The following is a 288,358-nucleotide window of genomic DNA, read 5'->3' as shown; positions in this document are numbered from 1 at the left end:
CACCCAACCTTCACTAGGTGAAGGTTAGACATATAGGTGACTTATAAGTTACTTAAGTGCAGTGGTAAATGGCTGTGAAATAACGTGGACGTTATTTCACTCAGGCTGCACTGGCAGGCCTGTGTAAGAATTGCCAGAGCTCCCTATGGGTGGCAAAAGAAATGCTGCATCCCATAGGGATCTCCTGGAACCCCAATACCCTGGGTACCTCAGTACCATATACTAGGGAATTATATGGGTGTACCAGTATGCCAATGTGAACTGGTAAATTTAGTCACTAGCCTGTTAGTGACACATTTGGAAAGCAGAGAGAGCATAACCACTGAGGTTCTGGTTAGCAGAGCCTCAGTGAGGTTCTGGTTAGCAGAGCCTCAGTGAGACAGTTAGGCATCACACAGAGAACACATACAGTGCACATACTTATGAGCACTGGGCCCCTGCCTGGCAGGGTCCCAGTGACACATAGACTAAAACAACATATATACAGTGAAATATGGGAGTAACATGCCTAGCAAAATGGTACTTTCCTACCTGTAGATTGCTTACTAGGCAATGATTGGGAGACATCAGCTTGGGCTGAAGTGGAGTTGGAGGCTCAAGGAGCAATGATGGGCATTCCTGGGCATATTTCTGCTTTGACAAGGGCTCAGGCCAAAAAGCAAAAAGGACAGGGAAACTTGGATCCTGGAACAATGGACCAAGTTCTCCCAAAAGCTAGGGGTAGTAAGGGTAAATCCTTGCCCACTATCCCTCCCTCACCAGAAGATTCCCCTTTTGAGGAAGAGGAATCCTCTCCCTGTGAATAATCTACACCAGATGAGCTAGTATTAGACACTGCTGAGCTTTTGGGTGCAGGGGGGCTGCCTGCTAGGGAAGAGCTGAGTGTGGCACAGCAGACCTGTCCCACACTACAGGGTTTGAGACAACAAGCTGTCAAACAGCAGAATGGGGATGTCAGTTATAGCCATAAGGTGTATTGAGAAGAGAACCTCCTGTATACTGAGTCAAGGGACCCTAAACATGGAGCTGCCAGGAGATTGGTCATACCTTTTCAGTATAGGGAGTTTCTTCTTACCTTGGCACATGACATTCCTTTGGCTGGGCATTTGGGCCAAAGTAAAACTTGGGACAGGCTTGTTCCCCTGTTTCACTGGCCTCATATGTCAGAGGACACCAAATAGTTTTGTCGCTCTTGTGTGACCTGCCAAGCCAGTGGCAAGACTGGTGGCACTCCAAAGGCCCCCTTAATTCCACTACCTGTGGTTGGGGTGCCCTTTGAAAGAGGAGGGGTTGACACAGTTGGCCCCCTTGACCCTCCAACAGCTTCAGGCAATAGGTTTATCCTTGTGGTAGTGGACCATGCTACTAGGTATCCTGAAGCTATCCTCTTAACGACCACTACAGCACCTGCAGTGGCAAAGGCCCTCCTAGGACTCTTTTCCAGGGTGGGCTTCCCTAAGGAAGTGGTGTCAGACAGAGGTAGTAACTTCATGTTTGCATACTGTAGGAGGCTGGCCTGGCTTACAGTGGGTACCTTGTGGTACTTACACCTTGTGCCAGGTCCAGTTATCCCTTATTAGTAGAATAGAGGTGTTCTAGCAGCTTAGGCTGATAGAGGTAGCTATAGCAGAGCAGCTTCGGCTGAACTACGAGACATGCAAAGCTCCTAGTATACCACTTATATCATATAGCACTATATCATAAGAAAACACAATACTCAGAGTTACTAAAAATAAAGGTACTTTATTTAAGTGACAATATGCCAAAAGTATCTCAGAGGATACCCTCACTTAGGAGGTAAGTAATATACACAAATTATATGTACACAAACCAAAATCAGGTTAGTAATAGTAAGAAAAGTAGTGCAAACAATGTAGAATCACAATAGGATGCAATAGGTAGAGATAGGCCTAGGGGTAACACAAACCATATACTCCAAAAGTGGAATGCGAATCACGAATGGACCCCAGGCCTATGGTAGGTTGTAGAGGGTCGCTGGGACTGTTAGAAACCACTAAGGGTGTCCAAGATGCCTGTTAGACCTGACATGCTTTATGGTGGTCACCCCTAACTTTTTGCCTGCCTCCCTCCACTTTTTGGACTCTGTTTTTGCTGGCTCTTAGACTCTGCGCACTTTACCACTGCTAACCAGTGCTAAAGTGCATATGCTCTCTCCCTTCTAAACATGGTAACCTTGGATCATACCTGATTGGACTATTTAATTTACTTATAAGTCCCTAGTAATGTGCACTATATGTGCCCAGGGCTTGTAGATTAAATGCTACTAGTGGGCCTGCAGCAGTCGTTGTGCCACCCACTTAAGTAGCCCCTTTACCTTGTCTCAGGTCTGCCATTGCAAGGCCTGTGTGTGCAGTTTCACTGTCACCTCGACTTGGTATTTAAAAGTACTTGCCAAGCCTAAACCTCCCCTTTCTCCACATATCAGTCACCTCTAATGTGTGCCCTAGGTAACCCCTAGAGCAGGGTGCTGTGTGGGTGAAAGGCAGGACATGTACCTGTGTAGTTTACATGTCCTGGTAGTGTAAAACTCCTAAATTTGTTTTTGCACTACTTTAAAGCCTGCTCCCTTCATAGGCTAACATTGGGGCTGCCCTTATACGGTATTGAAGTGGTAGCTGCTGATCTGAAAGGAGTAGGAAGGTCATATTTAGTATGGCCAGAATGGTAATACCAAATCCTGCTGACTGGTGAAGTTGGATTTAATATTACTATTCTAGAAATGCCACTTTTAGAAAGTGAACATTTCTTTGCACTTAAATATTTCTGTTCCTTACAATCCATGTCTGGCTGGGCGTGGTTGACAGCATCTTGTGCATTCACTCAGACACACCCCAAACACAGGGTACTCAGCCTCACTTGCATACATCTGCATTTTGAATGGGTCATCCTGGGCTGGGAGGGCGGAGGGCCTGCTCTCACACAAAGGACTGCCACACCCCCTACTGTGACCCTGGCAGACAGGATTGAACTGAAAGGGGACCTGGTGCACTTCTTAGCCACTCTTTGAAGTTTCCCCCACTTCAAAGGCACATTTGGGTATAAAACAGGGACTCTGCCCTACCTCATCAGACACTTGCTGGAGAAGAAACCAGAAACTACATCCTGCCAAGAAGAACTGCCTGGCTGCTCAAAGGACTCACCTGTCTGCTTTCTACAAAGGACTGCTGCCTTGCTGTTGGCCTGCTGCCTTGCTGAACTCTTGTCTGGCTGTAAAAGTGCTCTCCAAGGGCTTGGATAGAGCTTGCCTCCTGTTCCCTTAAGTCTCAGGACCAAAAAGACTTATATTTTTCATTTGGACTCTTCGTGCGCCAAAAATTTCGACGCACAGCTTGCTCCGCTGCGAGAAAAACGCTGCAAACCGATGCTGAACGACACCTTTGGGACGAGCGGAACTTCGGCGCACAGCCTCGCAAGGACAACGCCGCCTGACTTCCAGAGGGAAAATCGACGAGACGCCTGCCATGAGATCGAAACTTCGACGCATAGCCTCGCGGAATGACGCGTAGCCGGAAATCAAGCCGAAGAATCCACGCACAGACCCCGGGACATCTGGTAATCCCTCGACCCACAGAAAGAGACTGTCCGCACGCCGGAAAACGACGCATGACTTCCCCACGTGAAAAATAACGACGCAAGTCCGTGTGTGCAGGGGAGAAATCGACGCACACACCATTTTTCCACGTATCTCTTCTTCTGAGGCCATTTGCGGAGATTTTCCACTTTAAACCAGGTACTTTGTGCTTTTACATTATATATTATATATTTTTCTAAACACTGTGTGGTGTATTTATGTGGTGCTATATGGTGTTATTGTATGATTTATTGCACAAATACTTTACACATTGACTTCTAAGTTAAGCCTGACTGCTTGTGCCAAGCTACCAGAGGGTGGGCACAGGATAATTTGGGATTGTGTGTGACTTACCCTGACTAGAGTGAGGGTTCTTGCTTGGACAGAGGGTAACCTGACTGCCAACCAAAAACCCAATTTCTAACAATACCCAACCCCAAGACCCTTAAAAGTAGGAGTAAAGTTACCCTACTACCCCAGAAAGACAGTGTAGTCAAGATAGGGGATTCCGCAAGAACCACAACTGCCAGCAAAACACTGAAGACAGATTCCTGGACCTGAGGACCTGTATAGGAAGGGGACCAAGTCGAAGAGTCACACAAGTGTCCAGAGGGGGCAGGAGCCCACTAAACCCCGGATGAAGGTGCAAAAGGGCTGCCTCCGGGTGGAAGAAGCCAAAGATTCTGCAACAACGGAAGGTGCCAAGAACTTCTCCTTTGGTCAGAAGATGTCCCACGGTGTGCTGGAGGATGCAGGAGTGTTTCCACGCAGAAATACTGCAAACAAGCCTTGCTAGCTCCAAGAGTCACGGTTGAGTATTTTGGGTGCTGCTCAGGCCCAGGAAGGACCAGGATGTCGCCCCTCGGAGGAGGAGACAGAGGGGCGCTCTGCAACTCAGAGAGTCCCCACAGAAGCAGGCAGAACCCACAGAAGTACCAGAGCAGTCACTTAGAAGATCTGAGGACAGCAGTCGACTCAGAGTCACAAAGGAGGGTCCCATGATGTCGGAGTCCAACTCAGCCAGTTGGGGAATACAGGAACGAGTGCTGGGGACCTGGGCTAAACAGTGCACAAAGGAAGTCTTGGAAAAGTGTACAGAAGCCCTAGCAGCTGCAGTTCATGCAGTACACAAGACTACTGTCTGCCGTGGGGAGGCAAGGACTTACCTCCACCAAATTTGGACAGAAGGGCCACTGGACAGTGGGAGACACTAGGACCCAGCCCCTGTGTTCCAGGGACCATGCTCGTCAGGATGAGAGGGGCCCCAGAGGACATGTGATGCAGAAGTTTTGTGCCTGCGTTGGCAGGGGGAAGATTCCGTCGACCCACAGGAGATTTCTTCTTGGCTTCCAGTGCAGAGTGAAGGCAGACAGCCCTCAGAGCATGCACCACCAGGAAACAGTCGAGAAAGCCGGCAGGATGAGGCACTACAATGTTGCTGGTAGTCTTCTTGCTACTTTGTTGCGGTTTTGCAGGCGTCCTGGAGCAGTCAGCGGTCGATCCTTGGCAGAAGTCGAAGATGGAAGTGCAGAGGAACTCTGGTGAGCTCTTGCATTCGTTATCTGAGGAATAGCCCAGAGGAGAGACCCTAAATAGCCCACAGAGGAGGATTGGCTACTGGGAAAGGTAAGCACCTATCGGGAGGGGTCTCTGTCGTCACCTGCTGGCACTGGCCACTCAGAGCTGTCCATTGTGCCCTCAAACCTCTGCATCCAAGATGGCAGAGGTCTGGGACACACTGGAGGAGCTCTGGGCACCTCCCCTGGGAGGTGCTGGTCAGGGGAGTGGTCACTCCCCTTTCCTTTGTCCAGTTTCATGCCAGAACAGGGCTGGGGGATCCCTGAACCGGTGCAGACTGGCTTATTGTAGGAGGCTGGCCTAGCTTATAATGGGTACCTTGTGGTACTTACACCCTGTGCCAGGTCCAGTTATCCCTTATTAGTAGAATAGAGGTGTTTTTAGCAGCTTAGGCTGATAGAAGGTAGCTATGGCAAAGCTCAGGCTGAACTCGGAGACATGCAAAGCTCCTACCATACCACTTATATCATATGCACAATATATTAAGAAAACACAATACACAGAGTTACTAAAAATAAAGATACTTTATTTTTATGACAATATGCCACAAGTATCTCAGTGAGTACCCTCAGTAAGAAGGTAAGTAATATACACAAATTTTATGTACACAAACCCAAAACAGGTAAGTAGGAGTCAGGAAAGTAATGCAAACAGTGTAGAATTACAATAGGATGCAATAGGCAAACTTAGGTCTAGGGGCAACACAAACCATATACTCCAAAAGTGGAATGCGAATCAAGAATGGACCCCTGACCTATGGGAGCTTGTAGGGGGTCACTGGGACTGTAAGAAAACAGTCAGGGTGTCCAAGATACCCAACCCCAAGACCCTGAAAAGTAGGAGTAAAGTACACGTACAACCCCAAAATGACACAATAGTCCTGATAGGGGGATTCTGCAAGAACAACAAACACCAGCAAAGCACTGAAGATGGATTCCTGGACGTGAGGACCTGTAAGACAAGGAGACCAAGTCCAAGAGTCGCAATAGTGTCCAGGGGTGCAGGAGCCCAGGAAACCCCGGATGAAGGTGCATTAAGCTGCCTCCGGATGGAAGAAGCTTGGAATTATGCAACAACAAAGAAGACTGGGAACTTCTCCTTTGGACGGAGGATGTCCCACGTCGCGATGAACGTTGCAGAAGTCTTCCCACACAGAAATACCGCAAACAAGCCTTGCTAGCTGCAAGGGTCACGGTAGAGCTTTTTGGGTGCTGCTGGGGACCACGAAGGACCAGGATGTCGCCCCTTGGAGGAGGAGACAGAGGGGGCACTCAACAACTCAGAGAGCCCCTGCAGAAGAAGGCAACACCCGCAGAAGTACCAGACCAGGCACTTACAAGATTTGTGAACCGGAGCTGGCTCAGAGTCACAAAGGAGGGTCCCTCGACGCCGGAGGCCTACTCAGAGGGTTGAGCACCACAGGACAGAGTGCTGGGGACCCAGGCTAGGCTATTGTGAGAAAGTAGCCTCTTTCTAGCCTTGTTACCCCCACTTTTGGCCTGTTTCTGAGTGTATGTCAGGGTGTTTTCACTGTCTCACTGGGATCCTGCTAGCCAGGGCCCAGTGCTCATAGTGAAAACCCTATGTTTTCAGTATGTTTGTTATGTGTCACTGGGACCCTGCTAGTCAGGACCCCAGTGCTCATAAGTTTGTGGCCTATATGTATGTGGTCCCTGTGTGGTGCCTAACTGTCTCACTGAGGCTCTGCTAACCAGAACCTCAGTGGTTATGCTCTCTCATTTATTTCAAATTGTCACTAACAGGCTAGTGACCAATTTTACCAATTTACATTGGCTTACTGGAACACCCTTATAATTCCCTAGTATATGGTACTGAGGTACCCAGGGTATTGGGGTTCCAGGAGATCCATATGGGCTGCAGCATTTCTTTTGCCACCCATAGGGAGCTCTGACAATTCTTACACAGGCCTGCCACTGCAGCCTGAGTGAAATAACGTCCACGTTATTTCACAGCCATTTTACACTGCACTTAAGTAACTTATAAGTCACCTATATGTCTAACCTTTACCTGGTAAAGGTTAGGTGCAAAGTTACTTAGTGTGAGGGCACCATGGCACTAGCCAAGGTGCCCCCACATTGTTCAGAGCCAATTCCCTGAACTTTGTGAGTGCGGGGACACCATTACACGCGTGCACTACATATAGGTCACTACCTATATGTAGCTTCACAATGGTAACTCCGAATATGGCCATGTAACATGTCTAAGATCATGGAATTGCCCCCTCTATGCCATCCTGGCATTGTTGGCACAATTCCATGATCCCAGTGGTCTGTAGCACAGACCCTGGTACTGCCAAACTGCCCTTCCTGGGGTTACACTGCAGCTGCTGCTGCTGCCAACCCCTCAGACAGGCATCTGCCCTCCTGGGGTCCAGCCAGGCCTGGCCCAGGATGGCAGAACAAAGAACTTCCTCTGAGAATGTGTGACACCCTCTCCCTTTGGAAAATGGTGTGAAGGCAGGGGAGGAGTAGCCTCCCCCAGCCTCTGGAAATGCTTTGTTGGGCACAGAGGTGCCCAATTCTGCATAAGCCAGTCTACACCGGTTCAGGGGACCCCTTAGCCCTGCTCTGGCGCGAAACTGGACAAAGGAAAGGGGAGTGACCACTCCCCTGACCTGCACCTCCCCTGGGAGGTGTCCAGAGCTCCTCCAGTGTGCTCCAGACCTCTGCCATCTTGGAAACAGAGGTGCTGCTGTCACTCTGGACTGCTCTGAGTGGCCAGTGCCACCAGGTGACGTCAGAGACTCCTGCTGATAGGCTCCTTCAGGTGTTAGTAGCCCATCCTCTCTCCTAGGTAGCCAAACCCTCTTTTCTGGCTATTTAGGGTCTCTGTCTCTGGGGAAACTTCAGATAACGAATGCACGTGCTCAGCCGAGTTCCTCTGCATCTCTCTCTTCACCTTCTGATAAGGAATCGACTGCTGACCGCGCTGGAAGCCTGCAAACCTGCAACATAGTAGCAAAGACGACTACTGCAACTCTGTAACGCTGATCCTGCCGCCTTCTCGACTGTTTTCCTGCTTGTGCATGCTGTGGGGGTAGTCTGCCTCCTCTCTGCACCAGAAGCTCCGAAGAAATCTCCCGTGGGTCGACGGAATCTTCCCCCTGCAACCGCAGGCACCAAAAAGCTGCATTACCGGTCCCTTGGGTCTCCTCTCAGCACGACGAGCGAGGTCCCTCGAATCCAGCAACTCTGTCCAAGTGACCCCCACAGTCCAGTGACTCTTCAGTCCAAGTTTGGTGGAGGTAAGTCCTTGCCTCACCTCGCTGGGCTGCATTGCTGGGAACTGCGACTTTTGCAGCTACTCCGGCCCCTGTGCACTTGCGGCGGAAATCCTTTGTGCACAGCCAAGCCTGGGTCCACGGCACTCTAACTTGCATTGCACGACTTTCTAAGTTGGTCTCCGGCGACGTGGGACTCCTTTGTGCAACTTCGGCGAGCACCGTTTCACGCATCCTCGTAGTGCCTATTTCTGGCACTTCTCCGGGTGCTACAGGCTTCAGAGAGGGCTCTTTGTCTTGCTCGACGTCCCCTCTCTCTGCTGGTCCAATTTGCGACCTCCTGGTTCCTCCTGGGCCTCAGCAGCGTCCAAAAACGCTAACCGCACAATTTGCAGCTAGCAAGGCTTGTTGGCGTTCTTTTGGCAGGAAAACACTTCTGCACGACTCTCCACGGTGAGAGAGATTCGTCCACCAAAGGGAAAGTCTCTAGCCCTTTTTGTTCCTGCAGAAACCTCAGCTTCTTCTGTCCAGTAGAAGCTTCTTTGCACCCGCAGCTGGCATTTCCTGGGCATCTGCCCATCTCCGACTTGCTTGTGACTTTTGGACTTGGTCCCCTTGTTCCACAGGTACCCTAGATTGGAAATCCACAGTTGTTGCATTGCTGGTTTGTGTCTTTCCTGCATTATTCCTCTAACACGACTTATTTGTCCTTAGGGGAACTTTAGTGCACTTTGCACTCACTTTTCAGGGTCTTGGGGAGGGTTATTTTTCTAACTCTCTCTATTTTCTAATAGTCCCAGCGACCCTCTACAAGGTCACATAGGTTTGGGGTCCTTTCGTGGTTCGCATTCCACTTTTGGAGTATATGGTTTGTGTTGCCCCTATCCCTATGTTTCCCCATTGCATCCTATTGTAACTATACATTGTTTGCACTGTTTTCTAAGACTATACTGCAAATTTTTGCTATTGTGTATATATATCTTGTGTATATTTCCTATCCTCTCACTGAGGGTACACTCTAAGATACTTTGGCATATTGTCATAAAAATAAAGTACCTTTATTTTTAGTATAACTGTGTATTGTGTTTTCTTATGATATTGTGCATATGACACTAAGTGGTACTGTAGTAGCTTCACACGTCTCCTAGTTCAGCCTAAGCTGCTCTGCTAAGCTACCATTATCTATCAGCCTAAGCTGCTAGACACCCTATACACTAATAAGGGATAACTGGGCCTGGTGCAAGGTGCAAGTACCACTTGGTACTCACTACAAGCCAGTCCAGCCTCCTACATTGGTTGTGCAGTGGTGGGATAAGTGCTTTGAGACTACTTACCACTCTTGTCATTGTACTTTTCATAAGAGAAAAATATACAAAACAAGGTCAGTGTATATACACATAGCCAAAAAGTTTTGCATTTCCTCTTTTCACTCTTTTCTAAGTGCTGAAAAGTACTTCTAACTTTCTAAAAAGTTCAAAAAAGTTTTAAAAGTTTTTTTCTCTGTCTTTCTAAAAGCTCTGACAAACTTTTTATCTTTTACTATCACTTTAACTCTCTCTAAAAATGTCTGGCACAGGCCAAAATGTTGATCTGTCCAAACTTGCATATGATCACCTTAGCTGGAAAGGAGCAAGGAATCTCTGCATAGAGAGAGGTTTGAGTGTAGGGAAGAATCCTTCCTTAGAACTGTTAATTAACATGCTTAGAGTACAGGATAAGGCCATAAGTGCCCAATCTGTAGAAAAAGTAGCTAATGGTTCTCAATCTGATCCAGGGACTCCCCCAGGAAAAGATTCAGGAAAGAAACTTCCTAGCCTGCCCATTACTAGACAGTCTAGCATAGTTGGTAATGATGATGAGCCACAGCATAGAAATAGTGTTGTCTCACATCATAGCAAAAGCATTTATTCTCACCATACTGGTAGTGATGTTTCTGTTAGCCAAGCTGTTAGGGTGGCTTCTGTAAGGGACAGGTCTCCTTCTGTCCATTCTCACCATACTTCTGTTTCAAGACATGTCCCTCCCACCCACCCTGATGACAGATTGTTAGAAAGGGAGCTCAATAGATTGAGAGTGGAACAAACCAGACTGAAGCTTAAAAAGCAACAGCTGGATTTGGATAGACAGTCTTTAGAATTAGAGAAGGAAAGACAGAAGTTGGGTTTAGAAACCCATGGTGGCAGCAGCAGTATTCCCCATAGTCATCCTGCAAAAGAGCATGATTCCAGGAATCTGCACAAGATAGTTCCCCCTTACAAGGAGGGGGATGACATTAACAAGTGGTTTGCTGCACTTGAGAGGGCCTGTGTTGTACAGGATGTCCCTCAAAGGCAGTGGGCTGCTATCCTATGGCTATCATTTAGTGGAAAAGGTAGGGATAGGCTCCTTACTGTGAAAGAAAATGATGCTAATAATTTCCAAGTTCTTAAGAATGCACTCCTGGATGGTTATGGCTTAACCACTGAACAATACAGGATAAAGTTCAGAGAGACCAAAAAGGAGTCTTCACAAGACTGGGTTGATTTCATTGACCATTCAGTGAAGGCCTTGGAGGGGTGGTTACATGGCAGTAAAGTTACTGATTATGAAAGCCTGTATAACACAATCCTGAGAGAGCATATACTTAATAATTGTGTGTCTGATTTGTTGCACCAGTACCTGGTAGACTCTGATCTGACCTCTCCCCAAGAATTGGGAAAGAAGGCAGACAAATGGGTCAGAACAAGGGTGAACAGAAAAGTTCATACAGGGGGTGACAAAGATGGCAATAAGAAGAAAGATGGTTAAAAATCTCAAGATAAGCATGGGGATAAGGGTAAAACCAAAGATCCCACTTCAAATCTTAAACACTCTTCAGAGGGTGGGGATAAAACAAATTCTTCCTCTTCTTCCCAACCTGCACACATTAAAAAGCATTGGTGCTTTGTGTGTAAAAACAGAGGCCATAGGCCAGGGGATAAGTCCTGTCCAGGTAAACCCCCTGAGCCTACCACCACTAATACATCAAGCTCTAGTGCCCCTAGCAGTAGTGGTACTAGTGGTGGGACTGCTGGCAACAGTCAAGTTAAGGGTGTAGTTGGGTTCACTTATGGGTCCATCATAGAAACTGGGGTAGTCAGTCCCAAGACAGTTTCTGTCACACCTAGTGGCATTGGCCTTGCCACACTGGCTGCTTGTCCCCTTACAATGGATAAGTACAGGCAGACAGTTTCAATAAATGGTGTTGAGGCCTTGGCCTACAGGGACACAGGTGCCAGTATCACTTTGGTGACTGAAAACCTAGTGGCTCCGGAACAACACATCATTGGACAACAGTATAAAATTATTGATGTCCATAACTCCACTAAGTTTCTTCCCTTAGCTATAATTCAGTTTAGTTGGGGTGGAGTTACTGGCCCTAAGCAGGTGGTGGTATCACCTAGCTTACCTGTAGACTGTCTCTTAGGTAATGACCTAGAGGCCTCAGGTTGGGCTGATGTAGAGTTTTATGCCCATGCAGCCATGCTGGGCATCCCAGAGGAATTGTTCCCTCTCATTTCTACTGAAATGAAAAAGCAAAGGAGAGAAGGCCTGAAAACTCAGGATCCCTCTCCATCAACAGGTAAAAAGGGTATCACAGTATCCCCTAACCACCCTACCATTCAGGATACCATTCCTGTGGTGGGAGAAACCTCTCCTGGGGTGGCACCTGTTCCAAGGGAATCATCAGCTGGCAAAGCTGGACTCCCTGAGGTAGAAGTACCTCTCTGTGGGATAACTAACATTGGTGACAAAAAGAGCACCATTTTAGTTAACATGGAGCATCCCTCCAACCCTCCCAGAGAAACTTTAGTGCAGAAACCCTGCACTGCCTCACAACACTTAGGACAGCATCCCTGCCCTAGTGTGGAGCTGATAGGACAGCATCCCTGCCCTGCTCCAACCCAAGAGAAACAGCATCCCTGTTCTCTCTTCCAGCCATATGGACAAAGTTTTTGCCCAGCTATGGCTTTTCTGAGACAGCATCCCTGTCTGGCATTTCCATCACTACAAATAGGTTCAGTGGACAATTCCCACTGTTCTAAACTAAAACTTACTGATAGAAACTCTGAAAATACATCTTCACATTGTTGCTTAGCTAAAAAACTTCAAACAGGGTGGTTTACATCCCCACAGGGCAGTAACCATAGAGTGGATGATAAAGGGAGTAACCAGTCTATTGCAGAGCTACTCTCTACTTATCACCACTTAGACAATAAAGTCTAAACTGGCCAAGGTTAGCCTTATTGTCCTTCGTTTGGGGGGGGGGTTGTGTGAGAAAGTAACCTCTTTCTAGCCTTGTTACCCCCACTTTTGGCCTGTTTGTGAGTGTATGTCAGGGTGTTTTCACTGTCTCACTGGGATCCTGCTAGCCAGGGCCCAGTGCTCATAGTGAAAACCCTATGTTTTCAGTATGTTTGTTATGTGTCACTGGGACCCTGCTAGTCAGGACCCCAGTGCTCATAAGTTTGTGGCCTATATGTATGTGGTCCCTGTGTGGTGCCTAACTGTCTCACTGAGGCTCTGCTAACCAAAACCTCAGTGGTTATGCTCTCTCATTTATTTCAAATTGTCACTAACAGGCTAGTGACCAATTTTACCAATTTACATTGGCTTACTGGAACACCCTTATAATTCCCTAGTATATGGTACTGAGGTACCCAGGGTATTGGGGTTCCAGGAGATCCATATGGGCTGCAGTATTTCTTTTGCCACCCATAGGGAGCTCTGACAATTCTTACACAGGCCTGCCACTGCAGCCTGAGTGAAATAACGTCCACGTTATTTCACAGCCATTTTACACTGCACTTAAGTAACTTATAAGTCACCTATATGTCTAACCTTTACCTGGTAAAGGTTAGGTGCAAAGTTACTTAGTGTGAGGGCACCCTGGCACTAGCCAAGGTGCCCCCACATTGTTCAGAGCCAATTCCCTGAACTTTGTGAGTGCGGGGACACCATTACACGCGTGCACTACATATAGGTCACTACCTATATGTAGCTTCACAATGGTAACTCCGAATATGGCCATGTAACATGTCTAAGATCATGGAATTGCCCCCTCTATGCCATCCTGGCATTGTAGGCACAATTCCATGATCCCAGTGGTCTGTAGCACAGACCCTGGTACTGCCAAACTGCCCTTTCTGGGGTTTCACTGCAGCTGCTGCTGCTGCCAACCCCTCAGACAGGCATCTGCCCTCCTGGGGTCCAGCCAGGCCTGGCCCAGGATGGCAGAACAAAGAACTTCCTCTGAGAGAGGGTGTGACACCCTCTTCCTTTGGAAAATGGTGTGAAGGCAGGGGAGGAGTAGCCTCCCCCAGCCTCTGGAAATGCTTTGTTGGGCACAGAGGTGCCCAATTCTGCATAAGCCAGTCTACACCGGTTCAGGGGACCCCTTAGCCCTGCTCTGGCGCGAAACTGGACAAAGGAAAGGGGAGTGACCACTCCCCTGACCTGCACCTCCCCTGGGAGGTGTCCAGAGCTCCTCCAGTGTGCTCCAGACCTCTGCCATCTTGGAAACAGAGGTGCTGCTGTCACACTGGACTGCTCTGAGTGGCCAGTGCCACCAGGTGACGTCAGGGACTCCTGCTGATAGGCTCCTTCAGGTGTTAGTAGCCCATCCTCTCTCCTAGGTAGCCAAACCCTCTTTTCTGGCTATTTAGGGTCTCTGTCTCTGGGGAAACTTCAGATAACGAATGCACGAGCTCAGCCGAGTTCCTCTGCATCTCTCTCTTCACCTTCTGATAAGGAATCGACTGCTGACCGCGCTGGAAGCCTGCAAACCTGCAACATAGTAGCAAAGACGACTACTGCAACTCTGTAACGCTGATCCTGCCGCCTTCTCAACTGTTTTCCTGCTTGTGCATGCTGTGGGGGTAGTCTGCCTCCTCTCTGCACCAGAAGCTCCGAAGAAATCTCCCGTGGGTCGACGGAATCTTCCCCCTGCAACCGCAGGCACCAAAAAGCTGCATTACCGGTCCCTTGGGTCTCCTCTCAGCACGACGAGCGAGGTCCCTCGAATCCAGTGACTCTGTCCAAGTGACCCCCACAGTCCAGTGACTCTTCAGTCCAAGTTTGGTGGAGGTAAGTCCTTGCCTCACCTCGCTGGGCTGCATTGCTGGGAATTGCAACTTTTGCAGCTACTCCGGCCCCTGTGCACTTCCGGCAAAAATCCTTTGTGCACAGCTAAGCCTGGGTCCACGGCACTCTAACCTGCATTGCACGACTTTCTAAGTTGGTCTCCGGCGACGTGGGACTCCTTTGTGCAACTTCGGCGAGCACTGTTTCACACATCCTCGTAGTGCCTGTTTCTGGCATTTCTACGGGTGCTACCGGCTTCAGAGAGGGCTCTTTGTCTTGCTCGACGTCCCTTCTCTTTGTTGGTCCAATTTGCGACCTCCTGGTCCCTCCTGGGCCTCAGCAGCGTCCAAAAACGCTAACCAAACGATTTGCAGCTAGCAAGGCTTGTTGGCGTTCTTTCGGCGGGAAAACACTTCTGCACGACTTTCCACGGCGAGCGGGATCCGTCCACCAAAGGGGAAGTCTCTAGCCCTTTTCGTTCCTGCAGAAACCTCAGCTTCTTCTGTCCAGTAGAAGCTTCTTTGCACCCGCAGCTGGCATTTCCTGGGCATCTGCCCATCTCCGACTTGCTTGTGACTTTTGGACTTGGTCCCCTTGTTCCACAGGTACCCTAGATTGGAAATCCACAGTTGTTGCATTGCTGGTTTGTTTCTTTCCTGCATTATTCCTCTAACACGACTTCTTTGTCCTTAGGGGAACTTTAGTGCACTTTGCACTCACTTTTCAGGGTCTTGGGGAGGGTTATTTTTCTAACTCTCACTATTTTCTAATAGTCCCAGCGACCCTCTACAAGGTCACATAGGTTTGGGGTCCTTTCGTGGTTCGCATTCCTCTTTTGGAGTATATGGTTTGTGTTGCCCCTATCCCTATGTTTCCCCATTGCATCCTATTGTAACTATACATTGTTTGCACTGTTTTCTAAGACTATACTGCATATTTTTGCTATTGTGTATATATATCTTGTGTATATTTCCTATCCTCTCACTGAGGGTACACTCTAAGATACTTTGGCATATTGTCATAAAAATTAAGTACCTTTATTTTTAGCATAACTGTGTATTGTGTTTTCTTATGATATTGTGCATATGACACTAAGTGGTACTGTAGTAGCTTCACACGTCTCCTAGTTCAGCCTAAGCTGCTCTGCTAAGCTACCATTATCTATCAGCCTAAGCTGCTAGACACCCTATACACTAATAAGGGATAACTGGGCCTGGTGCAAGGTGCAAGTACCCCTTGGTACTCACTACAAGCCAGTCCAGCCTCCTACAGCTATGCATGAAGGAAATCCTGGAAGAGTGCACAGGACCCGGAGCAGCTGCAAATCATGCAGTACACAGGTGTGCAGTCTAGCGTGGGGAGGCAAGGACTTATCTCCACCAAACTTGGACTGAAGGATCACTGGACAGTGGGAGTCACTTGGACAGAGTTCCTGTGTTCCAGGGACCACGCTCGTCAGGATGAGAGGGGACCCAGAGGACCGGTGATGCAGTCTTTTGGTGCCTGCGTTAGCAGGGGGAAGATTTCGTCGACCCACAGGAGATTTCTTCTTGGCTTCCAGTGCAGGGTGAAGGCAGATGACCCCCAGAGCATGCACCACCAGGAAACAGTCAAGAAAGCCGGCAGGATGAGCCACTACAATGTTGCTGGTAGTCGTCTTACTACTTTGTTGCGGTTTTGCAGGTGTCCTGGAGCAGTCAGTGGTCGATCCTTGGCAGAAGGTGAAGAGGGAAGGGTAGAGGAACTCTGGTGAGCTCTTACATTCGTTATCTGAAGAATACCCCAGAGAAGAGACCCTAAATAGCCAGAAAAGGAGGTTTGGCTACCAAGAAAGGAGGATTGGCTACAGAGAAAGGTAAGAGCCTATCAGAAGGAGCCTCTGACGTCACCTGCTGGCACTGGAACACACTGGAGGAGCTCTGGGCACCTCCCCTGGGAGGTGTAGGTCTGGGGAGTGGTCACGCCCCTTTCCTTTGTCCAGTTTTGCGCCGGAGCAGGGCTGGGGGATCCCTGAACCGGTGTAGACTGGCTTATGCAGAGATGGGCAGCCTCTGCGCCCATCAAAGCATTTCCAGATGCTGGGGGAGGCTACTCCTCCCCAGCCTTCACACCTATTTTCAAAGGGAGAGACTGTTACACCGTCTCTCAGAGGAAGTTCTTTGTTCTGCCTTCCTGGGCCAGGGCTGCCTGGACCCCAGGAGGGCAGAAACCTGTCTGAGGGGTTGGCATCAGCAGCAGCTGCAGTGGAGACCCCAGAAAGGCAGTTTGGCAGTATCCGGGTTCTGTGCTAGAGACCCAGGGATCATGGAATTGTCCCCCCAGTGCCAGAATGGCATTGGGGTGACAATTCCATGATCTTAGACATGTTACATGGCCATGTTCGGAGTTACCATTGTGACGCTGTACATAGGTAGTGACCTATGTACAGTGCACCCGTGTAATGGTGTCCCCGCACTCACAAAGTCCGGGGAATTTGCCCTGAACGATGTGGGGGCACCTTGGCTAGTGCCAGGGTGCCCACACACTAAGTAACTTTGCACCCAGCCTTCACCAGGTGAAGGTTAGACATATAGGTGACTTATAAGTTACTTAAGTGCAGTGGTAAATGGCTGTGAAATAACGTGGACGTTATTTCACTCAGGCTGCAGTGGCAGGCCTGTGTAAGAATAGTCAGAGCTCCCTATGGGTGGCAAAAGAAATGCTGCAGCCCATAGGGATCTCCTGGAACCCCAATACCCTAGGTACCTCAGTACCACATACTAGGGAATTATATGGGTGTACCAGTATGCCAATGTGAATTGGTAAATGTAGTCACTAGCCTGTTAGTGACAAATTTGGAAAGCAGAGAGAGCACAATCACTGAGGTTCTGGTTAACAGAGCCTCAGTGAGACAGTTAGGCATCATTCAGTGAACACATACAGGGCACATATTTATGAGCACTGGGGCCCTGCCTGGCAGTGTCCCAGTGACACATAGACTAAAACAACATATATACAGTGAAATATGGGGGTAACATGACAGTCAAGATGGTACTTTCCTACAATAGGCCAGGGGATAAGTACTGCCCAGGTAAACCCCCTGAGCCTACCACCACTAATACATCAAACTCTAGTGCCCCTAGCAGTAGTGGTAATACTGGTGGGACTGCTGGCAACAGTCAAAATAAGGGTGTAGTTGGGTTCACTTTTGGGTCCATCATAGAAACTGGGCTAGTCAGTCCCAAAACAGTTTCTGTCACACCTCGTGGCATTGGCCTTGCCACACTGGCTGCTTGTCCCCTTACAATGGATAAGTACAGGCAGACAGTTTCCATAAATGGTGTTGAGGCTCAGGCCTACAGGGACACAGGTGCCAGTATCACTTTGGTGACTGAAAACCGAGTGTCCCCCCACAACACATCACTGAACAACAATACAAGATTATTGATGTCCATAACTCCACTAAGTTCCTTCCCTTAGCTATAATTCAGTTTAGTTGGGGTGGAGTTACTGGCCCTAAGCAGGTGGTAGTATCACCTAGCTTACCTGTAGACTGTCTCTTAGGTAATGACCTAGAGGCCTCAGGCTGGGCTGAGGTAGAGTTTAATACCAATGCAGCCATGCTGGGTATCCCTGAGGAATTGCTTCCTCTCATTTCATCTGAAATGAAAAAGCAAAGAAGAGAAAAAGGCCTGAAAACTCAGGATCCTTCTCCAACAGCAGGTAAAAAGGGCATCAAAGTATCCCCTACCCACCCTGCCATTCAGGATACCATTCCTGTGGTGGGAAAAACTTCTCCTGGGTGGCACCTGTACCAAGGGAACCATCAGCTAACACAGCTGTACTCCCTGAGGTAGAAGTACCTCTCTGTGGGATAACTAATATTGGTGAGAACAAGTGCACCACTTTAGTTAACATGGAGCATCCCTCCAACCCTCCCAGAGAAACTTTAGTGCAGCAACCCTGCTCTGCCTCACAACACTTAGGACAGCATCCCTGCCCTAGTGTGGAGCTCATATGACAGCATCCCTGCCCTGCTCCAACTCAAGAGAAACAGCAACCCTGTTCTCTCTTCCAGCCATATGGACAAAGGTTTTGCCCAGCTATGGCTTTACTGAGACAGCATCCCTGTCTGGCATTCTCATCACTTATTATAGGTCCAGTGGACAATTCCCACTGCTCTAAACTAAAACTTACTAATAGGAACTCTGAGAATATAACTTCACATTGTTGGCTAGCTAAACAACTTCAAACAAGGTGGTTTACATCCCCACAGGGAAGTAACCATATAGTGGATGATAAAGGGAGTAACCAATCTATTGCAGAGCTACTCTCCACTTATCACCACTTAGACAATAAAGACTCAGCTGGCCAAGGCTAGCCTTATTGTCCTTCGTTTGTGGGGGGTTGTGTAGGAAGGTAGCCTCTTTCTAGCCTTGTTACCCCCACTTTTGGCCTGTTTGTGAGTATATGTCAGGGTGTATTTACTGTCTCACTGGGATCCTGCTAGCCAGGGCCCAGTGCTCATAGTGAAAACCCTATGTTGTGAGTATGTTTGAAATGTGTCATTGGGATCCTGCTAGCCAGGACCCCAGTGCTCATATGTTTGTGGCCTATATGTGTTCCCTGTGTGGTGCCTAACTGTATCACTGAGGCTCTGCTAACCAGAACCTCAGTATTTATGCTCTCTCTGCTTTTAAGATTGTCACTGCAGGCTAGTGACTAATTTTACCAATTCTCATTGGCACACTGGAATACCCTTATAATTCCCTTGTATATGGTACCTAGGTACCCAGGGTATTGGGGTTCCAGGAGATCCCTATGGGCTGCAGCATTTCTTTTGCCACCCATAGGGAGCTCTGACAATTCTTACACAGGACTGCCACTGCAGCCTGAGTGAAATGACGTCACGTTCTGTCACAGCCATTTTCACTGAACATAAGTAACTTATATGTCTAACCCTCACCTGGTGAAGGTTAGGTGCCAAGTTACTTAGTGTATGGGCACCCTGGCACTAGCCAAGGTACCCCCACATTGTTCAGGGCAAATTCCCCAAACTTTGTGAGTGCGGGGACACCATTACACGTGTGCACTACAAAAAGGTCTCTACCTATGTGTAAAGTCACAATGGTAACTCCGAACATGGCCATGTAACATGTCTAAGATCATGGAATTGTCACCCCAATACCATTCTGGTCACCCCTCAGACAGGTTTCTGCCCCCTGGGGTCTGGGGTCTGGGCATCCCAGTCCCAGGAAGGCAGAACACAGGATTTCCTCTGAGAGAGGGTGTTACACCCTCTCCCTTTGGAAATAGGTGTGAAGGGCTGGGGAGGAGTAGCCTCCCCCAGCCTCTGGAAATGATATGATGGGCACAGATGGTGCCAATCTCTGCATAAGCCATTCTACACCGGTTCAGGGATCCCCCAGCCCTGCTCTGGCGCGAAACTGGACAAAGGAAAGGGGAGTGACCACTCCCCTGACCAGTACCTCCCAGGGGAGGTGCCCAGAGCTCCTCCAGTGTGTCCCAGACCTCTGCCATCTTGGATTCAGAGGTGTGGGGGGCACAATGGACTGCTCTGAGTGGTCAGTGCCAGCAGGTGACATCAGAGACCCCTCCTGATAGGTGCTTACCTCTTTCAGTAGCCAAGCCTCCTTTCTTAGTAGCCAAAACTCCTTTTCTGGCTATTAAGGGTCTCTCCTCTGGGCTATTCCTCAGGTAACGAATACAAGAGCTCACCAGAGTTCCTCTGCACTTCCCTCTTCAACTTCTGCCAAGGATCGACCGCTGACTGCTCCAGGATGCCTGCAAAACAGCAACAAAGTAGCAAGAAGACTACCAGCAACCTTGTAGCGCCTCATCCTGCCGGCTTTCTCAACTGTTTCCTGGTGGTGCATGCTCTGAGGGCTGTCTGCCTTCACCCTACACTGGAAGCCAAGAAGAAATCTCCTGTGGGTCGACGGAATCTTCCCCCTGCTAACGCAGGCACCAAACTTCTGCATCACAGGTCCTCTGGGTCCCCTCTCATCCTGACGAGCCTGGTCCCTGGAACACAGGAGCTGTATCTACCACAGCCCAGTGGCCCTTCTGTCCAATTTTGGTGGAGGTAAGTCCTTGCCTCCCCCACGCCAGACAGTAATTCTGTGCACTGCGTGATCTGCAGCTGCTCCAGCTTCTGTGCACTTTTCCTAGGATTCCTTTGCGCACAGCCTAGCCTGGGTCCCCAGCACTCCGTCCTGCATTGCCCAACTCACTGAGTAGGACTCCGACGTCGTGGGACCCTCCTTTGTGACTCTAAGTCGACCACTGTCCTCAGATTTTCTAAGTGCCTGCACCAGTACTTTTGTGGGCGCTGCCTGCTTCTGCTGGGGCTCTCTGAGATGTTGAGCGCCCCCTCTGTCTCCTCCTCCAAGGGGCGACATCCTGGTCCTTCCTGGTCCCCAGCAGCACCCAAAATCCTCAACCACGACTCTTGCAGCTAGCAAGGCTTGTTTGCGTATTTCTGCATGGAAACACTTCGGCAACCTTCAGCATGCTGTGCGACATCTTCCATCCAAAGGAGAAGTTCCTGGCCCCTTCCGTAGTTGCAGAACCTTTGGCTTCTTCCACCCGGTGGCAGCCCTTTTGCACCTTCATCCGGGGTTTAGTGGGCTCCTGCCCCCCGGACACTTTTGTGACTCTTCGACTTGGTCCCCTTCCTTTACAGGTCCTCAGGTCCAGGAATCCATCTTCAGTGTTTTGCTGCTGCTTGTGGTTCTTGCAGAATCCCCTATCATGACTATACTATCTTTCTGGGGTAGTAGGGTAACTTTAGTCCTACTTTTCAGGGTCTTGGGGTGATGTATCTTGGACACCGTTACTGTTTTCTTACAGTCCCAGCGACCCTCTACAACCTCCCATAGGCCTGGGGTCCATTTGTGATTCGCATTCCACTTTTGGAGTGTATCGTTTGTGTTGCCCCTAGGCCTATGTCTACCTATTGCATTCTATTGTGAATCTACATTGTTTGCACTACTTTTCTAACTGTTACTTACCTATTTTTGATTTGTGTACATATAATTTGTGTATATTACTTCCCTCCTAAGTGAGGGTATAGTCTAACTTTCACCTAGTGCAAAGTTACTTAGTGTGTGGGCACCCTGGCACTAGCCAAGGTGCCCCCACATCGTTCAGGATAAATTCCCCGGACTTTGTGAGTGCGGGGACACCGTTACACGCGTGCACTGTACATAGGTCACTACCTATGTACAGCGTCACAATGGTAACTCTGAACATGGCCATGTAACAGCGATACAAGGTTGCAGTAGTATTCTTTGCTACTTTGTTGCAGTTTTGCAGACGACCTGAGCAGTCAGTGGTCGATACTTTGGCAGAAGGTGAAGAGGGAGATGCAGAGGAGCTCTGATGAGCTCTTGCATTCGGTATCTGAAGAATTCCCCAAAGCAGAGACCCTAAATAGCCACAAAAGGAGGTTTGGCTACCTAGGAAGGAGGATTGGCTACTAAGAGAGATAAGAGCCTATCAGAAGGAGTCTCTGACGTCACCTGCTGGCACTGGCCACTAAGAGCAGTCCAGTGTGCCAGCAACACCTCTGTTTCCAAGATGGCAGAGGTCTGGGGCACACTGGAGGAGCTCTGGGCACCTCCCCTGGGAGGTGCAGGTCAGGGGAGTGGTCACTCCCCTTTCCTTTGTACAGTTTCGTGCCAGAGCAGGGCTGGGGGATCCCTAAACCAGTGTAGACTGGCTTATGCAGAGATGAGCAGCATCTGTGCCCATCAAAGCATTATCAGAGGCTGGGGGAGGCTATTCCTCCCCAGCCATCACACCTATTTCCAAAGGGAGAGGGTGTCACACCCTCTCAGAGGAAATCCTTTGTTCTGCCTTCCTGGGCCAGGGCTGCCTGGACCCCACGAGGACAGAAACCTGTCTGAGGGGTTGGCAGCAGCAGCAGCTGCAGTGGAGACCCCGGAAAGACAGTTTTGCAGTACCTGGGTTCTGTGCTAGAGACCCGGGTGATCATGGAATTGTCTCCCCAATGCCAGAATGGCATTGGGGTGACAATTCCATGATCTTAGACATGTTACATGGCCATGTTCGGAGTTACCATTGTGACGCTATACATAGGTAGTGACCTATGTGTAGTGCACGCGTGTAATGGTGTCCCTACACTCACAAAGTCCAGGGAATTTACCCTGAACAATGTGGGGGAACCTTGGCTAGTGCCAGGCTGCCCACACACTAAGTAACTTTGCACCCAACCTTCACCAGGTGAAGGTTAGACATATAGGTGACTTATAAGTTACTTAAGTGCAGTGGTAAATGGCTGTGAAATAACGTGGCCTGTGTAAAAATTGTCAGATCCTCCTATGGGTGGCAAAAGAAATGCTGCAGCCCATAGGGATCTCCTGGGACCCCAATACTCTGGGTACCTCAGTACCATATACTAGGGAATTATAAGGGTGTTCCAGTATGCCAATGTGAATTGGTGAAATTGGTCACTAGCCTGTTAGTGAAAATTTGGAAAGCAGAGAGAGCATAGCCACTGAGGTTCTGGTTAGCAGAGCCTCAGTGAGACAGTTAGTCATCACACAGGGAACACATACAGGGCACACTTATGAGCACTGGGGCCCTGCCTGGCAGGGTCCCAGTGACACATAGACTAAAACAACATATATACAGGGAAATATGGGGGTAACATGCCAGGCAAGATGGTACTTTCCTACACAACCCCCCCCCCAAACGAAGGACAATAAGACTAGCCATGACCTGATGAGTCTTCATTGTCTAAGTGGAAATATCTGCATTGGAGTGGGTACTCCCAGGTCTATGTTCCACTGTATAGTCCATTCCCTGTAGAGATATGGACCTCCTCAAGAATTTAGGGTTTTCACCTTTCATTTGTTTTAGTCAAAGTAGAGGTTTGTGGTCTGTCTGAACAATGAAGTGAGTGCCAAACAGATATGTCCTCAACTTCTTCAGTGCCCAGACCACAGCAAAGGCCTCCCTCTCTATGGCAGACCAACGCTTTTCTCTAGGGGTCAACCTCCTGCTGATAAAAACAACAGGTTGATCCTGGTCCTCAGAATTGAGTTGTGATAAGACTGCCCCTACCCCTAATTCAGAGGCATCAGTTTGAACAATGAATTTCTTGGAGTAACATGGGCTTTTTAGGACAGGTGCAGTGCACATGGCCTGTTTGAGCTCCTCCAAAGCTTTCTGACATCTAGCTGTCCAAAATACCTTTTTAGGCATCTTCTTGCTAGTGAGATCATTAAGTGGGGCTGCAATGGAGCCATAGTTTTTAATGAATCTCCTGTAATACCCAGTGAGGCCTAGGAAGGCTCTCACTTGGGTCTGTGTTGTAGGGGGAACCCAATCCATGATTGTTTGGATTTTCCCCTGAAGTGGTGCAATCTGTTCTCCACCTACCAGGTGTCCCAGATAAACCACTTTCCCCTGCCCTATCTGGCACTTTGAAGCCTTGATAGTGAGGTCTGCCTTTTGCAGGGCCTCTAAAACTTTCCACAGGTGGACCAGGTGATCATCCCAGGTGGAGCTAAAGACAGCTATATCATCCAGATATACTGCACTAAAAGCATCCAACCCTTGCAGGATTGTATTCACCAACCTCTGAAAAGTGGCAGGTGCATTTTTCAAACCAAAGGGCATTACTGTGAATTGGTAGTGCCCTCCAATAGTCGAAAATGCAGTTTTTGCTTTAGCATGCTCTGATTATTTGATCTGCCAATACCCTGCAGTCAAATCAAAGGTGCTTAGATACTTGGCAGATGCCAGTGTATCTATGAGCTCATCTGCCCTGGGTATAGGGTGAGCATCAGTTTTTGCTACCTGGTTGAGACCTCTGTAATCTACACAAAACCTAATTTCCCTTTTTCCATCTTTTGAGTGAGGCTTTGGTACAAGCACCACAGGAGAGGCCCATGGGCTTTCAGAATGTTCAACCACTCCTAGATCAAGCATTTTCTGAACTTCTTGCTTTATGCAGTCCCTGACATGGTCAGGCTTCCCATAGATTTTATTTTTGACAGGCAAGCTGTCTCCAGTATCAATTGTGTGTTCACACCAAGATGTGGTGCCTAGCACAGTTGAAAAGAGTTCAGAAAACTGACCTAGGAGATTTATGCAGTTCTCGTTCTGATCTGCAGTAAGACAGTCTGCCAAAAGTACACCTTCCACTAAAGCATCATCTTCAGTGGAGGAGAAGAGATCAGGGAGAGGGTCACTCTCTTCTTCCTGTCCTTCATCTGTTGCCATGAGCAGGGTGAGATCAGCCCTGTCATAGTAGGGTTTTAGGCGGTTGACATGGAGCACCCTAAGGGGACTCCTGGCAGTGCCCAGGTCAACCAAGTAGGTGACCTCGCCCTTCTTTTCAACAATGAGATGGGGTCCACTCCATTTGTCTTGGAGTGCTCTTGGGGCCACAGGCTCCAATACCCACACCTTCTGTCCCGGTTGGTACTGAATCAGAAAAGCCTTCTGGTCATGCCATTGCATTTGGAGCTCTTGGCTGGCCTGAAGGTTTTTACTGGCCTTTTTCATGTACTCCGCCATTCTGGATCTTAGGCCAAGTACATAGTCCACTATATCCTGCTTAGGAGCTTTTAAAGGTTATTCCCAACCCTCCTTCACAAGTGTTAGGGGACCTCTTATAGGGTGCCCAAAGAGGAGTTCAAAGGGGCTGAATCCCACTCCTTTCTGGGGTACCTCCCTGTAAGCAAAAAGGAGGCAAGGTAACAGGACATCCCATCTCCTCCGGAGTTTTTCAGGGAGTCCCATTATCATTCCTTTGAGATTTTTATTAAATCTCTCTACCAGTCCATTTGTCTGTGGATGATAAGGTGTGGTGAATTTGTATGTTACACCACATTCCTTCCACATAGCCTTCAAGTATGCAGACATAAAGTTGCTACCCCTGTCCGATACAACCTCTTTTGGAAAACCCACCCTAGAAAAGATTCCCAGGAGGGCTTTTGCCACTGGAGGTGCTGTAGTGGTCCTTAGAGGAATCGCTTCAGGATATCTTGTGGCATGGTCCACTACCACCAAGATAAACCTACTGCCTGAAGCAGTAGGAGGGTCAAGGGGGCCAACTATGTCAACCCCTACCCTCTCAAAGGGAACCCCAACCACAGGTAGTGGAATAAGGGGAGCCTTTGAAGTGCCACCAGTCTTGCCAATGACTTGGCAGGTCACGCAAGACTTACAAAAATCTTTTGTGTCCTCTGACATCCTAGGCCAGTGAAACAGGGGGACAAGCCTTTCCCATGTTTTAATCTGGCCCAAATGCCCAGCCAAGGGAATGTCATGTGCCAAAGTTAGGAGGTACTCTCTCTACTGCAGGGGAATGACCAATCTCCTGGCTGCTCCAGGTTTTGGTTCCCTTGCCTCTGTGTACAAGAGGTTGTCCTCCCAGTAAACTCTATGTGAGTCACTGACATCCCCATTTTGCTGCTTGACAGCTTGCTGTCTGAGACCCTCTAATGTGGGACAGGATTGCTGTGCCACACTCAGCTCTTCCCTGGCAGGCCCCCCTCCACCCAAACGCTCAGCAGTGTCTGCTGCCAGCTCCTCTGGTGAAGGTTCTGCACAGGGAGAAAATTCTTCTTCCTCAGAAGGAGAATCATCTGTAGAGGAAGGGATAGTGGGTAGGGATTTACCCTTGCTACCCCTAACTTTAGGGAGCACTTGGTCCATTGTTCCAGGATCCAAGTCACCCTGTCCTTTTTGCTTTTTGGCCTGAGCCCTGGTTAAAGCAAAAATATGCCCATGAATGCCCAGCATTGCTGCATTAGCCTCTAACTCCACTTCTGCCCAAGCTGATGTCTCTAAATCATTCGCTAGTAGACAGTCTACAGGTAAATCTGAGGCAACCACAACTTTCTTTGGACCAGTAACCCTCCCCACCCCCCCAGTTGAGATTCACAACAGCCATGGGGTGGCTAAGAGTATTGTTATGAGCGTCTGTCACTTGGTACTGGTGACCAAGTAGGTGTTGTTCAGGGTGTACCAGCTTCTCCATCACCATGGTAACACTGGCACCTGTGTCCCTGTAGGCCTGGTCCTCAACACCATTGATTAGGGGAAGTTGCTTGTACTTATCCATATTAAGGGGACAAGCAACTAAGGTGGCCAAATCAATGGCACCTTCAGAGACTAACACAGCCTCTGTGGTCTCCCTAACAAGACCAACCCCAACTAAATTACCAAAAGTGATCCCAGCTACTCCTTTGGATTGGCTATTAGTAGGTTTGCTCCCACCACCACTGCTATTACTAGGGGCACTAGAGGTTGCAGTAGGGGTTGTGGTAGTGGGAGGTTTGGTGTTTTTCTTTGGACAACTGGCATTAGTTGTCCAATGGCCTTTTACTTTACATAAATAACACCAAGGCTTTTTTATTTGATTTGAAGAGGATTTGGACCCACCACCCTGTAGGAGGCTGGACTGGCTTGTAGTGAGTACCAAGGGGTACTTACACCTTGCACCAGGCCCAGGTATCCCTTATTAGTGTAGAGGGGTGTCTAGCAGCTTAGGCTGATAGAAAAGGTAGCTTAGCAGAGCAGCTTAGGCTGAACTAGGAGACGAGTGAAGCTCCTACAGTACCACTAGTGTCATATGCACAATATCATAAGAAAACACAATACACAGATACACTAAAAATAAAGATACTTTATTTTTATGACAATATGCCAAAGTATCTCAGTGAGTACCCTCAGTATGAGGATAGCAAATATACACAAGATATATGTACACAATACCAAAAATATGCAGTATAGCAATAGAAAACTGCAAACAATGTATAGTTACAATAGGATGCAATGGGAGCACATAGGGATAGGGGCAACACAAACCATATACTCCAAAAGTGGAATGCGAACCACGAATGGACCCCAAACCTATGTGACCTTGTAGAGGGTCTCTGGGACTGTAAGAAAACAGTGAGGGTTAGAAAAATAGCCCACCCCAAGACCCTGAAAAGTGAGTGCAAAGTGCACTGAAGTTCCCCAAAGAGCACAGATGTCGTGATAGGGAAATTCTGCAGGAAAGACCAACACCAGCAATGCAACAACAATGGATTTCCAGACTAGAGTACCTGTGGAACAATGGGACCAAGTCCAAAAGTCACGATCAAGTCGAGAGTGGGCAGATGCCCAGGAAATGCCAGCTGTGGGTGCAAAGAAGCTGCTACTAGGAAGTAGAAGCTGAGGATTCTGCAGGAACGACAAGGGCTAGAAACTTCCCCTTTGGAGGATGGATGTCCCACGTTGTCAAGAGTCGTGCAGAAGTGTTTTCCTGCCGAAAGACCGCAAATAAGCCTTGCTAGCTGCAAAGATTGCCGTTAGGGTTTTTGGGTGCTGCTGTGGCCCAGGAGGGACCAGGATGTCGCCAATTGCATCAGGGGACAGAGGGGGAGCCCAGCAAGACAAGGAACCCTCTCAGAAGCAGGCAGCACCCACAGAAGTGCCGGAACAGGCACTACGAAGTGGAGTGAAACGGTGCTCACCCGAAGTTGCACAAGAGAGTCCCACGCCACCGGAGGACAACTCAGGAGGTCGTGCAATGCAGGTTAGAGTGCCGTGGACCCAGGCTTGGCTGTGCACAAAGAAAATCCTGGAAAAGTGCACAGGAGCCGGAGGGTTTTCACTATGAGCACTGGGCCCTGGCTAGCAGGATCCCAGTGAGACAGTGAAAACACCCTGACATACACTCACAAACAGGCCAAAAGTGGGGGTAACAAGGCTAGACAGAGGCTACTTTCTCACACAACCACCCCCCCGCCCCAAACGAAGGACAATAAGGCTAACCTTGGCCAGTTGAGACTTTATTGTCTAAGTGGTGATAAGTAGAGAGTAGCTCTGCAATAGACTGGTGTAGGAGGCTGGACTGGCTTGTAGTGAGTACCAAGGGGTACTTGCACCTTGCACCAGGCCCAGTTATCCCTTATTAGTGTATAGGGTGTCTAGCAGCTTAGGCTGATAGATAATGGTAGCTTAGCAGAGCAGCTTAGGCTGAACTAGGAGACGTGTGAAGCTACTACAGTACCACTTAGTGTCATATGCACAATATCATAAGAAAACACAATACACAGTTATACTAAAAATAAAGGTACTTTATTTTTATGACAATATGCCAAGTATCTTAGAGTGTACCCTCAGTGAGAGGATAGGAAATATACACAAGATATATATACACAATAGCAAAAATATGCAGTATAGTCTTAGAAAACAGTGCAAACAATGTATAGTTACAATAGGATGCAATGGGGAAACATAGGGATAGGGGCAACACAAACCATATACTCCAAAAGTGGAATGCGAACCACGAATGGACCCCAAACCTATGTGACCTTGTAGAGGGTCGCTCGGACTATTAGAAAATAGTGAGAGTTAGAAAAATAACCCTCCCCAAGACCCTGAAAAGTGAGTGCAAAGTGCACTAAAGTTCCCCTAAGGACAAAGAAGTCGTGTTAGAGGAATAATGCAGGAAAGACACAAACCAGCAATGCAACAACTGTGGATTTCCAATCTAGGGTACCTGTGGAACAAGGGGACCAAGTCCAAAAGTCACAAGCAAGTCGGAGATGGGCAGATGCCCAGGAAATGCCAGCTGCGGGTGCAAAGAAGCTTCGACTGGACAGAAGAAGCTGAGGTTTCTGCAGGAACAAAAAGGGCTAGAGACTTCCCCTTTGGTGGACAAATTTCGCTCGCCTTGGAGAGTCGTGCAGAAGTGTTTTCCCGCCGAAAGGATGCCAACAAGCCTTGCTAGTTGCAAATCGTACGTTTGGCGTTTTTGGACGCTGCCGGGGCCCAGGAGGGACCACGAGGTCGCAAATTGGACCTGAAGAGAGAGAGGACGTCGAGCAAGACAAAGAGCCCTCACTGAAGCAGGCAGCACCTGGAAAAGTGCCAGAAACAGGCACTACGAGGATGCGTGAAATGGTGCTTGCCGAAGTTGCACAAAGGAGTCCCACGTCGCCGGAGACCAACTTAGAAAGTCGTGCAATGCAGGTTAGAGTGCCGTGGACCCAGGCTTGGCTGTGCACAAAGGATTTCCGCCGGAAGTGCACAGGGGCCGGAGTAGCTGCAAAGTCGCGGTTCCCAGCAATGCAGCCCAGCGAGGTGAGGCAAGGACTTACCTCCACCAAACTTGGACTGAAGAGTCACTGGACTGTGGGGGTCACTTGGACAGAGTCGCTGGATTCGAGGGACCTCGCTCGTCGTGCTGAGAGGAGAACCAAGGGACCGGTAATGCAGCTTTTTGGTGCCTGCGGTTGCAGGGGGAAGATTCCGTCGACCCACGGGAGATTTCTTCGGAGCTTCTGGTGCAGAGAGGAGGCAGGCTACCCCCACAGCATGCACAAGCAGGAAAACAGTCGAGAAGGCGGCAGGATCAGCGTTACAGAGTTGCAGTAGTCGTCTTTGCTACTATGTTGCAGGTTTGCAGGCTTCCAGCGCGGTCAGCAGTCGATTCCTTATCAGAAGGTGAAGAGAGAGATGCAGAGGAACTCGGCTGAGCTCATGCATTCGTTATCTAAAGTTTCCCCAGAGACAGAGACCCTAAATAGCCAGAAAAGAGGGTTTGGCTACCTAGGAGAGAGGATAGGCTACTAACACCTGAAGGAGCCTATCAGCAGGAGTCTCTGACGTCACCTGGTGGCACTGGCCACTCAGAGAAGTCCAGTGTGCCAGCAGCACCTCTGTTTCCAAGATGGCAGAGGTCTGGAGCACACTGGAGGAGCTCTGGACACCTCCCAGGGGAGGTGCAGGTCAGGGGAGTGGTCACTCCCCTTTCCTTTGTCCAGTTTCGCGCCAGAGCAGGGGCTAAGGGGTCCCTGAACCGGTGTAGACTGGCTTATGCAGAATTGGGCACATCTGTGCCCAAGAAAGCATTTCCAGAGGCTGGGGGAGGCTACTCCTCCCCTGCCTTCACACCATTTTCCAAAGGGAGAGGGTGTCACACCCTCTCTCAGAGGAAGTTCTTTGTTCTGCCATCCTGGGCCAGGCCTGGCTGGACCCCAGGAGGGCAGATGCCTGTCTGAGGGGTTGGCAGCAGCGGCAGCTGCAGTGAAACCCCAGGAAGGGCAGTTTGGCAGTACCAGGGTCTGGGCTACAGACCACTGGGATCATGGGATTGTGCCAACTATGCCAGGATGGCATAGAGGGGGCAATTCCATGATCATAGACATGTTACATGGCCATATTCGGAGTTACCATGGTGAAGCTACATATAGGTAGCGACCTATATGTAGTGCACGCGTGTAATGGTGTCCCCGCACTCACAAAGTTCAGGGAATTGGCTCTGAACAATGTGGGGGCACCTTGGCTAGTGCCAGGGTGCCCTCACACTAAGTAACTTTGCACCTAACCTTTACCAGGTAAAGGTTAGACATATAGGTGACTTATAAGTTACTTAAGTGCAGTGAAAAATGGCTGTGAAATAACGTGGACGTTATTTCACTCAGGCTGCAGTGGCAGGCCTGTGTAAGAATTGTCAGTGCTCCCTATGCGTGGCAAAAGAAATGCTGCAGCCCATAGGGATCTCCTGGAACCCCAATACCCTGGGTACCTCAGTACCATATACTAGGGAATTATAAGGGTGTTCCAGTAAGCCAATGTAAGTTGGTAAAAATGGTCACTAGCCTGTTAGTGACAATTTAAAAGTAATGAGAGAGCATAACCACTGAGGTTCTGGTTAGCAGAGCCTCAGTGAGACAGTTAGGCACCACACAGGGAACATATACATGCACACCTATGAGCACTGGGGCCCTGTGTGACAAGGTCCCAGTGACACATACATATAGGCCACAAACCTATGAGCACTGGGGTCCTGACCAGCAGGATCCCAGTGACACATAACAACCATACTGAAAACATAGGCCCTCATTCTGACCTTGGCGGGCGGCGGAGGCCGCCCGCCAAAGTCCCGCCGTCAGGTTACCGTTCCGCGGTCGAAAGACCGCGGCGGTAATTCTGACTTTCCCGCTGGGCTGGCGGGCGGTCGCCTTCAGACCGCCAGCCAGCCCAGCGGGAAAGAGGCTTCCACGATGAAGCCGGCTCGGAATCGAGCCGGCGGAGTGGAAGCTGTGCGACGGGTGCAGTTGCACCCGTCGCGTATTTCACTGTCTGCGCAGCAGACAGTGAAATACATGTAGGGGCCCTCTTACGGGGGCCCCTGCAATGCCCATGCCAGTGGCATGGGCACTGCAGGGGCCCCCAGGGGCCCCGCGACCCCCCCTACCGCCATCCGGATCTCGGCGGTCCGACCGCCGGGATCTGGATGGCGGTAGGGGGGGTCGGAATCCCCACGGCGGTGCAGCAAGCTGCGCCGCCGCGGAGGATTCAATGGGGCCGCGGTACACTGGCGGGACCCCGCCAGTGGTGCCGGTCCGACCGCGGCTTTACCGCCGCGGTCGGAATCCCCATTGGAGCACCGCCGGCCTGTCGGCGGTGCTCCCGCGGTCCTCCGCCCTGGCGGTCAAAGACCGCCAGGGTCAGAATGACCACCATAGTGTTTTCACTATGAGCACTGAGGCCTGGCTATCAGGATCCCAGTGAGACAGTGAAAACAGTGACAAACACCCTGACATACACTCACAAACAGGCCAAAAGTGGGGGTAACAAGGCTAGAAAGAGGCTACCTTCTCACACAACCCCCCCCCCCCAAACGAAGGACAATAAGGCTAACCTTGGCCAGTTGAGACTTTATTGTCTAAGTGGTGATAAGTAGAGAGTAGCTCTGCAATAGACAGGTTACTCCCTTTATCATCCACTATATGGTTACTTCCCTGTGGGGATGTAAACCACCCTGTTTGAAGTTTTTTAGCTAAGCAACAATGTGAAGATGTATTTTCAGAGTTTCTATCAGTAAGTTTTAGTTTAGAGCAGTGGGAATTGTCCACTGAACCTATTTGTAGTGATGGAAATGCCAGACAGGGATGCTGTCTCAATAAAGCCATAGCTGGGCAAAAACTTTGTCCATATGGCTGGAAGAGAGAACAGGGATGCTGTTTCTCTTTAGTTGGAGCAGGGCAGGGATGCTGTCCTATGAGCTCCACACTAGGGCAGGGATGCTGTCCTAAGTTTTGTGAGGCAGTGCAGGGTTTCTGCACTAAAGTTTCTCTGGGAGGGTTGGAGGGATGCTCCATGTTAACTAAAATGGTGCTCTTTTTCTCACCAATGTTAGTTATCCCACAGAGAGGAGGGACCAGGATGTCGCCAATTGCATCTGGGGACAGAGGGGGCGTCGAGCAAGACAAGGAGCCCTCTCAAAAGCAGGCAGCACCCCAGAAGTGCCGGAACAGGCACTATGAAGAAGAGTGAAACGGTGCTCACCCGAAGTTGCACAAAGGAGTCCCACGTCGCCGGAGGGTCACTTAGAAAGTCGTGCAATGCAGGTTAGAGTGCCGTGGACCCAGGCTTGGCTGTGCACAAAGGATTTCCGCCAGAAGTGCACAGAGGCTGGAGTAGCTGCAAAAGTCGCGGTTCCCAGCAATGCAGTCTGGCGTGGGGAGGCAAGGACTTACCTCCACCAAACTTGGACTGAAGAGTCACTGGACTGTGGGAGTCACTTGGACACAGTTGCTGGATTCAAGGGACCTCGCTCGTCGTGCTGAGAGGAGACCCAGGGGACCGGTGATGCAGTTCTTTGGTGCCTGCGGTAGCAGGGGGAAGATTCCGTCGACCCACGGGAGATTTCTTCGGAGCTTCTAGTGCAGAGAGGAGGCAGACTACCCCCACAGCATGCACCACCAGGAAAACAGTCGAGAAGGCGGCAGGATCAGTGTTACAGAGTTGCAGTAGTCGTCTTTGCTACTTTGTTGCAGTTTTGCAGGCTTCCAGCGCGGTCAGCAGTCGATTCCTTGGCAGAAGGTGAAGAGAGAGATGCAGAGGAACTCTGATGAGCTCTTGCATTCGTTATCTAAGGAATTCCCCAAAGCAGAGACCCTAAATAGCCAGAAAAGAGGGTTTGGCTACTTAGGAGAGAGGATAGGCTAGCAACACCTGAAGGAGCCTATCAGAAGGAGTCTCTGACGTCACCTGCTGGCCCTGGCCACTCAGAGCAGTCCAGTGTGCCAGCAGCACCTCTGTTTCCAAGATGGCAGAGGTCTGGAGCACACTGGAGGAGCTTTACTTTACTGAGACAGCATCCCTGTCTGGCATTTCCATCACTACAAATAGGTTCAGTGGACAATTCCCACTGCTCTAAACTAAAACTTACTGATAGAAACTCTAAAAATACATCTTCACATTGTTGCTTGGCTAAAAAACTTCAAACAGGGTGGTTTACATCCCCACAGGGAAGTAAGCATATAGTGGATGATAAAGGGAGTAACCAGTTGTGAGAAGGTAGCCTCTTTCTAGCCTTGTTACCCCCACTTTTGGCCTGTTTGTGAGTGTATGTCAGGGTGTTTGTCACTGTTTTCACTGTCTCACTGGGATCCTGATAGCCAGGCCTCAGTGCTCATAGTGAAAACATTATGTTTTCAGTATGGTTGTTATGTGTCACTGGGATCCTGCTGGTCAGGACCCCAGTGCTCATAGGTTTGTGGCCTATATGTATGTGTCCCTGGGACCCTGGTAACCCAGGGCCCCAGTGCTCATAAGTGTGCATGAATGTGTTACCTGTGTAGTGACTAACTGTCTCACTGAGGCTCTGCTAATCAGAACCTCAGTGGTTATGCTCTCTCATTTCTTTCCAAATTGTCACTAACAGGCTAGTGACCATTTTTACCAATTTACATTGGCTTACTGGAACACCCTTATAATTCCCTAGTATATGGTACTGAGGTACCCAGGGTATTGGGGTTCCAGGAGATCCCTATGGGCTGCAGCATTTCTTTTGCCACCCATAGGGAGCTCTGACAAATCTTACACAGGCCTGCCACTGCAGCCTGAGTGAAATAACGTCCACGTTATTTCACAGCCATTTTACACTGCACTTAAGTAACTTATAAGTCACCTATATGTCTAACCTTTACCTGGTAAAGGTTAGGTGCAAAGTTACTTAGTGTGAGGGCACCCTGGCACTAGCCAAGGTGCCCCCACATTGTTCAGAGCCAATTCCCTGAACTTTGTGAGTGCGGGGACACCATTACACGCGTGCACTACATATAGGTCACTACCTATATGTAGCTTCACCATGGTAACTCCGAATATGGCCATGTAACATGTCTATGATCATGGAATTGCCCCCTCTATGCCATCCTGGCATTGTTGGTACAATTCCATGATCCCAGTGGTCTGTAGCACAGACCCTGGTACTGCCAAACTGCCCTTCCTGGGGTTTCACTGCAGCTGCTGCTGCTGCCAACCCCTCAGACAGGCATCTGCCCTCCTGGGGTCCAGCCAGGCCTGGCCCAGGATGGCAGAACAAAGAACTTCCTCTGAGAGAGGGTGTGACACCCTCTCCCTTTGGAAAATGGTGTGAAGGCAGGGGAGGAGTAGCCTCCCCCAGCCTCTGGAAATGCTTTCTTGGGCACAGATGTGCCCAATTCTGCATAAGCCAGTCTACACCGGTTCAGGGACCCCTTAGCCCCTGCTCTGGCGCGAAACTGGACAAAGGAAAGGGGAGTGACCACTCCCCTGACCTGCACCTCCCCTGGGAGGTGTCCAGAGCTCCTCCAGTGTGCTCCAGACCTCTGCCATCTTGGAAACAGAGGTGCTGCTGGCACACTGGACTGCTCTGAGTGGCCAGTGCCACCAGGTGACGTCAGAGACTCCTGCTGATAGGCTCCTTCAGGTGTTAGTAGCCTATCCTCTCTCCTAAGTAGCCAAACCCTCTTTTCTGGCTATTTAGGGTCTCTGTCTCTGGGGAAACTTTACATAACGAATGCAAGAGCTCATCCGAGTTCCTCTGCATCTCCCTCTTCACCTTCTGATAAGGAAACGACCGCTGACCGCGCTGGAAGCCTGCAAACCTGCAACATAGTAGCAAAGACGACTACTGCAACTCTGTAACGCTGATCCTGCCGCCTTCTCGACTGTTTTCCTGCTTGTGCATGCTGTGGGGGTAGCCTGCCTCCTCTCTGCACCAGAAGCTCCGAAGAAATCTCCTGTGGGTCGACGGAATCTTCCCCCTGCAACCGCAGGCACCAAAAAGCTGCATTACCGGTCCCTTGGGTCTCCTCTCAGCACGACGAGCGAGGTCCCTCGAATCCAGCGACTCTGTCCAAGTGACCCCCACAGTCCAGTGACTCTTCAGTCCAAGTTTGGTGGAGGTAAGTCCTTGCCTCCCCACGCCAAACTGCATTGCTGGGAACCGCGAATTTGCAAGCTACTCCGGCCCCTGTGCACTTCTGGCGGAAATCCTTTGTGCACAGCCAAGCCTGGGTCCACGGCACTCTAACCTGCATTGCACGACTTTCTAAGTTGGTCTCCGGCGACGTGGGACTCCTTTGTGCAACTTCGGCAAGCACCGTTTCACGCATCCTCGTAGTGCCTGTTTCTGGCACTTCTCCGGCTGATACCTGCTTTAGTGAGGACTCTTTGTCTTGCTCGACGTCCCCTCTCTCTTCAGGTCCAATTTGCGACCTCCTGGTCCCTCCTGGGCCCCAGCAGCGTCCAAAAACGCCAAACGCCCGATTTGCGTGTAGCAAGGCTTGTTGGCGTCCTTCCGGCGGGAAAACACTTCTGCACGACTCTCCAAGGCGAGAGGGTTCCGTCCACCAAAGGGGAAGTCTCTAGCCCTTTTCGTTCCTGCAGAAACCTCAGCTTCTTCTGACCAGTCGAAGCTTCTTTGCACCCGCAGCTGGCATTTCCTGGGCATCTGCCCATCTCCGACTTGCTTGTGACTTTTGGACTTGGTCCCCTTGTTCCACAGGTACCCTAGATTGGAAATCCACAGTTGTTGCATTGCTGGTTTGTGTCTTTCCTGCATTATTCCTCTAACACGACTACTTTGTCCTTAGGGGAACTTTAGTGCACTTTGCACTCACTTTTCAGGGTCTTGGGGAGGGTTATTTTTCTAACTCTCACTATTTTCTAATAGTCCCAGCGACCCTCTACAAGGTCACATAGGTTGGGGGTCCATTCGTGGTTCGCATTCCACTTCTGGAGTATATGGTTTGTGTTGCCCCTATCCCTATGTTTCCCCATTGCATCCTATTGTAGCTATACATTGTTTGCACTGTTTTCTAAGACTATACTGCATATTTTTGCTATTGTGTATATATATCTTGTGTATATTTCCTATTCTCTCACTGAGGGTACACTCTAAGATACTTTGGCATATTGTCATAAAAATAAAGTACCTTTATTTTTAGTATAACTGTGTATTGTGTTTTCTTATGATATTGTGCATATGACACTAAGTGGTACTGTAGTAGCTTCACACGTCTCCTAGTTCAGCCTAAGCTGCTCTGCTAAGCTACCATTATCTATCAGCCTAAGCTGCTAGACACCCTATACACTAATAAGGGATAACTGGGCCTGGTGCAAGGTGCAAGTACCCCTTGGTACTCACTACAAGCCAGTCCAGCCTCCTACAACGGGGCACCTATGTTTTTGGTCCTGGGTGCGGCCTTCATCTAGGGAAACCTACCAAATCCAGACATTTTTTAAAACTAGACACCACCCCAAAGAGTCTAGGGAGGTGTGGCTTGCATGGATCCCCCAACATTTTCTGCAAACCTCAAAATTTGCTTAAAAAAGCATATTTTCCTGACTTTCGTTTGTACGATCAACGCTCCAGCACAAAATTCCTACTCCCCAGCGTTCCCCGCAGTCTCCCAAGTAAAATGACACCTCACTTGTGTGGGTCCCCAAAGCAGAGTCAGCCTAAAGATGTATAAAAGAAGAATATGTGCTTATCAACTCGCTGTGCTATCCCCATAATCTCTACAAGTTTGTGGCCTTTTTCTGTTGCAGGCACCTGGCCCACCCACACAAGTGAGGTATCATTTTTATCGAGAGACTTGGGGGAACACTGGGTGGAAGGAAATTTGTGGCTCCTCTCAGATTCCAGAACTTTCTGCCACCAAAATGTGAGGAAAATGTGTTTTTTAGCTACATTTTGAGGTTTGCAAAGGATTCTAGGTAACAGAACCTGGTCAGAGCCCCACAAGTCACCCCATCTCGGATTCCCCTAGGTCTCTAGTTTTAAAAAATGCACAGATTTGGTAGGTTTCTCTAAGTGCCGGCTGAGCTAGAGGCTAAAATCTACAGGAAGGCACTTTGCAAAAAACACCTCTGTTTTCTGTAAAAAAATGGGATGTGTCCACGTTGTGTTTTGGGGCATTTCCTGTCGCGGGCGCTAGGACTACCCACATAAGTGAGGTATCATTTTTATCGGGAGACTTGAGGGAACGCTGGGTGGAAGGAAATTTGTGGCTCTTCTCAGATTCCAGAACTTTCTGTCACCGAAATGTGAGGAAAACGTGTTTTTTTAGCCAAATTTGAGGTTTGCAAAGGATTCTGGGTAACAGAACCTGGTCAGAGCCCCACAAGTCACCCCATCTTGGATTCCCCTAGGTCTCTAGTTTTCCAAAATGTACAGATTTGGTAGGTTTCTCTAAGTGCCGGCTGAGCTAGAGGCCAAAATCTACAGGAAGGCACTTTGCAAAAAACACCTCTGTTTTCTGTCAAAAAAATGGGATGTGTCCACGTTGTGTTTTGGGGCATTTCCTATCGCGGGCGCTAGGCCTACCCACACAAGTGAGGTATCATTTTTATCAGGAGACTTGGGGGAACATAGAATAGTAAAACAAGTGTTATTGCCCCTTGTCTTTCTCTACATTTTTTCCTTCCAAATATAAGAGAGTGTCTAAAAAAGACTTCTATTTGAGAAATGCCCTGTAATTCACATGCTAGTATGGGCACCCCGGAATTCAGAGATGTGCAAATAACCACTGCTCCTCAACACCTTGTCTTGTGCCCATTTTGGAAATACGAAGGTTTTCTTGATAGCTATTTTTCACTCTTTATATTTCAGTAAATGAATTGCTGTATACCCGGTATAGAATGAAAACCCACTGCAGGGTGCAGCTCATTTATTGGCTCTGGGTACCTAGGGTTCTTGATGAACCGACACACCCTGTATATCCCCGCAACCAGAAGAGTCCAGCAGACGTAACAATATATTGCTTTCAAACATCTGACATTGCTGAAAAAAGTTACAGAGGAAAACGTAGAGAGAAATTGCTGTTTTTTTCACCTCAATTTCAATAATGTTTTTTCAGTTGTTATTTTCTGTAGGAAACCCTTGTAGGATCTACACAAATTACCCCTTGATGAATTCAGAATTGTGTCTAGTTTTCAGAAATGTTTAGGTTTCTGGGATCCAGCATTGGTTTCACACCCATTTCTGTCACTGACTGGAAGGAGGCTGAAATCACAAAACATCGTAAAAATGGGGTATGTCCCAGTAAAATGCCAAAATTGTGTTGAAAAATTCAAGTCTGCTTGTTCCTGAAAGCTGGGAAGCTGGTGATTTTAGCACCACAAACCCTTTGTTGATGCCATTTTCAGGGGAAAAACCACAAGCCTTCTTCTGTAGCCCCTTTTTCCCATTTTTTGAAAAAAACGAAATTTTCACTGTATTTTGGCTAATTTCTTGGCCTCCTTCAGATGAACCCACAAAGTCAGGGTACCTCTAGAATCCCTAGGATGTTGGGAAAAAAGGACACAAATTAGGCGTGGGTTGGTTATGTGAACAAAAAGTTATGAGGGCCTAAGCGAGAACCTTTCCAAATAGGCAAAAAAAGGCCTGGCATAGGAGAGGGAAAAGGCCTGGCAGCGAAGGGGTTAATGTTACTGAGTACGATTGAGGAGACTGCGTCAAAGTTACACATTAATTTCATCCCCAAATCTAGAGCTGGTGCAGCCCCATGCTCATTCTGTATTTGTTTTAACACTTCTGGTAAATTGGCAAGTGTCATGGTACCATGTGTGGTAGTGTATATAGCAGCGAATACTGTACCCCATGTGGCACAGTCTTCCACCGAGGGAACCATCCCAAAGGGCAAGCACATTATGAGAAGTCTATGTTTTTCCTGTGGTCCTGTATGGGGAAACACAGCTTCCAGCTGATTTGTTTTCTGGGCTATCCAGAACGGAAACTTTTCTCGTTCTGTGGGTATCTTACCCATGATAATATGCACAGTTTGCGGATTAATCCCAGTAGCCAATTTGTATCCAGCAGGTGCTGGTGTAGCTGGACGCGCTGGTGTAGTGTTCAGAGTTTGCATTACGAACTGAACTAATCGTCTGTATAATGTTACCAGTTCAATGTATAAATTTCGCAGGTCTCCCACCTGCATGTTTTGTATAAATGGGTGAGGTGTATAGGTGGCAAACATAGGCCATGTTGGTCCATCATTTCCTAAAGGACCTAATCTCATGCGTTGTATTATGTGTGGTAGGGCGCCTTCAAACCAGTTCTGAAGCTCTTGATAAGTGAGCGGTATTTCATGATACTGGTATGCTTGGTACTGTAAAGGTACGTTTGCAATTCTATATGTGTGAAATGTCACTGTTTTTTCGTCTTCCTCAGGAAAGGTGACCCAAGAATAAAATGTTTCTGTTTGGTAAGCTTCACTAGCTTCTACTATAAATGTAACATCCCCACCCTCCTCTCTTAAACCACGTGCAACTAGATGTAATGTTAGTGCTTGTCTAGCTTTCTCAGGAATTTCTATGGCATTAGCCATATTTGTATAATATTGGTAGGAGAGTTGGAACACCAAGTGGGGAGTAAAGTCCTTTTATGAGTTCGAGCTCGAACAACCTACAGCCTAGTTAGGTGGTCCCTGTTCAGCTGAGGAGGATCTTCCCCAAGATCGCGGACGTCACCGTATAATGGTACTTAGGGTACTTGTAGTATGTGAGACAGTGATAATCGGGGTATCATAAATTAGTGCCTAAACACAATCGTTGGTGGCACCATGTTGTAGTTGGACTCTTGCTCTTAGGCAAGACTGCTGGCTTATGGTTGACAGAACTTATGTTTGTAGGCGACTATGCCTATCCTACAACAATTCTCAACTGTCATCCCAACCCTTCGGCTCACAAGCAGTACCTCACCAGAAACCCAAACGGCAAAGGGTGATTTGTGGCAGCCTCCACGCATGGACTCAAGAGTATGACATCTCAGGGAGTGTCGTGGTTAAATGGAAAGTACCCCTTTCTCACGTTAACAACATTTCTTAATAACACACAAGCAATGAAAGAGATGCAGTGAAGTTTCAATAAGTTTTATTTAACACAACTGCAATCTGCGATAAATTGCATGGGCTGCAATGATTAGGATAATAAACAGTGCAAGAAACAGAATGGTAAAGACAAGAGTCGTTATTATGAAGACCCCTACCATCTTGCAATATCATGAAAAGACATGAAGTATGAAATATGTCTCAATACCCTAATGTGGTGTATTTGATCTCTAACCTAGAAGAAAGCTTGGCGCGTTACACCTAATCTGCCAATGCCATGTCCATGAGAGGAGCCCCCAACCCTTGTTACCTTGGAATGAGGTCTCTATCTAAGACTCCGCAGGAACACGAAGACTGGGTCAGCGTCAAGGTGACGTGCAGCATCAATATCAGCGACTATCTGTTAAAAGGTGTCTTATTGATACAGATCTACTTGGACCCCTGACGTAGGTGTGTTCCTAAACAATAGATAACAGGCATGCTTGGGACGGTAATTAATACAAACATTTCTCTCAAAAGCATGATGAGTGATAGTACCCTAACGCGAACACCGACAGTTTGTTTGTCTTTGTCGCTTGATCCTGACGCCTTAGCGTGGTGGCACTTATAACGCAAACTATAACACATGGCCTAACTATCAACAAGGCAGCCATCTTAGAACAATTAAATAATTAAATGAACTAAGACAGAGCAAGCTAAGTAGGTTAAAAGTCACTAGGTGACGGGGGCACAAGTTTACAAGCCAAAGGCTAAGCTACCTCCTGTAACCCATTAAGACAAACTAGGATTCACTGCACTCAGGCCCATTTTCTGAGACGTTGTGAGTACGGGGACGCCATTTTATATATGTACTAGACATAGGTCACTACCTATGTCCAGCTACATAACGGTAATTCTGAATATGGTCATGTTTGATATCAAACATGTTGGAATTATGCCCTAATGCTTTTGCAAGCATTGGTTGTATGATCCCATGCACTGTGGGGGCTCCTCAGAGGACCCCCAGTATTGCCATACTGTCATGACCACACAAACTTGCCACATTGAATCAGAGAAACATTTTAGAAAGACAATAAATACTCAAGCAAAAAGGTATCCACAGTGGAGACAGTGATGTCCTAGCTGGAAGAAGGTTTACAAAGCAGTATTACGTTTGATTCAAGGAAGGAGTCAAAATGAGAAATTCAAGATGGCCGACGCGAGTCCTGAAGGTTAGTTGCAGTTCTAGTCATATATATATATATATGTATATATAGCTACTCAATAAATTCCTAAAAAAGTGCTGAGAAGTTCTTTATGAACAATTAATATCCATTCTAAGAAGCTCATATCATCTATAACATTCAAATCATCTAAAAAGAGAGGCAAGTCTTAAGAGAGCTCAGGGTGAGTGAGAATGACAGTAGAATTAGAAAAGATAAAGTTTTAAAGATTAAAATGTATAATAACTGATATTGTATGTCCCTAGTAACTGTGAATGTAACTTTTGCAGGTGCTGTATCCAATCTTAGACGTGAAGAGGCAGACTGAGTACAGACGTACATCCTCTCTGAAGCAGTCTCTCTAAAATCCCATTCCCCTTTCCACTTCCAGGGTGCTTCGTACAAAGATACTAAATTCGCTGTGATTAGTCTGGGTTGGGACTGAGGAGTTATTTTCTGCTCCTTAGGGAATCAAATTGAGGTATCCTGACACATTCCAGCCTTGTGAGGTTTTGAAGGCAGCCCCAGGTGCTGCCACCCCACAGACATGTTTCTGCCCTCCTGTTACTTGATCTGGGCACAACAAATGATTTCCTTTGGGAGAGGGATGTTACACCCTCTCCCTTTGGAAATAGGTGTTACAGGTATGGGAGGGGTAGCCTCCCCAAGCCACTGGTCTGCTTTGAAGGGCACATTTGGTGCCCTCCTTGCATAAACCAGCCTATACCAGTTCAGGGACCCCCAGTCCCTGCTCTGGCACGAAACTGGACAAAGGAAAGGGGAGTGGCCACTTATAGGAGCCGGGCCTGGATTTGGTGTGGTAACTAAGGTACTTACACCTTATACTATGTCCAGTTACACCTTATTAGTGAAATATAGGCAGTGTCTAGAAGCCACGCTCTCTAGTGGGAGAGTGGATGAGCAGCCAAGCCCTAACTAGGAGACATGCAAAGCTCATGCAATACCACTGTAGTCACGCAGTACTCACACACATGAAAGCAAATACTCAGTGTTACAAAAATAAAGGTACTTTATTTTGCTGACACAAGTACCAAAAATACCATAGAAAACAGTGCAATTACCATAGAACGCAATGGGTGTATATGGGCCTAGGGGGAACACAACCCATATACTAAGAAAGTGGAATATAAAAGTCAGTTTCCCACCTATGAAAGTGTAGTGTGTAGAAGGGAGCTGGGACTACTAGAAAACCCCAAAGGTAAGTAATAGAATCAACCCCAGAAAGGTAGGAGTAAAGTTAGGGAACTTTACTCAAGAACACACCAAACGACAATCAGGATTATGCAAGAACCAGAGGAGACTGTAAGACACCAACAGGAGGTTCCTGGACCTGAGGATCTGTGGAAGAAGGGGACCAAGTCCAAGAAACACAGAAGAGTCCCGGATCAACAGGAGCCCCTGCTAACCTGGAAGATGGTGCTAAAGAGGAAACACTGGTGAGGAAGAACAGTCAGGATTGCACCCAAGAAGATGGATTCGGGTTCCTGGTTGGTGCAGCTGACGTCCCACTCTGGATGGATGATTGCAGTCTGGTTTGTGTCGCTGAAGTCGACCCACAAGCCTTGGAACACAGGAGTCTTGTGGTTGGAATATAATGGTGCTGCCCGGGCCCAGGAAGGACCAGGTGGACTCTACCCACATAGGGGAGCTGAAGGGGGTTCTCTGCGTCCTAGAGAGCCCACAGCACACCAGTCAGTCTACTCAGGAGTCCCACAGCACGGGGACAAAGGATTTGCAAAGGAGGCCCATGCAGCAACACAGTGAAGGCTCCCACGCCGCTGGAGAACCACTCAGGAAGCTGTGCATCACAGGATCGCGTGCTGGGGGCCTAGGCTTGAAGATCCATGTGAAACTTTGTGGAAGGATGCAACTAAGCCTTGGTAGCTGCAAAACACGTGTTGCATGGGGGTACTGCGTGGCGTGGGAAGGCAAGTTCTTCCCTCCCCCAAACCTACACAGCTGGACGAGAGGACCATCAGGACCACTTTAGTCTATCACCCGTGTTGCAGGGTCCATGCAGATCCACTGGAGAGGGGTTCCACGCCACCGGTAGTTGATGCAGAGGGTTCCTGCTGAAGCAGGGGGGTGACTCCTTCACTCCAAGGGAGATTCCTTTGCTCTTCCTGTGCAGGATGAAGACCGGCTGTCCTTTGAGGACTGGGTACAGTTGCAGTTGCTTGCAGGAGCTGAAGATACAAAGTTGCAGAAGTCGTCTTGGCCTTTTTGTTGCAGTTTGTAGAGTTCCTGGATGGTCCAGATGTAGTTTCTTCAGTCAGAAGTTGAAGTCAAGGATGCAAAGGACTCCTGCTGGAGTCTTGCAATCCGAATCTGAGGAAACACCCAGGAGAGAGACCCTAAATAGCCCTGAGAGTGGGAATGGTCAGTGAAGTGAGTGTCCACCTATCAGGAGAGGGCTCTGACGTCACCTGCCTGGCCACTCAGATGCTCCCAGAGTGCCCTGCCCATCTGGAAATCAAGATGGAAGAACCCAGGGACACTCTGGAGGAGCTCTGGGCACCACCCCTGGGGTGGTGATGGCCAGAGGAGTGGTCACTCCCCTTTCCTTTGTCCAGTTTCGCACCAGAGCAGGGACTGGGGGTCCCTGAACTGGTGTAGACTGACTTATGCATGGAGGGCACCAAATGCTGCCTCTGCTTCTGTGGGCTCTCTGAGTTGCTGAGGGCCCCCTCTGACTCCAGCTCCCAGGTAGAGTCCTCCTGGGCCTTCCTGGTCCCCGGCAACACCACTTTCCGCCAACTGTGAGTTTAGCGTGTGCCAAGGCTTGTTGGTGGAATTCGAAGACGCAAACCCGACTGCAATCCTCCTTCTCGCGTGGGACATCACTTGCAGCATCCATGAACATGACTCCGTCTTTTGGGGTGCAGCAGTGACTCTCCTTCTTCATTGTTGACTACCTTCTTGAACCTTCCTTCTGATGGGTAGGGGCTCCTGCCCTTCCTGAACTCTGCTGTGCTTATTGGACTTGGTCCTCTTCTTCCCCAGGTCTTCTAGTTCTGGAATCCACTGTTGGTGTCTTGCAGTCTCTTCTGGGTTTTGCATAGTTCTTCATTTCTTCTTTGTTGGTGGTTTTGGGAAACTACAGTGTTTTACTCCTACTTTTCCGGGGCACTGGGGGGTATTGTGGTACTTACCCCTATGCTTTTCTAATACTCCCAGCTCCTGTAGGAGGCTGGCCTGGCTTGTAGTGGGTACCAGAGGTACTTACCCCCTGTGCCAGGTCCAGTTATCCCTTATTAGTGTAGAAGAGGTGTTTCTAGCAGCTTAGGCTGATAGAAGGTAGCTATGGCAAAGCAGCTTAGGCTGAACTAGGAGACATGTAAAGCTCTTACTATACCACTGGTGTCATATGCACACTATCATAAGAAAACACAATACACAGAAGTACTAAAAATAAAGGTACTTTATTTTTAGGACAATATGCCAAAAGTATCTCAGTGAGTACCCTCAGTGAGAGGATAAGATATATACACAAGATATATGTACACAAACTAAAATTATGCAGGTAATAGCAAAAGGAAGTAATGCAAGCAGTGTAAAGTTACAATAGATTGCAATAGGAGCACATAGGTATAGGGGCAACACAAACCATATACTCCAAAAGTGGAATGAGACACCACGAATGGACCCCAAACCTATGTGAGCTTGTAGAGGGTCGCTGGGACTGTAAGAAAACAGTGAGGGTTAGAAAGCCCACCCCAAGACCCTGAAAGGTAGGTGTAAAGTGCACCTACTACCCCCAGAGAGCACAGAAGTCGTGATAGGGGGATTCTGCAGGAAGAACAAACACCAGCAATGCAACAACAGTGGATTTCCGGACCTGAGTACCTGTAAGACAATGGGACAAAGTCCAAAAGTCGCAACAGTGTCAAGAGTGGGCAGGAGCCCAGGAAATGCCAGCTGAGGGTGCAAGGAAGCTTCCACCTGTTGGAAGAAGCTTGGAGTTCTGTAAGAAAGAAGAGAGCTAGGAACTTCTCCTTTGGAAGACGGATGTCCCACGTCGCGATGAAGCTTGCAGAGGTGTTCTCACGCAGAAAGACAGCAAACAAACCTTGCTAGCTGCAAGGGTTGCGGTAGAGGTTTTTGGGTGCTGCTGTGGCCCAGGAGGGACCAGGATATCGCCACTTGGATGAGGAGACAGAGGGGGCGCCCAGCAAGTCAGGGAGTCCTCACAGAAGCAGACAGCACCCGCAGAAGTACCTGAACAGGCACTTGGAAGAAGAGTGAACCGGAGTCCACGCGAAGTCACAAAAGGGAGTCCCACGACGCCGGAGGACAACTCAGAAGGTTGTGCACTGCAGGTTAGAGTGTCGGGGACTGTAGGAAGTTGCCTCTGTATGCCCTATTTCAAAGTAAGGAATAGTATGCACAGAGTCCAAGGGTTCCCCTTAGAGGTAAGATAGTGGGAAAAAGAGATAATACTAATGCTCTATTTTGTGGTAGTGTGGTCAAGCAGTAGGCTTATCAAAGGAGTAGTGTTAAGCATTTGTTGTACACACACAGGCAATAAATGAGGAACACACACTCAAAGACAATTCCAGGCCAATAGGTTTTTGTATAGAAAAATATCTTTTCTTAGTTTATTTTAAGAACCACAGGTTGAAATTTTACATGTAATACTTCAAATGAAAGGTATTGCAGGTAGGTACTTTAGGAACTTTGAATAATCAAAATAGCATACACAGTCTTCAACTAAATCACATATAGCTATTTTAAAACTAGACAAAGTGCAATTTTCAACAGTTCCTGGGGGGAGTAAGAGTTAGTTAGTTTTTGCAGGTAAGTAAACCACCTACGGGGTTCAAGTTTGGGTCCAAGGTAGCCCACCGTTGGGGGTTCAGAGCAACCCCAAAGTTACCACACCAGCAGCTCAGGGCCGGTCAGGTGCAGAGGTCAAAGTTGTGCCCAAAACGCATAGGCTTCAATGGAGAAGGGGGTGCCCCGGTTCCAGTCTGCCAGCAGGTAAGTACCCACGTCTTCGGAGGGCAGACCAGGGGGGTTTTGTAGGGCACCGGGGGGGACACAAGTTGGCACAGAAAGTACACCCTCAGCAGCACGGGGGCGGTCGGGTGCAGTGTGCAAACACACGTCGGGTTTCCAATGGAAATCAAAGGGAGACCAAGAGGTCTCTTCAGCGATGCAGGCAGGCAAGGGGGGGGGCTCCTCAGGGTAGCCACCACCTGGGCAAGGGAGAGGGCCTCCTCGGGGTCACTCCTGCACTGGAGTTCCGATCTTTCAGGTCCTGGGGGCTGCGGGTGCAGAGTCTTTACCAGGCGTCGGGATCTGGGAGTCAGGCAGTTGCGGTCAGGGGGAGCCTCAGGGATTCCCTCTGCAGGAGTCGCTGTGGGGGCTCAAGGGGGGCAACTCTGGCTACTCACGGTCTCGCAGTCGGCGGGGAGTTCTCCCTGAAGTGTTGTTTCTCAACAAGTCGAGCCGGGGGCGTCGGGTGCAGAGTAGCAAGTCTCACGCTTCCGGCGGGAAACGCAGTTGTTTTAAAGTTGCTCCTTTGAAACAAAGTTGCAGTCTTGTGTGAACAGGGCCGCTGTCCTCTGGAGTTTCTTGGTCCTCCTAGAGCAGGGCAGTCCTCTGAGGATTCAGAGGTCGCTGGTCCCTGGGGAGAGCGTCGCTGGAGCAGTGTCTTTAGAAGGGGTGAGACAGGCCGGTAGAGCTGGGGCCAAAGCAGTTGGTGTCTCCGTCTTCTCTGCAGGGTTTTTCAGCTTAGCAGTCCTCTTCTTCTTAGGTTGCAGGAATCTGAGTTCCTAGGTTCAGGGGAGCCCTTAAATACTAAATTTAAGGGCGTGTTTAGGTCTGGGGGGTTAGTAGCCAATGGCTACTAGCCCTGTGGGTGGGTGCACCCTCTTTGTGCCTCCTCCCAAGGGGAGGGGGTCACATTCCTATCCCTATTGGGGGAATCCTCCATCTGCAAGATGGAGGATTTCTAAAAGTCAGAGTCACCTCAGCTCAGGAAACCTTAGGGGCTGTCCTGACTGGCCAGTGACTCCTCCTTGTTTTTCTCATTATCTCCTCCGGCCTTGCCGCCAAAAGTGGGGCCGTGGCCGGAGGGGGCGGGCAACTCCACTAGCTGGAGTGCCCTGTGGTGCTGTAACAAAGGGGGTGAGTCTTTGAGGCTCACTGCCAGGTGTTACAGTTCCTGCAAGGGGGAGGTGATAAGCATCTCCACCCAGTACAGGCTTTGTTACTAGCCACAGAGTGGCAAAGGCACTCTCCCCATGTGGCCAGCAACATGTCTCGAGTGTGGCAGGCTGCTAAAACCAGTCAGCCTACACGGGTAGTTGGTTAAGGTTTCAGGGGGCACCTCTAAGGTGCCCTCTAGGGTGTATGTTACAATAAAATGTACACTGGCATCAGTGTGCATTTATTGTGCTGAGAAGTTTGACACCAAACTTCCCAGTTTTCAGTGTAGCCATTATGGTGCTGTGGAGTTCGTGTTTGACAGACTCCCAGACCATATACTCTTATGGCTACCCTGCACTTACAATGTCTAAGGTTTTGCTTAGACACTGTAGGGGCACAGTGCTCATGCACTTGTGCCCTCACCTATGGTATAGTGCACCCTGCCTTAGGGCTGTAAGGCCTGCTAGAGGGGTGACTTATCTATAATGCATAGGCAGTGTGAGGTTGGCATGGCACCCTGAGGGGAGTGCCATGTCGACTTACTCGTTTTGTCCTCACCAGCACACACAAGCTGGCAAGCAGTGTGTCTGTGCTGAGTGAGGGGTCCCCAGGGTGGCATAAGACATGCTGCATCCCTTAGAGACCTTCCCTGGCATCAGGGCCCTTGGTACCAGGGGTACCAGTTACAAGGGACTTACCTGAATGCCAGGGTGTGCCAATTGTGAAAACAAAAGAACAGGTTAGGGAAAAAACACTGGTGCTGGGGCCTGGTTAGCAGGCCTCAGCACACTTTCAAATCAAAACTTAGCATCAGCAAAGGCAAAAAGTCAGGGGGTAACCATGCCAAGGAGGAATTTCCTTACAGGGACCCAGGCTTGGCTGTGCACAAAGGAAATCCTGGAAGAGTGCACAGGAGCCGGAGCAGCTGCAAATCACGCGGTACTCAGCAATGCAGTCTAGCGTGGGGAGGCAAGGACTTACCTCCAACAAACTTGGACTGAAGAGTCACTGGACTGTGGGAGTCACTTGGACAGAGTTGCTAAGTTCCAGGGAACACGCTCGTCGTGCTGAGAGGGGACCCAGAGGACCAGTGATGCAGTCTTTTGGTGCCTGCGGTTGCAGGGGGAAAATTCCATTGAACCACGGGAGATTTCTTCAGAGCTCCTGGTGCAGAGAGGAGTCAGGCTGCCCCCAGAGCATGCACCACCTGGAAACAGTCGAGAGGATTGGCTACCAAAAGAGGTAAGAGCCTATCAGAAGGAGCCTCTGACGTCACCTGCTGGCACTGGCCACTCAGAGCAGTCCAGTGTGCCACAGACACCTCTGTTTCCAAGATGGTAGAGGTCTGGGACACACTGGAGGAGCTCTGGGCACCTCCCCTGGGAGGTGCAGGTCAGGGGAGTGGTCACTCCCCTTTCCTTTGTCCAGTTTCGCGCCAGAGCAGGGCTGGGGGATCCCTGAACCGGTGTAGACTGCCTTATGCAGAGATGGGCACCATCTGTGCCCATCAAAGCATTTCCAGAGGCTGGGGGAGGCTACTCCTCCCCAGCCTTCACACCTATTTCCAAAGGGAGAGGGTGTTACACCCTTTCTCAGAGGAAATCCTTTGTTCTGCCTTCCTGGGCCTCGGCTGCCTGGACCCCAGGAGGGCAGAAACCTGTCTGAGGGGTTGGCAGCACAGCTGCAGTGGAGACCCTGGAAGGGCAGTTTGGCAGTACCCGGGTTCTGTGCTAGAGACCCGGGGGATCATGGAATTGTCCCCCCAATGCCAGAATGGAATTGGGGTGACAATTCCATGATCTTAGACATGTTACATGGCCATGTTCGGAGTTACCATTGTGACGCTGTACATAGGTAGTGACCTATGTACAGTGCACGCGTGTAATGATGTCCCCGCACTCACAAAGTCTGGGGAATTTGCCCTGAACGATGTGGGGGCACCTTGGCTCGTGCCAGGGTGCACACACACTAAGTAACTTTGCACCCAACCTTCACCAGGTTTAGGTTAGACATATAGGTGATTTATAAGTTACTTAAGTGTAGTGGTAAATGGCTGTGAAATAACGTGGACGTTATTTCACGCAGACTGCACTGGCAGGCCTGTGTAAGAATTGTCAGAGCTCCCTTTGGGTGGCAAAAGAAATGCTGCAGCCCATAGGGATCTCCTGGAACCCCAATACCCTGGGTACCTCAGTACCATATACTAGGGAATTATATGGGTGTACCAGTATGCCAATGTGAATTGGTAAATTTAGTCATTAGCCTGTTAGTGACAAATCTGGAAAGCAGAGAGAGCATAACCACTGAGGTTCTGGTTAGCAGAGCCTCAGTGAGACAGTTAGGCATCACACAGGGAACACATACATGGCACATACTTATGAGCACTGGGACCCTGCCTGGCAGGGTCCCAGTGACACACAGACTAAAACAACATATATACAGTGAAATATGGGGGTAACATGCCAGGCAAGATGGTACTTTCCTACAGCTACCCCCTCACTGTTTTCTAAGAGTTTTTATGCCTTTTTCTGCATACTAGTTATTAGACCTGACAGCCTTAGGGTGGTCACCCCTAACTTTTTGCCTGCCTCCCTCCACTTTTTGGACACTGTTTTTGCTGGTTTTAGGACTCTGCGCACTTTACCACTGCTAACCAGTGCTAAAGTGCATATGCTCTCTCCCTTCAAACATGGTAACATTGGTTCATACCCAATTGGCTTATTTAATTTACTTGTAAGTCCCTAGTCTAGTGCACTACATGTGCCAGGGCCTGTAAATTAAATGCTACTAGTGGGCTGCAACACTGGCTGTGTCACCCACATAAGTACCCCCCTAACCATGTCTCAGGCCTGCCATTGCACGGCATGTGTGTGCAGTTTCACTGCCAATTCGACTTGCCATTTAAAAGTACTTCCCAAGCCTAATACGCCCCTTTTCTACATATAAATCACCCCTAAGGTGGGCCCTAGGTAACCCCTAGGGGAGGGTGCTGTGTAGGCAAAAGGCAGGACATGTACCTGTGTAGTTTACATGTCCTGGTAGTGTAAAACTCCTAAATTCGTTTTTACACTGCTGTGAGGCCTGCTCCTTTCATAGGCTAACATTAAGGCTAACCTCATATACTGTTCGAGTGGTAGATTCTGATCTGAAAGGAGTAGACAGGCCATATTTAGTATGGCCAGAATGGTAATACAAAATCCTGCTGACTGGTGACTGTGGATTTAATATTACGATTTTAGAAATGCCACTTTTAGAAAGTGAGCATTTCTCTGCACTTACATCCTTCTGTGCCTCACAATCAAAGTCTGGCTAGGTTTAGTTGACAGCTCCCTTGTGCATTCACTCAGACAAACCCCAAATACAGGATGCTCAGTCACACTTGCACACATCTACATTTTGAATGGGTCTTCCTGGGATGGGAGGGTAGAGGGCCTGACACTTACATGTCAAAGGACAGTAGCCTGCCCTCACACAAAGGACTGCCACACCCCCTACTGGGACCCTGGCAGACAGGATGGAACTGAAAGGGGACCTTGTGCACTTCTAAGGCACTCTTTGAAGTCTCCCCCCACTTCAAAGGCACATTTGGGTATTTAAACAGGGCCTCTGCCCTACCAAATCAAACATTACCTGGGAAGGAAACTCTGGACCAGAACCTGCAACCTGCCAAGAAGACTGCCTGGCTGCCCAAAGGACTCACCTGACTGCTTTCTGTGAAGGACTGCTGCCTTGCTGTTGCCCTGCTGCCTTGCTGCTCTCTTGCTGTGCTAAAGGAGTGCTCTCCAAGGGCTTGGATAGAGCTTGCCTCCTGTTCCCTGAAGTCTCAGGACCAAAAAGACTTCTCTCCTGCAGCTGAAATCCCTGTGCGGCGCAAATTAGATGCACCGCCTGCCAAAAACGCCGCACAGCCTGCTCGCGGTGAAAAATTCACTGCACGCTGAGACCAGAACGACGCAGCCTGACTTCACGACAGAAGATCGATGCAGCGCCAGCGACATGACCGGAACTTCGACGCACAGCCCTACTAGATCGACGCAAACCGACCCAGAATCGAAGCAGCCCCTATATTTTGTGTATTACTTACCTCCTAAGGGAGTGTAGCCTCTATAGCATTTTTGGTATTTGTTTCACCAAAATAAAGTAGCTTTATTTTTGTAACACTGAGTGTATTCTTTGATGTGTGTAAGTACTAAGCATCTCTCCTAGATAAGCCACCACACATCTGGCCAGCTTCCTACAGTTCTCACGATACTATCTTGGCCTATGATTATACGCCTACCGCACCATGTGTATTCTTGGGGGGGGTCTGTCATGTTATACTCCTCCATGATAATGTAGTGGCCATTATGATCATATGTTTTACCCTGATATGTGCATTCTTATGATAATGACAACCTGCTTACCATTTATGTTGTAGGACAACCAGTAACCTATATGTCTACCTGACCTATGTGTTTTATTATGACTACTGCTTACTTCTGCAAAGTACTAGTAACCTGAGGGATGTTCTGCTTGAGTAGCAGGGTATTACTGATACATGTTGTGCTTGGTGTAATTATGTTTTGTGCAATGCAGTTTATTTTTATATAACATGATGTTGTGTTTCCTTTGTGGTGGGGATAGTGCATCACATGTGTTGTGTGTGTTGAGCAATCGCTTTACACATTGTCTCCGGATTAGGCCTGACTTCTCATGCCAAGCTACCAAGGGGGTGAGCAGGGGTTATCCTGGGTGTGTGACCCCCTCACCCTGACTAGAGTGGGTGGGTTCTGCCTGGCCTAGGTGCATACCCTAGCCAACCAGAAACCCCATTTCTAACACAGTACAGTCTCCTCTCTGTTGCTCCAGTGGCGTGGGACTCCTCTCTAGGTGTGCTGATTGGGCTTCACCGCAACTTAATGTGTCTGCTGCCAGTGGGTTGCTGTGGGGTCTGCAACTGCTTCTTCTGACTCTCCCAACTGCTGAGGGCCAGCCCAGACTCCTCTCCAAGGGTCGAGTCCCTTGGACCTTGCTGGTCCTCTTCACCCATGCAACTCTTCTTTTGCTCTGACTTGCATTTGCCAAGGCTTGTTGGTGGTCCTCCTGACCACTGACCGATGGCAACCTGGCAACTGATGTGGGACATCACCTGCATGGCCCCAAGGACTTCTCTGCAGCTCCTGGGCTCCACACCTGTTCTTCTTCCTCCCCTGTCAACCCGAATCTTCATCCACAGAAGGGTGGGTAGTGGCTCCTGCCGTCTGGACACTCCATCATGGACTGGACTCTGTCTGCTTCTTTTACAGGTCCTCTTCTTCTAGAATCCACCTTTAGGTTTCTTTGATCTGGTTCTGTTCTTGCAAAGTTCCTTTTCTAAGCTCTCTTGTTACTCCTTGGAAAGAACAGGTACTTACTGCTGCTCTCTTGGTCGCTGGGAGTCACATAGGTACTCACCTCTTTGGGGTCCTGAGTTCTCACAGCTTCCCACTAATGACTCCATAGCCTTGGGTGGGGAACTTCACTTCACATTCCACTATTTTAGTATATGGTTTGGCCCTCCCCAGGGCCCTAACTATTTTCTATAGTTTCTTGCCAGTGCTTGTTGTGAATTTCTACGTTTTGCACGATTAAATTCACAACCTAACTATAACATCCATGTAACCTTTGTTTTTTCAGTGAATTTCTAAGGTTTTTTTAATTCTATTTCCTAACTATAACATCCCTGTAATCTTTAGGTTTTTCAGTGAATTTCTAAGTTTTTTAAATTCTATTTCTTCACTGTAACCTTTGTTTTTTTCAGTGAATTTCTATGTTTTTTTTTAATGAATAGTAATTTTAATTACTATACGTTAATTCAACCACTACAGCGCACGGCCTTTGGCCATGCGCGGCTGCGGTTAGGCCAGGCCCTGCGGTCAACCCCCTATAAGCATTCAACCGTGCATGTCCTTCACCCATGCGCAGAGGAGGTTGCCCACAAGACCTGGCCTTCAGCCAGACCCTGCGGCCATCACTCCCCAACCACCCAAACCCATGCTGTGCACAGCCCTTTCGTTGTGGCGGCAGGAGTTCGCTGCATCTTCTGTGGGTGTGAGAATAGATGTGAGAGGGTGTATCTGGGGGTGAGAGTGGCTGTCAGATTGTCTGTCCGGGTGTGAGTGTGCGTACATCATTGTTTTAGTGGGTGCGTCAGCCTGTGCGCAGGTCTCTGAGTGGCTGCAAGAGGGTCTCAGTTGGTCTGTGAGTTGGTGCGTGAGTGTCTGAGTAGGTCTGTGAGTGGGTGCGTAAGTGTCTAAGTGGGTGTGTGAGAAATTGATTGAAAGAGAGGCAGAAAGAGAGAAAGTGAGAGAGGAAGAGGTTTTTTTTAGTCTTTAATCTCATATACTTAGAATGAGATATTTTTGTTAGATTTAGCAACAAAAGGTATTTAATATATTTTTTATTTTTTCATTTATAAAAAACAAAAAAAGGAAAATGAGCCCCACTGGACTCAAACTCCCATAGCTCAGTGTGAAGGTCTGCGACCTTCACACTGAGCTATGGGGGTGTTAGATTATTTTTTTAGCCCTCTGTGGGCTTTGTAGTGAAAAAATATATATTAAAAGTAGGGACTGCGGGTGGAGCCCTTAAGGGATCTCCCAAGACCCCTAATTATTTTGTTTATTGAAAAAAAATGTTTTAATTTTATTATAAAGCCCTTTACGGTGCTTCTGTGAATCTACTTGTGTCAGTATTTCACTCTATATTTATGTGTGAGCACGAGTGTGAGCCTGTGTGCCCAGGTCTGCTTGTGCTTGCTTCTGTGAATCTACTTGTGTCAGTATTTCACTCTATATTTATGTATGAGCACGAGTGTGAGACCGTGTGCCCAGGTCTGCATGTGCTTGCTTCTGTGAATCTGCTAGTGTCAGTATTTCACTCTATATTTATGTGTGAGCATGAGTGTGATCCCGTGTGCCCAGGTCTGCGTGTGCTTGCTTCTGTGAATCTACTCGTGTCAGCATTTCACTCCATATTTATGTGTGTGCACAAGTGTGATCCCGTGTGCCCAGATCTGCGTGTGCTTGCTTCTGTGAATCTACTTGTGTCAGTATTTCACTCTATATTTATGTGTGAGCACGAGTGTGAGCCCGTGTGCCCAGGTCTGCGTGTGCTTGCTTCTGTGAATCTACTGTCAGTATTTCAATCTACATTTATGTGTGAGCACGAGTGTGAGCCTGTGTGCCCGGGTCTTTGTGTGCTTGCTCCTGTGAATCTACTGTCAGTATTTCACTCTATCTTTATGTGCGAGCACGAGTGTGAGCCTGTGTGCACAGGTCTGTGTGTGCTTGCTCCTGTGAATCTACTGTCAGTATTTCACTCTATATTTATGTGTGAGCACGAGTGTCAGCCTGTGTGCCCGGGTCTGCGTGTGCTTGCTTCTGAGAATCTATTGTCAGAATTTCAATCTATATTTATGTGTGAGCACGAGTGTGAGCCTGTGTTCACAGGTGTCTGTGTGCTTGCTTCTGTGAATATACGGTCAGTATTTCACTCTATATTTATGTGTGAGCACGAGTGTGAGCCTGGGTGCCCAGGTCTGTGTGTGCTTGCTTCAGTGAATCTAGGGTCAGTATTTCAATCTACATTTATATGTGAGCCTGTGTGCCTGGGTCTGTGTGTGCTTGCACTTGTGAATCTACTGTCAGTATTTCACTCTATATTTATGTTTGAGCACGAGTGTGAGCCTGTGTGCCCAGGTCTGCGTGTGCTTGCTTCTGTGAATCTACTTGTGTCAGTATTTCACTCTATATTTATGTGTGAGCACGAGTGTGAGCCCGTGTGCCCAGGTCTGCGTGTGCTTGCTTCTGTGAATCTACTGTCAGTATTTCAATCTACATTTATGTGTGAGCACGAGTGTGAGCCTGTGTGCCCGGGTCTTTGTGTGCTTGCTCCTGTGAATCTACTGTCAGTATTTCACTCTATCTTTATGTGCGAGCACGAGTGTGAGCCTGTGTGCACAGGTCTGTGTGTGCTTGCTCCTGTGAATCTACTGTCAGTATTTCACTCTATATTTATGTGTGAGCACGAGTGTCAGCCTGTGTGCCCGGGTCTGCGTGTGTTTGCTTCTGAGAATCTATTGTCAGAATTTCAATCTATATTTATGTGTGAGCACGAGTGTGAGCCTGTGTTCACAGGTGTCTGTGTGCTTGCTTCTGTGAATATACGGTCAGTATTTCACTCTATATTTATGTGTGAGCACGAGTGTGAGCCTGGGTGCCCAGGTCTGTGTGTGCTTGCTTCAGTGAATCTAGGGTCAGTATTTCAATCTACATTTATATGTGAGCCTGTGTGCCTGGGTCTGTGTGTGCTTGCACTTGTGAATCTACTGTCAGTATTTCACTCTATATTTATGTTTGAGCACGAGTGTGAGCCTGTGTGCCCAGGTGTGTGTGTGCTTGCTCCTGTGAATCTACTGTCAGTATTTCACTCTATATTTATGTGTCAGTATTGCTTCTGGTTGCTGCATCTGCCTGTATTTCTGCTTGAGTTTGCTTCTGTTTATATTTAGTTTTATGTACAGTCAGAAAGCATGTAACTTGAATTTTCTCAGGTGAAGAGGTGGTAAAAGGTGGGTGGAGAGTGGGTGGAGAGTAGGTGGAGTCTCCTGTAAACCAGACTATACATAATCAGTTGCCTTGCTTTTCTCTCTTCAGAGCTACAAGTCAATGATTAGAAGTGGTTTGTTCATCACCATTCTAACAGAATAAATATTCTACTTGAAAGCTACAGAGAAAAAACTTTCAAAACAGGATCTACGCCAGCAGACAAGAAACACAGCTCTTTCCTGGACGTGAATCCAGACGGTAAGTAAACTTTATTTCACTACCTGAGGAGACAGCTGAGTTAAAGACTGTTAACTCCAGGCAGTTTGTGTATTTCATCCTTTAGTGGGGAATCTGTGACAGTGATTAGACGAGAAATTCAAAATAGTGAGTTTCTTGTTTTGGGTAGGACAGTCACTGCTGGTTTGATTTACTCAAGAAATAGAGGTGAGGTCAAAAGTCCTAGTCCTCCTCAATCACAAACTCCCCTAGATTGTCCACCCTGCGGACTATGTTCTGAATCAGACCTTGAAATGATGAGTTTATTTCACATGTTTTTGTAACATTTGTTTTTCTCGTGGGACTACATAGGCAGAAGATTACATGAAGGACATCTGCAGTATGTTTGTGATCCTAAGGCACCGCTGTTGTGCTAGGCAATCAAACACAGAATCTAAGTTATTTACTTTATCTGTTGTGAATGTTATAGTTAGCTCAGAGGTTACATTCAAAAGGCATTTTTGTTTGTTTTCTGAATAACGTTGGTACTGTTTTTCGTATTCCCAAAATGTGCATCCACTTTGAGATTTTCATAGCACGTTTCATGTTGCAGCTGCTAATAGTCAACTCGGTGGACAAGCAGAAAGCTGGAGAAAAATGAAAAAGTCATAATAAAAATACTAGAGTGGTCGAGGGTCTAACAAAGAAAACTATTTCTTTCATAGCACGGTGATAGCCAGAGGGCACACTGGTTTTCTTAAGAAATGGGAAAAGGTATGGAATACTTTTTAATGTGACAGATTACTTAGGGAGAGTGGTTCCCCCTTTCTTAACACCCAAAGTCCCAGAAGAAGGGCCCTGCAGTACCTTCTTTTTGCTCCCAGAGCCAAAAGCAAAAAGCAAAAGGGATGGGGTTAACCTACCCTGATCCCCAGGCCTTGTATGGTCCCCCAAGGGACTGTGTCAGCAAAAAAGTAACGATTAAAAATATACTTGTGTTGCTACATTTGCAGATCCTATACTGGCTGGTAGAACCCAGAGAGTTGACACGTTTTATGAATCAGAGTCCACCAAGTACTGGTGCAACAAATCAGACACACAATTATTAAGAATATGCTCTCTCAGGATCAAGTTATACAGGCTTTCATAATCAGTAACTTTACTGCCATGTAACCACCCCTCCAAGGCCTTCACTGAATGGTCAACAAAGTCTACCCAGTCTTGTGTAGACTCCTTTTTGGTCTCTCTGAACTTCATCCTGTACTGTTCAGTGGTTAAGCCATAACCATCCAGGAGTGCATTCTTAAGAACTGTAAAATTATTGGCATCACTTTCTTTCACAGTAAGGAGCCTATCCCTACCCTTTCCACTAAATGATAGCCATAGGATAGCAGCCCACTGCCTTTGAGGGACATCCTGTACAACACAGGCCCTCTCAAGTGCAGCAAACCACTTGTTAATGTCATCCCCCTCCTTATAAGGGGGAACTATCTTGTGCAGATTCCTAGAATCATGCTCTTTTGCAGGATGACTATGGGGAATACTGCTGCTGCCACCATGGGTTTCAAACCCAATTTTCTGTCTTTCTCTTTCAATTTCTAAGGACTGCCTATCTAAATCCAGCTGTTGCTTCTTGAGCTTCAGCCTGGATTCCTCCACTCTCAATCTATTGAGCTCCCTTTCTAACACTCTGTCATCAGGGTGGGTGGGAGGGATATGCCTAGAAACAGAAGTATGATGAGAATGGACAGAAGGAGACCTGTCCCTAACAGAAGGCATCCTAACAGCTTGGTTAACAGAAACATCACTTCTACTGTGATGAGAAGGAATACTCTTGCTATGATGTGAGACAACACTATCAGTATGGTGTGACTCTACATCAGTACCAGCTATGCTAGGTTGTCTGATAATGGGCAGGCTAGGAAGTTTCTTTTCTGAATCTTTTCCTAAGGGTGTCCCCGGGTCAGATTGGGAACCATTAGCTACTTTTTCAACAGAAGGGGCACCTCTGGCCTTATCCTGTTCTACAAGCATGTTAACCAACAGTTCTCTGGGGGGATTCTTCCCTACACTTAAACCTCTTTCTATGCAGAGACTCCTTGCTCCTTTCCAGCTAAGGTGATCATAAGCAAGTTTGGACAGATCAACAGTTTGTCCTGTGCCAGACATTTTAGAAAGTGTTTAAGTGTTAGAAAAAGTGAGAACAAAGTTTTCAGAACTTTTTAGAAAGACAGAAAAAAAACTTTGTAAACTTTTAAAGAAATTTTAGAAAGTTTAGAGGTACTTTTCAGCACTTAGAAAAGAAGTGAAAAGAGGAAATGCAAAACTTTTTGGTTAGGTGTACATACACTGAACTTGTTTTGTATATTTTTCTCTTATGAAAAGTACAATGACAAAAGTGGTAAGTAGTTACAAAGCACTTATCCCACCACTGCACAACCAATGTAGGAGGGTGCCCACACACTAAGGGGGTAATTCGAGACCGCGGGGCCAGGGTCGGCGGGAGCACCGCCGACAGACCGGCGGTGCCCCGCAGGGCATTCTGACCGCGGCGGTTCGGCCGCGGTCAGATGCGGAAAACCGGCGCTCTCCTGCCGGTTTCCCGCCGGTTTCCCGCTGCCCTGCAGAATCCTCCATGGCGGCGGAGCGCTCTCCGCCGCCATGGGGATTCTGACACCCCCTACCGCCATCCTGTTCCTGGCGGGTCTCCCGCCAGGAACAGGATGGCGGTAGGGGGTTGCCGCGGCACTGGGCACTGGGCATGGGCACTGCAGGGGCCCCCGTAAGAGGGCCCCACAAAGTATTTTCAGTGTCTGCTATGCAGACACTGAAATACGCGACGGGTGCACTTTCCCACTCAATTCTGAGCCGGCGTCCTCGTGGGAAGGTTGATTTGCCCTGGGCTGGCGGGCGGCCTTTTGGCGGCCGCCCGCCAGCCCAGGGCAAATCCCAAAATACCCTCAGCGGTCTTTCGACCGCGGAGCGGTATTTTGGTGGGGGAACTTTGGCGGGCGGCCTCCGCCGCCCGCCGAAGTTAGAATCACCCCCTAAGTAACTTAGCACCCAACCTTTTGTTTCCTCACACTGAGGGTACTCACTGAGATACTTTTGGCATATTTTCATAAAAATAAAGTACCTTTATTTTTAGTATATCTGTGTATTGTGTTTTCTTATGATATTGTGCAAGTGACACTAGGGTACTGTAGGAGCTTCACTCGTCTCCTAGTTCAGCCTAAGCTGCTCTGCTAAGCTACCTTTTCTATCAGCCTAAGTTGCTAGACACCCCTATACACTAATAAGGGATACCTGGGCCTGGTGCAAGGTCTAAGTACCCCTTGGTACTCACTACAAGCCAGTCCAGCCTCCTACAGTAAGGATGGCTAAGATAAAGTATGGATTGAAAAGTTGGCCCAGCACCATGTACAGAATAGGAAAAACAAGATGGCAGTGTGCGCGAGTTGCACCAATCAGCGCGAACAGGTGGCCAATCACAACTTTGCCCACTCACGCAGAGTTAGGCGGAGTTCGCAGAGTTTTTTCTTCACTCCACAGAATTCCACGTGGCGGAACACCACAAACGCCTTCCAGGCATATTCTTGATAACTTCTTCTTTTGAACCTTTAAATATGATCTTGTATTGCTCTGAGTTGCTCATTTGAGGGAATTGAGAAAACAGTAGATATCTTTACAGACTGTCAGGATAAAAAACACGGTAAAGTGATGTATTCCTCTCCTATATATGTTAGTTTCGGTTTAATGATTGACTAGAAATACTAACACTTCAAGGTAAGTAATGTGATCTTTGCTTCTGTGACTGAAAGAGATATGTGCATTTTGTTGGTTCAGAGAACAAATATTTAGTTCCAGAATACGAGCCCGCGCCACTCCCCTTGAGTAGGCCTTGGACTGCTCTGCCTCGCTACCCTGGGAGAGTCAAATGCTACTATGAGTTACTTGGCTCCCAGTAAAGAAACATTAGTGGACTTATTACTAGTTACGGCTTCATGTCCTTCGCAACTACTAAACAATTTTCTGTATTAAGCACTTTTTACAGAGATTCGAGGACTTACCCTTCCCATCTCCTTTTAAATGCTTCTCTTTTTTGAGCATTGCTGCTTTAACTTTCAGGATACTACACAGAAAAGGCAGGTGTTTATTATCACTATCACTAAAATGTTTTAAAATAGGGTATAGTATTCATATGAGCCCTGGGTTACCGAGAGATAGAGAATGTAACAGGTCAGTCTATAGCTGGGGTCTCCAACCTTTTCTGTAGTAAGAGCTACTAATTTTACTAGAATTCTAATACTGACCGCATCAGACAAGTTTACATTTCTGTCTTGAATACACACTTTTTAATATTCATTCAACCCAGCAAAAGCTTCCATGTTTGGAGACCGGACTGCACACAGGAGAGCTACTCATGTGTACCCAGAGATCTACTGGTAGTTTCAGAGCTACCTATTGGAGAAGCCCGGTCTAGAGGAAACTAATATTTTCATTCTTTTTTCAGAGCCACCATCATGCTGGTGAAGACTGCTTGCCTTCTTCAGGTCCTGAGTGTTGTGGCCATTTATTCTGGCTATGGTGAGTGTGGACTCAGTCTGAGGAAGGGGTAGTAATGTCATGTAGTGATGACCAAAGGCTGCTGAAATTAACCTTAACGTGACCTAGAAAAGTAGAGTGTACAACTGAAAGCTCACTTAAAAACCCTCTAAAGTGCTTCTAATCACACAGCACTTGCGATTCAAGTTCCATTCGTGTGAAAAAGATTTAAAAAAAAAATAAACTATAACATTAGTGACTACTGCAATGCATTTGTCTGAGCTGCTTCCTCTGGTGAAGAGATTCCAAGACAGTGAAAGGCAGACAACATGTACTAGTAATTAATGTACTTAATGACCATATAAGTGCATCAAGTAACCACTTCTAAACACCCCCAACACCATTCACACCCGTGACCCTCATGGTGCTCAAGGAGCAAAAGGAATGCATTTATTGAGCTGTCCCTTCAACTCTGCACATTCCCTACTGAGAGGCAGGTTTGCTGTAAGTAACACTCCCTTCAGACTCTGACATAATTCTGAGTTTTTATATAAAACCAGTAACCCCTAGAAGTGGGCTCTCCTCAGCAGGCACATGGACCTGGATACCCACATGTTCTTCATCTCCATCCCCTCTTGGGATGATCCCTCCTAAAGCTCTGTCAAGAACATGTGGTGTATGTTATCTTTTCTACTGAAGTGGATAATTGGAATATACAATTACACTAACATTGACTGGCAGATACCCCTCAATTTACACTCAATGGAGGTGAATCCTGCAAGGGAGGCCAAAGTTTGACGAGTCAAGAAGAAATGATGAACTGTATCTAAAACAGTATTTGACTGAATCCATCCTGAAGTTGGTGCAGACAAACTCTGCTGACTATATCCCTGCAGCCCCTGTTTTATTGTTTAACAAGACCACCGAGGAGGCTGCCATCTGCCTCTATAGTATCTTTTAAATCTCATAATGTGTATACAACGGCTTCTAACACCAATACATTTTACACCTCATATATTATGTACATCATACTGGCTCAAGCTATATTACTCTGCAAGTAAACGAATAAACTGTTTCACACTGAAAACCCCCACACAGAGCGAGAAGTGTCAGTAATTATTGAACAGCTTTGAGAGTTCATATCAGGCCATGGGCCGAGCTTTGACTTCTAGCTGACTTTGAGCTGCTGAAAGGAAAGTGTCTCCTAAAGTATGGACTACCATACCTGACATCAACACTACATTTTCTCGTACTCATAATTTCAACATTCTGCTCAACTAGCTAGATTGTGCAGATGGCTTGTGTGACAAATGCTCTCTATGATTTCTGTGCTGCTCTGCAAGAGTTCTAGACTGTGCTGGACACAGTCGGTGCATCCAAAGTGGACCTCCTTTTATCAGGGTTGATTAACGTCCACCTAACTAGACCATTGCTGGATTAATAGTTGGTTCCACATGATCATGGAGTGCAGGCCCTTTCATCTGTCTTTAATCCTCTGTTGTAGCCCAGTATTGCTTCTTCTAACCAGAACCATAGTGGAGGGGGGGTGGAGGCTGATGGGATCCATATATATTAGTTGGGAGATGTGATGAGCTATGTACAGCTTCATGTGTGGTAGGCATAAGCCCCCTGCTTCTCTTTCGATTTACAGTTTGTCACTCTTCAGTCTTGGTTTCCACCCCCCAGATGAAGTTCTTTATGTCTGTGTCTATCTGGTTCATTAGGGCTTTCCCTATAATGGGGGGAGCAAACCAAGGACATCATTTTATCGGGGTGCAACAAACATTTTGCTTTCACCCTTTCCCATAGTAATAACTGCAAATTGGACCACTTCTCAAAATCCTGCCTGTTTTCTCCATCAATAGCCTCAGGTTGCCTTCATGTTTACCCTCCATCCCTCAGTTGACGAAAACTCTGAGGTATCTCGGTCCCTGTCACACTCATTTGATGAGGAAGTCCTCTAGGCTTAAGCTCATGCTTGAGAAATGGGAAGTGGCTCACTCTTCCACAGATTACTGGGAAAATGTGTATATTGGTTTCATCAGGGTTGGGATGGTAGCATCAGGCTGCTTAAGAGTCAAGAGAATGCCACAGAGAGTGACTTGGCTGAACCTAAGGGTGTAAGTATCCCCTTGAGCTCTACCTTAGATCTCCTTACATTGATGAAAGGCTCTAGTGCTATGAGGCAGACCAGTGGTGATAGTGGACACCCTTATCTACTTCCCTGTTTGATTTCTACTGTGCGGGATTAAAACCAACTGCAGTTTATGTATGACGTGAGTATCTAGTGGGACAATTTTACTCTTGAAATGAAGTTTGTTCCTAAGCTGAATATCTCAAGTGTTGTGAAATGGCACCCCCATTCTACACGGTCAAGAGGTTTTTCTCCATCTAAGGATAGGGTGAGTTCTTCTTCATGAGCGTCCCAGGAGTTCTACTGAAGGTGGGATAATGTTTGATAATGATTTCTTGAAGACATGGCCAGCACAACTCCACTTGGGAAGGGTGTATGATAGTCGCTCTGAACTTGCTCGGTCATGTTACTGACTGCTCAGTCACGCTGGTCAGTTTTAAATGTCTGCATCTATTAGTATGATGGGTCCATAGCTTTCATTCTCTAAGACGTTCCTGTCAGCTTTTGGCAGTTATGTGATTATTTCATGCTTGGATATGTGCCCTAGGGAGCCTGAATCCTCTGATTCTCTGAAGGTGTCTAGTGGTAGGAATCATGAGTCCCCTATTCTCTGAAGGCTTCCAGTAGTAGGGGGATTGTCTGAACTTTGCGGGAAACCCTCAGCGGATTTTCACACGGTAGTGCCAATATTGACTCTTTGATCTTTTCTATGTTGATGTATCTGCTCAAGAGGTCTCTGCTCACCTCTCCCAATGTGGGTAGCTGTGTAGAGTTAAAGAATTATCCCCAGTCCTATTTCTTCTGCTGCATCCAAATCATACTTTCCCTTAGAAAACTGCCCAAAAACTTCAACTATTTGTTCAGGATGGGTCACTATTCTGACCTGTTTATTTTTGATGGCCAGATAGCAAACTGCTTCCTGCTGTCTTAATTGATAGACAAGCACCTTGCCAGCCTTCTTGCCTCATTCATAGTCCTTGTGTCTCAGTCCTGTCAGGGTGTATTCAGCTGCATTGCTATTCATTATATTCACTTTTGGCCTTCTGCAAGCATCTCCTGTTATCTGCAGAGGACAAGTGACTAAATTCTCATGTTAGGGACCTAGGGGCCATTTTGACCCCGGCGGTCTGCGTTAATGTGGCGGTAGTACCACCAACAGGCTGGCGATACTTACCGCCACATTAAGACCATGTCAGAGCCGCTACGGTAATACCGTTGGGACCGCCAGGCTGCTGCCAGCCTACAGCCTGACAGTCCCGGCGGCAGTAATCCGCCAACCTTTCCATGGCAGTAAAAACCACCATGGAAAGGCTGGCGGTATGGGGAAATCGGGGGGCATGGGCACTGCAGGGGCCCCCATGCACAGCCCCATAACGCATTCCAATGCCCGAATTACGGGCAGTGGAATGCGCGACGGGTGCTGCTGCACCCAACACACCTCAACATTGCCGCTGGCTCGAGCCGGCTTCAATGTTGTGGTGAGTTTTCCGCTGTTTCCGTCCGCTGGCCCACTGTAAAGCTCATAGTAGGGCAACAAACATACCGCCAGCACTGGCAGTATGTTGTTGCCCGCGGCTTCGGCGGTCTTTGGACTTCGGCGGTCTTTGGAAAAGACCGCCAAAGTCGTAACGAGGGCCCTTATGTCTTCCCCTAGTCATTTTCCTGGCTCACAACTTTACGTTTTGTGATAGCTGAGCCACACAGCATTTGCTCCCTCTATGTTGTCTTGCCTGTAGTTGATGGTAGTTGTGCTGAAGTGCATGGAGTTTTATGTGTCCCAGTGTAGGTACATATGTGTGCATCCAGCAGTCACTTCTCTACAAGGAGCCTATGTTGGGTGGATTGCATTCTCCAACAGGACAGGGTTCGGGAGAAGAGTCCCAGTAATAAATCTAGTTGGACTAGGGAATGGTCCAATATGTTACAAGGTATTATCCTGGGATCTTGTATTGTTGTAAATAAATTCATTTGCAGTCAGATTGAAGGTCTAGATCTACTGTCCTGTGCCATCTGTTAAATGGGTCTGGGTGCCTGGCTTATCAAGTAATGGATTTAAAGTTAGAGTCCTGTCTCCATATATCACTGTTTTTGTTGTGTTGAACACTATCAGATGTCTAATGAAATGTGTTAGAAATGTTTTGTTCAGTATGTTAGATTGGTATACTGTACCCACTATTAGGGTCATCCCCATTGTTCTGAGCTTTGCAGACATGTATCATCTCTCAGGGTTTGTCCAAGTCTTTAGTACTTTGGGGGACAGAGGCTTTATAATTAGAATAACCACTCCACATTTTCTGTGTCACAAGGCTGTTTGAGTGTGTGTAACTGTGTCTGAACCTATTAATTAGCCTTCTCTCCCAATTTTATTTGAACTCATCAACTTTACAGTGGGGTAGGTGTTTCTCCTGAATTAAGGCTGCGTCTAATTGTTTAAGATAGTGCAGCTAAACATGCTGTTAAGTTTCTTGGTCAATATCCTTAGTGGTTTAGGTCACAATCCCCTGTCCATTTGATGCTGCATAATTGGCTGTGGAGGTGCATTAATTATGTGTGTGCAAAGATTTGCAATGTGGGTTGCTTAGGAGTCTCCTTCATTTAGGGAGTGTGGAGAGAGCATTATATCCACATCTATCCTGTTATTTTAAGTTTGTGGTATTTGGATTCTTCTCTCTACTCTTACCAATATGTAGCTATTTACATTTTTGCCATGTGCACCAGATGTACTCAACTTTTAACTGTGGGTATATCTCCCTTGTCTCCCACTCTGAGTGCTTTTAGGCCCACGTCCACATTCAGGACTAGGGCTGTCAGTGTGTTGTTCTGGTGTCAGGTTTGGTTCTGTCCTGCTTTAGAATTATGATGAGTCTGACTATTAATGACGGTGTATGTTTGATGGTGTGTGACCAGAAAAGTTTGCCTCAGTTCTGGGGATGACTGACTGGCCATCTGCTCCCATCTGTGTTTTTAGTGTTATTTGATTATTACCAGAGTTGACTCCACTTTATGGTCCTATACTATTGTCATCTAGGGATTAGCCAACAGTATACAAAATCTGTGAAAAAAACAATTAAACACCACAAATAACTATAAGTCCTTATACTTTCCTTAGGCACTGTTTGTGAGAAGCTGGCCTGGCTTGTAGTGGGTACCAATGGTACTTACACCTTATACCAGGTCCAGTTATCCCCTTATAGTGTATGTAGTAGTGTTCTAGCAGCTTTGGCTGATAGAGGTAGCTAGAGCACAGCAGCTTAGGCTGAACTAGGAGACATATAAAGCTCCAACTATACCACTTGTCACTTGTACTATATCATAAGAAAAGACAATACTCAGTATTACTAAAAATAAAGGTACTTTATTTTTATAACAATGTGCCAAACTTATATCAGAGATATACTCCCTTAGGAGATGAGTAACACACATAAAATATACACAGATAATGAAATCAGGTAAGTGACACAGTCAGATTATTGATTGGAGATTACCCTGCATCCCATTGCCATCCCAGTATTGTCTGCAGAACTGATTTCCAAGACCGGTGGATCTCCCTCCGAAAAAGTCAATAAAGATCATTAGTCTTCAAAGGCCAGATTACAGCCTGCATTAATATGTGCCGGCAGCATGTAATTGGATGTGCAGTGCAGAGGAAAGCTTACTCCAGCTAAATCTCTTTTGCATTTTTTATTCAAAAGCTGACATGGATCTGTTCAAGTGTCAATTATACAAAATAGTTACACTTCAGCACACAAAACATAATGTTGAAGCTGCAATGATATGAAAATAGACTATTTGAAGATTCCAACTATGATTCTTTTTCTAACTATTTTCAGCAGGAAAGAGTGAGACCAAAAAACCACAGGGATTTGCACCAGTGAAGGGAAAGGCCACTACCTTTAATGAAAGTCCTTAAAAGGACATGGCTCCCTTCTTAGTGTCCACCAGCAAGATTTGAATATGTACAGGAACAAGGCTACCAGTGAGGGACAGGAACACAGCAGGATTCCAGGAGAAGAGTTACAGCACCAATACAAATGCCCCTACTATGACAAGGCCTGAATCTTAAGCAGTTTAAAATCATATAAGCTTTCCTTATATGTAGGACAGGGCTGGACCTTCAAGTATAAGGCCAAAAAAGGTTGAAAAGTGTTCACATCACAGACCGCACCCTGTCGCATGACTATCTCATCTTTCGGTGTAGAAAAAACAGTCTGCGGAAAGACGAGGACTTTCTCAATGTTGACAGTCATTTTTAAGTCTCCTGCCTTCATGTAGCATTATGTATGTATGCATGTATGTATGTATGTATGTATGTGGTATTTTTGTAGTGCAAACCTAGCTGAAAGCCAGTGGAATAATGTACAAGGTTGAAGGCAAAGTCTTAGTTAGTGTGTGATCAGATGAGGAGCTGGTGTCTAAGGGAGAAAGTAGACTTTTACTGGATCATGATTTAGCGATCTTTAAAGAGGTGCATCTTCAACTCTTTTAATATATTGGACCATGGTTGAGGCAGACCTGATAGGCACAGGAATCTCCTGCCTCATCCTGGGTGCATAGATGAAGAATGCCTGTTGCATTACGTTTTTTTGCACTTTGTCATGATGCCATGGCTGTGGCCGAGCTGAGAGCAATCGCAGATGGTGGGTTTGTCAGCCAGATAGGAAGACATGTCAGCTATGAAGGCTTTGAAGATGATACAGCTAGTTTTTGGGATGGTGCAGGCTGACAAGAGGTGTCCAGCTGGAACTGCATGTAAGATCCCCTTCAAAGGTGCCAGTGTGGAGTATGAGAGGTTGGGGAACAGTACATTGCCAACATCCAGATTTGAAAGTATGACACCTTGAACAGCGAAGGAAGCTGGGTTCTGGTTGCAGTCCCCCCCCCACACACTTTTTGCCTAGTCTTTAGAACAACTTTGCCTGAAGGGCACTGGGTTCTTGCTAACCAGGTCCTCAGTGGCAGCGTTCCTTCCCCAGAACAAGACACTTAGGGCCAGATGTAGCAAGTCGGCAATTTGCGACTTGCAAATTGCGAGTCCCTGCGACTCGCAATTTGCAAGTCGCAAATTGCTATGCAGTACGGTGTCTCAGACACCGACTGCGACTCGCAATGGGGTCGCAATAACCCACCTCATGAATATTCATGAGGTGGGTCGCAAATTGCGGCCCCATTGCGAGTATAGGCACTCGCTAACATGGAGGCCTGCTGTCGTCAGCAGACCTCCATGTTCGCAACCTGCTTTTCAATAAAGCAGTTTTTTTTTTGGAAGTGTAGCCCGTTTTCCTAACAGGAAAACGAGCTGCACTTCAAAAAAAACGAAACCCCTTCCAATTTGCGAGTGGGTTACCATCCACTTGAAGTGGATGGTAACTGCGACTCCATTTGCGACCGCGTACGCGGTCGCAAATGGAATTGCATCCCACTGCGAGTCGCAAATAGGAAGGGAACACCCCTTCCTATTTGCGAGTCGGGAATGCATTTTGCGAGTCGGAGCCGACTCGCAAAATGCATTTCTGAATGGCAAAGTGGCTTTTGCGCCTCGCAAACGGCGATTTTCGCCATTTGCGAGGCGCAAACACTTTGCTACATCTGGCCCCAGGTCCTTTAGCATCTCTGTAAGTCCCTAGTAAATGGTACCCCTAGTACCTAGGGCATGAGTACTAGAGGGGGTCCCTCAGAGCTTCAGCACAACTTGTGCCACCCTGAGGGACCCAACACCAACCTAATGCAGACTGCCATTGAAGGCTGAGTGACAAGGTGCTCCCAAAATTTAAAACACGACAAGGCACCCACTTGAGTGCCATGTCCCTTAAATCACTCCTTGTAATATCTGTAAGTCACTACTACAGCAGGCCTTCAGCCTTAAGGCAGAGTGCATTATATTACAAGTGATGGCATATATGCATGAGCAAATATGCCCCTACTGTGTCTTTGTCAATTCTCAGATATAGTAAGTGTGCAGGGAGCCATTTCAAGTGCATGTGCTGGACACTGGTCACTATGAGTTACAAAGCTACATGATGGCTTCTCTGAACATAGATATATTTGGTATCAAACACCTTCTATTAATAAACCCTTACTGATTCTAGTGATGGATTTATTAATAGATGCACCCAGAAGACACCTTAGAGGTGACACCTGAAAAAGTAGTGAGCTCACTGACCGGTTCTAGCCAGTTACCACCAAAAGACTTAAATCTGCCCTCCAACAGTGAGAGCCTGAGCCCTAGGGAGATCAGGAAACAAAAGCCTGTCTGGGCTTGGGTGTTACCCACCCCTTCCCACAGAATGACCTGCATTCCAAGACAAAAGCATCAAAGAAGGCCACCACCTTTGGTATGCACATCTGGCCTCCCTCAGTGGAAGATGCCAAACCCCCTGCCTCAGGCCCCATCTGGCACCTGGACATTTGGGAAAATTAGATATGCAGGAGGAATGTTGCCTTCCAGGATGGACACACACCTTTAGGAATTCCGCCATCTTGTGTGTGGTGCAATTTAGCGACTCTGGTTAGGTTGATGCCCCCAAGGGTAAGTAGTCCATTGGCTACTGCCCTTCACTCCTCTTTGCACCCCCTAAATTGAGTGTTTAGGGACCCCCTGATACTAGATCCTCAGATCTTCGCTAGACACAAAAGAAGTGGACAAGAATCCTGCTGAACCTGAGAACCGAGGAGCACAACTGACATGGCGTCAACCCTGCCAGCCTGCCTGCTGCACCCGACCCTCGAGGAGCAACCAACCTGTCCTGCCGCTGCAGCCTCCAAGAAACTGGGAGAGCTGCCAGTGCTTCGCCAATCGCAAGGAGGAACTCCCTTGAATTAGAGGAGCTGCTTCCCTGCATCAACAGGCACCCAAGAAAAAACTGAGAGGACCATGACCACCAGAAACCCGATTGTGGACATCACCACTGCACCTGGATGCACCATCCTATGTTGAAGCAGGCCAAGGTTGCCAGCATGGTCCCCAGGCTCTCCAGCAATGAAGCCCACCCCATGCTCACCCACTGTGGACATCACACCAGAGTCTGCAGCCTCTTTTCTGCAGACCCCCTGCAACAATGAGTGACCGGGGGAAAAAACACAATGCCTTAGGACACGTCTGCACCCTTCTGCCATGGGCCCAGGAGAAAATAACCAAGGGTGTCCCCTTGTCTCCCCACTACGCAAGACCTGAGCCCACTTGTTGGCTTGGTCAGACTGGACCCCCAGTCCACGCCTGCAGAATGTTTCTGCGTCCCCTGCAACAATGAGGAACTCCAGCACCTGATACCAGAATACACCCCTGCACCAGTGCTCTAGAGCCAGAGGAGGAGTGGACCAATGGTGTCCCTACCTATCTAAGGACCTCAACGGTCGAGCCCCCAAGTGGGTTCCCAGGGACTGACCTTCCTGTCCATCCCAGCAACGACTTTCCAACGGACCTATTCCCATAGACTTGAATTGGGCACCCGACGCTGTAACACACCTCTGCACCCAGACGCCCCAGAGCCCCTCTAGGTGAACTGTTCGTGTGGCTTTAGACCTTGCACCATACTCACCTCAAGTCCAGAAGAACAGTCCTGTAAGTTGTTACTGAATGCCCATATGCAGTGTCTGTTTTCCCCCACAGGATGACATTGGGCACCTGAGGCTGGAAAGCACCTCCGCACCAGGATGCCTCGGTACCTCCCGATCCGAACTATTGGTGTTGCTTTTGTCCTCGCCCCATACATACCTTAATTCAAGATGAACAGTCCTGTAGGTCGTCGCTAAGTGCCCACATGCAGTATATGTTTTTCCCCCACAGGATAACATTACCATTCCAAAAACTGCACTGTCAACATTTGAAAATTTAAAAAATCCATAAGTACTCACCTGATTCCAGTGATCTTGATGTCAAAATGTACATAAAAGTATGTGTTATTTTTATAAATTGGCGTTGAATTTCTTTATTAAGAGTGTGTCTCACTTACTGTATGAATGTGTGCCTTAAATGCTTAGCACTACCCTGTGATATGCCTTCTTAATCGACCACACTACCCAAACACAGAGCATTTGGGATGTCACTTGTGCCTCTGAGATACCTCTGGGGATTGCCTGGACTCTTTGCAGAGTGTACCTCATTTTGGTCCACTATATAAAGAACCAGCTTCCTCCAAACAGCTTGTAGGAGGCTGGTCTGTTTTGTTGTGGGTACCTAAGGTACTTACACCTTATACCAAGTCCAGTTATCCCTTATTAGTGAAATGTAGGCAGTGTCTAGAAGACAGGCTCTCTAGTGGTAGAGTGGATGAGCAGCCCAGGCCTAACTAGGAGACATGCAAAGCTCATGCAATACCACTGTAGTCACACAGTACTCACACACATGAAAGAAAATACTGTGTTAGAAAAATAAAGGTACTTTATTTTAGTGACACAATACCAAAACTACCATTAGTGACTATACTCCCTTAGGAGGTAAGTAATACACTTATTATATATACATATAGTAATAGAAATACGTAGAAAACAGGGCAATTACCATAGAACACAATAGGTAGAAATGGGCCTAGGGGGAACACAAACCATATATTAAGAAAGTGGAATGTGAAAGTCGGCTTCCCACCTAGGCAAGTGTAGTGTGTAGAGGGGCACTGGGAGTATTAGAAAACCCCAAAGGTAAGTACTAGAACCAACCCCAGAAAAATAGGAGTAAAGTATAGGAACTTTTCCTACGTACACACAAAAACGACAATCAGGATTATGCAAGGACCATAAGAGACTGCAAGACACCATTAGTGGATTCCTGGACCTGAAGACCTGTGGAAGAAGGGGACCAAGTCCAAGAAGCAAAGAAGAGTCCAAGGAGAACAGGAGCCCCTGCTAACCAGGATGAAGGGGCAAGAGAGGAACCACCAGTGAAGCACAACAGTTAGGATTGCACCCAAGAAGATGGATTCAGCTTCCTGGTTGGTGCAGCTGACGTCCCACATCGGATGGATAATTGCAGTATGGGTGGCTTCACAGAAGTCAACCCACGAGCCATGGAACACAGGAAGCTTGCGGTTGGAAGAAAATGGCGCCGCCCGGGACCAGGAAAGACCAGGCGGATTCTACCCATGTGTGGGAGCCGAAGGGGGCTTTCCGGTTCCTAGAGAGCCCACAGCAGACCAGGTAGCCCACTCACGAGTCCCACAACAGGGGGACAAAGAAGTTGCAGAAGAGGCCACAGCAGCACCATAGCAGAGGCTTCCACGCCGGAGTTTCAATCAGGAAGCTGTGCCTCGCAGGATAGAGTGCTGGGGACCCAGGCTTGACGGAAGTATGCAGCCAAGCCTTGGTAGCTGCAAAACATGCAATGGACGGGGAGGCAAGCTCTTACCTCCACCAAACTTGCACAGCTGGACCAGGGGACCGTTGCGACCACTTCAGTCCACCACCCTTGTTGCAGGATCCACGCAGCTCCACTGGAGAGGAGATCCACGCCACCGGTCGTCGATGCAGAGGGTGCCTGCTGAAGCAGGGGGGTGGCAGCTTCCTTGCACCCTCAGCTGGCATTTCCTGGGCTCCTGCCCACTCTCGACACTGTCGCGACTCTAGGACTTGGTCCCCTTGTCTTACAGGTACTCAGGTCCGGAAATCCACTGTTGTTGCATTGCTGGTGTTGGTTTTCCTTGCAGACTTCCCCTATCACGACTTCTGTGCTCTCTGGGGGTTGTAGGTGCACTTTACACCTACCTTACAGGGTCTTGGGGTGGGCTATTTTTCTAACCCTCACTGTTTTCTTACAGTCCCAGCGACCCTCTACAAGCTCACATAGGTTTGGGGTCCATTCGTGGTTCGCGTTCCACTTTTGGAGTATATGGTTTGTGTTGCCCCTATACCTATGTGCTCCTATTGTAATCTATTGTAACTTTACACTGCTTGCATTACTTCCTTGTGCTATTACTGCATAATTTTGGTATTGTGTACATATCTCTTGTGTATATTTGGCATCCTCATACTGAGGGTACTCACTGAGATACTTTTGGCATATTGTCATAAAAATAAAGTACCTTTATTTTTAGTATATCTGTGTAATGTGTTTTCTTATGATATTGTGCATATGACACCAGTGGTATAGTAGGAGCTTTGCATGTCTCCTAGTTCAGCCTAAGCTGCTTTGCCATAGCTACCTTCTATCAACCTTAGCTGCTAGAAACACCTCTTCTACACTAATAAGGGATAACTGGACCTGGCACAAGGTGTAAGTACCTCTGGTACCCACTACAAGCCAGGCCAGCCTCCTACACCAGGTGATCATCGCAGGTGGAGCTAAAGACAGCTATATCATCTAGATATACTGCACTAAAAGCCTCCAACACTTGCAGGACTGTATTCACCAACCTCTGAAAAGTGCCAGGTGCATTTTTCAAACCAAAGGGCATCACTGTAAAATGGTAGTGCCCTCCTATAGCTGAAAATGAAGTTTTAGCTTTAGCATTCTCTGCCAATTTGATCTGCCAATACCCTGCAGTCAAATCAAAGGTTCTTAGATACTTGTCAGATGCCAGTGTATCTATGAGCTCATCTGGCCTGGGTATAGGGTGAGCATCAGTTTTTGTTACCTGGTTTAGACCTCTGTAATCTACACAAAACCTCATCTCCCTTTTTCCATCTTTTGAGTGAGGCTTTGGTACAAGCACCACAGGAGAGGCCCATGGGCTTTCGGAAGGTTCAGCCACTCCTAAGTCAAGCATTTTCTGAACTTCTTGCTTTATGCAGTCCCTGACATGGTCAGGCTGCCTATAGATTTTACTTTTGACAGGCATGCTGTCTCCAGGATCAATTGTGTGTCACACCAAGATGTGGTGCCTGGGACAGTTGAAAAGAGTTCAGAAAACTGACCAAGGAGATTTATGCAGTTGTCTTTCTGTTCTGCAGTAAGACAGTCTGCCAAAACTACTCATTCCACTAGAGCATCCTCTTCTGTGGAAGAGAAGAGATCAGGGAGAGGGTCACTCACTTCTTCCTGTCCCTCATCTGTTGCCATGAGCAGGGTGAGATCAGCCCTGTCGTAGTAGGGTTTTAGGCGGTTGACATGAATCACCCTAAGGGGACTCCTGGCAGTGCCTAGGTCAACCAAGTAGGTGACCTCACCCTTCTTTTAAAAAATGAGGTGGGGTCCACTCCATTTGTCTTGGAGTGCTCCTGGGGCCACAGGCTCCAATACCCACACCTTCTGTCCTGGTTGGTACTGAACAAGAACAGCCTTCTTGTCATGCCTTTGCTTCTGGAGCTCTTGGCTGGCCTGAAGGTTTTTACTGGCCTTTTTCATGTATCCGGCCATTCTGGATCTTAGGCCAAGTACATAGTCCACTATGTCCTGTTTGGGAGCTTTTAAAGATTGTTCCCAACCCTCCTTCACAAGTGTTAGTGGACCTCTTACGGGGTGTCCAAAGAGGAGTTCAAAGGGGCTGAAGCCCACTCCTTTCTGGGGTACCTCCCTGTAAGCAAAAAGGAGGCAAGGTAACAGGACATCCCATCTCCTCCTGAGTTTTTCAGGGAGTTCCATTATCATTCCTTTGATAGGTTTATTAAACCTCTCTACCAGTCCATTAGTCTGTGGATGATAAGGTGTGGTGAATTTGTATGTTACACCACATTCCTTCCACATAGCTTTCAAGTATGCAGACATAAAGTTGCTACCCCTGTCTGATACAACCTCTTTTGGAAAACCCACCCTGGAAAACATTCCCAGGAGGGCTTTTGCCACTGCAGGTGCTGTAGTGGTCCTTAGAGGAATTGCTTCAGAATATCTTGTGGCATGGTCCACAACCACCAAGATAAACCTATTGCCTGAAGCAGTAGGAGGGTCAAGGGGGCCAACTATGTCAACCCCTACCCTTTCAAAGGGAACCCCAACCACAGGTAGTGGAATAAGGAGAGCCTTTGGAGTGCCACCAGTCTTGCCACTGGCTTGGCAAGTCACGCAAATCTTTTGTGTCCTCTGACATCCTAGGCCAGTGAAATAGGGGGACAAGCCTTTCCCATGTTTTAATCTGGCCCAAATGCCCATCCAAAGGAATGTCGTGTGCCATAGTTAGGAGGAACTCTCTGTACTGCAGGAGAATGACCAATCTCCTGGCTGTAGGAGGCTGGACTGGCTTGTAGTGAGTACCAAGGGGTACTTACACCTTGCACCAGGCCCAGGTATCCCTTATTAGTGTATATGAGTGTCTAGCAGCTTAGGCTGATAGAAAAGGTAGCTTAGCAGAGCAGCTTAGGCTGAACTAGGAGACGAGTGAAGCTCCTACAGTACCACTAGTGTCACTTGCACAATATCATAAGAAAACACAATACACAGATATACTAAAAATAAAGGTACTTTATTTTTATGACAATATGCCAAAGTATCTCAGTGAGTACCCTCAGTATGAGGATAGCAAATATACACAAGATATATGTACACAATACCAAAATATGCAGTAATAGCAATAGAAAACAGTGCAAACAATGTATAGTCACAATAGGATGCAATGGGGGCACATAGGGATAGGGGCAACACAAACCATATACTCTAGAAGCGGAATGCGAACCACGAATGGACCCCAAACCTATGTGACCTTGTAGAGGGTCGCTGGGACTGTAAGAAAACAGTTAGGGTTAGAAAAATAGCCCACCCCAAGACCCTGAAAAGTGAGTGCAAAGTGCACTGAAGTTCCCCAAAGAGCACAGAAGTCGTGATAGGGGAATTCTGCAGGAAAGACCAACACCAGCAATGCAACAACAATGGATTTCCAGACGAGAGTACCTGTGGAACAAGGGGACCAAGTCCAAAAGTCACGATCAAGTCGGGAGTGGGCAGATGCCCAGGAAATGCCAGCTGTGGGTGCAAAGAAGCTGCCACCGGATGGTAGAAGCTGAGGATTCTGCAAGAACAACAAGGGCTAGAAACTTCCCCTTTGGAGGATGGATGTCCCACGTCGTGAAGAGTTGTGCAGAAGTGTTTTCCCGCAAAAAGACTGCAAACAAGCTGTAGGAAAGTACCAGCTTGCCTGGCATGTTACCCCCATTTTTCACTGTATATATGTTGTTTTAGTTGTATGTGTCACTGGGACCCTGGTAACCCAGGGCCCCAGTGCTCATAAGTGTGCCTGAATGTGTTACCTGTGTAGTGACTAACTGTCTCACTGAGGCTCTGCTAATCAGAACCTCAGTGGTTATGCTCTCTCATTTCTTTCCAAATTGTCACTAACAGGCTAGTGACCATTTTTACCAATTTACATTGGCTTACTGGAACACCCTTATAATTCCCTAGTATATGGTACTGAGGTACCCAGGGTATTGGGGTTCCAGGAGATCCCTATGGGCTGCAGCATTTCTTTTGCCACCCATAGGGAGCTCTGACAATTCTTACACAGGCCTGCCACTGCAGCCTGAGTGAAATAACGTCCACGTTATTTCACAGCCATTTTACACTGCACTTAAGTAACTTATAAGTCACCTATATGTCTAACCTTTACCTGGTAAAGGTTAGGTGCAAAGTTACTTAGTGTGAGGGCACCCTGGCACTAGCCAAGGTGCCCCCACATTGTTCAGAGCCAATTCCCTGAACTTTGTGAGTGCGGGGACACCATTACACGCGTGCACTACATATAGGTCACTACCTATATGTAGCTTCACAATGGTAACTCCGAATATGGCCATGTAACATGTCTATGATCATGGAATTGCCCCCTCTATGCCATCCTGGCATAGTTGGCACAATCCCATGATCCCAGTGGTCTGTAGCACAGACCCTGGTACTGCCAAACTGCCCTTTCTGGGGTTTCACTGCAGCTGCTGCTGCTGCCAACCCCTCAGACAGGCATCTGCCCTCCTGGGGTCCAGCCAGGCCTGGCCCAGGATGGCAGAACAAAGAACTTCCTCTGAGAGAGGGTGTGACACCCTCTCCCTTTGGAAAATGGTGTGAAGGCAGGGGAGGAGTAGCCTCCCCCAGCCTCTGGAAATGCTTTCTTGGGCACAGAGGTGCCCAATTCTGCATAAGCCAGTCTACACCGGTTCAGGAGACCCCTTAGCCCTGCTCTGGCGCGAAACTGGACAAAGGAAAGGGGAGTGACCACTCCCCTGACCTGCACCTCCCCTGGGAGGTGTCCAGAGCTCCTCCAGTGTGCTCCAGACCTCTGCCATCTTGGAAACAGAGGTGCTGCTGGCACACTGGACTGCTCTGAGTGGCCAGTGCCACCAGGTGACGTCAGAGACTCCTTCTGATAGGCTCCTTCAGGTGTTAGTAGCCTATCCTCTCTCCTAGGTAGCCAAACCCTCTTTTCTGGCTATTTAGGGTCTCTGTCTCTGGGGAAACTTTAGATAACGAATGCAAGAGCTCATCCGAGTTCCTCTGCATCTCTCTCTTCACCTTCTGCCAAGGAATCGACTGCTGACCGCGCTGGAAGCCTGCAAACCTGCAACATAGTAGCAAAGACGACTACTGCAACTCTGTAACGCTGATCCTGCCGCCTTCTCGACTGTTTTCCTGCTTGTGCATGCTGTGGGGGTAGTCTGCCTCCTCTCTGCACCAGAAGCTCCGAAGAAATCTCCCGTGGGTCGACGGAATCTTCCCCCTGCAACCGCAGGCACCAAAAAGCTGCATTACCGGTCCCTTGGGTCTCCTCTCAGCACAACGAGCGAGGTCCCTCGAATCCAGCGACTCTGTCCAAGTGACCCCCACAGTCCAGTGACTCTTCAGTCCAAGTTTGGTGGAGGTAAGTCCTTGCCTCACCTCGCTGGGCTGCATTGCTGGGAACCGCAACTTTGCAACTACTCCGGCCCCTGTGCACTTCCGGCGGAAATCCTTTGTGCACAGCCAAGCCTGGGTCCACGGCACTCTAACCTGCATTGCACGACTTTCTAAGTTGGTCTCCGGCGACGTGGGACTCCTTTGTGCAACTTCGGCAAGCACCGTTTCACGCATCCTCGTAGTGCCTGTTTCTGGCACTTCTTTGGGTGCTACCGGCTTCAGAGAGGGCTCCTTGTCTTGCTCGACGTCCCCTCTCTCAGCTGGTCCAATTTGCGACCTCCTGGTCCCTCCTGGGCCTCAGCAGCGTCCAAAAACGCTAACTGCACGATTTGCAGCTAGCAAGGCTTGTTGCGTTCTTTCGGCGGGAAAGCACTTCTGCACGACTCTCCACGGCGAGAGGGATCCTTCCACCAAAGGGGAAGTCTCTAGACCTTTTCTTTCCTGCAGAAACCTCAGCTTCTTCTGTCCAGTAGAAGCTTCTTTGCACCCGCAGCTGGCACTTCCTGGGCATCTGCCCATCTCCGACTTGCTTGTGACTTTTGGACTTGGTCCCCTTGTTCCACAGGTATCCTAGATTGGAAATCCACAGTTGTTGCATTGCTGGTTTGTGTCTTTCCTGCATTATTCCTCTAACACGACTTCTTTGTCCTTAGGGGAACTTTAGTGCACTTTGCACTCACTTTTCAGGGTCTTGGGGAGGGTTATTTTTCTAACTCTCACTATTTTCTAATAGTCCCAGCGACCCTCTACAAGGTCACATAGGTTTGGGGTCCATTCGTGGTTCGCATTCCACTTTTGGAGTATATGGTTTGTGTTGCCCCTATCCCTATGTTTCCCCATTGCATCCTATTGTAACTATACATTGTTTGCACTGTTTTCTAAGACTATACTGCATATTTTTGCTATTGTGTATATATATCTTGTGTATATTTCCTATCCTCTCACTGAGGGTACACTCTAAGATACTTTGGCATATTGTCATAAAAATAAAGTACCTTTATTTTTAGTATAACTGTGTATTGTGTTTTCTTATGATATTGTGCATATGACACTAAGTGGTACTGTAGCAGCTTCACACGTCTCCTAGTTCAGCCTAAGCTGCTCTGCTAAGCTACCATTATCTATCAGCCTAAGCTGCTAGACACTCTAAACACTAATAAGGGATAACTGGGCCTGGTGCAAGGCGCAAGTACCCCTTGGTACTCACTACAAGCCAGTCCAGCCTCCTACACAAGCCTTGCAAGCTGCAAGCTTGCGGTTAGGGTTTTTGGATGCTGCTGTGGCCCAGGAGGGACCAGGATGTTGTCAATTGCGTGAGGGGACAGAGGGGGCGTCCAGCAAGACAAGGAGCCCTCTCAGAAGCAAGCAGCACCCGGAGAAGTACCGGAACAGGCACTACGAAGTGGAGTGAAACTGTGCTCACCCGAAGTTACACAAGAGAGTCCCACGCCGCCGGAGGACAACTCAGGAGGTTGTGCAATGCAGGTTAGAGTGCCGTGGACCCAGGCTTGGCTGTGCACAAAGGAAATCCTGGAAAAGTGCACAGGAGCCGGAGTAGCTGCAAAACACGCGGTTCACAGCAATGCAGTCTGGCATGGGGAGGCAAGGACTTACCTCCACCAAACTTGGACTGAAGAGTCACTGGACTGTGGGAGTGTGAGAAGGTAGCCTCTTTCTAGCCTTGTTACCCCCACTTTTGGCCTGTTTGTGAGTGTATGTCAGGGTGTTTGTCACTGTTTTCACTGTTTCACTGGGATCCTGATAGCCAGGCCTCAGTGCTCATAGTGAAAACACTATGTTTTCAGTATGTTTGTTATGTGTCACTGGGATCCTGCTGGTCAGGACCCCAGTGCTCATAGGTTTGTGGCCTATATGTATGTGTCACTGGGACCCTGTCACACAGGGCCCCAGTGCTCATAGGTGTGCATGTATGTGTTCTCTGTGTGGTGCCTAACTGTCTCACTGAGGCTCTGCTAACCAGAACCTCAGTGGTTATGCTCTCTCATTACTTTTAAATTGTCACTAACAGGCTAGTGACCAATTTTACTAATTTACATTGGCTTACTGGAACACCCTTATAATTCCCTAGTATATGGTACTGAGGTACCCAGGGTATTGGGGTTCCAGGAGATCCCTATGGGCTGCAGCATTTCTTTTGCCACCCATAGGGAGCTCTGACAATTCTTACACAGGCCTGCCCCTGCAGCCTGAGTGAAATAACGTCCACGTTATTTCACAGCCATTTTACACTGCACTTAAGTAACTTATAAGTCACCTATATGTCTAACCTTTACCTGGTAAAGGTTAGGTGCAAAGTTACTTAGTGTGAGGGCACCCTGGCACTAGCCAAGGTGCCCCCACATTGTTCAGAGCCAATTCCCTGAACTTTGTGAGTGCGGGGACACCATTACACGCGTGCACTACATATAGGTCGCTACCTATATGTAGCTTCACCATGGTAACTCCGCATATGGCCATGTAACATGTCTATGATCATGGAATTGCCCCCTCTATGCCATCCTGGCATAGTTGGCACAATCCCATGATCCCAGTGGTCTGTAGCACAGACCCTGGTACTGCCAAACTGCCCTTCCTGGGGTTTCACTGCAGCTGCTGCTGCTGCCAACCCCTCAGACAGGCATCTGCCCTCCTGGGGTCCAGCCAGGCCTGGCCCAGGATGGCAGAACAAAGAACTTCCTCTGAGAGAGGGTGTGACACCCTCTCCCTTTGGAAAATGGTGTGAAGGCAGGGGAGGAGTAGCCTCCCCCAGCCTCTGGAAATGCTTTCTTGGGCACAGATGTGCCCAATTCTGCATAAGCCAGTCTACACCGGTTCAGGGACCCGCTTAGCCCCTGTTCTGGCGCGAAACTGGACAAAGGAAAGGGGAGTGACCACTCCCCTGACCTGTGTAGGAGGCTGGACTGGCTTGTAGTGAGTACCAAGGGGTACTTGCACCTTGCACCAGGCCCAGTTATCCCTTATTAGTGTATAGGGTGTCTAGCAGCTTAGGCTGATAGATAATGGTAGCTTAGCAAAGCAGCTCAGGCTGAACTAGGAGACGTGTGAAGCTACTACAGTACCACCTAGTGTCATATGCACAATATCATAAGAAAACACAATACACAGTTATACTAAAAATAAAGGTACTTTATTTTTATGACAATATGCCAAAGTATCTTAGAGTGTACCCTCAGTAAGAGGATAGGAAATATACACAAGATATATATACACAATAGCAAAAATATGCAGTATAGTCTTAGAAAACAGTGCAAACAATGTATAATTACAATAGGATGCAATGGGGAAACATAGGGATAGGGGCAACACAAACCATATACTCCAAAAGTGGAATGTGAACCACGAATGGACCCCAAACCTATGTGACCTTGTAGAGGGTCGCTGGGACTATTAGAAAATAGTGAGAGTTAGAAAAATAACCCTCCCCAAGACCCTGAAAAGTGAGTGCAAAGTGCACCAAAGTTCCCCTAAGGACAAAATAGTCGTGTTAGAGGGAGAATGCAAGGAAAACACAAATCAGCAGTGCAACAACGATGGATTCCTGGCTGAAGGTACCTGTGGAACAAGGGGACCAAGTCCAAAAGTCACAAGCAGCTCGGAGATGGGCAGATGCCCAAGAAATGCCAGCGGTTGGTGCAAAGAAGCTCTTACTAGGCTGAAGAACTGTGAATACTGCAGGAACGACAAGGGCTAGAGACTTCCCCTTTGGAGGATGGATCCCCCACGCCTTGGAGAGTCGTGCAGAAGTGTTTTCCCGCCGGATGGACGCCAACAAGCCTTGCTACACGCAAATTGTGCGTTTGGCGTTTTTGGACGCTGCTGGGGCCCAGGAGGGACCAGGAGGTCGCAAATTGGACCTGCAGAGAGAGGGGACGTCGAGCAAGACAAGGAGCCCTCACTGAAGCAGGTAGCACCCGGAGAAGTGCCAGAAACAGGCACTACGAGGATGCGTGAAACGGTGCTCGCCGAAGTTGCACAAAGGAGTCCCACGTCGCCGGAGACCAACTTAGAAAGTCGTGCAATGCAGGTTAGAGTGCCGTGGACCCAGGCTTGGCTGTGCACGAAGGATTTCCGCCGGAAGTGCACAGGGGCCGGAGAAGCTTGCAAAGTCGCGGTTCCCAGCAATGCAGCCCAGCGAGGTGAGGCAAGGACTTACCTCCACCAAACTTGGGCTGAAGAGTCACTGGACTGTGGGGGTCACTTGGACGGTGTCGCTGGATTCGAGGGACCTCGCTCGTCGTGCTGAGAGGAGACCCAAGGGACCGGAGATGCAGCTTTTTGGTGCCTGCGGTTGCAGGGGGAAGATTCCGTCGACCCACGGGAGATTTCTTCGGAGCTTCTGGTGCAGAGAGGAGGCAGACTACCCCCACAGCATGCACAAGCAGGAAAACAGTCGAGAAGGCGGCAGGATCAGCGTTACAGAGTTGCAGTAGTCGTCTTTGCTACTATGTTGCAGGTTTGCAGGCTTCCAGCGCGGTCAGCGGTCGATTCCTTATCAGAAGGTGAAGAGGGAGATGCAGAGGAACTCGGCTGAGCTCATGCATTCGTTATCTAAAGTTTCCCCAGAGACAGAGACCCTAAATAGCCAGAAAAGAGGGTTTGGCTACCTAGGAGAGAGGAAAGGCTACTAACACCTGAAGGAGCCTATCACAAGGAGTCTCTGACGTCACCTGGTGGCACTGGCCACTCAGAGCAGTCCAGTGTGCCAGCAGCACCTCTGTTTCCAAGATGGCAGAGGTCTGGAGCACACTGGAGGAGCTCTGGACACCTCCCAGGGGAGGTGCAGGTCAGGGGAGTGGTCACTCCCCTTTCCTTTGTCCAGTTTCGCGCCAGAGCAGGGGCTAAGGGGTCCCTGAACCGGTGTAGACTGGCTTATGCAGAATTGGGCACCTCTGTGCCCAACAAAGCATTTCCAGAGGCTGGGGGAGGCTACTCCTCCCCTGCCTTCACACCATTTTCCAAAGGGAGAGGGTGTCACACCCTCTCTCAGAGGAAGTTCTTTGTTCTGCCATCCTGGGCCAGGCCTGGCTGGACCCCAGGAGGGCAGATGCCTGTCTGAGGGGTTGGCAGCAGCAGCAGCTGCAGAGAAACCCCAGGAAGGGCAGTCTGGCAGTACCAGGGTCTGTGCTACAGACCACTGGGATTATGGAATTGTACCAACAATGCCAGGATGGCATAGAGGGGGCAATTCCATGATCATAGACATGTTACATGGCCATATTCGGAGTTACCATGGTGAAGCTACATATAGGTAGTGACCTATATGTAGTGCACGCGTGTAATGGTGTCCCCGTACTCACAAAGTTCAGTGAATTGGCTCTGAACAATGTGGGGGCACCTTGGCTAGTGCCAGGGTGCCCTCACACTAAGTAACTTTGCACCTAACCTTTACCAGGTAAAGGTTAGACATATAGGTGACTTATAAGTTACTTAAGTGCAGTGTAAAATGGCTGTGAAATAACGTGGACGTTATTTCACTCAGGCTGCAGTGGCAGGCCTGTGTAAGAATTGTCAGAGCTCCCTATGGGTGGCAAAAGAAATGCTGCAGCCCATAGGGATCTCCTGGAACCCCAATACCCTGGGTACCTCAGTACCATATACTAGGGGATTATAAGGGTGTTCCAGTAAGCCAATGTAAATTGGTAAAAATGGTCACTAGCCTGTCAGTGACAATTTGAAAGTAATGAGAGAGCATAACCACTGAGGTTCTGGTTAGCAGAGCCTCAGTGAGACAGTTAGGCACCACACAGGGAACATGTACATGCACACCTATGAGCACTGGGGCCCTGTGTGACAGGGTCCCAGTGACACATACATATAGGCCACAACCTTATGAGCACTGGGGTCCTGACTAGCAGGATCCCAGTGACACATAACAAACATACTGAAAACATAGTGTTTTCACTATGAGCACTGAGGCCTGGCTATCAGGATCCCAGTGAGACAGTGAAAACAGTGACAAACACCCTGACATACACTCACAAACAGGCCAAAAGTGGGGGTAACAAGGCTAGAAAGAGGCTACCTTCTCACACAACCCCCCCCCCAAACGAAGGACAATAAGGCTAACCTTGGCCAGTTGAGACTTTATTGTCTAAGTGGTGATAAGTAGAGAGTAGCTCTGCAATAGACTGGTTACTCCCTTTATCATCCACTATATGGTTACTTCCCTGTGGGGATGTAAACCACCCTGTTTGAAGTTTTTTAGCTAACCAACAATGTGAAGATGTATTTTCAGAGTTTCTATCAGTAAGTTTTAGTTTAGAGCAGTGGGAATTATCCACTGAACCTATTTGTAATGATGGAAATGCCAGACAGGGATGCTGTCTCCGTAAAGCCATAGCTGGACAAAAACGTTGTCCATTTGGCTGGAAGAGAGAACAGGGATGCTGTTTCTCTTGAGTTGGAGCAGGGCAGGGATGCTGTCCTATGAGCTCCACACTAGGGCAGGGATGCTGTCCTAAGTGTTGTGAGGTAGTGCAGGGTTTCTGCACTAAAGTTTCTCTGGGAGGGTTGGAGGGATGCTCCATGTTAACTAAAATGGTGCTGTTTTTCTCACCAATGTTAGTTATCCCACAGAGAGGTACTTCCACCTCAGGGAGTCCAGCTTTGCCAGCTGATGATTCCCTTGGAACAGATGCCACCCCAGGAGAGGCTTCTCCCACCACAGGAATAGTATCCTGAATGGTAGGGTGGTTAGGGGATACTGTGATACCCTTTTTACCTGTTGATGGAGAGGGATCCTGAGTTTTCAGGCCTTCTCTCCTTTGCTTTTTCATTTCACTTGAAATGAGAGGGAACAATTCCTCAGGGATGCCCAGCATGGCTGCATGGGCATAAAACTCTACATCAGCCCAACCTGAGGCCTCTAGGTCATTACCTAAGAGACAGTCTACAGGTAAGCTAGGTGATACCACCACCTGCTTAGGGCCAGTAACTCCACCCCAACTAAACTGAATTATAGCTAAGGGAAGAAACTTAGTGGAGTTATGGACATCAATAATCTTATACTGTTGTCCAATGATGTGTTGTTCAGGAGGCACTAGGTTTTCAGTCACCAAAGTGAAACTGGCACCTGTGTCCCTGTAGGCCAAGGCCTCAACACCATTTATTGAAACTGTCTGCCTGTACTTATCCATTGTAAGGGGACAAGCAGCCAGTGTGGCAAGGCCAATGCCACTAGGTGTGACAGAAACTGTCTTGGGACTGATTACATCAGTTTCCACTATGGACCCATAAGTGAACCCAACTACACCCTTTGCTTGACTGTTGCCAGCAGTCCCACCACTAGTACCACTACTGCTAGGGGCACTAGAGCTTGATATATTAGTGGTGGTAGGCTCAGGGGGTTTACCTGGACAGGACTTATCCCCTGGCCTATGGCCTCTATTTTTACACACAAAGCACCAAGGCTTTTTAATGTGTGCAGGTTGGGAAGAAGAGGAAGAATTTGTTTTATCCCCACCCTCTGAAGAGTGTTTAAGATTTGAAGTGGGATCTTTGGTTTTACCCTTATCCCCATGCTTATCTTGAGATTTTTCACCATCTTTCTTCTTATTGCCATCTTTGTCACCCCCTGTATGAACTTTTCTGTTCACCCTTGTTCTGACCCATTTGTCTGCCTTCTTTCCCAATTCTTGGGGAGAGGTCAGATCAGAGTCTACCAGGTACTGGTGCAACAAATCAGACACACAATTATTAAGTATATGCTCTCTCAGGATTGTGTTATACAGGCTTTCATAATCAGTAACTTTACTGCCATGTAACCACCCCTCCAAGGCCTTCACTGAATGGTCAATGAAATCAACCCAGTCTTGTGAAGACTCCTTTTTGGTCTCTCTGAACTTTATCCTGTACTGTTCAGTGGTTAAGCCATAACCATCCAGGAGTGCATTCTTAAGAACTGTAAAATTATTGGCATCACTTTCTTTCACAGTAAGGAGTCTATCCCTACCCTTTCCACTAAATGATAGCCATAGGATAGCAGCCCACTGCCTTTGAGGGACATCCTGTACAGCACAGGCCCTCTCAAGTGCAGCAAACCACTTGTTAATGTCATCCCCCTCCTTATAAGGGGGAACTATCTTGTGCAGATTCCTGGAATCATGCTCTTTTGCAGGATGACTATGGGGAATACTGCTGCTGCCACCATGGGTATCTAAACCCAACTTCTGTCTTTCCCTCTCTATTTCTAAAGACTGTCTATCCAAATCCAGCTGTTGCTTCTTGAGCTTCAGTCTGGTTTGTTCCACTCTCAATCTATTGAGCTCCCTTTCTAACAATCTGTCATCAGGGTGGGTGGGAGGGACATTTCTAGATACAGAGGTATGATGGGAATGAACAGAAGGAGACCTGTCCCTTACAAGGGGCACCCTAACAGCTTGGCTACCAGCATAATGTGAGAGCACATCATCAGTATGATGTGATTCAACCTCTGTACCAACTATGCTAGACTGTCTAGTAATGGGCAGGCTGAGAAGTTTCTTTCCTGAACCTTTTCCTGGGGGAGTCCCTGGATCAGATTGAGAACCATTAGCTACTTTTTCTACAGATTGGGCACTTATGGCCTTATCCTGTACTCTAAGCATATTAATTAACAGTTCTAAGGAAGGATTCTTCCCTACACTCAAACCTCTCTCTATGCAGAGACTCCTTGCTCCTTTCCAGCTAAGGTGATCATATGCAAGTTTGGACAGTTTAACATTTTGGCCTGTGCCAGACATTTTTAGAGAGAGTTAAAGTGATAGACAAAGAGAAAAAAGTTTTCAGAACTTTTTGGAAAGACAGAAAAAACTTTTTAAACTTTTAAGAACTTTTTGAAAGTTTAGAAGTACTTTTCAGCACTTAGAAAAGAGTGAAAAGAGGAAATGCAAAACTTTTTGGCTATGTGTATATACACTGACCTTGTTTTGTATATTTTTCTCTTATGAAAAGTACAATGACAAGAGTGGTAAGTAGTCTCAAAGCACTTATCCCACCACTGCACAACCAATGTAGGAGGCTGGACTGGCTTGTAGTGAGTACCAAGGGGTACTTGCACCTTGCACCAGGCCCAGTTATCCCTTATTAGTGTATAGGGTGTCTAGCAGCTTAGGCTGATAGATAATGGTAGCTTAGCAAAGCAGCTCAGGCTGAACTAGGAGACGTGTGAAGCTACTACAGTACCACCTAGTGTCATATGCACAATATCATAAGAAAACACAATACACAGTTATACTAAAAATAAAGGTACTTTATTTTTATGACAATATGCCAAAGTATCTTAGAGTGTACCCTCAGTAAGAGGATAGGAAATATACACAAGATATATATACACAATAGCAAAAATATGCAGTATAGTCTTAGAAAACAGTGCAAACAATGTATAATTACAATAGGATGCAATGGGGAAACATAGGGATAGGGGCAACACAAACCATATACTCCAAAAGTGGAATGTGAACCACGAATGGACCCCAAACCTATGTGACCTTGTAGAGGGTCGCTGGGACTATTAGAAAATAGTGAGAGTTAGAAAAATAACCCTCCCCAAGACCCTGAAAAGTGAGTGCAAAGTGCACCAAAGTTCCCCTAAGGACAAAATAGTCGTGTTAGAGGGAGAATGCAAGGAAAACACAAATCAGCAGTGCAACAACGATGGATTCCTGGCTGAAGGTACCTGTGGAACAAGGGGACCAAGTCCAAAAGTCACAAGCAGCTCGGAGATGGGCAGATGCCCAAGAAATGCCAGCGGTTGGTGCAAAGAAGCTCTTACTAGGCTGAAGAACTGTGAATACTGCAGGAACGACAAGGGCTAGAGACTTCCCCTTTGGAGGATGGATCCCCCACGCCTTGGAGAGTCGTGCAGAAGTGTTTTCCCGCCGGATGGACGCCAACAAGCCTTGCTACACGCAAATTGTGCATTTGGCGTTTTTGGACGCTGCTGGGGCCCAGGAGGGACCAGGAGGTCGCAAATTGGACCTGCAGAGAGAGGGGACGTCGAGCAAGACAAGGAGCCCTCACTGAAGCAGGTAGCACCCGGAGAAGTGCCAGAAACAGGCACTACGAGGATGCGTGAAACGGTGCTCGCCGAAGTTGCACAAAGGAGTCCCACGTCGCCGGAGACCAACTTAGAAAGTCGTGCAATGCAGGTTAGAGTGCCGTGGACCCAGGCTTGGCTGTGCACGAAGGATTTCCGCCGGAAGTGCACAGGGGCCGGAGAAGCTTGCAAAGTCGCGGTTCCCAGCAATGCAGCCCAGCGAGGTGAGGCAAGGACTTACCTCCACCAAACTTGGGCTGAAGAGTCACTGGACTGTGGGGGTCACTTGGACGGTGTCGCTGGATTCGAGGGACCTCGCTCGTCGTGCTGAGAGGAGACCCAAGGGACCGGAGATGCAGCTTTTTGGTGCCTGCGGTTGCAGGGGGAAGATTCCGTCGACCCACGGGAGATTTCTTCGGAGCTTCTGGTGCAGAGAGGAGGCAGACTACCCCCACAGCATGCACAAGCAGGAAAATAGTCGAGAAGGCGGCAGGATCAGCGTTACAGAGTTGCAGTAGTCGTCTTTGCTACTATGTTGCAGGTTTGCAGGCTTCCAGCGCGGTCAGCGGTCGATTCCTTATCAGAAGGTGAAGAGGGAGATGCAGAGGAACTCGGCTGAGCTCATGCATTCGTTATCTAAAGTTTCCCCAGAGACAGAGACCCTAAATAGCCAGAAAAGAGGGTTTGGCTACCTAGGAGAGAGGAAAGGCTACTAACACCTGAAGGAGCCTATCACAAGGAGTCTCTGACGTCACCTGGTGGCACTGGCCACTCAGAGCAGTCCAGTGTGCCAGCAGCACCTCTGTTTCCAAGATGGCAGAGGTCTGGAGCACACTGGAGGAGCTCTGGACACCTCCCAGGGGAGGTGCAGGTCAGGGGAGTGGTCACTCCCCTTTCCTTTGTCCAGTTTCGCGCCAGAGCAGGGGCTAAGGGGTCCCTGAACCGGTGTAGACTGGCTTATGCAGAATTGGGCACCTCTGTGCCCAACAAAGCATTTCCAGAGGCTGGGGGAGGCTACTCCTCCCCTGCCTTCACACCATTTTCCAAAGGGAGAGGGTGTCACACCCTCTCTCAGAGGAAGTTCTTTGTTCTGCCATCCTGGGCCAGGCCTGGCTGGACCCCAGGAGGGCAGATGCCTGTCTGAGGGGTTGGCAGCAGCAGCAGCTGCAGAGAAACCCCAGGAAGGGCAGTCTGGCAGTACCAGGGTCTGTGCTACAGACCACTGGGATTATGGAATTGTACCAACAATGCCAGGATGGCATAGAGGGGGCAATTCCATGATCATAGACATGTTACATGGCCATATTCGGAGTTACCATGGTGAAGCTACATATAGGTAGTGACCTATATGTAGTGCACGCGTGTAATGGTGTCCCCGTACTCACAAAGTTCAGTGAATTGGCTCTGAACAATGTGGGGGCACCTTGGCTAGTGCCAGGGTGCCCTCACACTAAGTAACTTTGCACCTAACCTTTACCAGGTAAAGGTTAGACATATAGGTGACTTATAAGTTACTTAAGTGCAGTGTAAAATGGCTGTGAAATAACGTGGACGTTATTTCACTCAGGCTGCAGTGGCAGGCCTGTGTAAGAATTGTCAGAGCTCCCTATGGGTGGCAAAAGAAATGCTGCAGCCCATAGGGATCTCCTGGAACCCCAATACCCTGGGTACCTCAGTACCATATACTAGGGGATTATAAGGGTGTTCCAGTAAGCCAATGTAAATTGGTAAAAATGGTCACTAGCCTGTCAGTGACAATTTGAAAGTAATGAGAGAGCATAACCACTGAGGTTCTGGTTAGCAGAGCCTCAGTGAGACAGTTAGGCACCACACAGGGAACATGTACATGCACACCTATGAGCACTGGGGCCCTGTGTGACAGGGTCCCAGTGACACATACATATAGGCCACAACCTTATGAGCACTGGGGTCCTGACTAGCAGGATCCCAGTGACACATAACAAACATACTGAAAACATAGTGTTTTCACTATGAGCACTGAGGCCTGGCTATCAGGATCCCAGTGAGACAGTGAAAACAGTGACAAACACCCTGACATACACTCACAAACAGGCCAAAAGTGGGGGTAACAAGGCTAGAAAGAGGCTACCTTCTCACACACCTGCACCTCCCCTGGGAGGTGTCCAGAGCTCCTCCAGTGTGCTCCAGACCTCTGCCATCTTGGAAACAGAGGTGCTGCTGGCACACTGGACTGCTCTGAGTGGCCAGTGCCACCAGGTGACGTCAGAGACTCCTGCTGATAGGCTCCTTCAGGTGTTAGTAGCCTTTCCTCTCTCCTAGGTAGCCAAACCCTCTTTTCTGGCTATTTAGGGTCTCTGTCTCTGGGGAAAGTTTAGATAACGAATGCATGAGCTCAGCCGAGTTCCTCTGCATCTCCCTCTTCACTTTCTGATAAGGAATCGACCGCTGACCGCGCTGGAAGCCTGCAAACCTGCAACATAGTAGCAAAGACGACTACTGCAACTCTGTAACGCTGATCCTGCCGCCTTCTCGACTGTTTTCCTGCTTGTGCATGCTGTGGGGGTAGCCTGCCTCCTCTCTGCACCAGAAGCTCCGAAGAAATCTCCCGTGGGTCGACGGAATCTTCCCCCTGCAACCGCAGGCACCAAAAAGCTGCATTACCGGTCCCTTGGATCTCCTCTCAGCACAACGAGCGAGGTCCCTCGAATCCAGCAACTCTGTCCAAGTGACCCCCACAGTCCAGTGACTCTTCAGCCCAAGTTTGGTGGAGGTAAGTCCTTGCCTCACCTCGCTGGGCTGCATTGCTGGGAACCGCGACTTTGCAAGCTACTCCGGCCCCTGTGCACTTCCGGAGGAAATCCTTCATGCACAGCCAAGCCTGGGTCCACGGCACTCTAACCTGCATTGCACGACTTTCTAAGTTGGTCTCCGGCGACGTGGGACTCCTTTGTGCAACTTTGGCGAGCACCGTTTCACGCATCTTCGTAGTGCCTGTTTCTGGCACTTCTTCGGGAGCTACCTGCTTCAGTGAGGGCTCCTTGTCTTGCTCGACGTCCCTTCTCTCTGCAGGTCCAATTTGCGACCTCCTGGTCCCTCCTGGGCCCCAGCAGCGTCCAAAAACGCCAAATGCACGATTTGCGTGTAGCAAGGCTTGTTGGCGTCCTTCCGGCGGGAAAACACTTCTGCACGACTCTACAAGGCGAGAGGGATCCGTCCACCAAAGGGGAAGTCTCTAGCCCTTTTCGTTCCTGCAGAAACCTCAGCTTCTTCTGTCCAGTCGAAGCTTCTTTGCACCCGCAGCTGGCATTTCCTGGGCATCTGCCCATCTCCGACTTGCTTGTGACTTTTGGACTTGGTCCCCTTGTTCCACAGGTACCCTAGATTGGAAATCCACAGTTGTTGCATTGTTGGTTTGTGTCTTTCCTGCATTATTCCTCTAACACGACTCTTTTGTCCTTAGGGGAACTTTAGTGCACTTTGCACTCACTTTTCAGGGTCTTGGGGAGGGTTATTTTTCTAACTCTCACTATTTTCTAATAGTCCCAGCGACCCTCTACAAGGTCACATAGGTTTGGGGTCCATTCGTGGTTCGCATTCCACTTTTGGAGTATATGGTTTGTGTTGCCCCTATCCCTATGTTTCCCCATTGCATCCTATTGTAACTATACATTGTTTGCACTGTTTTCTAAGACTATACTGCATATTTTTGCTATTGTGTATATATATCTTGTGTATATTTCCTATCCTCTCACTGAGGGTACACTCTAAGATACTTTGGCATATTGTCATAAAAATAAAGTACCTTTATTTTTAGTATAACTGTGTATTGTGTTTTCTTATGATATTGTGCATATGACACTAAGTGGTACTGTAGTAGCTTCACACGTCTCCTAGTTCAGCCTAAGCTGCTCTGCTAAGCTACCATTATCTATCAGCCTAAGCTGCTAGACACCCTATACACTAATAAGGGATAACTGGGCCTGGTGCAAGGTGCAAGTACCCCTTGGTACTCACTACAAGCCAGTCCAGCCTCCTACAGGGAGTCACTTGGACAGAGTTGCTGAGTTCAAGGGACCTCGCTCGTCGTTCTGAAAGGAGACCCAGAGGACCGGTGATGCAGTTCTTTGGTGCCTGCGGTTGCAGGGGGCAGATTCCGTCGACCCACAGGAGATTTCTTCGGAGCTTCTAGTGCAGAGAGGAGGCAGACTACCCCCACAGCATGCACCACCAGGAAAACAGTCGAGAAGGCGGCAGGATCAGCGTTACAAGGTCGCAGTAGTCGTCTTTGCTACTTTGTTGCAGTTTTGCAGGCTTCCAGTGCGGTCAGCAGTCGATTCCTTGGCAGAAGGTGAAGAGAGAGATGCAGAGGAACTCTGATGAGCTCTTGCATTAGTTATCTAAGGAATTCCCCAAAGCAGAGACCCTAAATAGCCAGAAAAGAGGCTTTAGCTACTTAGGAGAGAGGATAGGCTAGCAACACCTGAAGGAGCCTATCAGAAGGAGTCTCTGACGTCACCTGCTGGCACTGGCCACTCAGAGCAGTCCAGTGTGCCAGCAGCACCTCTGTTTCCAAGATGGCAGAGGTCTGGAGCACACTGGAGGAGCTCTGGGCACCTCCCAGGGGAGGTGCAGGTCAGGGGAGTGGTCACTCCCCTTTCCTTTGTCCAGTTTCGCGCCAGAGCAAGGCTGAGGGTTCCCTGAACCGGTGTAGACTGGCTTATGCAGAAATGGGCACCATCTGTGCCCATGAAAGCATTTCCAGAGGCTGGGGGAGGCCTTAACACATTTTTCCAAAGGGAGAGGGTGTAACACCCTCTCTCTGAGGAAGTCCTTTGTTCTGCCTCCCTGGGCCAAGCCTGGCTGGACCCCAGGAGGGCAGAAACCTGTCTGAGGGGTTGGCAGCAGCAGCAGCTGCAGTGAAACCCCTGAAAAGGCAGTTTGGCAGTACCCGGGTCTGTGCTAGAGACCCGGGGAATCATGGGATTGTCTCCCCAATACCAGGATGGCATTGGGGGGGCAATTCCATGATCTTAGACATGTTACATGGCCATGTTCGGAGTTACCATTGTGAAGCTACACATAGGTAGTGACCTATGTGTAGTGCACGCGTGTAATGGTGTACCCGCACTCACAAAGTCTGGGGAATTTGTCCTGAACAATGTGGGGGCACCTTGGCTAGTGCCAGGGTGCCTACACACTAAGCAACTTAGCACCCAACCTTTACCAGGTAAAGGTTAGACATATAGGTGACTTATAAGTTACTTAAGTGCAGTGGTAAATGGCTGTGAAATAACGTGGACGTTATTTCACTCAGGCTGCAGTGGCAGGCCTGTGTAAGAATTGGCAGAGCTCCCTATGGGTGGCAAAAGAAATGCTGCAGCCCATAGGGATCTCCTTGAACCCCAATACCCTGGGTACCTTCGTACCATATACTAGGGAATTATAAGGGTGTTCCAGTATGCCAATGTAAATTGGTGAAATTGGTCACTAGCCTGTTAGTGACAATTTGGAAAGAAATGAGAGAGCATAACCACTGAGGTTCTGAATAGCAGAGCCTCAGTGAGACAGTTAGTCATAACACAGGTAACACATACAGGGCACACTTATGAGCGCTGGAGCCCTGGCTGGCAGGGTCCCAGTGACACATACAACTAAAACAACATATATACAGTGAAATATGGGGGTAACATGCCAGGCAAGATGGTCCTTTCCTACACAACCCCCCCCAAACGAAGGACAATAAGACTAGCCATGACCTGATGAGTCTTCATTGTCTAAGTGGAAATATCTGGAGAGTCCATCTGCACTGGAGTGGGTACTCCCAGGTCTATGTTCCACTGTATAGTCCATCCCCTGTAGGGATATGGACCACCTCAACAATTTAGGGTTTTCACCTTTCATTTGTTTTAGCCAAAGTAGATGTTTGTGGTCTGTCTGAACAATGAAGTGAGTGCCAAACAGGTATGGCCTCAACTTCTTCAGTGCCCAGACCACAGAAAAGGCCTCCCTCTCTATGGCAGACCAACGCTTTTCTCTAGGGGTCAACCTTCTGCTGATAAAAGCAACAGGTTGATTCTGGCCCTCAGAATTAAGTAGTAATAAGACTGCCCCTACCCCTAATTCAGATGCATCAGTCTGGACAATGAATGTTTTGGAGTAACAGGGCCTTTTCAGGACAGGTGCAGAGCACATGGCCTGCTTCAGCTCCTCAAAAGCTTTCTGACAGTTTGCTGTCCATAATACCTTCTTAGGCATTTTCTAAGATGTAAGGTCATTAAGAGGGGCTGCAATGGAGCCATAGTTCTTTATGAACCTCCTATAGTAACCAGTGAGGCCTAAAAAGGCTCTCACCTGAGTCTGAGTTGTAGGGGGAACCCAATCTATAATAGTTTGGATTTTCCCCTGAAGTGGTGTAATCTGTTCTCCACCTACCAGGTGGCCCAGATAAACCACCTTCCCCTGCCCTATCTGGCACTTTGAAGCCTTGATAGTGAGGCCTGCCTTTTGCAGGGCCTCCAAAACTTTCCATAGGTGGACCAGGTGATCATCCCAGCTGGAGCTAAAGACAGCTATATCATCTAGATATGCTGCACTAAAGGCTTTCAGCCCTTGCAGGACTGTATTCACCAACCTTTGAAAAGTGGCAGGTGCATTTTTCAATCCAAAAGGCATTACTGTGAATTGGTAATGGCCTCCAATGGTTGAAAATGCAGTTTTTGCTTTTGCATCTTCTGATAATTTGATCTGCCAATACCCTGCAGTCAAGTCAAAAGTGCTTAGATACTTGCCAGATGCCAGTGTATCTATTAGCTCATCTGCCCTGGATATAGGGTGAGCATCAGTTTTGGTTACCTGGTTGAGACCTCTGTAGTCTATACAAAACCGCATTTCCTTCTTTCCATCTTTGGAATGGGGTTTTGGTACAAGTACCACAGGAGAAGCCCATGGACTTTCAGAGTGCTCAACCACTCCTAGTTCTAACATTTTCTGCACCTCTTGCTTTATGCAGTCTCTGACATGGTCAGGCTGCCTATAGATCTTACTTTTGACAGGCAAGCTGTCTCCAGTATCTATAGTGTGCTCACACCAAGAAGTGGTGCCTGGCACAGTAGAGAAGAGTTCAGAAAACTGACCCAGGAGATTTATGCAGTGGTCTTTCTGCTCAGCAGTAAGACAATCTGCCAGTACTACACCTTCCACTAGAGCTTCTTGTTCTGTGGAAGAGAAGAGATCAGGGAGAGGGTCACTCTCTTCTTCCTGTCCCTCATCTGTTGCAATGAACAGGGTGAGATCAGCCCTGTCATAGTAGGGTTTCAGGTGATTGATATGGAGCACCCTAAGGGGACTCCTGGCAGTGCCTAAGTCAACTAAGTAGGTGACTTCACCCTTCTTTTCAACAATTATGTGGGGTCCACTCCACGTGTCTTAGAGTGCTCTTGGGGCCACAGGCTCCAAGACCCACACTTTCTGCCCTGGTTGGTACTGAACCAAAACAGCCTTCTGGTCATGCCATTGCTTTTGGAGCTCTTTTCATGTACTCAGCCATTCTAGATCTTAGGTCAAGTACATAGTCCACTATGTCTTGCTTTGGAGCTTTTAAAGGTTGTTCCCAACCCTCCTTAACAGTGTTAGAGGACCTCTCACAGGGTGTCCAAATAGGAGTTCAAAGGGGCTGAAGCCCACTCCTTTTTGGGGTACCTCCCTGTAAGCAAAAAGGAGGCAAGGTAACAGGATATCTCATCTCCTGCGGAGTTTTTCAGGGAGTCCCATAATCATGCCTTTGAGAGTTTTATTAAATCTCTCTACCAGTCCATTTGTTTGTGGATGATAGGGTGTGGTGAACTTGTATGTAACACCACACTCCTGCCACATGGCCTTTAAGTAAGCAGACTTGAAATTGCTTCCCCTGTCTGATACCACCTCTTTTGGGAAGCCCACCCTGGAAAAGATTCCCAGGAGGGCCTTTGCCACTGCAGGAGCTGTAGTGGTACTTAGAGGAATTGCTTCAGGATATCTGGTGGCATGGTCCACTACCACCAAGATAAACCTATTGCCTGAAGCAGTAGGAGGGTCAAGGGGGCCAACTATGTCGACCCCTACCCTTTCAAAGGGAACCCCAACCACAGGCAGTGGAATAAGGGGTGCCTTTGGGGTGACACCTGTCTTGCCACTGGCTTGACAGGTTTCACAGGACTTACAAACTTCCTTTGTGTCCTCTGACATTCTAGGCCAATGAAACAAGGGGACAAGTCTGTCCCAAGTTTTCATTTGCCCCAAATGTCCAGCTAAGGGAATGTCGTGGGCTAGAGTTAGGAGGAACTTTCTGTACTCCTGAGGAATCACCAATCTCCTGGCAGCTCCAGGTTTTGGATCCCTTGCTTCAGTGTACAAGAAGTTGTCCTCCCAGTAAACTCTGTGTGAGTCACTTAGATCCCCATTTGCTTGTTTGACAGCTTGCTGCCTTAGACCCTCTAGTGTGGGACAGGTCTGCTGTGCCACACTCAGCTCCCCCTGGCAGTCCCCCCTTTACTCAAACGCTCAGCTGTGTCTGCTTCCAGCTCCTCTGTTGTAGGTTCTGCACAGGGTGGAAATTCTTCTTCCTCAGAAGTAGAATCCACTGTAGAGGGAGGAGTAGTAGGTAGTGTTTTACCTTTACTAACCCTAGCTTTAGGGAGCACTTGGTCCATTCTTCCAGGATCCAAGTCAACCTGTCCTTTTTGCTTTCTGGCCTGGGCCCTTGTCAAAGCAAAAATATGCCCTGGAATGCCCAGCATTGCTGCATGAGCCTCCAACTCCACTTCTGCCCAAGCTGATGTCTCTAAATCATTCCCTAATAGACAGTCTACAGGTAAATCTGAGGCAACCACAACTTTCTTTGGGCCAGCAACCCCCCCCCCCCCCCAGTTGAGATTCACAACAGCCATGGGGTGGCTAAGGGTGTTGTTATGAGCATCGGTTACTTGGTACTAGTGACCAAGTAGGTGTTGTTCAGGGTGGACCAGTTTCTCTATTACCATTATAACACTGGCACCTGGGTCCCTGTAGGCCTGAACCTCAACACCATTTATTAGGGGTAGTTGCTTGTACTTATCCATGTTAAGGGGACAAGCAACCAAGGTGGCTAAATCAATAGCCCCCTCAGAGACTAACACAGCCTCTGTGGTCTCCCTAATCAGACAAACACCAACTAAGTTACCAAAAGTGAGCCCAGCTACTCCCTTGGATTGGCTATTAGTAGGTTTGGTCCCACCACCACTGCTATTGCTAGGGGCACTAGGTGTAGCAGCAGGGGTTGTAGTGGTAGGAGGCTTGGTGCTTTTCTTTGGACAACTGGGGTCTGTTGTCCAATGGCCTTTTATTTTACATAAATAGCACCATGGTTTATTTTCTTTGTTTTGATTTGAAGAGGATTTGGGCCCACCGCCCCCACCAGAGTGTTTTTGTGGGCCTGATGAAGACTCATTTTTAGATTTGTCCCCACCCTTGTCAGAATACTTACCATCCTTCTTCTTGCCATCTGTGTCACCCCCTGTATGAACTTTTCTGTTCACCCTTGTTCTGACCCATTTGTCTGCCTTCTTTCCCAATTCTTGGGGAGAGGTCAGATCAGAGTCTACCAGGTACTGGTGTAACAAATCAGACACACAATTATTAAGAGTATGCTCTCTCAGGAATAAGTTATACAGGCTTTCATAGTCAGAAACCTTACTGCCATGTAACCACCCCTCCAAGGCCTTCACTGAATGGTCAACAAAGTCTACACAGTCTTGTGAAGACTCCTTTTTGGTTTCTCTGAACTTGATCCTGTATTGTTCAGTGGTTAAGCCATAACCATCAAGGAGTGCATTCGTAAGAACTGTAAAATTATTGGCATCACTTTCTTTCACAGTAAGGAGCCTATCCCTACCCTTTCCACTAAATGATAGCCATAGGATAGCAGCCCACTGCCTTTGAGGGACGTCCTGTACAACACAGGACCTCTCAAGTGCAGCAAACCACTTGTTAATGTCATCCCCCTCCTTGTAAGGGGGAACTATCTCATGCAGATTCCTAGAATCATGCTCTTTTGCAGGATGACTATTTGGAATACTGCTGCTGCCACCATGGGGTCCAAACCCCAACCTCTGCCTTTCTTTTTCTAAGTCAAATGCTTCCCTGTCTAGATCCAGCTGTTGCTTTTTAAGCTTCAGCCTGGACTCTTCCACTCTCAATCTATTGAGTTCCCTTTCTAACACTCTGTCATCAGGGTGGGTGGGTTGGGCATGCTTTGACACAGAAGCATGGTGTGAATGAACAGAGGGAGACTTGTCCCTAACAGATGGCACTCTAACAACCTGGCCTAAAGGAATAATATCTAAACTGTGATGAGAACTCACATAAGTACCAGCCCTGCTAGGTGGCCTGCTAAGGGGCAGGTTGGAAAGATTCCCACCCATATCTTTCACCCGGGGTGCCCCAGAATCAGAATGGGAACCATCAGCTAATTTCTCACCAGAAGTGCCACCTAAGGTCTTATCTTGTTCAATGAGCATATTAACTAACAGTTGTCTTGAGGGATTCTTCCCTACCCCTAAACCTCTATCAACACAGAGACTCCTTGCTTCCTTCCAGCTAAGGTTGTCATAAGCTATGCTGGCCAGATCAAGAGTTTGGCCTGTACCAGACATGATAGAAAAGGTTTAAGGGACAGAAAAAGAAAGAAAAAGTTTTCAGAACTTTTTAAAGAACAGAAAAAAAACTTTTTAAACTTTTTAAGAACTTTTAGAAAGTTTAGAGGTACTTTTCAGCACTTAGCAAAGAAGTGAAAGAGGAAAAGCAAAACTTTTTGGTTATGTGTACATACACTGAACTTGTTTTGTATAGTTTTCTCTTATGAAAAGTACAATGACAAAAGTGGTAAGTAGTTGCAAAGTACTTATCCCACCGCTGCACAACCAATGTAGGAGGCTGGACTGGCTTGTAGTGAGTACCAAGGGGTACTTACACCTTGCACCAGGCCCAGGTATCCCTTATTAGTGTATAGGGGTGTCTAGCAGCTTAGGCTGATAGAAAAGGTAGCTTAGCAGAGCAGCTTAGGCTGAACTAGGAGACGAGTGAAGCTCCTACAGTACCACTAGTGTCACTTGCACAATATCATAAGAAAACACAATACACAGATATACTAAAAATAAAGGTACTTTATTTTTATGACAATATGCCAAAGTATCTCAGTGAGTACCCTCAGTATGAGGATAGCAAATATACACAAGATATATGTACACAATACCAAAATATGCAGTAATAGCAATAGAAAACAGAGCAAACAATGTATAGTCACAATAGGATGCAATGGGGGCACATAGCGATAGGGGCAACACAAACCATATACTCTAGAAGTGGAATGCGAACCACGAATGGACCCCAAACCTATGTGACCTTGTAGAGGGTCGCTGGGACTGTAAGAAAACAGTGAGGGTTAGAAAAATAGCCCACCCTAAGACCCTGAAAAGTGAGTGCAAAGTGCACTGAAGTTCCCCAAAGAGCACAGAAGTCGTGACAGGGGAATTCTGCAGGAAAGACCAACACCAGCAATGCAACAACAATGGATTTCCAGACGAGAGTACCTGTGGAACAAGGGGACCAAGTCCAAAAGTCACGATCAAGTCGGGAGTGGGGAGATGCCCAGGAAATGCCAGCTGTGGGTGCAAAGAAGCTGCCACCGGATGGTAGAAGCTGAGGATTCTGCAAGAACGACAAGGGCTAGAAACTTCCTCTTTGGAGGATGGATGTCCCACGTCGTGAAGAGTCGTGCAGAAGTGTTTTCTCATAGAAAGACTGCAAACAAGCCTTGCTAGCTGCAATCTCGCGGTTAGGGTTTTTGGATGCTGCTGTGGCCCAGGAGGGACCAGGATGTCGCCAATTGCGTGAGGGGACAGAGGGGGCGTCCAGCAAGACAAGGAGCCCTCTCAGAAGCAAGCAGCACCCGGAGAAGTGCATGGAACAGGCACTACGAAGTGGAGTGAAACGGTGCTCACACAAAGTTACACAAGAGAGTCCCACGCCGCCAGAGGACAACTCAGGAGGTTGTGCAATGAAGGTTAGAGTGCCGTGGACCCAGGCTTGGCTGTGCACAAAGGAAATCCTGGAAAAGTGCATGTAGGAAAGTACCATCTTGCCTGGCATGTTACCCCCATTTTTCACTGCATATATGTTGTTTTAGTTGTATGTGTCACTGGGACCCTGTTCACCAGTGCCCCAGTGCTCATAAGTGTGCCTGAATGTGTTACCTGTGTAGTGACTAACTGTCTCACTGAGGCTCTGCTAATCAGAACCTCAGTGGTTATGCTCTCTCATTTCTTTTAAATTGTCACTGACAGGCTAGTGACCAATTTTACCAATTTACATTGGCTTACTGGAACACCCTTATAATTCCCTAGTATATGGTACTGAGGTACCCAGGGTATTGGGGTTCCAGGAGATCCCTATGGGCTGTAGCATTTCTTTTGCCACCCATAGGGAGCTCTGACAAATCTTACACAGGCCTGCCACTGCAGCCTGAGTGAAATAACGTCCACGTTATTTCACAGCCATTTTACACTGCACTTAAGTAACTTATAAGTCACCTATATGTCTAACCTTTACCTGGTAAAGGTTGGGTGCTAAGTTACTTAGTGTGAGGGCACCCTGGCACTAGCCAAGGTGCCTCCACATTGTTCAGGGCCAATTCCCCGGACTTTGTGAGTGCGGGGACACCATTACACGCGTGCACTACATATAGGTCACTACCTATATGTAGCTTCACAATGGTAACTCCGAATATGGCCATGTAATATGATCATGGAATTGCCCCCTCTATACCATCCTGGCATAGTTGGCACAATCCCATGATCCCAGTGGTCTGTAGCACAGACCCTGGTACTGCCAAACTGCCTTTCCCGGGGTTTCACTGCAGCTGCTGCTGCTGCCAACCCCTCAGACAGGCATCTGCCCTCCTGGGGTCCAGCCAGGCCTGGCCCAGGATGGCAGAACAAAGGACTTCCTCTGAGAGAGGGTGTTACACCCTCTCCCTTTGGAAAATCTTGTGAAGGCAGGGGAGGAGTAGCCTCCCCCAGCCTCTGGAAATGCTTTCTTGGGCACAGATGTGCCCAATTCTGCATAAGCCAGTCTACACCGGTTCAGGGACCCCTTAGCCCTGCTCTGGCACGAAACTGGACAAAGGAAAGGGGAGTGACCACTCCCCTGACCTGTACCTCCCCTGGGAGGTGCCCAGAGCTCCTCCAGTGTGCTCCAGACCTCTGCCATCTTGGAAACAGAGGTGCTGCTGGCACACTGGACTGCTCTGAGTGGCCAGTGCCACCAGGTGACGTCAGAGACTCCTTGTGATAGGCTCCTTCAGGTGTTGCTAGCCTATCCTCTCTCCTAGGTAGCCAAACCCTCTTTTCTGGCTATTTAGGGTCTCTGTCTCTTGGGATTCCTTAGATAACGAATGCAAGAGCTCATCCGAGTTCCTCTGCATCTCTCTCTTCACCTTCTGCCAAGGAATCGACTGCTGACCGCGCTGGAAGCCTGCAAAACTGCAACATAGTAGCAAAGACGACTACTGCAACTCTGTAACGCTGATCCTGCCGCCTTCTCGACTGTTTTCCTGGTGGTGCATGCTGTGGGGGTAGTGTGCCTCCTCTCTGCACTAGAAGCTCCGAAGAAATCTCCCGTGGGTGTGAGAAAGTAGCCTCTTTCTAGCCTTGTTACCCCCACTTTTGGCCTGTTTGTGAGTGTATGTCAGGGTGTTTTCACTGTCTCACTGGGATCCTGCTAGCCAGGGCCCAGTGCTCATAGTGAAAACCCTATGTTTTCAGTATGTTTGTTATGTGTCACTGGGACCCTGCTAGTCAGGACCCCAGTGCTCATAAGTTTGTGGCCTAAATGTATGTGTTCCCTGTGTGGTGCCTAACTGTCTCACTGAGGCTCTGCTAACCAGAACCTCAGTGGTTATGCTCTCTCATTTATTTCAAATTGTCACTAACAGGCTAGTGACCAATTTTACCAATTTACATTGGCTTACTGGAACACCCTTATAATTCCCTAGTATATGGTACTGAGGTACCCAGGGTATTGGGGTTCCAGGAGATCCCTATGGGCTGCAGCATTTCTTTTGCCACCCATAGGGAGCTCTGACAATTCTTACACAGGCCTGCCACTGCAGCCTGAGTGAAATAACGTCCACGTTATTTCACAGCCATTTTACACTGCACTTAAGTAACTTATAAGTCACCTATATGTCTAACCTTTACCTGGTAAAGGTTAGGTGCAAACTTACTTAGTGTGAGGGCACCCTGGCACTAGCCAAGGTGCCCCCACATTGTTCAGAGCCAATTCCCTGAACTTTGTGAGTGCGGGGACACCATTACACGCGTGCACTACATATAGGTCACTACCTATATGTAGCTTCACAATGGTAACTCCGAATATGGCCATGTAACATGTCTATGATCATGGAATTGCCCCCTCTATGCCATCCTGGCATAGTTGGCACAATCCCATGATCCCAGTGGTCTGTAGCACAGACCCTGGTACTGCCAAACTGCCCTTCCTGGGGTTTCACTGCAGCTGCTGCTGCTGCCAACCCCTCAGACAGGCATCTGCCCTCCTGGGGTCCAGCCAGACCTGGCCCAGGATGGCAGAACAAAGAACTTCCTCTGAGAGAGGGTTTGACACCCTCTCCCTTTGGAAAATGGTGTGAAGGCAGGGGAGGAGTAGCCTCCCCCAGCCTCTGGAAATGCTTTCTTGGGCACAGAGTTGCCCAATTCTGCATAAGCCAGTCTACACCGGTTCAGGGGACCCATTAGCCCTGCTCTGGCGCGAAACTGGACAAAGGAAAGGGGAGTGACCACTCCCCTGACCTGCACCTCCCCAGGGAGGTGTCCAGAGCTCCTCCAGTGTGCTCCAGACCTCTGCCATCTTGGAAACAGAGGTGCTGCTGGCACACTGGACTGCTCTGAGTGGCCAGTGCCACCAGGTGACGTCAGAGACTCCTTGTGATAGGCTCCTTCAGGTGTTGCTAGCCTATCCCCTCTCCTAAGTAGCCAAACCCTCTTTTCTGGCTATTTAGGGTCTCTGTCTCTGGGGATACTTTAGATAACGAATGCAAGAGCTCATCCGAGTTCCTCTGCATCTCTCTCTTCACCTTCTGCCAAGGAATCGACTGCTGACCGCGCTGGAAGCCTGCAAACCTGCAACATAGTAGCAAAGACGACTACTGCAACTCTGTAACGCTGATCCTGCCGCCTTCTCGACTGTTTTCCTGCTTGTGCATGCTGTGGGGGTAGTCTGCCTCCTCTCTGCACCAGAAGCTCCAAAGAAATCTCCCGTGGGTCGACGGAATCTTCCCCCTGCAACCGCAGGCACCAAAAAGCTGCATTACCGGTCCCTTGGGTCTCCTCTCAGCACGACGAGCGAGGTCCCTCGAATCCAGCGACTCTGTCCAAGTGACCCCCACAGTCCAGTGACTCTTCAGTCCAAGTTTGGTGGAGGTAAGTCCATGCCTCACCTCGCTGGGCTGCATTGCTGGGAACCACGACTTTTGCAGCTACTCCGGCCCCTGTGCACTTGCGGCGGAAATCCTTTGTGCACAGCCAAGCCTGGGTCAACGGCACTCTAACCTGCATTGCACGACTTTCTAAGTTGGTCTCCGGCGACGTGGGACTCCTTTGTGCAACTTCGGCAAGCACCGTTTCACGCATCCTCGTAGTGCCTGTTTCTGGCACTTCTCCGGGTGCTACCGGCTTCATAGAGGGCTCCATGTCTTGCTCGACGTCCCCTCTCTCTGCTGGTCCAATTTGCGACCTCCTGGTCCCTCCAGGGCCTCAGCAGCGTCCAAAAACGCTAATGCACGATTTGCAGCTAGCAAGGCTTGTTGGCGTTCTTTCGGCGGGAAAACACTTTTGCACGACTCTCCATGGCGAGTGGTATCAGTTCACCCAAAGGGGAAGTCTCTAGCCCTTTTCGTTCCTGCAGAAACCTCAGCTTCTTCTGTCCAGTAGAAGCTTCTTTGCACCCGCAGCTGGCATTTCCTGGGCATCTGCCCATCTCCGACTTGCTTGTGACTTTTGGACTTGGTCCCCTTGTTGCACATGTATCCTAGATTGGAAATCCACAGTTGTTGCATTGCTGGTTTGTGTCTTTCCTGCATTATTCCTCTAACACGACTTTTTTGTCCTTAGGGGAACTTTAGTGCACTTTACACTCACTTTTCAGGGTCTTGGGGAGGGTTATTTTTCTAACTCTCACTATTTTCTAATAGTCCCAGCGACCCTCTACAAGGTCACATAGGTTTGGGGTCCATTCGTGGTTCGCATTCCACTTTTGGAGTATATGGTTTATGTTGCCCCTATCCCTATGTTTCCCCATTGCATCCTATTGTAACTATACATTGTTTGCACTGTTTTCTAAGACTATACTGCATATTTTTGCTATTGTGTATATATATCTTGTGTATATTTCCTATCCTCTCACTGAGGGTACACTCTAAGATACTTTGGCATATTGTCATAAAAATAAAGTACCTTTATTTTTAGTATAACTGTGTATTGTGTTTTCTTATGATATTGTGCATATGACACTAAGTGGTACTGTAGTAGCTTCACACGTCTCCTAGTTCAGCCTAAGCTGCTCTGCTAAGCTACCATTATCTATCAGCCTAAGCTGCTAGACACCCTATACACTAATAAAGGATAACTGGGCCTGGTGCAAGGTGCAAGTACCCCTTGGTACTCACTACAAGCCAGTCCAGCCTCCTACAGTGGGTCGACGGAATCATCCCCCTGCAACCGCAGGCACCAAAAAGCTGCATTACCGGTCCCTTGGGTCTCCTCTCAGCACGACGAGCGAGGTCCCTCGAATCCAGCAACTCTGTCCAAGTGACTCCCACAGTCCAGTGACTCTTCAGTCCAAGTTTGGTGGAGGTAAGTCCTTGCCTCACCTCGCTAGACTGCATTGCTGTGAACCGCGACTTTTGCAGCTACTCCGGCCCCTGTGCACTTCCGGCGGAAATCCTTTGTGCACAGCCAAGCCTGCGTCCACGGCACTCTAACCTGCATTGCACGACTTTCTAAGTTGGTCTCCGGCGACGTGGGACTCCTTTGTGTAACTTCGGGTGAGCACCGTTTCACGCATCCTCGTAGTGCCTGTTTCTGGCACTTCTCCGGGTGCTACCTGCTGCTAAGAGGGCTTCTTGTCTTGCTCGACGTCCCCTCTACCTCCTGGTCCAAATTGCGACCTCCTGGTCCCTCCTGGGCCACAACAGCGTCCAAAAACGCTTACTGCATGATTTGCAGCTAGCAAGGCTTGTTGGCGATCTTTCGGCGGGAAAACACTTCTGCACGACTCTACAAGGCGAGCCGGATCCGTCCTCCAAAGGGGAAGTCTCTAGCCCTTTGCGTTCTTGCAGAAACCGCAGCTTCTTCTGTCCAGTAGAAGCTTCTTTGCACCCGCAGCTGGCATTTCCTGGGCATCTGCCCATCTCCGACTTGCTTGTGACTTTTGGACTTGGTCCCCTTGTTCCACAGGTAACCCAGATTGGAAATCCAGCATTGTTGCATTGTTGGTTTGTGTCTTTCCTGCCTTATTCCCCTATCACGACTTCTTTGTCCTTTGGGGAACTTTAGTGCACTTTGCACTCACTTTTCAGGGTCTTGGGGTGGGCTATTTTTCTAACCCTCACTATTTTCTAATAGTCCCAGCGACCCTCTACAAGGTCACATAGGTTTGGGGTCCATTCGTGGTTCGCATTCCACTTTTGGAGTATATGGTTTGTGTTGCCCCTATCCCTATGTTTCCCCATTGCATCCTATTGTAACTATACATTGTTTGCACTGTTTTCTAAGACTATACTGCATATTTCTAGTATTGTGTATATATATCTTGTGTATATTTCCTATCCTCTCACTGAGGGTACACTCTGAGATACTTTGGCATATTGTCATAAAAATAAAGTACCTTTATTATTAGTATAACTGTGTATTGTGTTTTCTTATGATATTGTGCATATGACACTAAGTGGTACTGTAGTAGCTTCACACGTCTCCTAGTTCAGACTAAGATGCTCTGCTAAGCTACCATTATCTATCTGCCTAAGCTGCTAGACACCCTATACACTAATAAGGGATAACTGGGCCTGGTGCAAGGTGCAAGTACCCCTAGGTACTCACTACAAGCCAGTCCAGCCTCCTACAGTGCACAGGAGCCGGAGTAGCTGCAAAACACGCGGTTCCCAGCAATGCAGTCTGGCGTGGGAGGCAAGGACTTACCTCCACCAAACTTGGACTGAAGAGTCACTGGACTGTGGGAGTCACTTGGACAGAGTTGCTGAGTTCAAGGGACCTCGCTCGTCATGCTGAGAGGAGACCCAGAGGACCGGTGATGCAGTTCTTTGGTGCCTGCGGTTGCAGGGGGAACATTCCGTCGACCCAAAGGAGATTTCTTTGGAGCTTCTAGTGCAGAGAGGAGGCAGACTACCCCCACAGCATGCACCACCAGGAAAACAGTTGAGAAGGCGGCAGGATCAGCGTTACAAGGTCGCAGTAGTCGTCTTTGCTACTTTGTTGCAGTTTTGCAGGCTTTCAGCACGGTCAGCAGTCGATTCCTTGGCAGAAGGTGAAGAGAGAGATGCAGAGGAACTCTGATGAGCTCTTACATTCGTTATCTAAGGAATTCCCCAAAGCAGAGACCCTAAATAGCCAGAAAAGAGGGTTTGGCTACTGAGGAGAGAGGATAGGCTAGCAACACCTGAAGGAGCCTATCAGAAGGAGTCTCTGACGTCACCTCCTGGCACTGGCCACTCAGAGCAGTCCAGTGTGCCAGCAGCACCTCTGTTTCCAAGATGGCAGAGGTCTGGAGCACACTGGAGGAGCTCTGGGCACCTCCCAGGGGAGGTGCAGGTCAGGGGAGTGGTCACTCCCCATTCCTTTGTCCAGTTTCGCGCCAGAGCAGGGCTGAGGGGTCCCTGAACCGGTGTAGACTGGCTTATGCCAAAATGGGCACCATCTGTGCCCATGAAAGCATTTCCAGAGGCTGGGGGAGGCTACTCCTCCCCTGCCTTAACACCTTTTTCCAAAGGGAGAGGGTGTAACACCCTCTCTCTGAGGAAGTCCTTTGTTCTGCCTCCCTGGGCCAAGCCTGGCTGGACCCCAGGAGGGCAGAATCCTGTCTAAGGGGTTGGCAGCAGCAGCAACTGCAGTGAAACCCCTGAAAAGGCAGTTTGGCAGTACCCGGGTCTGTGCTAGAGACCCGGGGAATCATGGGATTGTCTCCCGAATACCAGGATGGCATTGGGGGGGGCAATTCCATGATCTTAGACATGTTACATGGCCATGTTCGGAGTTACCATTGTGAAGCTACACATAGGTAGTGACCTATGTGTAGAGCACGCGTGAAATGGTGTCCCCGCACTCAGAAAGTCCGGGGAATTTGCCCTGAACAATGTGGGGGCACCTTGGCTAGTGCCAGGGTGCCCACACACTAAGTAACTTAGCACCCAACCTTTACCAGGTAAAGGTTAGACATATAGGTGACTTATAAGTTACTTAAGTGCAGTGGTAAATGGCTGTGAAATAACGTGGACGTTATTTCACTCAGGCTGCAGTGGCAGGCCTGTGTAAGAATTGTCAGAGCTCCCTATGGGTGGCAAAAGAAATGCTGCAGCCCATAGGGATCTCCTGGAACCCCAATACCCTGGGTACCTTAGTACCATATACTAGGGAATTATAAGGGTGTTCCAGTATGCCAAGAAATGAGAGAGCATAACCACTGAGGTTCTGAATAGCAGAGCCTCAGTGAGACAGTTAGTCATAACACAGGTAACACATACAGGGCACACTTATGAGCACTGGGGCCCTGGCTGGCAGGGTCCCAGTGACACATACAACTAAAACAACATATATATAGTGAAATATGGGGGTAACATGCCAGGCAAGATGGTACTTTCCTACACTGGCTGCTCCAGGTTTTGGATCCCTTGCCTCTGTGTACAAGAGGTTGTCCTCCCAGTAAACTCTCTGTGAGTCACTGACATCCCCATTTTGCTGCTTGACAGCTTGCTGTCTGAGACCCTCTAATGTGGGACAGGATCGCTGTGCCACACTCAGCACTTCCCTGGCAGGCCCCCCTAAACCCAGAAGCTCAGCAGTGTCTGCTGACAGCTCCTCTGGTGAAAGTTCTGCACAGGGAGGAAATTCTTCTTCCTCAGAAGGAGAATCATCTGTAGAGGGAGGGATAGTGGTTAGGGATTTACCCTTGCTACCCCTAGTTTTAGGGAGCACTTGGTCCATTGTTCCAGGTTCCAAGTCACCCTGTCCTTTTTGCTTTTTGGCCTGAGCCCTTGTCAAAGCAAAAATATGCCCAGGAATGCCCAGCATTGCTGCATGAACCTCCAACTCCACTTCTGCCCAAGCTGATGTCTCTAAATCATTTCCTAGTAGACAGTCTACAGGTAAATCTGAGGCAACCACAACTTTCTTTGGGCCAGCAACCCCCCCCCCCCCAGTTGAGATTCACAACAGCCATGGGGTGGCTAAGGGTGTTGTTATGAGCATCGGTTACTTGGTACTGGTGACCAAGTAGGTGTTGTTCAGGGTGGCACCTTCAGAGACTAACACAGCCTCTGTGGTCTCCCTAACAAGACCAACCCCAACTAAATTACCAAAAGTGAGCCCAGCTACTCCCTTGGATTGGCTATTAGTAGGTTGGCTCCCACCACCACTGCTATTACTAGGGGCACTAGAGTTTGCAGTAGGGGTTGTGGTAGTGGAAGGTTTGGTGTTTTTCTTTGGACAACTGGCATCAGTTGTCCAATGGCCTTTTACTTTACATAAATAACACCAAGGCTTTTTTACTTGATTTGAAGAGGATTTGGACCCACCACCCCCACCAGAGGATTTTTGTGGGCCTGATGAAGAATCATTTTTAGATTTGTCCCCACCCTTGTCAGAAGACTTACTATCCTTCTTCTTGCCATCCTTGTCACCCCCTGTATGAACTTTTCTGTTCACTCTTGTTCTGACCCATTTGTCTGCCCCTTCTTTCCCAATTCTTGGGGAGAGGTCAGATCTGAGACCACTAGATAGTGGTGTAACAAGTCAGACACACAGTTATTCAGACTCTGCTCTCTCAGAATAAGATTATACAGGCTTTCATAGTCAGAAACTTTACTGCCATGTAACCACCCCTCCAAGGCCTTCACTGAACAGTCAACAAAGTCTATCCAGTCTTGTGAGGACTCTTTACTGGTGTCTCTGAACTTAATCCTGTATTGTTCAGTGGTTAAGCCAAATCCATCCAAGAGTGCATCCTTCAAAACTGCAAAATTGTTAGCATCACTTTCTCTAACAGTAAGGAGCCTATCCCTACCCTTTCCATTGAAAGATGGCCACAATATAGCAGCCCACTGCCTTTGAGAGACCCCCTGTACCATACAGGCCCTCTCAAGTGCAGCAAACCACTTGTTAATATCTTCCCCCTCCTTGTAAGGGGGAACTATCTTGTGCAGATTCCTGGAATCATGCGCTCTAGCAGGATTACTATCAGAAAAACTGCTGCTGCCACCATGGGGTCCAAACCCCAATCTCTGTCTCTCCTTCTCCCGGTCTCGGGATTCCCTGTCTAGAGCCAGCTGTTGCTGTTTAAGCTTTAGTCTCGTCTCTTCCACTCTCAACGTTTTGAGTTCCCTTTCTAACATGTTGTCTTCAGGGTGGGTGGGTTGGGAATGCTTGGACACTGAGGACAAATTGGAAACAACAGAGGGAGATCTGTCCCTAACAGCTTGGACTCTAACAACCTTGCCTCCAGGAATAAAAACATCCCTACTATGATGGGAGTTCCTATTACTACCAGCATTGCTATGTGGTCTGCTAAGGGGCAGATTTGGAATAGAACCCTCCACACCTCCCTCAAGGTGTTCCCCTGGGTCATAATGGGAGCTACCTACCAACTTCTCAGTTGAAGTGCCTGCTAGGTGTGAGAAAGTAGCCTCTTTCTAGCCTTGTTACCCCCACTTTTGGCCTGTTTGTGAGTGTATGTCAGGATGTTTGTCACTGTTTTCACTGTCTCACTGGGATCCTGATGGCTAGGCCCCAGTGCTCATAGTGAAAACACTATGTTTTCAGTATGTTTGTTATGTGTCACTGGGGCCCTGCTAGTCAGGACCCCAGTGCTCATAAGGTTGTGGCCTATATGTATGTGTCACTGGGACCCTGTCACACAGGGCCCCAGTGCTCATAGGTGTGCATGTATGTGTTCCCTGTGTGGTGCCTAACTGTCTCACTGAGGCTCTGCTAACCAGAACCTCAGTGGTTATGCTCTCTCATTACTTTTAAATTGTCACTAACAGGCTAGTGACCAATTTTACCAATTCACATTGGCTTACTGGAACACCCTTATAATTCCCTAGTATATGGTACTAAGGTACCCAGGGTATTGGGGTTCCAGGAGATCCCTATGGGCTGCAGCATTTCTTTTGCCACCCATAGGGAGCTCTGACAATTCTTACACAGGCCTGCCACTGCAGCCTGAGTGAAATAACGTCCACGTTATTTCACAGCCATTTTACACTGCACTTAAGTAATTTATAAGTCACCTATATGTCTAACCTTTACCTGGTAAAGGTTAGGTGCAAAGTTACTTAGTGTGTGGGCACCCTGGCACTAGCCAAGGTGCCCCCACATTGTTCAGAGCCAATTCACTGAACTTTGTGAGTGCGGGGACACCATTACACGCGTGCACTACATATAGGTCACTACCTATATGTAGCTTCACAATGGTAACTCCGAAAATGGCCATGTAACATGTCTATGATCATGGAATTGCCCCCTCTATGCCATCCTGGCATAGTTGGCACAATCCCATGACCCCAGTGGTCTGTAGCACAGACCCTGGTACTGCCAAACTGCCCTTCCTGGGGTTTCACTGCAGCTGCTGCTGCTGCCAACCCCTCAGACAGGCATCTGCCCTCCTGGGGTCCAGCCAGGCCTGGCCCAGGATGGCAGAACAAAGAACTTCCTCTGAGAGAGGGTGTGACACCCTCTCCCTTTGGAAAATGGTGTGAAGGCAGGGGAGGAGTAGCCTCCCCCAGCCTCTGGAAATGCTTTCTTGGTCACAGATGTGCCCAATTCTGCATAAGCCAGTCTACACCGGTTCAGGGACCCCTTAGCCCCTGCTCTGGCGCGAAACTGGACAAAGGAAAGGGGAGTGACCACTCCCCTGACCTGCACCTCCCCTGGGAGGTGTCCAGAGCTCCTCCAGTGTGCTCCAGACCTCTGCCATCTTGGAAACAGAGGTGCTGCTGGCACACTGGACTGCTCTGAATGGCCAGTGCCACCAGGTGACGTCAGAGACTCCTGCTGATAGGCTCCGTCAGGTGTTAGTAGCCTATCCTCTCTCCTAGGTAGCCAAACCCTCTTTTCTGGCTATTTAGGGTCTCTGTCTCTGGGGAAACTTCAGATAACGAATGCATGAGCTCAGCCGAGTTCCTCTGCATCTCTCTCTTCACCTTCTGATAAGGAAACGACTGCTGACCGCGCTGGAAGCCTGCAAACCTGCAACATAGTAGCAAAGACGACTACTGCAACTCTGTAACGCTGATCCTGCCGCCTTCTCGACTGTTTTCCTGCTTGTGCATGCTGTGGGGGTAGCCTGCCTCCTCTCTGCACCAGAAGCTCCGAAGAAATCTCCCGTGGGTCGACGGAATCTTCCCCCTGCAACCGCAGGCACCAAAAAGCTGCATTACCGGTCCCTTGGGTCTCCTCTCAGCACGACGAGCGAGGTCCCTCGAATCCAGCGACTCTGTCCAAGTGACCCCCACAGTCCAGTGACTCTTCAGCCCAAGTTTGGTGGAGGTAAGTCCTTGCCTCACCTCGCTGGGCTGCATTGCTGGGAACCGCGACTTTGCAGCTACTCCGGCCCCTGTGCACTTCCGGGGGAAATCCTTTGTGCACAGCCAAGCCTGGGTCCACGGCACTCTAACCTGCATTGCACGACTTTCTAAGTTGGTCTCCGGCGACGTGGGACTCCTTTGTGCAACTTCGGCGAGCACCGTTTCACGCATCCTTGTAGTGCCTGTTTCTGGCATTTTTCCGGGTGCTACCTGCTTCAGTCAGGGCTCTTTGTCTTGCTCGACGTCCCCTCTCTCTTCAGGTCCAATTTGCGACCACCTGGTCCCTCCTGGGCCCCGGCAGCGTCCAAAAACGCCAAATGCACGATTTGCGACTAGCAAGGCTTGTTGGCGTCCTTCCGGCGGGAAAACACTTCTGCACGACTCTCCAAGGCGAGAGGGATCCGTCCACCAAAGGGGAAGTCTCTAGCCCTTTTCGTTCTTGCAGAAACCTCAGCTTCTTCTGTCCAGTCGAAGCTTCTTTGCACCCGCAGCTGGCATTTCCTGGGCATCTGCCCATCTCCGACTTGCTTATGACTTTTGGACTTGGTCCCCTTGTTCCACAGGTACCCTAGATTGGAAATCCACAGTTGTTGCATTGCTGGTTTGTGTCTTTCCTGCATTATTCCTCCAACACGACTTCTTTGTCCTTAGGGGAACTTTAGTGCACTTTGCACTCACTTTTCAGGGTCTTGGGGAGGGTTATTTTTCTAACTCTCACTATTTTCTAATAGTCCCAGCGACCCTCTACAAGGTCACATAGGTTTGGGGTCCATTCGTGGTTCGCATTCCACTTTTGGAGTATATGGTTTGTGTTGCCCCTATCCCTATGTTTCCCCATTGCATCCTATTGTAACTATACATTGTTTGCACTGCTTTCTAAGACTATACTGCATATTTTTGCTATTGTGTATATATATCTTGTGTATATTTCCTATCCTCTCACTGAGGGTACACTCTAAGATACTTTGGCATATTGTCATAAAAATAAAGTACCTTTATTTTTAGTATAACTGTGTATTGTGTTTTCTTATGATATTGTGCATATGACACTAAGTGGTACTGTAGTAGCTTCACACGTCTCCTAGTTCAGCCTAAGCTGCTCTGCTAAGCTACCATTATCTATCAGCCTAAGCTGCTAGACACCCTATACACTAATAAGGGATAACTGGGCCTGGTGCAAGGTGCAAGTACCCCTTGGTACTCACTACAAGCCAGTCCAGCCTCCTACACTAGGGACTTATCATTCTCAATGAGCAAGTTAAATAGAAATTCTCTTGAAGGGTTCTTTCCTATCACTAAACCTCTATCAATTCAGAGACTCCTTAGGCTATTGAGGTTTAAATTGTCATAAGTTGTATTGACCATTTTAAGAGAAGTTCCTACATCAGACATGATAGAAGAAGGTTTAGAGACAGTGAGAAGAGAGAAAAAGTTTCAGGACTTTTTAAAGAACAGAGAAAAAAACTTTTTCAAACTTTTTGGAAACTTTTAGAAGTTTAGGAGTACTTTTCAGCACTTAGCAGAAAGTGTAAAAGGAGAAAAGCAAAACCTTTTGGTTAAGTGTACATACACTGAACTTGTTTTGTATATTATTCTCTTATGAAAAGTACACAATGACAAAGTGGTAAGTAATTACAAGTACTTATCCCACCGCTGCATAGCCAATGTAGGAGGGTGGCCTGGCTTGTAGTGGGTACCATAGGTACTTACACCTTGTACCAGGCCCAGTTATCCCTTATTAGTGTAGAAGAGGTGTTTCTAGCAGCTTAGGCTGATAGAAGGTAGCTATGGCAAAGCAGCTTAGGCTGAACTAGGAGACATGTAAAACTCCTACTATACCACTGGTGTCATATGCACAATATCATAAGAAAACACAATACACAGATATACTAAAAATAAAGGTACTTTATTTTTATGACAATATGCCAAAAGTATCTCAGTGAGTACCCTCAGTATGAAGATGAGATATATGCACAATATATATGTACACAAACCAAAATTATGCAGGTTATAGCAAGAAAAGTAATGCAGGCAGTGTGAAGTTAGAATAGATTGCAATAGGAGCACATAGGTATAGGGGCAACACAAACCATATACTCCAAAAGTGGAATGCAAACCACGAATGGACCCCACACCTATGTGACCTTGTAGAGAGTCTCTGGGACTGTAAGAAAACAGTGAGGGTTAGAAAAATAGCCCACCCCAAGACCCTGAAAGGTAGGTGTAAAGTGCACCTACTACCCCCAGAGAGCACAGAAGTCGTGATAAGGGGATTCTGCAGGAAGAACAAACACCAGCAATGCAACAACAGTGGATTTCCAGAACTGAGTACCTGTAAGACATGGAGACCAAGTCCAAGAGTCGCGACAGTGTCGAGAGTGGGCAGAAGCCCAAGAAATGCCAGCTGAGGGTGCAAGGAAGCTGCCACCTGTTGGAAGAAGCTTGGTGTTCTGCAAGAACGAAGAGGACTAGAAACTTCCCCTTTGGAGGATGGATGTCCAATGTCGTGAAGAAGCTTGCAAAGGTGTTCCCACACAGAAAGACCACAAACAAGCCTTGCTAGCTGCAAAGGTCGCGGTTAGAGTTTTTGGATGCTGCTGTGGCCCAGGAGGGACCAGGATGTTGCCACTTGGATGAGGAGACAGAGGGGGCACCCAGCAAGTCAGTGAGCCCTCACTGAAGCAGGCAGCACCCGCAGAAGTACCTGAGCAGGCACTTAGAAGAAAAGTGAACCGGAGTCCACCCGAAGTCACAAAAGGGAGTCCCATGACACCGGAGGACAACTCAGAAGGTTGAGCACTGCAGGTTAGAGTGTCAGGGACTCAGGCTTGGCTGTGCACAAAGGAAATCCTGGAAGAGTGCACAGGAGCCGGAGCAGCTGCAAATCACGCAGTACCCAGCAATGCAGTCTAGCGTGGGGAGGCAAGGACTTACCTCCACCAAACTTGGACTGAAGAGTCACTGGACTGTGGGAGTCACTTGGACAGAGTTGCTGAGTTCCAGGGACCTTGCTCGTCGTGCTGAGAGGGGACCCAGAGGACCAGTGATGCAGTCTTTTGTTGCCTGTGGTTGCAGGGGGAAGATTCTGTCGACCCAAGGGAGATTTCTTCAGAGCTCCTGGTGCAGAAAGGAGGCAGGCTACCCCCAGAGCATGCACCACCTGGAAACAGTCGAGAAAGCCGGCAGGATGAAGCGATACAAGGTTGCTAGTAGTCGTCTTGCTACTTTGTTGCAGTTTTGCAGGCGTCCTGAGCAGTCAGCGGTCGATCTTTTGGCAGAAGGTGAAGAGGGAGATGCAGAGGTACTCTGGAGAGCTCTTGCATTCGTTATCTGGTGAGATCCCCAAAGCAGAGACCCTAAATAGCCAGAAAAGGAGGTTTGGCTACCTAGGAAGGAGGATTGGCTACCAAGAGAGGTAAGAGCCTATCAGAAGGAGCCTCTGACGTCACCTGCTGGCACTGGCCACTCAGAGCAGTCCATTGTGCCAGCAACACCTCTGAATCCAAGATGGCAGAGGTCTGGGGCACACTGGAGGAGCTCTGGGCACCCCCTCTGGGAGGTGCAGGTCAGGGGAGTGGTCACTCCCCTTTCCTTTGTCCAGTTTCGCACCAGAGCCGGGCTGGGGGATCCCTGAACCGGTGTAGACTGACTTATGCAGAGATGGGCACCATCTGTGCCCATCAAAGCATTTCCAGAGGCTGGGGGAGGCTACTCCTTCCCAGTCTTCACACCTATTTCCAAAGGGAGAGGGTGTTACACCCTCTCTTAGAGGAAATCCTTTGTTCTGCCTTCCTGGGCCAGGGCTGCCTGGACCCCAGGAAGGCAGAAACCTGTCTGAGGGGTTGGCAGCAGCAGCAGCTGCAGTTGAGACCCCGGAAAGGCAGTTTGGCAGTACCCAGGTTCTGTGCTAGAGACCCGGGGGATCATGGAATTGTCCCCCCAATGCCAGCATGGCACTGGGGTGACAATTCCATGATCTTAGAAATGTTACATGGCCATGTTCGGACTTACCATTGTGATGCTATACATAGGTAGTGACCTATGTAAAGTGCACGCGTGTAATGGTGTTCCCGCACTCACAAAGTCTGGGGAATTTGCCCTGAACGATGTGGGGGCACCTTGGCTAGTGCCATGGTGCCCACACACTAAGTGACTTTGCACCCAACCTTCACCAGGTGAAGGTTAGACATGTAGGTGACTTATAAGTTCCTTAAGTGCAGTGGTAAATGGCTGTGAAATAACGTGGACGTTATTTCACTCAGGCTGCACTGGCAGGCCTGTGTAAGAATTGTCAGAGCTCCCTACGGGTGGCAAAAGAAATGCTGCAGCTCATAGGGATCTCCTGGAACCCCAATACCCTGGGTACCTCAGTACCATATACTATGGAATTATATGGGTGTACCAGTATGCCAATGTGTATTGGTATATTTAGTCACTAGCCTGTTAGTGACAAATTCGGAGCCTCAGTGAGACAGGCATCACACAGGGAACACATACAGGGCACATACTTATGAGCACTGGGGTCCTGGCTAGCAGGGTCCCAGTGACACATAACAAACATACTGACAACATAGGGTTTTCACTATGAGCACTGGGCCCTGGCTAGCAGGATCCCAGTGAGACAGTGAAAACACCCTGACATATACTCACAAACAGGCCAAAAGTGGGGGTAACAAGGCTAGAAAGAGGCTACTTTCTCTCACCAGGGCAGATGAGCTCATAGATACATTTTCTTCTGCCAAGTATCTAAGCACTTTTGATCTAACTGCAGGGTATTGGCAGATTAGGTTATCAGAAGATGCTAAACCCATGACTGCATTTTCTACCATTGGAGGGCACTAGCAATTCACAGTGATGCCCTTTGGTTTGAAAAATGCACCTCCTACTTTTCAGAGGTTGGTGAACACAGTCCTGCAAGGGTTGGAAGCTTTCAGTGCAGAATATCTAGATGATATTGCTGTCTTTAGCTCAACCTGGGATGATCACCTGGTCCACCTATGGAAAGTTTTGGAGGCCCTGCAAAAGGCAGGCCTCACTATCAAGTCCTCAAAGTGCCAGATAGGGCAGGGGAAAGTGGTTTATCTGGGCCACCTGGTAGGTGGAGAATAGATTGCTACACTACAGGGAAAATCTAAACTATCAAGGATTGGGTTCCCCCTACAACTCAAACCCAGGTGAGAGCCTTTTTAGGCCTCACAGGGTGCTGTAGGAGATTCAAAAAGAATTATGGCTCCATTGCAGCCCCCCTTCATGATCTCACTAGCAAGAATATGCCTAAGAAGGTATTGTGGACAGCTAGCTGTCAAAAAGCTTTTGAGGAGCTCAAACAGGCCATGTGCTCTGCACCTGTCCTAAAAAGCCTTTGTTACTACAAGAAATTAATTGTACTGACTGATGCATCTGAATTAGGGGTTGGGGCAGTACTATCACAACTGAATTCTGAGGGCCAGGATCAACCAGTTGCTTTTATCAGCAGAAGGTTGACCCCTAGAGAAAAGCGTTGGTCTGCCATAGAGAGGGAGGCCTTTTCTGTGGTCTGGGCACTGAAAAAGTTGAGACCATACCTGTTTGGTACTCACTTTATTGTTCAGACAGACCACAAACCTCTACTTTGGCTAAAACAAATGAAAGGTGAAAACCCTAAATTGTTGAGGTGTTTCATATCTCTACAGGGAATGGACTATACAGTGGAACATAGAACTGGGAGTACCCACTCCAATGCAGATGGAATCTCCAGATATTTCCACTTAGACAGTGAAGACTCATCTGGGCAAGGTTAGCCTGATTGTCCTTCGTTTGGGGGGTTGTGTCGGAAGGTACCATCTTGCCTGGCATGTTACCCCCATTTTCACTGTATGTATATTTTTTTTTGCCTATGTGGCACTGGGATCCTGCCAGCCAGGACCCCAGTGCTCATAATGTATACCCTGTATGTGTTCCCTGTGTAGTGCCTAACTGTATCACTGAGGCTCTGCTAACCAGAACATCAGTGTTTATGCTCTCTCTGCTTTCACAATTGTCACTGCAGGCTAGTGACTATCTTCACCAATTCTCATTGGCACACTGGAACACCCTTAAAATTCCCTTGTACATGGTACCTAGGTACCCAGGGTATTGGGGTTCCAGGAGATCCCTATGGGCTGAAGCATTTCTTTTGCCACCCATAGGGAGTGCAGACAATTCTTACACAGGCCTGCCCTTGCAGCCTGAGTGAAATAACGTTGACGTTATTTCACAGCCATTTTTCACTGCACATAAGTAACTTATTAGTCACCTATATGTCTAACCCTCACCTGGTGAAGGTTAGGTGCCAAGTTACTTAGTGTGTGGGCACCCTGGCACTAGCCAAGATGCCCCCACATTGTTCAGAGCAAATTCCCCGGACTTTGTGAGTGCGGGGACACCATTACAAGCGTGCACAGCATATAGGTCACTACCTATATGTAGCGTCACAATGGTAACTCCGACCATGGCCATGTAACATGTCTAGGCTCATGGAATTGTCACCCCAATACCATTCTGGTATTGAGGTGACAATTCCATGCATCCCTGGGTCTCTAGCACAGAACCCGGGTACTGCCAAATTGCCTTTCCGGGGTCTCCACTGCAGCTGCTGCCAACCCCTCAGACAGGTTTCTGCCCCCCTGGGGCCTGGGCAGCCTGGTCCCAGGAAGGCAGAACAAAGGATTTCCTCTGAGAGAGGTTGTTACACCCTCTCCCTTTGGAAATAGTTGTGAAGGTCTGGGGAGGAGTAGCCTCCCCCAGCCTCTGGAAATGCTTTGATGGGCACAGATGGTGCCTATCTCTGCATAAGCCAGTCTGCACCGGTTCAGGGATCCCCCAGCCCTGCTCTGGCGCGAAACTGGACAAAAGAAAGGTGAGTGACCACTCCCCTGACCTGCACCTCCCAGGGGCGGTGCCCAGAGCTCCTCCAGTGTGTCCCAGACCTCTGCCATCTTGGATTCAGAGGTGTTGGGGCACAATGGACAGCTCTGAGTGGCCAGGGCCAGCAGGTGACGTCAGAGACCCTTCCTGATAGGGCTATTCCTCAGATAACGAATGCAAGAGCTCACCAGCGTTCCTCTGCACTTCCCTCTTCGACTTCTGCCAAGGATCGACCACTGACTGCTCCAGGACGCCTGCAAAACCGCAACAAAGTAGCAAAGCGACTATCAGCAACATTGTAGCACCTCATCCTGCTGGCTTTCTCGACTGCTTCCTGGTGGTGCATGCTCTGAGGGCTGTCTGCCTTCACCCAGCACTGGAAGCCAAGAAGAAATCTCCTGTGGATCGACTGAATCTTCCCCCTGTCAATGCAGGCACCAAACTTCTGCATCACCCGTCCTCTGGGTCCCCTCTCATCCTGACGAGCGTGGTCCCTGGAACACAGGAGCTGGGTCCAAGTGTCTCCCACAGTCCAGTGGCCCTTTTTGTCTAAATTTGGTGGAGGTAAGTCCCACGCCAGACAGCAAACCTGTGTACTGCGTGATTTGCAGCTGCTCCGGCTTCTGTGAACTTTACCAGGACTTCCTTTTTGCACTTTGTGTGGACAAGTGTGGCACAATGGTTAGAGCGGCAGACCATGAAGCAGAGATCTGGCTCAGGACCAGGGTTCAAGTCCCGCTACTACAGGTCTTGGGCTCAATTCCCTTGGACCAAATAATTCTCGTCTCGGTGCCTAATCTAATTAATGGGTCCCACTATGTAACTCTGGGCAATAGCTTGCTTAATCTCCACAACGGCCCCAACAGCACTTGGATCCCTCGCTAAGGAGTGGGCACCTTACAGGGAAAAGCCAGGAGGGGTTCCATAGCGGTATGTGTACAGCACCTTGAGACCCTAACAGGTTAGTAGTGTGCTATACAAGTGCGAAGTTTACAGTTTACACAGCCTAGCCTGGATCTCCAGCACTCTGTCCTGTATTGCTCAACTTGCTGAGTTGGACTCCAACGTTGTGGGACCCTCCTTTGTGTCTCTGAGTCAACCGCTGTCCTCAGATCTTCTAAGTGCCTGTTCCAGTGCTTCTGTGGGTTCTGTGGGGGCTCTCTGAGTTGCTGAGCGCCCCCTTTGTCTCCTCCTCCAAGAGATGACATCCTGGTCCTCCTTGGTCCCGAGCAGCATCCAAAATCCTCAACTGCTATTCTTGCAGCTAGCAAGGCTTGCTTGCAGTATTTCTGCGTGGAAACCCTTCTGCAACCTTCAGCATGCCATGGGACATCTTCCATCCAAAGGAGAAATCCCTGGCACCTTCTGTGCTGCAGAATCTTTGGCTTCTTCCACCCAGAGGCAGCCCTTTTGAACCTTCATCTGGGGTTTAGTGGTCTCCTGCCCCCCTGGACACTTGCGTGACTCTTGGACTTGGTCCCCTTCCTTTACAGGTCCTCAGGTCCAGGAATCCGTCTTCAGTGTTTCGCTGGTGCTTGTGGTTCTTGCAGAATCCCCTATCACGACTATTCTGTCTTTCTAGGGTAACTTTACTCCTACTTTTTTGGGTGTAGGGATGGGGTATTTTGGACACCCTTACTGTTTTCTTACAGTCCCAGAGACCCTCTACAACCTACCATAGGCCTGGGGTCCATTCGTGATTCGCATTCCACTTTTGGAGTATATGGTTTGTGTTGCCCCTAGGCTTATTCCTACGTATTGCATTCTATTGTGATTCTACATTGTTTGCCCTACTTTACTTACTGTTACTTACCTGTTTTGGGTTTGTGTACATATAATTTGTGTATATTACTTAGCTCCTAAGTGAGGGTATCCCCTGAGATACTTTTGGCATATTGTCACTAAAATAAAGCACCTTTATTTTTAGTAACTCTGAGTATTGTGTTTTCTTATGATATTGTGCATATGATATAAGTGGTATAGTAGGAGCTTTGCATGTCTCCTAGTTCAGCCTAAGCTGCTTTGCCATAGCTACCTCTATCAGCATAAGCTGCTAGAACACCTCTTTTCTACACTTATAAGGGATAACTGGACCTGGCACAGGGTGTAAGCACCACAAGGTACCCACTATAAGCCAGGCCAGTCTCCTACAGAAGAGAGCAGAAGCACTTTAGCACTGGTTAGCAGAGGGAGAGTCCTAAAAACCAACAAAAATGGGTTCAGAAAGCAGGAGGGTGAAGGCACCAAATGTGGGAATGACACTGCAGAAAGGGCCAAGTTCAATATGGGGTTATCATATCCATCCCATTCCATTGGTTAAGTTTCTTCTCCACATGAAAAGTATTTTTTAAAGTGCGGCCCCCACTCTTCTTGTCAACATACTTACTTTCTCTTGCTTTCTCTCTCAATGCCACTCTAATGTGTGTGACAGCAGTTTAAGTCCTGTGAATATCCCAACCCCTCTCCCTGACTTTTGTTTTTAAAAGTTCTGTGCCAGAAATTCCTACAATTTAATGTTTTGTGTTGCGCATTTTGATATTTTATTTGCATAATTCTTGTATCGTCTTGCCTGATGCACTGAAAATGTTTGAATCGGGTAAAATCCTCTGCCCAGGACAACTTGACCCAGAACAATAGCTGCTGACGCGTTAATAAAACGCAAATGTGTAAATGTGGCAGATTTTCAACCACTAACTAGGACAAGGACAAGGTACAATCTTGGAGAGAAGCCAGAATATCCATCCGCCAGCCTCAGACCACTGTCTGCCCAAGAATGCATGGGAAGTCAGTGTGTGAATGAAATCTACTTTCTCACCACTGAAGTCCCACTGAGTGCAGGATTATGCCACAAATCCTGGGAGACTAATCTGTTGTGTGGTTGTTTCCCATCATGTGCTTTCTACTCAATTATATGTAACGAGATTGAGGTGTGAACACTTTAGAGGCATTTATTAATAAAGAACAGGATGATGGGAGCTGACCCCTGACCTCAGGAGAAATCAAAGTCTGCGTAAGAGCATTAAAACTGCTTTCTTGTCCTGTCTCTGTCGCTGTGTTCCTCTATTCTTGGCAGTCAGTGGAACAATATTAATGAAAACAGGGAATAAATAACATTAATGAGTAACTATAAATATATTCTGTTTCTTTGCAGCCTACATCACTAGTGTTCGACTGACAGGCTCCAAAGCCCCCTGTGCTGGGGTTTTACAGATGATGGCGATTGGCCGATGGGAAAGAGTCTGTGACAGCCAATGGGACCTGCAGGACGCTGCTGTGGTGTGTAAGGAGCTGGGATGTGGAGTTCCCTATTCAGTCCCTCCAGCCTCAGCCTTCGGGGAAGCAATGATTGATCTAGTTGCGATTTCTGATGTCCAGTGCAGAGGAGATGAAGGCAGCCTGCGGCAGTGTCCACACAGCACCAGGATTCAGAGCTTTTGTTATGAGAGGAGGTATGCAGCCGTGAACTGCACAGGTAAGGACCACACCTCCTCCTTCTACAGCACTTCTTCACTCTCAATCGAGTGTGATTAAACCTCCTCTACAGCACTTCTTCCCTTTCATCCAGAGCAATCACACTTTCTCCTACAGCACTTCTTCTCTCTCCATCCAGTGTGATTACACCACTTCCTACAGCACTTCTTCCTTTTACCTCCAGTGTGATTACACCGCTTTCTACAGCACTTCTTCCCTTTACCTCCACTGTGATTACACCTCCTCCCACCGCACTTCTTCTCTTTCCATCCAGTGTGAATACACTTCCTCCTACAGCACTTCTTCCCTTTACCTCCAGTGTGATTACATCTCCTCCTACAGCACTTCTTCCCTTTACCTCCAGTGTGATTACATCTCCTCCTACAGCACTTCTTTCCTTTCCATCCAGTATGATTACATCTCCTCCTACAGCACTTCTTCCCTTTCCATCCAGTGTTATTACACCACTTCCTACAGCACTTCTTCCCTTTCCATCCAATGTGATTACACCACTTTCTACAGCACGTCTTCCCTTTACCTCCAGTGTGATTACACCTCCTCCTACAGCACTTCTTCCCTTTCCATCCAGTATGATTACATCTCCTCCTACAGCACTTCTTCCCTTTCCATCCAGTATGATTACACCTCCTCCTACCGCACTTCTTCCCTTTCCATCCAGTGTGATTACACTTACTCCTACAGCACTTCTTCCTTTACCTCCACTGTGATTACACCTCCTCCCACCGCACTTCTTCTCATTCCATCCAGTGTGATTACACTTCCTCCTACAGCATTTTTTCCCTTTCCATCCAGTGTGATTACACCTCCTCCTACCGCACTTCTTCTCTTTCCATCCAATGTGATTACACCACTTTCTACAGCACGTCTTCCCTTTACCTCCAGTGTGATTACACCTCCTCCTACAGCACTTCTTCCCTTTCCATCCAGTATGATTACATCTCCTCCTACAGCACTTCTTCCCTTTCCATCCAGTATGATTACACCTCCTCCTACCGCACTTCTTCCCTTTCCATCCAGTGTGATTACACTTACTCCTACAGCACTTCTTCCTTTACCTCCACTGTGATTACACCTCCTCCCACCGCACTTCTTCTCTTTCCATCCAGTGTGATTACACTTCCTCCTACAGCATTTTTTCCCTTTCCATCCAGTGTGATTACACCTCCTCCTACCGCACTTCTTCTCTTTCCATCCAGTGTGATTACACCGCTTTCTACAGCACTTCTTCCCTTTCCATCTACTCTGATTACACTTCCTCCTAAAGCACTTCTTCTCTTTCTATCCACAGTGATCTCCTCCTACAGCACTTCTTCCTTTACCTCTACTGTGATTACACCTCCTCCCACCGCACTTCTTCTCTTTCCATCCAGTGTGATTACACTTCCTTCTACAGCACTTCTTCCCTTTCCATCCAGTGTGATTACACCTCCCGCACTTCTCTTTCCATCCAGTGTGATTACACTTCCTCCTACATCTGATTACACTTCCTCCTACAGCACTTCTTCCCTTTCCATCCAGTCTGATTACACTTCCTCCTACAGCACTTCTTCTCTTTCCATCCAGTGTGATTACATCTCCTCCTACCCTCCTACAGCACTTCTTCCCATTCCATCCAGTGTGATTACACCTCCTCCTACCGCACTTCTTCTCTTTCCATCCAGTGTGATTACACTTCCTCCTACAGCACTTCTTCTCTTTCCATCCATCCACGGTGATTACACCTCCTCCTACAGCACTTCTTCTCTTTCCATCCAGTGTGATTACACTGCTTTCTACAGCACTTCTTCCCTTTCCATCCAGTCTGATTACACGTCCTCCTACAGCACTTCTTCTCTTTATATCTGTAATGATGTAACATGGCTCCATGCCAGAACACTGGGCATGGAACCAGCTTGTTCTGAGGTTCTGTCATGCAGGGTTCTCTGCATGACCGTTGATATGCTGGCTGTTGGTTGAGGCTGTAATAAATACCTCCTACCACATATCTTCATCTGGTGTGGATTCGCTTTATTACACTGGCGACGCTTGGGCGGAGAAAGGAACCCCGAGGAAGGGACAGCCTCAACAACAACAAAGAAGGAAGAGCTTGGATTATTTAAGAGAAAAACTGAGATAACTTACAGAGACGTGCTGGGAGAGGATCGAGCATGTTCTAGCGGAGAAAAGTGTGAAATTGCGGTTGTAGGGGCTTTGTGGAAAGCTGTTTGAGCATTTACTGAGGATCAAAGTGGTCTCTGTATGCTTCACGACGTCAGAAGGTCAGTGAGCAATTGGTAAAGGACTGAAAGCTGTGGGAATTGTTGGCGGCCATCTTGAGTGTGGTGGAAGGAGAAAAACAAGCCAGATTGACTGAAGAAAATAGACTGGATGTTTGGTTGCAGCCATTTTGAGTGAGGAAAACAATCCGAGATTGCTCAAAGAGAAAGCAAGCCCAACTGCCTGAAGAAAACGGACCAAATGTTTCGTGGCGGCCATCTTAGATGAGGAAGAAGGAATTTTTTTTATTTAAAAAAAATAATAATAATTCACAGCGCAATTGTTGGAGGACATCGAAGAAGAACATCGACGGTCTATTGGAAGTTGAAACTTAGACGGAGACTGGATAAGGATCACTATATTGGTTTGTGGTCACGGGAATATACATTTCTTTGGAAACTTTATTGCACTTGTGGAATACAAGTGTTGGGCGTTGTAAAATGAATTAAACTGAAAAGGTCATCTCTGCGGTGACAAACACACCTGAAGACCCGTGTTTGACATAGCGGCATAGTGCTGGGACATACAGTGACTGGCACACTTTTTGGACTTTAAGTACTTTTAGCAACTAGTAGGGTTTGGAATATATTGTGGGGAAGAATTGTTTTACACCTCTTGAGAGTATGCAGAATGTTACGGCGCCGCCGTTTTTCTTGTCAGATCCAGGAGAACCGGTTATTAAGTGGAAGAAATGGAAAAAGATTTTTGAGAATTATGCCAGGGCTTCTTTGTCTCTCCATTCCCCAATACCATTGTTTTTCAAACCCTTCCCAGCAACCATCCAGCCAGGACACAAACAAGTATTTGGAGACCTTCCCCTGAGCAGTTCAAAAGGAGTCTTCCCCGTTGATGCATGAGGAGTGTACCTGTAAGCTGTTATACGACCCTGCAGTTCTTTTCTCCAATCTAAACAGTTTACCTTTGCTAATTGTATACTCTCCTTTAAAGTCCTGTTAAATCTCTCCAAAGCACCATTCGCCTCTGGATGATATAACGCAATTTTTTTATGTACAATTCCACATTTTACAAAATACTCCTCCATCTGAGCAGAACAGAACTGCGGACCATTGTCAGAAAGAATAGAGTTAGGAAAACTCTCGCGTTTGAACACAGATTCTAAAAAACTGATCACAGATTGAGAAGTGATCTCTCTCACCAAACTCACCTCCACCCATCGTGAATACAAATCCAGCAACACCAACAGGTAAGGAATCTGATGTTCTCCATGCAATGGCCCCACAATATCGATAGCTAATTCATCCCATGGACTTTTTGGTAAACTTCTACAAACCATAGGTGAACATCTTGGTTTGAGTACCTTATTGTAGGAAAGTACCATCTTGCCTGGCATGTTACCCCCATTTTTCACTGTATATATGTTGTTTTAGTTGTATGTGTCACTGGGACCCTGGTAACCCAGGGCCCCAGTGCTCATAAGTGTGCCTGTATGTGTTACCTGTGTAGTGACTAACTGTCTCACTGAGGCTCTGCTAATCAGAACCTCAGTGGTTATGCTCTCTCATTGCTTTCCAAATTGTCACTGACAGGCTAGTGACCATTTTTACCAATTTACATTGGCTTACTGGAACACCCTTATAATCCCCTAGTATATGGTACTGAGGTACCCAGGGTATTGGGGTTCCAGGAGATCCCTATGGGCTGCAGCATTTCTTTTGCCACCCATAGGGAGCTCTGACAATTCTTACACAGGCCTGCCACTGCAGCCTGAGTGAAATAACGTCCACGTTATTTCACAGCCATTTTACACTGCACTTAAGTAACTTATAAGTCACCTATATGTCTAACCTTTACCTGGTAAAGGTTAGGTGCAAAGTTACTTAGTGTGAGGGCACCCTGGCACTAGCCAAGGTGCCCCCACATTGTTCAGAGCCAATTCACTGAACTTTGTGAGTACGGGGACACCATTACACGCGTGCACTACATATAGGTCACTACCTATATGTAGCTTCACCATGGTAACTCCGAATATGGCCATGTAACATGTCTATGATCATGGAATTGCCCCCTCTATGCCATCCTGGCATTGTTGGTACAATTCCATGATCCCAGTGGTCTGTAGCACAGACCCTGGTACTGCCAGACTGCCCTTCCTGGGGTTTCTCTGCAGCTGCTGCTGCTGCCAACCCCTCAGACAGGCAGCTGCCCTCCTGGGGTCCAGCCAGGCCTGGCCCAGGATGGCAGAACAAAGAACTTCCTCTGAGAGAGGGTGTGACACCCTCTCCCTTTGGAAAATGGTGTGAAGGCAGGGGAGGAGTAGCCTCCCCCAGCCTCTGGAAATGCTTTGTTGGGCACAGAGGTGCCCAATTCTGCATAAGCCAGTCTACACCGGTTCAGGGACCCCTTAGCCCCTGCTCTGGCGCGAAACTGGACAAAGGAAAGGGGAGTGACCACTCCCCTGACCTGCACCTCCCCTGGGAGGTGTCCAGAGCTCCTCCAGTGTGCTCCAGACCTCTGCCATCTTGGAAACAGAGGTGCTGCTGGCACACTGGACTGCTCTGAGTGGCCAGTGCCACCAGGTGACGTCAGAGACTCCTTGTGATAGGCTCCTTCAGGTGTTAGTAGCCTTTCCTCTCTCCTAGGTAGCCAAACCCTCTTTTCTGGCTATTTAGGGTCTCTGTCTCTGGGGAAACTTTAGATAACGAATGCATGAGCTCAGCCGAGTTCCTCTGCATCTCCCTCTTCACCTTCTGATAAGGAATCGACCGCTGACCGCGCTGGAAGCCTGCAAACCTGCAACATAGTAGCAAAGACGACTACTGCAACTCTGTAACGCTGATCCTGCCGCCTTCTCGACTGTTTTCCTGCTTGTGCATGCTGTGGGGGTAGTCTGCCTCCTCTCTGCACCAGAAGCTCCGAAGAAATCTCCCGTGGGTCGACGGAATCTTCCCCCTGCAACCGCAGGCACCAAAAAGCTGCATCTCCGGTCCCTTGGGTCTCCTCTCAGCACGACGAGCGAGGTCCCTCGAATCCAGCGACACCGTCCAAGTGACCCCCACAGTCCAGTGACTCTTCAGCCCAAGTTTGGTGGAGGTAAGTCCTTGCCTCACCTCGCTGGGCTGCATTGCTGGGAACCGCGACTTTGCAAGCTTCTCCGGCCCCTGTGCACTTCCGGCGGAAATCCTGTGTGCACAGCCAAGCCTGGGTCCACGGCACTCTAACCTGCATTGCACGACTTTCTAAGTTGGTCTCCGGCGACGTGGGACTCCTTTGTGCAACTTCGGCGAGCACCGTTTCACGCATCCTCGTAGTGCCTGTTTCTGGCACTTCTCCGGGTGCTACCTGCTTCAGTGAGGGCTCTTTGTCTTGCTCGACGTCCCCTCTCTCTGCAGGTCCAATTTGCGACCTTCTGGTCCCTCCTGGGCCCCAGCAGCGTCCAAAAACGCCAAACGCACGATTTGCGTGTAGCAAGGCTTGTTGGCGTCCATCCGGCGGGAAAACACTTCTGCACGACTCTCCAAGGCGTGGGGGATCCATCCTCCAAAGGGGAAGTCTCTAGCCCTTGTCGTTCCTGCAGTATTCACAGTTCTTCAGCCTAGTAAGAGCTTCTTTGCACCAACCGCTGGCATTTCTTGGGCATCTGCCCATCTCCGAGCTGCTTGTGACTTTTGGACTTGGTCCCCTTGTTCCACAGGTACCTTCAGACAGGAATCCATCGTTGTTGCATTGCTGATTTGTGTTTTCCTTGCATTCTCCCTCTAACACGACTATTTTGTCCTTAGGGGAACTTTGGTGCACTTTGCACTCACTTTTCAGGGTCTTGGGGAGGGTTATTTTTCTAACTCTCACTATTTTCTAATAGTCCCAGCGACCCTCTACAAGGTCACATAGGTTTGGGGTCCATTCGTGGTTCACATTCCACTTTTGGAGTATATGGTTTGTGTTGCCCCTATCCCTATGTTTCCCCATTGCATCCTATTGTAATTATACATTGTTTGCACTGTTTTCTAAGACTATACTGCATATTTTTGCTATTGTGTATATATATCTTGTGTATATTTCCTATCCTCTTACTGAGGGTACACTCTAAGATACTTTGGCATATTGTCATAAAAATAAAGTACCTTTATTTTTAGTATAACTGTGTATTGTGTTTTCTTATGATATTGTGCATATGACACTAAGTGGTACTGTAGTAGCTTCACACGTCTCCTAGTTCAGCCTGAGCTGCTTTGCTAAGCTACCATTATCTATCAGCCTAAGCTGCTAGACACCCTATACACTAATAAGGGATAACTGGGCCTGGTGCAAGGTGCAAGTACCCCTTGGTACTCACTACAAACCAGTCCAGCCTCCTACATTGGTTGTGCAGTGGTGGGATAAGTGCTTGAGACTACTTACCACTCTTGTCATTGTACTTTTCATAAGAGAAAAATATACAAAACAAGGTCAGTGTATATACACATAGCCAAAAAGTTTTGCATTTCCTCTTTTCACTCTTTTCTAAGTGCTGAAAAGTACTTCTAAACTTTCAAAAAGTTCTTAAAAGTTTAAAAAGTTTTTTTCTGTCTTTCCAAAAAGTTCTGAAAACTTTTTTCTCTTTGTCTATCACTTTAACTCTCTCTAAAAAATGTCTGGCACAGGCCAAAAAGTTGAACTGTCCAAACTTGCATATGATCACCTTAGCTGGAAAGGAGCAAGGAGTCTCTGCATAGAGAGAGGTTTGAGTGTAGGGAAGAATCCTTCCTTAGAACTGTTAATAAATATGCTTAGAGTACAGGATAAGGCCATAAGTGCCCAATCTGTAGAAAAAGTAGCTAATGGTTCTCAATCTGATCCAGGGACTCCCCCAGGAAAAGGTTCTGGAAAGAAAATTCTCAGCCTGCCCATTACTAGACAGTCTAGCATAGTTGGTACAGAGGTTGAATCACATCATACTGATGATGTGCTCTCACATTATACTGGTAGCCAAGCTGTTAGGGTGCCCTCTGTAAGGGACAGGTCTCCTTCTGTTCATTCCCATCATACCTCTGTATCTAAAAATGTCCCTCCCACCCACCCTGATGACAGATTGTTGGAAAGGGAGCTCAATAGATTGAGAGTGGAGCAAACCAGACTGAAGCTCAAGAAGCAACAGCTGGATTTGGATAGACAGTCTTTAGAAATAGAGAGGGAAAGACAGAAAATGGGTTTAGATACCCATGGTGGCAGCAGCAGTATTCCCCATAGTCATCCTGCAAAAGAGCATGATTCCAGGAATCTGCATAAGATAGTTCCCCCTTACAAGGAGGGGGATGACATTAACAAGTGGTTTGCTGCACTTGAGAGGGCCTGTGCTGTACAGGATGTCCCTCAAAGGCAGTGGGCTGCTATCCTATGGCTATCATTTACTGGAAAAGGTAGGGATAGGCTCCTTACTGTAAAAGAAAATGATGCTAACAATTTCCAAGTTCTTAAGAATGCACTCCTGGATGGTTATGGCTTAACCACTGAACAGTACAGGATCAAGTTCAGAGATACCAAAAAGGAGTCTTCACAAGACTGGGTTGATTTCATTGACCAGGCAGTGAAGGCCTTGGAGGGGTGGTTACATGGCAGTAAAGTTACTGATTATGACAGCCTGTATAACTTAATCCTGAGAGAGCATATTCTTAATAATTGTGTGTCTGATTTGTTGCACCAGTACTTGGTGGACTCAGATCTGACCTCTCCCCAAGAATTGGGAAAGAAGGCAGACAAATGGGTCAGAACAAGAGTGAACAGAAAAGTTCATACAGGGGGTGACAAAGATGGCAACAAAAAGAAGGATGGTAAGTCTTCTGACAAGGGTGGGGACAAATCTAAAAATGAGTCTTCATCAGGCCCACAAAAACACTCTGGTGGGGGTGGTGGGCCCAAACCCTCCTCTAATCAGAACAAGGAAAAGAAACCATGGTGCTATTTATGTAAGATAAAAGGCCATTGGACAACAGATCCCAGTTGTCCAAAGAAAGGCACCACAGCTCCTACCACTACAACCCCTACTGCTACACCTAGTGTCCCTACTAATAGCAGTGGTGGTGGGAGCAAACCTACTAATAGCCAATCCAAGGGAGTAGCTGGGCTTACTTTTGGTAATTTAGTTGGGGTTGGTCTGATTAGGGAGACCACAGAGGCTACTTTAGTCTCTGAAGGGGCTATTGACTTAGCCACTTTGGTTGCTTGCCCCCATAACTTGGAGAAGTACAAGCAACTAACCCTAATAAATGGTGTTGAGGTCCAGGCCTACAGGGACACAGGTGCCAGTGTCACAATGGTGATTGAGACACTGGTGCACCCTGAACAACACATACTTGGACACCAGTACCAAGTAACCGATGCTCACAACATAACACAAAGCCACCCCATGGCTGTTGTAAATCTCAACTGGGGGGGGGTATCTGGTCCAAAGAAAGTTGTGGTAGCTTCAGATTTACCTGTAGACTGTCTATTAGGGAACGATTTGGAGACATCAGCTTGGTCAGATGTGGAGTTGGAGGCCCATGCAGCAATGCTGGGCATCCCAGGGCATATTTTTGCTTTGACAAGGGCTCAGGCCAAAAAGCAAAAAGGACAGGGAAGCTTGGATCCTGGAACAATGGACCAAGTGCTCCCTAAAGCTAGGGCTAGTAGAAGCAAACCACTTCCTACTATCCCTCCCTCTACAGTGGATTCTAATTCTGAGGAAGAAGAATTCCCTCCCTGTGCAGAACCTACACCAGAGGAGCTGGAAGCAGACACTGCTGAGCTTTTGGGTGAAGGGGGGCCTGCCAGAGAGGAGCTGAGTGTGGCACAGCAAACCTGTCCCACATTAGAGGGTCTCAGACAGCAAGCTGTCAAACAGGCTAATGGGGATGTCAGTGACTCACACAGAGTTTACTGGGAGGACAACCTCTTGTACACTGAGCAAAGGGATCCTAAACCTGGAGCTGCCAGGAGATTAGTGATTCCTCAGGAGTACAGAAAGTTCCTCCTAACACTGGCACATGATATTCCCTTAGCTGGGCACCTGGGTCAAATGAAAACTTGGGACAGATTGGTACCACTGTTTCATTGGCCTAGGATGTCTGAGGACACAAAAGATTTTTGTAAGTCCTGTGAAACCTGTCAAGCCAGTGGCAAGACAGGTAGCACTCCAAAGGCACCCCTTATCCCACTGCCTGTGGTTGGGGTTCCCTTTGAAAGGGTAGGGGTTGACATAGTTGGCCCCCTTGACCCTCCTACTGCTTCAGGCAATAGGTTTATCTTAGTGGTAGTGGACCATGCCACAAGGTATCCTGAAGCTATTCCTTTAAGGACCACTACAGCTCCTGCAGTGGCAAAGGCCCTCCTGGGAATATTTTCCAGGGTGGGCTTCCCAAAGGAAGTAGTATCAGACAGAGGAAGCAATTTCATGTCTGCATACTTAAAGGCCATGTGGAAGGAGTGTGGTGTAACTTACAAGTTCACAACACCCTATCATCCACAAACAAATGGACTGGTGGAGAGATTTAATAAAACTCTCAAAGGCATGATTATGGGACTCCCTGAAAAACTCCGCAGGAGATGGGATATCCTTCTACCATGCCTCCTTTTTGCCTACAGGGAGGTACCCCAGAAAGGAGTGGGCTTCAGCCCCTTTGAACTTCTTTTTGGACACCCTGTTAGGGGTCCACTCACACTTGTAAAGGAGGGTTGGGAACAACCTTTAAAAGCTCCTAAACAGGATATTGTGGACTATGTACTTGGCCTCAGATCAAGGATGGCTGAGTACATGAAAAAGGCCAGTAAAAACCTTCAGGCCAGCCAAGAGCTCCAGAAGCAATGGCATGACCAGAAGGCTGTTTTGGTTCAGTACCAACCAGGGCAGAAAGTGTGGGTCTTGGAGCCTGTGGCCCCAAGAGCACTCCAAGATAAATGGAGTGGTCCACACACAATTGTTGAAAAGAAGGGTGAAGTCACCTACTTGGTTGACTTAGGCACTGCCAGGAGTCCCCTTAGGGTGCTCCATGTCAACCGCCTGAAACCCTACTATGACAGGGCTGATCTCACCCTGCTCATGGCAACAGATGAGGGACAGGAAGAAGACAGTGATCCTCTACCTGATCTCTTCTCTTCCGCAGAACAAGATGCTCTTGTGGAAGGTGTAGTTTTGGCTGATTGTCTTACTGCTGAGCAGAAAGATAATTGCATAAATCTCCTAGGACAATTTTCAGAACTCTTCTCCATTGTGCCAGGCACCACTTCTTGGTGTGAGCACACTATAGATACTGGAGACAGTTTACCTGTCAAAAGTAAGATCTATAGGCAGCCTGACCATGTCAGGGACTGCATAAAGCAAGAAGTTCAGAAGATGTTGGAACTAGGAGTGGTTGAGCACTCTGACAGTCCATGGGCTTCTCCTGTGGTACTGGTACCAAAACCCAATTCTAAAGATGGAAAGAAGGAAATGAGGTTTTGTGTAGACTATAGAGGTCTCAACCTGGTAACCAAAACAGATGCTCACCCTATACCCAGGGCAGATGAGCTAATAGATACACTGGCATCTGCCAAGTATCTAAGCACTTTTGATTTGACTGCAGGGTATTGGCAGATCAAAATGTCAGAAGATGCTAAACCTAAGACTGCATTTTCTACCATGGGAGGACATTACCAGTTTACTGTAATGCCTTTTGGTTTGAAAAATGCACCTGCCACTTTTCAGAGGTTGGTGAACACAGTCCTGCAAGGGCTGGAAGCTTTCAGTGCAGCATATTTGGATGATATAGCTGTCTTTAGCTCCAGCTGGGATGATCACCTGGTCCACCTTTGGAAAGTTTTGGAGGCCCTGCAAAAGGCAGGCCTCACTATCAAGGCTTCAAAGTGCCAGATAGGGCAGGGTAAGGTGGTTTATCTGGGACACCTTGTTGGTGGGGAACAGATTGCACCACTTCAGGGGAAAATCCAAACTATTATTGATTGGATTCCCCCTACCACTCAGACTCAGGTGAGAGCCTTCCTAGGCCTCACTGGGTATTACAGGAGGTTCATTAAGAACTATGGCTCCATTGCAGCCCCTCTTAATGACCTCACATCCAAGAAAATGCCTAAAAAGGTATTATGGACAGCAAACTGTCAGAAAGCTTTTGAGGAGCTGAAGCAGGCCATGTGCTCTGCACCTGTCCTGAAAAGCCCTTGTTACTCTAAAAAATTCTATGTCCAAACTGATGCATCTGAATTAGGAGTAGGGGCAGTCCTATCACAACTTAATTCTGAGGGCCAGGATCAACCTGTTGCTTTTATTAGTAGAAGGTTGACCCCTAGAGAAAAGCGTTGGTCTGCCATTGAGAGGGAGGCCTTTGCTGTGGTCTGGGCTCTGAAGAAGTTGAGGCCATACCTGTTTGGCACTCACTTCATTGTTCAGACAGACCACAAACCTCTACTTTGGCTAAAACAAATGAAAGGTGAAAATCCTAAATTGTTGAGGTGGTCCATATCCCTACAGGGAATGGACTATACAGTGGAACATAGACCTGGGAGTAGCCACTCCAATGCAGATGGACTCTCCAGATATTTCCACTTAGACAATGAAGACTCATCAGGTAATGGCTAGTCTTATTGTCCTTCGTTTGGGGGGGGGTTGTGTAGGAAAGTACCATCTTGCCTGGCATGTTACCCCCATTTTTCACTGTATATATGTTGTTTTAGTTGTATGTGTCACTGGGACCCTGGTAACCCAGGGCCCCAGTGCTCATAAGTGTGCCTGTATGTGTTACCTGTGTAGTGACTAACTGTCTCACTGAGGCTCTGCTAATCAGAACCTCAGTGGTTATGCTCTCTCATTGCTTTCCAAATTGTCACTGACAGGCTAGTGACCATTTTTACCAATTTACATTGGCTTACTGGAACACCCTTATAATCCCCTAGTATATGGTACTGAGGTACCCAGGGTATTGGGGTTCCAGGAGATCCCTATGGGCTGCAGCATTTCTTTTGCCACCCATAGGGAGCTCTGACAATTCTTACACAGGCCTGCCACTGCAGCCTGAGTGAAATAACGTCCACGTTATTTCACAGCCATTTTACACTGCACTTAAGTAACTTATAAGTCACCTATATGTCTAACCTTTACCTGGTAAAGGTTAGGTGCAAAGTTACTTAGTGTGAGGGCACCCTGGCACTAGCCAAGGTGCCCCCACATTGTTCAGAGCCAATTCACTGAACTTTGTGAGTACGGGGACACCATTACACGCGTGCACTACATATAGGTCACTACCTATATGTAGCTTCACCATGGTAACTCCGAATATGGCCATGTAACATGTCTATGATCATGGAATTGCCCCCTCTATGCCATCCTGGCATTGTTGGTACAATTCCATGATCCCAGTGGTCTGTAGCACAGACCCTGGTACTGCCAGACTGCCCTTCCTGGGGTTTCTCTGCAGCTGCTGCTGCTGCCAACCCCTCAGACAGGCAGCTGCCCTCCTGGGGTCCAGCCAGGCCTGGCCCAGGATGGCAGAACAAAGAACTTCCTCTGAGAGAGGGTGTGACACCCTCTCCCTTTGGAAAATGGTGTGAAGGCAGGGGAGGAGTAGCCTCCCCCAGCCTCTGGAAATGCTTTGTTGGGCACAGAGGTGCCCAATTCTGCATAAGCCAGTCTACACCGGTTCAGGGACCCCTTAGCCCCTGCTCTGGCGCGAAACTGGACAAAGGAAAGGGGAGTGACCACTCCCCTGACCTGCACCTCCCCTGGGAGGTGTCCAGAGCTCCTCCAGTGTGCTCCAGACCTCTGCCATCTTGGAAACAGAGGTGCTGCTGGCACACTGGACTGCTCTGAGTGGCCAGTGCCACCAGGTGACGTCAGAGACTCCTTGTGATAGGCTCCTTCAGGTGTTAGTAGCCTTTCCTCTCTCCTAGGTAGCCAAACCCTCTTTTCTGGCTATTTAGGGTCTCTGTCTCTGGGGAAACTTTAGATAACGAATGCATGAGCTCAGCCGAGTTCCTCTGCATCTCCCTCTTCACCTTCTGATAAGGAATCGACCGCTGACCGCGCTGGAAGCCTGCAAACCTGCAACATAGTAGCAAAGACGACTACTGCAACTCTGTAACGCTGATCCTGCCGCCTTCTCGACTGTTTTCCTGCTTGTGCATGCTGTGGGGGTAGTCTGCCTCCTCTCTGCACCAGAAGCTCCGAAGAAATCTCCCGTGGGTCGACGGAATCTTCCCCCTGCAACCGCAGGCACCAAAAAGCTGCATCTCCGGTCCCTTGGGTCTCCTCTCAGCACGACGAGCGAGGTCCCTCGAATCCAGCGACACCGTCCAAGTGACCCCCACAGTCCAGTGACTCTTCAGCCCAAGTTTGGTGGAGGTAAGTCCTTGCCTCACCTCGCTGGGCTGCATTGCTGGGAACCGCGACTTTGCAAGCTTCTCCGGCCCCTGTGCACTTCCGGCGGAAATCCTGTGTGCACAGCCAAGCCTGGGTCCACGGCACTCTAACCTGCATTGCACGACTTTCTAAGTTGGTCTCCGGCGACGTGGGACTCCTTTGTGCAACTTCGGCGAGCACCGTTTCACGCATCCTCGTAGTGCCTGTTTCTGGCACTTCTCCGGGTGCTACCTGCTTCAGTGAGGGCTCTTTGTCTTGCTCGACGTCCCCTCTCTCTGCAGGTCCAATTTGCGACCTTCTGGTCCCTCCTGGGCCCCAGCAGCGTCCAAAAACGCCAAACGCACGATTTGCGTGTAGCAAGGCTTGTTGGCGTCCATCCGGCGGGAAAACACTTCTGCACGACTCTCCAAGGCGTGGGGGATCCATCCTCCAAAGGGGAAGTCTCTAGCCCTTGTCGTTCCTGCAGTATTCACAGTTCTTCAGCCTAGTAAGAGCTTCTTTGCACCAACCGCTGGCATTTCTTGGGCATCTGCCCATCTCCGAGCTGCTTGTGACTTTTGGACTTGGTCCCCTTGTTCCACAGGTACCTTCAGACAGGAATCCATCGTTGTTGCATTGCTGATTTGTGTTTTCCTTGCATTCTCCCTCTAACACGACTATTTTGTCCTTAGGGGAACTTTGGTGCACTTTGCACTCACTTTTCAGGGTCTTGGGGAGGGTTATTTTTCTAACTCTCACTATTTTCTAATAGTCCCAGCGACCCTCTACAAGGTCACATAGGTTTGGGGTCCATTCGTGGTTCACATTCCACTTTTGGAGTATATGGTTTGTGTTGCCCCTATCCCTATGTTTCCCCATTGCATCCTATTGTAATTATACATTGTTTGCACTGTTTTCTAAGACTATACTGCATATTTTTGCTATTGTGTATATATATCTTGTGTATATTTCCTATCCTCTTACTGAGGGTACACTCTAAGATACTTTGGCATATTGTCATAAAAATAAAGTACCTTTATTTTTAGTATAACTGTGTATTGTGTTTTCTTATGATATTGTGCATATGACACTAAGTGGTACTGTAGTAGCTTCACACGTCTCCTAGTTCAGCCTGAGCTGCTTTGCTAAGCTACCATTATCTATCAGCCTAAGCTGCTAGACACCCTATACACTAATAAGGGATAACTGGGCCTGGTGCAAGGTGCAAGTACCCCTTGGTACTCACTACAAACCAGTCCAGCCTCCTACACTTATCACTAGCTTGACAAGGTGTACACTCCCTAACAGTACGTTCCACCATCAAATCTAATCCAGGCCACCAGAAATCCTGACGGATGCGCTCTTTGGTTTTAGAAATGCCCATATGCCCTTCATGAGCCATGTTCACGATGACTTCTCTCAAACTCAATGGGGGAATCATTCTTGTGCCCCTCATTAGAACACCATCAACAACGGCTAACTCATTCACAACTAACGACCAAGGTTTAACCAGACTTCGAGACTTATGCTGATCCAAAAGAGACATCACAGAACACAATTCACTATCCTTTTGCAACTCATCCCTCCATTCATCTTCCTTTACAGCCCCCAGCGTAACATCACAAACTCTTATGCCACACTCAGCATCACATTGATCATTTTCATCCTGAGATTTATCATTCTCTACCACCTCCACCAATCTCGACAGACAGTCTGCCGTTACATTTGTCTTTCCCGGAATGTATTCAAACATGAAGTTATACTCCTGTAAGGAAATGACCCATCTCCTGATCCTCGAGGAAATCGAGTCCAAACCCTTCTTCTCAAAAATTTCTTTCAGGGGTTTATGATCAGACCTGACTACGAAAGAAGATCCCCACACAAATTTTCTGAACTTGTTTATGGCCCAGAATATTGCCAACGCTTCCTTCTCTATAACAGAATAACATATCTCTGCCCCTTTCAAGCATCTTGAAGCACAAGCTATTAGCACCTCTTGGCCCTTCCTGATCTGAAAAAGAAGAGCACCCAGCCCCTTTATACTCGCATCAGTAACAATGAAAGTGGGATTCCCAGGTACAAAAGCTTGTAAGTATGGTGCATTCCTGAGATCATTTTTTACTTGTTTAAATTCTGTACCACACTCTTCCGTCCAAACAAACTCTGCATTCTTACACATCAACTTCCTTAGATTTACTGTCTTATCTGCAAAATTTCGTATAAATTTGTTATAAAATTCTGCCATACCTAAGAATGAAGAAACCTCATCTTTTGTACACGGTTCTTTTAACATTTCGATAGTGTCCACCAAATCCTTTTTAGGACTCACCCCCTGCCGTGAAATATGATGACCCAAATAGTCCAGTTCAGTGACTCCAAATTTACATTTGCTTCGCCTAAGAGATAACCCAGCATCAAGCATCCTTTTAAGCACAGCATGCACTCTCTCATCATGTTCTCTCACGTTTCTCCCACATATTAATACATCATCCTGGTAGCACTTTACGCCTGAAATGCCTTTAAAAAGATCTTCCATAATCCTCTGGAATACTGAGGCCGCAGAAACCAGCCCAAACGGCATACGCAAAAACTTGAAGGCCCCCATTGGCGTAATAAAAGCCGTTAATTCTTGACACTCTTTACTCAACGGAACCTGATGGTATGCTGATGCCATATCCAGAGTGGTAAAATAGCAAGCACCATCCAACGATGATACTAATTCCTCAATATTGGGAAGTGGGAACTTGTCAACCACCACTTCTTTATTTAAGGCACGAAGATCCACACATAGACGGATTTCATTATTTGGTTTACGTGCCACAACAATGGGAGCTAACCACTCCGTTGCCTCTACAGGCTGTATAACACCAGTGGACAACAATTTATCTATCTCTTTTTGTACAGCGTCTTGGACACAAATGGGAATGCGTCTAACTTTTGCCACAACTGGTACTGCGCCCTGTTTCAACTTAATATGGTGATTGTACCCCTTTAAACACCCCAAGGTGTCACTGAACAATTCACCAAAAGCTCTCACAAACTTGTTTTCGTCACCCTCAATAGATTGTACCTGAACAGATGGATGTGCATTAGGATTGAGAATGACACCCAAGCGTGCTTGATGACTCCAGCTCAACAAATTATCACCCCTCTCAGCAACATAAATCCTAGCATCAGTGAACCTACCATTGTACTCAATGCAGTCATCAAAATAACCTTATAACTTAATTGGCAACCCACCATAACCCGTAGGTTTAATATTAGGTTTGAACAGTTTCTTCCTTCCTTGAAAATTCTTCATAAAAAAATCCTTTGAGAGAAACGTGGTCAAAATATACCTCTCCAAAAACTATCATTAAGCTGTTTAAAAATGCTGTCAAGACGGATGATGGTCGCATCTGGAATCATAGTCGTGTAGCACATTTTGGGGGGTGTGGTGTGGCCGACAGGAGAGATGATACTTCTTATCGTTTTCCCTCTGACATTGATTTAAGGTCTGATAATACTCGTAGGAGTGTCAGAACACGCAGGTTTCCTTTACATTTGCGTGATTTTGTGTAGTTCTTTCTACCCTCTTTTTCTTTCTGTTCAAATGTGTTTTTTGTTCTCATGTTATTTCTGTTCTAATGTAAAGAGGAAGAAGTGTAATGATGTAACATGGCTCCATGCCAGAACACTGGGCATGGAACCAGCTTGTTCTGAGGTTCTGTCATGCAGGGTTCTCTGCATGACAGTTGATATGCTGCCTGTTGGTTGAGGCTGTAATAAATACCTCCTACCACATATCTTCATCTGGTGTGGATTCACTTTATTACAATATCCACAGTGATTACACCTCCTCCTATAGCACTTCTTCTCTTTCCATCCTGTATGATTACACCTCCTCCTACAGCATTTTGTACCTTTCCATCCAGTCTGATTACACCACCTCCCAGAACACTTCTATTTCCATCCAGTGTGATTACACCTCCTCCTACCGCACTTCTTCCCTTTCCATCCAGTCTGATTACACTTCCTCCTACAGCACTTCTTCTCTTTCCATCCAGTGTGATTACATCTCCTCCTACCCTCCTACAGCACTTGTTCCCTTTCCATCCAGTGTGATTACACCTCCTTCTACCGCACTTCTTCTCTTTCCATCCAGTGTGATTACACTTCCTCCTACAGCACTTCTTCTCTTTCCATCCACGGTGATTACACCTCCTCCTACAGCACTTCTTCTCTTTCCATCCAGTGTGATTACAACGCTTTCTACAGCACTTCTTCCCTTTCCATCCAGTCTGATTACACGTCCTCCTACAGCACTTCTTCTCTTTATATCCACAGTGATTACACCTCCTCCTATAGCACTTCTTCTCTTTCCATCCTGTATGATTACACCTCCTCCTACAGCATTTTGTACCTTTCCATCCAGTCTGATTACTCCACCTCCCAGAACACTTCTATTTCCATCCAGTGTGATTACACCTCCTCCTACCGCACTTCTTCCCTTTCCATCCAGTGTGATTACACTTCCTCCTACAGCACTTCTTCCTTTACCTCCACTGTAAATACACCTCCTCCCACCGCACTTCTTCTCTTTCCATCCAGTGTGATTACACTTCCTCCTATAGCACTTCTTCCCTTTCCATCCAGTGTGATTACACCTCCTCCTACCGCACTTCTTCTCTTTCCATCCAGTGTGATTACACCGCTTTCTATAGCACTTCTTCCCCTTCCATCTAGTCTGATTACACTTCCTCCTACAGCACTTCTTCTCTTTCCATCCACAGTGATTACATCTCCTCCTACAGAACTTCTTCCTTTACCTCCACTGTGATTACACCTCCTCCCACCGCACTTCTTCTCTTTCCATCCAGTGTGATTACACTTCCTCCTACAGCACTTCTTCCCTTTCCATCCAGTGTGATTATACCTCCTCCTACTGCACTTCTTCTCTTTCTATCCAGTGTGATTACACCTCCCGCACTTCTTCTCTTTCCATCCAGTGTGATTACACTTCCTCCTACATCTGATTACACTTCCTCCTACAGTACTTCTTCTCTTTCCATCCAGTGTGATTACACTTCCTCCTACAGAACTTCTTCCCTTTCCATCCAGTCTGATTACACTTCCTCCTACAGCACTTCTTCTCTTTCCATACAGTGTGATTACATCTCCTCCTACAGCACTTCTTCCCTTTCCATCCAGTGTGATTACACCTCCTCCTACCGCACTTCTTCTCTTTCCATCCAGTGTGATAACACCGCTTTCTACAGCACTTTTTCCCTTTCCATCGAGTCTGATTACACTTCCTCCTACAGCACTTCTTCTCTTTCCATCCACGGTGATTATACCTCCTCCTACAGCACTTCTTCTCTTTCCATCCAGTGTGATTACACCGCTTTCTACAGCACTTCTTCCCTTTCCATCCAGTCTGATTACACTTCCTCCTACAGCACTTCTTCTCTTTACATCCACAGTGATTACACCTCCTCCTATAGCACTTCTTCTCTTTACATCCTGTATGATTACACCTCCTCCTACAGCATTTTGTACCTTTCCATCCAGTCTGATTACACCACCTCCCAAAACACTTCTATTTCCATCCAGTGTGATTACACCTCCTCCTAGAGCACTTCTTCTCTTTCAATCATGTATGATTACATCTCCTCCTACAGCACGTCTTCACTCTCAATCTAGTGTTGTTAGACCTGACAGCCTTAGAGTGATCATTCCCCAATGTTTTGCTTGCCTCCCTTCACTTTTCTGACACTGTTTTTGCTGGCTTTAGGACTCTGCACACTTTACCACTGCTGACCAGTGCTAAAGTGCATATGCTCTGACCCTTAAATATGGTAACATTGGTTCATTCCCAAACGGCATATCTGATTTTCTTATAAGTCCCTGGTAAAGTGCACTACATGTGCCCACGGCCTGTAAATTAAATGCTACTAGTGGGCCTGCAGCACTGGTTGTGCCACCCACATAAGTAGCCCCCTAACCATGTCTCAGGCCTGCCATTGCAGGGCATGTGTGTCCAGTTTCACTGCCACTTCGACTTGGCAATTAAAAGTCTTTGCCAAGCCTTTTCTGCATATAAGTCACCACTAAGGTAGGCCCTAGGTAACCCATAGGGCAGGGTGCTATGTAGATAAAAGGCAGGACATGAACATATGTGTTTTATATGTCCTGGTAGTGAAAAAACCCTAAATTCGGTTCCACTACTGTGAGGCCTGCTCCTTTCATAGGCTAGCATTAGGACTTCCCTCAGATACTTTTTGAGTGGTAGATTCTGATCTGAAAGGGGTCACCAGGTTATATTTAATATGGCCAGAATGATAATAGAAACTCCTGCTTACTGGCTGTAGGAAGCTGGCCTGATGTGTGGTGGGTACCTATAGAACCTACACCTTATATCAGGTCCAGGTGTCCCGTTATCAGTGTAGTGTAGTCAGTGTCTAGAAGCCAGGCTCTCTCGAGGTAGCTGTGGATGAGCGGCCAAGGCTTATCTAGGAGACATGCAAACCTCATGCAATACCACTTTAGTCACACTTAGTACTTACACACATGAAAGAAACACTCAGCATTACAAAAATAAAATACTTTATTTTGGTGACACAAATACCAAAAATACCATAGAGGTCATACTCCCTTAGGAGGTAACTAATACACAAAATATATATACTAGCATGCAGAAAGAGGCATACAAAAAGTTAGAAAACAGTACAATATAGTGAAAATCCCATAGAGAATAATAGGCCTAGGGGAGCACAAACCATATACTAAAAAAATGGAATGCGAAAGTCAGTCCCCCACCTAGATAAGTGGAGTGTGTAGAGTGGAGCTGGGAGTATTAGAAAAGCACAAAGGTAAGTACCACAATACCCCCCAGTGCCCAGGAACAGAGTAGGAAAACACTGTAGTTTCCCCAAACCACCCACTTAGAAGAAAAGAGGAACATTGCAAAGACCAGAAGAGACTGCAAGACACCAACAGTAGATTCCTGGACCAGAAGACATGTGGAAGAAGGGGACCACATCCAAGAAGCACAGAAGAGTTCAGGAAGGGCAGGAGCCCCTACCCACCAGGCTGAAGGTGCAAGAAGAGAGTCGACGGTGAGGATGAAGAGTCACTGCTGCACCCTGGAAGACGGAGTCGAGTTCCTGAAGGATGTAAGTGCTGTCCCACGACGGAAGAAGGATTGCAGTTGGGTTTGTGTCTTTGGATTCCACCAACAAGCCTTGGTGCATGCAAAACTCGCGGTTGGTGGAAAGTGATGCTGCCGGGGACCAGGAAGGCCCAGGAGGACTCTACACAAGAGGGGAAATCAGAGGGGGCTCTCAGCAACTCAGAGAGCCCACAGAAGCAGAGGCCGCTCTCAGAGGAGACCCACAGGACGGGGACACATAAGTCGAGGAAGGGGCCCATGCAGCACTACGAAAAGGGATCCCAAACCGTAGGAGAACTACTCAGGAAGCTGTGCATCACAGGAAGGAGTGCTGGTGGCTGGAAGTTCCAGATGCCTAAAGATCCCGTGAAAGGATGCCAACAAGCCTTGGCAGCTGCAAATGGCGATGGACACGGAAGTACTGTACTGCGTGGGAAGGCAAGGACTTACCTCCACCAAACTTGGACAGCTGGACTTGAGGACCGTCGGGACCACTGCTGTCTACCCAACGTGTTGCAGGATCCCCGCAGCTCATCAGGAGAGGGGATCCATGCAACCAGTCATTGTTGCAGATGGTGCCTGCTGATGCAGGGTAGTGATTCCTTCACCCCAAGGAAGATTCCTTCGTCCTTTTCTGTGCAGATTGAAGTCGGGCTGTCTTCAGAGGTTGCACGACTGGGAAATTGTTGCAGTTGCAGGCAGGAGCCGGAGATACATTGTTGCAGGCAGAGTCTTGCTTCTTTGTTGCAGCTTGTAGGTGCCTGGAGCGCCTGGATACAGTTTCTTCAGCCAGAAATTGAAGTAAAGTTTGCAGAGGAATCCTGCCGGAGTCTTGCAAAATGAATCTGAGAAACCACCCAAGAGAGAGACTCTAAATAGCCCTGAAAGGGGGAATGGTCCCCTAACCAGGTACGCTCCTATCAGGAGGGGGCTCAGACATCACCTGCCTGGCCACTCAGATGCTCCCAGAGTTCCCTGCCAACCTTGTTTCCAAGATGATAAAACTTAGGGACAATCTGGAGGAGCTCTGAGCACCACCCCTGGGGTGGTCATGGGCAGAAGAGTGGTCAATCCCCTTTCCTTTATCCAGTTTTGCGCCAGAGTGAGGACTTGCGGTCCCTGAACTGGTGTAGACTGGTTTATGCAAGGAAAGCACCAAATGTGCCCTTCAAAGCATTACCAATGGCTTGGGGAGGCTACCCCTCCCAAGCCTGCAACACCTATTTCCAAAGGGAGAGGGTGTAACACCCCTCTCCCAAAGGAAATCCTTTCTTCTGCCTTCCTGGGCTTGAGCTGATCAAGCAACAGGAGGGCAGAAACCTGTCTGTGAGGTAGCAGCAGCAGTGGCTGCCTGAAAAAACTCTGAAGGCTGAAATGGCAATACTGGGGGTCCTCTAAGGAGCCCCCAGAATGCATGGGATCATACAAACAGTGCTTGCAGAAGCATTGGGGTATGATTCCAACATGTTTGATAACAAACATGACCATATTCGTAGTTACCATTATGTAGCTGGACATAGGTATTGACCTATGTCCAGTACACGCATAAAATGATGTCCCCGCACTCAACGAAGTCTGAGAAAATGGGCCTGGATTTCATGGGGGCACCTCTGCTAGTGCAGGGGTGCCCTCACACACAGGTACTTTGCACCCTACCTTCTGGGCTGGAAGGCCTGCCATAGGGATGACTTATAGGTGACTGGTGCAGTGTAAAATGGCAGTGAAAGGGTGCTTGCACCTTGTAGGAAAGTACCATCTTGCCTGGCATGTTACCCCCATTTTTCACTGTATATATGTTGTTTTAGTTGTATGTGTCACTGGGACCCTGGTAACCCAGGGCCCCAGTGCTCATAAGTGTGCCTGTATGTGTTACCTGTGTAGTGACTAACTGTCTCACTGAGGCTCTGCTAATCAGAACCTCAGTGGTTATGCTCTCTCATTGCTTTCCAAATTGTCACTGACAGGCTAGTGACCATTTTTACCAATTTACATTGGCTTACTGGAACACCCTTATAATCCCCTAGTATATGGTACTGAGGTACCCAGGGTATTGGGGTTCCAGGAGATCCCTATGGGCTGCAGCATTTCTTTTGCCACCCATAGGGAGCTCTGACAATTCTTACACAGGCCTGCCACTGCAGCCTGAGTGAAATAACGTCCACGTTATTTCACAGCCATTTTACACTGCACTTAAGTAACTTATAAGTCACCTATATGTCTAACCTTTACCTGGTAAAGGTTAGGTGCAAAGTTACTTAGTGTGAGGGCACCCTGGCACTAGCCAAGGTGCCCCCACATTGTTCAGATCCAATTCACTGAACTTTGTGAGTGCGGGGACACCATTACACGCGTGCACTACATATAGGTCACTACCTATATGTAGCTTCACCATGGTAACTCCGAATATGGCCATGTAACATGTCTATGATCATGGAATTGCCCCCTCTATGCCATCCTGGCATTGTTGGTACAATTCCATGATCCCAGTGGTCTGTAGCACAGACCCTGGTACTGCCAGACTGCCCTTCCTGGGGTTTCTCTGCAGCTGTTGCTGCTGCCAACCCCTCAGACAGGCATCTGCCCTCCTGGGGTCCAGCCAGGCCTGGCCCAGGATGGCAGAACAAAGAACTTCCTCTGAGAGAGGGTGTGACACCCTCTCCCTTTGGAAAATGGTGTGAAGGCAGGGGAGGAGTAGCCTCCCCCAGCCTCTGGAAATGCTTTGTTGGGCACAGAGGTGCCCAATTCTGCATAAGCCAGTCTACACCGGTTCAGGGACCCCTTAGCCCCTGCTCTGGCGCGAAACTGGACAAAGGAAAGGGGAGTGACCACTCCCCTGACCTGCACCTCCCCTGGGAGGTGTCCAGAGCTCCTCCAGTGTGCTCCAGACCTCTGCCATCTTGGAAACAGAGGTGCTGCTGGCACACTGGACTGCTCTGAGTGGCCAGTGCCACCAGGTGACGTCAGAGACTCCTTGTGATAGGCTCCTTCAGGTGTTAGTAGCCTTTCCTCTCTCCTAGGTAGCCAAACCCTCTTTTCTGGCTATTTAGGGTCTCTGTCTCTGGGGAAACTTTAGATAACGAATGCATGAGCTCAGCCGAGTTCCTCTGCATCTCCCTCTTCACCTTCTGATAAGGAATCGACCGCTGACCGCGCTGGAAGCCTGCAAACCTGCAACATAGTAGCAAAGACGACTACTGCAACTCTGTAACGCTGATCCTGCCGCCTTCTCGACTGTTTTCCTGCTTGTGCATGCTGTGGGGGTAGTCTGCCTCCTCTCTGCACCAGAAGCTCCGAAGAAATCTCCCGTGGGTCGACGGAATCTTCCCCCTGCAACCGCAGGCACCAAAAAGCTGCATCTCCGGTCCCTTGGGTCTCCTCTCAGCACGACGAGCGAGGTCCCTCGAATCCAGCGACACCGTCCAAGTGACCCCCACAGTCCAGTGACTCTTCAGCCCAAGTTTGGTGGAGGTAAGTCCTTGCCTCACCTCGCTGGGCTGCATTGCTGGGAACCGCGACTTTGCAAGCTTCTCCGGCCCCTGTGCACTTCCGGCGGAAATCCTTCGTGCACAGCCAAGCCTGGGTCCACGGCACTCTAACCTGCATTGCACGACTTTCTAAGTTGGTCTCCGGCGACGTGGGACTCCTTTGTGCAACTTCGGCGAGCACCGTTTCACGCATCCTCGTAGTGCCTGTTTCTGGCACTTCTCCGGGTGCTACCTGCTTCAGTGAGGGCTCTTTGTCTTGCTCGACGTCCCCTCTCTCTGCAGGTCCAATTTGCGACCTCCTGGTCCCTCCTGGGCCCCAGCAGCGTCCAAAAACGCCAAACGCACGATTTGCGTGTAGCAAGGCTTGTTGGCGTCCATCCGGCGGGAAAACACTTCTGCACGACTCTCCAAGGCGTGGGGGATCCATCCTCCAAAGGGGAAGTCTCTAGCCCTTGTCGTTCCTGCAGTATTCACAGTTCTTCAGCCTAGTAAGAGCTTCTTTGCACCAACCGCTGGCATTTCTTGGGCATCTGCCCATCTCCGAGCTGCTTGTGACTTTTGGACTTGGTCCCCTTGTTCCACAGGTACCTTCAGACAGGAATCCATCGTTGTTGCATTGCTGATTTGTGTTTTCCTTGCATTTTCCCTCTAACACGACTATTTTGTCCTTAGGGGAACTTTGGTGCACTTTGCACTCACTTTTCAGGGTCTTGGGGAGGGTTATTTTTCTAACTCTCACTATTTTCTAATAGTCCCAGCGACCCTCTACAAGGTCACATAGGTTTGGGGTCCATTCGTGGTTCACATTCCACTTTTGGAGTATATGGTTTGTGTTGCCCCTATCCCTATGTTTCCCCATTGCATCCTATTGTAATTATACATTGTTTGCACTGTTTTCTAAGACTATACTGCATATTTTTGCTATTGTGTATATATATCTTGTGTATATTTCCTATCCTCTTACTGAGGGTACACTCTAAGATACTTTGGCATATTGTCATAAAAATAAAGTACCTTTATTTTTAGTATAACTGTGTATTGTGTTTTCTTATGATATTGTGCATATGACACTAAGTGGTACTGTAGTAGCTTCACACGTCTCCTAGTTCAGCCTGAGCTGCTTTGCTAAGCTACCATTATCTATCAGCCTAAGCTGCTAGACACCCTATACACTAATAAGGGATAACTGGGCCTGGTGCAAGGTGCAAGTACCCCTTGGTACTCACTACAAGCCAGTCCAGCCTCCTACACACCTTTTCACGCAGGCTGCAATGGCAGTCCTGCAAACACTTTGCATGGGCTCCCTATGGGTGGCAAAATATATGCTGCAGCCCATAGGGATCCCCCGGTACCCCAATGCCCTGAGTACCTAGGTACCATATACTAGGGACTTACAAAGGGGCACCAGTATGCCAAATGTGGAGTGAAAGACAGAGTTTTGGGAGAGAGAGAGCATAATCACTGGGGTCCTGTTAGCAGGATCTCAGTGAACACAGTCAAACACACTGACAAACAGTAAAACACACTGACAAACAGGGACAGTCTAGAAAAGGCCTACTTTCCTACATTGGCGAGGTTGGGTTTTATATTACTAATTTAGAATTGCCATTTTTAGAAAGTGGGCTTTTCTCTGCACTTTAAAACCATCTGTGCCTTACAGCCTGTCTCCAATCCACGTCTGGGCTGGTCTGGTTGACAGCTCCCTTGTGCATTTCACCCAGACAACCACAGACATAGGACACTCAGTCATACCTGCACTCATCTGCATATTGAATGGGTCTTTCTGGGCTGGAAGGGTGGATGGCCTGACACTTACATTTCAAAGTCCAGTGGCCTGCCCTCACACAATGGACTGCCAAACCCCCTACTGGGACCCTGGTAGAAAGGACTGTACTGAAAGGGGAACTTGTTCACTTCAAAAACCACTCTTTGAAGTCTCCCTCACTTCAAAGGCATTTTTGGGTACAACAACTCAGACACTTCAGGCCCTACACCTGCACCCTGTCAAGAGGAACTGCCTGGATGCCCAAATGACTCATCAGGACTGCTTTGCTGAGAAGGACTGCTGCCCTACTGTTGCCCTGATGCCCTGCTAGCCTCTGACGTTTCTGAGAAATGCTCTCCAAGGGCTTGGATTGAGCTTGCCTCCTGTTTTCTGAAGTCTCAGGGCTAAGAAGACTTCATCCATTGAGGAAACTCCTTGTGCATAGAAAATCGACTCAGGGCCTGCCGGAAGTGACGCACTGCCTGCCTTGTAACCGAGAAATCACCGCAGTGCCGAACCAAAATGACGCAGCCCGACTTCCAGAGTGGAAATTCGACTCAGTGCCTGCCTTGCGATAGAAAATTCAACGCATCACCTACCGGATCGATGCAATGCCTGTGCCTTCTTCCAGCATGTCAAGGATTTGCCTGGATCATCCCTGGGCGTCTAAAAGATCCCCGCATTGCAGTGAGGAACCAAGAGTGTGTGCCGGAAAATGACGCAAACCCCTTGCAGCGTGGAAAGAAACGACGCAACGCCTGTGCCACGCTGGAAAAATCCGACCCACACCTTATTTTTCCACGCATCTCCTCCTCCGTGTTCTCCCTCTGTGTTTTTTTTACGCAAACCAAGTACTTTGTGTAACCAAGAGACAACTGTTTATTTCTTAGGAATAAGACTCTTTTAAATCTTTTAAAAGTGATATTTCAACTTATACTCATTGGATCTTTGTCGTTTTGACCTTATCCTCTTCAGATAAATATTATCTATTTTTCTAAAACCTGTGTGGTGTATTTTTGTGGTGTTTTCTCTGTGTTACTGTATGATTTATTGCACAAATACTTTACACATTGCCTTATAAGTTAAGCCTGACTGCTCAGTGCCAAGCTACCAGAGGGTGGGCACAGGATAATTTGGATTGTGTGTGATTTACGCTGACTAGGATTGTGGTCCCTACTTGGACAAGGGTGTATACCTCTGTCAACTAGAGACCCCATTTCTAACATTGTTGATCAGCGGTGAGGATAGGACTTGTGTGTGTGCAGTACCATACAATAGCTATGTGTACACCACCTACCCACAGTTAAAGGTCAATTTGATTTGTTATCTTTTTGCTGCAATTTCCCTGCTTGACATTCTTTAATCAGTATCCTATACAACATGTCTCTGTCTGGGTCTCAAGAAGGAGCTGGAGAGTTTGACCAAGCCAAGCTGGAGGCACACACTGTCAGCCAGCTGAAAGGGTTCTGCAAGGGGATGGGAGTACCTACCCGGGGAGCCTCCAAGAAGGAAGAGCACCAAAAGGCGCTGAGGGCCTGGGCAGAAGCCCGTTCACAAGAGAATGTTGAGTTGGGAGAGCAAGGGGATGGCTCGCCCGAGGATTTGCCAACAGTAGTGGGGGTGAAGCCCCTGAATTTGTGCCACCTGCCAAACCAGGGAGCAGTGTCTCAAGTCACAGCCTGACCGCAGAGGAAAGGAGAGAGGAGAGAGAATTTCAACTACAGTTGGCAAGATCGAAAAGAGGAGAGGAGAGCTGAGGCTGAGAGGGCCTTGGCAGAAAAGAAACTAATCTTGGCTCATGAACTGAGTCTAAAAGAGCGGGAGCTCAAGTCTAGGCAGTCTGAGTCCAGCAGTGATGGTGGCAGCACACATACAGGACCTGCTGGAGAAAACAAGGTTGACATACCCAAGGATTTGGTGGCAAGTTATGTGGTGGGAGATGACATTGATAAGTGGTTTGCTGCATATGAAATTGCACTAAGGGCTCATGGGGTTCCTGAAGAGCAATGGGAGACGGGCTTGTGGAAACACATGTCAATACTTGGGAGGGACACACTTCTTACACTAGAGGTTGGGGACCAGGACAATTATGCCCCTATGAAAGCCATTTTGGTTGCCAAATTTGGACTGACCCCTGAAAAGTATTGCCAAAGATTCAGGGACAGCATCAAGCTCCCCAACCAAACCTGGGTAGATTGTTTTGATTCTTCTAGTAAGGCAGTGAATGGTTGGATGCCGGGCAGTACGGTAAATGATTACATGGGTTTGTACAATTTTAACCTTAGAAAGCATATGCTCAGTATTTGCCTTACAGAGTTGCACCAGCATCTAGTTGACAGTAACAACATGGCAACAATGACTTCAAAATAGCGGCACATCCCTATAATTACTTCAAAACCTAATATATCACTTAATGGTGCTCAATACACTATAACACATCTGTTGCCTCTTTTTTAAATTATGTTATAGTAATCATTGGGACCATCTGGGAGAATGGATTAAGTCAATGTATGATGAGAGAGAAAAAGACACATGAAGAGTTAAATATAAAAACAAATGGGTGTCAACATTCTCTTGATCGTTAACATCTTTAATAATAATATATTTCTGTATATTAAAAAAGCAGTATATTTTTCGCCTTCGAAACTGCCAAAGGATTAATGTCCATTCATATAAAATTCCATTTGGCCATGGAGCCCAGATGTTCAGTCTTTATAAATCCTCAACCAATGGAAGAAAGTTTCAGCCTGTACGATGTTTAGCCATGTCCATTCATATAAAATTCCGTTTGGCCGTGGAGCCCAGATGTTCAGTCTTTATAAATCCTCAACCAATGGAAGTACATATCAGCCTTACGATGTTTAGCCGACCCGTGTTTCGTCCTATTCCAGGACTTTATCAAGGCTGATAAGATATCAATACCAAAAAAAGCAAAAAATATTCAGTCACCTATTATATAGGCCCACTGGCTCATAGATACTTATTAAGATCAACTAGTGTTTAATAGATTAACAACTATCAACGTCACCTTATACTCCAGTGTCCTATAATGTATCTTATGTTCAAAATCACAGTACCAGACATATGTGAGAAAGACTTGAATGAAGAAACAATCCAACACCCGTAAGTTCAAAAAACAATTACAGAAAAGAGGAGACCCTCAGTGATCCCTTGTAACATAGAACATGCTTTGTTAATGTTGATGTGTAAAAATAGAGAATCAGAGTTGAGAAATAACCATAATGTCCCATAAGGTAGAATTTCTAAGTATACCTTATATTTTATTCATAATGAACTCCAAATTCCAAATCCAATAGACTCCAACTCTGTAAGATAATGTCCAAAATTGATAAAATATCCCACATTTTACAAAAATTCAAAATATATGTCCATATATAGCACATGAACCAACCTTGTTATTTTTTTATTTTTTTTACTCGCTTACTTTTCAATATCCTGGTTTGGCTCATTGTTATTTATTGTTCAACCCTCATCAGGGTTTCCAGACTCTATATAATGGTCCATATTAAGCGTGCGTTATCTTATGCATGTCTGAGCGAAATAAACAACGCATATGATTTAATTGAATGTTGTGACAGAGGACCAAAAAATATGAATGCAGAATCTAAAAAGGTTGGTGATTAATGCTGTATTTGGCTATATTATGATCAATCAAACCCTGCCCATACTATATCGCTTCATCCACTGTATCTAATTTTATTTCAAAAATGTAAAGATACAAAATCATATCATTGCACCTTCATCAATATCTAATATATGATTTTTACTATAGACAATGCCTATTATGTCACTTACCATATTGTGATAAAACTCATATCAATTAAGCATACCAATATATATATTGTATTGTATTGTAATAGCGCTTGCTACCCCTGACGAGGCGTCGAAGCGCTTTTCGTGAGTAGCACGCTACTCTGGAACCCAACAAGAATTAGCGATGGATTAGTATCGGGAAATAATGAGTACAGTTTTAGCATTATTATGAGTTAATTTGAGCCACAGATATGAGAGTTTGTTAGTTAGATTGACTGGAGTAATGGAGGGGTGGAGGAGGAAAAAAATCCAGAAGTGTTAATTGGGAGTATATCCTTCATTTACTCAACCCAAAGGCTTGGGATGAGTAAAGGGGGATGGAGGAGGGAAGAGTATGTGGAAGGGTTAGGGAGAGCATAGTAGCAGGATGAGATAAATGCGGGAGAATTTAGTAGGGTTGTGTGGGAGGTCACGGTAGTAGAGTGAGGTTTGGTGAGTTAGATGTGGAAGCGGAGGGAAGAGCTTAGGCAGAGTTATTTAGGAGATGAAAGTAGTAGAAAGGATTTGGGATGAGTCAGAGTGAGAATGGAGGATAGTTTGATAGAGACATGACATATGATGATGGGTAGATAAGTGTGATAAGATGAGAGCAGGAATTCATAGATATCTAGTATAACAACCCACCCAGGAGCCATGCAATGACCCATGAAAATGCCAAGCACAGAAACAACATATACACATACATACATACATATATATATACATACACACATACACACACACCTACAAACACACATGAATACACACACATATGCACATACAATACATAATTAGAACCATGGGTAAAATATACTTAGTCAAACAGGTTTAAAGAGTGTTTGTGTATTTTATTGTTATGACATAGTAGCAATACATATTTTCTAAAGAACTATACATGACTAGAAATATACACATAATCTGAAAAACAATATTTATCAACATAGGCATATGCAGTCCATAGTTGTTTGAATATGGTGGTTATGAAGGAAAGAGACAACTCTTGAGTAGTTTTCTGAAGACAAGAAAGTTATTGGTTGCTCTTATAGTTGGGGGTAATGAATTCCATAGTTTGGCTGCTTGAACGAAGAAGGATGTACCACCTATAGTCTTTTTCTTGTATGGTGGTGTTCTAAGGCGGGGTGCCAATCTTGAGCGGAGGTTTATTTGTTGGATTTATTTGGTTATTTTTTTTCTGATAAAAAGCGTTCCTGTTCCATGTATAGCTTTGTGGGTGATACAAAGCAGCTTGAAAGTGCATCTTCTGGCAACAGGTAACCAGTGTAGTGCTCTCAAGGCAGGGGAGATGTGGACTTGCGGCTTTACATGTGATAGTAGCCTGGCTGCGGAATTCTGGATACGTTGTAGTTTTTTCATAATAGATAGAGATGATCCATGGGAGAGGCCATTGGCATAATCCAACTTGGATAGTACAAGCGAGATAGTAGCTTGCACCTTGTGTGGAAATCCGAGGTGGGGGAAGATGCGTCGTAAAGTCTTCAAGGTGATGAAGCTTGTTTGTGCTAATTTGTCCACTTGGGCATTCATAGTTAACTTGGAATCCATGGTGGTTCCTAGGTTTTTAACTTCCTTGGATAATTGAGGAGGTGGTCCGAGATCATCAGGCCAGACGCACAGAGGGTCATAATTTTTCCAGTCACCACATAAGAGTATTTCTGTTTTGGAGGCATTTAGTTTGAGATGGCTCCAGGTCATCCACTGATTCCCGGCTCTGAGGCAACTGAAGATTTGTGAGTTTTCAATGTTTTTGTGGCATTCTAATTTAAGTAGTATTTGTATGTGATCTGCATAGCTGTAGCATATGAGATGGAAATCATTGATCAGTTCTGGTAAAGATATCATGTAGATGTTGAAAAGCAAGGGCGAGATGATTGATCCTTGGGGGACCCCTGCTTTTGTGAGGTAGGGTTCGGACAAGATGAGTGGATGATATGAGATCTTTTTTGAAGATAGGAAGTAATCCAGTCGAGAGCAATCTCTTGTATGCCGGCTTCATGGAGTCTTTGAATTAGGGTGTCATGGTCAACCATATCAAAGGCAGCTGAGAGGTCCAAGAGAAGTAGTGCAGGAACTCCATTTCGGTTGACTGTGTTTTTAAGATCATCCCAGATTGCTATGAGTGCCGATTCAGTGCTTCTTCCTGGGTGGAAACCAGTTTGGAAGTCTGAAAGTATAGAATTGTCTTCAATGAATTGTGACATCTGGACGAATGCTGCTCTTTCTATCAATTTGCCCAGGAAAGGTCCATTTGTGTTGGTCTGTAGTTGTTGGGGTCCTGCGGGTCTAGGTTTGTTCTCTTTAATAACGGTCGTATGTATTCCTTTTTCAGGTCTACAGGAAAAGTTCCTGAAGTTCAAGAGTTGTTGATGATTCTTCTTACAGGTGGGGCAGCAGAAGTCGATAGAAAAATGTTCTTGAAGATTTGTGGTGGGCAAGGGTCAGAAGGGCAACCGGAAGGTCTGCTTGCTTTGACCAAATCCATAAATTCACCCTGGGATATTGGTTTGAAGGACTGTAGAGGTTGGGTTGGTTTATTCTTAGAGGGTATTTTAGGAAAGGGGTTGGTGGTGATGTTTTTCTTCTGTTTTAAATAGGAGTCCAATGTGTCTGCCTTGGTTGTGTAGTGAGTTGCCAATTTGTTTGTGAAATCTTGAGTAGTGGGATGACTTCCTTCCATACATGTAGGTTTTTTAAAATAATTGAGAATTTTATAAAATTCCTTGGTTTTAGATTGAGCATTTTGAATTCTGTCTGAGTAGTACCTTTTTTTTAGCTTTTTTGATTGATGATTTGTATATCCTGTTAAGTTTGTGTAGCTGCAGTTTGTCGTGACTGTTGTTTGTTTTGAGCCAGGTCCGCTGCAACATTCTGATTTGTTGCTTTATCTTTTTAAGTTCTGTGTTTCTCCAAGGTGTTGGTTTTCTTTTGTTGTGTTTAGTTTTTCTGAGTGGTATTAGGATATCAAAAGCTTCGTGTAGCCACTCATAAAGTTTTGGCACAGAATTAATTGTTTCTAGATCTGTGTTGGCTGTTAGTTGTGTTTCTAAGTCATCCAAATTTAGTTTGCTCCATGGTCGATAGGTGTATGTATATAAGTAGTTGTGGGGTGTGTTGATATGTGGAGTTGTATATCGGAAAGTTATCAAATGGTGGTCTGACCAAGAAATTGGCGTGATGCTATGAATAGTATCTAGTTCAGGCTTAGCAAAAATGACATCAAGGATGTGTCCAGCGATGTGTGTGGGATTGTGTACAATCTGATGTAGGTTCAATGCGACTAGGCCAGTGGTGATAGCTTTTGGATGGGGCATATTGGGTTTGTCAAACCAAATGTTTAGATCCCCAAGAATGCATAGGTTGGAGTATAGTGTAATAAGGTTTGAGACTGTGTCTAGAAAAGCATATGGGAATGTGGAGTTGTTAGGTGAAGGTCTGTAAAGGAGGAGAAAGTTACAGGAGGAAGTTGGAGTAGGGTGGCGTCTGGTAAGGAGTTCTTCAGAACCTTGTATGGAGATTTTGTCTGTTTTACTGGGGTTCAATGCCTGTTTGAATATAATAGCTAGTCCACCTCTTCTCTTGCCTATACGGTTTTGTGTGATGATTTGATAGACTGAAGGAACGGCTTTGTGCAATACTGGGGCCATTTCATCTCCCAACCAGGATTCAGTTATGAATAGTAAGTCAGATTGTGTGTCTGTGAGCAGGTCGTAGATGTAGTGCTTGTTTTTGTGATTGAGCATTTATGAGCTGGCAGTTTAGAAAAGGTGTGTTATTGGTAGTGTTGTTTTGTTTAGGAGAAGGGTAAGTAGTATAATGTGAGCTTGAAGCAGGAGTGTTGCTAGTTGTGATAACTGTTTGAGGCTCACAATAGTCTTGCTTTTCAATATAGTGTTCCTCTTCCAGCAGGTTAAGGAGGCATTTTGTTGGGTCTGTGTGTGTGGGTGGTGGACTTGGTGGCTGAGAGAGCCATGAAGATTGTACTGTTTTTTGTAGGGTATTCTTATTATGTAATAGACAAGGGGATGCGAGGTTGAATTGAGTGGCATGTTTTTTATTTTGTTTGCGTTTGTTTAGTGTGGATGGAGTACGGGTTAGGGGTGGTGGAGGAGCATGTGGATCATGATGTAAGGCTCTAAATTGTGCAATGGAGGAGAGGCGAGTGAATGAAAGTTGCTGGGTTGGGGTGCTTGTGGTAGGTGTTTGTGAAGAGTGAGAAAGTAGGGGTGGAGATAGAATGGAATTTGTATTCTTTGTGTAGTCCTGAGGGTGGGAGTGGGTATGACGATAAGTTTAATGTAAGTTTGTGTTGATCTGATGTGCTGATGTTTGTGGTCTGTATTGTTTTTGTGGAATAGTGAGAGGGGATATTGGTGTAATTGTTTTTGGTGAGGAATTTGTATGTGAGTTAGTGTTGGTGAGTGGAATTTGAGTGTTAGATGGGGTGTTGATGTGCTTTGGAGATGAATGTACGAGGTGTGTAAGAGGTGATGGATGTGTGTCAGGGGAGTTAGTGTTAGTTGCAATGACTGGAAGAGGTAATATCTGTGGTGGAGTGAAATGTGGGGATTGTATGGTTGTGCGTAATTGGTGAAGAGAGGGGAAGAGTGTTTGTAGATGGTGTGTTTGAAGGCAGTGTTTGGGCATTGTTATGATGACAGGTGGTCTGTGTGGAGCAAACAGCGGATAGTGTTGTTGGTTAGTATGAGCAGAGAGTGTGTATCTGGAAGGCTGAGACTGAGAGAAATGTACACTGTAGTTTTGTATTGTGTGGGTGATGGCACGTTGTGTTAGTGGGAGTGGACAGAGTAGTGTTTGCTGTGAGAATGCAGGTGTTTGAGTGTTGTAGTTGTGGGGGATATGTGTATATGTGTTGCATAAAGGGTATTGTGTTGGTTGATGGGACAATGCAACCTGTCTGTGGTCAATTTGTGATGCATGAGTTGGATGCCTTTGTAGAATATGTGTTTGCATGTTGAGGGATGTGTAGGGGCTGGAACCATTCCTAGTCCATTGAGAACTGGGCAGCATTTCTGGCCCTAGGCCGTAGTCCCTACCTGTCCCAAACAGGCCCAAACAGGCAGCTGCCCTTGTCCTCTCCGCCCTTCGCCTCGACGCCCAGGCTGAGACACCCTGAGTCCTAGCCTTTAATAGCCCTACTGGCCAATAAGAAGCTGGTCCTAACCCTAGCCAATCCAATTTCAAGCCCTGATTCAAACAACTAATGGGAGACCCAGCCCTAATCACCAATCATAGCCCTATTCCTGACCACCAATCACAGCCCCAGCCCTAAAACCAGCAACCAATCAGAATCCCAGCCCTATCCACCAATCACAGCCCTAGAACCAACAGCCAATCAAAAACGCAGCCCTATCCACCAATCACAGCCCAAGAAGCAACAGCCAATCAGAATCTCAGCCCTAGAACCAACAGCCAATCAGATTCTCAGCCCTATCCACCAATCATAACCCCAGCCCTGGAGCCAGTAACCAATGGAAAGACCATCTCCCAACAACCTATCACAACAACATATGCAACAACCAATAGGAACTTATATAAGGAGCAAGTTAACTGAAGTGCAGTTCCTGTGGTCAGGGGGAAAGGCAACTGCTGCTCTATTCAGAATCTCCTTGGATACAAACAGGCTGAATCCACACTTCCAAGCTAGCAGAGTCTACTTTCCAGGTAAGGGAGAGATTGTTTAAGAAACAAACACTGGAATACTCCTGGGCGCTGTAGGAGACTGGCCTGGCTTGTAGTGGGTACCTGAGGTACTTACACCTTGTGCCAGGTCCAGTTATCCCTTATTAGTGTAGAAGAGGTGTTTCTAGCAGCTAAGGCTGATAGAAGGTAGCTATAGCAAAGCAGCTTAGGCTGAACTAGGAGACAGGCAAAGCTCCCACTATACCACTGGTGTCATATGCACAATATCATAAGAAAACACAATACACAGATATATTAAAAATAAAGGTACTTTATTTTTATGACAATATGTCAAAAGTATCTCAGTGAGTACCCTCAGTATGAGGATGACAAATATACACAAGATATATGTACACAATACCAAAATTATGCAGTAATAGCAAAAGGAAGTAATGCAAGCAGTGTAAAGTTACAATAGATTGCAATAGGAGCACATAGGTATAGCGGCAACACAAACCATATACTCCAAAAGTGGAATGCGAACCACGAATGGACCCCAAACCTATGTGAGCTTGTAGAGGGATGCTGGGGCTGTAAGAAAACAGTGAGGGTTAGAAAAATAGCCCACCCCAAGACCCTGTAAGGTAAGTGTAAAGTGCACCTACAACCCCCAGAGAGCACAGAAGTCGTGATAGGGGGATTCTGCAAGGAAAACCAACACCAGCAATGCAACAACAGTGGATTTCCGGACCTCAGTACCTGTAAGACAAGGGGACCAAGTCCAAGAGTCGCGACAGTGTCGAGAGTGGGCAGGAGCCCAGGAAATGCCAGCTGAGGGTGCAAGGAAGCTGCCACCGGATGGAAGAAGCTTGGTGATTTGCAAGAACGAAGAGGACTAGGAACTTTCCCTTTGGAGGATGGATGTCCCACGTCGTGAAGAAGCTTGCAGAGGTGTTCCCACGCAGAAAGACAGCAAACAAGCCTTGCTAGCTGCGAGGGTCGCGTTTAGGGTTTTTGGATGCTGTTGTGGCCCAGGATTGACTAGGATGTCACCACTTGCATGAGGAGACAGAGGGGGTGTCCAGCAATTAAGGGAGCCCTCACATAAGCAGGCAGCAACCGCAGAAGTACCGGATCAGGCACTTAGAAAGGGAGTGAACCGGAGTCCACCCGAAGTCAGAAAAGGGAGTCCCACGACGCTGGAGGACAACTCAGAAGGTTGTGCACTGCAAGTTAGAGTGTCGGGGACCCAGGCTTGGCTGTGCACGAAGGAAATCCTGGAACAGTGCACAGGAGCTGGAGCAACTGCAAATCACGTGGTACCCAGCAATGCAGTCTAGCTTGGGGAGGCAAGGACTTACCTCCACCAAACTTGGACTGAAGAGTCACTGGACTGTGGGAGTAACTTGGACAGAGTTGCTGAGTTCCAGGGACCAAGCTCGTTGTCCTGAGAGGGGACCCAGAGGACTGGTGATGCAGTCTTTTGTTGCCTGCGGTTGCAGGGGGAAGATTCCGTCGACCCACGTGAGATTTCCTCAGAGCTCCTGGTGCAGGAAGGAGGCAGGCTACCCCCAGAGCATGCACCACCAGGAAACAGTCAAGAAAGCCGTCAGGAGGAAGCAATACAAGGTTGCAATAGTCGTCTTTGCTACCTTGTTGCGGTTTTGCAGGCGTCCTGAGCAGTCAGCAGTCGATCCTTTGGCAGAAGGTGAAGAGGGAGATGCAGAGGAACTCTGGTGAGCTCTTGCATTCGGTATCTGAAGAATTCCCCAAAGCAGAGACCCTAAATAGCCAGAAAAGGAGGTTTGGCTACCTAGGAAGGAGGACAGGCTATTAAGAAAGGTAAGAGCCTATCAGAAGGAGTCTCTGACGTCACCTGCTGGCACTGGCCACTCAGAGCATTCCAGTGTGCCAGCAACACCTCTGTTTCCAAGATGGCAGAGGTCTGGGGCACACTGGAGGAGCTCTGGGCACCTCCCTTGGGAGGTACAGGTCAGGGGAGTGGTCACTCCACTTTCCTTTGTCCAGTTTCGCACCAGAGCAGGGCTGGGGGATCCCTAAACCGGTGTAGAATGGCTTATGCAGAGATGGGCAGCATCTCTGCCCATCAAAGCATTTCCAGAGGCTGGGGGAGGCTACTCCTCCCCAGCCATCACACCTATTTCCAAAGGGAGAGGGTGTCACACCCTCTCTCAGAGGAAATCCTTTGTTCTTTCTTCCTGGGCCAGGGCTGCCTGGACCCCAAGAGGGCAGAAACCTGTCTGAGGGGTTGGCAGCAGCAGCAGCTGCAGTGGAGACCCCGGAAAGGCAGTTTGGCAGTACCCGGGTTCTGTGCTAGAGACCCGGGGGATCATGGAATTGTCACCCCAATGCCAGAATTGCATTGGGGTGACAATTCCATGATCTTAGACATGTTACATGGCTATGTTCGGAGTTACCATTGTGACACTGTACATAGGTAGTGACCTATGTACAGTGCACGCATGTAATGGTGTCCCCGCACTCACAAAGTCCAAGGAATTTGCCCTGAACAATGTGGGGGCACCTTGGCTACTGCCAGGGTGCCAACACACTAAGTAACTTAGCACCCAACCTTTACCAGGTAAAGGTTAGACATATAGGTGACTTATAAGTTACTTAAGTGCAGTGTTAAATGGCTGTGAAATAACAAGGTCGTTATTTCACTCAGGCTGCACTGGCAGGCCTGTGTAAGAATTGCCAGATCTCCCTATGGGTGGCAAAAGTAATGCTGTAGTGTGAGAAAGTAGCCTCTTTCTAGCCTTGTTACCCCCACTTTAGGCCTGTTTGTGAGTGTATGTCAGGGTGTTTTCACTGTCTCACTGGGATCCTGCCAGCCAGGGCCCAGTGCTCATAGTGAAAACCCTATGTTTTCAGTATGTTTGTTATGTGTCACTGGGACCCTGCTAGTCAGGACCCCAGTGCTCATAAGTTTGTGACCCATAGGTATGTGTTCCCTGTGTGATGCCTAACTGTCTCACCGAGGCTCTGCTAACCAGAACCTCAGTGGTTATGCTCTCTCATTTCTTTCAAATTGTCACTAACAGGCTAGTGACCAATTTTACCAATTTACATTGGCTTACTGTGTAGGAAAGTACCTGGCATGTTACCCCCATTTTTCACTGTATATATGTTGTTTTAGTTGTATGTGTCACTGGGACCCTGTTCACCAGGGCCCCAGTGCTCATAAGTGTGCCTGAATGTGTTACCTGTGTAGTGACTAACTGTCTCACTGAGGCTCTGCTAATCAGAACCTCAGTGGTTATGCTCTCTCATTTCTTTCAAATTGTCACTGACAGGCTAGTGACCCATTTTACCAATTTACATTGGCTTACTGGAACACCCTTATAATTCCCTAGTATATGGTACTGAGGTACCCAGGGTATTGGGGTTCCAGGAGATCCCTATGGGCTGCAGCATTTCTTTTGCCACCCATAGGGAGCTCTGACAATTCTTACACAGGCCTGCCACTGCAGCCTGAGTGAAATAACGTACACGTTATTTCACAGCCATTTTACACTGCACTTAAGTAACTTATAAGTCACCTATATGTCTAACCTTTACATGGTAAAGGTTAGGTGCAAAGTTACTTAGTGTGAGGGCACCCTGGCACTAGCCAAGGTGCCCCCACATTGATCAGAGCCAATTCCCTGAACTTTGTGAGTGCGGGGACACCATTACACGCGTGCACTACATATAGGTCACTACCTATATGTAGCTTCACAATGGTAACTCCGAATATGGCCATGTAACATGTCTATGATCATGGAATTGCCCCCTCTATACCATCCTGGCATAGTTGGCACAATCCCATGATCCCAGTGGTCTGTAGCACAGACCCTGGTACTGCCAAACTGCCCTTCCTGGGGTTTCACTGCAGCTGCTGCTGCTGCCAGCCCCTCAGACAGGCAGCTGCCCTCCTGGGGTCCAGCCAGGCCTGGCCCAGGATGGCAGAACAAAGGACTTCCTCTGAGAGAGGGTGTGACACCCTCTCCCTTTGGAAAATGGTGTGAAGGCAGTGGAGGAGTAGCCTCCCCCAGCCTCTGGAAATGCTTTCTTGGGCACAGATGTGCCCAATTCTGCATGAGCCAGTCTACACCGGTTCAGGGACCCCTTAGCCCTGCTCTGGCGCGAAACTGGACAAAGGAAAGGGGAGTGACCACTCCCCTGACCTGTACCTCCCCTGGGAGGTGCCCAGAGCTCCTCCAGTGTGCTCCAGACCTCTGCCATCTTGGAAACAGAGGTGCTGCTGGCACACTGGACTGCTCTGAGTGGCCAGTGCTACCAGGTGACGTCAGAGACTCCTTGTGATAGGCTCCTTCAGGTGTTGCTAGCCTATCCTCTCTCCTAAGTAGCCAAACCCTCTTTTCTGGCTATTTAGGGTCTCTGTCTCTTGGGATTCCTTAGATAACGAATGCAAGAGCTCATCCGAGTTCCTCTGCATCTCTCTCTTCACCTTCTGCCAAGGAATCGACTGCTGACCGCGCTGGAAGCCTGCAAACCTGCAACAAAGTAGCTAAGACGACTACTGCAACTCTGTAACGCTGATCCTGCCGCCTTCTCGACTGTTTTCCTGGTGGTGCATGCTGTGGGGGTAGTCTGCCTCCTCTCTGCACTAGAAGCTCCGAAGAAATCTCCCGTGGGTCGACGGAATCTTCCCCCTCCAACCGCAGGCACCAAAAAGCTGCATTACCGGTCCCTTGGGTCTCCTCTCAGCACGACGAGGGAGGTCCCTCGAATCCAGCAACTCTGTCCAAGTCGCCCCCACAGTCCAGTGACTCTTCAGTCCAAGTTTGGTGGAGGTAAGTCCTTGCCTCACCTCGCTAGACTGCATTGCTGGGAAACGCGACTTTTGCAGCTACTCCGGCCTCCGTGCACTTCCGGCGGAAATCCTTTGTGCACAGTCCAGCCTGGGTCCACGGCACTCTAACCTGCATTGCACGACCTCCTAAGTTGTTCTCCGGCGACGTGGGACTTCTTTGTGCGACTTCGGGTGAGCACCGTTTCACGCATCCTCGTAGTGCCTGTTTCTGGCACTTCTCCGGGTGCTACCTGCTGCTAAGAGGGCGCTTTGTCTTGCTCGACGTCCCCTCTACCTCCTGGTCCAATTTGCGACCTCCTGGTCCCTCCTGGGCCACAGCAGCATCCAAAAACGCTTCCTGCACAATTTGCAGCTAGCAAGGCTTGTTGGCGTTGTTTCGGCGGGAAAACACTTCTGCACGACTCTACAAGGCGAGAGGGATCCGTTCTCCAAAGGGGAAGTCTCTAGCCCTTTGCGTTCCTGCAGAAACCGCAGCTTCTTCTGTCCAGTAGAAGCTTCTTTGCACCCGCAGCTGGCATTTCCTGGGCATCTGCCCAGCTCCGACTTGCTTGTGACTTTTGGACTTGGTCCCCTTGTTCCACAGGTACCCTAGATTGGAAATCCACAGTTGTTGCATTGTTGGTTTGTGTCTTTCCTGCATTATTCCTCTAACACGACTTCTTTATCCTTAGGGGAACTTTAGTGCACTTTGCACTCACTTTTCAGGGTCTTGGGGAGGGTTATTTTTCTAACTCTCACTATTTTCTAATAGTCCCAGCGACCCTCTACAAGGTCACAAAGGTTTGGGGTCCATTTGTGGTTCGCATTCCACTTTTGGAGTATATGGTTTGTGTTGCCCCTATCCCTATGTTTCCCCATTGCATCCTATTGTAACTATACATTGTTTGCACTGTTTTCTAAGACTATACTGCATATTTTTGCTATTGTGTATATATATCTTGTGTATATTTCCTATCCTCTCACTAAGGGTACACTCTGAGATACTTTGGCATATTGTCATAAAAATAAAGTACCTTTATTTTTAGTATAACTGTGTATTGTGTTTTCTTATGATATTGTGCATATGACACTAAGTGGTTCTGTAGTAGCTTCACACGTCTCCTAGTTCAGCCTAAGCTGCTCTGCTAAGCTACCATTATCTATCAGCCTAAGCTGCTAGACACCCTATACACTAATAAGGGATAACTGGGCCTGGTGCAAGGTGCAAGTACCCCTTGGTACTCACTACAAGCCAGTCCAGCCTCCTACATACTGAAACACCCTTATAATTCCCTTGTATATGGTACTGAGGTACCCAGGGTATTGGGGTTCCAGGAGATCCCTATGGGCTGCAGCATTTCTTTTGCCACCCATAGGGAGCTCTGACAATTCTTATACAGGCCTGCCACTGCAGCCTGAGTGAAATAGCGTCCACGTTATTTCACAGCCATTTTACACTGCACTTAAGTAACTTATAAGTCACCTATATGTCTAACCTTTACCTGGTAAAGGTTAGGTGCAAAGTTACTTAGTGTGAGGGCACCCTGGCACTAGCCAAGGTGCCCCCACATTGTTCAGGGCCAATTCCCCGGACTTTGTGAGTGCGGGGACACCATTACACGCGTGCACTACATATAGGTCACTACCTATATGTAGCTTCACAATGGTAACTCCGAATATGGCCATGTAACATGTCTATGATCATGGAATTGCCCCCTCTATGCCATCCTGGCATAGTTGGCACAATCCCATGATCCCAGTGGTCTGTAGCACAGACCCTGGTACTGCCAAACTGCCTTTCCTGGGGTTTCACTGCAGCTGCTGCTGCTGCCAACCCCTCAGACAGGCATCTGCCCTCCTGGGGTCCAGCCAGGCCTGGCCCAGGATGGCAGAACAAAGAACTTCCTCTGAGAGAGGGTGTTACACCCTCTCCCTTTGGAAAATGGTGTGAAGGCAGGGGAGGAGTAGCCTCCCCCAGCCTCTGGAAATGCTTTCTTGGGCACAGATGTGCCCAATTCTGCATAAGCCAGTCTACACCGGTTCAGGGGACCCCTTAGCCCTGCTCTGGCGCGAAACTGGACAAAGGAAAGGGGAGTGACCACTCCCCTGACCTGCACCTCCCCTGGGAGGTGTCCAGAGCTCCTCCAGTGTGCTCCAGACCTCTGCCATCTTGGAAACAGAGGTGCTGCTGGCACACTGGACTGCTCTGAGTGGCCAGTGCCACCAGGTGACGTCAGAGACTCCTTGTGATAGGATCCTTCAGGTGTTGCTAGCCTATCCTCTCTCCTAGGTAGCCAAACCCTCTTTTCTGGCTATTTAGGGTCTCTGTCTCTTGGGATTCCTTAGATAACGAATGCAAGAGCTCATCCGAGTTCCTCTGCATCTCTCTCTTCACCTTCTGCCAAGGAATCGACTGCTGACCGCGCTTGAAGCCTGCAAAACTGCAACATAGTAGCAAAGACGACTACTGCAACTCTGTAACGCTGATCCTGCCGCCTTCTCGACTGTTTTCCTGGTGGTGCATGCTGTGGGGGTAGTCTGCCTCCTCTCTGCACTAGAAGCTCCGAAGAAATCTCCTGTGGGTCGACGGAATCGTCCCCCTGCAACCGCAGGCACCAAAAAGCTGAATTACCGGTCCCTTGGGTCTCCTCTCAGCACAACGAGCGAGGTCCCTCGAATCCAGCAACTCTGTCCAAGTGACTCCCACAGTCCAGTGACTCTTCAGTCCAAGTTTGGTGGAGGTAAGTCCTTGCCTCACCTCGCTAGACTGCATTGCTGGGAACCGCAAATTTTGCAGCTACTCCGGCCCCTGTGCACTTCCGGCGGAAATCCTTTGTGCACAGCCAAGCCTGGGTCCACGGCACTCTAACCTGCATTGCACGACTTTCTAAGTTGGTCTCCGGCGACGTGGGACTCCTTTGTGTAACTTCGGGTGAGCACCATTTCACGCATCCTCCTAGTGCCTGTTTCCGGCACTCCTCCGGGTGCTACCTGCTGCTAAGAGGGCTCCTTGTCTTGCTCGACGTCCCCTCTACCTCCTGGTCCAATTTGCGACCTCCTGGTCCCAGCTGGGCCACAGCAGCGCCCAAAAACGCTAACCGCACGATTTGCAGCTAGCAAGGCTTGTTGGGGTTCTTTCGGTGGGAAAACACTTCGGTACGACTCTCCACGGCGAGAGGGATCCGTCCACCAAAGGGGAAGTCTCTAGCCCTTTTCGTTCCTGCAGAAACCTCAGCTTCTTCTGTCCAGTAGAAGCTTCTTTGCACCCGCAGCTGGCATTTCCTGGGCATCTGCCCATCTCCGACTTGCTTGTGACTTTTGGACTTGGTCCCCTTGTTCCACAGGTACCCTCGACTGGAAATCCATCGCTGTTGCATTGTTGGTTTGTGTCTTTCCTGCCTTATTCCCCTATCACGACTTCTTTGTCCTTTGGGGAACTTTAGTGCACTTTGCACTCACTTTTCAGGGTCTTGGGGTGGGCTATTTTTCTAACCCTCACTATTTTCTAATAGTCCCAGTGACCCTGTGTAGGAAAGTACCATCTTGCCTGGCATGTTACCCCCATTTTTCACTGTATATATGATGTTTTAGTTGTATGTGTCACTGGGACCCTGTTCACCAGGGCCCCAGTGCTCATAAGTGTGCCTGAATGTGTTACCTGTGTAGTGACTAACTGTCTCACTGAGGGTCTGCTAATCAGAACCTCAGTGGTTATGCTCTCTCATTTCTTTCAAATTGTCACTGACAGGCTAGTGACCAATTTTACCAATTTACATTGGCTTACTGGAACACCCTTATAATTCCCTAGTATATGGTACTGAGGTACCCAGGGTATTGGGGTTCCAGGAAATCCCTATGGGCTGCAGCATTTCTTTTGCCACCCATAGGGAGCTCTGACAATTCTTACACAGGCCTGCCACTGCAGCCTGAGTGAAATAACGTCCACGTTATTTCACAGCCATTTTACACTGCACTTAAGTAACTTATAAGTCACCTATATGTCTAACCTTTACCTGGTAAAGGTTAGGTGCAAAGTTACTTAGTGTGAGGGCACCCTGGCACTAGCCAAGGTGCCCCCACATTGTTCAGGGCCAATTCCCCGGACTTTGTGAGTGCGGGGACACCATTACACGCGTGCACTACATATAGGTCACTACCTATATGTAGCTTCACAATGGTAACTCCGAATATGGCCATGTAATATGTCTATGATCATGGAATTGCCCCCTCTATACCATCCTGGCATAGTTGGCACAATCCCATGATCCCAGTGGTCTGTAGCACAGACCCTGGTACTGCCATACTGCCTTTCCCGGGATTTCACTGCAGCTGCTGCTGCTGCCAACCCCTCAGACAGGCATCTGCCCTCCTGGGGTCCAGCCAGGCCTGGCCCAGGTTGGCAGAACAAAGGACTTCCTCTGAGAGAGGGTGTTACACCCTCTCCCTTTGGAAAATGGAGTGAAGGCAGGGGAGGAGTAGCCTCCCCCAGCCTCTGGAAATGCTTTCATGGGCACATTTGGTGCCCATTTCTGCATAAGCCAGTCTACACCGGTTCAGGGACCCCTTAGCCCTGCTCTGGCGCGAAACTGGACAAAGGCAAGGGGAGTGACCACTCCCCTGACCTGTACCTCCCCTGGGAGGTGCCCAGAGCTCCTCCAGTGTGCTCCAGACCTCTGCCATCTTGGAAACAGAGGTGCTGCTGGCACACTGGACTGCTCTGAGTGGCCAGTGCCACCAGGTGACGTCAGAGACTCCTTGTGATAGGCTCCTTCAGGTGTTGCTAGCCTATCCTCTCTCCTAGGTAGCCAAACCCTCTTTTCTGGCTATTTAGGGTCTCTGTCTCTTGGGATTCCTTAGATAACAAATGCAAGAGCTCATCCGAGTTCCTCTGCATCTCTCTCTTCACCTTCTGCCAAGGAATCGACTGCTGACCGCGCTGGAAGCCTGCAAACCTGCAACATAGTAGCAAAGACGACTACTGCAACTCTGTAACGCTGATCCTGCCGCCTTCTCGACTGTTTTCCTGGTGGTCCATGCTGTGGGGGTAGTCTGCCTCCTCTCTGCACTAGAAGCTCCGAAGAAATCTCCCGTGGGTCGACGGAATCTTCCCCCTGCAACCGCAGGCACCAAAAAGCTGCATTACCGGTCCCTTGGGTCTCCTCTCAGCACGACGAGCGAGGTCCCTCGAATCCAGCAACTCTGTCCAAGTGACTCCCGCAGTCCAGTGACTCTTCAGTCCAAGTTTGGTGGAGGTAAGTCCTTGCCTCACCTCGCTAGACTGCATTGCTGGGAACTGCGACTTTTGCAGCTACTCCGGCCCCTGTGCACTTCCGGCAGAAATCCTTCGTGCACAGCCAAGCCTGGGTCCACGGCACTCTAACCTGCATTGCACGACTTTCTAAGTTGGTCTCCAGCGACGTGGGACTCCTTTGTGTAACTTCGGGTGAGCACCGTTTCACGCATCCTCGTAGTGCCTGTTTCTGGCACTTCTCCGGGTGCTACCTGCTGCTAAGAGGGCTCCTTGTCTTGCTCGACGTCCCCTCTACCTCTTGGTCCAATTTGCGACCTCCTGGTCCCTCCTGGTCCCTCCTGGGCCGCAGCAGCGTCCAAAAACGCTAAGCGCACGATTTGCAGCTAGCAAGGCTTGTTGGCATTCTTTCGGCGGGAAAACACTTCTGCACGACTCTACAAGGCGAGAGGGATCCGTCCTCCAAAGGGGAAGTCTCTAGCCCTTTGCGTTCCTGCAGAAACCACAGCTTCTTCAGTCCAGTCGAAGCTTCTTTGCACCCGCAGCTGGCATTTCCTGGGCATCTGCCCATCTCCGACTTACTTGTGACTTTTGGACTTGGTCCCCTTGTTCCACAGGTACCCCAGATTGGAAATCCAGCGTTGTTGCATTGTTGGTTTGTGTCTTTCCTGCCTTATTCCCCTATCACAACTTCTTTGTCCTTTGGGGAACTTTAGTGCACTTTGCACTCACTTTTCAGGGTCTTGGGGTGGGCTATTTTTCTAACCCTCACTATTTTCTAATAGTCCCAGCAACCCTCTACAAGGTCACATAGGTTTGGGGTCCATTCGTGGTTCGCATTACACTTCTGGAGTATATGGTTTGTGTTGCCCCTATCCCTATGTGTCCCCATTGCATCCTATTGTAACTATACATTGTTTGCACTGTTTTCTAAGACTATACTGCATATTTCTGGTATTGTGTATATATATCTTGTGTATATTTCCTATCCTCTCACTAAGGGTACACTCTGAGATACTTTGGCATATTGTCATAAAAATAAAGTACCTTTATTTTTAGTATAACTGTGTATTGTGTTTTCTTATGATATTGTGCATATGACACTAAGTGGTACTGTAGTAGCTTCACACGTCTCCTAGATCAGCCTAAGCTGCTCTGCTAAGCTACCATTATCTATCAGCCTAAGCTGCTAGACACCCTATACACTAATAAGGGAAAACTGGGCCTGGTGCAAGGTGCAAGTACCCCTAGGTACTCACTACAAGCCAGTCCAGCCTCCTACACCCTCTACAAGGTCACATAGGTTTGGGGTCCATTCGTGGTTCGCATTCCACTTTTGGAGTATATGGTTTGTGTTGCCCCTATCCCTATGTGTCCCCATTGCATCCTATTGTAACTATACATTGTTTGCACTGTTTTCTAAGACTATACTGCATATTTCTGGTATAGTGTATATATATCTTGTGTATATTTCCTATCCTCTCACTGAGGGTACACTCTGAGATACTTTGGCATATTGTCATAAAAATAAAGTACCTTTATTTTTAGTATAACTGTGTATTGTGTTTTCTTATGATATTGTGCATATGACACTAAGTGGTACTGTAGGAGCTTCACTGGTCTCCTAGTTCAGCCTAAGCTGCTCTGCTAAGCTCCCATTATCTATCAGCCTATGCTGCTAGACACCCTATACACTAATAAGGGATAACTGGGCCTGGTGCAAGGTGCAAGTACCCCTTGGTACTCACTACAAGCCAGTCCAGCCTCCTACACTGTAGCCCATAAGGATCTCCTGGAACCCCAATACCCTAGGTACCTCAGTACCATATGCTAGGGAATTATATGGGTGTACCAGTATGCCAATGTGAATTGGTAAATTTAGTCACTAGCCTGTTAGTGACAAATTTGGAAAGCAGAGAGAGCATAACCACTGAGGTTCTGGTTAGCAGAGCCTCAGTGAGACAGTTAGCCATCACACAGGGAACACATACATATAGGCCACAAACCTATGAGCACTGGGGTCCTGGCTAGCAGGGTCCCAGTGACACATAACAAACATACTGAAAACATAGGGTTTTCACTATGAGCACTGGGCCCTGGCTAGCAGGATCCCAGTGAGACAGTGAAAACACCCTGACATACACTCACAAACAGGCCAAACGTGGGGGTAACAAGGCTAGAAAGAGGCCACTTTCTCACAGGCGCGCACTCTGAAATCGGGATTTTTTACAGGCAAAAATACAGGGGGGCAGACAGTTTTTAAGCACAATTCAAATCACAAAAACAGATTAAAACAGTCTCCTAAAAACACACTCTGCAAGATGTATGTAGCCTTTTTACTTAGAAGAGATAAGAAAGGGGGGGGAGGGGGGGTTATGTGCCACAAACTAGCAAGGCCATTCACACAGTCACAGCAAAAAACGAATTAAAAAAAAACACCACTTTAAAAGAGGCCAGGCTGCCTGAAACACAGAGAGTCCACAGTAAAACAGACACAGGTAGCTGAAATAAACACTTTTGAACAAATAATACTATTTACCCAGAAAAATCTCAGGGCTCCTTACCTAGGTCTTTTTGCAATCCTTGAACACTGGGCTGTATCAGGACACAGGGGAGATGCAGAGGCTCACAAACTGGAGGTGGCTGTCTTGGGCTTCCCTCCACAAACTTAAGGGGCCAGGGCAGGTGTGGGGGGGCGGGGCTCAGGTGCACCAGGGACTCAGGGAGACAATCAGCTAGGTCCAGTCCCTGTGGTCAGGGGGAAAGGCAACTGCTGCTCTATTCAGAATCTCCTTGGATACATATCACCTTTCATAATTTGTCCTTAGAAAGCCAGCCAACTTCAGTTAATTCTATTGAATCACAAGTTAAAAGGAACTATGGTTACTTAATGGTGATGATCACAGAAACGGGTAGACAATGGTTCATCATATTTGTCTCATATTATTTGAAAAAATCGAACTGGACAATCTATCCAAAAATGAACTCAACTTCCTAGCAATTCATTCACATTGTTATCTCATTGTTCTTACCTCTAACTTGTCCGAGACCTCATAGACGGCGCTCAATATATGTGATCAAACCCAAATAGGTAAAGAGGAACAATTTTAAAAGACCTGCTGACCAATCCACATGCAGTCTGAATAATACCACGTGGGTACAAAAACCGAACATTGTTTATATTATCACGGCGGCCATTTTGTAAGAGGCAAATTTTCATGTACAGATGTTTTATAACACGAAAACCTTTGCGGAACACAAAAAGAGTTCTTATATTGTCATCCGCACTCTTTTTCAAAATAGAATTATATGGCTATATCGACAATTATAATTTCAAATGACAAAGCGGTTTTTATGAGTTATCTTGGTTCCACAATTCCCTCGTAGTATACGAGAATCCAACCCCAGCATGACAACTGCCAATCACAGTGAGACAAATGTACTTAGTTCCGATTTCTACTTATAATGTCGAAATTGCCATTCAAAATTGTTTGTCACAGACTAGTCAGCCATAAAAACCATTGCAAACATTTGAATCGTGAAACGTACGCCATCTTAGGTGAGGCCATCCTCTGATAATATGCATATTTCAGCATTTCGTTACGAGACAATTGATCCAATAATGTGTACATTTAGGCGCTCTGTTTTAAAAAACATATAAATCTCTCTCAGTTTTCATAAGGGTACATTTTATTTATAAGCAGATAACTTCAATTTTTGGAATCATAATGCTGTGTTATTTTTAACCAGCAAATATCTCATATTACGCAACCTTATAAATAAAAGCGAGACATCAGACAAAATACCATGACCCAATATTAATTTGCTCAAATTGTTATGTATATCCTAGATGTAAATTAAGACACATGCCGTTATTCCTCCCAAATTTAACCATTACATCCAGTGTTCAGAAGATTGTATCCTATAGTCGAAAAGCATATTGGAAGAAGCAGTAGACTCATAGCAATCACAATGTGTGTGTTTCATCCACCATGTCACACAACCTATATCCTAACCCCAAATACATAATCCATAGTTAAAATACAAACTCCTAAATCTATGTAGAATGTATTTAAAGAAAGAATAGGTGAGAAAGAAATAGAAATTTGTAACTCCCAGTGTATCTGTAGGACGAGAAAGAGATTAAATTTAGAGTGACAATCAATTAATGTATTTAAGAATGCTAACATACAAAAATCCATGATTACAAGACATGGATGATCAAGCATATTCCAAGTTGTTACAATGGAAAACATCCACAAAAAAAATTCTAAATTACTGTACACATGGTGTAAGATCATTAATGGCCATTACGTTCATCCATTCATCAGTCACAATGACCTAATTTTGTTCACAAAAAATTTCATGTGGCCTCCTATTCATAATATTAATAACAAATTGTGCATTTCATTGTCTATATTAATGCCCAGTTCAATAGTTTTAAGTATAATAATCCATCTGGCCTCATTCCTTCTAAGATCCATCCTTCTGTCACCACCCCTAGGGTGTGCAGGAGTATGCCTGATGCCCATATATTTTATTAATGAGATCTCTGACACAACATGTTTCTGACTGATGTGACGTACTATAGGCGATGTGAGGTCATTGTTCTGTAATGAACGCATAAGTTCCTGAAATCTCTCTTTAAGGGGCCTGATGGTACTGCCCAGATAAATTTCACCACATTCACATAACAATATTGTTAGACCTGACAGCCTTAGGGTAGTCACCCCTAACTTTTTGCCTGCCTCCCTCCACTTTGTGGATACTGTTTTTGCTGGTTTTTAGACTCTGCGCACTTTACCACTGCTAACCAGTGCTAAAGTGCATATGCTCTCTCTCTGTAAACATGGTAACTTTGGATCATACCTGATTGAACTATTTAATCTACTTATAAGTCCCCAGTAATGTGCACTCCAGGTGCCTAGGGCCTATAGATTAAATGCTACTAGTGGACCTGCAGCACGGATTGTGCCACCCACTTAAGTAGCCCCTTTTCCTTGTCTCAGACCTACCATTGCTAGGCCTGTGTGGGCAGTTTCACTGCCACCTCGACTTGGCATTTAAAAGTACCTGCCAAGCATAGAGCTCCCCTTTTTCTACATATAAGTCACCCTTAATGTGTGCCCTGGGTATCCCCTAGAGCAGGGTGCTGTGTAGGTAAAAGGCAGGACATGTACCTGTGTAGTTATATGTCCTGGTAGTGTAAAAAACCCTCAATTCGTTTTTGCACTGCTGTGAGACCTGCTCCCTTCATAGGCTAACATTGGGGCTGCCCTCATACACTGTTGAAGTGGCAGCTGCTGATCTGAAAGGAGCAGGGAGGTCATATTTAGTATGGCCAGAATGGTAATACAAAATCCTACTGACTGGTGAAGGCGGATTTAATATTACTATTCTAGAAATGCCACTTTTAGAAAGTGAGCATTTCTTTGCACTTAAATCCTTCTGTGCCTTACAATCCACGTCTGGCTAGGTTTAGTTGACAGCTCCTTGTGCATTCACTCAGACACACCCCAAACACAGGGTACTCAGCCTCACTTGCATACATCTGCATTTTGAATGGGTCTTCCTGGGCTGGGAGGGTGGAGGGCCTACCCTCACACAAAGGACTGCCACACCCCCTACTGGGACCCTGGCAGACAGGATTGAACTGAAAGGGACCTGGTGCACTTCTTAGCCACTCTTTGAAGTCTCCCCCACTTCAAAGGCACATTTGGGTATAAAACAGGGCCTCTGCCCTACCTCATCAGACACTTGCTGGAGAAGAAACCTGAACCAGAAACTACATCCTGCCAAGAAGAACTGCCTGGCTGCTCAAAGGACTCACCTGTCTGCTTTCTACAAAGGACTGCTGTCTTGCTGTTGCCCTGCTGCCTTGCTGACCTCTTGTCTGGCTGTGAAAGTGCTCTCCAAGGGCTTGGATAGAGCTTGCCTCCTGTTCCTTGAAGTCTCAGGACCAAAAAGACTTCTTCCTTTCGCTTGGACGCTCCGTGCGCCGAAAATTTCGACGCACAACTTGTTTCGCGGTGAGAAAAACGCCGCACACCGACGCTGATCAACGCGACGCTCTCGGGACGATCGAGACTTCGACGCACAACCTCGCAAGGACAACGCCGCCCGACTTTCCAGGAGAAATCGACGCGACGCCTACCGTGAACGCGAAACTTTGACGCACGGCCTCGCAAGGACAACGCCGCCCGACTTCCGAGGAGAAATCGACGCGACGCCTGCCGTGAGACCAAAATTTCGACGCACGGCCTCGCAAGGACAACGCCGCCCGACTTCCAAGGAGAAATCGACGCGACGCCTACCGTGAGATCGAAACTTCGACGCGCAGTCCCGCAGAACGACGCGCAGCCGGAAAACAAGTAGGAGAATCCACGCACAGACCCGGGACATCTGGTAATCCCCGCGATCCACGAAAAGAGACTGTCTGCGCGCCGGAAAACGACGCCCGACTTCCCCGCGTGGAAAAGAACGACGCAAGTCTTTGTGTGCTGGGAAGAAATCGACGCACACACCCTTTTTCCACGCATCTCTTTTCCTGTGGCCCTCTGAGGAGATTTCCCACCAGAAACCAGGTACTTTGTGCTTGAAAGACACTTTATTGCATTCTAAAGACTTAAGACACTTTATATCACTTCCCTGTGATATTTCTACAATTTTCCATTTGCAACTTTATTCTTTTTGACCTACAATTATCCTGATAAATATTATATATTTTTCTAAACACTGTGTGGTGTATTTTTGTGGTGCTATATGGTGGTATTGTATGATTTATTGCACAAATACTTTACACATTGCCTTCTGAGTTAAGCCTGACTGCTCGTGCCAAGCTACCAGAGGGTGAGCACAGGATAATCTTGGATAGTGTGTGACTTACCCTGACTAGAGTGAGGGCTTTTGCTTGGACAGAGGGTAACCTGACTGCCAACCAAAAACCCCATTTCTAACATTGGTGATCAGCGGTGAGGATAGGACTTGTATTTGTGCAGTGACATACAGTAGCTAAGTATTTCACTACCTACCCACAGTTGAAGGTCAACTTGGTTTTTATCTCTTTTTGAAAATCCGTTTTTTCCTGACAATTTTCAAAAACTAAATCCTCACTCAACATGTCTCTGACTGGGTCTCAGACACGGGACTTTGACCTAGTCCAGTTGGATACATACACGGTCAAACAACTAAGAGGATTCTGCAGGGCATTAAGGGTCCCCACCCAAGGGGCCTCCAGAAAGGAGGACTTTCAAGTGGCGCTGAGGGCCTGGGCAGAAGCCCATTTAGAGGATGATGAGGAAGAGGAGCCAGAAAATGGCCCCTCAGAAGGATTTTCACTATCTATGGATGGTGTTACCACTGCAATTGTGCACCCTTCCAGACCAGGGAGCAGTGTCTCCATGCAAAGCCTGACCGCAGAGGAAAGGAGAGATGAAAGGGAGTTCCAATTGCAAATGGCAAAACTGAAAATTGAGGCACAACAGGAGGAGAGGAGGGCAGAAAGAGAAGCCAAACAAGCTGAGGCTGAAAGAGCAGCCAAACAGATTGAAGCTGAAAGAACAGCCAAACAGATTCAAGCAGAAGCTGAAAGGGCAGCCAAACAAGCAGAAGCTGAAAGAACAGCCAAACAAGTGGAAGCTGAAAGAGCTTTGGCTGAAAAGAAACTATTGTTGGCTCATGAACTGAGTCTCAAGGAGCTGGAGATCAAGGCAAGACAGTCTGAATCCAGCAATAATGGTGGCAGCATACAGACAGGACCTGCTGGAGAAAAGAAGGTTCGTATACCCAAAAATGTGGTGCCCAGTTTTGTGGTGGGAGATGACATAGATAAATGGTTAGCTGCTTATGAAGTTGCACTAAGGGCTCATGAGGTTCCTGAAGGGCAATGGGGGGTAGCTATGTGGGGTTATGTGCCGCCATTGGGGAGGGACACACTTCTCACATTGGATCCACCGGATCAAAACACATACCCACTCCAGAAAGCCACTTTACTTGCCAAGTTTGGGCTGACCCCTGAGGGATACCGTCAGAGGTTCAGGGACAGCACCAAACAAACCACACAAACATGGGTAGATTTCTTTGATTTCTCTAGTAAGGCACTGAATGGATGGGTGCGGGGCAACAAAGTAGCAGATTATAAAGGTTTATATGACTTGATCCTGAGAGAGCATATGCTTAATGTTACTTATACCGATTTGCGCCAGCACCTAGTGGATAGTAAGCTGACTGATCCCAGGAAGCTTGCTGAGGAGGCGGACCTCTGGGTTAGCACCAGAGTGTCCAAAAAGGTACCTGGGGGGGACTCCCACAAAGGTGGTCAGGGTTCCCAACAGAAGAAAGAGGGGGGAGATAAACTTACAGATAAGGAACTCTCTAAAGGCCCCCAAAAGAATTCCCAGGGAGGGGGTGGCAACCCTTCCTTTTCCAAATTTGGGAAAAAGCCAGGGACATTTGACAGGTCAGGAAAATCTAGCCCCAAATGCATGGAGTGTTACCAGTATGGTCACTATAAAGGCGATCCCCAGTGCCCCAAGAGGGCACCGTCCACTACTGGACAGGTCCCTGGGTTGACTAGTGTAGCGCTCGGGGGGGAGATGGACCGAGATAGCTGTGGGGGACAGGTAGAGATTTCCCTAGTGTCCCTGGGAGAAGGAGAAATGATGTCCAAGGTCCACATGCCTAAAAATACTTCCAAGTACCGGCAGTGGGTCCTCATTGATGGGCAGAAGGTGGAGGCTCTGCGTGACACAGGAGCCAGTATGACTACTATCAAGAGTCAGCTGGTGTCCACAGAGCAGATAATCCCTAATACATTCCACCAGGTCATAGTCGCTGACAATCGCGAGAGTCACCTACCGGTGGCTCGGGTTCCCTTTGAGTGGGGGGGGGTCTCTGGTACTCTGAAAGTAGCTGTGAGTCCTGCCATGCCTGTAGATTGTCTGTTAGGCAATGATCTAGAGCATACTGCTTGGAAAGAAGTAGAGCTCAGATCTCACCTGGAGATGTTAGGGTTACCTGAGTGGGTCTGCATGACCACCCGGTCCATGGCTGACCGAGAGGGAAGTCAAGGGCATCTGGAGCCTGGAACGATGGCCCAGAGAGCTGCCAAGAGGAGGGACGAGGGGCGCGGGAAACCGGCCCCAGAAGTTCCCACAGTGGCTGACGGGGCTCCTGAGGAGGAGACTCCCGAGCCAACTGGGGAAGACATTGCCACCCTAGGTGACTTACCTGAGCTTGCTGGCTGGCAAGTTGAGGGTGGACCCACCAGGGAGGAATTCTGCAAGGCGCAGAAAGAGTGTCCCACTCTAGAAGGGTTGAGGAAACAAGCCTTAAACCAGGCAGCAGGTGACGCCTCTGGCAATCACCACCTATATTGGGAGAATGATCTCCTCTACAGTGAGCCTAGGGTTCCGGTCTTTGGGGCAGCACGTGTGCTGGTGGTCCCCCAATGTTACCGAGCCTTCCTACTGGGTCTGGCTCACGACATTCCCCTGGCAGGACATTTGGGACAAGACAAGACCTTCAACAGGCTTGTCACCCACTTTCACTGGCCCAAAATGAGGACACACTCAGACAAATTCTGCAGGGCTTGTCCTACCTGCCAGGCTAGTGGTAAAGCAGGAAAGAGGGTTAAAACCCCCCTGATTCCACTTCCTGTCGTTGGCACCCCCTTTGAAAGGGTGGGCGTCGACATTGTTGGCCCCTTGGACCCCAAAACTGCCTTAGGCAACAGGTTTATCCTGGTTTTGGTGGACCATGCCACCCGGTACCCAGAGGCAATCCCTCTGAGGACCGTAACTGCATCGGTGGTAGCCAGAACCCTGATGGGGATATTTACCCGTGTGGGATTCCCCAAGGAGATAGTGTCTGACAGAGGCACTAACTTCATGTCCGCGTACATGAAGCATCTGTGGGATGCGTGTGGTGTAACCTACAAGTTCACCACACCCTATCACCCCCAGTCTAATGGGCTTGTGGAGAGATTCAACAAGACCCTGAAAGGCATGATTGGTGGCCTCCCTGAGGCCATGAGGCGTAAATGGGACGTCCTCTTACCATGCCTTCTCTTTGCTTACAGAGAGGTCCCCCAGAGGGGGGTAGGGTTCAGTCCCTTTGAGCTTCTCTATGGGTACCCCGTCAGGGGACCCTTAAGCATTGTCAAGGAGGGATTGGAGAACGCTCCAAAGACACCCCCTCAGGACGTGGTCAGCTACATGTTGGCCCTCCGCAATCAGATGTCCCGCTTCTGGAAAGAGGCCCAAAGTAACCTGGAGGCCAGTCAAGAGGTGATGAAACAATGGTATGACCAGAAGGCCACTCTGGTAGAGTTTCAACCTGGAGACAAAGTGTGGGTAATGGAGCCAGTAGAGCCCAGAGCTCTCCAGGACCGCTGGTCTGGCCCATTTGAAATAAAGGAGCGGAAAGGGGAGGCCACTTACCTAGTGGACCTCCACACCCCTAGGAACCCCCTAAGGGTGCTCCACGTGAACCGACTAAAAGCTCATTTTGAGAGGTCGGAGATCAACATGCTTCTGGTCACAGATGAAGGAATGGAAGAGGAGAGTGAACCTCTCCCTGACCTCCTCTCTGCCCAAGAAGGTGATGGGTCCGTAAGCGGGGTCATTCTGTCTGACTCCCTGACTCTAAACCAGAAAGGAGACTGCTATGAGCTGTTGGAGCAGTTCTCCCCCCTCTTCTCCCTTACTCCTGGACTGACCCACCTCTGTGTTCATGATATTGACACCGGTGACAGTCTCCCTGTGAAGAACAAAATTTACAGGTTGTCAGATAAGGTGAAGGCCAGCATCAAGGAGGAGGTCTCCAAGATGTTGACGCTAGGGGTTATTGAGAAGTCCAGTAGTCCCTGGGCCAGCCCAGTGGTGTTGGTCCCTAAGGCTACTGCCCCAGGCGCGAAGCCAGAACTCCGGTTCTGCGTGGACTACCGGGGTCTCAACTCAGTCACACGGACTGATGCTCACCCCATCCCCCGAGCTGATGAGCTCGTGGACAGGCTAGGCGCTGCCAAGTTCCTGAGTACGTTTGATCTTACTTCAGGGTACTGGCAGATCGCCCTGACTGAGGGGGCTAAGGAAAGGTCCGCCTTTTCCACCCCTGACGGCCATTACCAGTTCCGGGTGATGCCGTTTGGATTGAAAAATGCCCCCGCTACCTTCCAACGGTTGGTTAACGGGGTCCTGGCTGGCAAGGATGCCTTCTGTGCAGCCTACCTGGATGACATAGCTGTCTACAGTTCCAGCTGGGAGGAACACCTGCTCCACCTCAAGGAGGTGCTTCAGGCCCTGCAACAGGCAGGCCTGACCATCAAGGCTAGTAAGTGCCAGATTGGGCAGGGTTCCGTGGTGTACTTGGGACACCTAGTAGGTGGTGGCAAGGTGCAGCCACTCCAGGCCAAGATCGAAACTATCAAGGCCTGGCAACCACCTCGAACCCAGACTGAGGTGAGAGCCTTTTTAGGCCTCACCGGATACTACCGCAGGTTTGTCAAGGGCTATGGTACCATTGTGTCCCCCTTGACAGAACTCACGTCCAAGAAGCAACCTAGGTTGGTGAATTGGACAGAGGCTTGTCAGAAAGCCTTTGACGCCCTGAAGGAAGCCATGTGCACGGCCCCCGTGCTCAAGGCCCCTGACTACTCCCAGGAATTTATCGTGCAGACAGACGCTTCAGAGCATGGCATAGGGGCAGTTCTAGCACAGCTAAATGAGGAGGGCAGAGATCAACCGGTAGTCTTTATTAGCAGAAGACTATTACCACGGGAACAGAGGTGGAGTGCTATTGAAAGAGAAGCTTTTGCTGTGGTCTGGGCACTGAAGAAGCTGAGACCCTACCTGTTTGGGACTCACTTCCTAGTTCAGACAGACCACAGGCCCCTCAGATGGCTCATGCAGATGAGGGGTGAGAATCCAAAACTCTTGAGGTGGTCCATTTCCCTACAGGGGATGGACTTTACGGTGGAACATCGCCCAGGGGTTGACCACGCCAATGCTGATGGTCTCTCCAGGTACTTCCGCCTTAGCGATGAGAGCTCCCAAGAGGTCGGGTAGCTTTCCCCACTTTCAGCTGGGGGGGACACATGTTAGACCTGACAGCCTTAGGGTAGTCACCCCTAACTTTTTGCCTGCCTCCCTCCACTTTGTGGATACTGTTTTTGCTGGTTTTTAGACTCTGCGCACTTTACCACTGCTAACCAGTGCTAAAGTGCATATGCTCTCTCTCTGTAAACATGGTAACTTTGGATCATACCTGATTGAACTATTTAATCTACTTATAAGTCCCCAGTAATGTGCACTCCAGGTGCCTAGGGCCTATAGATTAAATGCTACTAGTGGACCTGCAGCACGGATTGTGCCACCCACTTAAGTAGCCCCTTTTCCTTGTCTCAGACCTACCATTGCTAGGCCTGTGTGGGCAGTTTCACTGTCACCTCGACTTGGCATTTAAAAGTACCTGCCAAGCATAGAGCTCCCCTTTTTCTACATATAAGTCACCCTTAATGTGTGCCCTGGGTATCCCCTAGAGCAGGGTGCTGTGTAGGTAAAAGGCAGGACATGTACCTGTGTAGTTATATGTCCTGGTAGTGTAAAAAACCCTCAATTCGTTTTTGCACTGCTGTGAGACCTGCTCCCTTCATAGGCTAACATTGGGGCTGCCCTCATACACTGTTGAAGTGGCAGCTGCTGATCTGAAAGGAGCAGGGAGGTCATATTTAGTATGGCCAGAATGGTAATACAAAATCCTACTGACTGGTGAAGTCGGATTTAATATTACTATTCTAGAAATGCCACTTTTAGAAAGTGAGCATTTCTTTGCACTTAAATCCTTCTGTGCCTTACAATCCACGTCTGGCTAGGTTTAGTTGACAGCTCCTTGTGCATTCACTCAGACACACCCCAAACACAGGGTACTCAGCCTCACTTGCATACATCTGCATTTTGAATGGGTCTTCCTGGGCTGGGAGGGTGGAGGGCCTACCCTCACACAAAGGACTGCCACACCCCCTACTGGGACCCTGGCAGACAGGATTGAACTGAAAGGGGACCTGGTGCACTTCTTAGCCACTCTTTGAAGTCTCCCCCACTTCAAAGGCACATTTGGGTATAAAACAGGGCCTCTGCCCTACCTCATCAGACACTTGCTGGAGAAGAAACCTGAACCAGAAACTACATCCTGCCAAGAAGAACTGCCTGGCTGCTCAAAGGACTCACCTGTCTGCTTTCTACAAAGGACTGCTGTCTTGCTGTTGCCCTGCTGCCTTGCTGAACTCTTGTCTGGCTGTGAAAGTGCTCTCCAAGGGCTTGGATAGAGCTTGCCTCCTGTTCCTTGAAGTCTCAGGACCAAAAAGACTTCTTCCTTTTGCTTGGACGCTCCGTGCGCCGAAAATTTCGACGCACAACTTGTTTCGCGGCGAGAAAAACGCCGCACACCGACGCTGATCAACGCGACGCTCTCGGGACGATCGAGACTTCGACGCACAACCTCGCAAGGACAACGCCGCCCGACTTTCCAGGAGAAATCGACACGACGCCTACCGTGAACGCGAAACTTTGACGCACGGCCTCGCAAGGACAACGCTGCCCGACTTCCGAGGAGAAATCGACGCGACGCCTGCTGTGAGACCAAAATTTCGACGCACGGCCTCGCAAGGACAACGCCGCCCGACTTCCAAGGAGAAATCGACGCGACGCCTACCGTGAGATCGAAACTTCGACGCGCAGTCCCGCAGAACGACGCGCAGCCGGAAAACAAGTAGGAGAATCCACGCACAGACCCGGGACATCTGGTAATCCCCGCGATCCACGAAAAGAGACTGTCTGCGCGCCGGAAAACGACGCCTGACTTCCCCGCGTGGAAAAGAACGACGCAAGTCTTTGTGTGCTGGGAAGAAATCGACGCACAGACCCTTTTTCCACGCATCTCTTTTCCTGTGGCCCTCTGAGGAGATTTCCCACCAGAAACCAGGTACTTTGTGCTTGAAAGACACTTTATTGCATTCTAAAGACTTAAGACACTTTATATCACTTCCCTGTGATATTTCTACAATTTTCCATTTGCAACTTTATTCTTTTTGACCTACAATTATCCTGATAAATATTATATATTTTTCTAAACACTGTGTGGTGTATTTTTGTGGTGCTATATGGTGGTATTGTATGATTTATTGCACAAATACTTTACACATTGCCTTCTGAGTTAAGCCTGACTGCTCGTGCCAAGCTACCAGAGGGTGAGCACAGGATAATCTTGGATAGTGTGTGACTTACCCTGACTAGAGTGAGGGCTTTTGCTTGGACAGAGGGTAACCTGACTGCCAACCAAAAACCCCATTTCTAACAAATATGTAAACAACAAATTTGGTATTACAGTTTATAAACGTTTGTACCTTGTATCTGTTGCTCCCATTGAAGCTGAAATTCAAGGTTTTATGTAAAGCTATATTACACATGTTACAGTGTCCACATTTGTAAAACCCCCAGATTATATTTGGTAGCCAGGTTTCCATTTTCTGCTTCATCGGAGGTAAGTAGCTCTTGCAGACCAGATCTCTAATGGTGTTAACCCTCTTATGAATCATTTTGGGTTTGGGAGGTAATATTAGATAGAGTTGGTCTGTATGTAGGATGATCCAATGTTTACGCAATAACTTATAAATATCATGGCTGTTGTGACTATAAGATGTACAAAAAAATACAGATTTTTGTGACATTTGAGCTATCGATTTACTCTGTGCTCTCATTAAAGATGCTCTCGATAGTTAGTGATCTTTTTTCTGGCAGCCACTAACACTCGCTTTGGATATCCTCTTTTGAGAAATCTATCTTTCAAAAGATTCAACTCCGTTTCAACTGATTCTGCTTGACTACAATTCCTTTATATCCTAATCATCTCACCAAATGGAATGACTGTTATTTGAGCCTTGGGGTGAGAAGTATTGCATGCATATATACATGGTACTTTGGGATATGGATTTAAAATGTATCTAAATTCTAGATCAGAGAGTAGGCATTCTTCCTGCCATTTCCGTAGAAGGATATCCAATTTTTGTACAATTGTGTTCATAGGATTACCTTTCAATTTTATATACGCGGTTGTGTATGCCAATTGCCGGTTAATTTCATTGACATAATCAAATCTATTTAAGATGACTATGTTACCGCCCTTATCTGCCTCCTACACAACCAGCTTTTGATTATCACATGAATCTTGTAACGCAGATTTTTCTTTTTTAGTTATATTATTATGTGATATATATGATTTACTCATCCTGATCCTTTTGTCTAGTTCACTTAAATCCTCTTTAACCAACTTTCCAAATGTGTCTATAACATTATCAATGAGCAGGACTGGTGTAAACTTGGATTTGGGTTTAAATTTACTGTTAAGGGTTAGATCTTGCCTAATTCTCAAGTCATCCAGCAATTGTTGTCCGTCTGAATCACTGTTATCTGTCCGATCCAGAGAGAGCAAACTTTGAATATCTTCTACATCTTTTATTGTGTATTAACTAGGTCATATTTCAATAGGATCTATATATTGTCTTTTCACAAAAATATTTCTTGAGTTTTAGTTGTTGCAGAAATTTTAACAGATCTATCTGAACTTGTGTCATATTACAATAGCTCGAAAGACAAAATCCTAATCCTTTGCCCAATACATTTATTTGTTCCTCTGATAATATACAGTCAGATAAATTTACAATTTTGAGTAATGTTGCAGCTTGCATTCCCATTATAAAGACACATTGTCAGTTGTTCTGAGATTTGGTCCTGGCAGCCCTGGTTTGCACTCCCGTAACTGAATTTCTCTTGATATCTCCTTTTCCTACGTGTTCTCCTTTTTGTTTTGGAGCAATCTGTTCTTCTTTTGTTGCCCAATCGGCATTGTTTGGCTTCTCGTAAAAAACTTGAGGAGGCCATTTGAGCACTATTGGATATTACACTTGCATTATCACTTAGTTGTCCATCACCCTCAGATTCACCTGATGTGACTGAAAATTCAGACTCACTTTCTGATAAATCTTTGACATCATGTGTGTCATTGTTGGAGAATTTAGTGGCAATACCATCAAATTTCCTCACAAAGGTATAAACTCGCCCATTTTCATAGTCCCTGTCATCCCTTTGTATTTCTGACATTTTTTTATTCTTGATATATGTTTGATGTTTATCCAAAACCTCTTTGAGGATCTTGTCATTTTTAGACTTCACCTCTGGTAAATTTAAAGCAGAAGTCTGTCAGAGTCACCAGATCCTCGGGGTCTGTGCACGTTCCCAACATGTCCACCACAAGACAGCTCCAATACTCTGATTAGAATGTCACAGAGTCTAAGAGAGTCCAAGTGGGGAAAAGGGGAATTAGGAAGGGAACAGCTGGGAAGGAGACCTGTAGGAAGCAAAAGGTTAAAACACACAATATCAAGATTATATCATATTAATCATTACTAGACTACGATTCTAACCATTGTCATACTGTAAACATGGATAACTGAAGCATGGACTTAAATAACTAGGCCACAAGATGTCTGGATACCTGTGAGGGAATCAAGAAAGATTAATACAACTTTCCAATGAACCACTCAAGGAAATGTTACACATGGATTAGAAACTCAGAACCTTCTAGAATTACGCTTTTCAAATTCAAGCATAGACTTTTGCATAAGGACCAGGAAATAATCTGAATTATTTCTATAACACCATATGAATTGTACTTGAGGGACTTATTATGCACATACAATATAAACATCTAGAATTCTAACACTTTAGTTTTCTTAAAATGCAGGAACATGAATTGCGCACATTGCAGATTTCCACAAAGGTTTTGTAAATGCCATGAAATGATTGTGCACAATGAATAACATGATTTAAGCACAAGAAATGAATCGCGCGTTCTGCCAATTCGAATGTCACCACGTAAATGCCATGAAATGGTAACACACAATGAATATCATGAATTGAGCACAAGAAATGAATTGCACGTTCTTGCCGATTCGAAGGCCACCATGTGAATGCCACCAAATGGTAGCGCACACTGAATATCATGAACTAAGCACAAGAAATGAATTGCGCGTCTTGCCGATTCGAAGGCCACCATGTGAATGGCAAGAAATGGTAGAGCACACTGAATATCATGAATTTAGCACAAGAAATGAATTGCGCGTCTTGCCGATACAAAGGCCACCAAGTGAATGCCAAGAAAGGGTAGCGTACAATGAATAACCTGAATTAAGCACAGGAAATTAATCGCATATCTTTCCGATGCGAATACCACCATATGAATGTCAAGAAATGGTAGCGTACAATGAATAACATGAATTAAGCACAGGAAATTAATTGCGCGTCTTGCCGATTCAAAGACCACCATATGAATGCCAAGAAATGGTAGCGTACAATGAATAACATGAATTAGGCACAGGAAATTAATTGCGCGTCTTGCCGAGACTAATACCACCATATGAATGCCAAGAAATGGTAGCGTACAATGAATAACATGAATTAAGCACAGGAAATTAATTGCGCGTCTTGCCGATTTGAATGCTACCTTGTAAATGCCAGAAAATGGTAGCGCACAATGAATATCAAGATTTGTACACGAGTAAAGAATTGCGCGTGCTTGCCAATTCGAGCGTCAGCATGTAAATGCCATAAAAAATCAAGCACACATTCACACGCAAAAGAGCAAGATCATTTTATCATGCTAATTAGGCCCAAGAACTCGAAAACCTTCGAGAACAGGATCGGGGGCCCAGCCGACCTCCGTCTTACCGCCCTCATCAAGAATCACCGACAAAGTGAAAGGGCAAGGCCTGGAAGATCAAAGTAGGCCTCCGGAACAGGAGCTCAGGAAGTTGCTGCTGCTCTGCACCGGGACCTTTGAATAGTGAGCACGTGGAGCTAGGCTGGCTCCCTTATATAGAGTCTTGGCCCAGCCCACAAACCACATCCAGGCATGCTGCAGGGAAAGCTTCTAGAAAGCCCTGGAAAGGGACCACACCCTGACACACTCTGAAAGCCTGCAGCAATACCTAGCAAATGAACAGTATTTGCAAGCACCTGTGATAGAAGTCTTCAAGATTAAACTCTGCAATGCAAAAGGTTAATAAACTGCACATAAACATAATGCATGAATTACTCTCATGTATAAAGGCTGGGTTTTTGCATTCTAGTCACCCGTAGAGCAGCCACTGCCCTAGTGTTGACAATTAATCATCAACCTTTTTGTTTTCTGCATTCGTATTTTTTGGTCCTCTGTCACAACATTAAATTAAATCATATGCATTGTTTATTTCGCTCAGACATGCATAAGATAATGCACGCTTAATATGGACCATTATAGAGAGTCTGGAAACCCTGAAGAGGGTTGAACAATAAATAACAACGAGCTAAACCAGGATATTGAAAAGTAAACGAGTAAAAAAAATAAAAAAATGACAAGGTTGGTTCATGTGCTATATGTGGACATATATTTTGAATTTTAGTAAAATGTGGGACATTTTAAGAATTTTGGACATTATCTTACATAGTTGGATTCTAGTGGATTTGGAATTTGCAGTTCATTATGAATACAATATAAGGTATACTTAGAAATTCTACCATATGGGACATTATGGTTATTTCTCAACTCTGATTCTCTACTTTTACACATCAACATTAACAAAGCATGTTATATGTTATAAGGGATCACTGAGCGTCTCCTCTTTTCTATAATTGTTTTTTGAACTTATGGGTGTTGGAGTGTTTCTTCATTTAATTCTTTCCCACATATGTCTGGTACTGTGATTTTGAACATAAGATACATTATAGGACACTGGAGTATAAAGTGACGTTGATAGTTGTTAATCTATTAAACATTAGTTGATCTTAATAAGTATCTATGAGTCAGTGGGCATATGTAATAGGTGACAGAATATTTTTTGCTTTTTTCGGTATTGATATCTTATCAGCCTTGATAAAGTCCTTGAATAGGACGAAACACGTGTCAGCTAAACATCGTACAGGCTGAAATTTAATTCCGTTGGTTGAGGATTTATAAAGACTGAACATCTGGGCTCCACGGGCAAACAGATTTTATATGAATGGACATGGCTAAACATCGTACAGGCTCAAACTTACTTCCATTGGTTGAGGATTTATAAAGACTGAGGGGCATATTTATACTCCGTTTGTGCCAAATTTGCGTCGTTTTTTTCGACGCAAATTCGGCGCAAAACTAACGCCATATTTATACTTTGGCGTTAGACTCGTCTACCGCCAAAGTATGAGGAATGAGCGTCATTTATTTGCGTGAACGCCTTCTTTGCGTTAATGAGATGCAAGGTAGGCGTTCCCGTCAAAAAAAATGACTGCGACGCAAATGCGTCGTATTTATACTCCCGGGCAAAAATCACGCCCGGGAGTGGGCGGGGCAAAAAACCCCGCATTTGCGCCTCTTTTTAACGCCTGGGTCAGGGCAGGCGTTAAGGGACCTGTGGGCTCAAAATGAGCCCACAGCTGCCCTCCCATGCCCCCAGGGACCCCCCCTGCCACCCTTGCCCACCCCAGGAGGACACCCAAGGATGGAGGGACCCATCCCAGGGACATTCAGGTAAGTTCAGGTAAGTATAATTATTATATTTTTTTTTTTTGGCATAGGGGGGCCTGATTTGTGCCCCCCTACATGCCACAATGCCCAATGACCATGCCCCGGGGACATAAGTCCCCTGGGCATGGCCATTGGGCAAGGGGGCATGACTCATGTCTTTACTAAGACAGGAGTCATGTAAATGGCGTCTGGGCGTCGTTAAAAATGGCGCAAATCGGGTGGAGGCGATTTATTTGCCTCAACCTGACTTGCCCCATTTTAAGACGCCCTAACGCCATTTTTCCCTACGCCGGCGCTGCCTGGTGTACGTGGTTTTTTTCCACGCACACCAGGCAGCGCCGGTCTGCTAGCGCCGGCTAACGCCATTCAATAAATACGGCGCCCGCATGGCGCTTCAGAATGGCGTTAGCCGTGCTAATCTTTTTGGCGCAAAACTGCGATAGCGCAGTTTTGCATCAAAAAGTATAAATATGGCCCTGAACATCTGGGCTCCATGGCCAAATGGAATTTTATATAAATGGACATTAATCCTTTCGCAGTTTCAAAGGGGAAAAATATACTGCTTTTTAATATACAGAAATATATTATTAAAGATATTAACGATCAAGAGAATGTTGACACCCATTTGTTTTTGTATTTAACTCTTCATGTGTCTTTTTCTCTCTCATCATACATTGACTTAATCCATTCTCTCAGATGGTCCCAATGATTACTATAATAATATGATTTAAAAAAGAGTTTTTGAGTCCTCCACTATTTATTTTTTTCTAGTTGACAGTAAGCTGACTGATCATAGGAAGCTTGCTGAGGAGGCGGACATCTGCGATAGCACCAGAGTGTGCAAAAAGGTATCTGGGGGACACCCACTAAGGTGGTCAGGGTTCCCAACAGAAGAACGAGGCGGGAGAAAAACTTAAAAATAAGGGGTTCTCAATAGGCCCCTGAAATAATTCCCAAGGGAATAGTGGTAACCATTCCCAGTCTGAGTCTAAAAGGAAGGAGTTCTTTGACAGTAAGACAGGGAGGTTTGTACCCCAATGCATAGAGTGCACTAAGTATGGTCAATCTAAGGGTGACTCCAAATGTCCCATGAGGGCACAGCCCCCCACTGGGGGGAAGACACCTGGGTTGGCTAGTGTAGCGCTCACGGAGGAGGTAGACCCAGTTAGTTTTGGAGAACAGCTCGAGGTAACCCTAGTGTCCGTAGGGGATGCAGAAATGGTTCCAAAAGCCCACATGCCTGCTAATATTTCCAAGTATAGGCAGTGGGTCACTATTAATGAGCAACAGGTGGAGGCTCTGCGTGACACAGGAGCCAGCATGACTACTGTCAGGGGTCAGCTGGTGTCAGCAGAGCAGATCCTATTGAACATATTCCCCGAGTCATAGTCGCCGACAATTGTGAGAGCCACCTACTGGTAGCTCCTGTTCCCTTTGAGTTGGGGGGGTCTCTGGTACTCTGAAAGTAGCTGCGAGTCCTGCCATCATGTAGGTTGTCTGTTAGGCAACAACCTTGAGCACACTACCTGGAGGAAAGTAGAGCTAAGGTCTCACTTGGAGGTGTTGGGATTGCCTTAGTGGGTCTGCATGACAACAAAGTCCATGGCTGCCTGGGAGGGGAGTCAAGGGCGTCTGGAGCCTGGAACAATGGCCCAGCTAGCTGCCAAGGAGAGGAGCAAGGGGCACAGGAAACTGCTCCCAGAAGTTCCCGCAGTGGTTGACGGGGTCCCTGAAGAGGAGGCCCCTGAGCCAACCGGGGAGGACATTGTTACCGTAGGTGACCTACCTCAGCTTGCTGGCTGGCAAGTTGAAGGTGGGCCCAACAGAGAAGAATTCTGCAAGGCACAGAAAGAGTGCCCCACTCTTGAGGGTCTGAGGCAACAGGCCTCAGCCCAAGCAGCAGGCAAAGCCTCTGGTGATCACCTTATCTATTGGGAGAATGATCTCCCTTACAGTGAGCCTAAGGTACTAGAGGCTGTGGCAGCATGTATGCTAGTGGACCCCCAGTGTTACCAGGCCTTCCTACTGGGTGTGGCTCATGTCATTCCCCTGACAGGGGAGCCGGCTTGACAATCAAGGCCAGTAGGTGCCACATTGGACAGTGTTCTGTGGTGTACTTGGGACACCTAGTAGGTGGTGGCTAGGTGCAGCCCCTCCAGGCCAAGATTGAGACAATCATGGCCTGACAACCACCTAGAACCCAAACAGAAGTGAGAGCCTTTCCAGGCCTCACTGGATACTACCATAGGTTTGTTAAGGGTTATGGCACCATAGTGGCCCCCTTAACAGAACTCACTTCCAAAAAGCAACCTAGGTTGGTATATTGGACATTGGCTTGTCAGAAAGCCTTTGACTCTCTAAAGGAAGCCATGAATCAATCAATCAGTTTTTGTAAAGCGCAGCCACTCACCAACGAGGTTCTCAAGGCGCTGGCACCCATGCTCAGGGCCCCTGACTACTCCAAGGAGTTTATCGTGCAGACAGACGCTTCAGAGCATGGCATAGGCGTGGTTCTAGCACAGCTGAATGAGGAGGGACTAGACCAAAGAGTAGCCTTTATTAGAAGAAGGCTTTTACCACGGGAACAAAGGTGGACTGCCATTGAAAGAGAAGCATTTGCTGTGGTCTATGCACTGAAGAAGCTGAGACCATACCTGTTTTGGGCTTATTTCCGGGTTCAGACAGACCTCAGGCCACTCAAATGGCTCATGCAGATGAGGGGTGAAAATCCTAAACTCTTCAGGTGGTCCATTTCCCTACAGGGGATGAACATTTACACTGGAGCATCGCCAATGCTGATGGTCTCTCCAGAATCTTCTACCTTAGTGATGAGAGCTCCCAGAGGGTTGGGTAGCTCTCCCCACTTTCGGTTGGGGGGGAAACATGTTTGACCTGTCAGCCTTTGGGTGGTCATCCCCCAACTTTTTGCCGACCTCCCTCCACTTTTCTGACACTGTTCTTGCTGATTTTAGGACTCTGCACAACACTGCTAACTACTGCTAAAGTGTATATGCTCTCCCTTAAACATGGTAACATTGGTTCATTCCCAAACGGTATAACTGATTTACTTATAAGTCCCTAGTACACTCCACTACATGTGTTCAGGGCCTGTAAATTAAATGCTACTAGTGGCCTGCAGCACTGATTGTGCCACCCACAAGAGTAGTCCTTTAACCATGTCTGTTCCTAACATCCCCTAATGACACCATGGATGCACTCCATTTACAATACAAAGCTTAATGGTGCACGTTTTCACAGATGAGTCGACGCATCTGTTGGCGCTAAACTCACACATTGCTGGAGTAGCGTTAAACAGATGCAACTGCAGCAATGCGAGGAGCCTCCCATAGGGAAAAGCCTTGTGTCAATTTTACGCCTACCCTGAAAAGATGGTAAAAGTTTGACACAGTGAAGTCACAGAACGACACAGTCAAATGTTTGAAATTTCATTGAGTCATTTCTGCATAGTTTTCCCATCGGAATAACCTACCCTGCATACATTATACCTGGTGCAGGTATAACGTGACGCAGTGCTTTCCAAACTCACTCATTGGCCCCAATGCGTCAGTTTGTAAAGATGGAGCAGTGTAGTACACTGCGAGCGCCACCACTGAGTCAAAACAAAATGATGCAGTGGTGGCACAAGGGACTTGTAAATAAGCCCCTGAGCACAGAAAACTCTTCCTTTAAGGGACTTGACACTCCCATTCATGTCCCACTCCTTCATGACCCACACCAGACCAAAATGTCAGTAAGGGAAGCCAAGGCCAAAAGCATCCTGCAAGATAAAAGGCTGTCAGTACATTCTATACATCTTCTTAGGCTCTCAAAGAGCACTTGGGCCCATATTTAAACATTTTCATGCAAACCTCCGGTAACGCAAGTTTGCAGGAAAAAGTTTACCGCTGTCTTGCGCCATTCCAAGATGCGGCCGGGTGCCATATTTATGGAATGGCGCAAGCCGGCGGTAAGGCCCAGCTAGTGTCATAGAAAATGATGCTAGCCGGGTGGGGGGTGGCGGTAGGGAAGGTGGAGGTTGGGTGTCAGAAAATGACACTAGTCTGGTTTAGAGGCAAAAAATACTTCTAAACAGACTAGCGCCATTTCCTGGCACCCAACCCCCACAAACATGACTCCTGTCTTAGATAAGACAGGAGTCAGTCCCACCACCCCAGTGGCCATGCCCAGGGGACAAATGTCCCCTGGGCATGGCCATTGGGCCCAGTGCCCTGCAGGGGGCCCCAAGTTAGGGCCCCGATGGCAAAAAAATAAAAAATATATATATACTTACCGGGACTTACCTGGGATAGGTCCCCCATCCTGTGGTGTTCCTCTAGTGTAGGTGGGGGTGTCCCTGGGGCTTCGGAAGGGCACCTGTGGGCCCATTCCATGGTGTTCCACCATGGAAATGGGCCCACAGGTCCTCTAACATCTGCCCTGACCCAGGCGTTAAATAATGGCGCTAAGCAAACTTAGCACCATTATTTAAGGCCTCCTCCCCCGTGCATGATTTTAGTATGGGGGATAAATATGGCGCAAAGGCCATAGCATGTTTTTTGGGTGGGAACACCTAACTTGCATCTCAACATTTTGCTAGCTCCATAACTTTGGCGCTAGATGGGTCCAGCTCCAACGTATAAACATAGGGAGTTAGCTCTGCACAGAATTTGCATCAAAGAATTGACACAAATTTGGCGCAAAAAAAGTATAAATATGCACCTTGGTCTCAGATCAATGAGGCAGAAACCCATGGCCAGAGCGTTAGAGAGACCCAGAACCTAATCTGATGGCCAGATAATTAGATCATTAGGGAAAAAGCACAAATAAATTAATATTATATCCTGGTTATGCATCACATGTCAAGGAAAACTTATCGAATAGAGGAAAGCTATTAAAAAATTATTCACTGCAATTCCATTTCTGGTGTACATATCCTTTAATGACATTGATTTTATAACTTTAATCCCCCAGATTAAAGGAGAACTCAGCAAAGATCAGAGATACGCTTTCTCAAAAACAACATTCTACTACATATTTTAGCAGAAAAACACAAGTAAACTATGGGGCATATTAACCGTTGAACCAGCAAGGACGAAATATCCATTCGTGTTTGTGCCAGTTAAAACAAGATCAGCTCAGTGGCAGGGCAGTCCCCTCAAGGACTTCTGTCCTGCACAGATCTATTGGACTATTTTAGAGTTCACTTCAGCTAGACTAACTGAACAGTTTAATAATGTGCAAAGACAGTGGGTCAGGCAGAAGGGATTGCTGCTTTCTAAGAACAACACCAGACAATTGTTCTTGGTTACTGGGCACCGTCCATCATTATCCCTGATCCAAGATTGAGGCAATATAACATCATGCTTACCATCTGCACATGGAAAATCAGGGGCCATAAGAAGGTCATCTCCTCTCCTGATTATTTACAACATGTATGAACCTTCAAAATAGTTTGCCTACAAGAAACCTGACAGGTGATCACAAATCCCTGGCCGGATTACACCGAGTTCCAATCACCAGCTCTGAGGTCAAATAATGGTGGCCACCCTCTGGGCGGTGTTTCAGTTTATGTGCACAATCCGTTAGGGCTAACCACAACGACTGTGGCTGATTTCAATGGAGAGATTATCATAATAAAGCTTGAGTCGCACACTGGTGCAACCATTCGTCATAATTTTTTAGTGCAGGCCAATATACACATATAACTAAATCCAGCACAGAAAAGGGAAACAATGGAGTATTAAAGTGATACCCTCCGTCAATTAAGACCTGACAACCTAAAATCTGCATGGCTACTAGAAGGGGATTTCAACGCCAATTTGGTAACTCCATTGAGTGAACAGGAATGGTTAGACATCGAGAATCAGCTATGGGGTATCCCTCAAATAACCGCGACCTGTCCAGATAGATGCACCAACACAAGCATTACACTTACCTCTGCTCTGAACGTCCTAGGTTTATGGCCATTGAATGTGTCCATCTAGAAGCACCAACACAAGCATTACACTTAGCTCTGCTCTGAACGCCCTCGGTTTATGGCCATTGAACGTGTCCAGCTAGAAGCACCAACACAAGCATTACACTTACCTCTGCTCTGAACGTCCTAGGTTTATGGCCATTGAATGTGTCCAGCTAGAAGCACCAACACCAGCATTACACTTACCTCTGCTCTGAACGTCTTGGTTTATGGCCATTGAACATGTCCAGCTAGAAGCACCAACACAAGCATTACACTTACCTCTGCTCTGAACGCCCTCGGTTCATGGCCATTGAATGTGTCCAGCTAGAAGCACCAACGCTAGCATTGCACTCACCGCTGCTCGGAATCTCCAGGGTTTATGGTCACAGAAAAGTATGCGACCAAGCCACACATTTTACGCATATCTCACATCAGAGGCATGCTTGACTATTATTGGGTATCAACTCAGCATTTTCACTGGCTTGAAATTTTCAAAATTAACCATAAGCTCATAAGAGATCATGCTATCCCTGTGTTTCCTAGTGAAGCTACTCCTTTGAGAAAAGTAACAGTATTCGGCCACAATGCTGATGACACCTTTCTCATGGACAAATGACAATAGGTCTACAAAGATATCTGATGTGTCAGAAAAGTCAACGAGCTCAGCATTAACATGTCGAAAACCAGGATTCTAGTCTTTGGCAAAAGGAGGGACAAGTGTGGGGCATGGTGGATAAATGGCAAGGAAATTGAACGAGTTTCTACAATCAGATACCTAATGGAAGCACAACCTGCTACAGAAAATGCTCTTACTTTTGCCTTCCAGCATCTTCTCAATAACTGTCTGGGTCCAGATCTTTCTGCAATTTGTAAAGTGATTGAATTAATGTCTAATGGCTCCCTTATGTATAAACAAATGCCTAACTTCTTGGTTGGATCTTGTTTAATGCCATTGTTACAGACATCTTTGCCAGCTTCTGTCAAGCACGGCTCAGGCTCAAACCCCAATGGAGTTCAATTGAATCCACCAGGATAGCTCCCTTTATTTTCAGATTTCTTTCAATTTGTGTGATCTTACAGTCAGGTGATTTGGAGTCTATTAGGCATCTCCTATGGAGCACTATCTAAGATAAGGGATCACAAATCCTTAAGCTTTACCAGACTGTGACTGATGGGCCTGCGGCTAAAGATCCGATGCAAATTTCACTTCCATTGAATACACTAGCAAAAATATTTTGAAACAAGTCTGCATCAGCCCAGGACGATTTGCAAGCCATCCTTTCAAGGGCTCATGCAACATGTAATATGCATCTTCACCGGCCCCTATCCCTGCCATTACATCTACCCCACCATCTAAACTGTTTTGTTAAAATTCATCTACTTCTTCAACAACTCAGTCTGATGCCATTAAACGCATACATGTAGGGTGCAGTGGTGTAACAAAGGCCCCTGCAGACCCTGTGGTACTGGGGGGGGCGAGTTCTAGGGTTGCACATCCTGAGTGAATCCGGAGAGGGGACCCTCCATGTACTGTGCAGGAGGGCCCCTTAGGTTTCATTGCATCACTGATAGGATTCCCTGGCAGGTGACCAGGATGGTCATTGCAGAGGCTGTCGAACCTCGAGGGATATTCTCCAGCACATCACCTACCCGAAGCACCTATCTTAAGACTACTGAATATTAAATCTTGCAAAGCTGCTGTAGATGAATGTTTAAGGGGTGCTTCACGCGAATTGTATGCAAAATTCTTGAAATCCATGAGGTCTGCCATATCGGTGCTGAATGCTGTTGCACAATAGTATCTGCAATTGACTTGCTTCCAATGTGGGATGAGTGGACGCACCCTGTGACACCCCTCTGAGTGCATTTAGATTTACCGCAGCTCTTCATTCGTGATGATCGTTGATGAAATGTGGTTTCCCCATTCATAGCAAGTGGATTTTAAGTCATCTCTGATGTGGTTGTTTTTATTCAAATACATAGTGGGCCTTGATGAGAAGGGGTCCTTGGGCCTCAGTTGCACTTGCATTTTAACTGCTCTTGTTGTGGGATTCGGCACTCTTAGGGGCATATTTATGAGAGGTTTGCATCATGATTGCATCACACAGTGTGGTACAATTATGACGCAAATCTCCAAGTCAGATTTTTTAAGCTATGCAAAGCCCTGACTGGTTTAAAAATCTGGAATAATGCAAAGCAGTACAAAGTTCACATACAACTCCTATGGCTTTTGATGAATTTCCAGATTTACACAACCTGGTAAACCATGGAGTTCACCAAAGCGATGTGTCTCCCCAGGAGAGTCGTAACGAGGATAAATCTCTTTATTTCTCCTCATTATTTCCTCTTTCTACGTGTGCTGCATTCTGCAGCACACATAGATAGAGGAATATGCCTCTCAGGATTTTTTTTGTGCAGGAAGGTGTGCCTTCCTGCACAAAAACAATCCTGCATGCAACGCAGGCGCCCTTGCGCCATGGTACAAGGATGCCTGCATTGGTGCTAGGCTGCCAAAACAGCACCGATGCAGGGAGAAAGGACATGAATGCACACTATGACTTAAATACCTTGCATTCCTGCCCTTTTCCAGTGACGCAGTGCAGCGCAGTGAGGTGACTGGCTGCTCTGCCCCACTCTCCCATGAATATGGGCCTTAATATTTAGCTACAGTTCACCTGAGCTTGACTAGAATGGACATTTTATGACACTTTTCCTGCTGCTCTTGCTTTCCTTACCCATCTGTCTACAATGAACCACCAAGAGCCTGGACCTGTGTTGCTTTTGTTTGATGTTTGTATTGCTATATTCCCACTGTATATGCAGTGTTTTAACTGATGATTTGCAGTGATTTTGATTAATCGTGAACAATAAAAACCTTTCAGACAAAAGTAAAATGTTGAGACTTTGCCTGATTTTGCAGTCGTTGCTTGACATTTCTTTCCCATCCTGCTGTATCCAGGTCCCGATGAGGTCCGGTTGGTGAACGGCACATCCATCTGCTCTGGGAGAGTGGAGGTAAAACACAATGGAGTCTGGGGGACCGTGTGTGATGACTCCTGGGATCTGAAGGATGCTTCAGTGGCCTGCAGGCAGCTTGGCTGTATTTCAGTACAAGAACATGAGTACAACCCAACATTTGGAAAGAGCTCCCTGCCTGTTTTAATGAGTAATGTTCAATGCACAGGAGATGAGGCTGCTCCATGGGAGTGCCCACAGCAGGGCTGGGAGCACAATACCTGTCCTACAGGAAGGGATGCTGGGGTGACCTGCACAGGTAAGATATGCAATGGAAATGCAATAAACATATCTTTGCTCAAGAAATGGAAGGAACTAACAGTGGAAGACACATATTTGATGCAACATGCAAAGTGAAAGATTACAACAAACAATAACTGATTGCAATAACTACAGATGTGTATGTTCTAGACTTGCTCTCCTCTAAGAAACCTCACATATTTTCACACAACTCACAGACAGCAGATACCCTGACACAGGCATCCTCACAACAAGTCTCACTTCTTTAAAGAATGAAGACATGTCTTTAGGACAGCTGTGCAGGCAGTTGGTGATCACCACCACTGATGGTGGCAGTACTCCACTTGCCAGTATCCCACAGACAGATCTGGTACCACTGAAGAGCATCCCCCACATAGCTGCCAAATTCACTGAAGGGGCTGAGGAAGAACACACAGATGAATCCTGGACCTGTCTAACACCATCACTCCTTCACCTCTGTAAGAAACATCTTGATTTCCAGTATGAACACCTCCTACAGTCCCAGCACTTGATGTGATTCTACAAGTGACCCATTATCCTGAATCCCATGATAACCTGTACTGCCTGCCTTTATGCACAGTGCTCAGTAGCCCTGTAGCTAGGTTTGCTCTCTGTAATTACCCTACATGCAGATATTCACAGAGGCCCACATGTCATGAATACAGATTATACTTATATCCACCAGAGCAGTTTGTCTACAGTTCTGTAAGTGCTGGAGGCATTAGCACAGAAAACTGCATCTAATCATGCATACTGGTGCAGTGATCCAAACACATTTACAGAGTGTTAGCCTGCACTAAGCAATAAATCCCATTAAGTGGTCCTTGATTATAACAGTATATTTTTCCTACAGTGCTTCGGACTCAGAGGCAATGCATAGGTGAAAATGATACATATATGTTCTTTCAACAGGTCTGTCTATTTATGATTATTGTAAAAGGCACCAGAGCATACATTGTATAGTAATTAATATGGTTTGGTGATTTGCTCATGTGCCTGTGTGTGTTTATGTGTGTTTGTGTGTGTGTGTGGGTGTGCGTGTGGGTGTGTATGTGTGGTCATGTGCATGCAAGAGAAGGAGTGATGAGGTGGATGGTTCCGCCAGCATCAGCAAAAACTCTGGAGTCAGCCATGAATTGCATAACTAGATTGGATATTCAAAGTAAAAAAGTTGGCTATTTTGAGACTGTTTGTGTGTTATGGATAATGTAGCAACAAAAGACACTATCACACCTGAAAAAGTCTCTGGTTCCAGACACACTCTGGGAAATCATTGTGAATTATTTTTATCAACAATGCAAAGGCATTTCTGTAAATATGATTCCCTTGGAGAACACCCATCAACTAAATCCCCACTGTGTTTTGGGATTTACCTTCCTCTGCCCATCCTGCATGTGGCAGTATTGCCACATTGACAGTTTCCTGGGTAGGAAGGGGTTAGAGAGGAGAGTCCCTCCCCTGCTTCAAATTATGATGACATGAGGCAGTCTTGCCTCTCTATACACCACACCCCTAGAACCTTTAGCAGAAATGCCCCCCACCACTCCTTCCCTTCCTCGTTGTCTCAAGAGACACCCACACCTGCTGCTGAAGGGGGTCTCATGAAGTGTATTTGCAGTTGTTGGAGTGACTCTCTGTGGAAAGAGGATCCTGTTTGTGATGTCTGTGGGGTAGGGGAGAAGGGAGAAGGACAGCGGGAGGCGTCTAAGCTCACTGCTCTGCAGGAAGGTGGCCCTCCCTCTATAGCGGCCATGACAGGGTACGGTAGGTTCATGTGTGGCTTGGCCTCCACCATCCAAGCCAAAGGGAAGCCCCCCCCCCCAGTACCTGCTACAGGGATGACAGAAGGCAGTGCCACTATCGACAGAAGGTGAAAGCCCGGAGGGGCAAAGTAATACAAATGTGTTAGCTTTGAGGGTTTCAGAGGCTTTTGAAATAATTGGATTAATTCCTTACTCTGACTTATTCCTTTATAGGGAGACACAAGAGGTATAATCGGTTAACCTCGTCTACCTCATAAGGGGATTTAGGCCTGCATATTTTTTCCTCCTTGGTCATGTGTGTGTACGAAGAGTAAAAGACTTTCAAAGGGAAAGCATGTCTCATCTACTTCACTGGAGGACAAGGAACTGATCTCAGCAAGGAGGGCGAGAGTGAGGTGCCCTCATTCAGGGATACCTGCTCTCATAACCCTGCGAGAAATGCAAAGAATGATATGACTGCCAGTCCAGGACAGAAGACAGGTATATGTGTGTAAGGGCACCCCTGCACTGGCAGAGGTGGCCCCACAAACTCCAGGCCCATTTTCCCGGACTTCATGAGTGTGGGGATGCCATTTTATGCGTGTACTGGACATAGGTCAATACCAGCCCAGGAAGGCAGAACAAAGGATTTCCTTTGGGAGAGGGGTGTTACACCCTCTCCCTTTGGAAATAGGAGCGTCTGGATACAGTTTCTTTGGTCAGAAATCAAAGTAGAGATTGCAGAGGAATCCTGCTGGAATCTTGCATGCTTAATCTGAGGAACCACCCAAGAGAGAGACCCTAAATAGCCCTGAAATGGGGGATTGGTCACCAGCTGGGTGACCACATGTCAGGAGTGGACTCTGACGTCACCTGCCTTCACTGGCCACTCAGATGCTCCCAGAGTTTCCTGCCAACCTTGGATTCAAGATGGCAAAATCCAGGGAACCACTGGAGGAGCTGTGGGCACCACCCCTGGGGTGGTGATGGACAGGGGAGTGCGCACTCCCCTTTCCTTTGACCAGTTATGTGCCAGAGGAGGGAGTAGAGGTCCCTGAACCGATGTAGACTGGTTTATGCCAGGAGAGCATCAAATGTGCCCTTCAAAGCATACAAGTGGCTTGGAGAGGCTACCCCTCACAAGCCTGTAACACCTATTTCAAAAGGGAGAGGGTGTAAACCCCCTCTTCCAAAGGAAATCCTTTGTTCTGCCTTCCTGGGCTTGAGCTGATCAAGCAACAGGAGGGCAGCAACCTGTCTGTGAGGTGGGCTGCCTAGAAATCCTCAGAAGGTTATAATGGTAATATTGGGGGGTCCTCTAAGGAGCCCCCAGAGTGCATGGAATTATACAACCAATAGTTCCAAGTGTATTGGGGTATGATTCCAACATGTTTGATACCAAACATGCCCATGTTTGTAGTTACCATTATGTAGCTGGACATAGTATAGGAGGCTGGCCTGGTTTGTAGTGGGTACCAAGGGGTACTTACACTCTGTACCAGGTCCAGTTATCCCTTATTAGTGTAGAAGAAGTGTTTCTAGCAGCTTAGGCTGATAGAAGGTGTAGGAAAGTACCATCTTGCCTGGCATGTTACCCCCATGTTTCACTGTATATATGTTGTTTTAGTTGTATGTGTCACTGGGACCCTGCCAGCCAGGGCCCCAGTGCTCATAAGTGTGCCCTGAATGTGTTATCTGTGTTATGACTAACTGTCTCACTGAGGCTCTGCTATCCAGAACCTCAGTGGTTATGCTCTCTCATTTCTTTCCAAATTGTCACTAACAGGCTAGTGACCAATTTCACCAATTTACATTGGCATACTGGAACACCCTTATAATTCCCTAGTATATGGTACTGAGGTACCCAGGGTATTGGGGTTCCAGGAGATCCCTATGGGCTGCAGCATTTCTTTTGCCACCCATAGGGAGCTCTGACAATTCTTACACAGGCCTGCCACTGCAGCCTGAGTGAAATAACGTCCACGTTATTTCACAGCCATTTACCACTGCACTTAAGTAACTTATAAGTCACCTATATGTCTAACCTTTACCTGGTAAAGGTTAGGTGCAAAGTTACTTAGTGTGTGGGCACCCTGGCACTAGCCAAGGTGCCCCCACATTGTTCAGGGCAAATTCCCCGGACTTTGTGAGTGCGGGGACACCATTACACGTGTGCACTACACATAGGTCACTACCTATGTGTAGCTTCACAATGGTAACTCAGAATATGGCCATGTAACATGTCTATGATCATGGAATTGCCCCCTCTATGCCATCCTGGCATAGTTGGCACAATCCCATGATCCCACGGGTCTGTAGCTCAGACCCTGGTAATGCCAAACTGCCTTTTCAGAGGTTTCACTGCAGCTGCTGCTGCTGCCAACCCCTCAGACAGGTTTCTGCCCTCCTGGGGTCCAGCCAGGCTTGGCCCAGGATGGCAGAACAAAGGACTTCCTCAGAGAGAGGGTGTTACACCCTCTCCCTTTGAAAAAAGGTGTCAGGGCTGAGGAGGAGTAGCCTCCCCCAGCCTCTGGAAATGCTTTCATGGGCACAGATGGTGCCCATTTCTGCATAAGCCAGTCTACACTGGTTCAGGGACCCCTCAGCCCTGCTCTGGCGCGAAACTGGACAAAGGAAAGGGGAGTGACCACTTCCCTGACCTGCACCTCCCCTGGGAGGTGCCCAGAGCTCCTCCAGTGTGCTCCAGACCTCTGCCATCTTGGAAACAGAGGTGCTGCTGGCACACTGGACTGCTCTGAGTGGCCAGGGCCAGCAGGTGACGTCAGGGACTCCTTCTGATAGGCTCCTTCAGGTGTTGCTAGCCTATCCTCTCTCCTAAGTAGCCAAACCCTCTTTTCTGGCTATTTAGGGGATTTTAGGGAGAATTTGCCCTGAACAATGTGGGGGCACCTTGGCTAGTGCCAGGGTTCCCACACACTAAGTAACTTTGCACCTAACCTTTACCAGGTAAAGGTTAGACATATAGGTGACTTATAAGTTACTTAAGTGCAGTGGTAAATGGCTGTGAAGTAACGTTGACGTTATTTCACTCAGGCTGCAGTGGCAGGCCTGTGTAAGAATTGTCAGAGCTCCCTATGGGTGGCAAAAGAAGTGCTGCAGCCCATAGGGATCTCCTGGAACCCCAATACCCTGGGTACCTCAGTACCATATACTAGGGAATTATAAGGGTGTTCCAGTATGCCAATGTGAATTGGTGAAATTGGTCACTAGCCTGTTAGGGACAATTTGGAAAGAAATGAGAGAGCATAACCACTGAGGTTCTGGATAGCAGAGCCTCAGTGAGACAGTTAGTCATAACAGAGGTAACACATTCAGGGCACACTTATGAGCACTGGGGCCCTGGCTGGCAGGGTCCCAGTGACACATACAACTAAAACAACATATATACAGTGAAAAATGGGGGTAACATGCCAGGCAAGATGGTACTTTCCTACAGTAACCACTGAGGTTCTGGATAGCAGAGCCTCAGTGAGACAGTTAGTCATACCACAGGTAACACATACAGGGCACACTTATGAGCACTGGGGCCCTGGCTGGCAGGGTCCCAGTGACACATACAACTAAAACAACATATATACAGTGAAATATGGGGGTAACATGCCAGGCAAGATGGTACTTTCCTACAATGACACTGCCAATGTCTGCTAGAAACACAGACTGAGGTGACAAGGTTCACACAGTATCAAACACATCTAAAAGAACATTCTTCTTGACACTTGAGTTCAACAGAGAAACACAGAATTAAGGGCCTGATTGAGATCTTGGCGGACGACTTACTCTGTCACAACAGTGATGGATATCCCGTTCTCTGAAATATAAATCCAATTATATCCTATGTAACTGATATATTCAGCAGCCAGAATATCCATCACCATTGTGGTCCGTCAAGATCTCACTTAGGCCCTAAGGCCTATATTTATACTTTTTCAGCACCGCGTTTGCGTCATTTATTGATGTAAAAGCGGTGCAAATTTCCAAAATATAATTGAATTTTCTAAGTTTGCGCCGCTTTTGCGTTAAAAAATGACACAAATGCGGTGCTAGAAAAGTATAAATATGGGCCTAAGTCTCTAGTCCATGAGCAACAAGAGATCAAGTGCCAGGGTTGGAGAGATGATCTAGAGTAAAGACAAACAAGGAGCGATGGAGAACAAATCACGGAGAAGGAACTGGAGAGGAGTCTAGAGTCTTGGAGCAACTGAATGTCCGGCCTGCTTACTACTATAAAGCATTAGTGCACACTAACCTGAAGGGAAGGTACTTACTTTAAGTGGAATCTGAAGATGTCAGGAGGCATAGGAGCTCAAGAGGAGGTGGAATCGTAGCTTATGAAGGAAAACACTGGAAGTGTCTCAGAAGCCAGGATCATGGAATCATCAGGATGGCTTGGAAGACTAGAGCACAGGTAGTTCCAGGCGACTCAGGAGATGAGTGTAGGGATGATACTTTCGCCGAAACTTTGGAGGATCTGTGTAGGAGGCTGGCCTGATGTGTGGTGGGTACCTATGGTACTTACACCTTATACTGTTGAAGCTTCCTTTAGCTCAGGAACAAACCAAAGACCAGGCAGCCTTAAGATACAAGCAGAAGGCTTTATTACATGAATGGAGACTGGGGCTTGAGTGGCCAAGTCCAACAGTCTACATACAGGAAGTAATACATGATCTTTTATTTGTGCAAACCACAAGTCATGTTCATACATTACATCAATTCTTGTTATCAATATATGGTCATTTCTTGAACATTGAGAGAGGTGTTACCGTTAATGTCTAGGTACCATACCAAATAAGGTATGATAGAATACTTGAGGGAAGTTGTAGAACATAGCCTACATGTTTCATACTGTAAGTTGGAACTTTCCATCTGAGAGAGGCAGCAGGTACACAGGATGGTACATTTCGTCATGCATATTGCTCCAGCTTAACGTGCATTGATATTTCATGAGCGCAGTCTTACTGGCAAGCCTTGCAACATAATGCGCTCCAAGCAAAGATACATAATAACAGTAAATACTATTTATTTGTATATAAGTCATGAGCACTTCAACAAACAGGCCTTGTTATCATTGAGTATCACAGGGCCTAGTAGGCCCAAATGGAGGTAAGAGTGAAATGCAATTCCACATTCCGCCCTCTGATACTCAATTATAACCTACACTGTCCTTTGGAGCAGAATTGTCTCAGGGGTAACTTTCTCCTCAGGGGCAGCGTCTCCATATTGCAGCTGGTGATATGCATAATTCCTCTTACAGCTTTGGTGCAGCCTTATCTTTATACACGTGGGACACACCTGTATTAGCCCACAGATCGTTATCAAAGCCACTACTCCTATTATTAGCGCCTCTATGAATCAAGAGCCCCAATTGCTGAACCATGACCCTAATTGTTCCCAAATCCCCCCGGGGTCTGAATATTGCCTCTTCATCTACTTTCCTTATATTTCCTATTGCTTTATTGATGTTGCCACTATTGTCCAGAATAAACAGCAATACTGATGGATCATGGCACGTACCCCACCATCCTTTGTGAGGATGATGTCTAACGCCATTCTGTTCTGACAGCTCTTAAGTCGGTGAGCTCCTCTGTGATATTTCCCAGAGCTGTCGCTGTGGAGATCTGCCAATGTCTCAACCAGCCCGGCCAGTCTGTGTTTTTTATTTTCAGAATGCATAACTTCTAGTGGTGGCACCATCACTCCCATTACTGCTAATACCTGGTCTATCCAAGAAGGGATTCTCTTTTTGCGTTTCTTCCTGTGTGTTAGATCTGTTATCTGGGACAGGCTAGTTACATGTGTTATGCATGGCAACACCAGTGCTGGGTAGAAGGTACCTCGCCATCCAGCCAGTAGTCTGAAATAGGCGTTATTGCCACACACAAAGGGAAAACCCCTGGGCCCTGACAGACCCACGGACAGCCTTTTGGGGCCCACCCTTATCTTATCTAAGTTGGTATAGCTGAGGCAGTCACTGGTGCCCACTTGCATGTTGACATTGGCATCAGTGGTACCCTCCTGACAACAGGGGTCAACCTGGAGATTACTTCCAGAGAATTTCCAGATAGGGCTCAGGTACTTTCTATCATTCTCTGCTATTTTCTTTTCTACTGGTGAGGAACCCATTCTTTCTTTCAACAGCTCCTGCTGCAGGTGGATAGTATGCACAAGGCAATTTCTGGGTGACCCCTAGCCCAGTGCAGAGTCCCAGTATTAGTAATGGAGTAATGAACCCTGGTCTGTTGTCAGAACTCAGGAGTGCTGGGACCCCAAACCTGGGATAAGTTCTTTCAACAGGCACATAGCTACTGTCTGTGCATCACAATTCTTTGTGGGATAGGCTTCTGTCCATTTACTAAACATGCACACAATGACCAAAACATGTTTAAACTTGTGTGTCGGGGCATTTCAATGAAGTCCATTTGTAGGTTCTTTAAGGGTCCATACGGCGATGGGAAATGGCCTGATGCAGTGGGTGTGCCTTTGCCTGTGTTGTACTGAGCACAATTAGTGCATTGCTTGCATAAATGTTCTGCATACTGGCGAAATCTTGGGCTGAACCAACATTGGGAAAACAAACGGATCATTCCATCTCGCCCCACATGCGAGGGACCATGGAAGAGGTGGGCCATGGAGGAGAGCAACACTGATGGCAGACATATTTTACCATTTGGGGCTACCCAAACCCCCTCCCCATTCTGTATACATCGTCCCCTCTTCCTTTCCTCCAACTCCTGTTCCCCGGCCTGTTCTTGAACACATTTAGCATCAAAGTATGTGCATTCCTCTTTAACCAGTGGGGCAGATGTCACCTGCACCATTTCTTACTTGCACCCTCTTAGGGCTATTCTCCTTGCTTCCCTGTCAATGAATGCTTACCGATGGAGGCATAATCCTTGGCAGAGGTGTGAGCTGCACACTTTACAATGGCAACCCTTTTTGGTAAGAGCAATGCCTGCAACAGTTCGGCAGTCAAAGATGCATGTTGTATGTGTTGGCTAGCTTAAGTGAGGAATCCCCTCATTGCCCACAGCTGGCCAAAGTCATGTGTTACTCCAAAAGCATATTGACTGTCTGTGTAGATATTTACTGACCTTCCCTCCGCCAGTTTGCAGGCCTGCGTCAGTGCAACTAATTCTGCTGCCTGGGCACTTTTTACTGTTGCCAACCTTCCTCCTTCCAGCAGTCTCTTTGCTGTACCTACGGCATAAGCAGCCTGCAATGTCCCCCTCTGCATCTGGAAATGGGGTATCTCTGATATCTGGTCTTACTTTTGTGTGACTATCAACTGCCAGGATGCAGTCATGGAAGGAGTTGTCTATGGAGGGGTCATCATGATCTTGTTCTGTTGGAAGGAGACAGGAAGTCTTCAGTGTGGTGCATCTTTTAATGATGATAATTGGTGCCAGTAATGTCAACTCATATCGAGGGAGGCAAGCGTTTGTGAGGTGCTGTGTTTTTGTGGTAATCAGTAATGTGTCCACGGCATGTGGAACATGTAAAATCATTGTGTGCCATCACAACATTTTCTGACTGCTCCACTGCCAGGGCAGTGGCAGCCACCGCCCTCAGACATGGTGGAAGTGCTGCCGCAACAGGTTCTAGGGTGGCAGAGTAGTAGGCCACTGGGTGGTAGAAGGAGCCATGTTTCTGGGCCAGCACTCCCAAGGAGCAGCCTCCCTTCTCATGACAGAATAAGTGGAAGTACAATCTGGGAGCCCTAGTGCTAGTGCTGCACACAGTTCTCTTTTCAACTTTTGAAAGTCTTCCTCACAGTCGGGGGGCCAGGGGACTTCATCTGGCACTTCTTTGTGTGTGAGGTTCTGGAGTGGGCGCTACAAGGGGAAAATGTGGGATCCAGTACTTGCAGTAGCCTGCTACACCCAGAAAGGCCCTCACTTCCTTCTGCATCTGTGGTCTGGGATATTGTGTTGACTGCTATCCTGTCTGGAAGTAACTTCTGTGTCCACTGGGATAGTTCATTGCCTAAATACCGTACTTTTTCCTGGCAGAACTGCAATTTCTGTGTTAATTGAGCATCGTCCCAGGAGTGCAGTTCGCTGTCTGTGAAGCTGAGGTGGGATGCATCCCAGGTGTATGCTTGTGGTAGGGGGCTGCACTCTTGGTGTGCTGAGTGTAGCTGAGGTGAACTTGGGGATATTGGATCATTAAGTCAGCAGGCGCCAATTTCCTTCCTATGTGATCTGTTATAATTTTCATTCACGCCTGCCAGCGTTATCCTTTTGTCTATTAGATCTGTTAATAATGTGCAGCATTTGGCACTGTCTGCCATAAGCAACATTTTCGTTTGTTCTGCAGACGAGCCGCGTGGGGTGGTGTGGGTGTGGACCTTTAAGACGCGGGCTGTGAAATGCTTTCCCTCCTGCTGCCTGTTGTAGTGGTAGTGCCCTGTGAAGCCTCTGTCAGCATATTAATGTTGTGCTGTTTCTGATGTGCATATATGCATCTTTCCCATATTCGTTGCCGCATTCCATCGGCATCCAGAGCACTGTCCCCCGAGTCAGCATCAAAATATTGTGCCCAGTTTGTTTTGACCAGGAGGGGCATCTTGTCCCCCCTTCCCCACATTCTTTTTGTAACTGCGTGCTAAAGTTGCTGAGTTTTCCAGCAGCATGAGCTACTTCCTCTCTAATTTCTTTCAGCAACATTGCGTCTGTCACTTTCTTAAGTTCCATTCTCTGTACTTCCTCTTTTACCAGGCGCTGCGCCAAGGCACGAAAAGCTGCCTTCTCAGCTGTGGACAGCTGAGTGGGTTGAGTCCCTGTCACCGAGTGCTCCGGAGTGTCTTTCTTTACTGGAGCAACCACGTTATTTGTATTTCCCATTCTCCCCATTAGTATGTTTTCCATCAGTTGGTCTTCTCCCTCATCCTCTTCTATGCTTTGTTCCTGTGGTTGTGCACCTACCACAGGAAGAGATGGGAATGTCCCTACTACCGCTAGTGCCCTTTCTCTCCACTCCTCCATTTTCCCTTTGTCTTTTTATCTCAGAATAGAAGCCCTTTTTCAATTCCAACAATTCCTTATGCCCTTTCTCTTTCACATCGCTAGTCGCACGCAAGTCACTCAACACAGTATCCCACATCCAGAATGCGTCCCATTCAAGAGGCCGAGCTTTCCACTGTTTAAGAATCAAAATCTGTCTCAAATAGGTCAATTTATTCATAGCATAGGTGCCAGTTTTAGGGTACTGCAAGTCTGGTCTCTTGGCCATCAACCTGTTCCACTTATCAAGGAAGAACAGTGTCTTAAAGCCTTGTTTAACGGCGACCTGGCACGCTGGGGAATCCCGAGGTTGTGAGGGCCTATTGGTACCTGTGAGAAAGTAGCCTCTTTCTAGCCTTGTTACCCCCACTTTTGGCCTGTTTGTGAGTGTATGTCAGGGTGTTTCCACTGTCTCACTGGGATTCTGCTAGCCAGGGCCCAGTGCTCATAGTGAAAACCCTATGTTTTCAGTATGTTTGTTATGTGTCACTGGGACCCTGCTAGTCAGGACCCCAGTGCTCATAAGTTTGTGGCCTATATGTATGTGTTCCCTGTGTGGTGCCTAACTGTCTCACTGAGGCTCTGCTAACCAGAACCTCAGTGGTTATGCTCTCTCATTTATTTCAAATTGTCACTAACAGGCTAGTGACCAATTTTACCAATTTACATTGGCTTACTGGAACACCCTTATATTTCCCTAGTATATGGTACTGAGGTACCAGTGTATTGGGGTTCCAGGAGATCCCTATGGGCTGCAGCATTTCTTTTGCCACCCATAGGGAGCTCTGACAATTCTTACACAGGCCTGCCACTGCAGCCTGAGTGAAATAACGTCCACCTTATTTCACAGCCATTTTACACTGCACTTAAGTAACTTATAAGTCACCTATATGTCTAACCTTTACCTGGTAAAGGTTAGGTGCAAAGTTACTTAGTGTGAGGGCACCCTGGCACTAGCCAAGGTGCCCCCACATTGTTCAGAGCCAATTCCCTGAACTTTGTGAGTGCGGGGACACCATTACACGCGTGCACTACATATAGGTCACTACCTATATGTAGCTTCACAATGGTAACTCCGAATATGGCCATGTAACATGTCTATGATCATGGAATTGCCCCCTCTATGCCATCCTGGCATAGTTGGCACAATCCCATGATCCCAGTGGTCTGTAGCACAGACCCTGGAACTGCCAAACTGCCCTTCCTGGGGTTTCACTGCAGCTGCTGCTGCTGCCAACCCCTCAGACAGGCATCTGCCCTCCTGGGGTCCAGCCAGGCCTGGCCCAGGATGGCAGAACAAAGAACTTCATCTGAGAGAGGGTGTGACACCCTCTCCCTTTGGAAAATGGTGTGAAGGCAGGGGAGGAGTAGCCTCTGTAGGAGGCTGGACTGGCTTGTAGTGAGTACCAAGGGGTACTTGCACCTTGCACCAGGCCCAGTTATCCCTTATTAGTGTATAGGGTGTCTAGCAGCTTAGGCTGATAGATAATGGTAGCTTAGCAGAGCAGCTTAGGCTGAACTAGGAGACGTGTGAAGCTACTACAGTACCACTTAGTGTCATATGCACAATATCATAAGAAAACACAATACACAGTTATACTAAAAATAAAGGTACTTTATTTTTATGACAATATGCCAAAGTATCTTAGAGTGTACCCTCAGTGAGAGGATAGGAAATATACACAAGATATATATACACAATAGCAAAAATATGCAGTATAGTCTTAGAAAACAGTGCAAACAATGTATAGTTACAATAGGATGCAATGGGGAAACATAGGGATAGGGGCAACACAAACCATATACTCCAAAAGTGGAATGCGAACCACGAATGGACCCCAAACCTATGTGACCTTGTAGAGGGTCGCTGGGACTATTAGAAAATAGTGAGAGTTAGAAAAATAACCCTCCCCAAGACCCTGAAAAGTGAGTGCAAAGTGCACTAAAGTTCCCCTAAGGACAAAGTAGTCGTGTTAGAGGAATAATGCAGGAAAGACACAAACCAGCAATGCATCAACTGTGGATTTCCAATCTAGGGTACCTGTGGAACAAGGGGACCAAGTCAAAAAGTCACAAGCAAGTCGGAGATGGGCAGATGCCCAGGAAATGCCAGCTGCGGGTGCAAAGAAGCTTCTACTGGACAGAAGAAGCTGAGGTTTCTGCAGGAACGAAAAGGGCTAGAGACTTCCCCTTTGGTGGACAGATCCCTCTCGCCTTGGAGAGTCGTGCAGAAGTATTTTCTCGCTGAAAGGACGCCAACAAGCCTTGCTAGTCGAAAATCGTGCGTTTGGCGTTTTTGGACGCTGCCGGGGCCCAGGAGGGACCAGGAGGTCGCAAATTGGACCTGGAGAGAGGTCCAGGCAACGAGCAAAACAAAGAGCCCTCACTGAAGCAGGTAGCACCCGGAGAAGTGCCAGAAACAGGCACTACGAGGATGTGTGAAACGGTGCTCGCCGAAGTTGCACAAAGGAGTCCCACGTCGCCGGAGACCAACTTAGAAAGTCGTGCAATGCAGGTTAGAGTGCCGTGGACCCAGGCTTGGCTGTGCACAAAGGATTTCCGCCGGAAGTGCACAGGGGCCGGAGTAGCTGCAAAGTCGCGGTTCCCAGCAATGCAGCCCAGCGAGGTGAGGCAAGGACTTACCTCCACCAAACTTGGGCTGAAGAGTCACTGGACTGTGGGGGTCACTTGGACAGAGTCGCTGGATTCGAGGGACCTCGCTCGTCGTGCTGAGAGGAGACCCAAGGGACCGGTAATGCAGCTTTTTGGTGCCTGCGGTTGCAGGGGGAAGATTCCGTCGACCCACAGGAGATTTCTTCGGAGCTTCTGGTGCAGAGAGGAGGCAGACTACCCCCACAGCATGCACAAGCAGGAAAACAGTCGAGAAGGCGGCAGGATCAGCGTTACAGAGTTGCAGTAGTCGTCTTTGCGACTATGTTGCAGGTTTGCAGGCTTCCAGCGCGGTCAGCAGTCGGTTCCTTATCAGAAGGTGAAGAGAGAGACGCAGAGGAACTCGGATGAGCTCTTGCATTCGTTATTTAAAGTTTCCCCAGAGACAGAGACCCTAAATAGCCAGAAAAGAGGGTTTGGCTACCTAGGAGAGAGGATAGGCTACTAACACCTGAAGGAACCTATCAGCAGGAGTCTCTGACGTCACCTGGTGGCACTGGCCACTCAGAGCAGTCCAGTGTGCCAGCAGCACCTCTGTTTCCAAGATGGCAGAGGTCTGGAGCACACTGGAGGAGCTCTGGACACCTCCCAGGGGAGGTGCAGGTCAGGGGAGTGGTCACTCCCCTTTCCTTTGTCCAGTTTCGCGCCAGAGCAGGGGCTAAGGGGTCCCTGAACCGGTGTAGACTGGCTTATGCAGAATTGGGCACATCTGTGCCCAAGAAAGCATTTCCAGAGGCTGGGGGAGGCTACTCCTCCCCTGCCTTCACACCATTTTCCAAAGGGAGAGGGTGTCACACCCTCTCTCAGAGGAAGTTCTTTGTTCTGCCATCCTGGGCCAGGCCTGGCTGGACCCCAGGAGGGCAGCTGCCTGTCTGAGGGGTTGGCAGCAGCAGCAGCTGCAGTGAAACCCCAGGAAGGGCAGTTTGGCAGTACCAGGGTCTATGCTACAGACCACTGGGATTATGGGATTGTGCCAACTATGCCAGGATGGCATAGAGGGGGCAATTCCATGATCATAGACATGTTACATGGCCATATTCGGAGTTACCATGGTGAAGCTACATATAGGTAGTGACCTATATGTAGTGCACGCGTGTAATGGTGTCCCCGCACTCACAAAGTTCAGGGAATTGGCTCTGAACAATGTGGGGGCACCTTGGCTAGTGCCAGGGTGCCCTCACACTAAGTAACTTTGCACCTAACCTTTACCAGGTAAAGGTTAGACATATAGGTGACTTATAAGTTACTTAAGTGCAGTGTAAAATGGCTGTGAAATAACGTGGACGTTATTTCACTCAGGCTGCAGTGGCAGGCCTGTGTAAGAATTGTCAGAGCTCCCTATGGGTGGCAAAAGAAATGCTGCAGCCCATAGGGATCTCCTGGAACCCCAATACCCTGGGTACCGCAGTACCATATACTAGGGAATTATAAGGGTGTTCCAGTAAGCCAATGTAAATTGGTAAAATTGGTCACTAGCCTGTTAGTGACAATTTGAAAGTAATGAGAGAGCATAACCACTGAGGTTCTGGTTAGCAGAGCCTCAGTGAGACAGTTAGGCACCACACAGGGAACATATACATGCACACCTATGAGCACTGGGGCCCTGTGTGACAGGGTCCCAGTGACACATACATATAGGCCACAAACCTATGAGCACTGGGGTCCTGACCAGCAGGATCCCAGTGACACATAACAACCATACTGAAAACATAGTGTTTTCACTATGAGCACTGAGGCCTGGCTATCAGGATCCCAGTGAGACAGTGAAAACAGTGACAAACACCCTGACATACACTCACAAACAGGCCAAAAGTGGGGGTAACAAGGCTAGAAAGAGGCTACCTTCTCACACAACCCCCCCCCCAAACGAAGGATAATAAGGCTAACCTTGGCCAGTTGAGACTTTATTGTCTAAGTGGTGATAAGTAGAGAGTAGCTCTGCAATAGACTGGTTACTCCCTTTATCATCGCCTATATGGTTACTTCCCTGTGGGGATGTAAACCACCCTGTTTGAAGTTTTTTAGCTAAGCAACAATGTGAAGATGTATTTTCAGAGTTTCTATCAGTAAGTTTTAGTTTAGAGCAGTGGGAATTGTCCACTGAACCTATTTGTAGTGATGGAAATGCCAGACAGGGATGCTGTCTCAGAAAAGCCATAGCTGGGCAAAAACTTTGTCCATCTGGCTGGAAGAGAGAACAGGGATGCTGTTTCTCTTGAGTTGGAGCAGGGCAGGGATGCTGTCCTATGAGCTCCACACTAGGGCAGGGATGCTGTCCTAAGTGTTGTGAGGTAGTGCAGGGTTTCTGCACTAAAGTTTCTCTGTGAGGGTTGGAGGGATGCTCCATGTTAACTAAAATGGTGCTGTTTTTCTCACCAATGTTAGTTATCCCACAGAGAGGTACTTCCACCTCAGGGAGTCCAGCTTTGCCAGCTGATGATTCCTTTGGAACAGGTGCCACCCCAGGAGAGGTTTCTCCCACCACAGGAATAGTATCCTGAATGGTAGGGTGGTTAGGGGATACTGTGATACCCTTTTTACCTGTTGATGGAGAGGGATCCTGAGTTTTCAGGCCTTCTCTCCTTTGCTTTTTCATTTCACTTGAAATGAGAGGGAACAATTCCTCAGGGATGCCCAGCATGGCTGCATGGGCATAAAACTCTACATCAGCCCAACCTGAGGCCTCTAGGTCATTACCTAAGAGACAGTCTACAGGTAAGCTAGGTGATACCACCATCTGCTTAGGGCCAGTAACTCCACCCCAACTAAACTGAATTATAGCTAAGGGAAGAAACTTAGTGGAGTTATGGACATCAATAATCTTATACTGTTGTCCAATGATGTGTTGTTCAGGAGGCACTAGGTTTTCAGTCACCAAAGTGAAACTGGCACCTGTGTCCCTGTAGGCCAAGGCCTCAACACCATTTATTGAAACTGTCTGCCTGTACTTATCCATTGTAAGGGGACAAGCAGCCAGTGTGGCAAGGCCAGTGCCACTAGGTGTGACAGAAACTGTCTTGGGACTGACTACCCCAGTTTCTACTATGGACCCATAAGTGAACCCAACTACACCCTTTGCTTGACTGTTGCCAGCAGTCCCACCACTAGTACCACTACTGCTAGGGGCACTAGAGCTTGATGTATTAGTGGTGGTAGGCTCAGGGGGTTTACCTGGACAGGACTTATCCCCTGGCCTATGGCCTCTATTTTTACACACAAAGCACCAAGGCTTTTTAATGTGTGCAGGTTGGGAAGAAGAGGAAGAATTTGTTTTATCCCCACCCTCTGAAGAGTGTTTAAGATTTGAAGTGGGATCTTTGGTTTTACCCTTATCCCCATGCTTATCTTGAGATTTTTCACCATCTTTCTTCTTATTGCCATCCTTGTCACCCCCTGTATGAACTTTTCTGTTCACCCTTGTTCTGACCCATTTGTCTGCCTTCTTTCCCAATTCTTGGGGAGAGGTCAGATCAGAGTCTACCAGGTACTGGTGCAACAAATCAGACACACAATTATTAAGTATATGCTCTCTCAGGATTGTGTTATACAGGCTTTCATAATCAGTAACTTTACTGCCATGTAACCACCCCTCCAAGGCCTTCACTGAATGGTCAATAAAATCAACCCAGTCTTGTGAAGACTCCTTTTTGGTCTCTCTGAACTTTATCCTGTACTGTTCAGTGGTTAAGCCATAACCATCCAGGAGTGCATTCTTAAGAACTTGGAAATTATTAGCATCATTTTCTTTCACAGTAAGGAGCCTATCCCTACCTTTTCCACTAAATGATAGCCATAGGATAGCAGCCCACTGCCTTTGAGGGACATCCTGTACAACACAGGCCCTCTCAAGTGCAGCAAACCACTTGTTAATGTCATCCCCCTCCTTATAAGGGGGAACTATCTTGTGCAGATTCCTGGAATCATGCTCTTTTGCAGGATGACTGTGGGGAATACTGCTGCTGCCACCATGGGTATCTAAACCCAACTTCTGTCTTTCCTTCTCTAATTCAAAAGACTGTCTATCCAAATCCAGCTGTTGCTTTTTAAGCTTCAGTCTGGTTTGTTCCACCCTCAACTTATTGAGTTCCCTCTCTAACATTCTGTCATCAGGGTTGGTGGGAGGGACATTTCTAGAAACAGAGCTATGATGGGAATGAACAGAAGGAGACCTGTCCCTTACAGAAGCCACCCTAACAGCTTGGTTTACAGAAACATTACTACCAGTATGGTGAGAATAAATGCTTTTGCTATGGTGTGAGACAACACTATTTATATGGTGTGGCTCATCATCATTACCATCTATGCTAGATTGTCTAGTAATGGGCAGGCTAGGAAGTTTCTTTCCTGAATCTTTATCTGGGGGGGTCCCTGAATCAGATTGAGAACTATTAGGTACTTTTTCAACAGATGAGGCACCTATGGCCTTATCCTGTTCTCTAAGCATGTTAAGTAACAGTTCCAAGGAAGGATTCTTCCCTACACTCAAACCTCTCTCTATACAGAGACTCCTTGCTCTTTTCCAGCTAAGGTTGTCATATGCAAGTTTGGACAGATCAACACTTTGGCCTGTGCCAGACATTTTTTAGAGAGAGTTAAAGTGATAGAAAAAGAGAAAAAAGTTTTCAGAACTTTTTTGGAAAGACAGAAAAAAACTTTTTAAACTTTTAAGAACTTTTTGAAAGTTTAGAGGTACTTTCAGCACTTAGAAAAGAGTGAAAAGAGGAAATGCTAAACTTTTTGGCTATGTGTATATACACTGACCTTGTTTTGTATATTTTTCTCTTATGAAAAGTACAATGACAAGAGTGGTAAGTAGTCTCAAGCACTTATCCCACCACTGCACAACCAATGTAGGAGGCTGGACTGGCTTGTAGTGAGTACCAAGGGGTACTTGCACCTTGCACCAGGCCCAGTTATCCCTTATTAGTGTATAGGGTGTCTAGCAGCTTAGGCTGATAGATAATGGTAGCTTAGCAGAGCAGCTTAGGCTGAACTAGGAGACGTGTGAAGCTACTACAGTACCACTTAGTGTCATATGCACAATATCATAAGAAAACACAATACACAGTTATACTAAAAATAAAGGTACTTTATTTTTATGACAATATGCCAAAGTATCTTAGAGTGTACCCTCAGTGAGAGGATAGGAAATATACACAAGATATATATACACAATAGCAAAAATATGCAGTATAGTCTTAGAAAACAGTGCAAACAATGTATAGTTACAATAGGATGCAATGGGGAAACATAGGGATAGGGGCAACACAAACCATATACTCCAAAAGTGGAATGCGAACCACGAATGGACCCCAAACCTATGTGACCTTGTAGAGGGTCGCTGGGACTATTAGAAAATAGTGAGAGTTAGAAAAATAACCCTCCCCAAGACCCTGAAAAGTGAGTGCAAAGTGCACTAAAGTTCCCCTAAGGACAAAGTAGTCGTGTTAGAGGAATAATGCAGGAAAGACACAAACCAGCAATGCATCAACTGTGGATTTCCAATCTAGGGTACCTGTGGAACAAGGGGACCAAGTCCAAAAGTCACAAGAAAGTCGGAGATGGGCAGATGCCCAGGAAATGCCAGCTGCGGGTGCAAAGAAGCTTCTACTGGACAGAAGAAGCTGAGGTTTCTGCAGGAATGAAAAGGGCTAGAGACTTCCCCTTTGGTGGACGGATCCCTCTCGCCTTGGAGAGTCGTGCAGAAGTGTTTCCCCGCCAAAAGGACGCCAACAAGCCTTGCTAGTTGCAAATCGTGCATTTGGCGTTTTTGGATGCTGCCGGGGTCCAGGAGGGACCAGGAGGTCGCAAATTGGACCTGATGAGAGAGAGGACGGCGAGCAAGACAAAGAGCCCTCACTGAAGCAGGTAGCACCCGGAGAAGTGCCAGAAACAGGCACTATGAGGATGCGTGAAACGGTGCTCGCCGAAGTTGCACAAAGGAGTCCCACGTCGCCGGAGACCAACTTAGAAAGTCGTGCAATGCAGGTTAGAGTGCCGTGGACCCAGGCTTGGCTGTGCACAAAGGATTTCCACCGGAAGTGCACAGGGGCCGGAGTAGCTGCAAAGTCGCGGTTCCCAGCAATGCACCCCAGCGAGGTGAGGCAAGGACTTACCTCCACCAAACTTGGGCTGAAGAGTCACTGGACTGTGGGGTTCACTTGGACAGAGTCGCTGGATTCGAGGGACCGCGCTCGTCGTGCTGAGAGGAGACCCAAGGGACCAGTAATGCAGCTTTTTGGTGCCTGCGGTTGCAGGGGGAAGATTCCGTCGACCCACGGGAGATTTCTTCGGAGCTTCTGGTGCAGAGAGGAGGCAGACTACCCCCACAGCATGCACAAGCAGGAACACAGTCGAGAAGGCGGCAGGATCAGCGTTACAGAGTTGCAGTAGTCGTCTTTGCTACTATGTTGCAGGTTTGCAGGCTTCCAGCGCGGTCAGCAGTCGGTTCCTTATCAGAAGGTGAAGAGAGAGATGCAGAGGAACTCGGATGAGCTCTTGCATTCGTTATCTAAAGTTTCCCCAGAGACAGAGACCCTAAATAGCCAGAAAAGAGGGTTTGGCTACCTAGGAGAGAGGATAGGCTACTAACACCTGAAGGAGCCTATCAGCAGGAGTCTCTGACGTCACCTGGTGGCACTGGCCACTCAGAGCAGTCCAGTGTGCCAGCAGCACCTCTGTTTCCAAGATGGCAGAGGTCTGGAGCACACTGGAGGAGCTCTGGACACCTCCCAGGGGAGGTGAAGGTCAGGGGAGTGGTCACTCCCCTTTCCTTTGTCCAGTTTCGCGCCAGAGCTGGGGCTAAGGGGTCCCTGAACCGGTGTAGACTGGCTTATGCAGAATTGGGCACATCTGTGCCCAAGAAAGCATTTCCAGAGGCTGGGGGAGGCTACTCCTCCCCTGCCTTCACACCATTTTCCAAAGGGAGAGGGTGTCACACCCTCTCTCAGAGGAAGTTCTTTGTTCTGCCATCCTGGGCCAGGCCTGGCTGGACCCCAGGAGTGCAGATGCCTGTCTGAGGGGTTGGCAGCAGCAGCAGCTGCAGTGAAACCCCAGGAAGGGCAGTTTGGCAGTACCAGGGTCTGTGCTACAGACCACTGGGATCATGGGATTGTGCCAACTATGCCAGGATGGCATAGAGGGGGCAATTCCATGATCATAGACATGTTACATGGCCATATTCGGAGTTACCATGGTGAAGCTACATATAGGTAGTGACCTATATGTAGTGCACGCGTGTAATGGTGTCCCCACACTCACAAAGTTCAGGGAATTGGCTCTGAACAATGTGGGGGCACCTTGGCTAGTGCCAGGGTGCCCTCACACTAAGTAACTTTGCACCTAACCTTTACCAGGTAAAGGTTAGACATATAGGTGACTTATAAGTTACTTAAGTGCAGTGTAAAATGGCTGTGAAATGGCATCCTGGCATAGTTGGCACAATCCCATGATCCCAGTGGTCTGTAGCACAGACCCTGGTACTGCCAAACTGCCCTTCCTGGGGTTTCACTGCAGCTGCTGCTGCTGCCAACCCCTCAGACAGGCATCTGCCCTCCTGGGGTCCAGCCAGGCCTGGCCCAGGATGGCAGAACAAAGAACTTCCTCTGAGAGAGGGTGTGACACCCTCTCCCTTTGGAAAATGGTGTGAAGGCAGGGGAGGAGTAGCCTCCCCCAGCCTCTGGAAATGCTTTGTTGGGCACAGAGGTGCCCAATTCTGCATAAGCCAGTCTACACCGGTTCAGGGGACCCCTTAGACCTGCTCTGGCGCGAAACTGGACAAAGGAAAGGGGAGTGACCACTCCCCTGACCTGCACCTCCCCTGGGAGGTGTCCAGAGCTCCTCCAGTGTGCTCCAGACCTCTGCCATCTTGGAAACAGAGGTGCTGCTGGCACACTGGACTGCTCTGAGTGGCCAGTGCCACCAGGTGACGTCAGAGACTCCTTGTGATAGGCTCCTTCAGGTGTTGCTAGCCTATCCTCTCTCCTAGGTAGCCAAACCCTCTTTTCTGGCTATTTAGGGTCTCTGGCGAAACTTTAGATAACGAATGCAAGAGCTCATCCGAGTTCCTCTGCATCTCTCTCTTCACCTTCTGCCAAGGAATCGACTGCTGACCGCGCTGGAAGCCTGCAAACCTGCAACATAGTAGCAAAGACGACTACTGCAACTCTGTAACGCTGATCCTGCCTCCTTCTCAACTGTTTTCCTGCTTGTGCATGCTGTGGGGTAGTCTGCCTCCTCTCTGCACCAGAAGCTCCGAAAAAATCTCCTGTGGGTCAACGGAATCTTCCCCCTGCAACCGCAGGCACCAAAAAGCTGCATTACCGGTCCCTTGGGTCTCCCCTCAGCACGACGAGCGAGGTCCCTCGAATCCAGCGACTCTGTCTAAGTGACCCCCACAGTCCAGTGACTCTTCAGTCCAAGTTTGGTGGAGGTAAGTCCTTGCCTCACCTCGCTGGGCTGCATTGCTGGGAACCGCGACTTTTGCAGCTACTCCGGCCCCTGTGCACTTCCGGCGGAAATCCTTTGTGCACAGCCAAGCCTGGGTCCACGGCACTCTAACCTGCATTGCACGACTTTCTCAGTTGGTCTCCGGCGACGTGGGACTCCTTTGTGCAACTTCGGCGAGCACCGTTTCACGCATCCTTGTAGTGCCTATTTCTGGCACTTCTCTGGGTGCTACCGGCTTCAGACAGGGATCCTTGTCTTGCTCGACGTCCCCTCTCTCTGCTGGTCCAATTTGCGACCTCCTGGTCCCTCCTGGGCCTCAGCAGTGTCCAAAAACGCTAACCGCACGATTTGCAGCTAGCAAGGCTTGTTCGCGTTCTTTCGGCGGGAAAACACTTCTGCACGACTCTCCACGGCGAGAGCGATCCGTCCACCAAAGGGGAAGTCTCTAGCCCTTTTCGTTCCTGCAGAAACCTCAGCTTCTTCTGACCAGTAGAAGCTTCTTTGCACCCGCAGCTGGCATTTCCTGGGCATCTGCCCATCTCCGACTTGCTTGTGACTTTTGGACTTGGTCCCCTTGTTCCACAGGTATCCTAGATTGGAAATCCACAGTTGTTGCATTGCTGGTTTGTGTCTTTCCTGCATTATTCCTCTAACACGACTTCTTTGTCTTTTGGGGAACTTTAGTGCACTTTGCACTCACTTTTCAGGGTCTTGGGGAGGGTTATTTTTCTAACTCTCACTATTTTCTAATAGTCCCAGCGACCCTCTACAAGGTCACATAGGTTTGGGGTCCATTCGTGGTTCGCATTCCACTTTTGGAGTATATGGTTTGTGTTGCCCCTATCCCTATGTTTCCCCATTGCATCCTATTGTAACTATACATTGTTTGCACTGTTTTCTAAGACTATACTGCATATTTTTGCTATTGTGTATATATATCTTGTGTATATTTCCTATCCTCTCACTGAGGGTACACTCTAAGATACTTTGGCATATTGTCATAAAAATAAAGTACCTTTATTTTTAGTATAACTGTGTATTGTGTTTTCTTATGATATTGTGCATATGACACTAAGTGGTACTGTAGTAGCTTCACACGTCTCCTAGTTCAGCCTAAGCTGCTCTGCTAAGCTACCATTATCTATCAGCCTAAGCTGCTAGACACCCTATACACTAATAAGGGATAACTGGGCCTGGTGCAAGGTGCAAGTACCCCTTGGTACTCACTACAAGCCAGTCCAGCCTCCTACAGTACCCAAATCCCTTTTACTTTGAGGGTTACCCATAGTTTGTATGTAATCTTCCCTTGTGGTGCTACACAGACAATCCAGCTGTACTTAGCGTGGGGAAACAAAGGGAGTCGACAGGCTGTTTCTGCTGCTTATGCCCAATGGAACATGAGGGAGCAGACAGTGGAAACCACAATTAATCAGGCACTCACCTGCCAGCAGCGCAAATATTATTAGTGAAGCAGAGAGAGTATTTCAATTATGCCACATTACACTTGGTACTAGTTCACCGTAAGCATTCACAAGTTGGAAATAGTTAGAGGCCAAAGGTGCCATTTTACCGATGTACTTACGCAGCCAGAAGGAGAGATGACAGTAAGTACTGATGGAAGGGAAAAATCCCCCACCCTTGTTTTCTTGACCAAAGAGGCCAAGGTGCGGCTGTATGAGCGTTAAGCCTACCAAATCCACAGGAGACATCACACAGGTAAAACAGTAGATGGTGAACCCTGGAGGCACTGACATTCATACAGACACAATACAAGAAGCGGGGGACTATCCCTCAACTAGTACAGTGCGATCTACCCTTTGCACTGAGTGTTTCTACCAGCCCCTTCTGTGGAGTACGAGCCACAGTATGAACAACATGACACAGAAGAGGGTAGTGAGAAGTAATGTCTCAATGATGGATACCTTGTCATCTGACGGCATCAGTAATCTTAATATATCTGTCACAGTCCTAAAAGGAAACCCTGGTCTGGTAAGGGTAGCAGCCTAGAAGTGTCCTTTTCTGTAGAATGTCAGAATACCCCTATAAGCAAAGATATTGTCTTTATCATAATCATCCGCTCATTCGGCCTACAGACATGTGTGCTCAGACATTCAGCATCACACAAGAAGCTAATATTTCACACAGTGCAACATTGCCTCCTGCATACAAAGCATTCAAAGAGAGCAAAATATCTATACAGCAAACAATGGTACCAAGACAGTAGAATCCTCTTCAAGACACACAGTAATCAAAAACCACCACCCGCCTCCCCACCTCTTGTCCCCTGGGCCCTAGTGAGGTCTCGGGGACAAACCAGAGGCCCCCCGGGGCATAAGCGTCTGGAAAAAAGGAGCAAAATGAACCATTCTGAGGTGTAGGCAGGCAAACCAGCAGAGCACCCCCTCCCTGCTGTACTGGGGCAGACCTCTACTGCCCCTCTGGCCATGTCTCCACCACTGCCCCTCCAGCTGGGTACATAACTGTCACAACCCCTCCAGCTGTGACCAGAGACCACCTCACTGGGTGTCCTAGAAAACACGCGCATTAGCCCCACTGGCTGACAGCTCCACTGTTACACCCTCTCTGGCTGCCACCCTGGACAAGCCCTTGTGCTGTCCAGAAAACCACACTGCAGCCCCACAGGCTACAGACATCCCCAAAATATGACACTCACTCACATCCCCGGAGCCGAGGAAACAAATAGCAGAATTAGCTCAGAAAGAAAGGGGTAAGGAAACAATATATGAAGAAGGAAAGTAGCACATTAGCACAGAATCCCAGAATCGGACGCGTGGTGGACGGCCACCAATGGAAAATAAGGAGCAGGCACTTGAACAGCGGTGGCACAACAGGCATGGCACCGAAGACAAAGGAGCAAACAAACCAGAAAGAAAACCAGGCTCAGGGGAAAGGAGATTGTGAAGATCAGAACAAAAACAGAATCCATATAGGCAACAGCACCACTTCACCCCTTTAATGCTCCAATCCCCTGCCAGGCAAGACCAAGGCATAGCGTAATAAAGGAGAGGTGTAGGAAAGTACCATCTTGCCTGGCATGTTACCCCCATTTTTCACTGTATATATGTTGTTTTAGTTGTATGTGTCACTGGGACCCTGCCAGCCAGGGCCCCAGTGCTCATAAGTGTGCCCTGAATGTGTTACCTGTGTTATGACTAACTGTCTCACTGAGGCTCTGCTATCCAGAACCTCAGTGGTTATGCTTTCTCATTTCTTTCCAAATTGTCACTAACAGGCTAGGGACCAATTTCACCAATTTACATTGGAATACTGGAACACCCCTATAATTCCCTAGTATATGGTACTGAGGTACCCAGGGTATTGGGGTTCCAGGAGATCCCTATGGGCTGCAGCATTTCTTTTGCCACCCATAGGGAGCTCTGACAATTCTTACACAGGCCTGCCACTGCAGCCTGAGTGAAATAATGCACACATTATTTCACAGCCATTTTCACTGCACTTAAGTAACTTATAAGTCACCTATATGTCTAATCTTTACTTAGTAAAGGTTGGGTGCTAAGTTACTTAGTGTGTGGGCACCCTGGCACTAGCCAAGGTGCTCCCAAATTGTTCAGGGCAAATTCCCCGGACTTTGTGAGTGCGGGGACACCATTACATGCGTGCACTATACATCGGTCACTACCTATGTATAGCTTCACAATGGTAACTCCGAATATGGCCATTTAACATGTCTAAGATCATGGAATTGCCCCCTCTATGCCATCCTGGCATTGTTGGCACAATCCCATGATCCCACGGGTCTCTAGCACAGACCCGGGTACTGCCAAACTGCCTTTTCAGGGGTTTCACTGCAGCTGCTGCCAACCCCTCAGACAGGTTTCTGCCCTCCTGGGGTCCAGCCAGGCTTGGCCGAGGAAGGCAGAACAAAGGACTTCCTCAGAGAGAGGGTGTTAAACCCTCTCCCTTTGGAAAAAGGTGTTAAGGCAGGGGAGGAGTAGCCTCCCCCAGCCTCTGGAAATGCTTTGTTGGGCACAGATGTGCCCAATTCTGCATAAGCCAGTCTACACCGGTTCAGGGACCCCTTAGCCCCTGCTCTGGTGCGAAACTGGACAAAGGAAAGGGGAGTGACCACTCCCCTGACCTGCACCTCCCCTGGGAGGTGTCCAGAGCTCCTCCAGTGTGCTCCAGACCTCTGCCATCTTGGAAACAGAGGTGCTGCTGGCACACTGTACTGCTCTGAGTGGCCAGGGCCAGCAGGTGACGTCAGAGACTCCTTCTGATAGGCTCCTTCAGGTGTTGCTAGCCTATCCTCTCTCCTAAGTAGCCAAACCCTCTTTTCTGGCTATTTAGGGTCTCTGCTTTGGGGAATTCCTTAGATAACGAATGCAAGAGCTCATCAGAGTTCCTCTGCATCACTCTCTTCACCTTCTGCCAAGGAATCGACCTCTGACCGCGCTGGAAGCCTGCAAAACTGCAACAAAGTAGTGAAGACGACTACTGCAACTCTGTAACGCTGATCCTGCCGCCTTCTCGACTGTTTTCCTGGTGGTGCATGCTGTGGGGGTAGTCTGCCCCCTCTCTGCACTAGAAGCTCCGAAGAAATCTCCCGTGGGTCGACGGAATCGTCCCCCTGCAACCGCAGGCACCAAAGAACTGCATCACCGGTCCCTTGGGTTTCCTCTCAGCACGACGAGTGAGGTCCCTTGAATCCAGCAACTCTGTCCAAGTGACTCCCACAGTCCAGTGACTCTTCAGTCCGTGTTTGGTGGAGGTAAGTCCTTGCCTCCCCACGCCAGACTGCATTGCTGGGAACCGCATATTTTGCAGCTACTCCGGCTCCTGTGCACTTTTCCAGGATTTCCTTTGTGCACAGCCAAGCCTGAGTCCACGGCACTCTAACCTGCATTGCACGACCTCCTGAGTTGTCCTCCGGCGGCGTGGGACTCTCTTGTGCAACTTCGGGTGAGCACCGTTTCACTCCACTTCGTAGTGCCTGTTCCGGCACTTCTGCGGGTGCTGCCTGCTTCTGAGAGGGCTCCTTGTCTTGCTGGACGCCCCCTCTGTCCCCTCACGCAATTGGCGACATCCTGGTCCCTCCTGGGCCACAGCAGCATCCAAAAAACCCTAACCGCACGATTTGCAAGCTTGTTTCCGGTCTTTTGGCGGGAAAACACTTCTGCACGACTCTTCACGACGTGGGACATCCATCCTCCAAAGGGGAAGTTTCTAGCCCTTGTCGTTCCTGCAGAATCCTCAGCTTCTACTGCCTAGTAGCAGCTTCTTTGCACCCACAGCTGGCATTTCCTGGGCATCTGCCCACTCTCGACTTGATCGTGACTTTTGGACTTGGTCCCCTTGTTCCACAGGTACTCTAGTCTGGAAATCAATTGTTGTTGCATTGCTGGTGTTGGTCTTTCCTGCAGTATTCCCCTATCACGACCTCTGTGCTCTTTGGGGAACTTCAGTGCACTTTGCACTCACTTTTCAGGGTCTTGGGGTGGGCTATTTTTCTAACCCTCACTGTTTTCTTACAGTCCCAGCGACCCTCTACAAGGTCACATAGGTTTGGGGTCCATTCGTGGTTCGCATTCCACTTTTGGAGTATATGGTTTGTGTTTCCCCTATCCCTATGTGTCCCCATTGCATCCTATTGTAACTATACAATGTTTGCACTGTTTTCTATTGCTATACTGCATATTTTTGGTATTGTGTACATATATCTTGTGTATATTTGCTATCCTCATACTGAGGGTACTCACTGAGATACTTTGGCATATTGTCATAAAAATAAAGTACCTTTATTTTTAGTATATCTGTGTATTGTGTTTTCTTATGATATTGTGCAAGTGATACTAGTGGTACTGTAGGAGCTTCACTCGTCTCCTAGTTCAGCCTAAGCTGCTCTGCTAAGCTACCATTATCTATCAGCCTAAGCTGCTAGACACCCTATACACTAATAAGGGATACCTGGGCCTGGTGCAAGGTGTAAGTACCCCTTGGTACTCACTACAAGCCAGTCCAGCCTCCTACATTGGTTGTGCAGCGGTGGGATAAGTACTTTCCAACTACTTATCACTTTTGTCACTGTACTTTTCATAAGAGAAAAATATACAAAACAAGTTCAGTGAATGTACACCTAACCAAAAAGTTTAGCTTTTCTTCTTTCACTTATTTTCTAAGTGCTGAAAAGTACCTCTAAACTTTCTAAAAAGTTCTTTAAAAGTTTTAAAAGTTTTTCTATTCCTTAAAAAGTTCTGAAACTTTTTTTTTCTTTTTCTATTTCTTAAACCTTTTCTATCATGTCTGGTACAGGCCAAACTCTTGATCTGGCCAGGACAACTTGTGACAACCTTAGCTGGAAGGAAGCAAGGAGTCTCTGTGTAGATAGAGGTTTAGGGGTGGGGAAGAATCCCTCATGACAACTGTTAGTTAATATGCTCATTGAACAAGATAAGACCTTAGGTGGCACTTCTGGTGAGAAATTAGCTGATGGTTCCCATTCTGATTCTGGGGCACCCCTAAAAAAAGATTTGGGAGGGAATCTTTCCAACCTGCCCCTTAGCAGGCCACCTAGCAGGGCTGGTACTTATGTGAGTTCTCATCACAGTATAGAGATTACTCCCCTAGGCCAGGTTGTTAGAGTGCCATCTGTTAGGGACAGGTCTCCCTCTGTTCATTCACAACATTCTTCTGTGTCAAGGCATGCCCAACCCAGCCACCCTGATGACAGAGTGTTAGAAAGGGAACTCAATAGATTGAGAGTGGAAGAGTCCAGGCTGAAGCTTAAAAAGCAACAGCTGGATCTAGACAGGGAAGCATTTGACTTAGAAAAAGAAAGGCAGAGGTTGGGGTTTGGACCCCATGGTGGCAGCAGCAGTATTCCAAATAGTCATCCTGCAAAAGAGCATGATTCTAGGAATCTGCACAAGATAGTTCCCCCTTATAAGGAGGGGGATGACATTAACAAGTGGTTTGCTGCACTTGAGAGGGCCTGTGTTGTACAGGATGTCCCTCAAAGGCAGTGGGCTGCTATCCTATGGCTATCATTTAGTGGAAACGGTAGGGATAGGCTCCTTACTGTGAAAGAAAGTGATGCCAATAATTTTGCAGTTCTTAAGAATGCACTCCTTGATGGTTATGGCCTAACCACTGAACAGTACAGGATCAAGTTCAGAGAGACCAAAAAAGAGTCTTCACAAGACTGGGTAGACTTTGTTGACCATTCAGTGAAGGCCTTGGAGGGGTGGTTACATAGCAGTAAAGTTACTGATTATGAAAGCCTGTATATCTTAATCCTGAGATAGCATATTCTTAATAATTGTGTGTCTGATTTGTTGCACCAGTACCTGGTGGACTCTGATCTGACCTCTCCCCAAGAATTGGGAAAGAAGGCAGACAAATGGGTCAGAACAAGGGTGAACCGAAAAGTTCATACAGGGGGTGACAAAGATGGCAATAAAAAGAAGGATGGTAAGTCTTCTGACAAGGGTGGGGACAAATCTAAAAATGAGTCTTCATCAGGCCCACAAAAACACTCTGGTGGGGGTGGTGGGCCCAAATCCTCTTCAAATCAAAACAAAGAAAATAAACCTTGGTGCTATTTATGTAAAATAAAAGGCCCTTGGACCACAGATCCCAGTTGTCCAAAGAAAAGCACCAAGCCTCCTACCACTACAACCCCTGCTGCTACACCTAGTGCCCCTAGTAATAGCAGTGGTGGTGGGAGCAAACCTACTAATAGCCAATCCAAGGGAGTAGCTAGGCTCACTATTGGTGACTTAGTTGGGGTTGGTCTGATTAGGGAGACCACAGAGGCTGTGTTAGTCTCTGAGGGGGCGAATTGATTTAGCCACCTTGGTTGCTTGTCCCCTTAACATGGATAAGTACAAGCAACTACCCCTAATAAATGGTGTTGAGGTTCAGGCCTACAGGGACACAGGTGCCAGTGTTACAATGGTAATAGAGAAACTGGTCCACCCTGAACAACACCTACTTGGTCACCAGTACCAAGTAACCGATGCTCATAACAACACCCTTAGCCACCCCATGGCTGTTGTGAATCTCAACTGGGGGGGAGGGTTACTGGCCCAAAGAAAGTTGTGGTTGCCTCAGATTTACCTGTAGACTGTCTATTAGGAAATGATTTAGAGACATCAGCTTGGGCAGAAGTGGAGTTGGAGGCTCATGCAGCAATGCTGGGCATTCCAGGGCATATTTTTGCTTTGACCAGGGCTCAGGCCAAAAAGCAAAAAGGAGAGGGTGACTTGGATCCTGGAAGAATGGACCAAGTGCTCCCTAAAGCTAGGGTTAGTAAAGGTAAAACACTACCTACTATCCCTCCCTCTACAGTTGATTCTAATTCTGAGGAAGAAGAACTTCCACCCTGTGCAGAACCTACACCAGAGGAGCTGGAAGCAGACACTGCTGAGCTTTTGGGTGAAGGGGGGCCTGCCAGAGAGGAGCTGAGTGTGGCACAGCATACCTGTCCCACACTAGAGGGTCTAAGGCAGCAAGCTCTCAAACAAGCAAATGGGGATGTCAGTGACTCTCACAGAGTTTACTGGGAGGACAACCTCTTGTACACTGAAGCAAGGGATCCAAAACCTGGAGCTGCCAGGAGATTGGTGATTCATCAGGATTACAGAAAATTCCTCCTAACTCTATCCCACGACATTCCCTTAGCTGGACATTTGGGGCAAATGAAAACTTGGGACAGGCTTGTTCCCTTGTTTCATTGGCCTAGAATGTCAGAGGACACAAAGGAATTTTGTAAGTCCTGTGAAACCTGTCAAGCCAGTGGCAAGACAGGCGGCACTCCAAAGGCATCCCTTATTCCACTGCCTGTGGTTGGGGTTCCCTTTGAAAGGGTAGGGGTTGACATAGTTGGCCCCCTTGACCCTCCTACTGCTTCAGGCAATAGGTTTATCTTGGTGGTAGTGGACCATGCCACCAGATATTCTGAAGCAATTCCTCTAAGGACCACTACAGCTCCTGCAGTGGCAAAGGCCCTCCTGGGAATCTTTTCCAGGGTGGGCTTCCCAAAAGAGGTGGTATCAGACAGGGGAAGCAATTTCATGTCTGCTTACTTAAAGGCCATGTGGAAGGAGTGTGGCGTGACCTACAAGTTCACTACACCCTAACATCCACAAACAAATGGACTGGTGGAGAGATTGAACAAAACTCTCAAAGGCATGATTATGGGACTCCCTGAAAAACTCCGCAGGAGATGGGATATCCTTTTACCATGCCTCCTTTTTGATTACAGGGAGGTACCCCAAAAAGGAGTGGGCTTCAGCCCCTTTGAACTCCTCTTTGGACACCCTGTGAGAGGTCCTCTAACACTTGTTAAGGAGGGTTGGGAACAACCTTTAAAAACTCCAAAGCAAGACATAGTGGACTATGTACTTGGCCTCAGATCAAGGATGGCTGAGTACATGAAAAAGGCCAGTAAAAACCTTCAGGCCAGCCAAGAGCTCCAAAAGCAATGGCATGACCAGAAGGCTGTTTTGGTTCAGTACCAACCAGGGCAGAAAGTGTGAGTCTTGGAGCCTGTGGCCCCAAGAGCACTCCAAGACAAATGGAGTAGACCCCACATAATTGTTGAAAAGAAGGGTGAAGTCACCTACTTAGTTGACTTAGGCACTGCCAGGAGTCCCCTTAGGGTGCTCCATGTCAATCGCTTGAAACCCTACTATGACAGGGCTGAGCTCACCCTGCTCATGGCAACTGATGAGGGACAGGAAGAAGAGAGTGACCGTCTCCCTGATCTCTTCTCTTCCACAGAACAAGATGCTCTAGTGGAAGGTGTTGTACTGGCAGATTGTCTTACTGCTGAGCAGAAAGACCACTGCATAAATCTCCTGGGTCAGTTTTCTGAACTCTTCTCTACTGTGCCAGGTACCACTTCTTGGTGTGAGCACACTATAGATACTGGAGACAGCTTGCCTGTCAAAAGTAAGATCTGTAGGCAGCCTGACCATGTCAGAGACTGCATAAAGCAAGAGGTGCAGAAAATGCTTGAACTAGGAGTGGTTGAGCACTCTGAAAGTCCATGGGCCTCTCCTGTGGTACTTGTACCAAAATCTCTTTCCAAGGATGGAAAGAAGGAAATGCGGTTTTGTGTAGACTACAGAGGTCTCAACCAGGTAACCAAAACTGATGCTCACCCTATACCCAGGGCAGATGAGCTCATAGATACACTGGCATCTGCCAAGTATCTAAGCACTTTTGATTTGACTGCAGGGTATTGGCAGATCAAATTATCAGAAGATGCAAAAGCAAAAACTGCATTTTCAACCATTGGAGGCCATTACCAATTCACAGTAATGCCTTTTGGATTGAAAAATGCACCTGCCACTTTTCAGAGGTTGGTGAACACAGTCCTGCAAGGGCTGGAAGCTTTTAGTGCAGCATATCTAGATGATGAATTTACATTGGCATACTGGTACACCCTTATAATTCCCTAGTATATGGTACTGAGGTACCCAGGGTATTGGGGTTCCAGGAGATCCCTATGGGCTGCAGCATTTCTTTTGCCACCCATAGGGAGCTCTGACAATTCTTACAAAGGCGTGCCACTGCAGCCCGAGTGAAATAGTGCACACATTATTTCACAGCCATTTTCACTGCACTTAAGTAACTTATAAGTCACCTATATGTCTAACCTTTACTTAGTAAAGGTTGGGTGCTAAGTTACTTAGTGTGTGGGCACCCTGGCACTAGCCAAGGTGCTCCCACATTGTTCAGGGCAAATTCCCCGGACTTTGTGAGTGCGGGGACACCATTACATGCGTGCACTATACATAGGTCACTACCTATGTATAGCTTCACAATGGTAACTCCGAATATGGCCATGTAACATGTCTAAGATCATGGAATTGCCCCCTCTATGCCATCCTGGCATTGTTGGCACAATCCCATGATCCCACGGGTCTCTAGCACAGACCCGGGTACTGCCAAACTGCCATTTCAGGGGTTTCACTGCAGCTGCTGCCAACCCCTCAGACAGGTTTCTGCCCTCCTGGGGTCCAGCCAGGCTTGGCCCAGGAAGGCAGAACAAAGGACTTCCTCAGAGAGAGGGTGTTACACCCTCTCCCTTTGGAAAAAGGTGTTAAGGCAGGGGAGGAGTAGCCTCCCCCAGCCTCTGGAAATGCTTTCATGGGCACAGATGGTTCAGGGACCCCTCAGCCCTGCTCTGACGCGAAACTGGACAAAGGAAAGGGGAGTGACCACTCCCCTGACCTGCACCTCCCCTGGGAGGTGCCCAGAGCTCCTCCAGTGTGCTCCAGACCTCTGCCATCTTGGAAACAGAGGTGCTGCTGGCACACTGGACTGCTCTGAGTGGCCAGGGCCAGCAGGTGACGTTTGAGACTCCTTCTGATATGCTCCTTCAGGTGTTGCTAGCCTATCCTCTCTCCTAAGTAGCCAAACCCTATTTTCTGGCTTTTTAGGGTCTCTGCTTTGGGGAATTCCTTTAGATAACGAATGCAAGAGCTCATCAGAGTTCCTCTGCATCTCTCTCTTCACCTTCTGCCAAGGAATCGACTGCTGACTGCGCTGGAAGCCTGCAAAACTGCAACAAAGTAGCGAAGATGACTACTGCAACTCTGTAACGCTGATCCTGCCGCCTTCTCAACTGTTTTCCTGGTGGTGCATGCTGTGGGGGTAGTCTGCCTCCTCTCTGCACTAGAAGCTCCGAAGAAATCTCTTGTGGGTCGACGGAATCGTCCCCCTGCAACCGCAGGCACCAAAGAACTGCATCACCGGTCCCTTGGGTCTCCTCTCAGCACGACGAGCGAGGTCCCTTGAATCCAGCAACTCTGTCCAAGTGACTCCCACAGTCCAGTGACTCTTTAGTCCAAGTTTGGTAGAGGTAAGTCCTTGCCTCCCCACGCCCGACTGTATTGCTGGGAACGGCGTCTTTTGCAGCTACTCCGGCTCCTGTGCACTTTTCCAGGATTTCCTTTGTGCACAGCCAAGCCTGAGTCCACGGCACTCTAACTTGCATTGCACGACCTCCTAAGTTGTCCTCCGGCGGCGTGGGACTCTCTTGTGCAACTTCGAGTGAGCACCGTTTCACTCCAATTTGTAGTGCCTGTTCCGGCACTTCTGTGGGTGCTGCCTGCTTCTGAGAGGGCTCCTTGTCTTGCTGGACAAACCCTCTGTCCCATCACGCAATTGGCGACATCCTGGTCCCTCCTGGGCCACAGCAGCTTCCAAAAACCCTAACCCCATGATTTGCAGATAGCAAGGCTTGTTTGCAGTTTTGTGTCGGGAAAACACTTCTGCCCGACTCTTCATGACGTGGGACATCCATCCTCCAAAGGGGAAGTTTCTAGCCCTTGTCTTTCCTGCAGAATCCTCAGCTTCTACTGCCTAGTAGCAGCTTTTTAGCACCCACAGCTGGCATTTCCTGGGCATCTGCCCGCTCTCGACTTGATCGTTACTTTTGGACTTGGTCCCCTTGTTCCACAGGTACTCTAGTCTGGAAATCCATCATTGTTGGATTGCTGGTGTTGGTCTTTCCTGCAGTATTCTCCTATCACGACCTCTGTGCTCTTTGGGGAACTTCAGTGCACTTTGCACTCACTTTTCAGGGTCTTGGGTTGGGCTATTTTTCTAACCCTCACTGTTTTCTTACAGTCCCAGCGACCCTCTACAAGGTCACATAGGTTTGGGGTCCATTCGTCGTTCGCATTCCACTTTTGGAGTATATGGTTTGTGTTGCCCCTATCCCTATGTGTCCCCTTTGCATCCTATTGTAACTATACATTGTTTGCACTGTTTTCTATTCCTATACTGCAAATTTTTGGTATTGTGTACATATATCTTGTGTATATTTGCTATCCTCATACTGAGGGTACACACTGAGATACTTTGGCATATTGTCACAAAAATAAAGTACCTTTATTTTGAGTATATCTGTGTATTGTGTTTTCTTATGATATTGTGCAAGTGACACTAGTGGTACTGTAGGAGCTTCACTCGTCTCCTAGTTCAGCCTAAGCTGCTCTGCTAAGCTACCATTATCTATCAGCCTAAGCTGCTAGACACCCTATACACTAATAAGGGATACCTGGGCCTGGTGCAAGGTGTAAGTACCCCTTGGTACTCACTACAAGCCAGTCCAGCCTCCTACAAGAGGTGACCAGGAGTTGACAGATACCCACCACAGCACTGGCTCCCCTCCTGGAAAGGGCCCACGCAGCAGAGCGGGAAGACCACAGGAGCCGGATGGTCCCCCAAACAGCTGGGAGCCAGGCAGGGGAGGCCATTAATCCAAGCAGCTCCGCATTCTCCACCAAGATGTTGAAGCTTCCTTTAGCTCAGGAACAAACCAAAGACCAGGTAGCCTTAAGATAAAAGCAGGAGGATTTATTAAATGCACGGAGACTGGGGCTTGAGTGGCCAAGTCCAGCAGTTTACATACAGGAAGTAATGCATGATCTTTTATTCGTGCAAACCAGAAGGCGTGTTCATACATTACATCAATTCTTGTCATCAATATATGGTAAGTTCTTGAACATTGAGGTAGGTGTTAACGTTAATGTCTAGGTACCATACCAAATAAGGTATGATAGAATACTTGAGGGAAGTTGCAGAACATAGCCTACGTGTTGCATACTGTAAGTTGGAACTTTCCATCCGAGAGAAGCAGCAGGTACACAGGATGGTACATTTCATCATGCATATTGCTCCAGCTTAGCGTGCATTGGTATTTCATGAGTGCTGTCTTACTGGCAAGCCTTGCAACATAATGCGCTCCAAGTGAAGATGCATATTAACAGTAAATACTATTCATTTGTATATAAGTAATGAGAAGTTCAACAAACAGGCCTTGTTATAATTGAGTATCACAGGGCCTAGTAGGCCCAAATGGAGGTAAGAGTGAAATGCAATTCCAGATTACCAGGTAATGGTATCCCTTATTAGTGTAGTGTAGGCAGTGTCTAGAAGCCAGGCTCTCTAGGGGTAGTGTGGATGAGCAGCCAAGGCTTATCTAGGAGACATGCAAAGCTCATGCAATACCACTGTAGTCACACACAGTACTTACACACATGAAAGAAAATACTCTGTGTTACAAAAATAAAGGTACTTTATTTTGGTGACGCAATACCAAAAATACAATAGAGACTTTACACCCTTAGGAGGTAAGTGATACACAAATTATGTACACTAGTATGCAGAAATAGGCATAAACATATTTAGAAAACAGTGCAATATAGTGAAAATCACATAGAGAATAATGGGCCTGGGGGAGCACAAACCACATACTAAACAAATGGAATGCGACAGTCATACCCCCACCTAGGTAGGTGGAGTGTGTAGAGGGGAGCTGGGAGTACTAGGAAAGCTGAAGGTAAGTACCACAACAACCCCCAGCGACCAGGAAAGCACGGAGTAAATTACTGAAGTTTCCCCAAAACACCCACTTGGAAGAAAATAAGAAGAATGCAAAACCCAGAAGAGACGGCAAAACACCAACAGTGGATTCCTGGACAAGAGGTCCTGTGGAAGCAGGGGACCAAGTCCAACAAGCACAGCAGAGTCCAGGAAGGCAGGAGCCCCTACCCACCAGAAGAAAGGTGCAAGGAGTGAGTCAACGGTGGAGAAGAAGAGTCAGTGCTGCACCCCAGAAGATGGAGTTGAGTTCCTGGAGGATGCAGGTGATGTCTCATGCCGGAAGAAGGATTGCAGCCGGGTTTACGTCTTTGGATTCCACCAACAAGCCTTGTTACACGCAAAACTGGGAGTTGGTGGAAAGTGGTGCTGCCGGGGACCAGGAAGGACCAGGAGGACTCTACCCAGGAGGGGGAATCATAGGGGACTCTCAGCAACACAGATAGCCCACAGAAGCAGAGGCAGCACCCACAGGAGTCCCACAGGACGGGGACACAAAAGTCAAAGAACGAGCCCATGCAGCACTATGAAAAGGGATACCACGCCGCAGGAGAACCACTCAGGAAGCTGTGCATCACAGGGAGGAGTGCTGGGGCTGGAGCTTCAAGATGCCTGAAGATCCCATTGAAAGGATGCCAACAAGCCTTGGCAGCTGCAAATTGCGATGGACACAGGGGTACTGTCCTGCGTGGGAAGGCAAGGACTCACCTTCACCAAAGTTGGTCAGTTGGAAGAGAGGACCGTCCCGACCACTTCAGTACACCAGCCGTGTTGCAGGATCCATGCAGCTCAGCAGAAGATGGGATCCACACAGCCAGTTGTTGTTGCAGTTGGTGCCTGTTGATGCAGGGGAGTGACTCCTTCACCCCAAGGGAGATTCCTTCTTCTTTCTTGTGCAAACTGTTGATGGGCTGTCTTAGGGGGATGCAGGACCCGGACATTGTTGCAGTCACAGGCAGGAGCTGTGGTGACAATGTTGCAGGCAGAGTCTTGCTTCTTTGTTGCAGCTTGTAGGGTTCTGGAGGGTCTGGATACAGTTTCTTTGGTCAGAGGTCGAAGTGAAGGTTGCAGAGGAATTCTGCTTGAGTCTTCAAGCCGAATTTGAGGAACCACCCCAGCGAGAGACCCTAAATAGCCCTGAAAGCGGGATTGGTAACCTAGCTGGGTGACCACCTATCAAGAGGGGGCTCTGACGTCACCTGCCTGCACTGGTCACTCAGATGCTCTCAGAGTTCCCTGCCAACCTTGAATCCAAGATGGCAAAACCCAGGGACCCTCTGGAGGAACTCTGAGCACCACCCCTGCGGTGGTGATGGACAGGTAAGTAAACAGTCAGGAAAACAGTGCAATTACCATAGAATGCAATAGACTGTAATAGGCCTAGGGGCAACACAAACCATATACTCCAAAATGTGGAATGCGAAATGGGAATGTCCCCTAGGTAGGACTAGTGTGTAGAGAATCGCTGGGAGTATGAGAAAACACCAAAGGAGTAAAGGGTAGCCCACCCCAAGGACCATGGAAAGTAGGAGTAAAATGATACTACTTTCCTAGAAGACACACAGAAGTCGAAGTAAAGGATATTGCAAGAACTACACCACTCTGCCAGACACTGAAGATGGATTATGGAAGCTAAAGACCTGCAAAGAAAGGGGAAAAAGTCCAAAAGTCACTGAAGTGTCCGGGGGGGGGGGCAGGAGCCCACTAAATCCAGGATGAAGGTGCAAAATGGCTGCCTCCGGTTGGAAACAGATGCTGGTTTTGCACCGACGGAATGACCTAGGAGGTCCAACTTCTTGCAGGAACTGTCCAACGTCGTGCTGGAAGATGCAGTGAAGAAACTTTACAAAAGTACCGCAAACAAGCCTTGCTACATGCAAGGGTCGCGGTTAGGTGAAAAAGGTGCTACCCGGGTCCAGGAAGGACCAGGATGTCAAAACTCAGACTGAGTGGACAGATGGGGCCCTCAGCAAGGATGAAGGCCCACAACGAAAAAGGTACCATCCACAAGAGCCTCTTAACATGGGTTCAAAGGAGCTGAACACAACGGTCGCCTCAACACTGCTGTGAGGAGTCCCACGACGCTGGAGATCAACTCACGAAGATGTGCGTCACAGGACGGAGTGCTGGGGACCTCGGCTTGGCTGTGCACAAAGGGATTCTGGATACTGCAAGGGTGCCCTCACACTTAGTAACTTTGCACCTAGCCAGAGCTGGACATATAGGTGACTTATAGGTTACTTAAGTGCAGTGAAAAATGGCTGTAAAATAGTGTCAACACTATTTTACCCAGGCTGCTGTGGCAGTCCTGTGTAAGGTTTGTCTGAGCTCCTCATGGGTAGCAAAAGTAATGCTGCAGCCCATAAGGTGCTCTTGGAACCCCAATACCCTGGGTACCTAAGTACCATATACAGGGGAATTATAAGGGTGTTCCAAAGTGCCAATTGGAATTGGAAAAAGAAGTCACTAGCCTGCAGTGAAAACTTTAAAGCAGAGAGAGCATAAGCACTGAGGTTCTGATTAGCAGAACCTCAGTGACACAGTAAGCACTACAGACAACACACACATAGGCCACAAACTATGAGCACTGGGGTCCTGGCTAGCAGGATCCCAGTGAGACAGGCAAAACACACTGACAAATAGGGTTTTGACTATGAGCACTGGGGTTCTGGCTAACAGGATCCCAGTGACACAGTAAAACACACTGACATACACTCACAAACAGGCCAAAAGTGGAGGTAACAATGCTAGAAAGAGGCTACTTTCTCACAATGAAGCACAGTGATCGTGGTTCATACAAACACATAGAGTTCCCACAGGGCTGGTGGTGAACTCTGAATCTGGCAGGTGGAGTAAAAGTAGTGTGGTGGACATAAAGTCCGCCACCACCTTGACTGCCTTTTCTCCATCTGCCAAACTCTAAATTGGGCCCTAAGTGTGAAATTACTCACTGCTGAATTCTACAGTCTAATAATAAAACATTCTTCTGAGAGTGACTCTAATGTCGTTAAAGTTATCCAATCAAAAAGCTCCCAAGAAAATGATTTTATTTTGCAGGTGCACATGATGGCGAAGGCTAGCAACTAATGTTGTACTAGAAATCAAAAACAGCTTATTTGAACACAATTAATAAACTTATGTATTTAACGGTGAGGTTGTGCTAATATTTCAGAATGTCTAAAGGTTGTATTAGCATCATGGACTTCATGAGGTTTTAAGATGTGTCTCTGACCTTTTAGATCGTATCCAAATATATCAATTCAGGGTTTAGCGCTGGACAATGTGCAGCTTCTTATATCTGTTTGCTGGTGTGTGAGTTCAAGGAGGAACCTGGTGGCTGGTGATATATCTCTTTATTCACCTTTGAATGTCTGCCTTCTGGAAGTGGTCAGTGTACTCAGTATCTGTTCCCTTCTCTCCCACTGGTCACAGGTGATGCTGATGAGATCCGCTTGGTCAATGCTGGTGACGCATGCAGTGGGAGGATAGAGGTCAGGCATGGAAAGCGATGGGGAACAGTCTGCGATACTGACTGGGATAAGAAGGATGCTGAGGTGGTCTGTAGACACCTTGGATGCGGATCTGCTTTAAGAGTGCTAATGGCCAATGGAGTGTTTGGAGGAGGATGGCACCCAGTGTGGCTGAGTCAGGTTCAATGCACAGGAGCGGAGACATCTTTCTTCGATTGTACTCATGGTGAATGGGGATATAATGACTGCTCGTTCAGAAAAGATGCTGGAGTGATATGTACAGGTAAGAGAAAGAAGCCTTAGAGGAACAATTAATTTATGAAAACTAACATAATGAAATATGAAAATGCAGTAATGTGATTGTTGAAGCAATGGGCAGTGCTTGGATGTGGTGGCTGTGTGGTGATGACTCATCTGCAAGTCTATCACTTGGTGATTCACAACAATTTGGGTATCCCATAGAGTGATGTAGGATGACTAACTGATAGTAGCAGCCAATCATAGTGTCTGTGTCTCTTTTGTGCACTGTAGCATCATGGGAAGTATTTACCCTGTAAGAGAAATGCCTCTGCTAGGTCATTCATGAGAGGAGGCAGCACATCTTACACAGTCAATCAACAAGCAGGTATCTTGAGTAGGATTCAGTCGATTTTTGGAGAAATTCAATACCTAGGTCTTGTAAAGGAGATTGTGAGTTGGGCAGGTGATGGTTAGAGATGCATAAAAGGTGAACCGGAGGATAAAAGACAGAACAGATAGGCAGATAGCAGAAAGCAGAGAGAGTTGTCAAAGTAATTTATCAAGCTGGATTAAGAGATTGTAAGTGCCTTTTCATTTCATTGTGTTGATTTATTTTATTTAAAATAAAGTTTATAATGGCTGAAATTGATAGCCTTTACAAGCCACTGTTTGTTATCTGCTCAAATCCAGTACTAGGGTGTTTCTTCTGGAGTCTGTGGGCCTTATTTATGAATAGGTTGTGTCGCTTTTGCACCCTGCAACAGGTTGCACTTGCGATGCAACCCTTAAGTATGATTTATCAAGACATGCAAGGCCACCTTGCGGTGTCATGATAAGCATCTCTAAATCCAAGATGGCAGAGGTCTGGGACACACTGGAGGAGCTCTGGGCACCTCCCCTGGGAGGTGCAGGTCAGAGGTCACTCCCCTTTCCTTTGTCCAGTTTCGCACCAGAGCAGGGCTGGGGGATCCCCAAACCGGTGTAGACTGTCTTATGCAGAGATGGGCACCATCTGTGCCCATCAAAGCATTTCCAGAGGCTGGGGGAGGCTACTCCTCCCTAGCCTTCACACCTATTTCCAAAGGGAGAGGGTGTAACACCCTCTCTCAGAGGAAATCCTTTGTTCTGCCTTCCTGGGCCAAGGCTGCCTGGAACCCAGGAGGGCAGAAACCTGTCTGAGGGGTTGGCAGCAGCTGCAGTGGAGTCCCCGTATAGGCAGTTTGGCAGTACCCGGGTACTATGCTAGAGACCCGGGGGATCATGGAATTGTCCCCCAATGCCAGAATGGCATTGGGGTGACAATTCCATGATCTTAGACATGTTACATGGCCATGTTCGGAGTTACCATTGTGACACTATACATAGGTACTGACCTATATGTAGTGCACGCATGTAATGGTGTCCCCGCACTCACAAAGTCCGGGGAAATTGCCCTGAACTATGTGGGGGCACCTTTGCTAGTACAAGGGTGCCCTCACACTTAGTAACTTTGCACCTAACCTTCAGTAAGTGAAGGTTAGACATATAGGTGACTTATAAGTTACTTAAGTGCAGTAAAAATGGCTGTGAAATAACGTGGACGTTATTTCACGCAGGCTGCAGTGGCAGGTCTGTGTAAGAATTGTTAGAGCTCCCTATGGGTGGCAAAAGAAATGCTGCAGCCCATAGGGATCTCCTGGAACCCCAATTCCCTGGGTACCTCAGTACCATATACTAGGGAATTATAAGGGTGTTCCAGTAAGCCAATGTAAATTGGTAAAATTGGTCACTAGCCTGTCAGTGACAATTTGAAAGAAATGAGAGAGCATAACCACTGAGGTTCTGGTTAGCAGAGCCTCAGTGAGACAGTTAGGCATCACACAGGGAACACATACAGGGCAGTGCCTGGCAGGGTCCCAGTGACACATAGACTAAAACAACATATATACAGTGAAATATGGGAGTAACATGCCAGGCAAGTCTTCATTGTCTAAGTGGAAATATTTATTTTTACACACATAGCACCAAGGCTTTTTAATGTGTGGGTAGTGAAGAAGAGGAAGAAGATGATTTATCCCCACCCCCGTGAGGAGTGATTAGGATTTGAGGAAGGATCTTTAGTTTTACCTTTATCCCCATGCTTATCTTGAGATTTCTCACCATCTTTCTTCTTGCCATCCTTGTCACCTCCTGTGTGAACTTTTCTGTTCACTCTTGTTCTGACCCATTTGTCTGCCTTTTTTCCCAATTCTTGAGGAGAGGTCAGATCTGAGTCTATCAAGTACTTTCGCAACAAATCAGACACACAATTGTTAAGAATATGCTCTCTCAGGATCGGATTATACAGGCTTTCATAGTCAGATACTTTACTGCCATGGAACCAACCCTCCAAGGCCTTCACTGAACAGTCAACAAAATCTGTCCATTCTTGAGAGGACTCTTTTCTGGTGTCTCTGAACTTAATCCTGTATTGTTCAGTGGTTCAGCCAAATCCATCCAAGAGTGCATCCTTCAAAACTTTGTAATTATTGGCATCACTTTCTCTAACAGTAAGGAGCCTATCCCTACCCTTACCAGTGAAAGATAGCAACAAGATAGCAGCCCACTGCCTTTGAGGGACCCCCTTTGCCATACAGGCCCTCTCAAGTGCAGCAAACCACTTATTGATGTCATCCCCCTCTTTGTAAGGGGGGACTATCTTATGCAGGTTTCTGGAATCTTCTCTCTAACAGGATTGCTATCTGAAACACTGCTGCTGCCACCATGGGAACCTAACCCCATTCTCTGTCTTTCCCTCTCTATGTCTAGGGATTCCCTGTCTAAGGCCAGCTGCTGCTGTTTAAGCTTCCGTCTGGTCTCTTCCAACCTCAGCTTTCTGAGTTCCCTTTCCATTAAGTTATCCTCAGGGTGGGAGGCTTGGGAATGTTTGGACACAGAGGAGATTTGGGAATTGGCAGAGAGAGACCTGTCCCTAACTGTCTGGATCCTAGGAACCTGGCCTTTAGGAGTGAAAGATGCCCTACTTATGTGTAAACCTCTCCCACTACCAGTGTCACTAGGAGGCCTACTAGAAGGCAGGTCTTTGTAAGAACCCTCCCCAATCTCTTCAGGGAACTCCTCTGAGTCTGACTGGGCACCCTCCCCTCCTACCCCCTCTTCCTGAGATGGGCCAGACTGATTCTGGTCACTTTCTAAGAGCAGGTTAAAGAGAAACTCTTTTGTAGGATTCTTACCAATGCTTAAACCTCTTTCTAAGCAGAGACCCCTCAAACTTTTGTAGTTTAGACTCTCATAAGGTGCCTGAACAACTTTGGGAGTGAGCCCTACTGAAGACATGATAGAAAAGGTTTAATACAGAGAGAGAAAATGTTTTAGAACTTTAGAAAACACAAAGAGAGAAAAACTTTTCCAAACTTCTAGAAAACTTTTAAAAGTTTTCAGAACTTTTCAGAAACTTAGTAGAATGTTTTAGATCAGAAAAGTAAACTGTTTCGGTTCAATGTACATATACTGAAGTATTTGGTATAAGTTTTTCTTATGAAAAGCACCAAATGACAAAGTGGTAGAGCAGTTACAAGTACTTATCCCACCGCTGCACCACCAATGTAGGAGGCTGGCCTGGCTTATAGTGGGTACCTTGTGGTACTTACGCCTTGTGCCAGGTCCAGTTATCCCTTATTAGTAGAATAAAGGTGTTTCTAGCAGCTTAGGCTGATAGAGGTAGCTATGGCAAAGCAGCTTAGGCTGAACTAGGAGACATGCAAAGCTCCTACTATGCCACTTATATCATATAGCACAATATCATAGGAAAACACAATACTCAGAGTTACTGAAAATAAAGGTACTTTATTTTAGTGACAATATGCCAAAAGTATCTCAGAGGATACCCTCACTTAGGAAGTAAGTAATATACACAAATTATATGAACACAAACCCAGAACAGGTAAGTAACAGTAAGAAAAGTAGTGCAAACAATGTAGAATCACAATAGAATGCAATAGGTAGAAATAGGCCCAGGGGCAACACAAACCATATACTCCAAAAGTGGAATGCGAATCACGAATGGACCCCAAGCCTATGGTAGGTTGTAGAGGGTCGCTGGGACTGTAAGAAAACAGTAAGGGTTTCCAAGATACCCCACCCCAAGACCCTGAAAAGTAGGAGTAAATTTACCCTATTACCCCAAAAAGAGAGTATAGTCGAGATAGGGGATTCTGCAAGAACCACAACCACCAGCAAAACACTGAAGACAGATTCCTGGACCTTAGGGCCTGTAAAGGAAGGGGACCAAGTCCAAGAGTCACGCAAGTGTCCTGGGGGGGCAGGAGCCCACTAAACCCCGGAGGAAGGTGCTAAAGGGCTGCCTCTGGGTGGAAGAAGCCAAAGATTCTGCAACAACGGAAGGTGCCAGGAACTTCTCATATGGTTAGAAGATGTCCCACGACCTGCGGGAGGATGCAGGTGTGTTTCCACGCAGAAATACCGCAAACAAGCCTTGCTAGCTGCAAGAGTCGTGGTTGAGGATTTTGGGTGCTGCTGGGGACCAGAAAAGACCAGGATTTTGTCCCTTGGAGGAGAGACAGAGGGAGCACTCAGCAACTCAGAGAGCCCCGCAGAAGCAGGCAGCACCTGCAGAAGTACCAGAACAGGCACTTAGAAGATATGAGGTGATCAGTCAACTCAGAGTCACAAAGGAGGGTCCCACGACGTCGGAGTCCAACTCAGTGAGTTGGGCAATGCAGGGCCGAGAGCTGGGGACCCAGACTAGGCTGTGCACAAATGAATCCTTGGAAAAGTGCACAGAAGCCGGAGCAGCTGCAGATCATGCAGTACACAGGATTACTGTCTGGCGTGGGGAGGCAAGGACTTACCTCCACCAAATTTGGATAGAAGGGCCACTGGACTGCGGGAGACACTTGGACCCAGCTCTTGTGTTCCAGGGACCACACTCGTCAGGATGAGAGGGGACCCAGAGGACCGGTGATGCAGTAATTTGGTGCCTGCTTTGGCAGATGGAAGATTCCATGGACCCACGGGAGATTTATTCTTGGCTTCCAGTGCAGGGTGAAGGCAGACAGCCCTCAGAGCATGCACCACCAGGAAACAGTCGAGAAAGCCGGCAGGATGAGGCGCTACAATGTTGCTGGTAGTCGTCTTGCTACTTTGTTGCGGTTTTGCAGGCGTCCTGGAGCAGTCAGCGGTCGATCCTTGGCAGAAGTCGAAGAGGGAAGTGCAGAGGAACTCTGGTGAGCTCTTGCATTCGTTATCTGAGGAATAGCCCAATAGCCCAAAAAGGAGGGTTGGCTACTGAGAGAGGTAAGCGCCTATCAGGAGGGGTCTCTGACTTCACCTGCTGGCACTGGCCACTCAGAGCTGTCCATTGTGCCCCAACACCTCTGTATCCAAGATGGCAAAGGTCTGGGACACACTGGAGGAGCTCTGGGCACCTCCCCTGGGAGGTGCCGGTCAGGGGAGTGGTCACTCCCCTTTCCTTTTTCCAGTTTCACGCCAGAGCAGGGCTGGGGATCCCTGAACCGGTGTAGACTGGCTTATGCAGAGATGAGCACCATCTGTGCCCATCAAAGCATTTCCAGAGGCTGGGGAAGGCTACTCCTCCCCAGCCCTTCACACCTATTTCCAAAGGGAGAGGGTGTAACACCCTCTCTCAGAGGAAATCCTTTGTTCTGCCTTCCTGGGACCAGGCTGCCCAGGCCCCACGGGAGCAGAAACCTGCTGAGGGGTTGGCAGCAGCAGCAGCTGCAGTGGAGACCCCGGAAAGCAAGTTTGGCAGTACCCGGGTTCTGTGCTAGAGACCTGGGGATGCATGGAATTGTCCCCCCAATACCAGAATGGTATTGGGGTGACAATTCCATGATCCTAGACATGTTACATGGCCATGTTCGGAGTTACCATGGTGACGCTACATTTAGGTGTTGACTTATATGTAGTGCACGTGTGTAATGGTATCCCTACACTCACAAGTCTGGGGAATTTGCCATGAACAATGTGGGGGCACCTTGGCTAGTGCCAGGGTGCCCACACACTAAGTAACTTGGCACCCAACCTTCACCAAGTGAGGATTAGACATATAGGTGACTTATCAGTTACTTATGTGCAGTGGAAATGGCTGTGAAATAACGTGGACGTTATTTCACTCAGGCTGCCATGGCAGTCCTGTGTAAGAATTGTCTGAGCTCCCAATGGGTGGCAAAAGAAATGCTGCAGCCCATAGGGATCTCCTGCAACCCCAATACCCTGGGTACCTAGGTACCATATACAAGGGAATTATAAGGGTGTTCCAGTGTGCCAATGAGAATTGGTAAAATTAGTCACTAGCCTGTAGTGACAATTAAAAAGCAGAGAGAGCATAAACACTGAGGTTCTGGTTAGCAGAGCCTCAGTGATACAGTTAGGCACCACACAGGGAACACATATAGCCCACAAACCTATGAGCACTGGGGTCCTGGCTAGCAGGGTCCCAGTGACACATATCAAACACACTGACAACATAGGGTTTCCACTATGAGCACTGGGCCCTGGCTAGCAGGAGCCCAGTGAGCAAATAAAAACACCCTGACATATACTCACAAACAGGCCAAAAGTGGGGGTAACAAGGCTAGAAAGAGGCTACCTTCCTACACTCACCCTTTATTATTTGTAGGAAAGTAGTCCTTTTCTAGCATTGTTACCCCCACTGTTCTACCTGTTTGTCATTGTGTTTGACTGTGTTCACTGAGCTCCTGCTAACCAGGACCCCAGTGATTATGCTCTCTCCTTTAAAAATGGTTGCTGGAAATGTATTTCACTCCACATTTGGCATGCTGGTGCCCCTTTGTAAGTCCCTAGTATATAGTACCTAGGTACCCAGGGCATTGGTTCACCAGGGGATCCCTATGGGCTGCCTCATATATTTTGCCACCCATAGGGAGCCCATGCAAAGTGTCTCCAGGCTTGCCATTGCAGCCTGCATGAAAAGGTGCAAGCACCCTTTCACAGCCATTTTACACTGCACCAGGTCACTTATAAGTCACCCTATTGCAAGCCTTCCAACCCAGAAGGCAGGTTGCACAGTACTTGTGTGTGAGGGCACCCCTGCACTAGCAGAGGTGCCTCCACGAACTCCAGGCCCAATTTCCTGGACTTCGTGAGTGCGGGATGCCATTTTATGCATATACTGGACATAGGTCAATACCTATATCAAGCTAAATAATGGTAACTCCGAATATGGGCATGTTTGGTATTAAACATGTTGGAATCATACCCAATGTATTTGCAAGCATTAGTTGTGTGATCCCATGCACTCTGGGGGCTTTGTAGAGGACCCCCAGTGTTGCCATTGCAGCCTTCTGAGGTTTTCCAGGCAGCCCAAGCTGCTGCCACCTCACAGACAGGTTGCTCTGGTTGCTTAATCAGCTCCAGCCCAGGAAGGCAGAAAAAAGGATTTCCTTTGGGAGAGGGGTGTTACACCTTCTCCCTTTGGAAATAGGTGTTACAGGCTTGGGAGGAGTAGCCTCCCCAAGCCACTGGTTATGCTTTGAATGGCATTAGCATTTGGTGCCCTCCTAGCATAAACCAGTCTACACCGGTTCGGGCACCCCCAGTCCCTGGACTGGCGCAAAACTGGACAAAGGAAAGGGGAGTGACCACTTCCCTGTCCATCACCACCCCAGGGGTGGTGCACAGAGCTCCTCCAGAGGGTCCCTGGGTTTTGCCATCTTGGAAACAAGGTTGGCAGGGAACTCTGGGAGCATCTGAGTGGCCAGTGCAGGTAGGTGACGTCAGAGCCCCCTCCTGATAGGTGGTCACCCAGCTAGGTGACCAATCCCCCTTTCAGGACAATTTAGGGTCTCTCTCTTGGGTGGTTCCTCAGATTTGGCTTGCAAGACTCCAGCAGAACTCCTCTACAACCTTTACTTTGACTTCTGGTGGAAGAAAATGTATCAAGATGCTCCAGGACCCTACAAGCTGCAACAAAGAAGCAAGACTCTGCCTGCAACATTGTATTTCTGGCTCCTGCCTGCAACTGCAACAATTTCCCGGTCGTGCATCCTCTGAAGACAGCCTGTAGACAGTCTGCACAAGAAACCTTGGGGTGAAGGAGTCACTCCCCTGCATCAGCAGTCACCAACTGCAATGATGACTGGCTACGTAGACGCCCTCTCCTGATGAGCTACGTGGATCCTGCAACACGGGTGGTAGACTCAAGTGGTCCCGATGGTCCTCTCTTCCAACTGTCTAAATTTGGTGAAGGTAAGCCCTTGCCTTCCCACGCAGGACAGTACCCCAGTGTACTTCGTCATTTGCAGCTGCCAAGGCTTGTTGGCATCCTTTCCACTGGATTTTCAGGCATCTTGAAGCTCCAGCCCTCAGCACTCATTCCTGTGATGCACAGCTTCCTGAGAGGTTCTCCTGTGGAGTGGGATCCCTTTTAGTAGTGCTGCATGAGGCTCCATCTTGGACTTCTGTGTCCCTGTCCTGTGGGACTCCTGTGGGTGCTGCCTCTCCTTCAGTGGGCTCTCTGTGTTGCTGTGAGTCCCCTCTGCCTCCCCCTCCTGGGTAGAGTCCTCCTGGGCCTTCCTGGTCCCTGACAGCACCACTTTCCGCCAACCATGAGTTTTGCATGTGCCAAAGCTTGTTGGTGGAATCCGAAGACGCAAACCCGACTGCAATCCTTCTTCTAGCGTGAGACATCACTTGCATCACCCAGGAACTAGACTCCGTCCTCTGGGGTGCAGCAGTGACTCTTCTTCCTCACCGTTGACTTACTTCTTGTACCTTCCTTCTGGTGGGTAGGGGCTCCTGCCCTTCCTGATCTCGTATGTGCTTCTTGAGCTTGTTTCCCTTATTCCACAGGTCCTCTTGTCCAGGAATCCACTGTTGGTGTCTTGCAGTCTCTTTTGGTTTTTGCATTCTTCTTCTTTTCTTCCAAGTGGTTTTTTTTGGGAAACTTCAGTGATTTACTCCTGCTTTCCTGGTCGCTGGGGAGAGTTGTGGTACTTACCTTTGGGCTTTCCTAGTACTTCCAGCTCTCCTCTATACACTCCACTTACCTAGGTGGGGTCCGACTTTCGCATTCCATTTTAGTATATGGTTTGTGCACCCCCAGACCCATTATTCTCTAAGTGATTTCCACTATATTACACTGTTTTTTAACTGTAGACGGGCCTAGCGCCAAAGTATAAATATGGAGTTAAGCTTCGTTGAATTAGCGTAAAAAAAAATGGCGCTAATTTGAGGCAAACAGAGTATAAATATGCCCCTAAGTGTGACGACAGTGGTATTGCATGAGCTTTGCATGTCTCCTAGATAGGCCTTGGCTGCTCATCCACAGCTACCTCTAGAGAGCCTGGCTTCTAGACACTGACTACACTACACTACTAAGGGGATACCTGGACCTGGTATAAGGTGTAAGTACCATAGGTACCTCGCACACACCAGGCCTGCTTCCTACATTATTCACCTAACGTTTCTCCCTAGCTCACCTTATGTCTCTTGCTACCTCACCTATATAGTGTTGAATTCTGTTGGCATATTTGTTGTGCAGGTGTGTTCTGTTGTGCTATTTTTTTGGTTGTTTTTGTGTTGAGTTATGTTTTTATCTGGCCTGATGCATGAAATGACAAGGGCAGATTTATCATTAAGTGATGCAGCGTAGCAAGCCACCTTGCTGCGCTGTGTGACAGGGAAAGTGCAGGAATGTGCTGTACTTAAAATAATATGCCGCATTCCTGCCTTTTGCCAGCGCTGCTGCACAATGTGCTCCCTGGAACCAGCGCAGGCACTCTTGCCCCAAGGTGCTAGGGTACCTGCTTTGTAAACAGGAAAGTGCACCTTCCTGCACAAAATACAGTCCCCTGAGGCATTTTCTTTTTTCTATGTGTGCTGCAAAATGCAAGAAAGAGGAAAACCCAAAGAGAAATAAATTTGGTGCCCATTTCTGCATCAGCCAGTCTACACCGGTTCAGGGACCCCTCAGCCCTGCTCTGGCGCAAAACTGGACAAAGGAAAGGGGAGTGACCACTCCCCTGACCTGCACCTCCACTGGGAGGTGCCCAGAGCTCCTCCAGTGTGCTCCAGACCTCTGCCATCTTGGAAACAGAGGTGCTGCTGGCACACTGGACTGCTCTGAGTGGCCAGGGCCAGCAGGTGACGTCAGAGACTCCTTCTGATAGGCTCCTTCAGGTGTTGCTAGCCTATCCTCTCTCCTAAGTAGCCAAACCCTCTTTTCTGGCTATTTAGGGTCTCTGATTTGGGGAATTCCTTAGATAACGAATGCAAGAGCTCATCAGAGTTCCTCTGCATCTCTCTCTTCACCTTCTGCCAAGGAATCGACTGCTGACCGTGCTGGAAGCCTACAAAACTGCAAAAAAGTAGCAAAGACGATTACTGCAACTCTGTAACGCTGATCCTGCCGCCTTCTCGACTGTTTTTCTGGTGGTGCATGCTGTGGGGGTAGTCTGCCTCCTCTCTGCACTAGAAGCTCCGAAGAAATCTCCCGTGGGTCGACAGAATCTTCCCCCTGCTATCGCAGGCACCAAAGAACTGCATCACCGGTCCCCTGGGTCTCCTCTCAGCACGACGAGCGAGGTCCCTTCAATCCAGCAACTGTGTCGACGTGATTCACACAGTCCAGTGACTCTTCAGTCCAAGTTTGGTGGAGGTAAGTCCTTGTCTCCCCACGCCAGACTGCATTGCTGGGAACTGCAACTTTTGCAGCTACTCCGGCCTCTGTGCACTTCCGGCGGAAATCCTTTGTGCACAGCCAAGCCTCGGTCCACAGCACTCTAACCTGCATTGCACGACTTTCTAAGTGGCCCTCCGGTGACGTGGGACTCCTTTGTGCAACTTCGGGTGAGCACTGTTTCACTCCTCTTTGTAGTGCCTGTTCCGGCACTTCTGCGGGTGCTGCCTGCTTCTGAGAGGGCTCCTTGTGTTGCTCGACGCCCCCTCTGTCCCCAGACGCAATTGGCGACATCCTGGTCCCTCCTGGGCCACAGCAGCATCCAAAAACCCTAACAGTACAATTTGCAGCTATCAAAGCTTGTTGGCGGTCTTTTGGCGGGAAAACACTTCTGCACGACTCTCCACGGTGTGTGGGATCCATCCTCCAAAGGGGAAGTCTCTATCCCTTGTCGTTCCTGCAGAATCCTCAGCTTCTACTGTCCAGTAGCAGCTTCTTTGCACCCACAGCTGGCATTTCCTGGGCATCTGCCCATCTCCGACTTGCTTGTGACTTTTGGACTTGGTCCCCTTGTTTCACAGGTACCCTCGACTGGAAATCCATTGTTGTTGCATTGCTGGTTTGTGTCTTTCCTGCAGAATTCCCCTATCACGACTTCTATGTCCTTTGGGGAACTTTAGTGCACTTTGCACTCACTTTTCAGGGTCTTGGGGTGGGCTATTTTTCTAACCCTTACTATTTTCTAATAGTCCCAGCGACCCTCTACAAGGTCACATAGGTTTGGCGTCCATTCATGGTTCGCATTCCACTTTTGGAGTTTATGGTTTGTGTTGCCCCTATCCCTATGTGTCCCCATTGCATCCTATTGTAACTATACATTGTTTGCACTGTTTTCTAAGACTATACTGCATATTTTTGGTATTGTGTACATATATCTTGTGTATATTTGCTATCCTCATACTGAGGGTACACTCTGAGATACTTTGGCATATTGTCATAAAAATAAAGTACCTTTATTTTTAGTATATCTGTGTATTGTGTTTTCTTATGATATTGTGCAAGTGACACTAGTGGTACTGTAGGAGCTTCACTCGTCTCCTAGTTTAGCCTAAGCTGCTCTGCTAAGCTACCATTATCTATCAGCCTAAGCTGCTAGACACCCTATACACTAATAAGGGATACCTGGGCCTGGTGCAAGGTGTAAGTACCCCTTGGTACTCACTACAAGCCAGTCCAGCCTCCTACACTGCCGAAGTGAAATCGGAGCTTCAATGGTGGCTTCATCATATGGAGGCTTGGAATGGCAGAGCGATTTTCGGCTCTCATCCAGAAGTGGTAATAGAATCTGATGCCAGCAGATGGGGCTGGGGGGCTCGGTGCAACTCCCTTGTGACGGGGGGCAGATGGTCGGAATGGGAACAATCCCTTCACATCAATTGCCTGGAACTTCTAGCAGGATGTTTTGCCATAAAGAGTCTATCTCCGCAGAAGACAGATTGTTGCATACTTCTGCGCATGGACAATGTGTCAGCAGTGAGGTATGTCAACAAATTAGGGGGAACGAAGTCTCAGATTCTGGCAGAAATTGCCAAGGATTTATGGCATTATTGCCTATCTCAACATCTAGTAGTCTTAGCAGAATATCTTCCTGGGGATCAGAACATAGTAGCGGACTGGAATTCCAGATACCTTCCGGATTCCAGCGACTGAAAACTGGACCCGCTGATATTTTCTCAGATAATCAGAGAATGGGGCAGTTGCGAAGTGGATCTTTTTGCATCACGTCTCAATTGTCAAACTCCAAAATTCTTCAGTTGGCGTCCAGACCCTTGTGCGCTAAAGACAGACGCTTTTCTTCAGGATTGGTCCCAGTTTCAGGGGTATGCATTTCCCCCATTTCTGATGATTGCCAGGGTCTTGTCCGAGATGCGGAGACAGAAGACAGAAATTATTCTGGTGACCCCTTTTTGGAGAGCACAGCCTTGGTTCCCCATAGATCTTCATTTAGCCTGTGCCTCTCCTCTTCTAATTCCTCCTCGTCGGAATCTTCTATTGAGTCCGGAGGGCCATCAACATCCACTGATCTTGTCAGGGAAGTTGACTCTACTAGCCTGGTTAGTTTCAGGTCTAGATGGAGTACCCCAGATGTATCGAAGCAAGCTGCGGACTTCATTAAGCAGGCTTGGGCCGGTAGCACCCATAAGAGATATGATTCAGCCTGGCGCAGAAGGTCTGGTTGGTGTGATGGAAGGGGCGCCAATCCATTGGAAGCGCATCTTGGCCTGATTGTTAACTTCCTAGCAGAACTAGCTAGTTCTGGTCCGGCGTATCGAACGGTGAATAACTTTAGATCAGTTATTTCAGCTCGACATTCCCTTATAGAAGGTAAACCTATTGGTGAGCATCTGTTAATTTGCAAGCTTTTGAGAGGTATTCGCCTCTCTAAACCACCAAAACCTAAATATTCTGTTTTATGGGATGTTAACATTGTAGTAAAATTCTTGGATTCTTGGCCTGCTAACAGGTATTTGTCCCGTAAACAGATTTCAGCTAATCTGACCAGGCTATTATGTCTTATCTCTTGCAAAAGAGTTTCTGACATCAGAGCTTTGGATTTAGCTGGTAGAACATTTTCTCTAGAAGGTGTCACCTTTACCGTGAGAAGAAGGACTAAAACGAATTACAGGTCGGTATCATATCCAATATACACTGAAAATTCAAAGCTATGCGTAGTTCAATGTTTAAAGGATTACGAGGCAGTCACGGCAGAGTTTAGACACGATGTGAAGGGTCAATTATTAATTGCGGTGCAAAACCCTTTAAACCAGTGACCTCGGCCGCTCTGGCCAGATGGATGAGATGGTTGATGAGTGAAGCAGGTATTGATACTTCGGTACTTGGAGCCCATTCGGCTAGAGGAGCTATGGCTTCAAAATCCTTTGCCTTGGGTTCACGATTGAAAGACATTATGAAGGCAGCAGATTGGTCTTCAGAGAATACTTTTCGTAAATTTTATCATAAACCTGTATTGGACGTAGCTACTGTGGTAATATAGCAGCTTTAAACTAGCAGAATCAGAGCCTCCGGTCCTGATATAGAATAAAAACAATTCTAGCTATTGCGTCAAGAATTTTCAATTCTATTAAGGACACAGAGGCGAGGATTATCCCACCCTTTCTATTTAAAAACAATGAATATGGAATATCAATTATATGAATATATGGGTTATTGTTATTATCCCTCCCTTTTAATATCTTTTGCAGAAACAAAGTTTATTTGAGACATTCTCAATGTTGAGATATTACCTGCCTGTTTGTTGTTACAGGTTCTGAGCAGAAGAATTCCTGAAATTCCTATCCTCATAGGAAAGTTTGGTTGTAAGGATTTACCTCCGTTGAGGCTCCAGGGTTAAAGTTTTCCGGAAGAAGGAGATCCAGGAAGAGAAGGTGTTCATATCTCCAGACTTCGGGATGGCATAAGAAGTTTCGTTTTCAAGTTGATCTTATCTGTTCTGACCAAAGAACGAGGAAGTGACATCATGGGTCAAAGGACTTGTTACAGAAGACATGGATAGTGATTGGACCATGTGATAGGATGTTATGGCATCATGGAATGTGTAGTTTTTCTTTTACTTGTATTTGATTGGCTGCTGTTTAAGTCAGTAAAGAAAGAGAAAGCATAATCCTCGCCTCCGTGTCCTTAATAGAATTGAAAATTCTTGACGCGATAGCTAGAATTTTTTTTACTCCTGCCCAGGTAAACCCCATGAGCCTACTACCACTAATACATCAAACTCTAGTGCCCCTAGCAGTAGTGGTAATAGTGGTGGGACTGCTGGCAACAGTCAAAATAAGGGTGTAGTTGGGTTCACTTATGTGTCCATCATAGAAACTGGGGTAGTCAGTCCCAAGACAGTTTCTATCACACCTAGTGGCATTGGCCTTGCCACACTGGCTGCTTGTCCCCTTACAATGGATAAGTTCAGGCAGACAGCTTCAATAAATGGTGTTGAGGCCCAAGCCTACAAGGACACAGGTGCCAGTATCACTTTGGTGACTGAAAACCTAGTGTCTCCTGAACAACACATCATTGGACAACAGTACAAGATTATTGATGTCCATAACTCCACTAAGTTCCTTCCCTTAGCTATAATTCAGTTTAGTTGGGGTGGAGTTACTGGCCCTAAGCAGGTGGCAGTATCACCTAGCTTACCTGTAGACTGTCTTTTAGGTAATGACCTAGAGGCCTCAGTTGGGCTGAGGTAGAGTTTAATACCCATGCAACCATGCTGGGTATCCCTAAGGAATTGCTTCCTCTCATTTCAACTGAAATGAAAAAGCAAAGGAGAGACAAAGGCCAGAAAACTCAGGATCCTTCTCCAACAACAGGTGAAAAGGGCATCAAAGTATCCCCTAACCACCCTGCCATTCAGGATAAAATTCTGTGGTGGGAGAAACATCTCCTAGGGTGGCACCTGTACCAAGGGAACCATCAGCTGGCACAGCTGTACTCCCTGAGGTGGAAGTACCTCTCTGTGGGATAACTAATATTGGTGAGAAAAAATGCACCAATCTAGTTAACATGGATCATCCCTCCAACCCTCCCAGAGAAACTTTAGTGCAGCAACCCTGCAACGCCTCACAACACTTAGGACAGCAGCCCTGCCCTAGTGTGGAGCTGTAGGAAGCTGTCCTGGCTTATAGTGGGTACCTTGTGGTAGACTTACACTCTGTGCCAGGTCCAGTTATCCCTTATTCGTAGAATAGAGGTGTTTCTAGTAGCTTAGGCTGATAGAAGGTAGCTATGGCAAAAAAGCTTAGGCTGAACTAGGAGACATGCAAAGCTCCTACTATACCACTTATATCATATAGCACAATATCATAAGAAAACACAATACTCAGAGTTACTAAAAATAAAGGTACTTTATTTTTATGACAATATGCCACAAGTATATCAGTGAGTACCCTCAGTAAGAAGGTAAGTAATATACACAAGTTATATGAACACAAACCTAGAACAGGTAAGTAAGAGTAAGAAAAGTAATGCAAACAGTGTAGAATTACAATAGGTTGCAATAGGCAAGCATAGGTTTAGGGTCAACACAAACCATATACTACAAAAGTGGAATGAGAATCACAAATGGACCCCAGACCTATGGGAGCTTGTAGAGGGTCACTTGGACTGTAAGAAAACAGTCAGGGTGTCCAAGATACCGCACCCCAAGACACTGAAAAGTAGGAGTAAAGTACACCTACTACCCCAAACGAGCACAATAGTCGTGATAGGGGGATTCTGCAAGAACAACAAACACCAGCAAGGCACTGAAGGTGGATTCCTGCACCTGAGGACCTGCAAGGCAAGGGGACCAAGTCCAAGTGTCGGGATAGTGTCCAGGGGGGGCAGCAGTCCAGAAAACCCCGGATGAAGGTGCAAGGAAGCTGCCTCTGGGTGGAAGAAGCTTAGAGTTCTGCAACAACAAAGAGGACTAGGAACGTCTCCTTTGGATAGAAGATGTCCCACGTCGCGCTGAAGGTTGCAGAAGTGTTCCAATGCAGAAATACCACAAACAAGCCTTGCTAGCTGCAAGGGTCGCAGTAGAGGTTTTTGGGTGCTGCTGGGGACCGGAAGGACCAGGATGTTGTCCCTTGAAAGAGGAGACAGAGGGGCGCTCAGCAACTCAGAGAGCCCCCACAGAAGCAGGCAGCACCCGTAGAAGTACCCGAACAAGCACTTAGAAGATTTGTGAACCGGAGTCCAGGCAGAGTTACAAAGGAGGGTCCCACGACGTCGGAGGCCAACTCAGAGGGTTGAGCACTGCAGGACAGAGTGCTGGGGACCCAGGCTAGGTTGTGCATGATGAAAATCCTGGAAGAGTGCACAGGAGCCGGAACAGCTGCATATCACGCAGTACACAGGTTTGCAGCCTAGCGTGGGGAGGCAAGGACTTACCTCCACCAAACTTGGACTGAAGGATCACTGTACTGTGGGAGTCACTTGGATAGAGTTCCTGTGTTCCAGGGACCACGCTCATCAGGATGAGAGGGGACCCAGACGACCAGTGATGCAGTAATTTGGTGCCTGCGTTGGCAGGAGGGAGATTTCTTCTTGGCTTCCAGTGCAGGGTGAAGACAGACAGCCCTCAGAGCATGCACCACCAGGAAACAGTCGAGAAAGCCATCAGGATGAGGCGCTACAATGTTTTGGCCTGTTTGTGAGTATATGTTAGGGTGTTTTTACTGTCTCACTGGGCTCTTGCAAGCCAGGGCCCAGTGCTCATAGTGGAAACCTTATGTTGTCATTGTGTTTGATATGTGTCACTGGGACCCTGCTAGCCAGGACCCCAGTGCTCATAGGTTTGTGGCCTATATGTGTTCCCTGTGTGGTGCCTAACTGTATCACTGAGGCTCTGCTAACCAGAACCTCAGTGTCCTCTGGGTCCCCTCTCATCCTGATGAGTGTGGTCCCTGGAACACAGGAGCTGGGTCCAAGTGTTTCCTACATCCACTGGCCCTTCTGTCCGAATTTGGTGGAGGTAAGTCCTTGCCTCCCCACGCCAGACAGTAATCCTGTGTATTGCGTGATCTGCAGCTGCTCCAGCTTCTGTGCACTTTTCCAAGGATTCCTTTGTGCACAGACTAGCCAGGGTCCCCAGCACTCCGTCCTGTATTGCCCAACTCGCTGAGTTGGATTCCGACGTCGTGGGACCCTCCTTTGTGACTCTGAGTTGACTGCTGTCCTCAGATCTTCTAAGTGCCTGTTCCAGTACTTCTGTGGGGGCTCTCTGAATTGTGGAGCGCCTCCTCTGTCTCCTCCTCCAAGGGGCGACATCCTGATCCTTCCTGGTCCCCAGCAGCACCCAAAAACCTCAACTGCGACTCTTGCAGCTAGCAAAGCTTTTTTGTGGCATTTCTGTGTGGAAACACTCCTGCATCCCCCAGCACGCCGTGGGACATCTTCTGAACAAAGGAGAAGTTCCTGGCACCTTCCGTTGTTGCAGAACCTTTGGCTTCTTCCACCCAGAGGCAGCCCTTTTGCACCTTCATCCGGGGTTTAGTGGGCGCCTGTCCCCCCTGGACACTTGCGTGACTCTTGAACTTGGTCCCCTTCCTTTACAGGTCCTCAGGTCCAGGAATCCGTCTTCAGTGTTTTGCTGATGGTTGTGGTTCTTTCAGAATCCCCTATCTCGACTATACTGTCTTTCTGGGATAGTAGGGTAACTTTACTCCAACTTTTCAAGGTCTTGGTGTGGAGTATTTTGGACACCCTTACTGTTTTCTTACAGTCCCAGCGACCATCTACAACCTACCATAGGCTTGGAATCGGTCCATTCGTGATTCGCATTCCACTTTTGGAGGATATGGTTTGTGTTGCCCCAGGCCTATTTCTACCTATTGCATTCTATTGTGATTCTACATTGTTTGCACTACTTTTCTTACTGTTACTTACCTGTTTTGGGTTTGTGTACATATAATTTGTGTATATTACTTACCTCCTAAGTGAGGGTATCCTCTGAGATACTTTTGGCATATTGTCACTAAAATAAAGTACCTTTATTTTTAGTACTTCTGTGTATTGTGTTTTCTTATGATATTGTGCATATGACACCAGTGGTATAGTAGGAGCTTTGAATGTCTCCTAGTTCAGCCTAGGCTGCTCTGCTATAGCTACCTCTATCAGTCTAAGCTGCTAGAAACACCTCTTCTACACTAATAAGGGATAACTGGATCTGGCACAAGGTGTAAGTACCTCTTGGTACCCACTACAAGCCAGGCCAGCCTTCTACACCAATTCATTAGGTAGATAACGTCAAGTGTTAAAGGTGTTTGAAGCACAACTCACCCGGCTTGAAAAACCTGTACTGAGGTCATCCAATACTCCGGGTCAGGTTTTCACATGACTTGCATCTGTACAGTCTCTTCTCCTCCATTACTAGGCCTGTCTGCTTGTACACCTCAGCTCTTTGCTTTTCTGCGCAGGTCAGGCAAGACTGGAAACACCTCTTATGTCTCTTAGCCTCCTCTCATCTATTTTCATTCTTTTAAATTCTGGTTCAATGGGAGCATGTTTTTTTGTTGATTTCTGCTTACACTCATTGCACCAGACCTGATCTCAGCATCTGATCCGACCTGTCAGCAGCGTTTAATGCTTTTGAACTGCAGGTCTTACTTGACAAAGCCCCCTAAGATTTTCAGTCTGTACTAGAGACACTAGGAGTACTAAAGAGCCAAGATGACATTTCTGTCCACTAATCTGCCAAAAATCTAACCAATAATATCTTACTATGATGTCAACTAACAACTACCACATGCTAAGACTCTGTATTAATGTGACAGCTAATCTGCAAGTCTGCAAACAGGTAATGTTAAACTCAACCTAAGAATGATTTAGTCCGTATTGAAGGAGAGGACCTTGAGGCCTATAGCAAGTTGTGGCTCAACAATAAGAGTTAAGAAGACTCCTTTCCTTGTTTTGAATCTAATGCTAAAGTTCAAGGCTTTGTCATTGAGCTTTGTCCTAAAAGACCATATCAAGAAAAAGCCAAAGAGCATGATCCCCGCCCACATTCCTCTGAAAAATCCAGCCTTTCTTCTCTTCCTCAAATGTTCTAGTACACATTCGAGGTCCTCACATTATCACACATGGATGGGTGTAACACAGTACTTGTTAGTCTTCCAGAGTCCAAGTAAAAAATCTTTCCTCAGTCAGTATCTCAAATATTGTTTAACAAATAGACTTTGAGAACAACTCCACTACAATGGAAGAACTGCATTGGGTCCCTCTCCCTGATAGAATCCATTTCACAGCCTGTTGTGTGATCTACAAGACACTCTACCCAAGTAAACCTGGCTATCTTGCCTCTAACTCTGCGTTTCCTGTTTCGTATGCACTAACAGGAGCACATTCATGGCCGGACAGGAAATCCCAAAGCCTTAGAGAGAATACCTACATCAACATATCTCTGTACATAGTCTTAGACTCTGGAACAAACTCCTTTTGATCCTCAAACCTACTTGCTTGGTGGTGCAATCCAGGGAAGGTATCAGCACAAACTGTATGCCTGTATCCTCTACACCTCACCACACTGTGAGGCTGTGTAGGAGGCTGGACTGGCTTGTAGTGAGTACCAAGGGGTACTTACACCTTGCACCAGGCCCAGGTATCCCTTATTAGTGTATAGGGTGTCTAGCAGCTTAGGCTGATAGATAATTGTAGCTTAGCAGAGCAGCTTAGGCTGAACTAGAAGACGAGTGAAGCTCCTACAGTACCACAAGTGTCACTTGCACAATATCATAAGAAAACACAATACACAGATATACTAAAAATAAAGGTACTTTATTTTTATGACATTATGCCAAAGTATCTCAGTGAGTACCCTCAGTATGAGGATAGCAAATATACACAAGATATATGTACACAATACCAAAAATATGCAGTATAGTCTTAGAAAACAGTGCAAACAATGTATAGTTACAATAGGATGCAATGGGGACACATAGGGATAGGGGCAACACAAACCATATACTCCAAAAGTGGAATGCTAACCACGAATGGACCCCAAACCTATGTGACCTTGTAGAGGGTCGCTGGGACTGTAAGAAAACAGTGAGGGTTAGAAAAATAGCCTACCCCAAGACCCTGAAAAGTGAGTGCAAAGTGCACCTAAGTTCCCCAAAGAGCACAGAAGTCATGATAGGGGAATTCTGCAGGAAAGACCAACACCAGCAATGCAACAACAATGGATTTCCAGACGAGAGTACCTGTGGAACAAGGGGACCAAGTCCAAAAGTCACAATCAAGTCGGGAGTGGCCAGATGCCCAGGAAATGCCAGCTGTGGGTGCAAAGAAGCTGCCACCGGATGGTAGAAGCTGAGGATTCTGCAAGAACGACAAGGGCTAGAAACTTCCCCTTTGGAGGATGGTTGTCCCACGTCGTGAAGAGTCGTGCAGAAGTGTTTTCCTGCCGAAAGACCACCAACAAGCCTTGCTAGCTGCAAATCGTGAAGTTAGGGTTTTTGGATGCTGATGTGGCCCTGGAGGGACCAGGATGTCGCCAATTGCGTCAGGGGACAGAGGGGGCGCCCAGCAAGACAAGGAGCCCTCTCAGAAGCAGGCAGCACACGCAGGAGTGCCGGAACAGGCACTACGAAGAGGAGTGTAGGAAAGTACCATCTTGCCTGGCATGTTACCCCCATTTTTCACTGTATATATGTTGTTTTAGTTGTATGTGTCACTGGGACCCTGCCAGCCAGGGCCCCAGTGCTCATAAGTGTGCCTGAATGTGTTACCTGTGTAGTGACTAACTGTCTCACTGAGGCTCTGCTATCCAGAACCTCAGTGGTTATACTCTCTCATTTCTTTCAAATTGTCACTAACAGGCTAGTGACCAATTTTACCAATTTACATTGGCTTACTGGAACACCCTTATAATTCCCTAGTATATGGTACTGAGGTACCCAGAGTATTGGGGTTCCAGGAGATCCCTATGGGCTGCAGCATTTCTTTTGCCACCCATAGGGAGCTCTGACAATTCTTACACAGGCCTGCCACTGCAGCCTGAGTGAAATAACGTCCACGTTATTTCACAGCCATTTACCACTGCACTTAAGTAACTTATAAGTCACCTATATGTCTAACCTTTACCTGGTAAAGGTTAGGTGCAAAGTTACTTAGTGTGAGGGCACCCTGGCACTAGCCAAGGTGCCCCCACATTGTTCAGGGCAAATTCCCCGGACTTTGTGAGTGCGGGGACACCATTACACGCGTTCACTACACATAGGTCACTACCTATGTGTAGCTTCACAATGGTAACTCCGAATATGCCCATGTAACATGTCTATGATCATGGAATTGCCCCCTCTATGCCATCCTGGCATAGTTGGCACAATCCCATGATCCCAGTGGTCTGTAGCACAGACCCTGGTACTGCCAAACTGCCTTTTCAGGGGTTTCACTGCAGCTGCTGCTGCTGCCAACCCCTCAGACAGGTTTCTGCCCTCCTGGGGTCAAGCCAGGCTTGTCCCAGGATGGCAGAACAAAGGACTTCCTCTGAGAGAGGGTGTTACACCCTCTCCCTTTGGAAAATGGTGTGAAGGCAGGGGAGGAGTAGCCTCCCCCAGCCTCTGGAAATGCTTTCATGGGCACAGATGTGCCCATTTCTGCATAAGCCAGTCTACACCGGTTCAGGGACCCCTTAGCCCTACTCTGGCGCGAAACTGGACAAAGGAAAGGGGAGTGACCACTCCCCTGACCTGCACCTCCCCTGGGAGGTGTCCAGAGCTCCTCCAGTGTGCTCCAGACCTCTGCCATCTTGGAAACAGAGGTGCTGCTGGCACACTGGACTGCTCTCAGTGGCCAGTGCCACCAGGTGACGTCAGAGATTCCTTCTGATACGCTCCTTCAGGTGTTGCTAGCCTATCCTCTCTCCTAGGTAGCCAAACCCTCTTTTCTGGCTATTTAGGGTCTCTGGGGATTCCTTAGATAACGAATGCAAGAGCTCATCAGAGTTCCTCTGCATCTCTCTCTTCACCTTCTGCCAAGGAATCGACTGCTGACCGCGCTGGAAGCCTGCAAAACTGCAACTCTGTAACGCTGATCCTGCCGCCTTCTCTACTGTTTTCCTGGTGGTGCATGCTGTGGGGGTAGTCTGCCTCCTCCCTGCACTAGAAGCTCCGAAGAAATCTCCCGTGGGTCGACGGAATCTTCCCCCTGTAACCGCAGGCACCAAAGAACTGCATTACCGGTACTCTGGGTCTCCTCTCAGCACGACGAGCGAGGTCCCTTGATTCCAGCAACTCTGTCCAAGTGCCTCCCACAGTCCAGTGACTCTTCAGTCCAAGTTTGGTGGAGGTAAGTCCTTGCCTCCCCACGCCAGACTGCATTGCTTGGAACCGCGTCTTTTGTAGCTACTCTGGCCTCTGTGCACTTCCGGCGGAAATCCTTTGTGCACAGCCAAGCCTGGGTCCACGGCACTCTAACCTGCATTACACGACTTTCTAAGTTGGTCTCCAGCGACGTAGGACTCCTTTGTGCAACTTCGGGTGAGCACCGTTTCACTCTTCTTTGTAGTGCCTCTTCCGGCACTTCTGCGGGTGCTGCCTGCTTTTGAGATGGCTCTTTGTCTTGCTTGACGCCCCCTCTGTCCCCAGACGCAATTGGCGACATCCTGGTCCCTCCTGGACCACAGCAGCATCCAAAAACGCTAAGCGCACGACTTGCAGCTAAGCAAGGCTTGTTGGCGGTCTTTCGGCGGGAAAACACTTCTGCATGACTCTCCACAGCGTGACGGATCCATCCTCCAAAGGGGAAGTCTCTAGCCCTTGTCATTCCTGCAGAATCCTCAGCTTCTACTGTCCAGTAGCAGCTTCTTTGCACCCACAGCTGGCATTTCCTGGGCATCTGCCCATCTCCGACTTGCTTGTGACTTTTGGACTTGGTCCCCTTGGTCCACAGGTACCCTCGACTGGAAATCCATTGTTGTTGCATTGCTGGTTTGTGTCTTTCCTGCAGAATTCCCCTATCACGACTTCTAAGTCCTTTGGGGAACTTTAGTGCACTTTGCACTCACTTTTCAGGGTCTTGGGGTGGGCTATTTTTCTAACCCTCACTATTTTCTAATAAATAGTCCCAGCGACCCTCTACAAGGTCACATAGTTTTGGGGTCCATTCGTGGTTCGCATTCCACTTTTGGAGTATATGGTTTGTGTTGCCCCTATCCCTATGTGTCCCCATTGCATCCTATTGTAACTATACATTGTTTGCACTGTTTTCTAAGACTATACTGCATATTTTTGGTATTGTGTACATATAACTTGTGTATATTTGCTATCCTCATACTGAGGGTACACTCTGAGATACTTTGGCATATTGTCATAAAAATAAAGTACCTTTATTTTCAGTATAACTGTGTATTGTGTTTTCTTATGATATTGTGCAAGTGACACTAGTGGTACTGTAGGAGCTTCACTCGTCTCCCAGTTCAGCCTAAGCTGCTCTGCTAAGCTACCATTATCTATCAGCCTATGCTGCTAGACACCCTATACACTAATAAGGGATAACTGGGCCTGGTGCAAGGTGTAAGTACCCCTTGGTACTAACTACAAGCCAGTCCAGCCTCCTACAAGGAGTGAAATGGTGCTCACCCGAAGTTGCACAAAGGAGTCCCACGCCGCCGGAGGACAACTTAGAAAGTCGTGCAATGCAGGTTAGAGTGCCGTGGACCCAGGCTTGGCTGTGCACAAAGGATTTCCACCGGAAGTGCACAGAGGCCGGAGTAGCTGCAAAAGACGCGGTTCCCAGCAATGCAGTCTGGCGTGGGGAGGCAAGGACTTAACTCCAACAAACTTGGACTGAAGAGTCACTGGACTGTGGGAGTCACTTGGACAGAGTTGCTGGATTCAAGGGACCTCGCTCGTCGTGCTGGGAGGAGACCCAGGGGACCGGTGATGCAGTTCTTTGGCGCCTGCGGTAGCAGGGGGACGATTCCGTCGACCCACGGGAGATTTCTTCGGAGCTTCTAGTGCAGAGAGGAGGCAGAGTACCCCCACAGCATGCACCACCAGGAAAACAGTCGAGAAGGCAGCAGGATCAGCGTTACAGAGTTGCAGTAGTTGTCTTCGCTACTTTGTTGCAGTTTTGCAGGCTTCCAGCGCGGTCAGCAGTCGATTCCTTTGTCCACTTTCGCGCCAGAGCAGGGCTGAGGGGTCCCTGAACCGGTGTAGACTGGCTTATGCAGAAATGGGCACCATCTGTGCCCATGAAAGCATTTCCAGAGGCTGGGGGAGGCTACTCCTCCCCTGCCTTAACACCTTTTTCCAAAGAGAGAGGGTGTAACACCCTCTCTCTGAGGAATTCCTTTGTTCTGCCATCCTGGGCCAAGCCTGGCTGGACCCCAGGAGGGCAGAAACCTGTCTGAGGGGTTGGCAGCAGCTGCAGTGAAACCCCTTAAAAGTATGCCAATGTGAATTGGTGAAATTGGTCACTAGCCTGTCAGTGACAATTTGGAAAGAAATGAGAGAGCATAACCACTGAGGTTCTGGATAGCAGAGCCTCAGTGAGACAGTTAGTCATAACACAGGTAACACTTTCAGGCACACCTATGAGCACTGGGGCCCTGGCTGGCAGGGTCCCAGTGACACATACAACTAAAACAACATATATACAGTGAAAAATGGGGGTAACATACCAGGCAAGATGGTACTTTCCTACACAACCCCCCTCCCCCCAAACGAAGGACAATAAGACTAGTCATTACCTGATGGGTCTTCATTGTCTAAGTGGAAATATCTGGAGAGTCCATCTGCATTGGAGTGGGTACTCCCAGGTCTATGTTCCACGGTATAGTCCATTCCCTGTAGGGATATGGACCACCTCAACAATTTAGTATTTTCACCTTTCATTTGTTTTAGCCAAAGTAGAGGTTTGTGATCTGTCTGAACAATGAAGTGAGTGCCAAACAGGTATGGCCTCAACTTCTTCAGTGCCCAGACCACAGCAAAGGCCTCCCTCTCTATGGCAGACCAACGCTTTTCTCTAGGGGTCAACCTCCTACTAATAAAAGCAACAGGTTGATCCTGGCCCTCAGAATTAAGTTGTGACAGGACTGCCCCTACTACTAATTCAGATGCATCAGTTTGGACATAGAATGTTTTAGAGTAACAGGGGCTTTTCAGGACAGGTGCAGAGCACATGGCCTGCTTCAGCTCCTCAAAAACTTTCTGACAGTTTGCTGTCCATAATACCTTCTTAGGCATTTTCTTTGAAGTGAGGTCATTAAGAGGGGCTGCAATGGAGCCATAGTTCTTTATGAACCTCCTATAGTACCCAGTGAGGCCTAAAAAAGGCTCTCACCTGAGTCTGAGTAGTAGGGGGAACCCAATCTAAAATAGTTTGGATTTTCCCCTGTAGTGGTGCAATCTGTTCTCCACCAACCAGGTGTCCCAGATAAACCACCTTCCCCTGCCCTATCTGGCACTTTGAAGCCTTGATAGTGAGGCCTGCCTTTTGCAGGGCCTCCAACACTTTCCATAGGTGGACCAGGTGATCATCCCAGCTGGAGCTAAAGACAGATATATCGTCCAAATATGCTGCACTAAGAGCTTCCAGCCCTTGCAGGACTGTGTTCACCAACCTCTGAAAACTGGCAGGTGCATTTTTCAATCCAAAAGGCATTACTGTGAATTGGTAATGGCCTCCAATGGTTGAAAATGCAGTTTTTGCTTTTGCATCTTCTGATAATTTGATCTGCCAATACCCTGCAGTCAAATCAAAAGTGCTTAGATACTTGGCAGATGCCAGTGTATCTATGAGCTCATCTGCCCTGGGTATAGGGTGAGCATCCGTTTTGGTTACCTGGTTGAGACCTCTGTAGTCAACACAAAACCGCATTTCCTTCTTTCCATCTTTGGAATGAGGTTTTGGTACAAGTACCACAGGAGAGGCCCATGGACTTTCAGAATGCTCAACCACTCCTAGTTCTAGCATTTTCTGCACCTCTTGCTTTATGCAGTCTCTGACATGGTCAGGCTGCCTATAGATCTTACTTTTGACAGGCAAGCTGTCTCCAGTATCTATAGTGTGCTCACACTAAGAAGTGGTACCTGGCACAGTAGAGAAGAGTTCAGAAAACTGACCCAGGAGGTTTATGCAGTGGTCTTTCTGTTCAGCAGTAAGACAATCTGCCAGTACAACACCTTCCAGTAGAGCATCTTCTTCTGTGGAAGAGAAGAGATCAGGGTCACTCTCTTCTTCCTGTCCCTCATCAGTTGCCATGAGCAGGGTGAGAACAGCCCTGTCATAGTAGGGTTTCAGGCGATTGACATCGAGCACCCTAAGGGGACTCCTGGCAGTGCCTAAGTCAACTAAGTAGGTGACTTCACCCTTTTTTTCAACTATTGTGTGGGGTCCACTCCATTTATCTTGGAGTGCTCTTGGGGCCACAGGCTCCAAGACCCACACTTTCTGCCCTGGTTGGTACTGAACCAAAACAGCCTTCTGGTCATGCCATTGCTTTTGGAGCTCTTGGCTGGCCTGAAGGTTTTTACTGGCTTTTTTCATGTACTCAGCCATCCTTGATCTGAGGCCAAGTACATAGTACACTATGGGGGTCATTCTGACCCTGGCGGTAATTACCGCCATGGCGGAGGTCGGCGGTAGCACCGCCAACAGGCTGGCGGTGCACCGCTGGGCATTCTGACCGCGGCGGTTCAGCCGCGGCCAGAAACGGAAAGTCGGCTGTGTACCGCCGACTTCCCGCTGCCCTTGAGAATCCTCCATGGCGGCGGAGCGCGCTCCGCCGCCATGGGGATTCTGACACCCCCTACCGCCATCCGGTTCCTGGCGGTTCTCCTGCCAGGAACAGGATGGCGGTAGGGGGTGCCGCGGGGCCCCTGGGGGCCTCTGCAGTGCCCATGCCAATGGCATGGGCACTGCAGGGGCCCCCGTAAGAGGGCCCCACGAAGAATTTCAGTGTCTGCTTTGCAGACACTGAAATTCGCGACGGGTGCAACTGCACCCGTCGCACCTTCCCACTCCGCCGGCTCCATTCTAAGCCGGCGTCCTCGTGGGAAGGGTGTTTCACGCTGGGCTGGCGGGCGGACTTTCGGCGGTCGCCCGCCGGCCCAGTGGGAAAGCCAGAATGACCGCTGCGGTCTTTTGACCGTGGAGCGGTCTTTCGGCGGGAACCGCTTGGCGGGCGGTGTAGGAGGCTGGACTGGCTTGTAGTGAGTACCAAGGGGTACTTGCACCTTGCACCAGGCCCAGTTATCCCTTATTAGTGAATAGGGTGTCTAGCAGCTTAGGCTGATAGATAATGGTAGCTTAGCAGAGCAGCTTAGGCTGAACTAGGAGACGCGTGAAGCTACTACAGTACCACCTAGTGTCATATGCACAATATCATAAGAAAACACAATACACAGTTATACTAAAAATAAAGGTACTTTATTTTTATGACAATATGCCAAAGTATCTTAGAGTGTACCCTCAGTGAGAGGATAGGAAATATACACAAGATATATATACACAATAGCAAAAATATGCAGTATAGTCTTAGAAAACAGTGCAAACAATGTATAGTTACAATAGGATGCAATGGGGAAACATAGGGATAGGGGCAACACAAACCATATACTCCAAAAGTGGAATGCGAACCACGAATGGACCCCAAACCTATGTGACCTTGTAGAGGGTCGCTGGGACTATTAGAAAATAGTGAGAGTTAGAAAATTAGCCCTCCCCAAGACCCTGAAAAGTGAGTGCAAAGTGCACTAAAGTTCCCCTAAGGACAAAGAAGTTGTGTTAGAGGAATAATGCAGGAAAGACACAAACCAGCAATGCAACAACTGTGGATTTCCAATCTAGGGTACCTGTGGAACAAGGGGACCAAGTCCAAAAGTCACAAGCAAGTCGGAGATGGGCAAATGCCCAGGAAATGCCAGCTGCGGGTGCAAAGAAGCTTCTACTGGACAGAAGAAGCTGAGGTTTCTGCAGGAACGAAAAGGGCTAGAGACTTCCCCTTTGGTGGACGGATCCCTCTCGCCGTGGAGAGTCGTGCAGAAGTATTTTTCCGCCGAAAGAACGCCAACAAGCCTTGCTAGCTGCAAATCGTGCGGTTAGCATTTTTGGACGCTGCTGGGGCTCAGGAGGGACCAGGAGGTCGCAAATTGGACCAGCAGAGAGAGGGGACATCGAGCAAGACAAGGAACCCTCTTTGAAGCAGGTAGCACCCGGAGAAGTGCCAGAAACAGGCACTACGAGGATGCGTGAAACGGTGCTCACCCGAAGTCGCACAAAGGAGTCCCACGTCGCCGGAGACCAACTTGGAAAGTCGTGCAATGCAGGTTAGAGTGCCGTGGACCCAGGCTTGGCTGTGCACAAAGGATTTCCACCGGAAGTGCACAGGGGCCGGAGTAGCTGCAAAAGTCGCGGTTCACAGCAATGCAGCCCAGCGAGGTGAGGCAAGGACTTACCTACACCAAACTTGGACTGAAGAGTCACTGGACTGTGGGGGTCACTTGGACAGAGTTGCTGGATTCGAGGGACCTCGCTCGTCGTGCTGAGAGGAGACCCAAGGGACCGGTAATGCAGCTTTTTGGTGCCTGCGGTTGCAGGGGGAAGATTCAGTCGACCCACGGGAGATTTCTTCTGAGCTTCTGGTGCAGAGAGGAGGCAGACTACCCCCACAGCATGCACAAGCAGGAAAACAGTCGAGAAGGCGGCAGGATCAGCGTTACAGAGTTGCAGTAGTCGTCTTTGCTACTATGTTGCAGGTTTGCAGGCTTCCAGCGCGGTCAGCAGTCGATTCCTTGGCAGAAGGTGAAGAGAGAGATGCAGAGGAACTCGGATGAGCTCTTGCATTCGTTATCTAAAGTTTCCCCAGAGACAGAGACCCTAAATAGCCAGAAAAGAGGGTTTGGCTACCTAGGAGAGAGGATAGGCTACTAACACCTGAAGGAGCCTATCAGAAGGAGTCTCTGACGTCACCTGGTGGCACTGGCCACTCAGAGCAGTCCAGTGTGCCAGCAGCACCTCTGTTTCCAAGATGGCAGAGGTCTGGAGCACACTGGAGGAACTCTGGACACCTCCCAGGGGAGGTGCAGGTCAGGGGAGTGGTCACTCCCCTTTCCTTTGTCCAGTTTCGCGCCAGAGCAGGGCTAAGGGGTCCCCTGAACCGGTGTAGACTGGCTTATGCAGAATTGGGCACATCTGTGCCCAACAAAGCATTTCCAGAGGCTGGGGGAGGCTACTCCTCCCCTGCCTTCACACCATTTTCCAAAGGGAGAGGGTGTCACACCCTCTCTCAGAGGAAGTTCTTTGTTCTGCCATCCTGGGCCAGGCCTGGCTGGACCCCAGGAGGGCAGATGCCTGTCTGAGGGGTTGGCAGCAGCAGCAGCTGCAGTGAAACCCCAGGAAGGGCAGTTTGGAAGTACCAGGGTCTGTGCTACAGACCACTGGGATCATGGGATTGTGCCAACTATGCCAGGATGGCATAGAGGGGGCAATTCCATGATCATAGACATGTTACATGGCCATATTCGGAGTTACCATTGTGAAGCTACATATAGGTAGTGACCTATATGTAGTGCACGTGTGTAATGGTGTCCCCGCACTCACAAAGTTCAGGGAATTGGCTCTGAACAATGTGGGGACACCTTGGCTAGTGCCAGGGTGCCCTCACACTAAGTAACTTTGCACCTAACCTTTACCAGGTAAAGGTTAGACATATAGGTGACTTATAAGTTACTTAAGTGCAGTGTAAAATGGCTGTGAAATAACGTGGACGTTATTTCACTCAGGCTGCAGTGGCAGGCCTGTGTAAGAATTGTCAGAGCTCCCTATGGGTGGCAAAAGAAATGCTGCAGCCCATAGGGATCTCCTGGAACCCCAATACCCTGGGTACCTCAGTACCATATACTAGGGAATTATAAGGGTGTTCCAGTAAGCCAATGTAAATTGGTAAAAATGGTCACTAGCCTGTTAGTGACAATTTGGAAAGAAATGAGAGAGCATAACCACTGAGGTTCTGATTAGCAGAGCCTCAGTGAGACAGTTAGTCACTACACAGGTAACACATTCAGGCACACTTATGAGCAATGGGGCCCTGGGTTACCAGGGTCCCAGTGACACATACAACTAAAACAACATATATACAGTGAAAAATGGGGGTAACATGCCAGGCAAGATGGTACTTTCCTACACAACCCCCCCCCCAAACGAAGGACAATAGGACTAGCCATGACCTGATGAGTCTTCATTGTCTAAGTGGAAATATCTGGAGAGTCCATCTGCATTGGAGTGGCTACGCCCAGGTCTATGTTCCACTGTATAGTCCATTCCCTGTAGGGATATGGACCACCTCAACAATTTAGGATTTTCACCTTTCATTTGTTTTAGCCAAAGTAGAGGTTTGTGGTCTGTCTGAACAATGAAGTGAGTGCCAAACAGGTATGGCCTCAACTTCTTCAGTGCCCAGACCACAACAAAGGCCTCCCTCTCAATGGCAGACCAACGCTTTTCTCTAGGGGTCAACCTCCTACTAATAAAAGCAACAGGTTGATCCTGGCCCTCAGAATTAAGTTGTGACAGGACTGCCCCTACTCCTAATTCAGATGCATCAGTTTGGACATAGAATGTTTTAGAGTAACAGGGGCTTTTCAGGACAGGTGCAGAGCACATGGCCTGCTTCAGCTCCTCAAAATCTTTCTGACAGTTTGCTGTCCATAATACCTTCTTAGGCATTTTCTTTGAAGTGAGGTCATTAAGAGGGGCTGCAATGGAGCCATAGTTCTTTATGAACCTCCTATAGTACCCAGTGAGGCCTAAAAAAGGCTCTCACCTGAGTCTGAGTAGTAGGGGGAACCCAATCTAAAATAGTTTGGATTTTCCCCTGTAGTGGTGCAATCTGTTCTCCACCAACCAGGTGTCCCAGATAAACCACCTTCCCCTGCCCTATCTGGCACTTTGAAGCCTTGATAGTGAGGCCTGCCTTTTGCAGGGCCTCCAACACTTTCCATAGGTGGACCAGGTGATCATCCCAGCTGGAGCTAAAGACAGCTATATCGTCCAAATATGCTGCACTAAGAGCTTCCAGCCCTTGCAGGACTGTGTTCACCAACCTCTGAAAACTGGCAGGTGCATTTTTCAATCCAAAAGGCATTACTGTGAATTGGTAATGGCCTCCAATGGTTGAAAATGCAGTTTTTGCTTTTGCATCTTCTGATAATTTGATCTGCCAATACCCTGCAGTCAAATCAAAAGTGCTTAGATACTTGGCAGATGCCAGTGTATCTATGAGCTCATCTGCCCTGGGTATAGGGTGAGCATCCGTTTTGGTTACCTGGTTGAGACCTCTGTAGTCAACACAAAACCGCATTTCCTTCTTTCCATCTTTGGAATGAGGTTTTGGTACAAGTACCACAGGAGAGGCCCATGGACTTTCAGAATGCTCAACCACTCCTAGTTCTAGCATTTTCTGCACCTCTTGCTTTATGCAGTCTCTGACATGGTCAGGCTGCCTATAGATCTTACTTTTGACAGGCAAGCTGTCTCCAGTATCTATAGTGTGCTCACACTAAGAAGTGGTACCTGGCACAGTAGAGAAGAGTTCAGAAAACTGACCCAGGAGGTTTATGCAGTGGTCTTTCTGTTCAGCAGTAAGACAATCTGCCAGTACAACACCTTCCACTAGAGCATCTTCTTCTGTGGAAGAGAAGAGATCAGGGAGAGGTTCACTCTCTTCTTCCTGTCCCTCATCAGTTGCCATGAGCAGGGTGAGAACAGCCCTGTCATAGTAGGGTTTCAGGCGATTGACATCGAGCACCCTAAGGGGACTCCTGGCAGTGCCTAAGTCAACTAAGTAGGTGACTTCACCCTTTTTTTCAACTATTGTGTGGGGTCCACTCCATTTATCTTGGAGTGCTCTTGGGGCCACAGGCTCCAAGACCCACACTTTCTGCCCTGGTTGGTACTGAACCAAAACAGCCTTCTGGTCATGCCATTGCTTTTGGAGCTCTTGGCTGGCCTGAAGGTTTTTACTGGCTTTTTTCATGTACTCAGCCATCCTTGATCTGAGGCCAAGTACATAGTACACTATGGGGGTCATTCTGACCCTGGCGGTAATTACCGCCATGGCGGAGGTCGGCGGTAGCACCGCCAACAGGCTGGCGGTGCACCGCTGGGCATTCTGACCGCGGCGGTTCAGCCGCGGCCAGAAACGGAAAGTCGGCGGTATACCGCCGACTTCCCGCTGCCCTTGAGAATCCTCCATGGCGGCGGAGCGCGCTCCGCCGCCTTGGGGATTCTGACACCCCCTACCGCCATCCGGTTCCTGGCGGTTCTCCTGCCAGGAACAGGATGGCGGTAGGGGGTGCCGCGGGGCCCCTGGGGGCCTCTGCAGTGCCCATGCCAATGGCATGGGCACTGCAGGGGCCCCCGTAAGAGGGCCCCACGAAGAATTTCAGTGTCTGCTTTGCAGACACTGAAATTCGCGACGGGTGCAACTGCACCCGTCGCACCTTCCCACTCCGCCGGCTCCATTCTAAGCCGGCGTCCTCGTGGGAAGGGTGTTTCCCGCTGGGCTGGCGGGCGGACTTTCGGCGGTCGCCCGCCGGCCCAGTGGGAAAGCCAGAATGACCGCTGCGGTCTTTTGACCGCGGAGCGGTCTTTCGGCGGGAACCGCTTGGCGGGCGGTGTAGGAGGCTGGACTGGCTTGTAGTGAGTACCAAGGGGTACTTGCACCAGGCCCAGTTATCCCTTATTAGTGAATAGGGTGTCTAGTAGCTTAGGCTGATAGATAATGGTAGCTTAGCAGAGCAGCTTAGGCTGAACTAGGAGACGCGTGAAGCTACTACAGTACCACCTAGTGTCATATGCACAATATCATAAGAAAACACAATACACAGTTATACTAAAAATAAAGGTACTTTATTTTTATGACAATATGCCAAAGTATCTTAGAGTGTACCCTCAGTGAGAGGATAGGAAATATACACAAGATATATATACACAATAGCAAAAATATGCAGTATAGTCTTAGAAAACAGTGCAAACAATGTATAGTTACAATAGGATGCAATGGGGAAACATAGGGATAGGGGCAACACAAACCATAGACTCCAAAAGTGGAATGCGAACCACGAATGGACCCCAAACCTATGTGACCTTGTAGAGGGTCGCTGGGACTATTAGAAAATAGTGAGAGTTAGAAAATTAGCCCTCCCCAAGACCCTGAAAAGTGAGTGCAAAGTGCACTAAAGTTCCCCTAAGGACAAAGAAGTTGTGTTAGAGGAATAATGCAGGAAAGACACAAACCAGCAATGCAACAACTGTGGATTTCCAATCTAGGGTACCTGTGGAACAAGGGGACCAAGTCCAAAAGTCACAAGCAAGTCGGAGATGGGCAAATGCCCAGGAAATGCCAGCTGCGGGTGCAAAGAAGCTTCTACTGGACAGAAGAAGCTGAGGTTTCTGCAGGAACGAAAAGGGCTAGAGACTTCATCTTTGGTGGACGGATCCCACTCGCCGTGGAGAGTCGTGCAGAAGTATTTTCCCGCCAAAAGAACGCCAACAAGCCTTGCTAGCTGCAAATCGTGCGGTTAGCATTTTTGGACGCTGCTGGGGCTCAGGAGGGACCAGGAGGTCGCAAATTGGACCAGCAGAGAGAGGGGACATCGAGCAAGACAAGGAGCCCTCTCTGAAGCAGGTAGCACCCAGAGAAGTGCCAGAAACAGGCACTACGAGGATGCTTGAAACGGTGCTCACCCGAAGTCGCACAAAGGAGTCCCACGTCGCCGGAGACCAACTTAGAAAGTCGTGCAATGCAGGTTAGAGTGCCGTGGACCCAGGCTTGGCTGTGCACAAAGGATTTCCGCCGGAAGTGCACAGGGGCCGGAGTAGCTGCAAAAGTCGCGGTTCACAGCAATGCAGCCCAGCGAGGTGAGGCAAGGACTTACCTCCACCAAACTTGGACTGAAGAGTCACTGGACTGTGGGGGTCACTTGAACAGAGTCGCTGGATTCGAGGGACCTCACTCGTCGTGCTGAGAGGAGACCCAAGGGACCGGTAATGCAGCTTTTTGGTGCCTGCGGTTGCAGGGGGAAGATTCCGTCGACCCACAGGAGATTTCTTCGGAGCTTCTAGTGCAGAGAGGAGGCAGACTACCCCCACAGCATGCACCACCAGGAAAACAGTCGAGAAGGCGGCAGGATCAGCCTTACAGAGTTGCAGTAGTCGTCTTTGCTACTATGTTGCAGGCTTCCAGCGCTGTCAGCAGTCGATTCCTTGGCAGAAGGTGAAGAGAGAGATGCAGAGGAACTCAGCTGAGCTCTTGCATTCGTTATCTAAAGAATCCCAAGAGACAGAGACCCTAAATAGCCAGAAAAGAGGGTTTGGCTACTTAGGAGAGAGGATAGGCTAGCAACACCTGAAGGAGCCTATCAGAAGGAGTTTCTGACGTCACCTGGTGGCACTGGCCACTCAGAGCAGTCCAGTGTGCCAGCAGCACCTCTGTTTCCAAGATGGCAGAGGTCTGGAGCACACTGGAGGAGCTCTGGACACCTCCCAGGGGAGGTGCAGGTCAGGGGAGTGGTCACTCCCCTTTCCTTTGTCCAGTTTCACACCAGAGCAGGGCTAAGCGGTCCCCTGAACCGGTGTAGACTGGCTTATGCAGAATTGGGCACATCTGTGCCCAACAAAGCATTTCCAGAGGCTGGGGGAGGCTACTCCTCCCCTGCCTTCACCACATTTTCCAAAGGGAGAGGGTGTCACACCCTCTCTCAGAGGAAGTTCTTTGTTCTGCCATCCTGGGCCAGGCCTGGCTGGACCCCAGGAGGGCAGATGCCTGTCTGAGGGGTTGGCAGCAGCAGCAGCTGCAGTGAAACCCCAGGAAGGGCAGTTTGGAAGTACCAGGGTCTGTGCTACAGACCACTGGGATCATGGGATTGTGCCAACTATGCCAGGATGGCATAGAGGGGGCAATTCCATGATCATAGACATGTTACATGGCCATATTCGGAGTTACCATTGTGAAGCTACATATAGGTAGTGACCTATATGTAGTGCACGCGTGTAATGGTGTCCCCGCACTCACAAAGTTCAGGGAATTGGCTCTGAACAATGTGGGGACACCTTGGCTAGTGCCAGGGTGCCCTCACACTAAGTAACTTTGCACCTAACCTTTACCAGGTAAAGGTTAGACATATAGGTGACTTATAAGTTACTTAAGTGCAGTGTAAAATGGCTGTGAAATAACGTGGACGTTATTTCACTCAGGCTGCAGTGGCAGGCCTGTGTAAGAATTGTCAGAGCTCCCTATGGGTGGCAAAAGAAATGCTGCAGCCCATAGGGATCTCCTGGAACCCCAATACCCTGGGTACCTCAGTACCATATACTAGGGAATTATAAGGGTGTTCCAGTAAGCCAATGTAAATTGGTAAAAATGGTCACTAGCCTGTTAGTGACAATTTGGAAAGAAATGAGAGAGCATAACCACTGAGGTTCTGATTAGCAGAGCCTCAGTGAGACAGTTAGTCCCTACACAGGTAACACATTCAGGCACACTTATGAGCACTGGGGCCCTGGGTTACCATGGTCCCAGTGACACATACAACAAAAACAACATATATACAGTGAAAAATGGGGGTAACATGCCAGGCAAGATAGTACTTTCCTACACAACCCCCCCCCAAACGAAGGACAAAAAGACTAGCCATGACCTGATGAGTCTTCATTGTCTAAGTGGAAATATCTGGAGAGTCCATCTGCATTGGAGTGGCTACGCCCAGGTCTATGTTCCACTGTATAGTCCATTCCCTGTAGGGATATGGACCACCTCAACAATTTAGGATTTTCACCTTTCATTTGTTTTAGCCAAAGTAGAGGTTTGTAGTCTGTCTGAACAATGAAGTGAGTGCCAAACAGGTATGGCCTCAACTTCTTCAGTGCCCAGACCACAGCAAAGGCCTCCCTCTCAATGGCAGACCAACGCTTTTCTCTAGGGGTCAACCTCCTACTAATAAAAGCAACAGGTTGATCCTGGCCCTCAGAATTAAGTTGTGATAGGACTGCCCCTACTCCTAATTCAGATGCATCAGTTTGGACATAGAATTTTTTACAGTAGCAAGGGCTTTTCAGGACAGGTGCAGAGCACATGGCCTGCTTCAGCTCCTCAAAAGCTTTCTGACAGTTTGCTGTCCATAATACCTTTTTAGGCTTTTTCTTGGATGTGAGGTCATTAAGAGGGGCTGCAATGGAGCCATAGTTCTTAATGAACCTCCTGTTGTACCCAGTGAGGCCTAGGAAGGCTCTCACCTGAGTCTGAGTGGTAGGGGGAACCCAATCAATAATTGTTTGGATTTTCCCATGAAGTGGTGCAATCTGTTCCCCACCAACAAGGTGTCCCAGATAAACCACCTTACCCTGCCCTATATGGCACTTTGAAGCCTTGATAGTGAGGCCTGCCTTTTGCAGGGCCTCCAAAACTTTCCATAGGTGGACCAGGTGATCATCCCAGCTGGAGCTAAAGACACTATATCGTCCAAATATGCTGCACTGAAAGCTTCCAGCCCTTGCAGGACTGTGTTCACCAACCTTTGAAAAGTGGCAGGTGCATTTTTCAAACCAAAAGGCATTACAGTAAACTGGTAATGTCCTCCAATGGTAGAAAATGCAGTCTTAGGTTTAGCATCTTCTGACAATTTGATCTGCCAATACCCTGCAGTCAAATCAAAAGTGCTTAGATACTTGGCAGATGCCAGTGTATCTATGAGCTCATCTGCCCTGGGTATAGGGTGAGCATCAGTTTTGGTTACCAAGTTGAGACCTCTATAGTCTACACAAAACCGCATTTCATTCTTTCCATCTTTGGAACGGGGTTTTGGTACCAGTACCACAGGAGAAGCCCATGGACTGTCAGAGTGCTCAACCACTCCTAGTTCTAACATTTTCTGGACCTCTTGCTTTATGCAGTCCCTGACATGATCAGGCTGCCTATAGATCTTACTTTTGACAGGCAAGCTGTCTCCAGTATCTATAGTGTGCTCACACCAAGAAGTGGTACCTGGCACAGTAGAGAAGAGTTCAGAGAATTGATCTAGGAGATTTATGCAATTATCTTTCTGCTCAGCAGTAAGACAATCAGCCAAAACTACACCTTCCACAAGAGCATCTTGTTCTGTGGAAGAGAAGAGATCAGGTAGAGGATCACTGTCTTCTTCCTGTCTCTCATCAGTTGCCATGAGCAGGGTGAGATCAGCCCTGTCATAGTAGGGTTTCAGGCGGTTGACATGGAGCACCCTAAGGGGACTCCTGGCAGTGCCTAAGTCAACTAAATAGGTGACTTCTCCCTTCTTTTCAACAATTGTGTGGGGACCCCTCCATTTATCTTGGAGTGCTCTTGGGGCCACAGGCTCCAAGACCCACACTTTCTGCCCTGGTTGGTACTGAACCAAAACAGCCTTCTGATCATGCCATTGCTTCTGGAGCTCTTGGCTGGCCTGAAGGTTTTTACTGGCCTTTTTCATGTACTCAGCCATCCTTGATCTGAGGCCAAGTACATAATCCACAATATCCTGCTTAGGAGCTTTTAAAGGTTGTTCCCAACTCTCCTTTACAAGTGTGAGTGGACCCCTAACAGGGTGTCCAAAAAGAAGTTCAAAGGGGCTGAAGCCCACTCCTTTCTGGGGTACCTCCCTGTAGGCAAAAAGGAGGCATGGTAGAAGGATATCCCATCTCCTGTGGAGTTTTTCAGGGAGACCCATAATCATGCCTTTGAGAGTTTTATTAAATCTCTCCACCAGTCCATTTGTTTGTGGATGATAGGGTGTTGTGAACTTGTACGTTACACCACACTCCTTCCACATGGCCTTTAAGTATGCAGACATGAAATTGCTTCCCCTGTCTGATACTACTTCCTTTGGGAAGCCCACTCTGGAAAATATTCCCAGGAGGGCCTTTGCCACTGGAGGAGCTGTAGTGGTCCTTAAAGGAATAGCTTCAGGATATCTTGTGGCATGGTCCACTACCACTAAGATGAATCTATTGCCTGAAGCAGTAGGAGGGTCAAGGGGGCCAACTATGTCAACCCCTACCCTTTCAAAGGGAACCCCAACCACAGGCAGTGGGATAAGGGGTGCCTTTGGGGTGCCACCTGTCTTGCCACTGGCTTGACAGGTTTCACAGGACTTACAAAATTCCTTTGTGTCCTCAGACATCCTAGGCCAATGAAACAATGGAACCAATCTGTCCCAAGTTTTCATTTGACCCGGGTGTCCAGCTAGGGGAATGTCATGTGCCAGGGTTAGGAGGAACTTTCTGTACTCCTGAGGAATCACTAATCTCCTGGCAGCTCCAGGTTTAGGATCCCTATGCTCAGTGTACAAGAGGTTGTCCTCCCAGTAAACTCTGTGAGAGTCACTGACATCCCCATTAGCCTGTTTGACAGCTTGCTGTCTGAGACCCTCTAATGTGGGACAGGTTTGCTGTGCCACACTCAGCTCCTCTCTGGCAGGCCCCCCTTCACCCAAAAGCTCAGCAGTGTCTGCTTCCAGCTCCTCTGGTGTAGGTTCTGCACAGGGAGGGAATTCTTCTTCCTCAGAAGTAGAATCCACTGTAGAGGGAGGGATAGTAGGAAGTGGTTTGCTTCTACTAGCCCTAGCTTTAGGGAGCACTTGGTCCATTGTTCCAGGATCCAAGCTTCCCTGTCCTTTTTGCTTTTTGGCCTGAGCCCTTGTCAAAGCAAAAATATGCCCTGGGATGCCCAGCATTGCTGCATGGGCCTCCAACTCCACATCTGACCTAGCTGATGTCTCCAAATCATTCCCTAATAGACAGTCTACAGGTAAATCTGAAGCTACCACAACTTTCTTTGGACCAGTAACCCCCCCCCCAGTTGAGATTTACAACAGCCATGGGGTGGCTAAGTGTGTTGTTGTGAGCATCGGTTACTTGGTACTGGTGACCAAGTAGGTGTTGTTCAGGGTGTACCAGTTTCTCTATGACCATAGTCACACTGGCACCAGTGTCCCTGTAGGCCTGAACCTCAACACCATTTATTAGGGGTAGCTGCTTGTACTTATCCATATTAAGGGGACAAGCAACTAAGGTGGCTAAATCAATAGCCCCCTCAGAGACTAACACAGCCTCTGTGGCCTCCCTAACAAGGCCAACCCCAACTAAGTTACCAATAGTGAGCCCAGCTACTCCCTTGGATTGGCTATTAGTAGGTTTGCTCCCACCACCACTGCTATTAGTAGGGACACTAGGGGTAGCAGTAGGGGTTGTAGTGGTAGGAGCATTGGTGCTTTTCTTTGGACAACTGGGATCTGTTGTCCAATGGCCTTTTATTTTACATAAATAGCACCATGGTTTCTTTTCCTTGTTCTGATTAAAAGAGGATTTGGGCCCACCCCCCCCTACACTTAAACCTCTTTCTATGCAGAGACTCCTTGCTCCTTTCCAGCTAAGGTGATCATAAGCAAGTTTGGACAGATCAACAGTTTGGCCTGTGCCAGACATTTTAGAAAGTGTTTAAGTGATAGACAAAGTGAGATAATAGTTTTTCAGAACTTTTGGAAAGACAGAAAAAAACTTTTAAAACTTTTTAAGAACTTTTAGAAAGTTTAGAGGTACTTTTCAGCACTTAGAAAAGAAGTGAAAAGAGGAAATGCAAAACCTTTTGGTTAGGTGTACATACACTGAACTTGTTTTGTATATTTTTCTCTTATGAAAAGTACAATGACAAAAGTGGTAAGTAGTTACAGAGCACTTATCCCACCACTGCACAACCGATGTAGGAGTGTGGACTGGCTTGTAGTGAGTACCAAGGGGTACTTACACCTTGCACCAGGCCCAGGTATCCCTTATTAGTGTATAGGGTGTCTAGCAGCTTAGGCTGATAGATAATGGTAGCTTAGCAGAGCAGCTTAGGCTGAACTAGGAGACGAGTGAAGCTCCTACAGTACCACAAGTGTCATATGCATAATATCATAAGAAAACACAATACACAGATATACTAAAAATAAAGGTACTTTATTTTTATGACAATATGCCAAAGTATCTCAGTGAGTACCCTCAGTATGAGGATAGCAAATATACACAAGATATATGTACACAATACCAAAAATATGCAGTATAGTCTTAGAAACAGTGCAAACAATGTATAGTTACAATAGGATGCAATGGGGACACATAGGGATAGGGGCAACACAAACCATATACTCCAAAAGTGGAATGCGAACCACGAATGGACCCCAAACCTATGTGACCTTGTAGAGGGTCGCTTGGACTGTAAGAAAACAGTGAGGTTTAGAAAAATAGCCCACCCCAAGACCCTGAAAAGTGACTGCAAAGTGCACTAAAGTCCCCCAAAGGACATAGAAGTCGTCATAGGGGAATTCTGCAGGAAAGACACAAACCAGCAATGCAACAATGATGGATTTCCAAACGAGGGTACCTGTGGAACAAGGGGACCAAGTCCAAAAGTCACAAGCAAGTCGGAGGTGGGCAGATGCCCAGGAAATGCCAGCTGTGGGTGCAAAGAAGCTGCTACTAGGCAGTAGAAGCTGAGGATTCTGCAGGAACGACAAAGGCTAGAAACTTCCCCTTTAGAGGATGGTTGTCCCACGTCGTGAAGAGTCGTGCAGAAGTGTTTTCCCACCGAAAGACCACCAACAAGCCTTGCTAGCTGCAAATCGTGCAGTTAGAGTTTTTGGATGCTGCTGTGGTCCAGGAGGGACCAGGATGTTGCCAATTGTGTCAGGGGACAGAGGGGGTGCCCAGCAAGACAAGGAGCCCTCTCAGAAGCAGGCAGCACCCGCAGGAGTGCCGGAACAGGCACTATGAAGAGGAGTGAAACGGTGCTCACCCGAAGATGCACAAAGGAGTCCCTCACCGCCGGAGGACAACTTAGAAAGTCGTGCAATGCAGGTTAGAGTGCCGTGGACCCAGGCTTGGCTGTGCACAAAGGATTTCCGCCGGAAGTGCACAGAGGCCGGAGTAGCTGCAAAAGACGCGGTTCCCAGCAATGCAGTCTGGCGTGGGGAGGCAAGGACTTACCTACACCAAACTTGGACTGAAGAGTCACTGGACTGTGGGAGTCACTTGGACAGAGTTGCTGGATTCAAGGGACCTCGCTCGTCATGCTGAGAGGAGACCCAGGGGACCGGTGATGTAGTTCTTTGGTGCCTGCGGTAGCAGGGGGACGATTCCGTCGACCCACGGGAGATTTCTTTGGAGCTTCTAGTGCAGAGAGGAGGCAGACTACCCCCACAGCATGCACCACCAGGAAAACAGTCGAGAAGGCGGCAGGATCAGCTTTACAGAGTTGCAGTAGTCGTCTTCGCTACTTTGTTGCAGCTTTGCAGGCTTCCAGCGCGGTCAGCAGTCGATTCCTTGGCAGAAGGTGAAGAGAGAGATGCAGAGGAACTCTGATGAGCTCTTGCATTCGTTATCTAAGGAATTCCCCAAAGCAGAGACTTTAAATAGCCAGAAAAATGGGTTTGGCTACTTAGGAGACAGGATTGGCTAGCAACACCTGAAGGAGCCTATCAGAAGGAGTCTCTGACGTCACCTGCTGGCCCTGGCCACTCAGAGCAGTCCAGTGTGCCAGCAGCACCTCTGTTTCCAAGATGGCAGAGGTCTGGAGCACACTGGAGGAGCTCTGGGCACCTCCCAGGGGAGGTGCAGGTCAGGGGAGTGGTCACTCCCCTTTCCTTTGTCCAGTTTCGTGCCAGAGCAGGGCTGAGGGGTCCCTGAACCGGTGTAAACTGGCTTATGCAGAAATGGGCACCATCTGTGCCCATGAAAGCATTTCCAGAGGCTGGGGGAGGCTACTCCTCCCCTTCCTTAACACCTTTTTCCAAAGGGAGAGGGTGTAACACCCTCTCTCTGAGGAAGTCCTTTGTTCTGCCATCCTGGGCCAAGCCTGGCTGGACCCCAGGAGGGCAGAAACCTGTCTGAGGGGTTGGCAACAGCAGCAGCTGCAGTGAAACCCCTGAAAAGGCAGTTTGGCAGTACCAGGGTCTGTGCTACAGACCAGTGGGATAATGGGATTGTGCCAACTATGCCAGGATAGAGGGGGCAATTCCATGATCATAGACATGTTACATGGCCATATTCGGAGTTACCATTGTGAAGCTACACATAGATAGTGACCTATGTGTAGTGCACGCGTGTAATGGTGTCCCCGCACTCACAAAGTCCGGGGAATTTGCCCTGAACAATGTGGGGGCACCTTGGCTAGTGCCAGGGTGCCCACACACTAAGCAACTTTGCACCTAACCTTTACCAGGTAAAGGTTAGACATATAGGTGACTTATAAGTTACTTAAGTGCAGTGGTAAATGGCTGTGAAATAACGTGGACATTATTTTACTCAGGCTGCAGTGGCAGGCCTGTGTAAGAATTGTCAGAGCTCCCTATGGGTGGCAAAAGAAATGCTGCAGCCCATAGGGATCTCCTGGAACCCCAATACCCTGGGTACCTCAGTACCATATACTAGGAGATTATAAGGGTGTTCCAGTATGCCAATGTGAATTGGTGAAATTGGTCACTAGCCTGTTAGTGACAATTTGGAAAGAAATGAGAGAGTATAACCACTGAGGTTCTGGATAGCACAGCCTCAGTGAGACAGTTAGTCATAACACAGGTAACACTTTCAGGCACACTTATGAGCACTGGGGCCCTGGCTGGCAGGGTCCCAGTGACACATACAACTAAAACAACATATATACAGTGGAAAATGGGGGTAACATGCCAGGCAAGATGGTACTTTCCTACAGGCTGTTTCTGATTTAGTCTGTATTTGTACACATTTATTATCCTGATTTCTATTTTTATTTATAACAAATATTAATGATCTTATCTTAATTTTTTTCTCTTTGTAGAGAAGCGGAAACTGCATCCACAGAGATACAAAGGTAAATACATATTGAACAATGTATGAAGACCTTTACAGTTGTTAGTGTTATAGCATATATTTGAATTCATGGTTGTATATTTTTTTACTTATAAATCTTAGTACACTTTTGATCATACTAGTGCAGTACTAAACTGTGCTATGCGCTTACCTTGTGTCGCTACCCACATGCCCTTAGCACGTAGCCATGATTCTGAGTAAACCGTGGTGTAAGTGCTTCCACTAGATGTCAAATAGCTGCTTTGTAGCTCCACCAGATTGCTTAAGACCAGTTAGGAACCAGGGCCCAGATTTACTAACAGTTGGTGCAACTCACAACAGCAAGACAACTTGCTGAGCTGCAACAAATGGAGAGATCAGGAATGTGGCATATTTACTAAAATATGGCGCCTTCCTGCTCTCTTTCTCTGCACCCTGGGTCACTGAGTGCTGCCTAGCACCATCGCAGGCACCTTTGTGCCACGGTGCCTGTGTTACGGGCAGGATTGTTTTTGTGCAGGATAGAACACCTACCTGCACAAAAACAATCCTCTGAGGTATTTTCCTCTTTATACATGTGCTGCAGAATGCAGCACACGTATAAAGAGGAAATAACAAGTATAAATAAACATATTTGTCCTTGTTACACCGCTGTTGGGATGATATACTATGTGGGCGCATGCCCAGGTTTACTATTCTTAGTATATCTGGGACTGCCTCAAAACCCATGGGTGGGTGTGTGGGAATGCTCACACTCCACTTATGGAATGACTTCCCGACAGAGTTACACAATGCAGCAAAGTTGGGGGGTGACCTTCCTACTGTTCACAGGTCTAATACTTATAGAGCCAAAAATCTGTCTGACAGATTACAAGAAATATATTCAAAAGACAAGACTGAAATATAGTAGGCTATGATCTGGCAGGATGGTTGCTTGATTTTTCATATGAAGGATTTGCCACCGAACATATTCAACAATGCATTCCATTACTGGAGTATAACTACATTATCATAAGTGATAGTTGGCACACAGTGAATATTGTGATAAGCATTGAGCATCTACATTATAGATAATCATGTGCATTTCCACCACTCCCGACAAACAGAATGACCCCTTTGGCTCCATTCTCAGCCCATGATATGTAACTGGCTCAATAGAAGTGTTTCACAAAATTAAATATTGCCCGATAACCGGATGATGAAGACTCTCATTTCTACTAAAAGATTTTTTAAGCAACTAACATTCTTTGCCTAACACCCTGTTTGACATCAATCAGACCTGGATTCAGGCAGTTGTCCCCTTTTTTTATATGATTGCACCGGTAGAGAAACAAACATAACCAATTGTGTCCCTGTTACCCCAGTTCGTCCTTGAGCCCCACACAATTTATCCTCTATGTCTCCCCATTGGCCAAGCTTAAATGCTTCTTTGGGCTGCAGGCTGATGACACTCAGAGAATTGTGTTTATCTCAAAAGACTCCGATGCCCATGCGGTTAATTCCAATAACTGCATGAAGGCAGTGACCACGTGGATGGGCAAGAATTGATTGAAGCTCAAAGCGGATAAGACGGAGGTTCTGATTTTTAGGAGCCAACCAACTATTTGGAATAGCAACTGGTGGCCAAATATGCTGGGCACTCTACCCACTCCAACGGAGTCCAATGAAAAATCTAAGAGTAATCCTGGATAGTGTGAGAAAGTAGCCTCTTTCTAGCCTTGTTACCCCCACTTTTGGCTTGTTTGTGAGTGTATGTCAGGGTGTTTTCACTGTCTCACTGGAATCCTGCTAGCCAGGGCCAGTGCTCATAGTGAAAACCCTATGTTTTCAGTGTGTTTGTTATGTGTCACTGGGACCCTGCTAGTCAGGACCCCAGTGCTCATAAGTTTGTGACTTATAGGTATGTGTTCCCTGTGTGGTGCCAAACTGTCTCACTGAGGCTCTGCTAACCAGAACCTCAGTGGTTATGCTCTCTCATTTCTTTCCAAATTGTCACTAATAGGCTAGTGACCAATTTTACCAATTTACATTGGCTTACTGGAACACCCTTATAATTCCCTAGTATATGGTACTGAGGTACCCAGGGTATTGGGGTTCCAGGAGGTCCCTATGGGCTGCAACATTTCTTTTGCCACCCATAGGGAGCTCTGACAATTCTTACACAGGCCTGCCACTGCAGCCTGAGTGAAATAACGTCCACGTTATTTCACAGCCATTTTACACTGCACTTAAGTAACTTATAAGTCACCTATATGTCTAACCTTTACCTGGTAAAGGTTAGGTGCAAAGTTACTTAGTGTGAGGGCACCCTGGCACTAGCCAAGGTGCCCCCACATGGTTCAGAGCCAATTCCCTGAACTTTGTGAGTGCGGGGACACCATTACACGCGTGCACTACATATAGGTACCTATATCCCATATACCCATATACCTATATGTAGCTTCACAATGGTAACTCCGAATATGGCCATGTAACATGTCTATGATCATGGAATTGCCCCCTCTATGCCATCCTGGCATAGTTGGCACAATCCCATGATCCCAGTGGTCTGTAGCACAGACCCTGGTACTGCCAAACTGCCCTTCCTGGGGTTTCACTGCAGCTGCTGCTGCTGCCAACCCCTCAGACAGGCATCTGCCCTCCTGGGGTCCAGCCAGGCCTGGCCCAGGATGGCAGAACAAAGAACTTCCTCTGAGAGAGGGTGTGACACCCTCTCCCTTTGGAAAATGGTGTGAAGGCAGGGGAGGAGTAGCCTCCCCTAGCCTCTGGAAATGCTTTGTTGGGCACAGAGGTGCCCAATTCTGCATAAGCCAGTCTACACCGGTTCAGGGGACCCCTTAGCCCTGCTCTGGCGCGAAACTGGACAAAGGAAAGGGGAGTGACCACTCCCCTGACCTGCACCTCCCCTGGGAGGTGTCCAGAGCTCCTCCAGTGTGCTCCAGACCTCTGCCATCTTGGAAACAGAGGTGCTGCTGGCACACTGGACTGCTCTGAGTGGCCAGTGCCACCAGGTGACGTCAGAGACTCCTTGTGATAGGCTCCTTCAGGTGTTGCTAGCCTATCCTCTCTCCTAGGTAGCCAAACCCTCTTTTCTGGCTATTTAAGGTCTCTGTCTCTGGGGAAACTTTAGATAACGAATGCATGAGCTCTGCATCTCTCTCTTCACCTTCTGATAAGGAATCGACTGCTGACCGCGCTGGAAGCCTGCAAAACTGCAACATAGTAGCAAAGACGACTACTGCAACTCTGTAACGCTGATCCTGCCGCCTTCTCGACTGTTTTCCTGCTTGTGCATGCTGTGGGGGTAGCCTGCCTCCTCTCTGCACCAGAAGCTCCGAAGAAATCTCCCGTGGGTCGACGGAATCTTCCCCCTGCAACCGCAGGCACCAAAAAGCTGCATTACCGGTCCCTTGGGTCTCCTCTCAGCATGACGAGCGAGGTCCCTCGAACCCAGCGACTCTGTCCAAGTGACCCCCACAGTCCAGTGACTCTTCAGTCCAAGTTTGGTGGAGGTAAGTCCTTGCCTCACCTCGCTGGGCTGCATTGCTGGGAACCACGACTTTTGCAGCTACTCCGGCCCCTGTGCACTTCCGGCGGAAATCCTTTTTGCACAGCCAAGCCTGGGTCCACGGCACTCTAACCTGCATTGCACGACTTTCTAAGTTGGTCTCCGGCGACGTGGGACTCCTTTGTGCAACTTCGGCGAGCACCGTTTCACGCATCCTCGTAGTGCCTGTTTCTGGCACTTTCCTGGGTGCTACCTGCTTCAGAGAGGGCTCCTTGTCTTGCTCGACGTCCCCTCTCTCTGCTGGTCCAATTTGCGACCTCCTGGTCCCACCTGGGCCTCAGCAGCATCCAAAAACGCTAACCGCACAATTTGCAGCTAGCAAGGCTTGTTGGCATTCTTTCGGCGGGAAAACACTTTTGCACGACTTTCCACGGAGAGAGGGATCCGTCCTCCAAAGGGGAAGTCTCTAGCCCTTTTTGTTCCTGAAGAAACCTCAGCTTCTTCTGTCCAGTAGAAGCTTCTTTGCACCCGCAGCTGGCATTTCCTGGGCATCTGCCCATCTCCGACTTGCTTGTGACTTTTGGACTTGGTCCCCTTGTTCCACAGGTATCCTAGATTGGAAATCCACAGTTGTTGCATTGCTGGTTTGTGTCTTTCCTGCATTATTCCTCTAACACGACTTCTTTGTCTTTTGGGGAACTTTAGTGCACTTTGCACTCACTTTTCAGGGTCTTGGGGAGGGTTATTTTTCTAACTCTCACTATTTTCTAATAGTCCCAGCGACCCTCTACAAGGTCACATAGGTTTGGGGTCCATTCGTGGTTCGCATTCCACTTTTGGAGTATATGGTTTGTGTTGCCCCTATCCCTATGTTTCCCCATTGCATCCTATTGTAACTATACATTGTTTGCACTGTTTTCTAAGACTATACAGGGAGTGCAGAATTATTAGGCAAGTTGTATTTTTGAGGATTAATTTTATTATTGAACAACAACCATGTTCTCAATGAACCCAAAAAACTCATTAATATCAAAGCTGAATATTTTTGGAAGTAGTTTTTAGTTTGCTTTTAGTTTTAGCTATGTTAGGGGGATATCTGTGTGTGCAGGTGACTGTTACTGTGCATAATTATTAGGCAACTTAACAAAAAACAAATATATACCCATTTCAATTATTTATTATTACCAGTGAAACCAATATAACATCTCAACATTCACAAATATACATTTCTGACATTCAAAAACAAAACAAAAACAAATCAGTGACCAATATAGCCACCTTTCTTTGGAAGGACACTCAAAAGCCTGCCATCCATGGATTCTGTCAGTGTTTTGATCTGTTCACCATCAACATTGCGTGCAGCAGCAACCACAGCCTCCCAGACACTGTTCAGAGAGGTGTACTGTTTTCCCTCCTTGTAAATCTCACATTTGATGATGGACCACAGGTTCTCAATGGGGTTCAGATCAGGTGAACAAGGAGGCCATGTCATTAGATTTCCTTCTTTTATACCCTTTCTTGCCAGCCACGCTGTGGAGTACTTGGACGCGTGTGATGGAGCATTGTCCTGCATGAAAATCATGTTTTTCTTGAAGGATGCAGACTTCTTCCTGTACCACTGCTTGAAGAAGGTGTCTTCCAGGAACTGGCAGTAGGACTGGGAGTTGAGCTTGACTCCATCCTCAACCCGAAAAGGCCCCACAAGCTCATCTTTGATGATACCAGCCCAAACCAGTACTCCACCTCCACCTTGCTGGCGTCTGAGTCGGACTGGAGCTATCTGCCCTTTACCAATCCAGCCACGGGCCCATCCATCTGGCCCATCAAGACTCACTCTCATTTCATCAGTCCATATTACCTTAGAAAAATCAGTCTTGAGATATTTCTTGGCCCAGTCTTGACGTTTCAGCTTGTGTGTCTTGTTCAGTGGTGGTCGTCTTTCAGCCTTTCTTACCTTGGCCATGTCTCTGAGTATTGCACACCTTGTGCTTTTGGGCACTCCAGTGATGTTGCAGCTCTGAAATATGGCCAAACTGGTGGCAAGTGGCATCGTGGCAGCTGCACGCTTGACTTTTCTCAGTTCATGGGCAGTTATTTTGCGCCTTGGTTTTTCCACACGCTTCTTGCGACCCTGTTGACTATTTTGAATGAAACGCTTGATTGTTCGATGATCACGCTTCAGAAGCTTTGCAATTTTAAGAGTGCTGCATCCCTCTGCAAAATATCTCACTATTTTTGACTTTTCTGAGCCTGTCAAGTCTGTCTTTTGACCCATTTTGCCAAAGGAAAGGAAGTTGCCTAATAATTATGCACACCTGATATAGGGTGTTGATGTCATTAGACCACACCCCTTCTCATTACAGAGATGCACATCACCTAATATGCTTAATTGGTAGTAGGCTTTCGAGCCTATACAGCTTGGAGTACGACAACATGCATACAGAGGATGATGTGGTCAAAATACTCATTTGCCTAATAATTCTGCACTCCCTGTACTGCATATTTTTGCTATTGTGTATATATATCTTGTGTATATTTCCTATCCTCTCAATGAGGGTACACTCTAAGATACTTTGGCATATTGTCATAAAAATAAAGTACCTTTATTTTTAGTATAACTGTGTATTGTGTTTTCTTATGATATTGTGCATATGACACTATGTGGTACTGTAGTAGCTTCACACGTCTCCTAGTTCAGCCTAAGCTGCTCGGCTAAGCTACCATTATCTATCAGCCTAAGCTGCTAGACACCCTATACATTAATAAGGGATAACTGGGCCTGGTGCAAGGTGCAAGTACCCCTTGGTACTCACTACAAGCCAGTCCAGCCTCCTACAGATAGTGAGTTATTACTAGACCTCGAGTTTAATCACACAGTCGGTCTCCAAAGGACTACTCAAACTCCACTGGCTTCCAGTGAAAAAGTGCATTATGTTTAAGGCACTTTGTATCATTCATAAAACTCTGTATAATGTGAATCCCTATGGAATCAAAACCATGTTTCAGTGGTATATCCCAATGAAAAATACTTCGCTCAGCAGATCATGATTGGGTTGCTGCACCCAGAATTCAGAAAAAGAGATGGAGAGGAAGCGCTTTCTCAGTTGCGTCAGCTAGTCTTACTTGTTTTAAGGTGCATACTCCTTTTAGGAGGGCTTTAAAGACCTGGCTTTTCTCCCAGTAAGGAGGTTAGCATTATCTGTGGAATCAGGAATCAGCTTACGGCCAAGCTGTATAGCTGGACTCATTTGTTAGCACCCTGATGCATTAAGACATTTGTGCTCCCATACAAATCCATATTGTATCATTTCATATCATATCATATCAATTATATCACATCATATCATGTCAAGTTGTCATGTCATATCATATATATCATATCATATTAATTTTGCAATTACAGAGTGGGGTTACAATGCCAATTAATTTCTTCAGCAATTCTTCTATGAAAGATTACTGCAATCTTCATCAAACTTTCCAAAAATGTGCTCATCATCATCATCATATATACTTTATTCGACCATGGGTCATAAAAGTTACATATTAAATTGTACAAAAAAGGTACGTTTACTTCATTATGCTTTTACACTGGCTAAGAATAATAAGGTTTAGAATAAGAAAAGCTTCTATAGGAAATGGCCTACTATAATCCACCATTATTCCCGATACATAGCTTAACATTTAGATACCAGGGTTTCTGAAACGTTTACTTCATAACGTTAAAATAGTACAAATATTTAAAAGCTCTTAAAACAATATGAGGTGGTTTCAAATACAAATTTCCCAGGTGGTATCATCATCAAGATAAATACAAACTATCCGACCCAAGATATAAAGATTTAAAGTGCTAATTTGATGTTACATAGTAATACAATTCCTTAATAATTTAGATGGCATACTTTAACAAAGAGAGCCTACTACCGGCACAATCATTTGGCAAGTTTAAGCACTGTCAAGTCATTAAGACACAAGCACAGTGTGATAAAAAGCTTATATAATAACTTAAAATGGTTATCGGATTCATGTTAAAATGGCATGAGTACCAGACAGGTGCATAAAAAATAGCTCTTTGTGGCTAATACTAGTGTTAAAATGGCAGAAACACATGATGATTACCTACATAATGTCTAAAAAATCTATTCCAAGCCCTGTCCAAACCACATGGTCAATAGTTCGTCATCATCTTCATCATCAACTTAGTTCATCAATGACCATAAAAGCACATAAAACAAAATATAATAATTCTTAAGTGAATAAATAAATACATGTCTGTAAATAGGTGTAAAAACATTAAAACAATAACTTGAATTGCACATATGACTCTAAATCTTACCTATATAGAGATAAGACCTTAAATAACTTTTTGAAGATGGCAACGTATGCGCCAAGCTGTTGCTAAATACTTGCTTACTGAAAGGATTACGTCAGCTGAATTATGGCTTTTTAGAACCCGTAGAGCCAAAGAGCAATTCTTAAATCCCATGTCCCTGCAAATCTTGCGGATCCATTTTGTTCGCGGAATCGCATAGGCTGGGCAGAAGAACATGAAATGCTCAATGGTTTCAAAAATACTGCCACAGGCAGGGCATATATCGGGAAGATTAATCGACCCCCACCTATGAATCAATGACATCAGGGGCAGAGAGCCAAAACGAAACCTTGCATATAAGCTCTTGCCTTGCAAATCCGGTATAACATCCAAATAGAGTTCAAACTTTGGGGACCATTTAATATCAGTAAAGGAATTAGTTAAGCGACCATGGGATTTATGGGTTATGTAGTTGTCCTTAACGTAAGACCAATAGGTTAACTTTAAAACATTTTTGTGCCGTCTCTCTAGTTTGTGGGGATTTTCCCAATAGTCACCCAGACCCAAAAGCCGGAGCCAATGGGCCACATGGCGAATCCAGGGAAGAGTATTAGCATTTTGGCATTTCAATAAATCGAGTAATGCGGTCTTATATATATCTAGTTCGGGGGTTATCC

At 47.7% G+C, this 288,358-nt stretch overlaps 1 protein-coding gene across 1 annotated transcript; it reads left to right on the top strand.

The window, feature by feature from the left end:
* Positions 1 to 56,723: 56,723 nt before the first annotated feature.
* Positions 56,724 to 279,912, top strand: LOC138278708 (CD5 antigen-like). The gene is made up of 6 exons (XM_069219289.1): positions 56,724 to 56,858; positions 61,330 to 61,403; positions 122,186 to 122,506; positions 196,537 to 196,851; positions 236,545 to 236,865; positions 279,854 to 279,912. Exons 2-6 carry the CDS (start codon positions 61,340 to 61,342, stop codon positions 279,910 to 279,912), a joined length of 1,080 nt encoding a protein of 359 aa, XP_069075390.1. The 5' UTR covers positions 56,724 to 56,858; positions 61,330 to 61,339.
* Positions 279,913 to 288,358: the final 8,446 nt, after the last annotated feature.

This window comes from Pleurodeles waltl, unplaced genomic scaffold (genome assembly GCF_031143425.1).
Source record: "Pleurodeles waltl isolate 20211129_DDA unplaced genomic scaffold, aPleWal1.hap1.20221129 scaffold_54, whole genome shotgun sequence".
Classification (NCBI taxonomy): domain Eukaryota; kingdom Metazoa; phylum Chordata; class Amphibia; order Caudata; family Salamandridae; genus Pleurodeles; species Pleurodeles waltl.
The sequence above is the reverse complement of the archived record's forward strand: the minus strand, read 5'-3'. Positions and strand labels throughout refer to the sequence as shown.

Bases quoted from the DNA above. Each gene is read 5' to 3' on its own strand.
- LOC138278708 (XM_069219289.1), top strand. From the start codon at position 61,340: ATGCTGGTGAAGACTGCTTGCCTTCTTCAGGTCCTGAGTGTTGTGGCC. The intron at 61,404-122,185 runs GTGAGTGTGGAC...GTTTCTTTGCAG, and splicing joins GGCCATTTATTCTGGCTATG to CCTACATCACTAGTGTTCGA. The intron at 196,852-236,544 runs GTAAGATATGCA...CACTGGTCACAG, and splicing joins TGCTGGGGTGACCTGCACAG to GTGATGCTGATGAGATCCGC.